Raw genomic sequence first — 235763 nt, forward strand, 5'->3', positions numbered from 1 at the left:
TAATTTCCTGTATACCAGTGGAAACTATCCCTTCCTAATACAGGAAACTCTAAAATTACATGGCAGACCACATCTGAATCATTAGAAATGATGCAGTTACATCTGATGGGTTGAACAGAGACTGGCAAGAATTCTCTCAGAATAATAAAAAAATGGATTCCTTAGATGCCTTACAGGATCTGCAGGCATAATTTGAGCATCGTGAGCACAACGAGAAAGGGATTAATGAACTGTACATGCATTCTAGGATAAAATCTTGCAAGTATAATTTTGGAAAGGTTCAGACTGAACTCTCAAAACATTTATGAAATATGAAAATACTATGGATTTATTTGTATACAACAGTAACACTTTAATATTTAGTCAAGGAACCATGAAATCTAAAAACTTACTACTTACAGTAAGAACTCACCCATTACAACTCAGTACTTGACAGATTATCTGAGGGACATGGAAACACTTGCATGGTTATGACATGACCCTTCAGTGAGTGGAAGCAAACAAGGATATAGGGCTTGTGTGTTGGTCTCTGGCTATTTCTAGGGTATGATACTTCAGGGGTGTTGGGCCCACAACAAAAGCAGAAGGTGTTTGTTAGAATTCGACCTCATTAGTATCTGTCAGGGGCAGGAATCAGTTGAACTGATCCATTAATCACCCTGCAGCATTAGTAACACCTGCCTTCCTGCAGAATGCCTGCTCTTCAACTGGCATCATATGAGTCATACTTGGTTACAAACTTCTTTGTCATGAGTCACAAACACATTTAAGTACTGCTATAAGTGTGGTAAAGCATCTCATGTTAGAGCTAATGTTTAGCACAACCTCAATATTCTCACTAGTGACACCACGACAACAGAATAAAGGATAAATTTGGACTCACATTTTAAAATTTTGAATAGTTTTTTTTAATAGCTACAACTCACTAAAAGACTTATGCTGAATATTACCCATGCCTGCCTTTGTACATGTTAGACTTATTTGTATAAGCAATAAAGAACCTCAAAAAAATACAAAAGGGCATTACTGAATCATTTTAAAAAATACTTATTTCTAATTAAAATTTTGCAAAAAACTACTGTGATTTTTATAGCTGCAGATAATGAAAATTCTCAAGAATTATTCTGCAATTTGACAGTACTGAAGTGGAAGATTAAAAATAATAGTTTTTATTTAGATTGTGGAAGTGTCTTTGTTTTCTTAAGAAGCACAGTATGGGTAGTGTTAATTCTAAAAGCTTGACAATATCCTTTCATTAGGGGAGATACCACAAGTTTCCATGCACAGAGCTTGTACTCAAAGGGAGAAAGCAGAAAGAATTAAAAATCAGTTATTATTATAATTAAATTTATAGCCATACAGTGACAAAATACTTCAAGGCTCTCTCAACATAAAGGAGTAAAATGTCATAGTATCGATTTCTGTACTGCAGCACTTAAAACCCAACCAAAGCAAGAAACATACAACTTTTTTTTTTTTTTTTTTTTTTTTAATATAGAAAACTCTGTATCTTGGTTTGTGCTGTTGCCTGTAACATGGTTCATGTTGGTAAAATTGTGACTGACTCAGAGGCTGAGCACTGCTCTGATTAAAGCTGCAGCCTCAGGCTCTGCTTCAAATCATCAGGCCATGCTATACATGGCCAACAGGAAGCTGTTTCCCCAAAATGAACACTACTACCTTTTCTTTCACAGCAAGTAATTTGAATGTTTGTGATAGGCAAAGGAAAACTGGACATTACTCTGGGTAGCACAGAAGGGGAAAATCCAACTCTAAACTAGTTAGAATCTTTTTCAATAATCTGTAACTTTGGAAGTGTGTATTATCTTTATTCTATCCGACAGATTCCACCAATGAGTATGTATGCCCTTCAGCATGTTACGCAACATATTAACAGTCAAAACCCTCTCAACTAAGACAACTTTAGACTTCAGGTTTCTATTATTTCTTTCTGATAATTTTATTCCAGTAAATACCAAGCAAATTGAAATAAAAAAACCCTTCTTTGCTATTGGGAAAGCCACATGACCAGGAAACAATTTGTTTATGAACAAGGAAATATTTGTGTTACCTATTAAAAATAAGGTGTTTTAATATAAATAGCATTAGAAATGGCTAACAGACAACTTTGAGAGACTGTATCTGTGTGAAATTCTTCTTTTTTTTCATCTGGAAGTTTCCTTGTAAAGTATTTTCAGCTCTTTCTAGTAGTAGCATATGACACGTCATACAACCCCTCTATTCTCCAAGTACGAATTTCCCACTATAAAAGCTGCTCCTAGCCCTGAGAAATATAGTATTTCATTGTTTGCTACAAAAATGCCCTGCTTCCAGAACTGCAGAGTTACTATGCTTTTCCTACTTCTCTCTACTTTAACAATACCTATCCTAGCCCAAGACATGTCTTTTGTACAGTGAAGAAAACACCATTAACAGTGAAAACAAAAAGGTGATAAAATACTTCTATTCAGAAAAACTCCAGTGGTGAAACAGCAAAAAGGCATTTCCCATAGGAACTATTAGGAACTGGATTCTGAGGAGTTATTAATAATTTGTTTAATTTTCTGTTGTACATGAGAATGCTTTGGAATACTGTTACTATTCCTCACAAATAACGTCTTACAATTCTGCAAAGAAACCCTAAAAAGAGCCTCCTACCATAAATAAATTTTTTAAAAGTAACATAGCATAATGAAAGATTTACTTACTGAGGAACACCTGTTTTAGATAAATACATTTGAAAACACAGCAGGGTTTAATAGTCCCTTAAAAAGTTTAGCTATTTTAGATTTTTTCTGTTTGTAAATATGCTGTTTTTCCTACTCTCCAGGAAGGTAAATTGCTAATGAAAGGCTGTGGCAACGCAGTTGAAGCAAATGCTTCTGAAATAGCATTTTTTCAATTTACAAAATGTGAAAACGTCTTTCAATTAGTAAAAAAAATAGTCTAATATACAAACATTTTTTCAAAAATCAATTTGTGAAGGAATGTAGCGGAATTACTCAGACTCATACCCATTCACTCCTCAGATACTAGCAACTATCTCCTCTTGACACAAACCTTTCTATATTAACCCAGAGAAATGCATACATGGCCAGTCAGCCCAAGCAGAATAGTCATTCAGCTTTCCCCATATTTAAACTATCATAAATTACCATATGGACAGCATTAGAAAGAAATTGAAGCATACAAGGAATAAACTATAGTTTCTTTTTATATCAAAATGTACTCTTGAAAATGTGTTTGGCACAGTGCTAAATCATATAGTTAATACTAAATATTGCAGGATACAATAAAACCCTGGAGTTAACTGGTGTTTACACCCTTTAAGGGATAAAAATAAAAGGATACCAATTATTCAGAAGTCAGCCTATACAAACTGTATAAACAATATTTTATGTCGTTTTGAAAACCAATGCTATAGTAAATTTTACATAAAAAGACTGCAAAATAATATAAATGGATTTAAACAGATTTTTACAATAAGAAATTCAAATGGAAACAGACAAGTAACAAAGAGAAGTAAAAAAATTTATTGCAGTATTCGTTCCACCAGATTTGCTGGGGATCCCTTTTCTTGTATTATTTCAGGGTGACCTAATACATCAAAATCTACATTTACAAAAACTCCTCCTGCAGATAGGTCATAGATACTGCATGCTTTTTTTTTTTTTTTCTTTTTTTTTTTCTTCAACAGAATAAATTATATATCCAGGAGATTCTTCCATTTTACAGCCTGGAAAAACAATGCTTCCCTGGAAACTGGGCTAAGCTAAAGAAAGCCATCCGCTGCTAGGTTAAACTCCAAGAACACTTTATTAAGAACATTAACAGACTAATTTCCAACATTCACTTGTTTATTTTTTTAAACAGAAAGGTTTTTTTCAAGATATAAACAATTTTTTTTGTTAAACTATAATACAGTGGGAGTAAAAATGAACTGAGAAGTTTCTGCTGCACAACAGCGAAGAAAGCTCCCACAAAAATGTTTACCAAACATTTCCTTCTCTTTTCCCGCGTCCCAGGTTCCATTCTTACTCTTCATTTAACTGATTTTTTTTTTTTTTTTTGCCAGAAAGTTGATATTTCAAGTTTGTCTGTTATTTCATTTCCTGTAAATTTGGCTGCATGTACAAATTCATTAGCTGGAAGTTCCATCCTTGGCGGCATACAGCGATCGTAAAGTCTGCACAACTTTATTAGTCAGCTTATTAGCACTCGTTAGAGCAATTTTTTTGTAAATAATGTCTGACTCTTTAATAGTGTCTACCCAAGGCACCAGTTTGCGGCCATCACGGCGCTTAGCCTCAGTCCAGGAGCCACTGTAGGAGCCTGCCATCCACTGAACACTGAAGCCATTGCTGGTTTTCTGTACTACTCTTGCAATTTGTGGTCGGTCTTTGTACTTTGGACAGCAAATAGCGATGACATCCATGACATCAACACTTTCATTCATCTGTGCTGCCAACTCCGTAGAGTCTGAATTTCGTTTTGACCTTCTCAATGACTAAAACATTGGGGGGAAAAAAGACCAAGTGTTACACAAAAGAACTTTAGTGAAATTATTGCTTTTATTGCTTTTAATCCCTTGACGCCGGGAGTTGGGATTTCCCGGCACACATTCCATTGCCGGCAATGAGACGCACCGCGACCGCCAGCGCCAAGGGGTTAACATATCCTTGTAAAACCACATACTCTTAATTTGTACCCGTGTCTTTATCTCTTATTGATATATAAAATTATATATACACATGAATCATAAAGCTACATAAAAACTTGGCAACAATAAAAAGGATAACACACAGTACATTCCAAAGGAAAATTAATAACTTTTTATACGGGATAAATCTCATTTTCTAGGTTTTTTTTTTTTATTGTCTTTTCTGTTAAACTTTCTACAAAAGTCGTATAAACGGTTAAGTAGAGAATCTCTATCTACAAAATGCTTTCTTTCATGTGGATTACATTACTTGGTGTACATTTAATATAATAGACTGACATTTATAAGCACATAAAAATCATTTTACGTAATACGCTGCGAAATACGTTGACTCCTCCTCCGCCTCACCCCTGAAGTGCCTCCTCCTCTATCCTCCCCATCACTTTCATCGTCCTCTGTCTCAGCTGCATTGTTTTTAGGGCTGCCTCCTCCAAGCAGCGAGGTAATTGCTTTGTTCCGAGCATTTGTGCTAGCTGACACCTCTCCATCTTCTTCCTCTTCATCAGGATCCAGATGTTCCATAAGGAGCTTGAACTATTAAAAAACCATATTATTCCACATTGAAACATTAAAAATACATATGCGTGTCACACTAGATTAAACAAAGGAACAAATGGCAAGGTAAAGAAATGGGGTAAAACAAATGGCAGACAACTTTAAACTTAAACAGCTTATGTTTTGTTCTATGAACTTTTTAGGTAAAAATCTCTTTTTTTTACGTAAAAGCTTTCCTTCTGTTTTTCCAAAATAGCAAGTTTTCTCTAACTTATATTTAAATACAGGGGGATGGAAAGGAAGTAAATAGAACAGATCTAGTTTCTGTTCCTATGATGGCAACAGTCAGGGATATAGTGAACAAGCTGTATGGGTTATACAAGATGAATACTAGAAATTAGAAAATACTCCATAAAGATGAGTATCCTTTAGTTGAAATTGATTTTCATCATGTTTAAAATGACTATGTATCTTTGAAAAATAGTCCTGCTAAACATCCTGAAAGGAAGTGGTGACTTAAATGTATCATGTGAGATTATCAGGACCTTAACATTTTGAAATGTTCATCAAATGCAACATCACCTACATTCAAATTTATACTGTGCTACATAATACACTATAAATTTCAGGTTTTCTGCAAAGAAACTTTACTTACATCTAAGTACTGTTTTACTATACTCCTCTTCACTTCTTCAGTTATCTTGGAATTAGCCATATCACTCCGCAGAAAATCCAGAGTTTGTTTTGGATGAAAATGCACTCCTGTCTTCCTGTTTATCGCTTTATCATAAACTTTTGCAGATTCAGATGGAGAGTATTTCTGAATTTTACTGTTTAAAGAAAATAAAAGCAAAGAACTTTTAAGGAAAGACCAAAGTAATTTCAAGGAAATCTTTTAAAATCTTCACTGTAAGTAGTTATGTTTTAAGCATTCCATACACAACAGACAACCTGGTAAGAAATGAAGTAATTGCTTTTTCTAAGCCAGCCTTTCACTACATTCAACTTACCACATTTATGTTTCTTCTCTTATACAAATCTATCGCTTAAACAATTAGTTACAATCAACTTCTTCTAAAAAAAAAAGTATTCCAAACTTGATCCTTACAAAGAACTTTCTAAATAACAAGATGGCCTATGATCTAAATATTCTTACCTATCAGAGAATCCACAAAGGTTCTTTAAATGCTGTTTCAGCATCAAAAGTAATAATATGCCTTGGGAAACATTTGCAAATTCAATTAAAGGAGCTGAATTTTCTGGTAAACATTTCATCACAGCATTTATATCATTTTCTTCATCAGAATCTGAATCAGAGTCTGCTCGTTTCCGTAACCTCCGAGGCTTAGAAGCTTCCTCTTCACTTTCGCTCTCACTACCACTGTTACTGTCACTCTCAGTCTCCTCATCTGATGAAGGTTTTCTTTCCTTTTTTTTGTCTTTCACCATAGACTGCAAATAGAGATATTAACACACATTCCAAAATTAAAGTAAGTAGCATCATGTATGTTTCTAAAAAATGTTTCCTAAGTTACTACTGCCTTAAATTTGCAAGAATTCCCTGAACAATGTTATTATTTTATAACTTGATATTAAACATTAAAATTCTTTATGGCAAAGAGATGACGAAAAAATCATGCAAAGTTCACATGTTTTGTAATGTGGGTACACAGAAGGAACTGAAGCAACAAGTACCCCACTGGCACGTTATGCTTAGAAGACTGCTCAAGTTCATAAGAAGTTACAATAAAATGCAGTAGAAAGCCAAATACAATGAAGCAGGAATAAAATTCCATTTTTCTTTCACCCAGACATCATTTGTGCATCACACAGATTTTCATATGTACTTTGGTACAGTTAGTCCAAGATGCTTTTAATCCTTGTTTCTTAAAATTCTATGACAGTAATTACTCTGCTGATCAGAGAAACCTCAAGTGATCCTACACAATACTAATAATCATCAGTTCTACTGCCTTCAAAGCTACAGAAATTTATACATATATTATTACTGCACCTAGTACAATTTTTCATAACACAGATCTTAACATGTCCTAAGCAGGATCTCATCCTTTCTGTGCTGAGTGCTACTCACTGGTCCCCAGTACTCCCTCTTTCTAGCAGATCAGAAATTGACTTTGGTATGTGGACAAATCAAAGCAGTGTAATCTTCAGGCATGAGCTCTGGCTTGTACTTTCTAGTCAGGCTGGACATTCTAGCTATGGTTTTACTTCCTGACAGTTTGCGCCTTCTGCTGTTAAAGTTCTCCAGGAAACGAAGACACTGAAGTCTTCAAGTTGCAAAGGCCATTTTTTACAGGGTTGTATACTCCTATAGCAACAGATGCCATACCATAATTCAGGTTCTTAAATGCTACCTTAAGAAAAGACACACTGTAAGTTCTTTTCCTGTAATAAACAATTTGTTTAAAGTCTCTGAGATGACACACATGCAACTGCCATCAGCTACTTGACAACAAAATAAATGGCCAACTGGATTTTATTATTAAAATTATACAAACAACCACAATAAACTAGTATTTCCTAATGATTCTGGGCTCACGTGCTTCCAGATGCATGCAATTAATTACTATTGAGCCATACCAGCGAATGACAGCAAAATTCATCATTATTTTTTAATAATGTAAGCAGCAATGTATGGAAAGTTTTCAACTAGTGTCTACCAGATGGAGTACAGAACAGAAAGGGTTGCTTGTTCTTTACTCCTGGTTACAAAGTAATGCTACTGGTCAATATAATAATAACGGTACTGTATTCACTGAAAGATTAACCAAATTACAGAGAAGCTTATGTTACCACCAAAATAAATACACTAAAATATAAATGTGCATACCTCTTTAAATGACTGTAGTAAGTTGCTACCAGAAACTGACAGTGTAATGTCTATATGATGCATTATAAACAGTGGCTCTTCCTGTGTTTGATAAGGGAAACAGGCTAGATTGTCTGCTATGTACAAGAGCATATTCACCTCTGTTTTCTGCAAGTTAAGAAAAAAAAGGTACATAAAACCAAACATACAATATTTTAGATTTATAAATTTATCCTTTGTTCCTAACAATCTAGAAACATGATCACAAATTTTATTCTATGTATTGCCCCAAACCCACCTCTAAACAACATGTATATATGCAGAATTTAGTCATACCTGAAGATTTAACTAGATACAGAAAGGTACAGAATGATGCTAAAACAACAAATGCATTCTATATAGGCAACATTAGATGGGTAAATGCCTTATGTTATAAAGCAAAATAAAATACATTAGGGAGATAAAGTTATCTTTAATTAAGTCATAAAAATACATTGCAAAAGGAGAATTTAAGCTTGTATTTCTCTTTAAGTGAAGGAAATGTAATGCTTACTGCTGTATCATCAAAGAGGTTGAGTAAAGAAATTAGAAACGCTCGTCTGTGTTGACGGTTCCCTCGGATCATGGAGTATAGGTGTGAACACAATGCACTGGATGATTCATCATGTCTAAAACCTCTTACAGGATCTTTTGGGCAGGTATTAATTGCCTGTTGTACCTGGTAAGACATCTTCATACCAGCTACTGCTTTCATCTGAAATGGCAATGTATTTATTTTTATTTAAATTGTTGCTTTCAAAGTAGTAATACTTACTCTTTTAAGTAAGATGTTCACCTGAAATTTAATTTTCAAACATGCACTGAAGCAATACTACCTTTTGAGTTGGCAAATAGATTAAAACAGAACTTGTGGCAGCAACCAGAATATCCTGTGAACTGCTTTTGCTGTGAATTCTGTTAGAAACATGCAGCTAATCTGTTTACCCACTACAGCCAGGTATTCCAATTTTCAAGAAAACGGAAATGTTTTCATACATGAACAGAATATTTTACCATATGTGTATGCCTGATGTCATTTACAGTGAAACCAACAACTGAATTCATCTTAGGACAATAGGACTAACAAACAGAAAATGAAGGACTTTTTTGCTGTAATTACCAGCTGATTTTACTTACTTCAAAATTCTTGCTCTAGTTTCAGAACAAATTGAATCTCTAGTTAGGTTGCATATCCAACTTTCCTCATATCATCTATGCTGCTGTTCAGCAAAGTTATCTCTTCATCAAACACGGTCATTGCCAACACAGCAAATTTCACCTGCTAGCCTTTTGCCTAGTGGGTTAGGAATCTGAATGCCTTCAACAGTGCAATGCTCTAATTGCTCTGATACAAGATGTGAGAAGTCCCACAATGCAGTACACACACTGAACCTCGTCTGGGGCCTTCTGAAATAAGGACAGGGTGCTGATGCGGCTCTATTTCAGATCTTAAGAAGAGTTATTTGCACTATGCAACAGCTCCACAAGCCCTCACTTTAGCTGCTAGATTTTCCTTTCAGTAAAATCCCTCAGATCTTAACAGCTTCCTATGCTCCTTCTGCTTAGATTACAATTTATAAAGCCTTGATACTTTAACATACTAATACATATATACTAAAGGCTTCTACTTTTACAAGGTGTTCTCATGCCTAATCCATTGATACAGCAAAGTCATTGCTAAACAATACAAAACAACTGTCCTCACATCTTATCAAATAAATGCTCTTAGACACTATTCAGTGAGGAGAATATTACTGTGAATTATAAATCAAAGGAAATTTTGGACTGGAAGATACACTTCAAATTATTATACGCTTTCTATTTCTAAGAACAAAAATCTCCAAACTGAGAAAAGAGTCGAGATCATCGTTACAACTGCTTATGTTACTGTTTATTGTTTATACTCTTTATTCTGCACCTGAGGCATATTCAGGTGCTAAACTACTTGAGAACATACCAGTATTTTGCAAGATGTTAAATTAGAATTACTTACGTGAATGAACCCAGCATATTTTTTGTCTATTTCCACCAACTGCTGGTCAGCTTTATTTCGCATAGAGGGCTCTGGATCTGTGCCCATAGCAATTAAGTACGGCACACACTTGGAAAAAACAAACAAAAAAATTATTCAGAGTCACTGTACCTCCTCTTTCTCAGTCTTTGTTCTTCTACTATACTACTGTTCTTGTTATATTCTGACTACTGCAGAAACTAGAATAGGAAGCTCTATACAACTTGTCACCTGACTACTTTTTGCAAGCAAATAATACAAAATACAAGAGAGACCAGCATTATAAATTACAGAAGTTGTGAGAAGTTTCAGGTAGTATTTCCCTTGCTCTCAAAATCTAAAGTCAATTTTGAGTACAAAAAACCCCAAACCACCACTTCTGACTGAACATACATAATGGATGCAGTATAAAAAAAAGTTACAAAACCACTATGTAAGCAAAGAATAATGGAGATGATGACTGAAGTTCTGACATTGACTGTGGAATTTCATAGTGTCTGGACAACGAGAGGACTGAAGTGGAGGCATGACGACACATATTCCAGGATAAAGAATCAAATTAAGAAAACAACCTGGCATATATCAGAAACTCATAACAGAAATATGCTCCACTGTACATTTGTAAGTGCTCTTTAGGCACTGGCTGGGCTTTTACATCTTGATTCAAAACCAGAAAATACAGTATTTGGAATCTCACTTGTTGGCTCAACAACATAGAACACAAAAATTTGCTTTCTGTAAAGCCCTCTCGCTACAATAAGAAATTACTGTAACACATGTAGCAAACGTGAAACTCTCTGAAAACTTGAATAACCAAACCTTCCAACAAAAAGCCTGCCATACCTGAACAGGATGGATGAGACCCTGGTTTAACGTCAGTGCAATGACATTTAGGGCGAAGTGACGTACGCTAGACTGAGTATGAAAGAAAGCCTCAAGGACCTGCTTGAGATATAGCTGCATGATGGAACTACTCATCCCTGAGGAAATATCACCCATTTCTTTCAGGTCTTCCTGTTTTGCTACTTTTTTCCCTGTAAAAAGGACAAAAGCATACTCACCACAGCATAATAATTTACTTTTCCATTACTTGATTCATGCTGGTATTTAAGCTTTGTAATACATAGACATTTCAGTAGTCTTAGATGGCTTTCTAATCTCATGAAACACAGAACAGTCTGATAGTAAGTATACATAAAAAAACTAGAGAGACATGACTTTAACTAAAGTCTTGCTCCTTAATAAAGGTTTTTAATTTTAAAAAATTTCTTCCATTTTATTTATTATTGTCTATCTGCAAATTAACCTTAGAGGAGACTGATTAGAGGTATTACTATGATCATTACAGCAATTATGCATTCTGGATTGCTTTCAGGATTTATACAACTTTAAAGTAAATAACATACGTATTATATGTGCATACCTATGCACATAATGAATTTTTGAAAATAATTTTATAAAACTTTGGGTACAAAATTACTCATCTGATAGCAATCTTAAAGTGACTCAGTTCACATACATAGTAACTGTATGAAGAAAGATAGGTTTTGTATGCCTCATAAGCACAGAAGAACTCAACACTTACAGTCTCTGTCTGCCTGTTGCATACGTGTATCCTCCTCCTGCAAGTAGGTCTGGAGGTTTTTTAACACCTGGATTTTTAAGTTTACTGAACAGTTCTTATCTGAAAGAATACTGTTGTACAGAGTCTTCACTTCCTGTTCAAACATTAAACTTGGATGTTGTATAAATGCAAATCCTAAGGATGGGAAAAAAGAGAAAATATTCCATATTATTATCTTCTAAAAATATTGTTTCTCCTTTTTCAGTCTTTCTTCAAAACAGAGGTATGGAATTCATGTCCTCCCAACAGCATAGCTTCTTCTAGAGCAAACAGTACTGCTTTTCCATATGGACAACATTCACAGATTTTAAGAGTTCTGTTAGCCATGACAGTTCTATTATCCATGACTGTTTGATACAGCAGCTGCACTAAGAAAAGTTATACAGGTCTGAAAGCATGTCCAGTGTAGTTGCTTGCATCTGAATGACCACGAGCTCTCACAAGGACAAGGGAGGGACACTACTAAAAATTACCTGTTGTTTTTCTAATATATTTGGAGAAAAACATTATGTGGAAACTGTGAAGATTTATTCATATACAGGCAGAACAAATGTGGAAAAATTGATAAATATCACAAGTACTTAAAAATAAAATCTTGAAAGAAAAAGAAAAACACAACAATGAATACATTAAAAATTTCTGTATCTTGCTGTCAATATTCACATGACTACTATAATGGTCTTTTCTTGAAAATTATCTGAAGTGTTCCCAAGACCACATCTATTGAAAGATACACACTATAGAACTGTTTTTAGCTGGAGCCTTACCCTTGTCAAGGAACTGGTTCCTCTGACTCTGCGTTTCATAAAACTTTTCTAAGTTAATGTCAGTATATAGCATTTTAGATCATGTATGTAGATTCTGAAGTGCTGCTGACAAACTCTTTAAGAGTATCATGAAACAGTAATGGCAACATACCACCCCAATTTAAATTATATTTAACTACTTTTTTAATTATTATTAAGATTGTTAAAGAAAAGCAAACATTACATATATTTTTTATGACACAGGAAACTAAGATTCTGAATGGACACTCAGAAAACATATGAACATAGAAGAAGAATGGTAGGAAAAATGAAAGCAAATAAATTATGCAAAAGCAATGTATAAATATAGCTGAAACAAAGGGAAGACTGAGTCAAGTTTTTAAAACTGGTTTCACACACATGGAAAAGAGTGCAGGTGAAGGCCAGGGTAAGATCTCAATGTGTTTAAGATCTCATTTCAGCCTCAAAACAAGAAGCAGAAAGAAGCAGGTGAGGTGGACAGGAAAGAGGAGAAGAAGGAATGATGACTGTCTTTGAAGTATGCGGCGTAACTGTGCACTCTGTACAGATGTATGTTGCTGTTTATGACTTGACCACCTCTGAGTAAGTCCAACCCATTTCTTAAGGCAAATTTTAAAAATTAAAATCATGTTTGTTAGATATTTACAGGTATAGCTAAATTTACTAACAAAATCCTATATCCTCAACCTGCCTTGCAAGTACACAGCTGCAGGAGAAGCATAACCATAATCCTTAATTTATGGCTAAGCTTAATTCAACAATGGCCAGTGACACATCCCAAAGCAAAGGCTGAAACCACTGAATGTCCTTACTGAAATGACAGACTAATAATCGCTAATAGGAAAGTACACACCCTTCACATGATGCCTTTCCTATGTATAAATGTTGAATTAGTTAGTCCTTTCCACCTTACTGCTGCACACATTGAATGGCTGTGACAACTTCGCTCAATTATCAGCCTGAAATGCGGAACTTTGCACTACCACATCTCCATACATGCCATAGTTACCCTCCAGACAGAAACAGTATGTAGATGAGATCAATATATCACTGAAAACAGTTGTCCAAGGTTTAATTAAAATAAAGACTGATATGCTTACAGGCAGAGAAAAAAAAAATCTTAAAGATACCTACTGACAGCCACCCTCATTTTCCCCCTTTGCCCAAACTGATCGAAGTTCAGTATATAATTTGGAGACATTTTTAGCGAGTGCAACATCCTCACACCCATGAGAAAAGCAACCATGTCATATGGTACATCCCATGTGCAATATTCTGCAGTGGATAATTAAATTGGACTGGACTATAGTAAGTGTTGTGCACCTTGATATAATGCCTAGAAAAACTCCAACTAGTCCAGAAAGCATTACTCCTGCAACAGAGACAACTCTAAAGCCATTAATCCCACTCAACTGTCTGAAATGGTTTACCATAGAATATGAAATCAATACTCAGTCTTGGTCCTTGTCCTTTGAACCCTCCTAGTCTGAATTCAAGCGGCCACCTAAACAGCAACATAAAGCAGCAAATTCTTGTCCAGTTAAACCAGAAAATCCAAACTCACATGCCTAGAGCACAACTTTCTTTAGACTAAGCCATAACCATGAACTAAACTCTTCCAGAATCCAAGGCCTATCTGCCCAAACAAGATTCTCTCACATGTAGTTTTTGTCCTTATGAGAAAATGAATATGATACAAAACACTCACTGGTCAAACGAGGTGATTCTCCTCTACTCCACTTTTGTGAGGCCCTACCTGCAGTACTGTGTCCAGCTCTGGGGCCCCCAACCCAAGAGGGATATGGACCTGCTGGAGCAAGGCCGGAGCACCTCTCCTATAAAGACAGTCTGAAAGAGCTGGGGTTGTTCACCCTTGACAAAAAAAGACTCTGGGAAGACCTTAGAGGAGCCTTCCAGTACCTAACAGGGGCCTATAAGAAATCTGGAGACAGGCTTTTTACAAGGGCTTGTACGGACAGGACAAGGGCGGAAAAAACTGACAGAAGGTAGACTTATCTTACATATTAGGATGAAGTTCTTCACTGTGAGGGTGGTGAGGCACTGGCACAGGCTGCCCAGAGAAGTTGTGGATGCCCCATCCCTGGCAGTGTTCAAGGCCAGGTTGTATGGAGCTTTGAGCAACCTGGTCTAGTGGAAGGTGACCCCGCCTGTGGTACTCCCGCTGGAACTAGATGATCTTTAAGGTCCTTTCCACCTCAAATCATTGTATGAATGGCAGTTAATGTACTACTGAAAGTCACTGAAATACCATACTAATGCCTTCAGATATAGAATCTATTTAAAAAGTTAAATAGAGTTAAAATGCTGAAACAAACTGTAATACCTAGACTATGACAACCTCACAATGCCTCATCAAGTCTCACAGAACACACCCAGTTGGTATAAACTACCAGAGTTCCCTTGACTCCTGAAGAGTATCTGCTCCTACATTTGAAATAGTCAGTTTTTCCAGCACATTTTCTAGGTCTTCTCTAACCATACCTTATGGACTGAAAAAGAAGATTGAGTTACAATGTATTTGCATATGGAGAAAAAAAAACTTGCAGAAGTATGCAACTGGCAACTCTTTGACAACTTTTCTATAGCTGGTTCTCAAATAAAATACGCAGTAAACTTAGACTTTAAACAAACTCCCTTGGCACTACACAAATTCATGTGTTCCTACTGATACACATGGATTTTTACTAAAGCAGAATAATCAAAACTGTAATATATCTTACCAAGGCCAATAATAGCTTTTGTCTGTACTTCTTCATCTGAATGCTTTGTAAAATACATCAGCAGTTCCAGTACTTTATCCTTAATGTTAACCTGAGCAAAATAAAACAAAAATAAGAGCTATTTGAAGATAAAACAGAAAACAGATTTTTTTAATCTCTTATAAAAACACAAGTATCAAAAAGAAAAGCAGAAACACCGTCTTACTGCATGGCCTTTGCAAACCCATGTAGTTAAAAATCAAAAAGCTGTTTTGTATCCATTATGAAAAATTAAAATCACTAGATACAATGTGCTTTCACATTAAAGTGGAACATTCAATATATCCAAGACATGGAAAGTAAATACAAGTTATTTTACCTTACTGTTGCCCTTAAAATCTTCATGATCAAAATCAAAATGCCGACACAGAGCACCAACAGTGAAAAGTGATCTAAGGAGTGCGGGTTTATTAGCAGTAAGTATTGTACTGTTTGGGTCTTCTTGGTGTTGACTTTTCAATTTCGAAAGTGCACCTACAGTAAGATAGAAGTTTTGATCAGAGTTTAGTCATAGTGTATCACTATGATAAGACTTTCAGCCAAAACTGAAAAGTGAGAATTACGTGCTGTGATTTTACTTACCATAGTATCTATTAAAACAGGCCCATACAAATTTATAGTTTTGGGTGACCTTGTTCACAACAGCTCCAAGACAGCTCACACAATGTTGAACAACCTAGGAACAAGAAAGAATAAATGAAAAGATTTTTGTGAAGTTATATAGGGAAAAGCTATGCTGAACTAAATCCAATGATCCAATAGATGTAATGTCCATCTCCTAGATTGCTTTGAAAACCTGCTCAAACTCATCAAAATATAGCAATGCATACAATCAAGTACACTAATTTTTCATGGCTCAAAAGTAATCTTCATAATGAAGACAGACTTTTTAAAAATAAAAAGCACATAATTTACAACATGAACTGGAATCTATGGAATAGTAGCAATTAAAAGCTTACTGTCATGCCGTATTTGATGATGAGTTTCATGAGGTCTTCCTCAATAGTGGCAAGAAAGGTCTCACTTGGGTGCTCCATTAGCGGCACTACAAGCTCTAAGATCTTTGCAACATTGCAGATCACCATGAAATCATTCTGGGTCTGAAACAACAGTATTTATAGTGTTCAACATTTCTGGTAATTTACCTTAAGCTAAGTATTATTATTATGCACTGAGAGTTAAAAACTCCCAAGTCATGTAAGATATTTAGGAAAGAACTAAAATAATATTTATATAGTTTACACCTGCTATTAAATTTCGTATTATTGTGAAAGCTAGTTCTGTTTTCTACAGAACTTTTGGGGAAAAAAAAAGTATGAGCAGAACTTCATCTCTCATTAATGCTGTAATGGAACTGAAAACTTTAGGTCCTGATTCTTTTTAAGTACTAAAATAAATCCTTTTTGAGTCCTAAAATAAATCCTTTTCCTTACACATGCACACTACATTAACGCACAACACGTGGAAGCGAGCGTCAGCAATAAAATGAAGCTGTGTTATGACTCAATGTGCCTTAAGCAAAATAGATAATAATGCGCACAGATGTAGGAAATACAATTAAAATTACTGGTTTGCATTATCATGACTCTGTATGTATTGTACGTGAGGAATCTATGGAAAAATATTTATCTGTCAAAGGCACATTCTGCTAGAAACCGACTTTTTTGAAAAATCTAGCCCACTGGTCAGGACAGGATAATTCCCAAATTCTACTATCAAGCTATTTAACATATTCAAGGTGCCAGTGGCAATTTTACAACTGATCTCAACCTGTACAAGTACAAAACCACTGTAGACCCCTAAAAGGGTTGCAGCAAGTAAATCATCAGAAACCCTTTCCTACGCTATTTGATCAAAATTAGCTCTGAAAGTCTGTAGTAAGTCTGTCTAGAGAAAGCTCCAGGGATGAATGAGGAAAATGGCAGGCTATACCTACAATCTAAGCAGGTAACAATTATTCTCAAGCCTGCCCTGGGCTGCATGATTCTGCCCTGCTCCTTCTGCTAGATGAGGGGTTCATCAGAACCTTCACTGAGCCAACTATGCTAATCAGTAAGGCAGAAAGTGCTGCAATGTTTCAGAGGCCATTTTACTGCAGGGGACAGGGTTCAGCATTTTAGTTTTCTATCATTTTTGTAAGCTAAACTGTTTTACAGGCGAACACAAAAACATTAGAGCTAGAGAACTGATACAGGAAGTATGGAAGAGGACAGAGCAGGACATCTTCCTTCCAATATATTTGCTCTATGTTAGATCACTCTGTCTTACGGAACTGTACCTTTAGTCTTAACACTTGCATGTTAAATATTAATTACTTCTAAGATTGTGACTAGAAACCAAAACAATTTAAAGAAATTATTTTGTAACAGGTGAAAATCTGGGTCTTAAGTCCTCAAGGGAAAGAGGCAGCACAGGTTTCAGTTTCATTTGGCTGTAAAATGTAGAGGTAGAGGGTGAGGAACAGCTTAAAAGCTACAGAGATCATCAAAATTACCGAGTATCTTCTGAAGCTAAGGTGCCCGTAAGATCAAAACACAATTTTAACTTTTCTTTTCCTACTTTCAATTGCATCAAGTATATAAGACAGCCATGCTTAATTATCTGGGGGAAAAAAAGACTGATTTTCTCTACTTACACTACATTTAGTGGTCAGGTATGGCTGCATGGTCATGGCATGTTTGACCATTAGCTGGGGCCTGATTTTGCTGAATAAGAACAAAGTGGTTATGCAAGCAACCAAGCGACCAGAATTCACACCTTTGTTGTCAGAATCTGCAAAAGATTAGAAAATACAAAAAAGATATTAAGTCAAAGTATATTTTAGCAATGAAAAATATACACCCTAAGCATAATTTGAATTAACTCTTTCATTACATTTCTTTCAAGATCAATACAGAATATTCCTATTAGATTAGAGAACAAAATATTTCAACGCTTTTATGAGATTGCAAAGTATGTTAAGAAAGAACCAAAAGTTCTTCAAAGATATCACTAGTTTTTAAACTCCTGTGCACAGAACACTGGTCCACACAATAGTTCCTATTACAACTGTGAAATATACTAATGGAAATAAAAGTTAACATATTTTGTTTTGGTTTTAGTGATCTAATAGCTTGAAGAAGTTATTCTGTTTTTCTAGTTAGCTAGTGAAAATTAGAGAAGCTTTACTACTACACAGTGCTCAGAAGTTCATAATGAACTTTAAAGAGAAAAATCATTACTATCAGTTTTGTAACAGGAATTCTATAACAGTAATTTTTTGTGATACTAATTTGAGCAACCACTCTTACACTATCATATAAAATTCAAAGGATTTGAACTACTGGGTGGTAAATAATATTACCTGATAAAGATTCCTCATATTTGAGAATGTGCTCAACCAAATTGTCAACAAGTTGAGTACAGGCTTTCTTCACAGGTTTATACGAGGCATCCTCTTCTGACTTCAACAGCTGTAGAAGATGAAACAAAGTGATATAGTTTTAAGGGTAGCATTCATTTACATTGGATGCATGCTAGTTTTATAACAATTACCACAGATAACATAAGAATTTTACACTACAAAAGTATTTATTTAACTTCTCCATAAAAGTTACATGGTGATGAAAAAACTAAGGGAAGTAAAAAATCAAACCAAAATGCAAGACAACTAAAGAAAAATTAATTGCAATAAAAAGCCAGAAAAATTCTATTGATTCTTGCACTGGGATGAAAGTTAACTTTGTGTTTAATGAAGTAATACAGAAAACAATAATGTAGTCATACTTGCCAGCAGTAAGCAAGGCTTTTAAAAAGCTTAGATAAAAAAAGAACAAATTCAAAAATAATCTTTTTGACACCAAGCAAAAATGTAAAACAAAGATGAAACATAGTTTTATGAACATTTTAATCAGTTAGCCTTCTTCCATATGACTTTGGGTACTGAATTTGTGTCCATGAAGATCCTTTAATATCTACGTAGGACTGAGACCATACTATAGCTTTTCTTTTCATTGTAGGCATTAGGAGGCTCTGGTTTACTTGTCTACCTATTTTACAGTACTTCAGGCTAAAGTAAGATCAAACAAGGTTTTTTAGTTTGAAAATTAACCAGTGCATACTTACACAGGGCCTACAAGAAATCTGGAGAGGGACTTTTTACACGGGCCTGTATAACAGGACAAGGGGCAATGGCTTTAAACTGAAAGAGGGGAGATTTAGACACGGTATCAGGAGGAAGTTCTTAACTGTGAAGGTGAGACACCGGCACAGGTTGCCCAGAGAAGTTGTGGGTGGATGTCCCATTCATGGAAGTGTCCCAGGCCAGGTTGGACGGGGCTTTAGTACCCTGGTCTAGTGGTAGATGTCCCTGGGCAGGGCAGTGGGGTTCAACTATATGATCTTTAAGTTCACTTCCAACCCAACCATTCTATGATCATTCAAGTGACTATGAAATAAAAAACAAACAAAATCCTCCCCAAATCAAGTAGTGAGGCATTTCTGAAACAGATGATACTGAAAGACAGAAACTCATGTCACAGAGACAAAGAGAACTGCACCAATGAAGACTGAAAAAAAGGTCAGATGTTTAAAGGGCATGATTTAAATTTGACTACTGTAAAGGACTGCTCTTGTAGTCTGCCTTCTAAGTGTTTTAGTACCAAAATAAATGTTAAAATTCTAACAACGATCATACTGTATATTCAAAATTCATTACTTACGTTTTGAAGAAGCTGTTCAAACCAATCATACCCTGTATCTCTACAAGCTGCCACCTAGAAGTATTTTAGATAATAAACTGGTTAATTAAAAAGGTAGAGGAGAAAAAATTACTTCAGTACAGATGTCATCTTAGAGGACCATTAAACATGCATAGGTAATATTTTCCTATGCATTCAGTATAATGATTTTTTATCTCTGGAGATCAGAAACTTTTACATTTGAAAAATAGTCCTTACCATTTAAGTGACTCCAGAATTTATACTCCATACAACACAAAGCCTACACATTCTATTGGAGACTGCTGACTCTAACGTAAGCCAAATTTTGGTTCTATAGAACATTTTGCACAGATTAAAGAACACATACAATCTTGATTCATCAGAAATGAACACATGTGTATATACATGTACATGTGCATTTTTATTTAAACAAACCAAGCCTTCATTGGTATCGTATCTCAGGAACAGCTCACAGGTACTCTAGAGTGTCTGGAAAAATGCACACTAGACTACGATTTCTGAAAAGCACGATTTACGGGTTTAAACCCGTAACTGTGAGTAATTAAGCGAACACTTTTATTTGGTATTTACATCTCCGTGTAATGAATATTAAAAAACATCTCAGCACAGTGGTTTTTACACAACACATTTTTAGTGCAAATCAGAGCATTTTATTTGAAACAGATTTTGTTATTTTGGAGATATTTAATTTGCTGCTCCTAAAAAGTAGATACAATTATGCAGATACTAATTTACCCTGAGTGAGAACATAACCCTGTTTTCATTAGAACAGCATATTAATCTTTAAAAAAAAAGTTATTAGCTTTTGGAGAAAATTTTCTTTTAAGAGATGTCTTACTTAGGCTTAACTATATACTGCTACTAGCAATTCCTGGAAAACGTTAAATAAAGTAGAAATTTGCTGTGCCTTAACTAAGCAAGTATTTTATACAATCTGAATATAGCATGGTTCCAGTTATTCTTGCCAGCAGATCAGTGAGCATTTAATGCTTCCTACAGCCTGTTCCATCGGATAAATAATTTTGGCATACATTGAATACCAGGAGATATGAAAAGAAAACCATCTGACAATCAAATTACTATATTCTAAAAATCTACAGACCATATATCAAAGATACTAAAAGCATAATCAAATTTTGCATACAACTTAACTCAAATTTGTTTAACATACCACATCTGTGATGTTTAGTATTTTCCTTGTCATTGCTTCTTTGTCATGGTGTGGAGTTGGAGTAAACCAGAGCTTCTGGAATGTCTCATTTACTAATTTCTGAAAGGGGAAAAAAAAAAAAAAAGAAAAAGGATAAACAAACCTATCTTGGCACACAGGTATTATTTCTACTACATTCATATAACAGACGATGTCTGCCATTCAGAAGGAATTATTCAACTTAAGTGAGACTGTTGTAGGAAATGTTATCTGAAACAGACACACATCTACTGTTAGAGGAGTTATACCGACCTCTAAACAGATTTCCACAAAATGATCACTGGGACCTGATGTTACAATAGAGTTACCACCTTCCTGCATTAATCTGCATTCTGCAGGACAACACAATACCCTAAGAAGCTGATTATAATAAGAAGATTATGATTTGTACTGCATTACTAGCAGCAACAGTAGGTTACTTAGGAATTTTTGAAACAGCTGTGAAAAGAGGGGAAAGAGAAGTTAAGTCTTAGCCTAGCATAGGAAGTATGTTCCCTTACAACGTTTTTGTATGGAGGAAAAAATGGAACAGAATGGGAGTGAACAAAATTATTCCCTAATTATTTATGAGGCATATTGTTCTAAAAAGCTCTCCTCATTCATGAAAACATAAAAAATACATTGAAGACAACACTTAATTTTTTCTAATGATATTAGAAAGGGGAATGAGAAGAGAAAATAAGGTCATCTTTCCCAGAAGCAGCTTGGATCCAGCTGTTCAACAGTCTTCTTAGAAAGCCACTTGATGTTAACATATCTCAAGTGGCAAAAAAATATGCTGTAGCTGTAAAGTTTCAGATTTAAAATCCTACTATGTGATATCAAAATTGTTATAATTGTGTTCTTAATTACTGAATAATTTTAAACTTATTTTTCCAGATCAAACAAAACCGTCACTGTAAGGTTTACGATTTAACACAAGTTAGCTTTTTGGCCTTCTGTATATACATTGCACAGAGCTACATATGATTATGTACAATTTTAGGGGGGGAATAACTAGTTCACTTGAACATTCAGAGCTAATGCAAAATTAACACAGATGGATAAAAACAAATCTGGCATATATCAACATCAAGTCCTAATATTGATTTAAAGTTTATTTTGTCTGTAGAAAGAAGTTTTATATGCCAATTTTATGAAACCCTCCAGAAAATGACTTCTTAAAATCTTTTGTCAACAAGAATTGAAAAAAAATAGAAGACAGAAAAGAAAGAAAAACAAATCAGAGAGCATTTCAGGAAGCTAACACATCTGCTCTAAAAAATCACAACTGAATAAAAATCATAAATATTACAAAGGAGCAATGCCGTACTTCTTTCTTTCGGTCAAAATATGGAAACACTAAAATAATAATTAAAATCCTGAAGGATATGTTTTATTCTACCTTAATGCCTTCTTCGTCATTGACTCTCCGAATCATTTTCACACACATCTCTGTAATTTTGGGAAATGTTGGTTGTTCAATGCAGATATCTCTAAGTATCTTTATGACTCTTTTTCTGACACTGATACCAGTATCCTGTGGACATAAAAGCATTACACTATTGAAAACAAATCAGAAATATAAATTAACTTATGTATTATATGAATTAATATTTGAAGATTTTCCAATTTGACTTGCAAAATTTATTTAGAAAAGGAAGCTAAAAAATTCAGGAGTGCATTTATATAAAATAAATAACTTGTACCATTTTATTTGCAACAATTTTAAAGGTTGAGTCCCCGGAATGCTGAAATGCTACCGTCCTCCACTTACAACCTCCCATCTAAGAGCACATGATGTTGTAAATGTACAGTTCCACTTCCTAATTCAAGAGTTTAAAAGCTAGATGTGATGATGTTTTAGCTTCTTTGTTGGAACACACAAGATTTTTTGTAGATCTGGACTGTAAGACTTCAAGTCTTTGGATACAGGAAATAGACAAGGAGACTGACTTCATATTACCTGTTGAATCTGAATGTTAGATGAATTGCTTTATGAAAGCTCATACGCACATGAAGCTGCTTATCCCCAAAATCCTTCATGAACATGTTCTATCATGTAACTATAGACAATGAGTAGTATTTGACAAAAACTTGACATGGATGCTAAGAGCCAGTGTTAAATTAGCACTGTATTTCATCTGACACTGTATTTAATCTGAATGCCCAGATGAAAAAAACAACAATAAAAACCAACCAAACTTTTAATACAAAAACTCTAATAAGAAGCCTTTTAAAACACTAAAAATAGCATAGAGGGCCTAAGCATTTTTAGTTGGGTTTTTTTTTTTTTTTTTTTCTGTTTTGGTTTACAAATGGTGTCTTTAGATTACTGTGCTGTAGATCTTTCTTCATCACACTACTGAACTGCCCTCAATAACCCGTATCTCAGACTTCAGAGAAGTGTCAAAATTCCTCATTTCACCTAATTTATGTCTTAATAACGGAATCAAAAGGCATGTACTTCTGGCTCTGATGGGGTACAACTTTCTACGTATGCGTGCCTTTTGATATAACAAACCCTCACTGGAAAAAAGTAGTACATTTTCCAAGGCCGATCTTAAACGCATGATGCTCCCCATTAAAACAGTAAGATATAATTCACTCTTGGGATCATCATTCCCTAAATCAGTTAAAAACAAATTTTTCATGCCACTTATCATTAATATCACAAGTCACCATACCAATATTCTTTCGATCAGCATGTCATAATACTGCTCAGCAAGCTGAGGACGACAGAGCACAAATCTGCCAAGCAGCTCCACAGCTGCTTCTCGTACACTAGTGGAGTTATCCATTAACCGGCCATGAACACCTCGTTGCATATCCAGCTGAAAAGATCAAATGAAACACAGATTCAAAATAAGACTGATTTGAAGTATGACAGAAGAATGTATGTGTATAATGGGTATTTCCTTTTTTTACCCTGGCTAGAATACTGGGGTCTACAGCAACAACCTCAGACAAACACTTCATGGCTTTTGTTCGAACAGCAATTGCATTTTCACCAAGTACACGCAGAATCTAAGAAGAGAACAAAAACAAAAATTCAGCTGTGTTGCAAAGGTAGTAAACAATGCAACACGCAAAAATGCAGCCAAACAGCATGCAAACAATTTAAGTAAAATACAAGTACCTGTCTATTAAAAATCAAAAATATCTTCTCAGATGGTAAAAAGATGCATGCAAATGAAGTTACATGGCACTGATAACTGAGTGTGGATATTTATAACATTTGCTACATCTGTAAGACTGGTCCAAATGGGATTTACACAGGCTTTGTATGTTCACCTTACATGCTGTCATTTTAAAATTTACTTTTGTCATTCACTTGTGGATTTCACCACAGTTCTTTCAACAGAAGAGTTGGATTTAGGCACTGTAATTTTAAGAACGGCTCTTAATGTATGTAGATCAATATAAGAAACACAACCTAAACCAGTATTGCATGTCATTATGCCAATATATTAGCATTCTCCTTCCAGAGAAAGGAAAGAAATTACACTGGTCAAACAACACCTTTCAAAGTGACAGTAACATGCATTGCAACTAATTGATAAAGCTGGCTTGTATTTTCTAATCAAATTAAGCTCAGTTTCATGAGTTAGTATTACCAAACGAGAATGCCATGAAACTGTGAAAGTGCATACATATAATTACGATTTTGCCATACACAGATGGGCAAATAAAATAATGCATGTACACTTTGACATACAAAATGCATGCAAGAGACATACAAAATGCATGCAAGATAAGGAAACAAAATTACATATGTCAGAAATACTGAACATGAAATAACATGGTGTCATCATGGCCCATTAAATACCTGTGCTCAACAATGAACAGATATGGCACACTACCACAAAAGTGTTCTGAATCAGAAACCAACTGTGTTTCACTGTACTAAGACTTCTGGCACAGTTTACCTGTGTTAAATAAATATCGAAGCTCTGGGCAAACGGCCTCATAGAGGCCAAGTAGCGAACAATCAAACATGCATCTTCATAGTCCACAGTATCAGAATTCATCCTGCAACAAATTCCATTTGTTAATTAGAGTATGTATATAAAAAATATTTACAACATCAAATGCACGGCTAATAAAGAAATAAATGGTACTGAAACATACTTTAATGTACTGAACTGAGATGGAGCAGTTTTAATGATGCTGCGAAGAAACTTTTTGCGACTTTCTGCTCTATGCATGATCTGTCCTGTGGTCTCAACATCTTTTGCATGATGAGTTCCTTCAGATGAATCCTCATCCTTCTGAGATTTAATTGCTTTCTCTGTCTCCATAGTTGTATCACGGAACCACTGAGCTACGTAAAACTTCCGAGAAAACTAGAGAGATATAGAGGGATGCAGAGGAAAGGAAAATTAACAGATTTATAATGACATGAAGTGAATCTAATGCATCAACTATATTTTGGAAAACATAATCAACAGTATATGTGTTAGGGTGACAATTTCATTAAAGCACTAATATGCATACTAGAAAATCACTTCATTCAGTACATGTTACTAGAACTGTTTTCATATACACTTGACACCAGAAAGCTGAAATTTACCACTAATGATGCATCAGTTTCTGTGTTCTCATCCAGATAATCTAGTAAAGCCTTTTGCAGCTGTTGAATTTCATCTTCTCCTCCTGAAACCTTTTGGAAGGAGAGAGAGAGAGATATAACACAAACTACTGCACAGTGATAATTATAATCTGAAAATCTGCATATCCGCATATAACATACACTGAAGTCAGTTGCTTTGATAATTGCAGAACGTTAACAATTTTTCAATTACTTATAAACTGCATGGAGACTGAAACAAATTAGACAGTGGCTCTAAAGTCTAAAAAAGTTTAAGAGCAGAGACTGTTTTTAAAATAGACTGATTTGATTGATTTTCATTCTATGATCTTGTGTGAAGACCCTGTCACAGAAGGAAAAAGAAGGGCTGAAATCACACAGAGCAAACTAACACAGGGTTTAAAATAGAGAAGTCACCATTAGCTGACTTACCAATATTAAATTCCAAAACAGTGAACAACAGTTAGCTCAGAAAAAAATACAGAGCGTCCATATGAAATACACAAGCCCACATTTTTAAAAGGACACACAGAATCTCAGGTTTTCTCATCATACTATGTACTCCACAGCACACAAATTCATACACTGCTTTGATAATTGTTGCCACCCTTGCAAAGTTGGAGAGCATTAGCAAAAATGCAAATATGAATATGCACTCCTAATGAAAAAATATGCAAGTCCCATTAAAAAAAAAGTAGAATGTATCTCATACAGAATTATGAACAATGTAGACTAATTTTCCACAATGCCTCTTTTTCAAACATCTTTAAAATTTTCAAGATTTTGAATGGATAAATCTCACGCCATCTGTCACGGGATCTTTCACACACCTGCTTAAGGATTCTTGCTATAGATCCTTGATCCATTTTGCTAGTGACTGCATCTTTCCTCAGTCTTGCAGCTACAGTTCCAAGGTAGTCAAGTGATGCTACTCTTAATGCCATTTCTGTAGATTTGTTACTGAACTGGTGAACCTAAGAAAACCAGAATAAACTGTTAAAAACAAGTAGTTATGCAGCTGAGATTCTTCTCAGAAGAGATTGCTTGACCTTATTAAAATTCCACTTATCTCCTATGCTGCATACAATTATGTAATCTACTATTACATCACAAATAAACTGTTCATTTTACTTTACTCTTTTCCTTCAAATACGCCTGTTAGTACTGTCTCTCTTCAAATATGCTTGTTAGTTTTGTGTTTTTTTTAATATGCATTTTCATAAATAAAATGGACAACATGTAATAGCATTGATCTTAAGCACCATAATCCAATTGCCTAATTATTCATAAAAGTATGAAGAAAGCTACATTTCATCAAGAACAGGACCATAAAATATTTTCCAAGAAACACATCATACTGAAGAACAACTCTCAGGGAACATGCCGACAAAAACATTCACATTCTCTAATTAAATGCTATTACTGGTAAACCCCTAATTACTTACTTGTTTTAAGGTTCTGTGCTTAAAGGTATAGTCCAGAGAAGACATTTAACATGAATAATTACAGCCATTAGTCTGACTTCACTCCGAATGAATACCTACACTTATTAGACTCCATACGGAGGCAATTTTCATGCTGAAAATGTCACGGAATAGTGGAAGTGGATTTCCATGAGGAACTGTACACATATGATTTTTAACAAGTTCCATATCAACAATTCCCTAACCCAAATTTTATTATTTACGTATTAAATAGTAGTGATACACATAAGAAAATCCTTAAATGCTGTATGTGTGCCAAAAATCAGAAAGAATTCTTGTAGTTCAGCTGAAATGAGTCTTCATTGTAGTAAGAAATAAATTTATATAACAGTTTAAACCAAGAATTCCTTACCAACAGCCTTCCTAATAAGCTAAGTAGCAACTCTGCAGCTGGCCATTCTGGTTTATTGACTGTGGAAAGAAGATCTTGAATGAAGTTCTCAAACAGTGGTCTGTAATCTTCTTCCCCTTGTTTACTGCCACACCTGTTTAAAACCGAATGCATTCTGTAAGTGAATTTAAGAGCCATTTAAGCCTTTTTTTCTGACGTAAACAAAAGTAATCCTAAGTTTAATTAGAAAAACAGCTTTCTGCAATTCTAAGAAATGTGTCTGAAATGTGTTCTATTCATTTACAAAGAAAAAATAATTCTTTCCTGTTAGGGTGGTGAGACACTGGAATCGGTTGCCCAGGGAGGTTGTGAGTGCTCCATCCCCGGAGGTGTTCAAGGCCAGGTTGGATAAAGCCTTGTGTGGGATGGTTTAGTGTGAGGTGTCCCTGTCCATGGCAGGGGGGTTGGAACTAGATGATCTTGAGGTCCTTTCCAACCCTAACTATTCTATGATTCTATGATTCTATAATTAAGTTACCACTGGAAGTTGCACTGCAAGTAATGCCGCTAATTCATGATAGTAGAATTTTGTTCCCAAGATTTTTTTATTTATTGCTTTGAGTTAAAGTCTGCATTAAATTGAAAGGACAATGTATATAAAATTGTGAAAATCAAGCTGGCATGGGCTGTTTATATTCCTTAAGCTTGGTCTAATGTATCTGACAGTGATAAGATGTCTCAGTATTTTGTTCCACAAAGGTTAAAATCAGAATGCAAAAAAAATCTAAAGATAACATACCTGATAGAGTCTCACTTACATGTGGCATTACCAACTTTAGAGGATACCAGAACTATGCAGAGAGACTACTAGATGGCTATTAAATAGCCTTTCAGCTCAAAAGTGGAAATTAACACAAAAAAACCCTCAGAACTTATTCTTAGAAATCCATCAGTTACTCAGGCATATTATGTTTTCTTTTAATCCCCTCTGAACTACTACTGACATTCCTAACTTTAGCTAAATGAAAGTAATTTTTAGGGGTTTTTGTATCTTTGTCATTCTGATGACTGAATGAAGACGGTTTCACCACTTCAATATTTCTTTGGCCTTCTCTTCCATGCTTCAGATGAGTAACAGGCCCCTAATAAAGGGATCCTACATGAACTATCAAACAATATTCTTAAATGTATAAAGAACTCTAAAGAATTTCTGTTCCATAAATATTTTTGTCCAGACAGGTATCTCTCCAAGGGCAGGCCTCCGAGAGTTCTATACAGTATATTGATAGATATATAACTTTATAAGTAGGTATTTTTAACAAGAGGAATTAGAGATGTGTACACATCTATGGGGATATGATATAACAGGTATCACAGAAACATGGTGGGATGGCTCCTATGACTGGAGTGTTGGAATGGAAGGTTACAGGCTCTTCAGAAAAGACAGGCCCAGCAAATGGGGAGGGCCAGTTCCTATTTATGTCAGTGATAGACTGGAGAGTATGGAACTCTGTCTGGGGACAGGTGATCAGTTAACAGAGAGTTTGTGGGTCAGGGTTAAAAGGAGAAGAGCAATGGGAGGCATTACTGTGGGGATCTGTTACAGACAACCTGACGAAGAGAACTCTGTGGATGAAGCTCTCTATAGACAGATAGGAACAGCCTCAAGCTCACAGGTACTTGCCCTCATGGGGGACTTCAACCACCCTGATATCTGTTGGAGGGACAGTACGGACCGGCACAAGCAATCCAGGAGGTTCCTCGATTGTGTGAAAGACAACTTCTTTCTGCAAGTAATAGAGGAGCCGATAAAGAGAGGCACCATGCTTGACCTTGTGCTCACCAACAGGGAAGAGCTGGTTGGAAATGTGATGCTCCAGGGCAGCCATGGTTGTAGCAATCATGAGATGGTAGAGTTCGAGATCCTCAGGACAGTGAGAAGAGTGTACCCATGGACTTCAAGAGAGCAGACTCTGGCCTCTTCAGGAACCTACTTAGCAAGGTTCCATGGGATACAGCCCTAGAGGGCAGGGGGGCCCAAGATGGTTGGCTGATATTCAATGGTCAGCTGCTACAAGCTCAGGAAGTGCAGCAGGAGGGCGAGGAAACCTCCTTGCATGGATAAGGAGCTGCTGAGGAAACTCAGAAGAAAAAAAGAGGCTTATAAAAGGTGGAAGCAAAGACAGGCAGCCAGGGAAGAATTCAGGGATGTTGTCTGGGAAGCTAGGGACCAGGTTAGGAAAGCTAATGCCCAGTTAGAATTAAACTTGGCTAGGGATGTGAAAGATAACAGGAGGGGATTCTATAGGTACATTGCGAATAAAACACAGACCTAGGGACAACATGGGCAATCTCCGGGAGCTATCAGGAGAACTGGCTACCCTGGATTTGGAGAAGACTGAGGTTCTTAATGACTTCTTTGCCTTCGTCTTCACTGGCAAATGTTCTGAGCACATCAAACAAGTCTTGGCAGGCAGACAAAGAGATAGTGAGACTTAAGACATTTGGCCCACTGTAGGATGGATGACTCAGGGAACTATAGAGCAGGCAGTTTCACCTCCGTGCCTGGCAAAATCTTGGAGCAGATTCTCCTGGAAGGCATGCTAAGGCACATGCAAAACAGCAAGCTGGTTGCTGACAGCCAGCATGGCTTCACTAAGAGGAAATCCTGCCAGACCAATTTGGTGGTCTTCTATGATGGGGCTATGAAACTGATGGACAGGAGTATAGTAGCTGATGTCATCTAGCTGGAACTGTGCAAAGTATTCAACACAGTCCCACATTACATCCTTGTCTCTAAATTGGAGAGACATCAATCTGATAGGTGGACCACTGGGTGGATACAGAACCGGCTGGATGGCTGCACGGAGAGTTGTGGTCAATGGCTCAATGTCCAGCTGGAGTCCAGTAACGAGTGGTGTCCCTCAGGGATAGGTGTTGGGACCGGTCTCGTTGAACATCTTTGTTGGTGACATGGACAGTGAGATTGAGCGTGCCCTCAGCAAGTGTGCTAATGACACCAAGCTGTGTGTTTCGGTTGATACACTGGATGGAAGGAATGCCATCCAGAGGGACCTTGACACGCTTGTGAGGTGGGCTGATGCCAACCTCATGAAGTTTAACCATGCCTAGTGCAAGGTCCTATACCTGGATCGGACCAATCCCAGGCACAGCTACAGGTTGGGCAAAGAAGAGATTCAGAGCAGCCCTGCAGAGAAGGACTTGGGGGTGCTGGTTGATGAGAAACCGAACATGAGCCGGCTTCAGTGTGCGCTCGCAGCCCAGAAAGCCAACTGTATCCTGGACTGCATCAAAAGGAGCGTGACCAGCAGGTCGAAGGAGGGGATCCTGCCCCTCTACTCTGCTCTCGTGAGACCTCACTTGGAGTACTGTGTGCAGTTCTGGTGCCTAACATAAAAAGGACATGGAACTGCTGGAACAAATCCAGAGGAGGGCCACGAGGATGATCAGGGGACTGGAGCACCTCCCGTATGAAGACTGGCTGAGAAAATTGGGGCTGTTCCTGGAGAACAGAAGGCTGCTTGGAGACCTCTGAGCAGCCTTCAGTATCTGAAGGGAGCCTATAAGGATGCTGGGCAGGAATTCTTCATTAGGGACTGTAGTGATAAGACAAGGGGTAATGGGTTAAAACTTAGAACAGGAGAAGTTTAGACTGGATATAAGGCAAAAGTTCTTTCCTGTGAGGGTGGTGAGGCACTGTAATGGTTTGCCCAGGGAAGTTGTGAATGCTCCACCCCTGGCGGTGTTCAAGGCCAGGTTGGACAGAGCCTTGGGTGACATGCTTTAGTGTGAGGTGTCCCTGCCCATGTCAAGGTGGTTGGAACTAGATGATCTTGAGGTCCTTTCCAACCCTAACTATTCTATGATCCTATGATTCTATGATTCTATTTATCACTGTAAAGTAGTTAGGTTTGTGTTAAGGTATGACAAACTTTACTTGGAGTTGGTTCCATCAGTACACTAGAAAATGCAACATTACTTACTTTTTAAGGAAAATAGAAAGGAAGTTTTGTGCTGTTCTCATGGCTGTTTCATATGAATTAGTAATAAGCACATCTTGATCCACCTAAGAATAGCAAGACATATTTGTCTATTATTTTAGCATATATAGAAATATGATTCCAGATTAGCATTTCTAATACACAAAAAAATTACAGTAGATATGAATTTATAATACCTGATTACCAAAGCACCATAGTAAAGTATTATACCTACAAACACACCGCCATTCCTGCACCAAAAAAAAAAAAAATAAAAAAGATTAAAATATCTTACTTTCTTGTTTGATTCTTCCTCTGAGTTAGAATCTTTTTCTGCTGATGGTAAGTGCACCACACACTGAATAAGCTGCAGAACTAGCGCTGTTACCATCTGAATATACATAGGCTCTCCATCGGTGTCACTGCTGTTTAACCTGTTAATAGGAAAAGACAGCATTAACACTAAAACTAAAAACAACCAAAAACCCAAAACAAACAAAAAAAAAACCCCAACCCAAAAAAGTAAAACTTCTTGATCCTAAATAGTATCTTCGGGAAATTATTACCACAGCTAGAAATCTGTGTTACAGACATTTATCTAGTAATTTGTTTCTCTCTTATGGTTAAAACAAATTAGAAAGTTTCTTTTCAGGCAGAAGAGATGAACTGACATAGCCTCAGGATGGGCTATCAGAGTGTCTGTGAAGCTTAGCAGCAGAAAATTCCACAGGAATATTTAATAAACCAAACACCTACATGCTAAGGCGCTAATAGAATTATAACGCATAAGGCCATATCAATTTCCAACATAACACCAAAAAACCTCCCCAAACTGCTCCCTTAACAATGTATTTTTTCTTCTATTTCATTAATATAAATTACATATATTATTATATATTATATTTATTATATATTATTTAAGGCATATGAAATGTGCAACAACAGAAAATAGTGACCATGATGTGGACTGACTTCTGGGAGAGTCCACGTTTCTCCCTTGAGAAACAGTATGACATTCACTACCCTTATACACATGAACACCATCTACTGCTACCCTTAATAACATGGAAAGTTGATAATCCCTGACATATTTCTCTCCAGATTATCAAATTACCCACTGGGCACAACACAGATTGTAATTATCTTTATGAAGTTATCTTTAACTACCTTTACATAGAAAAACTTCTATCAGATCAGATTTTGTGTATGTTGTACCCTTCATGTCTATAGCCAGTTAGAGAATGCCCTTTAACAAACCAGGCTTAAGACTCCGCAGATGAAGAGTGCAGTCACTGTGGCCCTGAGATAGTGATTTCCTTCTGGTACAAATCCTAATTCAAAGAATGTATACCTACCATTTATGCTCCTATTCTTACCACCCTCCCATTTGCTAGTCTCTCTGATATCTATAACCAAAGCAACAGGAAATACTAGGAACAAGCACTTAAGTTAATGGCAGGGTCACTGAATTCAACTTCAAAGTTTTCATGTATTTTTTTTTTCCATATATTTCTTTTTCATCCACCTGGCATTGGACAAAACATTTAACTGACTATTTGTGTGTCTTGAGGGCAAAATGTATGCAAGCAAGGAGCAAAATCAACACCAAATCCAAAAGTTTTAGAATAATTTCAAGTGTCTCAACCTAAATTTCAACTGAAATCTAGTTCAGGTCAACCCATCTCTCAGACTGAACCTGAACCTATACTATTATTCTGAAGATAGACTGAAATCCAGTGGAAGTGCTTAAAATACAGTTACAGTGAGGAGAGTAGTTGCTAAATGAAATTCATTAGAAGAGATACAAGACTGATTTTCATCCTTGAAAGAGTGCTCTATAACTTCATACAAACAGAACCAAGGCACTTTTTAACAAAAGAACTCTGAATGCACACTAACATTACAGTCATTTACATCCTTAGACAAACAGTAAGATATTATTTTCGTAAGCAGGCACAAACATGATGGCATAAGGAACAGTGATTATTACAACACATCTATCAGGCAATTCTGTGCTCTTTGTGGGTTTTTTTTTTTTGAAATACCAACTTGTAATAAAATACAGCTTGTGGAATCACAGATTTTTAAAGCTGTTAATCTTGAATCTGATAATCCTGTATCTACAAAACTGTAAATGTTGCTGTCTGCAAGTTATTAACCTATGTCAGAAATTACCTGAAGTTTCTCAGACTCCTCTTGCTAGTTGGTAGTCTTGCAAGGGAAGTGAAAATTTCTTCTAGTATTAGCTGCCTATGTTTTTCATATCTGGAGAACACCTATTTAATAGTTACAGGATTGTTAGAAAATTATTACACAAAATACATTTGTGTAATACATTAAATATAAATACATTTAAAAAATTCTTCAAATACATTTGAAAAATTATACATCTAAAAATACATCTAAATACATTTAAAAATGTATTCTTAAATATTTCTTAAATAAGTTTAAAAAATATATGTAGAAACATACATTTTACATGATGCTTGAACGAACTATAATTAATGCATACCTTTTTTTTAAGGCATTATTTTGTTTTCTCAAAACAAGCATTTCATTAAATTTTTTTCAAATCTAGATTTTTAAAAATAATCATATAACATTAATGTGTGACAGCTCTCAAAAATATTGTATTTTTTTCAGAATTGTTGTCAGTGGTAAAATCCACTGTACAGGAAAGTCAAACAGTGTAATACTAAGCTTTCAGACTCCTGTCCAGAGCAAAACTCTGTGGTAACATAAATTACTTAAACACATGTAGTGTTGGAGAGCACATTTGAGAAACAAGTTTTACTTCATATCCTAAGCTTTAATGTTTCCCTGAAGTGACATATTATTTCAATTTACAAGGACAGGATAGTAGACTTTTCCTCTCCTTTTGTTTAGGCAGAATAATGGAGTATATCATCCATACAAAGATGGAAAACTCCCATTTTAAGAAGCACATCTGTGTTGTGATGAATTCTTCCAGAAATAGTATTTCATCTGCCTGTGAATTTTTCACATAGATGGCTATTTCCACATATGAGTAAATAAACTGATTCTATTACACAGGGGTACCCTACCAGTTCTATGCTTTATTCCATTGAATAATTAAACATCTTAACATAGGAAATAAGGAAAACCACATTGCTAAGATTCTTTAAGACAAAAACGGACAGGTAAGAGGAAAGGGCTTGCGTTTAGACTTTAAATGACACAATCAAAACTAAGAAGTTCCTTCCTATAGAGTACTCTGCAAACAGGGGCAGCTCAGGCAGACTTAATACTGTTCTAGGTAGTGATATTAAACTGTAAAAAACATTCAAGAACAACATTAGTTCTAATCTCAAATTCTCTACCAGACAGAAAATAAAGCCCATGTAAATGCCCTAATAACTCTCAGTAGTGCAGGAACGTGAAAATACAAATTAAAAAGTACTTACTGCTGTCACTAACTTGATGGCACATAACTGTAGTTCACTGACATTTTCAACAAAGAAAGGTGTTATTCCCATAGATGATACCTATCAATGGAAATAAATTGCTGTAAACATATCTGACTAAGGAAGTTGTATTTATGCAGTTTCACAAGCAGGTTATTCATCCAGCATGTAAAGTAGTCAGCAAGTTGCATTACTTTCAAGTAAAGTTATAAAAGGATATTAGAGCACAAGTCTGATGAGTTGATGGAACTGGGGTTGTTTAGCCTGGAGACAAGAAGGCCCAGGGATACTTCATAACTCTCTACAACTACCTGGAAGGAGGTGGTAGCAAGGTGGGGGTCAGTCTCTTCTCCCAAGAAACAAGTGATAGGACAAAAGGAAATGGCCTCAATTCATGCCAGCTGAGGTTTAGATTTGACATTAGGAAAAACTTCTTCATGGAAAGGATTGTCAAGCATTGGAACAGGCTGCCCAGGGAAGCGGTGGAGTCACCATCCCTGGAGATACGTGAAAGACGTGCAGATGTGGCACTTAGGGACATGGTTTAGTAGTGGACTTTGCAGTGTTAGGTTAATGGTTGGACTTGATGATCTTAAGGGTCTTTTCCAATCTAAGTGATTCTATGATTCCGTTCTATGTATGACATAATTCAATTGCACACATAACTATTAACTTTAAATACAAAAAATATTATCAGTAATCAGAAGAGATGGAAAACATTAACACCACACAAGCCTCTCACCAAAAATATCTATAAAAACTAAGTTATTTTATCTTACAGTTAACAGTGCTGAAATTATAAATCACCAAGTTAAAGCATAATGGTGATTTATATGCTTTAACTTGGTGATTTGTTATATAGATATATAGATGTGGTGCTTTGGGATATAGTTTAGCAGGGGACTTGGCAGTGTTGGGTTAATATTGATCTTAAAGGTCTTTTCCAACCTAAATGATTCTATAATTTTACATTTTAATACAATCAGGTTAAACTTTACTTAAGTGTACAAGAAAAGGCATTAAAGATCTGAACATTAAATGCTCTCTCTTGCAGATTATTTACTACACAACAAACTAGTCACTCTGATGGCAGTAATTTGAATGTTTATACTGAGTTCATACTTTGTGTCACTGAGACAATCATTCTTCATATTCTCTCTGGGAAAATAAAACCCAAACATTCTCAGACAGAATTTTTCTGATAAAGCTTACCTGAAGAATAGTCGTATCAGTAAGAAGCTGTATCTCTAGCAACTCTGACAAGCTGCTGACAATATCGCAAACTTTGTTATACAACATCACTATAACTCTTTGCTTGTGGGTGGAACACTTGGCACGTTTTGCTTTTGAGCTTAAAACACCACCTAGAAAACAAAAAATATCTTTATTAGTTTTTTCAGCGTTTCATATGAAATACAAGGAATATGATCTTTCTAAAAAGTGCCCTCAAAAAACTGGATAACTACAGCCTTTGCAAGAGCGATTGCTCACAAAAGAAAAATTATTTAGTAGCATCAGCTGGAAAGTAAGAATTTCACAATAATGATTTTTCATAATTGCTCTAAATTCTGGGTCCAAGGTTTTTGAAAAGGTTCTTGCAGTTGGATATCTGAATCTAAAGGTACGTACATGACCACAAAACGTTAAATGCTAAATAGGTTTCACTGAAATAAATCATTATATACACAGAGATAATGTCTACAAAATGAATCATTCCTACATATACACAGAAGTTGAACTTCACAAAAACTTCTAAATGCCTTAGTCTAAATACTTCAGTTACACTGACATTATTAGAGTAAAACAAGATTTGTATGAGTTAAGTTATTCACAGGACACATTTAATTCATTGTTTTTTTTACTCCATACTTCATCATCCTCACACTAACACAATGCATTAATTCACACTGCTGTATATGATATGGAAGAACTATCAGTATAAGAGTTGCATATAAAAATCTTATTCCAGAAAGTCATATCACTCCATCATCATACAGTAGATGTGTTTTGGTATTTTTTAATGTTGAAAGATTTGAAAAAATTTCTTAGCATACTAACCACCATGAGGATCCACTCTATAAACAGGATCATACTGAGGATAGAGTGTGTTCTGCAAATGAAATTTTGTGTATTGAATAACTCTTTCTATCACGTCCTCAATATATACAGCTTTAGGCATATTTGGTGATGTCATAATATTGATAGCAGTAAGACAAGCATCAGCAGATTTTGTCACTCTTTCCATAATAAGATCTCTCCATAATCTCTCCTCATCTTCAGTGTCATTGTTCTGTAACAGGCAGGAAAAACGGGATAACGTGAAGAAGTAAAATTTTCATACTCACCAAGTAAAAGATAGTAACGTTAAATTAATATACTTACATACATGCATGTATAAAATATTTTACTTCCTTTTGGATACAAAACCAGTTTGTTTTAGAAATCAAGTAATGTTTGTATTACCAGCAATATGCCTGTAGTAAGCTACAAGTCTTTAAAAACCTCACTGTGTTTTTCTGCTAGAACACAAAGTTTTCTGTATATCATTTGGAACTTCCCACTACAGAGGAAGACTGCTGTACCTTAAGCAAAATCTAAACTCATTCGTCCAGAGTTTTCCTCAGTGGCCTGTGCACACCAGGTACTGCTTTGATCAGTCTAATTTTTGCCACTAGAGGGAATTCTTACCCAAAAAGACTGTTACAAGTTACACAAAACTCCTAAGTACACAACCTTCTCTGCCTCACTGGCCACCCTATCAATGGTTTTAAAACATTTTTTATCAACTATGTCCATTTATATATAGCACAGGGAACAGAATCTCTGTATTACTGTTTGTCCAAGTTACAAGACCAAATACACATGAAGTTAATTATGACCACCCAGCAGTAGTTAAATATTGTAAAAACATTATTTATAGCAAAACTAGGTAGAAATTTTCATAGCTTCTCTGGTGCAGATATAACCCACAGAGAAAAACAGCCTTTCTTGCCTGTCTGACACTATAGTTCAAAACCGCTGGCTTTCCTTGTAAAAATAAGAGCTTGGTGAAACCATATCAACTTTTTTCCCTTTGTAGTAAGAGAATATAAAACAGTATCACAGTGCATTATAAATATAATATTTGTAAAATAAACAGAAATCTGAAAATCAGGAGATCCCCATAAATTTCTTGCATAGATTGGTTTTAAGTCATTTGTCCTTACCCAAATGTGGCTTAAAAAAAACCCAAAACTCCAAGTAGTTTTAAATAATTTCTTTTTTTTTTTCCCCTTCATTAATTTTGGAAACTGGAAGAATACACAAGTGCACTACTGCCTCTGGAAAATATCTTCACATGGAGGTAGGATATCTTCACTAAAGTAAGCTTAATCCTTAGTAGAGGTTTTCTTTGCCATAATGATTTGAATCATCTTCAATACATTTGAAGAAAAATCTAAAACTTTTTTGGCTAAAGACTGCTTTTTTTTCTAATCAAAGCTTTGTCTCTGAATTGCAATAGCTGGACAATTTAATTCACTGCTTAATAATCTTGAGTTTTGGTATAAAAAGCTAAAAAAATTACCACTAAAGCCATTTGCATAAGGACTTAATGACAGTGAAATAGAGCAGGCAAACCACCTTTTTTTTTTCTTTTCACTTATTTTTCATATTGCTAAAGACATTCAGAAGCAAATAACGAAACTTTGAAACCCCTACAAACTATCTACATGAAAGTATTTAGACACAAATAATGTGTCTCTGGTTTTTATCTGCAAGTTGAAATTCTTCCTTTTGAACATAACCACTCTATGCAGATCAAACACTTTTTTTTTAATAAAACTCAAGAACTCTGCTCTTGCTCGAATATTATTTTGACTAGGAAGTGTAGAAATAAATATATGACGTGCAATATCTCATATCACAGAATCACAGAATCACAGAATCCCAAGGGTTGGAAGGGACCTAAAAAGATCATCTAGTCCAACCCCCCTGCAAGAGCAGGGTAACCTACAGTACATCACACAGGAACTTGTCCAGGCGGGCCTTGAATATCTCCAGTGTAGGAGACTCCACAACCCCCCTGGGCAACCTGTTCCAGTGCTCTGTCACTCTTACAGTAAAGAAGTTCTTCCTGATGTTAACGTTGAACTTCCTATGTTCCAGTTTACACCCATTGCCCCTTGTCCTATCACTGGATATCACTGAAAAAAGCCTAGCTCCATCATCCTGACACCTACCCTTCACATATTTGTAAACATTGATGAGGTCACCCCTCAGTCTCCTCTTTTGCAAGCTAAAGAGACCCAGCTCCCTCAGCCTCTCCTCATAAGGGAGATGTTCCACTCCCTTAATCATCTTTGTGGCTCTGCGCTGGACTCCTTCAAGCAATTCCCTGTCCTTCTTGAACAGAGGGGCCCAGAACTGGACGCAATATTCCAGATGCGGCCTCACCAAGGCTGAGTAGAGGGGGAGGAGAACCTCTCTTGACCTACTAACCACTCCCTTTCTAATGCACCCTAAGATGCCATTTGCCTTCTTGGCCACAAGAGCACATTGCTGGCTCATGGTCATCCTCCTATCCACCAGGACCCCCAGGTCCCTTTCCCCTTCACTACTTTCCAGCAGGTCAACCCCCAACCTGTACTGGTACATGGGGTTGTTCTTCCCCAGATGCAAGACTCTACACTTGCCCTTGTTAAATTTCATCAAGTTTCTCCCCGCCCAACTCTCCAGCCTGTCCAGGTCTCGCTGAATGGCAGCACAGTCCTCTGGTGTGTCAGCCACTCCTCCCAGTTTTGTGTCATCAGCAAACTTGCTGAGGGTGCACTCAGTTCCCTCATCCAGGTCATTGATGAAAATATTAAACAGCACCGGTCCCAGCACCGACCCCTGAGGAACTCCACTAGTCACAGACCTCCAGCTAGATTCTGCGCCATTGACCACAACTCTCTGCCTTCTTCCTTTCAACCAGTTCTCGATCCACCTCACTACTTGATCGTCAAGCCCACACTTCCTCAGCTTATCTATGAGGATGCTGTGGGAGACAGTATCAAATGCCTTACTGAAATCAAGAAAAACCACATCTACCGCTCTACCATCATCCCTCCACCTAGTCACTTCCTCATAGAAGGCTATAAGGTTGGTCATACATGACTTCCCCCTCATAAAACCATGTTGGCTGTTCTTAATGACCCCCTCATCCTTGATATGCCTAGTGATGGAGTCAAGAATAAGTTGTTCCATCATCTTTCCAGGGATGGAGGTAAGGCTGACCGGTCTATAATTACCCGGGTCCTCCTTCTTGCCCTTCTTATAGATTGGTGTGACCTTTGCCATCCGCCAATCCTCAGGCACCTCGCCCATTTCCCACGACTTACCAAAGATGATGGAAAGTGGCCTAGCAATGACCTCCGCCAGCTCCCTCAGCACCCGTGGGTGCATTCCATCCGGACCCATCGATTTACAGATGTCCAGATTGCATAGCTGATCCCTAACCCAATCCTCATCTACCAAAGCAAACTCCTCCTTTGTCCTGACTCCTTCTGGGGCTATAGAAATCCGGGGCCCTCGGGGAGAGTCTGCAGGAGTAAAGACAGAGGCAAAGAAGGCATTCAGCACCTCTGCCTTCTTTATATCCTCTGTCTCCAGGGCACCCACTTCGTTCAGCAGTGGGCCTATATTGCCTCTTGTTTTAGTTTTATTTGCTATGTATTTGAAGAAGCCCTTTCTATTGTCTTTAACCCGACTAGCAAGATTGAGTTCCAAGGAGGCCTTAGCTGTCCTAATTGCCTCCCTACATCCTCTAACAACTGTCCTATATTCCTCCCAAGCGGCCAGCCCCTCCTTCCATAATCCATAGATTCTCCTTTTCCACTTGAGTTTGCCCAGCAGCTCCTTGTTTAACCACGCCGGTCTCCTAGATCCCTTACTTGACTTCCTACTCATTGGGACGCTCCGATCCTGAGCTTGGAAGAAGCGGTCCTTGAATGCTAACCAACTATCTTGAGCCCCTTTACCGCCTAGTACACTTTCCCATGAGACTTCCAAAATTATATTAAAATTTTAAATATAAAAAAAAAGCATTACTCTGTTATTTTCAGAAAAGATAGGGCATCAGACTACAAAACAAATGAAAGGCTCGCCATACTATTCATTACCCTTGCTGGAGAATTTACAGCCAATGCAGTAGCGCTGTACACCAGTGCAAAAGCGTTATTATCTACAGAATTTGTCACAGTGGGAAACCCTTTTAAGTGGTCAGTCTTTTCCCTTGTTTTTTAATTATAGGGTAGCATATGAACTTTGCCATTCTATTAACTGAGTGTCATCAATCATCATATCAATCTCACTAAAACTCTAAATCCCCATTTATCTTAGGTGTATCACAAAAAAAAGGAAAAATCTTAGACTTCCTGACAGTTTTGTTTACATTGACAGTTTTACCTTTGCAGCATTAACAACAGACCTAAATAAAGTTTCATTTCTTCATGCTCTGAAGAATACATTCTGTGTGAAACCTCTAGTACATCTTTCATTGTGTAAGGGATGTTTTATGCACGTGTGGTGAAGTAGCAAAGAAATGACCAATGATGCAAATTGCACCAGTTACCATGAATATTTCAGGATCAAACCATAATATTTAAAATTGAACCCCCCCCCCAGTTTGTCCCAATACAGCTGTTAATTATTAGTACTATGATAAAACAAGTTTAGCACTGAAAAAAAATACGATTAATGAATTTTACTTCAAATCTTAAAATCTGACAATCTTGATTACATACATACTATATTAGAAAATCCTTCACACATACGAAGTATTTGAAGCTCTCACTATTTAGGACTCAAGTAAAGAAAACTCTATTGTACACAATATTGAGAAATCATGTAATTTGAAACTCACATGGTTAAGTAAAGTAGAAAGCTTTGATCCATCTTGAATATTCTTCTCCAAAATATTCAGGACTTTTACTGTTTTATCTGTTGAGAGCTAAAACAAGAAAAGAAACACATCAAAAAACTGCAGGAACATAAAGGCTTCCAAATTGCTGAAAAGAATACTCATGGATGATATAGAAATTGTTATATAATCTGAAGCACTGATATTGTAGGCAATTTGAAATAAGGTGAATGATGATAATGTAATTAAATTAGGTGAAATATATTCTAAGATTGCAAACAAACTGCATTTTCAAACAGCAAAATCTATAGAAAAAGGTTTAAAATTGCATGACTGTCATTAATGTATAGTTATACACTTTTACTTCTAAAACAGAAATTGACAAATCAAAGTATCAGTAACAAATTCAAACCGACTGTATAAAGTTTTATCAGAAGAAAATCCGAATTCCATAAACAAGTAGAACATGAAGATACTTACCTGCTCATAAAAAGAAAAGTATTCCTTACATTTGTGTAAATTTTAAAGAAATAGCATGTTGAAAAAAGTAAATCAAATTCACTTAATGATCTACAGAATTATGATTAAATAATCTGTAGAATATTCAAGAGAGCAGACTCTGGCCTCTTCAGGAACCTCCTTAATAAGGTTCCAAGGGATACAGCCCTAGGGGGCAACGGGGGGCCCAAGACTGTTGGCTGCTATTCAACGATCAGCTGCTACAAGCTCAGGAGAGTTGCGGCACAGCTAGAAGGAAGTGCAGCAGGAGGGCCAGGAGACCTCCTTACATGGATAAGGAGCTGCTGAGGAAAATTCAAAGGAAAAAAGGGGCTTATAAAAGGTGGAAGCAAGGACAGGCGGCCTGGGAAGAATACAGGGATGTTGTCTGGGAAGCTAGGACCACATGAGGAAAGCTAAGGCCCAGTTAGAATTAAACTTGGCTAGGGATGTGAAAGATAACAGGAAGGGATTCTATAGGTACGTAGCGAATAAAAGACAGACTAGGGACAACGTGGACCTTCTCTAGAAGCTATCAGGAGAACTGGCTACCCTGGATTTGGAGAAGGCAGAGGGTCTTAAGGACTTCTCTGCCTCAGTCTTCACTGGCAAATACTCTGAGCACACCAAACAAACCCTGGAAGGCAGATGAAGAGACTGTGAGAGTTAAGACCTTAGCCCCACTATAGGAGAGGATCTGGTTAGAGACCATTTTACAAATCTGAATATGCACAAGCCCATGGGACCTGACGAAATCCATCCGCGGGTCCTGAAGGAGCTGGCAAATGAAGTTGCTAAGCCACTGGCCATCATATTTGAAAAATTATGGCAGTCAGGTGAAGTTCCTCATGGCTGGTAAAAAGGGAAATATAACCCCCATTTTCAAGAAGGGGAAAATGGATGACCCAAGGAACTACAGAGCAGGCAGTCTCACCTCCGTGCCTGGCAAAATCTTGGAGCAGATTCTCCTGGAAGGCATGCTAAGGCACATGCAAAACAGCAAGCTGGTTGCTGACAGCCAGCATGGCTTCACTAAGAGGAAATCCTGTCAGACCAATTTGGTGGCCTTCTATGATGGGGCTACAGAACTGATGGACAGGGGTAAAGCAGTTGATGTCATCTAGCTGGACTTGTGCGAAGCATTCAACACTGTCCCACATTACATCCTTGTCTCAAATTAGAGAGATATCAATTCGATAGGTGGACCACTGGGTGGATACAGAACCGGCTGGATGGCCGCACGGAGAGTTGTGGTCAATGGCTCAATGTCCAGCTGGAGTCCAGTAACGAGTGGTGTGCGTCAGGGATCGGTGTTGGGACCGGTCTCGTTGAACATCTTTGTTGGTGACATGGACAGTGAGATTGAGCGTGCCCTCAGCAAGTTTGCTAACGACACCAAGCTGTGTGTTTCGGTTGATACACTGGATGGAAGGAATGCCATCCAGAGGGACCTTGACACGCTTGTGAGGTGGGCTGATGCCAACCTCATGAAGTTTAACCATGACAAGTGCAAGGTCCTATACCTGGATCGGACCAATCCCAGGCACAGCTACAGGTTGGGCAAAGAAGAGATTCAGAGCAGCCCTGCAGAGAAGGACTTGGGGGTGTTGGTTGATGAGAATCCGAACATGAGCCAGCAGTGTGCACTCGCAGCCCAGAAAGCCAACTGTATCCTGGACTGCATCAAAAGGAGCGTGACCAGCAGGTCGAAGGAGGGGATCCTGCCCCTCTACTCTGCTCTTGTGAGACCTCACTTGGAGTACTGTGTACAGTTCTGGTGTCCTCAACATAAAAGGGACATGGAACTGTTGGAACAGTTGGAGGCCACGAGACAATCAGGGGACTGGAGCACCTCCCGTATGAAGACTGTCTGAGAAAATTGGGGCTGTTCAGCCTGGAGAAGAGAAGGCTGCTTGGAGACCTCCGAGCAGACTTCCAGTATCTGAAGGGAGCCTATAAGGATGCTGGGCAGGAACTCTTCATTAGGGACTGTAGTGACACGACAAGGGGTAATGGGTTAAAACTTAGAACAGGGGAAGTTTAGATTGGATATAAGGCAAAAGTTCTTTCCTGTGAGGGTGGTGAGGCACTGTAATGGTTTGCCCAGGGAAGTTGTGAATGCTCCACCCTGGCGGTGTTCAAGGCCAGGTTGGACAAAGCCTTGGGTGACATGATTAAGTCTGACGTGTCCCTTCCCATGGCAGGGAGTTGGAACTAGATGATCTTGAGGTCCTTTCCAACCCTAACTATCGTATGACCTGAGGAAATGTATTCTAATATGTTAAACTCAAGAGAGCCAGTTTCACTCATGCAGATGTTACTGGCACTCACCTTTAAAAGCAATAAAATTCTGATTTTATATATAGAGGGATGTATTTATGTACGTACGTATGCGTGAAAAATAGAAGACAGGCTAAGGGTGAGGACTATTAGGAAAAAGAAACACTGAGGTTGACAATATGCTATAAAGCAAGGTGAGGAGACTGGAGACAAGCCTAGGAAGAATTTCTAGATTTTGGATTAAGGAAAACCTAGTTTCACAGTCACTTCATAAACATAAGTGGTCAGAAGCAGGCAGAGTAAGAGCTGAATATAAAACAGCTTAAGGAAAGGAGTTCCAGGAAAGTGAAAGGATAACAAAGAACATTCTTTCTAGAGATGTAATACCAACAGTTTGCATCAACAAAAAGTTCCTCTGAAGTTGGGAAGAATATGGCAAAGAAACCACGATATGCAATCTAGAGAAAATGAATCTTTTTACCACCGGCCATGTTAAATCTTGTAAGTTTGAAAGTCCTTTTTTGGAGAGAGGGAGGAAGCATGCAATTTACTGTAATGGTGTCTGGACAATGCACCAATGGCGCACATCAGAAAGGGTTAATTTTTTCACTTTGCCAGCAGATTCTGATTTATTGTGGTTGCTCAACCTCAGCCATAAGAAGCAAAGCCTACAGGCTGACGTGCATTTGTGAAAGTATACTAATTATTTTAGATTTTACTGCTCAGGCATGGGTATTATGTACCGGTATACAGCCAGCATTGACACAGAGAAGGACCATTCAACAATGGCTCAGCTTCAGACAAAGTAACGGTTAAGAAGTGGTAACATTTGAGCACTTCAGCTAATTCAGCAAAAGCACAACTGTTTACACTGTCACACATACAGCTGAAAAGGGTGGAATGTTATAACAGGGGACATAAGTTTTTGTGTATTTATCAATATTATATGATCAGAAAGAGTTAAAGACTATGAAGAATTACCTTGTCCATAATGCCCATTGCCTTGATTTTTGCAGATTCACTACCCAACTCACTAAGCTGATGTTTTCCAAGTAGCAATTCCTGTGGAATCTCATCATCATCACCTTTAAAAAACAAAGAAACCAACCCTAGTCATATCTCTAATGAAACTTCAAGGAAAGCAGCCAATATGAAAAAAAATAACTGGAGAAAAACAACTGATTTCCAAATAGCTACCATCTAATAGTTCCAAATAGTTAACCTCTAATAGATCCATCTAGTAAAAACTGATGACAACTTTTGGTTGTGTTAAATGACTGCTTGTTAAATACGATTGCCTAACATGAGGCATCCATTTTTAATACAGCAAAAATCCATTTATTGCAGCTCTTGTGCCATCACCCTCATTTCAGTAAAATAAATCTTAAATGATTATTGCCCTAATTCTAAACGTCAAATCTGCAGAAGAGCAGTAGATGAAAACCACATATGAAATTAAGCATCTTGGGATACACTGTGTCTTAACTCTATTTACCTTTAGAAAAAACCCATGATACTACAGACAAGGAAAGTACCAACAACTTCACTTTCAAATCCAAGGCTGTATACACTACTGCTTTAAGAACTGTAGTGATTTGTTTACTGTGCTCTTCCCCTTGTTCTAATACTGTGACAAAAATGGTATGAAAAAAACACCCCAAATGCTCTATCCATTTCAACAGAAACCCACCTTGGTCAAAATGAACTAGTTCCTCAGACACTTATGCTAAGCTTCCCATTGAAATGGTTAAGGAGCATATAGTGATTCAGCAGCTAAGCAATAAACACATAAAGACTCGGCTACTTGAGTTGAATAATCAAACTCTGCTTGGTTAAAAGCCACAACAGATGCAAAATTACGTGCCTTGGACATTATTAGCAGGATAACTATCTTATGTCAGTCTTGTTTGGAAAGATACGTTTGACACAACAGTAACATTCTCATGACATCTCAAAGAGATATCCTTTCCACTCCAAGGGACTATTAGCTGTCTCACTATGATTTTTGCAGGAAGGAGGATCTTCTTGCAGCAGCAAGTGAAATTGAAAGGTCAACCCCTCAAGGTGGAAGCCACATAAAAGCAGTATGCCCAATCATGTGTCACAAGCAATTAAATCACCGAGTAGAAAGTTCGAAAATACTGATATACACATTTTTTAGCGTTTCTTGTGTTTCTACTGGGAAAAAACATTTTGAAAATTTACCAAAAGCTGTAAAATCCATGTCTTCCAAATTTTCCAAAATATTCTCTATTGAAGCAGTAAACCTTTTGAAAGTTGAGGAATCCATCATTTCTAGTGAATAGAAAAAAAAAAAAATTAGTTTACATATGAAACACAAAACACAAACTGTAGAAAATACCTCTTCTAAAATTACCTTCAGGTGTTAGTTTAGGTTCATAAGCTTTCCTCTTCTTTTGTTTTTCTTTTTTCTTCATTTTTCTAGCCACTAATTATGAAGATAAAGAAACAAATACTTTCTCAAAAATTAAATACAGAATTATTTACATTTCTCACACTTGTATTCATTACTGCATGCAAAGATGGGTTATTTTTAAATGTTTAGCATGTCCATTAAAAACACACTGGTATTATGGAACAAAATTGGTTTTTTAAAATGATCTGTTACCCTCACTGAGGCTAGGGGGAGAAGAATAATCATCCATATCAGAGTCATCGGGACTGCGGTTACGGTAACGGCCACTACCAGAAGTCCTCCTTCCTTCATGATAATGACCGCTTCTCCTATGATCACCAGAAGATCTTCTGTCATGTTCTTCATACTCCCAAGCTTCATCTCTATCCTTTTTATGTCTTTTACGAGAAGCTAGAAATGAAATCCATTTTCATTATAAATAAAAAAAAAAAAATTAATAGCTCAAAATTAAACATCTTTAAATATTTAAAGGATGTGTAGATGTGGCACTTAGGGCCATGGTTTATTGGTGGAGTTGGCAGTGTTGGGTTCATGGTCAGATTCAATGGTCTTAAAGGTCTTTTCCAAACTATGTGATTCTGTGATTCGCAAGTGAAACACTACCTTATAGCTGTTCTGTAAAAGAAGTGAATACTTTAAAACTATTATACCCAATTCTGTTACTGTGTTATTCTAACTTCTTTTTTTTTTTTTTTGTTACATGAAAGCTGTGCCTGACACTGGCAAAGATACCAGGAAACATTTAAAAACATAAATTTAAAGGGCATTTATCCTTTTTAAGTGAAGCAAGGAAAGTGGAACAAATCAAAATAAGTTACATCTTTCATAAGAGAACACTGAGACAATTTCTTCAGTTATCCAAGCGTTCATATTCCAATTCAGTGATTGCTTTACCTATTTAACATAGCAAGTTCCAATGAAACTTGGTAATTTAGTGGCTTAAAGATACTCTGTTTTGGCAAAACAGCTAAAATTTTGTCTTGATACATAGTGCAGGAAATTCAGAATAAAGGAGAAAGCTGGAGTCACAATTCTGGGCCAGACACCAAGTCAGTACTGCAGAAGGTTATTATAACCTGTTTTCAGGCGGGACCAAAAAGCCCAGAAGAACTAGATGTTGAAGAAACTGAGATAAATGTGCTGTGCACATCAAAACAGTTGCAAACATCAGATTCTAGACTAAGTAGAGCTTGTGAATCTGCAAAGACAGTCCTGACATCTTGTGTATTCCTACCAAAATCTCCTGAAGTTTAGAGAGGTATGACTGTACACAGGGTTGCTTCTGAGCTCCAAGTGTTTATTCAGGACTAGAACAAAACTGACAAGTTTTTCCTACAATGACAATTTATTGGGAAGCATAGGAAATACCAGGATATAGTCACACCTGATAAACACACTAGGATACAGTCAATAGTCAGCTCTTGTTCAGAAAAAAAAAACCCAAAACAAAACCAAAACTGAGGTGATACTAATGTTCTCTACTGCACCCTAGAGAGCTTCCACTTCTAAAAATGTAGTAAAAAATGTCTGCACAGAGTTGACACAAGTCTTTAAGGCAATAACTCAGTTCAGGCTTTCAGTTGTACTATACTGCTTCTCAACCAGACTTTCTTGTGAATGCACTACAGTCATGCTCATGATGCCCAAAGTACTAACATTGTCTAAAATGGTTGAGACTTAACTGCAATTAAAGCAATGGAGGGCCATTCTGGATACCTGGAGTGAGCACATTGAAGAAGAAAGTGTGTGTTTTAGAAGAAAAGACTTCACACATCTGAACTGATTCATCTTCCCCCATGAGACAGTAGTTTGTGCAGGCAGATGACATCTGTCTCCACAGTTTACTGCTCATTAGTATCAATTTAAGCTCTGCAGGACGAATTCTGACTCCAGCTACACCTCCATGAGAAAATAATTTCTTTTTTTTTTTTTCTACTTTCCAGCAGTATTTTACATTGACTATTTTTTACTGTTGTATGACAAAACAGGCTCTGCGACAGTCATGCTGGCTCTGCAAGGCAAGTAAGATGAACATAGGAACATGATTCACAATCAGTGCTCTACAGAATTTATCCTGAGGTATACAAAATTGACTAAAAATGTAAGTATTAGTAACACTGCAAGAGTTACTATCGATTTTGTACATAAATAAAAAGTATTCAGAATATAAATACCCAATTTCTTTCTGAATTCTGCCAAACATTTATGCAGTAATGAATTTAGCACTTACTGTATGAGAATGATTCCACCAATTTTTGATTTCTAATAGTTTAATTTAATGGAATATCCTTTCTTCATGAAATGAAACAATTTATTTTCTTCTATAAAAATTACTATTTTTTTTAAGTTCAAGTTTAGACAACCAAATGAATTTTGAAATATTCATTTGTAAGAATACAAATCCATTCAGTGTGGTTGTCACAAATATTTCATTTCCTTAATCATTTTGTCTCATTTTAATTCAATTCAGTTCTACAGTACCCTTTGAGAAATATTGCAAATTATTTTTAAACCATATGTCCTTACTCAGTTGTTCAGAATGACAGCCAGATCTCGAGTGGATATAATGAACCTAGAATCTCTCAAAGCATATACTTAATGTGAAAGCTTTCCTTAATTTGCTTTACTTTATATTTAAGAATTTCAACAGCCACTATGGCTAATTCGTGCATTAAGGTTATGAAATTCTTGACAATTCTCTCCATTCCCAACCAACTTAAGTAATTCCATATTATTTTTAAATTCACCATTCCAGATTATTAGCACTATAAACAGGTGATATGATACGGTACACATAAGTAAAATATCATTAAGCCTTTGCCATAATCAAGACTGATTACAAATTACCTCAAGATCTCATATTCACACTCAAAGCAGTGTTATTCAGTTGTAATTAAAAGTAAAACCAAGCAAAGAAGAAGTAAGATCAGAGGTATCACTATTACAATTTTTATGTGAATGTATTCATAAGCACTGCGTAACTGTTGGATAAGAACTTGAAACATATTAAAAAGCAGAATAAACAAATATTTTTCTTTTAGACATTAAGAAAGACTGAAAAGCAAAACATTATGTTTTACAAATGTTCAATGAAATGTTTATATAAGCAAAGGTGTAAAGAGTTTAACTGTGGAAAAAAAGCATGATAAGCAAGATTCCTGCTCAGGTCAACAGCAATAAGCACTTCTGCAGCTCTGCATGGGTAACACAGCTAAGATGTTAACTCAGACTGAGCTGATTCGTCTGTTTTAATAGTTTTTCTTCAGCGTTGGCTAACTGGACTACCATAGAGACTGACTACCGATCCTATTATTAGCAAGTAGGAAATCCATTTCTAACCTAGAGGCACATAATTTCTTGACACTTAGGAACCTGATCTGATTGTGCACCAAAATTCCAACTACAATCTTCCTCTCTTCCTTTGAAAATAGTTAATTCAAGAAGAGCATCATCAGTAAATGGCATTTTGAAAACCCATCAAAAACAACTCCAGTTTTTCAAACATTATGCCAGAGAAATAACAGAAAAAACTCTTCTAGGCAGTAAGATTCTCAATTTATCACGTCAGAAATCCCTCACTAATTATTAAAAATAATTTGAAATCTATTTACTGTAATTTTTCTCTGCATACCTTTGTATACAAGTTTTCAGTGCTGTTTTAAGGGATATTTTCCTTAATCTGATTGGCTAAAAATGCTTCATACTACAGGTGGAAAAAAAGAATAAAAATCTAGGCAGCGGTTTCCCATAAGGTAATTAGGAAAAGAAATTTAAGATACAGCTGCTTTCATGTTGAGTGACAAAATGAAATCAAGTAATTTTTCTTTTAAAAGAAAAAAAGGATTCGTGCCTAAGTAGTTGACAGGAGACCTGTTTTTCATAAGTTTTTGGAATAGCCAACTTAAAAAAAGAAGTATCTTTTCAGAAAAGTTAAATATTAATATGTACTACTTACATTCAAAAGCTTCTTCACTGTCATTGTCTTCATCAGAACTGATTTCAGCATATTTTGGTTTCTCATTAACTGTGCTACGTTTGCGCTTGTTCATTTTCACACGTTCACAAAGTGGCATGGTGGATTCAATTTCTGCCAGGAGCTCAGGAGGCAACTCCTTTAACACTGACTGATCTATGCTACCTATTAATGGAGAGTAAGAAGAGCAAATGTGAACCTGAAGATAAAAATAAGGGCCTAACACTACAGTCCTTATTCAGGAAGCACTTAAAGTATATCCACTAAGAATATCACAGTTAGATATACCTGGATGTATTTGACATCTCTTTTTAAAGTTGTATTTATTGTTCACACTACAATTAGAAATTAGCATAACAAATTGCATACACATCTCCTTCCGTAAACTATTCTGTCAGGCATATAAACAAATTCAAATTGGTGAATATCCTCTGTAAAAAGACATCCCTCCTCTACTTACGCAAAATTTAGCCCAATTTCAGCTCATCCTCTGAATTGAACAAGGTTTTCTAACAGTGTAAGTAAATTAAAAGATTCTTTGTGCCTCCTTAATAGTTGTGCTTATTCTCATTCATACTATTTAGTGTACACAAGACAGTTATTTTCCCTTTTCTAGTAAGGAGGGACAATCTGTGGCAGAACCTCTGAGGTCTTATCCCTAAATACAGGCCAAATCACTGGCAACCCAACCTCTGGTTCAGTTTTTTTTTCTGAAGTCCTACTTGCAGGTTTATAATGTAAACCAGATTTGCACTTGATTTTGTCACACAGCAAAGCTGAAAGATTTTTATTTAATATAGACCAACAGCTAGCTGGACAACATCATGTTTCTTTTCCACAGAGGTAAACAGGTGGGCAATATCACACCATTCTCATCCCATTTTGAACTACGATTAGACCCATATACAGTCAGAACGGAGATTTACAGTCAAAATTCTTACAACTGATACAAAGAAACCAAATTAATTTAAAAGCATTTCTTGGGGTTTTGTTTATTCAACATCTTACCCTTATCTATCAAAGAACCTATTGCACATATTTGAAGATTATGAGACTAAACTGTTAACGTTTTTCAACAACTGAACCAACATCTTTGCCATAAGCACCTCTCTCTCCTTCCCAAGACATACTATGTTATTTAGAGAGGAAATCACCTCCAAATTGCTATACACACACACACACACACACAGAGTCCTCCAAAAATCATCTTCCGGATGCTAATTCACTTTTTAATTGCATTCACTATATCACTATAACTTTCTAAAATTTATTTGCATTCATATCCTATCTTCTAACCCAAGATTAGTGTTTTTCTTTCTTTACCTCTTTAAAGATCTTCAACTGGAATTAGAAAAGCCTTAATATGAGAAATCATTTCCAGCAACAAAATTTTTTGGGAGTCTCATATATTACTTGTTTCACATATGTCTACATTCATAAAAAATGCCTACAAGCAATGCAAGTGATGATCAAAGAATTATTTTGCTACAATTCATATTATGTTCAGCAAGTCATCTCATTTAAGTGCATCTAAAAAGAAGATTTTACCTAAAATATTGGGCTTTTCTAACTGAGACAGGAAAACACCTATAAATTGAAACTAATAGCAAAAGTTGTACCTGCTTCCCTCATGCTGTGGTCACTCTTTAACATTTGTGTTAAGTTGCCATCCCTAGACAATCTCTACCTGCCAAGGTTACCTATATTCTCAATATAGCTTTTGAAAATGCTAGAAAACATTTCACAATGTGGGTGACCACACTGCTGTGACACAATTATTCTTTGCTGGCTGGGCATTTGATTGAAGACAGGCAGAAGTATGCCAGCATGGACAGATCACTCCTCTGTATGTACCAGCAGTTGACTGGATAACAGCCAGGTCTAATCTGGATGCCACAGAGCTGTGCACCTGAGCAGTGGTGTTCCCATACTAATTCTCTAATTCTTTCTGTACGCCTGTACAGTGCCCAAGGAGGCCCCTTACATTCAGGCCCAGACTACAGGAAAATTCCCAAACACATATGTTAAGACAATTTCCACAGGTGAAGTTGCTAGATGGCCTCATATCCTGCTTCTCTAACGCATATTCTCAATTTTTTGCACTGCTTGTAATTTCATTGAAATCAGCAGGACTACACACATAACATAAAGCCTACAGCGAATCTGGCCAAAGACATTGCAAAAGTCAGCTGTAAGTAAAGGAACAAAAGTTGCATTAAATCTCCAAAGAACAAACAAAAATCACAGGCTACTACCCTCCTGCCTCCAAGAAGTATCTATTCTTGCTTTCCTTACTGACTTTGTTCCCAGGGTAGAACACTAATCAATCTTTAAAAATAAATCAATTGCCACAATATTAATTAGACAACAAAAACAAACAAACAAACAAAAAGCAAATATTTGAATATTTGTAAAAATAACTTCATGTCCTTCTGAAAAATTTATGTTTTCCAGTGCGAAATGCACCTAATGCTTTGTGCTCTCCTGTTACAGATATTCCAGATAGAATCATAGAATAGTTAGGGTTGGAAAGGACCTCAAGATCACCTAGTTCCAACCCCCCTGCCATGGACAGGGACACCTCACACTAAACCATCCCACCCAAGGCTTCATCCAACCTGGCCTTGAACACTGCCAGGGATGGAGCATTATAAGCTTATCCTTTTTTCTTTTATTAGAAAATATGCAAATATTTCTTTATTCAATTGGAACAACAGAAAAGAGAACAAATGGAATTATTGTAAAGTTCTCTACAACCTATCTTTAAAGTTTTTGTTTCTGTCACAATGCTCCCTGAAGCAGTGTGCTGCAGGGCCAGTTTCCTCAGCTGCTGAAGACTGTAAATAACAACTTCTAAAATGAGTTTTACTCATGCAGTACAAAGGAGTTGAGCAAGACTGTGCATGTAAAAGGACCCCCCATCCTTCCTGAAGAAATACAGGAGTATTATGTACTATGGGACTCCAATCAAGAGCTTGTTAATGTTCATTTTCCTCCATCACTTATGTGGCATCAGGGTCACCCAATATTCACTAGAAACATCTTAATAAATTCCTTCTTTTATACCTTATATTTTGTAACAAAGGAACTGTTTATTTGCTCAGGGTAGTAAAGGAATAGTTAGGAGAATCCAGTCACATGTCAACAACCATTAGGTATAATATACAGCACAAACCCCTTTGAAAGTATCTACAAAAACCACGCACAATCACCTCCAGTTTTTCAATTTCTTCGCTGAATTTGCTAAGACAGTTACATTTGCCTCTAGTTTGCATGGCTTTTAAATAGCTAAATACTAAAAAGTTACTGCACAAGTTAGTAAGAATGCCCCAAAATAGTGGCTTTCTGAATAACTGCCTTCACCAATGCAATAACCCAATTTTTTACAGTGCGTGATCAGTGTACACGATATTCCTGAAGTGGACATATTTTCAAAGCTGCTTCAACAATCAAAACAAAAGAAACAAGCCAGAAGAAAAGTATCATTACAAAATCTTTGTCTCGCTGTAAAGAACAGCATGCTAACAAACTCCACATTAATGAAACTGAAGGGTAAGTCAGAATAGCTGTAGAACAATTCATCTCAATGAACTGCATTCAAGAACAGCCACTTTAGTGCTTCTCTGAACACACATGCAATGCTGTCCATGAGTTACATACTAGTTGCTTGCTGGAGGAAGAGCAAGTTCTTGGGTTTGATGGCTATTGTCAAAAGGTTTCTTAGAGAAGGTATTTAAGAACCTTGAGCTGCCACTTGAATATCCACTGACCACCAAGATACTTGTTTCCTCACAGAGCAATTCTTGACAAAATCGAATACAGTTAAAGATCAGTCAGGGAGTATTAGCTAAAAATGCATCCGTCTGCAACCTTCCTTCCACATCCTGTTTTAATGTGGGAAGCTTTTCAAAGGGTTTTGCCATGTACACTAGAAAGATTTCTAGAAACATGCAGTGGATGTAGTATTTTCTTTTGCCACATATGGCTTAGAAAAAGAATAGGCAGGCACAGATCTGATTCAAACTTCAGCACTGCTTTTTGTTCATAACCTTACGGGTACTTTCAAGCTTGTAGAACAGCCTCCAGCTAGTATTTAAGCATCTCTAATCTTCAGAAGGATCCAAAATCACTTTGCCTTTAATTTGCAAGTCAAACAGATCTCTCTGATCCAGGCACATGGATGCCTTCAAGAGAGGTTAAACATCAGAAAAAAAAAAAAAAGGTAACATCATTATGAACTTTTACTGAATCCATTCAATACGGACAGCACAATTTTTTTTTTTTTTTGACATAGCAATCAGTGTATTCATATTAGTTTAACCTGGCTTGATATAATAACGTCAAGCAAGCACCTATGGAAAAGGGTATGATGCTTGGTGATGCTTAGGTCAGCACTCATACAGATAAGGTTCTATTTTAGATAAAGAACTAAAAGAAAAAGGGAGGATAAAAGAGTACTTCCCTCTTTATAAAGATGTTTGGAAAACAAACACCCTTTTAAAATAGTTACGTATTGTTACATTTTAGCACTCAAGCACCACAATGCAAAGGGCCACATGACTATCTGCTGAAAATGAACAGTTTACTGGTTAAAACTGAAAATGTTTGGTTATCCTCAGAGTGCAAATTTTATTATATCATTTCTATATAGAGACCAGGATCTCCCTTAAAATGCTCCAGGATGTTGCGCTGAGTCCTTGGTGATAAGAGTCCCTTGCCCACCAGCTGCACACTCCTCCAAATAATTCTGTTTCCTGGAATTTCAGGAATAGAAAGGGAAAAAGGAAAATCACAATCCTTTTCTCAAATTGAAATTTAAGGCATGAGGACACTATATCTGCTTGTTAAGACTGAAGTTCCACTTTTACCTCAATACCATGTTATCAGCTGAAAAACACACCACCAAATGAATACTGGTGAAAATAATCTGAGAAGTAGTGGCATTTACTCTAGCAGCCCTCCTCTTTCCTGCCCCACTGAAGTTTATGGAAGGATATACAGCTACAAGCTACATCCTATAAACAGGATATAACTCTCTACTGAGCCCCTTATCCTCATTTTCGACTACATCCATGAATGGTAAGCTCAGCTCACACACACGCACACACCATTAAGAGGGTGGTGAGACTCGACATGCCCTCACTACCACCCAAGGGACTGCATCCACAGGATTCTCTGCTGCAATGAATTTGGCATAAAGGAGAAAAACAGTGTTAGGAAGAAATGTGTCATTCCATACAATCTTCTTCAACACATCTTTCAAAAGATTTTTTCCTCATTTGCCCCAAAACCGGCACAAAGGAAAAGCTCCCAGCCTTGGACTAAAGAAAAGAAGAGGTTCAGAGTCCCTGCTTATACTCTGGTGTCTGTAGCTCTGGCCTTGAAATATGGGACCCAGCCAGGTAGGTAGGTCAGAGAAGAGTTTGGACACAGCAACAGAGTAATTCCATGATACAACAAAGGTCATCATTGCACAAGGCTAAATAACACAGATTCAAGAAGAATTTTACAACAGTACAAAATACTCTTAAAAGTAAGAAACATTTTTTTGATGGAGGGAAGAGATTTCCAAAGAGCATCCTGAAAGATCCAGGAAGACAGCAGGGAATATACCCAAACTGTGCTCTCCAAAGATGCCAAGAGAATTCACATTTACATTGTCATCAATTATTTCCTCAAGCTATTCGACTGCTGTGACACTACAACCACATGTTATTTTATTCTTTATTGCTATTCACTGGCTTTTTATCTTTATAAAAATTGATGAAAGGAGGCTAGAGCAGTCTAGGTTTGCAAGACACTTCACAAAAAAATACAGCAGTAATCAGAGCAAAATGGAGCAAGACTTGACAATTAAATGCACTGCTGCACAAACCCCCTGACTTTCATGAATCAGTGCCAGGGGATCATTTTTGGATTTTGCTGTCATTGCTTTTGAATATATGCATTGAAATTTAAGCCAACTCAACTTATTATATTAAAAAGTTATGGTGTTTTGTACAGTTGCAAAACACAGCATGTAATTTTCTGTTACTATTAATGTTCGGAATCAGAAATTTATGAGAGGTATGTTTTCCCAGCCATGTATTCTGATTAACTGGGGTCCCACCTAAGGAAAAAAGATCTTAAATAAATTCAAATTACACTTTATAATTTTTCTTCCCATAAAACTCCCATGCAACTAATACAATGCAACCAAGATCTTTGCGGAGAATAAGCAAACAAAATAAATAAAACAAATACCATGTCTTACATCTGATCTGTGACTATAGGACGTCAAGAGCATCTGCTTTTTCCTCACATTATCATGGAAACATTCTCAGGCTTTACCATTGAGGATAACACATGAAGCTCCTCTTGCTTTGCTTCTTCAAAATAATTACATAGGCAACAACGAAAGATTGCTGATGTCTCAGCTTTTAATATAAAATACTATGCGAAAGTTGCTCAGAAGATAATGAAATAGTACATCTGTTTAAAGAACATTTATTTGATAAAACCAACAATAATTTGAAGAACAAAAAAGTTCTCATCCTTTTCTTTTTATTGATAATGCTTCCATGAGGCAAAACTAAATTCCAAATTTCAAGTAAACAGTTTAAATTTTCTTACACATAACCAGCCAAAATGTCAAGCAACAGAAAAGTTAATTTACCAGATGCAAACGTGAGGCTTTTCCTTATTTGTATTTTGCCAAATTAACCCTTTGTTTAGAAGAAAATTCAGACCAAAAATTTTGAACACGTATCCCTGCACATAAGCTAAGAATAACATCCATATTTAGATACTTAAGACACATGAATAACTTACATACTTAGACAACACTGCATATTGTAATTGACATCAGACAAATTGCTGGCCCACATTTTTACATATTACAATGCATTGTTGCAAAAATTACTTATGCAAAATAGCCTTAGCTATTCCCAGAAGTAAGAGGAACCTGATCAAGCATCCACATCCATGAATCAAAGACAGGTTCAGACTTTCAGCAAATTGCTCTGACAAATTAGGTAATAAATTTCTATCACTCACACAGGACAAAGTAATTTTTCAAAAATGAATTAGTTAAACAATGAACTCCTAAATCTGCAAACAGACAAAGCATCACACTTCAGATGAACTAAAACACAATGAAATTTGTAGTTTTGGGCAAGTTTATTGTTGTGACTAAGAACTAGATGTGCAACATGTGAAGTTCACTCTTAACTACCCAGAGTAAACTTAGGAGCAAAAATCAAAATATTTACCTTAGCGGCAAAGACCAAAATAGGAAATAATTAAAGCAGCCACACTGTGCTAAAAATGTCTCCTATTGCACTGATCACAGATAACACAGGAAAGGACTCCAGTGTGCAGTGGCTGAATTCCTGCTGCCTACCAGTTTATCCAAGATCTACTTCTGCAAAACAAGTACTAAATAGAAAAGGTCCCACAGAATACGTAAAAAGCCCATAAAAATCTCAATACACTTTCTGGGATAAGATGGACACATCATACCTTAAAAGTCCCTGCCAAGCAGGAGTGATACATTCTAATGCAAAGCATGCTAGAGAAATGAGATCTTCCTAGACTTTAATGGACTATACATAGTCTGGTTTTGGCTTTTGACTAAACAATGCCTGGAACATTTTTTAAACTGTTTAATCAAGAAAGGAGAACAAAATTAATCAGGGACAAACAGATAGAGTATATATATTAAGATGGATCCTCTGCAAACCCAACACACCTTTAAATGCTGAAAAAGGACAGCCAGTTCAGCTGAAAAGAGGTAGTCATTAATATCTCAGAAAGGGGGAAAACCAGGAAGACAGCAGAATTTTTAAGAAAGTGTTTTTTTCAAAAAAACCCCAAATTCTAGTCAAACTTAGATCTTAAGAGAAGCTTCTAAAACTTCAGCTGAGAAGAATCATAACATACTTCTTGCTGTAAAGCATGAAATATATCCTTTTATCTCTGAAATGTGGCATAATTTTCTGTAGAACTTCAGAGAAATTAATGATGTGCTTGATACCTGGTGGTGCATGCACATGTGACATGCTTAGTGGGTTATTACTCTGATCTTCCCACCCCATGACAGTGATTTCAAATTTCAGATTTGTGGCATTATGGGCTTTCACAATGGTAATCTTTACAAAACCACCATCTGTTGTAAGCAAGCTGACTTGCAGCCTTTTCCTTTCTAGTTATTCCCCTGCAGCACAGCTGCTTGCCTCACTGATTTTGGTGAGTTATAATAGTGCCTATTTCAGCATCAAGAGATTGTTATTTTGGAATTGGGTTTGGAAACAAATTTGAACCCTAAAATTTTCTTGATGTGTTAACATCCATAAGCAATTTTTTTAAAGGTTTGACAATTTTGTCCTTTCAGAAGCCCCGTACATGAAAGATTTAAAAAAGTGTTTAAAACTGATACGCCCTTTCTGTCCAATTTTCAGCCTTACCAGGAAGTATTTGTGAGCAGCTCTGCTGTGCTAACTAGAAGTCTATGAGAGACATCACAAGTTGCCTCACTGGGACAACACAATCTGGATACAACTTTTCATCTTGGAATACTCCCTTTCTTGTCACTCCTAGCTAGAAGATGAGCAACTAATTGATTACTCTGCTTCACAAGTGAGACTATTTCCAGCAGTGCTAGATCTCAAAGACAGACTGTCATGTTACACAAATGCCGAATTATTGTTACTACAGGATCTGAAAAAGTCACCTGGAATCAAAAACCAGAAAAAAACACCACCAACAACAACCCGCTTCCCCCCCAAAAAAAACCCCAAACCAAACAATACACAAGCAAAGGACACAGGAAAATCTAGAAGCATTGTTTTACCTCTATGACATGAAGATGATTAAGCAGTAAATTTTTTAGCTGATGCTGTAAGAATATGTGAATATGAGTACGAAAAGCACCTCGGACAAAACAATAAACCTCCACTCAAATTTCAGATCATACCATCAGAGAATGCAGTATATTTAGGAAGACTTGCATTAAGCCACAAAAACTGGCATGTAAAGTTCTGTGTTGTACCTATAATAAAACCATGCAACAATTCACACAATTAAGGAGTAGCATTCAGATCAGACTTGGGTTTTTCTCTTTAACAACAAACTCTCTTTAGGTGATACCAGAAAACCCAGTGTTTCTGCATAAACACACTCATTTGTCCTAGAACTAAAACTTAAATTACATGTACGGTGCTTAATTTTGAAAGGCGATCCTTCAAACATATTACAAACCAACTCAGAAATGTCCTTACACAGGCAATTACAGTTTCTCTCATTATTCGTATCTGTTTCACAGTTTAACAAAGTAAAATGTTCTTATTCAGAATGCAGCAACTGTGGAACTGTTAACAGCTCCCATCCCAACACAGCTGATTAGTATAGCTCTAAGAAGCAGCAGAAAAGGTATTTGCTGAAGCTCTGAAAAGAAAGGATAGTAAACATGACCTCCTCATTGCAGGCACGAACTCAAAAGGAAAAGTTTCATGGATCCCCCAACAACACGCATTTCCAATAAAACCAGGATAAAGGCATTCACAGATGTTAAACCAGAAGAAAAACGTGTTACAATTCATTCTGACCCAGACAAAATAGGCCACAAAATTTCACTGTAAGACCCCTTAACAAATACACTACTAAAAAAACTTCCATAACTTTTCTTGGAGCTGGAGTGGATCTTTTAAAAGCCAGGAGAGAGAGAGAAAAAAGTTCATTCTTCATCATAAGCACCAGAAGGGACTGTTGGGATGATTCAATATTAACGGTTGTGTACGATAGCCATCCCTCCCATTTGTATAATAACACAAAATTTCAAACCTGTCTATAATTTGATTAAAATCTTTGCCTTTTTGCAGTATAATGCAAGGCTTACCCACATGCATAATAAAGTATGGGTTTCAGATTAAAAATTTATAGAAGCAATGTAAAAAGTTGTATAGGCTTTCACTTTACAACACATTAATTTTAGCTTAAAATGAGTCAACTTTACTGAGCTTTACAATCAATTAGTATTAGTGCCTTAAGACAGAACGACTATTGAAATGGTGTTTTGAAGCAGCTGAACTAATTGTATTTCAAACTGGATTTTAGATAAATCACAGCAATGATGTTGTATGTGACGAAGCAGGGAGAAGACATTTTCTTGTGGGAGGGATGGATGAAAAAGCAAAAAACAAAGGATAAGAAATACAAGCAAGTAAAATAAGGAAAGACAAAGTAAAATATACTAAACTACATGGAAGAAGAGGGATGTGAGAAGTAGAATAATGATGCTACAAGGTAACACTAGAAAAGATCTGCTACAATCTATTAAGAAATATAGGATGAACTAAATAAAGAATGTTTATGAAAATTACTTTTCCTACTGTATTAAAATGTTTAGAACTAAAAATGGCACAGAATAAGACAGTGAACAGTGTTTCTCTCTTTTGGAGTGAGGAAGTTGTGGCTATGGCATGAGTATTTTCTGTATCAGTCAGCTGTTGACAAATAAGATTTTAACTTATGAAGAGATACTTTCATAAATTATGAACTTCTTCAAACACTGGAGTTCACCTACTTAGTGCATACTGTATATCCTAGGAAGTAAGTTACCAGGATGTTGGGGGAAAAAATACATAAAACTGAAAATACACATGAAAATTTGAAGTTCAAAGACACTTTTTCCAAAATCTACCTGGCTGAATGCTCAAAACCATTTGTAAGAGAGAAACATAGTTACAACATTCTTCTTTTAACAAAACCTATTTCTAGTATCATTTTAAGAACCTTGTTCTGAATACAATAGCAAAAAGACTGATATTAGACTCAGGCTTTTTTTTTCCCCTGGAAAATATGTCCCAAGTTATTTAGAGTATATAAGAAATACATGACTTTATAAAACAAAAAATACATAAAAACAATGCAAAAATTTATAAACCTGACTTCAAAATCAATGTGTTGCTCATGTGTGGCACATCTACTAGTCATACTAATCAGACAAGAGCTATTAAAACCTTTACAAGCTACTAAAACATTCTATATAAATGACCACATAAAATACAGACTACAAAAATTATACTTCAGAAACATTTTAGAAAGCATAAACACACTGCATATGACTCTGAGGGCTCCAAAAATTAGTGGTTTTCCACACACAGAATTGTGTGAATTCAAACTCTATCCTTCTAAGACTAGAGCTGAGCTCCACCAGAAAGTTTTTAGCATTCCCTATCAGGAACATAAAGGTTTAATCTGAAATCTTTAGACTAAACTGACAACAAAGATGTCATAATTTTATGACTAACTCTAGATGCCTATTATTAGAAATGGAAATTTTATCTGTTCTGAACAGATAGGGACATGGAAAATGTTGATATTTCCAGGATAAAGAGCAAATATTTAACAAGGAGGCTAATGTCTTACAAATAACTAATACACGTCCTGAATTCTTAAGTTTTTAAGAGTGAACTGATGTAGCATAATAAATTCATTATACAGGTAACACCTCTGTTGTATACATGTACATAAACATAGCTATACATTCCCCAAGATAATTTCTACATTATTTCTTATCAGATCAACTACATAAGAAAATCTTTTTATCTCAAATTCATGATCTACCTGGAACTGCATTCCTAAATCTTCTTGAATACAGCTGAAATCCTCTCCCCTGCCACCTGATTTGTCTATTTTGAGACATGACAACATATAACATAACTGTGCGTGAAATTCAAATGCTTTAAATGTTGAAGATTAAAAAATAAAGGAACCCTGACCAGTCAGTAACACTGATTTCACAATGTGAAATTATCTACTTCAGTATGAACCCAAATTAGTCAAAATCAGAGAACCAGGGAAAAAACCAATCCTATATATAAAGTGTTATAACTGTAGAAGAGACTATCCACCAAAAATCAAACCTACAAACTATACTGAATTATTTCCTGTTCATATTACTAATTTGAAAATTCCAGCCAATTGTTTACCAGTTCATTTCCTCTTTCTGCATACACTGAACCCTAAAGACAATGTCTGAACTCTCCTAAAGACAGAACTTTTTTGTAAGCTGTCACACAGCCTCCAGCGTGGAGGCTTTCCAACAGAGTTGTATTTACAGAGTAAAAGAGGCAAATGGGACTTTGTAACTGTGTTCTTATTGCATCATGTTAAAACATGCCCTGGAAAAGCATAATTCATTTCCAGTTAAGCTTATAGAAGAATCTTAGGGCTTGTATACATAGTATTTCTCACTGCTCCAGCTACACTGATTTAGTTACAGTAGTACCAATCCCTTATACAAAACACACTTAAACCTGAAGTTTAAATCATGCATATAGGATTTACAGTTCACTGGATAAATTACCAGGGTAAACTAATGTAGCTCAAGTACAGCTTAAGACCATTTAAGTGTTCCCACATCAGGTACTTGCACTGGAGTAAATAAATCATTTCAGGTTCACTGTAGTAAGACTTCTAATAATAACATGCCCACAGATGAGCTTCACTTTGTTCCCCAAAATCACCATATGAAAAAGTTTGAAATTAGCTATCAAATGTTTATGTTTAATTTCTAACTACAAAAGTAGCAAATTTAAAAGAACAAGAGTATAAAAAAGATATAATGCAAATAATATTTAAAAAAAAGTCTTACCTTTATTAGATTTGGATGACTTGTTCTTGTTGGGTTTAAAACAAGAGCCCCTCGATTTATCTTCTCTGTCCTTAATAAATTTCTGCACATCATCCAAAGAAAGCTTTTGAAGGACAACTACAGGCTTAGCTCCTTTATTTAGATCTTCAACTAGCCCAATCTTCTCTACTTTGTCTTTCTGTTCAACTCTAAATTCAGTTTTCCTTGACTCCTGAGTAACATTGCCATCTTTATCACGCTTGATTTTTGGAATGACAAAATGTTTCAATGCACCAGATCTTGCCCCCAACAAATAACTGGGAAACTCTGCTTTACTGTCAGCATGCGCTTTATTAGTATCTACTTTACTCTTATTACCATCTGTCCTTCGTTCATCCTTGCTGTTGGGTGATTTAAAACCAGGTTTATCAGGTCTTGATTTACTTGAATCTCCTCTACCTTCCTGTTTAATACGAGGGCTGTCAGGTCTTGATTTTTGATCCCCAGCAGAAAACCTTTCCCTCGAATCACCAGACTCATGCCTATGTTTCCTTTCAAATTTCTCAGGTTTTGAACCATCAGATTTAATACCATGCTTAGAATCATGCTCATTTTTGTTTGCGGATCTCAAATATTCAGGCCTTCTAATCTTGGATGGATCTCCTCTGTATCTCTCTGAATCCCCCCTATCCTCAGATCTTTGTTTAAGGCTATCATGATCACGCCTCAGTGCATCAGAAACTGAACGACCATCAGGCCTTTGTTTTGTTGGATCAGATCTACTTTCAGGTTTTACCCTTGAAAGATCAGATTTTACATCTAGTTTATGTCTAGATACTTCAACTTTCCTATCTAACAATGGTTTATTGGAGTCTCTCCTATTATCATGTCTGTGTTTTGGTGTTTCAGGCCTGCCTTCAGTCTTCTGTTTTGGTGTTTCAGGCCTGCCTTCACTCTTCTGTTTTGGTGTTTCGGGCCTCTGCCTTATTTCCTGTTTGCCATTATTTTGTTTTCCCTCATTCTGTTTCATCTCCATTTGCCTGCTCTCGTTTTGTTTTGATTCTGTCTGTCTGTTCTCATTCTGTTTCACTTCCATTTGTCTGCTTTCATGCTTGCTTTCATGTTTAGCTTCTAACTGTTTGTTCTCATTGTGTTTACTTTCCAACCGTCTGCTCTCACTTTGCTGAAATTCCATTTGCCTGTTCTCATTTTGCTGGATATCTGTCTTTTGACCTTCAAAGTCTGGCTTTTTCCTAAAAATTTCTGGATGGTTTTCAGGTTTAAATTTAAGAACTCCAGCAGTGTCTTCTTGGGGAACACACACAAACGCGTCATTATACTGCTTAACTTCTTCAGGTTTTTTGATGGTATCCAAATCCTGAGTTACTGTTGCCTGAGAGTCCGCTCTTCCTGCTTGCTGCAGATCGATACTAACCATTAATGCTGGCCTTGCCCCATTTCCTGCAGAACCTGCCTCCTGAGAAGCTGCTCTATTTCCTCCAGTAGCACCTCCAGCATCCTGTGGTTTATTTTCCTGTTTTCGCTTCTTCAAAGGCTTATCTGCAAGTTAAAGAGAAACAACACAAATTACATATATAGACTGGTAAATGGTCCATTTCCCTCCACTCCCACCAATTAATCCTCCTCAGCAAGTATGTGCACACATAACAAAATCAACTGAATTTAAAGGAATAATAAAACTTCTCTAGCTAGTACTTTTTAATGTATTCAGACTACCACTCATTGTCAGTCTACCACAGCTGCCAACTACTCATCAAAAAACCCACGCTTAAAACATATGACACCAAAGTCCCTGTGTGATTATTTCCTGAGACACCTAATAAAACAGCTGCAATACATAAAGACAAACCCCCCCCACAACATCCCAATCAAACCCAAAACTTTTAGAAAACCCCAAACTAATTATGCTTGAAGCAGAAGTCTGCAGCAACAAAGTTAACGTGCACCTCCACAACTACTTTTTGAGGACTACTACTATAAAAGATTCTCTTCTGACAGATTCAGCCTGCTCCATTATACATGAACTAAGCAAGAATCTACAGTGATCAAGACAGAGGTTCTCCCTACTTGGTTCAGCTCATCAGCTGAACTTCACACATATTTTATAGCCAGGGAACACATGAACAATGAACAAAAATTATTAAAGTAAGTCCAACACTCCATGCTTGTCTTTGAACCAAAGCAGTATACCAAGAGCTGGAGTCTGTACCATAACACATATGTGTTTGTTAGGGGGTGACTAAACACTTAAAAACTTCAGTATTTTCTCTTTGCAACCATAATTCTTTTCATGGATGAAATAAAAAGTTCAGTAGCAACTTTATGTAGTGTCAAGAGCTTGACTCTGGAATAAGCCTTTCAGTTTGTACTAAAAAATCATTAACAGTAGAACACAGAAAATAAAGTGAACCAATCACATGCCCTGTAATTTGGCAGAATTCGTAGAAATGAGAAGCATATGGAAGTATCCAAAAGATACGTTATTTTCATTTAAACTGCAACCTATTTCTATAACCAACATGGTATTCTAAACTAAAATTAATTTTTGCAATGAAAACCAAAAGCTCTACTTGCACTAAGCCTTACATTCTCATTTCTGAACTATCATTGTGTAATTTGTCAAAAACCCCCCAATGACTTTCTCTGTCATCAGGGAATATGACTTCAAGTCTAAGAAATTATAAAACTTAGGTTGGAAATACTGTTGCGCAGTTGTATTGTCAAAATGCCTAGACCACAAATATACAAAAAATAATTTATTTCATGCCTAGATTTGTGGTGCTTTATCACCAGATGCAATGAGCCAGCTCTTATTTTGGAGCAGGAGAATGAGGTAAGGAGGATGCAATCAAGGAATAGGAAATAAACGCCAAGGGAAAAAACACCACCCTCTCAAATTCTAAACCAAAACTGTAAAGTATGTTTTCTAATTTCTTCTACATTTGTAGAAGATTCTCATTCAGAAGATTTAAAACTGTGAACAATCATCTCCAATATTAACATTAAAGAACGATATCAAATAGTTATATGGTCAATGCGAGTGACAGGAACATGCTTTTTCCCCCATCATTTTTATTCCCAAGTCTATCTGTACATCTCTAATTCCCTGAAACTCCAGAATTATATATAGTGTTTAAGGCTGGAAGACAGTAAAGACATGCAGACACTGGTCAACTGCAAATAAGGAAATTTGCAAAATTCAACAAAAACCTGTAAGAACTCCTGCCAACTTTATGGTAGAGATGTGAAGCAAAGTAAATCTGCCAAATCAAAGGTGCAGCTTTACAGCATGGAGATGTTTTCTTTTTCTGTACTACACAACTATTAGATTGATATGAGAACTTACACAGATTAATTTCCCTACACTACTAATTAAAACAAATTATTTCTCTGAAATCTTCATGCAGTGATGAAAAACCTGTGTGACTAAGAGGGCTTTGGCCTCATTGAGCTTCATGGCAAATCTCAGTAGTGGAGTAGAAGCTTTCAGATTCATTGGTTTCCAATTGGATGTTGGGTTTTTTTTTGGTTAAAGAAAACATACATTAATAGACACACATCCACACACATCATTACCTTATTTCTGAATTACAACTCTTTAAATTTTGAAAACAAATTGAGAAAGTTCTTAGCAAAAATTGTTCAGCTTTTTCATTTTAACCTAGAAATATCAGACACACTTAAAAAGTCCTGTAAAGCTCTGATGGTGGATCTAACAGTAGCCTTTAAGATTACTGTTATCAGTTATCTGCCCCATTCTTTTAAATGAGGTTATCACCTGTAGCAGAAGGGAACACACATTCATATTTCCACAAGTGTATGTCATTGTCCAATGTATCACCTTAAGGCACTAGTGAAGATTGTTTACATAAACATACCAGGCTGAACAAGTCAGATAAGAGCCAAGTGAATTTTTCCCTCTGCTACCACTACTACAGGAGCAAGGTAGGTGGCCAGAAGCTGTGATGTCTTAAACAACTGTAGCTGGATCAACCAAAACTCACCTTTCAGAACCCTCATGCTGAAGGCTCCAAGATTAAACAACCAAAACAATTCAAGTAGGATCAATTTTCTCGCTTGAACTTCTGTAACTGACCAGGTTCAAAATGCTGATGCTCTTCATCATCCAAAACATCAAATTGTAAGTTGAACACATGTAAGTAGATGATCAAATCAGAACTTGGCAAATGTATTCCCTCTAAACACAGAGCTCTTCTGATGCACCTTCCTCATTTCTCTTGACAAATGAATACTGATGTTTTAGTACATTATGATAACGTGTTGACATCTTATCTAAGAACACCTTTAAAATTTTCTCTTCCTAAATGGCAAGGTGATTGCAAACAGTTACAGATTACTCCAGACTTCTTCATATTTCCAGTGCATCTTCATGGCGATCCTCAGAACTAGATTTCACCATTATTGTTTTGCTTCTATGAGATTTCAGGATCTAGGACAAAAAAACTGGCCCAAGTATATGAAAATATCATGTTGAACTAGGGCATAAAAGATAAGACAAGTACATAGTACAGCCATCTTCATAGAACATAATGAAAAAATTCCACTGAATGAGCACAAAAAACTTAAGTTGCCATCTGAAAGCTGACATACACCACTGGATTGCAAGGGTTTTATGAAATCTTGAACTCACTTTGAACAATACGAGAATAATCAAAGAGTCAGAGGTGAATACAGAGTAATTACAGTCAGAAAACAGATGTCTTCATATCTTTTCTTTTACAGTCAAATATGTGCAAGTTTGCATACATCTACTTTGCTGTCTTTAGTCCCAAGACCCTTTAGGGTTTTGATGAACATATGAACATAGGAACTCTTACAATATCCATTCAAATACACTCTGTATCCTTCAGTATCCAAGCTTCATCCACTTCATTCCATACATAGGAGGATTTCTTTTTATTATCAGGATCTAGGACTCTGCCAAAATACCAGGCTAATGTTTTTCTTTCAAATCCTACAGATGTAGATGCAAAGCTTGCCACAGTTCTGGACACACAGGCTCGCAAGCTCTTGAGACTAATAAAATGTAATCAGCATCTTTTTTCTTCACTCTTTGTAACAGTCTTCATAATAAAAGGAGCATGTTTTAAACTTTCTATGTTAGAGATGAAGTATCCAAGTTCGCTGTTTTCAGCTTCTTTTCCCTTTAGTAATATTACTCACTCCTCCCCCTCTTCCAACAGAATGTAGATACATTCAAAATATATCTACATTTTGTTCAATTCTCAAAAAAAAAAAAAAATTATGACGGTTTAGAGCACAGTCTGATCCTAGTTATTCTCTTTATGTATACATCCTTTTGGCTCGGCAAATCCGCATAGATGTTCTCTTTACATTGCAACATGCTTAACACGAGACAATACCTTGGTACTCAAAGCAAGATCAGAAGCTACCCTATTCTAAAAAAAATAGTAGAGATGTTCTGTAAGTTAAATGGGTCACTGTGGTGCAAGAAAAAATACATTACAGGAACCACAAGTTTGAAATGGAAAAAAAGATTAGCTGGATTTCCAAGCAGTTATCCTCACCTGTTCTCTTCTGAACAGTATTCCTGGAGACCTGGGTGGCCTTCATCTTTGGAATTATCTGTGTATCAAAACGACGAGTACTTTCATATTTAGTAATTAATCAACTACTGTGGAACCTTTGTGCAAAAAAAACATTGCACTGGAATAACCACAAATACTTTCAAATACATTTCTGCTGAAGTTACGAGTCAATAATGGTTTGAAGAATATCCATCCTGAAAACGGGTATGCTTGGAAGCAGACAAAGTGTTAGGGTTAGCAGCTGGATGAGGGGAGCTGTACTAAAAAAGTATCTCTGTTCTTCCGTTTAATCTGAAATCTTTCCAAAGCAGCACCCAGAACATCATTAGTGCCAAAGTCTCCGATGTTACTGCTTTCTTGCAAGACTGACTGCTTAAGTCCCAGACAAATGAGTATAATAGGATGGTAGCTTAAGCACTTCTAGAACTGCTTGTCCTAGTAGTACACTGAAATGGGCCTTTTGTAACTATATGTGAAAATGCAACAAATCTAAATAATAACCACATGCATGGTTGCTAAGCCTCATTTTAGCAGAATGGTAACACTTTGCTCTACTGCTTGGTAGACTCTAAAATACAGAGATTTCTGAATGATCTTGAAGACACAACAGACCACTTATCACTTTCCCATTCACACCTTGTAAGGGATTCAATTCATATCCAGGATTGTTAAACATGAATGTACTCCTCTTCAGAGCTACAAAGATGATGAATTCTGGCTGAACCATTTTTGATCACTCCAGTACAACCTTTCTTTTTTTAAAGCACAGAAATAAAGAGTTTTATATTTTAAAGCTCTAACAGTCTTCAGAGATTACTGCAACGCCTCCATTCTCTGAATTATCACTTACTTGAAGTATTTAAATCAGCAGTTAATAAATTTTAATCAAATATACTAGTCCTAAGCAGTTAATTACAATTTTCAAACCTTCCATTTTTTCTTAACAACATCAGTGACAAGTCAGCCAGAAGCCAATGACTAGCTTGTTTTATTTAAGCTAACAGCCAAGATTAGGAATTTTCAACAGGTAAACATACAACTAGGCATCTATACATCAACTTCGTGCTTACTGACTGTTTTCTTTTCTTAGACATTTTTCATAGATCTCTTCAAAGCTGTCCCAGTGCCCTGCCCCCACAACCAACAGTGTTCTGTAGACCACAGAAATTGAAACATTCTGGGTACAAGAAAGGTATAAAATTACTCCAATGGTACTGATGGATGACCTATGAATGGAGTGAGGGCAAATATCCATTCTTACCTTTCTAATCCTTCATGACAATTGAACATTACTAACCATGAGAGTTTACTCTCACATGACCTCCCTGCAAAGCCATATACCAACAAGGAACTGAAGAACCAATGAGAACTCTTCACATCAGCAGAAGAGACTCCTAGAGTACACCATGCTCCCCTTGAAGGAGAGACTCAGCAAATGCGGATCAAAAATCTTATTCTCACTGGTTGCTCCCATACAGAAGAAATGAAGAATGTGAAGTTGTGAATCTAGTATAGGAAGCTTTATAGACAGAACATAATTCCAAAGTCTCTGAAGAGGAGACCATAGCTTCCAGCTGCTTCAGTTCAGAGGAAGGATTACTGAGAATCTGAACACAAAGAGCTGCTGATTTTTATCAATCTGTTCAAAAGACCTTATCAAATTTCTGGACACTGCAAAAAAGGAAAGCCCACCAGGAAATGTCCAAAATCAGTCAGGACAAAACGCAAAAAGACTACAGAAGTCCCTGACATGCCTTAGAGGGCAACAGACTTCAGAATCTTCATTCTGGTAAAGTTCTGCTTGTTTTCTTAAATATAACAATGATGTAATCAGCATAAGTGGAGAATGAAATCAGATGTTCTGATTTTTTCTACTTAAGGATACCTAGTAACACATTTCCTGTTAACTATACTAATACAAAAGATATTTAAAAGGAAATAACAAGAATTGAGCTGAAGAAATGTATAACCAAGTATCTACACTTGTTTAGAGACTGGGAGCTGTAACTTAACCTCCTTAAATTTAATACTGCTTTTACAGACAATATGATTTTAATTTACTTATGAGATAAATTTTTCTGACACAAATGCTAGGTTTTATCCATGGGGTTGCTTTGTGAAGAATTATAGTTTTGTAAACTCAATTGTTAAAATATCTTAGCAAAACCTGAAGTGCAATTACTCTGAAATACCTAAAGCAGCATCTAATTTCACAAGAAAAAAAGGAACACACTAACAGCAAGCTTAATGAAAAATACTTATTTTATGTATCACAAATTAACATATCCAATTAGTTTTTAATTCATTTGTATAGATAGCAAACTTCAGAAATTAGCAATGACTTTGAAATGTTTATTCCAGGTGTGGATTTTATTCTGACATCATACTCTGCACTCAAAAATATCTTCAATTAACTAGATCCAGTAACAGTTATACTGCATAGAATAAAAAGAAGGGTATGTCTACTTAGGTTGATGTTAGAGTGAACTTGGTGACTGTATAGAAATGCTGGTCCTAAACTCTTAATAAGGTTTATTAATTATACATGCCATTTCTTTACAAGATTTAAATTCATTATAGAGCAGTGACTGTCCCAGAACAAAATTCATTACTGGGTAACAGAAATACTCCCATCTATCTAACAACTACAACTGAAGGCATATGCTACAGGCAAGTTATATTAAATGTTCTAATCTTAGGTTACACTAAGATTAAAAAAAATAGACTTCTTGCCAAACTGCTAACATTTAGTTATTTTTTACACCTGCTTACAAGAACAGGTTTCTGCACTACCCTATGTAAACCCCAACCTGAGATAATTGAGGGAATTTGCATGTTACACAAGAGCACTAAACTGAAGTAAATGCCGTTAAAAAACATATACCTCTACTTTTGTTTTTTAATGTGCTTTTCACGCAATTAGCATTTCATTCTTTGTAAAAACTAAAATAATGTAATTTTTCCTAGATAGATGGAAACACTGCAATACTGCATTGCAATTCTAGAGGAATTTCTTCCCCTTACTTTTCATGAAACATGTCTGAACACATACACACAAATCTCTCATCTACAGGAACTGGCAGCTGCAAAACTGCTTTTTCTTGGGAAAGCTGTATGAGGTGTCAGCTTCACCCATTATGTCACACTACAAAATGCAGACCTAATGAAATATACAAATATATGAAACCTAATTCTCACACTGTTCTACAACAATCACACAATCATTTGTATTTTACACTGTCTCATTTCATTTTCTGGTATTAATCACCTTAATCTTCTGCAAGATTACTATACAAATTACAACACTTATAGCTCTATTTTTAAGGAAATAAACCCCCTATAATGTATTTTTGGAAATGAATGCTAATATATTGGTTATAATTAAACATTCTGTCATTTCATTAATTGGCTTCATAAAATAATATGTAAACAAACTGTTCACTCTTAATAGTGTTCTATTAGTTTCCTCTTTGGGAAATTTTTGGGGGTTATGGGTAATGGGAAGAAAGGGAGAGGGGCTGGATAAGAACTTAAAATGTAAGAGAAAAAGGTTACTTACCTATAACTGTAGTTTTGAGAGTTTTTCTCCGGCAGATTCACACTCTTGGGTTGTGTGTCTCTGCTGCTATGGGCTTGGAACGAACTAAATATGAAGCGCCCACAGCAGGCATCCAAATGCCCCCTAACTGATCCAATTATTGGAAATACAGTTATTACAGATCCACTTCTTCTTAATTCAAAGAATCCAGAGTAAGATTCCAAAGAAATGGGTAAAATGGATGCTTAGAGGTAAAATATATAGGGAAAATAACACAGATACGAGTAGGTTTGTCTCATTAAAAATACATCTAATGCTTTTAAGTTAAAAAAAAATATTAGCCTCCCAATGAAACTGTTAGTGATAAATGATTTCATTACTTTTCTCACAAACTCCAGAGAATTGTGCCTTTTACAAGGACAATTCCTTAATCTGTTAAAACAGCTGCGTTACATATAAGTGCCTTTGAAGTAGCCTTAATCTAACAGTGAACACACAGTGCTATGTATGGAAGAGTTCAAATTAAAATTTAGCAAATCTGAATAAAATAAAACACTACAGAAATTTGAAAAAGAGTCACTGAAAAAAGATGGGTTACTTTCTGGGTTTTTTTTTTTTTGTTTTTTTTTTTTTTCTTTTTTCTTTTTTTGTTTTTCCCCAAAGTAATTTTCAAGGTTACCTTCCCTGTTTCCCTTCCTAGAGGACTCAGGGCTCATTTTAATATCTGCAATACTTTTGATTCACAGTATTTGGGGTTTTTAGTAAAGCATGAAAGGTCTTGAGGTACAGTGTGAACCTGAAAATTAGTGTTCTAAATTTTGAAGAAAAAGAACCTAATGCAATTTTCTAGGAAAAGTTTATACCTAAAGTGACTGACTAGCTTTAAACTATTTGACTATACACAAAAATAACCCACTGGGGTTATCTGAACAGTGAACAGTTAGAAAGCACAAGCTGATGAGAAAAACTGAGGTTAGATAAAATTTCTCTCTCAATATCCTGCCCAATCCCTACAAAGGAAAAGAAGATTTCTGAGAAGAACAGAAATTCCTAGGACATTATTTTCTAAAACTCAACAGGACTTCCTAAACTTCTTTTGAGTAGTCAACTTCAGAAGTGAACAGAACACAACTCCGGTTAAATGAACAAACCAGGTTCAGAATATGGACCCCTACTTTTTTCAAAAGTATTCAGCAGCACCAAGTAGTACAGGAAATAGGACTACTGATAATGATTAGAAGAGAAGAAAGTGTGCAAGAAACTTCACTGCCTTTCTAAAGATATGACATAAGAAAAGTATCACAATGCACCTTAGCCAAGGATGGTTCATTTGTTGTGATTGTTGTGGAAAAAGATAACCCCTTTCTGTATCAGCCCTTCCAAATCACTTTTTTTTCCAACTCAGATAATCTGAGTCTTGATCTAAGCTGGATCAATTTGTAATTATACACATCCTTTCCAAAGAGAAAATATCTAGGATTGATTAACAACTTGTATCAGATGAGGATATAAATGCCATTGTGAGGGGGCAGTGGGAACTGAACACCTGAGTATGTCATGTTCCATGGATTTATTTACTTGTTCTGTGGGTATTAGACATAATAGATGCATTAGAATGTAACATCTGGTGCCAAGTGCCTTAATCGTTGTAATTTCCAACTATTCCTTTCATTAACAAATACAGACAAATTACTTGCAAAGTTAATCAATACAGAGAGACTTCCTTGATGGAAAAAGTAGGAACAGATGGACTCTTGCCCTTTCACACAGAGCACAAGGGTGAAACCAACTTTTTTGAACTCTGCATGTCTCTATCATGATGAAAAGACCATGTAATCCACTTAATCCAAGATCCAAATGGATCAAAAGGATAGAATTATAAAAACAGAGCTCTGAAAAGTACTCAGATCCTAGACAAAAGTCTATATTATAAGATCACTCCTTATGCATATCTGATACACATTAGATCAAATCTGCCAGATTTTGCATTAGTGATTTTTGCACTAAGAATCCCTCTTTCAAAAAGCGAAAGCATGATGATCAGGTTCCAGAAAGAGATGCTGCTTTTCAAAGAAGAAGGCACTTGTGAAAAACTTTTAGTTCCGCCTCTGAAACAGAGACTGCTTCCCACTTCGAGAGACACTGTTTGGTAGAACCTAAATACTTTAATAGCTTTGTTAGAATTAATGACTTATTACAGAAAGTACCGTAATTACCAAAGGGCTCCAATCTCCACTTCCCACATGTGCCAAACATTATAAAAGGACCTCAGTATTAACAAAAAAGACCTTGGCATTGCCTTAGATAAGTGTACCTCCCCCAACAAATCTCTGCCTCTCCCCTGGAAGAAACAATTCCACCACACCACACTACAGGTTCCAAGCCTCTGAAAGAACATGGAATATCTAACCAAAGCCTCACAGTCAGAAAGAAAGTAACTGAAAACCTCTGAGGAAGCGTAGCACTACAGATATTTCATGTGTAAAAAAAAAAAAATGACAGAAGAGACCAGTAACCTATCAAAACTTGTGAGTACAATCCTACTCAAAGCAAGTTATGCAAGACAAAAAAGTGTGCTTACACAGAAAGTGTAGTGTTACTGTAATTATGTATTCCCATGCCTAGACTACAAAAGCAGCAAATAATTCTTTCCTGCGCGTTTCAGCATGCGCTAGCATCCTAAGTAAGTTCTCTAGAGGGAAACTGGCTATTGTAAAACATCAGCCAGCATTACACGTTCCCATTTGAATTAGACAGAGTACTTGCTACAGTCACACTATTTCCTTCACATAATGTGACCTGAAGTTACAGTGTATGTACTAAAATGCACAAATGCCAGGCTTTTGCATAAATACCATAAGCAGCTTCACAAAAATTAATGACATATTTAGGAGTTATTAGATAGATTTCTAACAGACATATTCCCATAGGAACAATACAGGAACCTTCCTCCTGCAGTCACACCAAACCGAACAACTATAACTAGAACAACCCCAGCGTGTGTCAACTTGTAAACATAGTACGAACATACAAGCAACGCAAAAGCATTATTAAAAAATAAACCCCCTATTTTTCCAAGGTAACAGCTTTTCAGGAAATCTGTCACAAGACTGCTAAAAATCATTCTACTCAACACTATTCATTCATGGCTGAAATCCCAGCAGCCAAAGTGAAAGGAGCTGCTGTCTAGGAACATATCACAAGTGAACAAATTGTGAACATCTGTCTTAATATAAGGTAGCAAATCCTGCACCTGATCAATACCAATTGCAGGAACTCAGAAACAATTGAGACCTGCCAGAAGATGCAGTTAGAAGGGAAGCATAAGGCTGAAATAATTTTGGGAAGGTGGTTACTGAGAAGTGGTGAAGGGGAGAGATCACTTTCTATAAAAATCACTCCTTTCCCCAGAAAAAACAAGTCAGAGTCCCATTACGTAGCCCATGGCTACGTAATTATGGTAAACAAACTTTACAACTAATGCTCAGCATTTCCTGAAAGCCAGAACAAAAGAGAAAGTGTGTTTTAGTCTTGCTTTAAGTGCATTTTTCCAGATGCTTCTCAGCTAAAATGTGATGAGAGTCTACCTGAAGTGTGCAGATAAAAAGTAGCTTTTATAGTATGAGGAGACAAACCACAATCTCTCAATCAATGAATTTAAAATCAGTAGAAGAGATTTAAGCAAAGAGGCAAATTCCCCATTTCACTAAATTAAAATTAAAGGTGAACACTCTTCAAGGCGAGCACACATTTTCTTCGGCATATTCACATACAACATTTTCTAAAAAGGCTTACTCACAAAACAAGAAATATCTGAGAAGTTAAACCCTCTAGTAACTGCAAAAAACACATTTTCAAACAGACACACAACTCTCTCTCTTCTCCTCTCCCCCTGCCCCAGCATCTTTAAAAACAGAAAAAAAAAAGAAAAAAGAAAAACCCCAATTGGAGTAGGGAGAAAATTTGTGCTCCCTGTGCCAGTTAAACATACAAGCTGTATCTAAATTCAGTTGCATCCACACAGGCATGTCCAAAATTGACGATTTTCACCTTACAAAACTTACAAAATCAGAATGTGCATCACTTTCCACTCTGCAAGATTTTTCTTGGGAGTGTCTAATAAATTAGGATTTTACTGTAGAAGACTTTTTTTCTCAGAAGTTAAACACAGTGCAGAGGAAGTCTGTGAAAAATACTTACGTTAACCTATTACTACGTAATTCATAAAATACGTTATCTTAAAGATTTACATGTGGACTTAGCATCTGATTTTGGGATTTCTGAACTCTTGAGACCTTCAAACCAGTTAACAACAGAGAAAAAAAAACAAAACAAAACAAGCCAAAGAGGATAGATTCAATGAAATCAGTTAGACAACCAGTACAGCTACTGAAGTTAAGAGAAAACGTTTCAGAGGCGTATCTGGTTCTATGCTAGAGACTACATAGATACATGGTAGTTCTCTAAAGCTTGTAATGATTACATAATAATGGATATCCAGCTGAACAAACATTGGAGACAAGATAGTAGTGTATCTTACCAAATCATTACACTTCTTTTAAAAGAACAGATGTGATTTTAATCTAATACTACCTTCACATTAGGCTCAAATGTGTATTTTCATAAATTAGGCAACATGGGTAGTTAATTAAAAAATTCAACTACCAAAACTTACTACAAATTTTGACTTATGATACTACTGGGATTATAGAAACTATAAACAACATCAATTGTACATCATTCAGTCTCATGATTCAAAATAAGAGTAACTTAAAAAGAATTTTGAAACAAGATCTTCACTTTCCATAAAGACCACAAATAAAGAACACTAGATATTAAAAATATGCATATATGAGAGGTTACAGATCATTGTTGGAGGGGAATGGAGATGAATGTCACAGAAGAACCTACGCTGAGTAAACAGAATTGAACTATGTGACAATGACAAGTTTTTTAATATATATATATGGAGTTTATATGCATATATATATATTTATATAATATATAGTGTATACACACATACAATCCTTTTACCTTTATCTTGCACTTCTTTTGAAAATCGCTCCCTTTCAATAGCTGATTCACGTTCTATCCGCTCAATTTCAGCCAATGCATCCAACTCTACTTCATCATATGACGTTATAGTTCCTTGTTGCGAAACCTGTTGCTGTGTCTGTACCACAGGAGTTTGAGGTTGTTTTGCAGCAACTGAAGTGTTCTGTTGTAAAACAGGCACTTGTTGTGCCTGTAGGAAAGCTGTCTGTTCGTGCTGCGGCAAACACTGAGCAGCGTTTAGTGGGCGGTTAACATCCTGTGGAGTAACGGGTGTTTTAGAAGTCTGTCCTGGGTACTGCACATTAAAAGGAATATCACCCTCTGACACACTGCTGTTTTCCAAACCAGAAAGCATATCATCCTGCTGGTCCATATCCGAAGATCTTACACGAGAGAGTCTTAATGTAAGCTTAGTGGAGTCCTTGGAAGGAGAACTAATGATATCATACATTGCAGCTTTTTCAGTCTGGTCTTTTTCATCCTTGCCTAACTTCATTTTCTTTTGTTTCTTTTGCTTTCTTTCTGGAGAATCTAACAATATGTCTGGGGGAACATCTCTAGGTGATGAATAAGGTGGAGGCTGAGACTGTTGGATTAAAGGTTGTCTTGATCCTAGAATAATAATTCAGAAAAACTGAACAGTTATGTTGTTTCATGTTTATATAAAAACACACTAAATATAACCTACGTAATTTTAATGTGTATTTCTACATATATCTGTGTTCACAAAGGTCTAAATAAAATTGGTAGGAAGCACATCATTCCTTGATCAAGACGTAATCTAGATAGTTGCAGTGTATTTCCTAGGAACTTTAGCAGTCCACTGCAGGTAGGCAAGGGATCATTTCAGAGAAGATGGAATAAAAAAACCCACCACCAAAAAAGAACAGTAAAAATAGTACCTGCAGGTTCAGAATATCAACTATTAGAAAATGGTCAATGAAAGTAAGTTGACTACAGAAAAAGGAAAGATCAAAAAGATTCATAGTAAGCTCCAGTGATGAAGACTTAATGATCAGTGAACAGGCATTAGCTATTTCAGCCACATATTTTAATTTTTTCTTTTTAAGAAAAAAACAAACGAACCCAAAAAAAAAAAAACAAAAAAAAAAAAGCAAACCAAAACATACACAACCTCCTTAACTATGTTACTATCTGGATAACACTAATTGTCTTAAGCTATTTTTCCTGCCTTATCTCTCCTCCCCCCTCTTTTCTTTTAACGTATGAAGTTTTCCTTCTACATGTACTTATTCCAGATTTTAAGTGTATCTAGAGAAGTTTTTAAAAGACATTTTTAATTAAAAGCACTGTCCAATTAATCACATTTAAATATTTTGTTCCTCAAATTTAACTAGCTCCACATAAGTGTTAGCCCAGGCAAAAAACTGTGAAAAACAGAGAAGCTTTTCAACCTGTCCTAATCATAATTTTTACCTGTAATTTTTGGCTTAAAAAGGAATACTGAACAGAGGGGAAGCCTTTTCGCTGGACCAATAGGGCCAGCCTCCTCTTGTTAAAGCAAACATTTATCAGATTTATTAATCCACTGGGAATGCTGGTCTTCAGAAAGCAGCGACTGAGATTATTATTAGTCATTCATTATTATACCCATTATTATAGGTCAGTACTTCTAACAATAATAAAAAAATAACTGTAATACAGGTTCCCATGTGCTTCATTCAAGAAATACTACTAAACAAGAAAGCAGCTTTATTCTGCAGCTTAAATTTCTACTACATATTTTAAGAAATATCAAGAATGATTAAGTAATGTACTGACCTGTACAACAAAATAAAATGGATACTTCTTGCAAAATTTAAATTCAAATGAAAGGTGTGCCTTTACTGATGACTTCTTTGCACACACTGCTATACTTATTTCCTCTCCCTAGTAATTATGTGAGAATACTTCTGTATATAGAGTATAGGTTATGAAATGGGTGTATCTTACCCCTTCTTGATCATTGGCAACACCTTTATACTCTGCCAATAACATGCACAATGTTGGGAAGTCCTATTTTGACTCCTCCCAATTCTCAAGAACTTTGCACTATTCTGCTTCCCCTCCTCCTTCACCCTGAAAATCTGTCACTTGCTTTTCACCAAAAATTTCTATTTTTGTGATGCTCCCCCTAGTACTGTCTCTTTTTGTAATTTAAAAGATTGTCTTAGCATAATGTGTAGCAGAAATCATTAGCTATTGATTTATTTTATTTATTTTATGGTAATGACTACCATTCAGGACAAGCTGCATTTTCACTTCTACAAATATTACAGGCAGCTCAAAACTTTTCAAAGAGATCTTACTGACATCTTACTCTTGAATTATCTCTTACATGAATATTTCTGAAGTTGCAACAATTGAACATTTACTGGTTTTCACAGTTACACTTCAAATAGAGGACAGAGATTTTATTCTCCCTGTCCTAGATTTTTAAATAAACACGACAAGATTGTTCTGATTTGGCATTAATTTGGCATTTGACATGCTGAAAAACAATACTGCAGACACAGTATTATCTTTGGGTAGACTTGAGGAGGTCAGAAGGATTTCAGTGCATTCCATTGAACATACATAGAATCCAGTAAATGAAGAAACAAAAGCAAAAAGTTTTCCCTCTCTTAGGCAGCACTACGAACAGATATCTGAAAGTATCTTTCTCCTGAAGGAAATTCCTGAAAGGTTGACAGTAAGGCCTATAAGCTGCACTGTAATTGCACATGTTCTGGCAGTAACTTCACATATTTATGAGATGTCTAATGATGGTTAAGCCTCTAGCAACTAGGAGGCTTAGAAGCCACAATACATATATACTGAAGTGAAAAGGAATTGAAAAAGATGAAGTGCTCTGGAACGGTTTCACTCCACTTCAGATATTAGCAGTTTCGAACAGGTATCACACACTGAGTATGTACCACATTCTGTTAGATGCTTAGACATCAGACAAAACATCACCCATTCTACAGACTGAATTTTGTCTATTACTGTTGAAGTCAGTCTGCAATATTTCCTGTGGGAGAAGGCTTGAGCCATTGTATGTCTGAAAACGAAGCTCTTAGAAGACTTAATAACAAGAAATGTTTTTGCAGAAAGAATACACAGACTCACAGTTATGATCTGTTTGCTGAACCAGTTGAGATTCCAAGGTTGGTAAGTTTTGTTCTACCACATGCTGTCAATGTAGTAGTTAATATGATGATCTTCGGAAATGATCTTTGGGAATGAATGGAATTTCAGCAGCTTTTAAGTCTAAATCTAGGGCTGTCCGGTATTCAGAAGGGAAAAATCTGACCTTCTGTAGTTCATCTTCCATAGCATCAGTAAAAGAACTTCATGCAATGACTCTTTATATGGCAGGAATATGTAAAACTTGTGAGGTAAAAAAAAATTCTCCACTGATTTTGGAAGGTCATTGTATCATTACCAAATAGCAAATATTGATGATCAACCAGGTAACACCAAATGTAGCTGAGAAGCAGGTAACATCAGTAGCAACTTAGACCTCAACAGAGAACAAATATATCCATCAACAGTACCTCCACAGTCTTTCAGTCATCCTGACCACCCATAATAATTCTGGAACTGGATCTCTGTATTAATTATTTTTCCTACTGATTCCTAGTGGTAGATGGCACTGAGTATGGAAGAAGTTTTATCAATTGCTGTAGCAACTTTTAAACATTTTTTTCTGTGACTCTTGACTGATTTCTTATCAAATCCTTTATAATGCAAGCAACTATGAAATGCATTGCATTGGCAGTGACTTAGCCTTCTTAAAAATGTAAGGTCTCAGAACCAGTTCTTGTTTGTTTACAGAGCTTCACTCACTCATTGTGCATCAGTAACTTCAGTAGCAAACAAATAAGCTTTTTTCCAGGAGACTGAAGACGTCACTGACGTCTCCATCTTACATTTTCTGTCTATACACTTTCAAATCACACCACAGTAGTTGCATCTCACTCAAGCATTCATGATACTTTCTCTGATGATCTGTAAGCCTATTCAGAGTAAAGGCTGCTTGCTTTTCAAAGCTGATGCATCAAAATCACACCACTGATCGCTTTCTTTGTTGTGATCCACAGAGTTAAAAAACAACTATTAAGGTTACCAAGAACTTAGGATTCGCATATTTTACACAATTTTAAAGAATTACTAGATTTCCACTTGCACAATAACTTCCATAATTACTCAAACTTCCAAAGGATTACTCAAAACCATATCTTCATATTTCTTTGACTCCCCGGCAAATAAAGGTTTCCAGATGTTGACAGAAAGTCTTTCACCCATCCTACATCCTCTTTTGCCAGAAGCATCATTACCTACACATGAAAGCTGGCAAAAACCTAATAGTGAACAAATGAAGACTAATGTCTAATACTTGGTTTATAGCACACTGGAGAGAAACTTCAGGAACATTCAAGTGCTACATCTTTTTAAATCCATAGCAAAGTGATCCTTCAGACTCTAGAAGCATTGTTTAAATGGGTACCAAATTGTTGTACAAACCCGGACACATCATTCCAGACTTTTTACTGAAAAAGTCTCTGGAAAGAGAGGCTTTAAGAAATTCATATGTGCTACCTGTGGATTATTAGACTTCACATCTGAGTAATTACATTGTAAATAAGCTCCTGAAGGCAGAAGCTGGAGAAGGAGAAAAGAATCAGAGCCTCCATTCTGCATTCATACTAATGTTTACCTGTCAGAAAGCTAAGAACCTGATGATGACAACAGAATCTGAGGAACACACTACTGCCAAAAGATTTTAAGAGAATGGAGTTACAATGTGTAAATGGAACTGTCTCATACTTTTTTTTTTTTTTTTAATATAATATGATCCTATTTACCACTTTCACATAATGAAATGTTTCCATGAAAACGGGATCAGACAAATTCATCCTAGAACTCTGGCTAAACCAATCTCAGAATTGGTAATATTCATCTGGAGAATATGTGTCTTCAGCAGACTGACGAAGAGAAAAACAATTCCTTCAATAGGATGGTTAACAACTGCTCAGAGTGTTCCACATAGTCCATATGATTTAAGTACATACTGGAAGAATAAATTCTAGGACTAGGTACTAGGATTGAGGTAGTAATAAAGAGGCAGCATTCCAATGTCAGTTTGTTAAAAGTATCATCAAAATAATATTATTCCATAAAACAATCTTGTGGATTAAAGAGAACTGAGTGCCATATCTAGCCTTTAGCATGTCTTTCTATGTAGTTTCTCATAACAATTTCACTAACAGCTGAGGAAGTATGATCTAGACAAAAATACAGTAAGATTGCAGTATACCCTATAGAAAAAATGTGTTCATCAACTATCAGTTGCTCTTGGTAAAAATGGATGGAATGTAAGTGAACAAATGCTGATTGCCAGAGTATTGTATTAAGAACAGCAGTTTAAATTATTTGTTATTTATAACTTCTCATGTAACTTACTATTTTCTTAATATAAAGGTCATAACAGCTTTTGGTGTTGAGTCTTTGACAGGCCCACCACTGCTTTCAAAAACAGAATCAAAAATTACAAATTTCTTGACTAATTAGAATAACTTTTTGAAACAAAAGACATTCAGTGATAAGCACAGAAAAATTTTATTCTGAGAAAGAACAACTGTAACATCATGAGAGGAAGATAGGCAAGCTCTACAGACAGACACCAGTATGTTTAAAACAACTTGCAATAGAAGTCCTCATATACAACAGTAGTATCATACAAACTTGTCTACAGTAGTTTTCTGACTACCATCCTTCTAAGTCTTCAAATAGTTATAGTTACAGCTTAGAACAGTACAACTCAAGATAAATGCACACCACTTAAAGCTCAAGCAAAAAATCAAAGACAAGTAGAAGCTCAGAAACGGTGGCTTATGTAAAGATGACAGAAAGTGACCATATGTAAAGATGATAGAAAGAGACCATGCTGCTCTGCCTGGAGAAGATTAGATTAGTGCAAGTCGTGATAATGTTCTTTGATATGTAAATGACTGCTACAAAAAAAAAAAAAAAAAAAAAAAAAGGACATGAATGGTTCTTCCTTGCCCACTGCAAAGAAGTGAAGAAGTGTCACGGCTAACTGCAACAAAAATTATTCAGGCTAAGCATTAGGAGAAAAGCTTTCTAGCACTAAGAATTCAAATGGGCTGCATGGCAAGAATAAGGAAATTCCATTTTAACAACTGACATTTTAAGAACAACAAAAAAAAATGATGGAGGTTATTGGGAGTGATACTGGTACAGCTCATCCAACATCAGATGGGATAAGAGGATGATGGGAAGCACCCAAGTCCTTTCCTGTTCTATTTTCTAAAATCACTGAATCTTCCTCTAGAAATCTTCCCCAAGTTTTGTACCAGATATAAAGAAATCATTGCTTATTTTGATTAATAATGCTGACATCCATTTTCAGAGAGGATAGCTTAATTTAAAATTCAAACTTAAAGGGACAGCACATGAGATAAAGAAAGAACATATACTGGAAGGCTTTTAGGGACAGACTGCACTCATTTTCCACTTACTCTTTCAACAGTTTTCATGAAGGAGTCCCACCACTTTCTCCAGAGCTTCAAATGCCTCATGAAAAACTCAGCTTTAGCTGTTCTAGCTTAGGACTGATGTATTCAGAAGGATCCTTGCATAAGAAAATTAAGACTTGAAAAAAGAAACAAGAATGAATGTTTATTCTGGCCCTGTCAGAAAGAATCTTTTGAGTGAATTTCTTCCACCTTTCTTTTGAAGGAGAGAGGATGAGATGACACTTTTTCTTAACAAGTACTTTTGAGAGCACTGAAGTCTGTACACAGATCTGAGAAGACTCCTAATTCTTCTTGCCACCCACAATGCAATGAGAGGCAAAGTGTAAAGAAATCTCTCTAAAGAAGTCCTATAAACCCCTGTGAAAATAAAAGCAATCATTCAAAAAATTTCAGAAAATAATCAAATACCATTAAGAATTTCTGGAGGGAATACAACTTATTTCTAGAAAAGGCTGCAAAATCATATACTTTTGGAAGGGTTATTGCTAGTCCTAACTTAGACGTTTTCTCAGGAGTTTAGGAAACTGTATGGAAACAGGACTGCAAATTATATGAACACTTCTCTTTGGAATGCGATGGAGTAAAATCACTGTAGAAAGCTTTCCTTTATACAGATCTTTAGATGCTGTCTTAAACAAATCTTTTCTGAGGTACCAGAGGTACAGGGAACTAGAACAAATGGCTAAAGGATTTTGATGTGTGACTGCTCTTGGGTAACAGAATCCACAGAATATTTCATGAGATCAACAAAAGGAAAATAGTCCAAGTTAATTCTTCATAGGTGTATTCATAAAAATGAAATTTTTAAGAAGGTAGATGTGGTAACAGATGATAGCATGAAAGCAGAGACAAAGGACAAACACTAGCCTAGAACTTCTGGATAAAACTTCAGCTGCTCTGGTACCTTTACTAAAGTAGAAGTATAGCAAAGATTCCTGCAACAGAGAAATTTTACTCCACTCAGTAAGTGAATAAACAAAATAATACAACTTCTTCCATCTCTCAAATATTTGCCTGAGTTGCAAACTTCTTCCTTGTTCGGATTCTGTCAAACAGCCAGTCACGGTCAGTCTTAATGTAATTCAAGACTCTGCAATCACACTCTCCAAGGCTCAAGAAGTCCTCGCTACTTTCACATCAAAAGTATGAAGTATAGTCTGTACCTACACCTTTGGTAGTCACCTCAAGTTTCTGTGTTATATAAGGAAGCTTAGATATAACATCCTCCCTGAGATCTCTCTTTGTACTGATGATGTTTAGTGCCATTCTTTTTGTCCTCCCAAACAAATATTGAATTATTTTGCTAATCTTCTTTATCAAAGTGTGCAACCTTTCAACCAAACTTCCAAGGCTAATGAAAGTACCAACCAAAAAAAAAAGAAAAATCAACTTTTCTGCATCACTGGAAAATTTATCATCACAACTTTCACCCCAAATAATAGGCCAAAAACTGTCAGGGATCCCACATTCCAAATATCACTTTAATTATCTACGCCTCTCCCATACATTTCTAAAATATGAGATTAGAGAAAGTAAATGTCTGGCAAGATCCTTGCAGCATCAAGTTCTCTTAATCAAAGTTCATTAATCTCCTTAAGAAGGCAAAATGGTAGCACCATTAGTAACAATACTTCAGTTGTGTGCTTTATTAATAGGAAAACTAAAGCTAACACACAGGTCAATAAATCTAAAAGCTCCTCTCATGCTTTTTCAGCCCCACTAATGCTGAAACATTACGATCTAGACTGTAAGATCAGATTGTTTTCAGAAATAATCTGAAAAGTTATCCCTTCAAAACTGGGTTCTGACACAGCCAAATGAAACAGCAGCAACTTTAACCAAAAAAATAATTCAAATACTCTTCTGTCTGAGCAGTAATCATGTATCTGAGTGCAAGTAGCTTAGATTCACAATGTTGTTGAACTGATCAGTGTGACAAAGACAGAAAAACAACCACATTTAGTTTTCACCATTCACACAAGTCTTACAAGTCCTTTAGCACACAGCTTCATGAAATACTGATGATGCTGGCATGCTTATACAAGTACTTCCACTTGCCACTTGAGCCACATTTCTTCTATCACTGTTTAACACATTATATGCCTACAGAAGATGAACTACAGAGATCACTCAGCAGTCATAGGATCATAGGATAATTCAGTTAAGAAGGAATCTCAGGAGGTCTTTATTCCATCCTCATGCTCAAAGCAGGGTGAGCAAGGCCACATTATGCAGAGCTTTACTCAGCCTGAACTCGAAAACCTCTAAGGATAGAAAATGCACAGATTCTCTGGCCGACCTTTTCCAATGCTTGACTGTCCTCATAGTGAAAAGGTGTTTCCTTAGACCTAGTTAGAATCTCCAATTTCAATTTAAGTCCACTGTACCTTATCCTTCCTCTACAACACTGAAAAGCCTGACCCACATCTTCCTGATAATCTCATCATAACTACAGAAAGGCTGCTCTAAGGTCCACCTCTGCCAAAGACATCTCTTACCCAGGCTACACAAGGCCAGTAACTTCACCTCCTCTGGAATCTCCCCTGTCTCCTGTTCTCATTCTCCACCTACCCTGACCATCTGGAAAGACTTAATTTTGTTTAGGGCTAAAGAGGAAAAAAGCACTGTTGCATCTTTGTTATATAAATATATACATAACAGTTTATATTTTATAATATATACATCTTTATTATACATAAACACTGAAAAGGAAAATTAGAAAGAATATGCCCAAATCCCTACCTTACTAAATCTCATGTATATCAGTCATTGCTGCTTAGGGATAATACTAAAATTCGCCTTTAGCATAAAGAATTATTTTGAGCAGATTTTTCCTGTTCCCTCACCAGACTGACAGTTCACCCTATTCCTTCTCCACAACTAAGTTTTTCAGCCTTCATTTATGATATATGTATTGAGTTCATTGCACTACATTCAATTTCATGTCCTTAAGATTTCATGATTGCAAACAAGTGCTGCATGTTAAAACACTTTTGAGCTGGTTAAGTGTTCAATACTCGTAATGCTGCCTTTAAACCATTTCCTATATAGAGCAACTGAAACCATTCTTCTGAAGAACCTAATCCTCATATTGGAAAGGATTTAAAATCCTTCTGTCCTCCATGAATTTGAGCTTTGATTTGAAAGATGATTAATCAATATTTGGACTTTCAGAAATTTCTTCTGGATCAGGGCTCAAAATAATTTTGTATCAAAACATAACATACTCTCTAGTACTATCTGAATACAAGAGTCAGTATGAACACCTAAATAACTTTCTAAACATTCCGTTCTTTAAAATTGGGAAAAAATACACTGATATATATGACTGCTAGACTACCTTTAAGGGTTCCATCACTTCCAGCTGGAGAGCACACTGACTGTGGTGATCTCAAGGAAAAAGATGCAGCATTCCTTATTGAAGGGTCGCCATCCTAAAGTGATAATGATAAAAACTAGCATTAGAAACATGAACACTTGATAAGAAAAAAGACTGAAATTAGCACATATGCTGATAAAATGGATTTGACAAGAAAGCATATAAGAAATATTAGAAAAATACTTATTTACATAAAAATATTTGTAATTTAGACTGCTATTAGATTATATAAGCAACATTCCAAAGAACAACCAGCCCTAAGAATAATCTATAACCAGAACATGCACATAACAATAAATCTATGTACATGTCTTCTAGCTAGATAAGCACTTTTTGTACACATTAAGATTCCATTTGGAAATTTTGTTACAAGCACTCATAGTGAAGAGCTGAAAAGTGGCAGATAACATGACCTCTATACAATGTCAACTGGAAGAAATTGAGCATAAAATGAAGATTATCAAAGCAAACTCATAATTTTTGTCACATAACCTAGCCTTAAAGCTTAATTTAGAATGCCATCTTTAACAGTTAAGCAAATTAAGACTTTGTGTTTGCATCATCAGGACTGAACAGAATCTCTAGTATTCTCATTGCAGCAGCTGAGATAGTCTCATGTAAAACATAACTGGAGTGACTTTAGCTTATTATTTCCTGTCTCAACAGTTAGATAGGAAAAAACTCAATGACAGTATAAAGCACCTCCCCAACATAGCAAACAAGTTCTGCTGTCTTCTTAGTTATACACAGAACAAACTGCTTGAATGCAATTCGTAATTTCTGACATACTTCTTTATAATAGCAATGACGATGTCATGATGTCCACGCTCTATCTTTAATAATGTAAATGTGCCTTTCTTACCCCAACACTATCTTAAAATTAAACATGAAACCCACTATTCAAACTACCACTTAATGTTCTACCTGGGGTTTTTACTGCTTTCACAGAGCCCTCTGCTGGTCACGAATATACTGATCACACAATGCCCTAACTAGATTTAAAACTTCTTCAGAACAGTATTTCCCATTTTTAGCACTCTTTTTTTTTTTTTTTTTAATACAACATCTAGAGGAATTTTTGAGGAAATAACAAACTAACTAACAAATATGTATCCATGAAGATACAAGTTCTGTAACTATAAACAAACTGCAAAAAGTCAGTTCTTTTGAAGAGTAAAGTCATTCAAAGGAAGTCTTCAAAGAAATTCTAAGGTTATTTAACCTTTATTCTAATTAAATTGGTTATTTCAGTAGCTAATATTCTAACATGGCTCCTGTTGAGGTAGCTCAATACATGCAGTTCTTACATATTTTTTTTTTCCCTGAATTATCTAATAAATACCTTTTATCCTTTTCACCAATCTCAACCCAATTGATAGAATGTTAGAAGCCTCAACTGTAATTACATCGACACGTTTGCAAGGAAAAAATCAGCAGCCAGTAGCATGTTAGAAAGCTAAATTGGCATTTCAAGGAGAGAAAACCCCGCACACTCCCTGTGACAAGGGCCAAACAGCCAATTTCCACACATGCACAGCTGTAGACTAGACAGGGTAAACGTTACACCTTGTGAAGGTATAGATGACGCTGCTTACAGAAAAGGAGAGAGCTTGATATTCATGGACTGAAAGTACTTATTACAAGTCAAAGAACATAAATCCTTAAGAAACCAGATTTCACCAGTTGCATCATCCATGGACACTTAAAATTCTATTAGATTTTTTCCACTTAAGTGTTTTTCTAATTAAAGTGACCAATGAGGTTATGTTCTATGTTTTCATAGTCTGCCCATTTTGAATGAGTTACATTTGTAAGCTTTCATGAACTAGGATGTGGTTGCATTGCTTGCACCATAAAATTAACGATGAACATTTTTAAATACTCCCTCTTTAGAATTATGAAGTTATTCTGAATTTATTCTTAATTATTATGAAATTTTTCAAAAATCCTGTCTTAACAAACCCAAGATTATCTTAATAGTTTAATACAGTTGGGGGATATATATATTTAATGCAAAGAACAAGGAAGACTGGTAAGACCAGTAACTTTCTTGGAGTTCTGCTGTATTAAACCCAGCAAAAGATTTGGAGAGTCTGGAGTTACTAGTACATTTGTTGAATACAACACTTTTTTGCTTCCACAAGATAGTTTAGGAAGACAAGAGTCACCCACATTTTTTTGTAAGCTCAATAAAACACAGATACAATCAACCCCCCCCCCCAAAAAAAAAAAAAAAGGCCTGCCTGCCACCAGGTTTTGATGAGAAAACAAAACTGAAACTCAAGTGCCATTAATAAGATTTTGTGTCAAACTTGAAAAGAAGAATCCCAACAAGCTTCACCCACATGACGAGATACTCATTAGGAAGACAATTAATCAGGAGTTTGAAAAAATGTGGGAGAAAGTTGTGGGATTTTTCCCATCAGATTTAAGACTTCAGAAAGAATTTTTCCCTTGTGAAATAAAAGTCACTAAAGGAATACATCTTACAAAGAAACCAGGCCATAAAAGCGTGTAAGAGATCAGCAAGAAAAGATGTCCACAGGAATTCTTGCTTCAGGCAACACTACTCTATTACCCAATAGGTTATTCAAATATATCAAGTCTTAATGGACAGTTGCAGGGATCTTCGGAGAGAGAAGTTAACTATACAGCTATTTACAATCTAGTATTGTTTTCACTAACACATTGCTACAGTAATTATAGAGACACTCCACCATTTCTTTAAAATAAGCTCACATATGAGTTTATGTGAAGATTTCTTACTTTTCTTTATTTCTTCAGAATGAATGCTACAAACAGTTCGAAAGGAAAGCGAGATCTAGCAAAAATTAAATCTCACACAGTAAAGTCAAATGGTTGAGTGGCATCAGAAATCAAAATATATTTTCAGTGGCTTTACAGATTAACAACACAATAAAGTATCTGACTTCTGAGGCAGCTAAACACATACTTCATTTATCATAATAAATATTTATCATAATAAATCGATTTAGTTAACATACATCACTACTTAATCTGTGCACCATCTGTAGGTAGTCTTCATTTGAGCCATGTCTAGAATTATCAGCATGATGATTAGCTGAATTTCCAGACAACTGACTTGAAACTTTACTTTCATGGAGATTCCTCATCCCAGCTGGGACAATGGGACTGGATACTGAAGCTGAAATACAGAAAGTATACGTAACTATACTGATACATTCACATACTCATCAACTGTTAAAAAGTTTCAGAGAAAACACCGTAACAGTGGATATTTATGTGTTGTACGTGTAAGCTCTTGAATATGAACAAGAATCTAACTTTCTGATTGACTCCTTTTGCCACAAACACCTTGAATAAAATTCGATATCTAAGATTTTACTTTTCAAGAGAATTTAAAACCTAAATTCCATGTACAGATTATCCATGTTACTATCCACATTTATTTTAATTACAGTCAGTATCATAGTCTTACTGGTTATAGAAAACTCTGTTTTCCTCCATATAATTTATTTTCACTGCCTTTAGTAACTATCAAGGTACTCGTGAGGCATACAACATTATACAAAGAACCATCTATAACTATTCTAGGCACAATGCTAAACTTCAAGAACAAATTATTTAAAAGGATCCAATGAGAATTCTACTTGCCAACAGAAAAATGCCCTAGGTACTTTAACAGTGTTCATGGTTTTCAAGATTGTTTTTAGAAAAGGGAAGTACAAAGACATCCATTCATTTCGAAGGTCATCTTTACCAGTTACTGCATACTTTGAGCATATTTCTAGCCAACTTAGAATTAACTTGGTCAACACTACAAAGATTTGGTAAGGCTAAATAAGCTGGCAGCAAAACTTACAATATCTTGGCAAATGCAAGGTTTTAGCTAGTACAGAAAAATGGCCATAGCTAACAAGTAGATGTTTTGGGGTTTTTTTTTGATTTGTTGATTGCTATGTATACATACCAACTATGCAAAATGGGCACAGTTGGCACGTGGGTATACGTACAATATACTTTTTTTTTTAAATAAAGTGTATACTAGCACTCTGTAGAATCAGGTAAGCAAAGCTTAAACACACCTGCCAACTCAAAGATTTCCATTAAGCATGTGACTCTTTCAAAGAAATTAGAAAGCTGTGAAACGTGCACATGAAGGTAAAGCTGACATGAGCTAGAAGAATAAAACAAACATCACAGACTTACCTTGTTGCATCTGTGGATGTGGTGTATAACTTGGAGGGTGTGAATACGGCATGTATCCTGCAGGGCTTTGAGGAGCATATGGACTAGGCACTGGGCTGTTCTGTTGTGCCAAAAATCTGTTACCAGAGCTTGTCTGTGGTGGCACAAACCGGCTAAAAATAAAATGAAGATTTTAAAAGTTGGAAAAGCAAATTTAGACAAAATTATTGATATAAAATTTCAACATAATCCATAATCTCCCCCAAAGCAGTATTTTAGGCTATCAATACCTTCCTAAATACAATTATTACTTAGGAATCACAGCTTGGTACTACATTAATAACAGTAAAGACCAGAATAAAAAGCATTCATACGGCTTCCACCTAGAGAAAGGATCTGTAGTTTCCATAAATTAGTCCTAGAAGTTCTAATGAAAGTGACAGCTAAGGTTTAATTAACCACTAGGTCAGGAGGATTAACAAGGAGCCATCTGCTCTAAATATGATTTCTCCTGGAAGATTTCAAAGACAGAGGAATGTGGTAGGCAGTTAGGTAGGACCTGACACAAAGTTCACTGAATACAACTTACTCTTTCCTTGGCTTTATCTTAGACTGATCCTACAGATAGAAAGCCATAAAAATAACATAGGCTTGTGGCAATAATAAATGCACATTATAACCCGGTAACTACATGCAGGATTCTTTCCTCTAGTCCAGTGTACTTTATTATATGAATAAAGGCCTGACAAGGACGTTGCTGGAAGACTTGCAAAACTACTATGCCTATCCTCTTCTGAGTGGCCTTTAGTACAACTGTTAACATGTTAACAAGTACTCCATGCTTTTACAAGCTTTCTTTTCCACCCTCCTATCACACTGGTACTGTTATACATACTGGAACACATTAGCCTCTTTTCTATTAGCCTCTTGCCACCAGCCTCAGCCTCTGCCACAGGTAGAAAAGATGTGGAGGGATGGCAGGAGACGTGAAGGGACTTGTTAAGCAGGAAAAAAAGTTTGTCAGAATTATGGAAGGGAGTGAGAGAAGAATCATGACTAATCCTCACAATACAAGGATTAAATCAGCAACAAAAAGGTTTCTTTGCCAGCCGAAGGAACCCACCCTGCTGTCAAATGCAAAACTTGTCTTGACACTTAGCACCTTCCACTCACATACTTGCAACAATAACCGACTTTCAGTGTAGGAAGAATTTGTAGTTGTCTGCCCTTCCCACCCAATTTAAAAGAAAGCATTACCTGGAAGGACTATGTGATATAGTGGTTTGTTGATAATTGGAAGATGCAGGACTACCACGCATGGAATTCTGAGAAATATTAAACTGTGACATCATCATCCCTATTAAAAAGAAATAGCATTATTTTACACACATTTCCTTTTTAATCAACAAAATCTCTCTGTTCAGAAATTATTATATACAAAGAGATTATACACTTTACAGCCATTAACATCATCTACCCATTTCTAGTTATTAGTGTTAGAAAACACTAGAAATGATCACTAGAAATGATTGATTCTGTTTAAGATGTTCATTTTACATCATGACACACAGAAGTGTTCTTAGGACAGCGTTAATTCATTTTTATATATTGACAGTGGTTCTTTTCTCTGTTCTTTATTGCTTCCCAAGCCAAAACCTACCAGTAAATAGAAACATTTGGTAACAGGACATATATTCCAAACCCCAGACTGGTGTGTACAGTATTCGTTGTGCCAATAAGTAAAAGATTTTGAAACTTTGCAAGTCAGAAGAACACAGAAAATTTATCTCCCATTTTTCAAGCAAGTACAGCAAACAAGCATCTTGGGCTGTGCTACAAGTCCTCACCGCTACCATAATGCCTTAGTGGTTTCCTTCCTACCCAGGGACAAAAGCTTTCTATTCCAACTCCACTACCGTTCATAAGTAATGTTATCAAAGAAGGTGCTGAAATACTTCAGTTGCATAGCAGAGCCAATATTCCAACTGTAAGCTCCCACAGCCTGTAGATTCTCACAGTCATGCTTTGGAAATTCTGGAGTTGTACTAGCTGGCATGCCACAAGTACCAATGTGCTTGAAACTAACTAACTGAAGGGGCATTTAGACAAGGCCCTTAATAATTTGCTGTAACGTTTTTTCAGGCCTGAAGCAGTTGGGCAGTTGGACTAGATAATCATTGCAGGTCCCTTCCAAATGAAATACTCTATTCTATTCTGTTCTAACTTGCCTATTAGGGAGAATTTAAAGGAATCTTTTACTTTTCCTCTCTTTGATATAGGAATAAAGAATTCCCTAATAACACTTTGATACAGGAATAAAGAATTCCCTAATAAAGAATTCCCTGGAAATTGAAGTGATGCAGAAACAAAAAAACCCTTAAATTACTTTAAAGTTATTTTAACGACAGAACTTAAAGTACTGCAGCTAAACGCAGTGTCAGAATCCATGTGCACACTGAAGCTTGGGAAGCCACAGCAGGTAGTACAAGTATTTTAAAACAAAAGTTAGACAAAAGGCTGACAGGAGTCCCCAGTGCAGAGTATTTGGGAGCTGTCAATGCTTCAATTGCTATAACGGATTTCAATTACTGCAATATTCACATATGCAAAACTAGCCTCAGAAATCCTCCCTGAGGTCTGTCACCCTCTTTTTCCCCTCTCCCCAGCAGAGAAGAGATGGGATAATCCCACAGGAATCCCCCATACTACCTCCAGGTACATTAGCACATTAAAACTGGCCCAAGAGCAGAAGTCCCCTGTTGTGCTGAAAAAAAATGAGAGACCTCCCTATGGAGGACACTTCACTGTCCCGACTCCATGGACACTGGTTGCCTCAAATAGAGGCAAGTGAGGAGGAGATTCCAGGGATGCTTTGCTGCAGCATGCCCACTTGTCACTCACCTCTCACTGCCACTCTCAACACCAGCTAGGTAGGGTATTTTAGTCAAATTACCAACCTTTATCATTCAAGTACAGGAAACTGACAGAATGAGCATAAAATATACAAAGAAAGTTTCATTTTATGTTTAAAGCAAAAACTGTGCTTTCAATATACTTTAAAATTTTTCTAGGTATTCTCTCCTCCCTAACTTCAAGACACATTTTAAACCACAGATGCAATAGGCTTTGGTTTAAAAGAATCACAGGAAATACAGAAATGAATCAAATTTTAATACTATTAAAAACCCAACCAACCAAAACAACCAACAAAACACCTAAAAATTATTCTGTGACAGACAGCTCTCACCTCTCTCTGAGAGAACGGGCTATACGAGGCAAAACCTCAGTAACTTAAAGGAAAAAAAAAAACCCTAGAAAACAAAATTAAAAAAACCCACAACAAAGAAACAACTGACACTAGCCAAAAAACAACAAAAAAATCCCAGTTGTCTCCAAAGTTCTCAGACAATAACAACCATACCTGATAACAATTAAATCAGAGATAAGTAAAGGCCCCAAATATTTACTCTAAAATGGAGCTGAACTTTGTTTGCTGCCATTAGCACCAACATATCTTCTTGTACACTTTTTACATTGTTGTCATATCACTAAGCAGCAGATCTATGGCTCCACTGTGCATGTCCGTACCTTAAATATTTAAGAACTTCTTTTAAATGTAACCTTAATTATTAACTTATTATATACATATATAACTTAACCTAATATATATATATATTATATATATATATATGTGTGTATATATATATATAAAACTTAACCTAAATTACTAACTTGAATATCAGAAATGCTCAGGTTTGAGAAAACATCACCCTAGTAGTAACGCTACTACAATGCGTTTCCTTATAACATAAGTTCCAGTCTTGCCTATGCTTAGCTTTTTCTTTTTTTTTTCTTGGAAAAAAAGTGACATTCATAAATCCATTTTAGCATTCCCACTAAATTATTAAATGCCGAAGAATGCACAACATGAAACTGCAGCTCTCAAGGTGACAGGAAGTCTTGTATGATTAAACTGCATTACAGCATCAGCATGTTTAAGCTAGGACTGCTCACCAACAGGTGATGTTTCAGTTAAGTATACATTTTATATTTTAAGTATATATTTTATATTTATTTTATATATATATTTATATATATTTATATATTTTTATATATTTTAAAGTTTTTCCCTTTTACAGGCACATACACTTGAATTTTTGTACAAACAAAAAATTATCCAGGTAATTTATGTTTACAGAAATACGCATATGATTATAAACCCCAAAAGTCACAAGTTCTGATAAAAAGCTTGAACGGGATATTAAGTCCCTCTGGAACCCTAAGCAATGCTATGAATACTAGCCTACTACAATATCCTATTTTAGCTTATCTTCCAACACATATCAGCTGAAAAACAAAGCCAAAGTGTTGATAGAGAAAAGAGAAAAAAATATTATGAAAACTGAAAGCAATTCTAAATAAATCCTAAAAATTATTCTAAAGAAATCCACTCCACTCATACAACATAAGATGTAAGAAAGGTATAGTTGCAAGATGATATCCAAAACTGTGTCATCTGATGAAAAGTTCTAAAATAAAATTAACGTTGTGCATTTGTACACAGTTAGGCCTGACACCACATGGTGGTGTGAATCAGTCTGTTCAGACAACCTGGTAATAGAAAACAGTCTGAAAAAAACCTAACTAAAAATCTAATCTAAAAAACCTAGCATGTTTGAAGACTGACAATAGGACTATTATCTAAAGACAGGGAATAACAGTATGAGCACTGGTGCTATGTTACTGCAAATTAAATATACCAGCAGTGGAGGGTGGGGGCAAGTAGAGGGTGCCCAATCAGGATACAAGTAAAGTGTCCAGATCATACATCCTTTTTGCACTACTTGTTCATTATAACTAAAACCAATTCTTGTGCTAAAAATTAGTTTTGAACTAAATACAGATCAGTATGAACTTGGGAAAAAAAAACATCAGCATAGAATTCTCTTTGTGCTTTACCTTATATTCACAAGAATTCCTAACATAGTATTTAGCATTCTGAAGATGCCTTTATTTCCTGAGAAACTGTACTGAACCAAAAACTTTATTCCATGTTTAATGTAATTCTTTAGCTAGGTGATCTTCCTTTTCTTGCATCAGAAATGAAAGCCAGGAGAAATTAATTTGAATTCACTTTGTCCACACTAATGCTGAAACTGACACACTCAAGGGATGATGGTGCATAGATCCATCCCAGGCTGAGTCCTCAGGGGGTCCCACTGCCTTTAGTGTTTCTCAATTGTGGATATTACAAATACTGAGTTACAGTACCCACTTCTGACTTCAACGCATGCTGGACTCAACAGCAAGTGGAAAGACAGTATTCAGAAGACAGAAAGGAAAGCAAAAAAGGTGAATTTGAAATATTAGTAAATTTCACTCTAGCTGGCAAAATGTATCACATAAGATCTCTACCAAACCCACAACTGTTCTACAAATCACAGCCCTACAATGATTACAATATCTGTTCAGAAAGCAGAAGAAAATCCAACCTTTGTTTTCCAACACATCAGTACAGCCACCTTTGGCCTTAGAGATCTGAATGGGATACAGCATAGCTAATAAGGCTATCACAATTTGCCAGCATCTAACTTATAGATCCACGTATTTCCTGGTAAGAGTGCAGCCTTTTTCCATTGAAAATAAAGTCACATTTCACCTAACTTTTCCAGGCATTCACTCCCGGGCCTTCTCCCTCCCAAAACACTTTGCCCGTAGCTGTGATTTTCCTCTCTTCCTCTTTTCAGTTTTCAGATTTCACACTTAAATTTCAATTCTTGCACTCATACAAGTAACCAGAATTATATAAAATCAAATTACATATTCAAGGGAGTTTAAAAGTCTGATCTCTTCTGGTTCTCTGAGACACTTTCTAACTTACTAAAATAACACCAACTTTTTTAAATTTCATGCTTAATTGTTTTTTATTCTGTACAAATATCTTCCTTCAAGGAGGGCCAAAACACATCTACCAAAGATATAAGGGCTTTTATTCCATTGGGATTATCCTTAACCTACTCAATCAAGCTGCAAAAATGTTTCCCCCTGGGAAGCACACGTAAATGCATCAATGAACTTAATAATATCTAGCCCTGCATTTCACATTTTCATTCCAGGAAGTTTTGGCCTTCTTTCAAGTAACATCATGTGTTCTGCCCTTACCAAGTTATTTTCAAATATTGACTGGCTTTTTACTCACTGGCACAGATGAACAAACCTAATAATATTTTTTTGCTATTTCTCCTGTCTAAAACCACCTTACACTTCCTATGCTCTGTGGACTCCAGTAACACTTCTGTCTGTATCTCTGCAGTACAAGCAAACCTTTACCCTCACGCTAAGGAAACTTTGGAAATTCTCCTACCTATTTTGTAGTTCACTACTGCTGCAATAATACACTTTCATACAGATTTCCAGTAAGATTAAGGCATATTTTTCCAACCTCAATTATTTACTAAGACAAATATATAAAAGTAGCCATAAAAAATGAAAATAAACTATTTTAAAACAAAATCTAATCACCCTAATTAAAGTTTGTAGTGAAATTAAATTTATTTTTACAAAAATATGGTAGTATATTTCCACGCTTATTCTACTAGAATCAATCACTCTCAGAAGATGTCATGGTACACAGGTTTATATCACTATCAAATACAAGGTAAGGCATAAATATCACAGTACTCCGTAGAAATTTGTGATTAGTATCAGGCCCCTAAATTTCAGAACAACATAAAATGCAATAATAAATAATCAAAAATCCTTACCGCTTTGTACCCCGTATCTGTTTTGCATGCTTTTCTCCCTGAAAACATTAGGATTCCTTGCCAGGATAGCCTGCAGCAAGACTGGTATATCTCCCTCTGGATCATCACTGCCAAGGTTATCTTTCAACTCTCTGGAATTGTGGAAGTAAGCAAATAAAGAGCAAATGCATTTTCAAATTATAAGAAACTATGAGTCAAGTAACAAAACAAAACAAAAAAACAAAAACCAAAAGAACAAAAAAACAAAACCAAAATGAAAGAAAACAATTTACTGTTAAAATAGACAAAACCAAGCCTGCAAAAAGCACTGCTCCCTGCCTGTAGGGGGTATTTTTTCTCTCTTTTGTTTAAGAAATGGCACAAGTCGTATTCCTACTAGTCTTTAGAATTATTTTCTGCTACAAAGCACTTCTACTTACATGCCTGTCAGTTTTAGACTATTATAAAAAATTTCTTATGCCCTCTTTTATGTTGTGACCTTCCTCACAAAGTACTCTTTGGCATAACTTCAACAAAGTATTATAGTAGGAGCAAAATTAACACACGCACGAACGCATTAACATTCAGGTTACAACCCATTGCTTTGAGAATCATTTATTTTTAAAAGGGAAACTGGCATATCTTTGACACCGCAGGATTCCCTCTTAAATATAGAAAAAAAAAATGTATTTTCTAAAACTGTATCCATGCTTTCAGTCATGGTTTTCTTTAAGGGCTTTTAAAAGCTACTTTCACTCGATCTAAACAACTGATTGGAACATGCAGGAAAAAGAGTGTTGCCAATGTAAGACAATTCAAAGGACAACAACAGGGAAAAAAATACGAAAAAAAAGGAAAGAAAAAAAAAAAAGAAAAATTAACAAAAAGAGAACACATTACCATACTTCCTGGTTCAATTCTTACAATATGTAAGTTCAATACCTAATCGGAATGGACATGGGTCTTACATGGGTGTCTCAAAAAACTTTCTTTCTGTATAATACTGGGTATACAACTTGTCTACGTGCATTATCAACCAAAGTGGAACACTAATGAGTACTGCAAAATCAAAACTACAAAGTCTGCACTCCTAACTACCAAGAATAGAATAAGCAGTTGATCCATAAAGCATGTCCCACAGTTATGCATAAAGGCTGCAGGATAATTATTAATGTTCAGACTGATTAAAATATTTGGCTCTTGTATAGGAGTAATCTGCTAAGCAAGCCTAGTAAAAACTCTGCATGTTCTAATTTTCATATTCTCACAAACATCCTTCTCCATCCTCATCCAGTTAATTTTGATTTCAAGGAATACAAATATGATGCAGCTGAAGTTCAAAATACATACATGTGATCTGTTGACACCTGATTGAGACTGTGGACGAGCTGTGAAACCAGATTTTCATCCCTGCAAGCCAGAAGGCAGTTCACCTCTTCAGCTATACGTCCATTGAAAAGCAGGCTTTTTGTTGTTGTAGCAGGTAATGGTGACGGAAGAGGCAGCTGGTTCAAAACTGTTGTAACAGAAAAGAGCTCAGTCATTTCAGGGAACACAGTAATAGAAATATGCACACTTTCTTACTCCCTCATGTGATCAAGTAAGAAAACTTGATTTAAAATATGCATTTAAATATAGGGAAGATTTCTCAATTTTTATTTTTTATTTTTTGATCAAACACACACACAAATGCTGGATGCTGTTTTAAATAAAGTAATGCAGACAAGTCTAAAAGTTATATTACTATATTACTGTAAATATTTAACTGTGCTAAGGCAAGTATAATGAATAAAAGCATACTTTTAAACATTCCAGAATATTAAGCTACTTATATATATCAGCTTTCTCTTTGAGCCAAAAGTATTAATAAAAAAATGAAATGCAAAATCCTTGCAGTTGCATGCAGTACTGTAAGTGCACTAAGAATATACTTTGAGGTTTCTACTCCGATCTTCTTTTTTAATTAATATTCCCACTTTGTATGGTCAGGGTAGATGAAAATGAAACAAACAAAAAAATAAATCCACCCCCAAAACAATCCACCAAAAAACCAAACAACCAGTTTAAGCCACTAATTAATCTCTCTGTTTTCTCTTGTCTTGTATTTGTTCATATGTAAGTCATCTTCTCAAGAAGAGGCTAATATCTTCATTGGTATGATTACTAAAATGTTATCTCAGTCAATATACCTATTCATAAATCTTGGTAAAAAAGATTTAATTAAAACACCCATCACAATATTTCAACCAGCTTATAAACCAGCACGCTATACTTTCAGAGGGCATTCTTAGGTCTGCAGACATAACAAGAAGTGTACCTTATAAGCCCTGACCGGATGATTTGCAGAGCTACACAGACAAGAGGAGAGTAAGCCAGAAGAGTCCAAAACACTAGCTACAGAGAAAAATCACTTTCTTGGGTCCACAAAAACAAGCTGACACTAATTTCAAGTTCCCAGGCTGATTAAAGCTCTGAGATAAAAAAAAAAAACCAACAAAACAAAAACCAAACAACAAACCAAACCAAAGTAATATCAAAAAGCCTCAAGCAAAATATACTCTTTTGAAATTCTTTATTAAAATAAAAGGGTGTGTGTGTGGAATTCCAGTATTTCCCCCCCTATAAAATGTATACCATTACTGTATTTAGAAATACACTGCAATTCAAACAGAAGTGTATCATATACTAAAACAGCTAGCTTTCATTACTTGCACCAGATTACATTGAATGTGCCAGAAACTTGGAAAAAAATAGCAAGATCAGTAAAACATATTTATTAAAACAGTATAAATTTATCTGGTTAACTAGCTACTCTATTACCTCTAGTCATCATGTCCTCTGTGTTTTTAGGGCAACAGGTCTTGCCTGTTGCAGTTCCTTATTTTCACACAGAGAAAAATAAACCAAAGCAGTTACAAAACTATCTCTTTCAGCTGCTCTGCTGTTTCTACATAACAGATAAACATGACAGATAAAGAAGCAAATGAACCTAACACAAGGGCTAATCCTACCAAACATAGTGTAAGTGTTCCAAGAAACTCTTGCACCAGGAGTCTGGCCAGTGACTTCTACCAATTAAGTATTTTGATTTTTTTTAGAACCTTACCTGCAAATACTTAATGCTGGAAAACTTCCCACAGCCTGGAAACTTACTCTTTGCATACTGATGATTCATTATTAGATATACATGAAGATATACAAAAACACATCTAAACACATATATAAAACACATCTAAGCAGCATCTTCCAATTTGGTATTTCAGAATATCAGAACAACATGAAGGTGTTTTTTTCCTCCAATACATCCTCTTTTTTTACTGTAGGCAGTTAAATTCAATTGCTGGGTATATATGTGCATATTCCAAGTGTCCCTTGGAAAGTTTCCACCTTTCAGTAGTAGTATAATAAAAACAAGAGCTTAGAAGTACCTATATCAGAGCCCAATTACCCTCAGACAACTGAGCTATGAATTCTTTCCTACACTTTATAAACAACAAGCATCTTTGTTCAAACTACTCTTATTACAATGCTTATTCTAGGATCTCATTACAGTATAATAAATCTCCTCTTAGTCTTCTCTATAAATATATATTTGGTCACATTATAAACCACTTCGGTTTGTGCCAGTATCAGGTTTTGATGTAAATAGTTCCTTTCCTTGCATCTTATCTTCCTGATACATTTAAAGACAGTACACACACCTCATCTGCTCATTTTGTAGGTCGAACAGCTAAGAAAAAAGACTCACAGTTTCAGCTGCTGATTTCCACTGTAGCAGCCAATCTTTGCACCTATTAATTAGAGCAACTTTTTTGTACCTTGTCCAAAATTAAGGAACTAGGTTTCAAGTATATTTAGCATATTCCACAACTCTAGTTAGTTAGTTGAGCATCAGTCTAATCCTCCCTCTCCCCCCCTCTCTGTTTCTCCCTCTCCATCACTCTGCAATGATCATGATGATATATGTTTTAGAGAAGCATTTTATAATTTATCTGGTTTTCTTTATTTGGGGGGTACCCAGATATACTAATGAATGATAATCCAAACAAACATGCCCCATCCCTAGCACTGTTCAAGGCCAGGTTGGACGGGGCCTGGAGTAACCCAGCCTAGTGGAAGGTGTCCCCACCCACAGCAGGGGCTTGGAACTGGATGTTATTTAAGGTCCCTTCCAACACAAACCATTCTGTGATTCTATGAAACGATGAATTCCTGTATTTTGTTTCAAGTTTCCTTAAGGATTTTTTCTTTAAAGTGCATTTCACTTCATGTTTAAATTAGCATGTTTTATTTTAACAGATTTTCAAAATTAAAGCAATGAGAAAATTAACATTTTTAATGCCAAATCTGATTTTGAACAATTCTACCTCTATGAAATTTTACAATAAAATTATTTTTAGTATTTTGAAAATGCAGGTATCTACCAAAGAGGTACAAAACAGCACAGCAAAGGCAAGAAAAAGAAGAATACTTACGGTCTGTAAGACTAGCAATCCCTGCAAGAGTAGTGATAGGAACATGAGGCATATCCCCATTCATCCTGAAGTTCTGGGATAGTAGTGCCTACACAGATATTTTAATTCAGGTGCCAGCTATCATTACTTCCCATCTCCCAAGCACTAAAAAAAAAAAAAAAGAAAGAAAAAGGGGGGGGGGGGGTAGAAAAAGAAATTAAAAAAAGCAAATGAAAATTCTCAGTTTACTTTTTCAGAATTTTAAATTCAGTAACATAAATGAAACCCAGACCACACCCTCGTTGTATACTATGTAAATTTTGTCAAGACTGAGTAGAACAATGTAGATTTTAAATACTCAATGATATTAAGCAATCAAAAGGCAGGCTTCTGGTCTCAGAAGGAGAGTCCTTCACCAAAAAAGATGCAAGACAAGGCAATTAGAAGACAATCTGCTCAGCTTACACAGTACCAACTCAAAACTGTTAACAAAACTTCTATTAGTTCACACACGTACCCAGTGTAATTAATTACAGCTGCCATATTCACTTTCCAGTTTTGTAGGAAGAGATATTTTTCATATGAGAGTATAGCAAAACCAAAGGAGTAAGTTACAGATGCAAAAAGCAAGGAGTTAACAATGTGACAAATACAAAACCTTGGTATAATATAAAAGTAGTTGCTATTTCAAAATTGATCTGAAAATATCTAACATTAACTACTTTCTGGTCAAACTACCAGAAATGAAAAAAAAAAAAGACTCCCGTAATAAGTCTGCAACAGCAAACACACAAAAAACCAACATTTTTTTAATTTTTCATTTAAAGGTTAGTAAATAAAAAAATTGTATAACACCTTTCACAGATAAACCATATGTTCAAGTAAAAGGTCATGTCTGATGACCTTCTCTGTCTTTATAAACTGCATCAAAGCTGACTAAGGCCACATCACTAATCAGTATTGGTGGAAACCTTGCATGCAACACAGAAACAACGAAAAGAATTAAAAAAAAATCCATTCACTTTCTCTTCCTATCAGTTGGGAAAGCTGTAAACATCAGAGGCTGTAACTACTTCAAGTTCTTTTTTGGTATTACTGCCACAAGAATTAAATTACACAGTTATTTAATGGGAAAAAATTCCTCAAAAACCAGACACTTAGAAATTAGACAATTAGAAACCTTCTCCACAGATACATGATAAGAAACCTGAAATGGCAAGACCTGAGAGTGAAGCAAGTGCAGTAAGCTAGTATGGTCAGGGAAGAGCAAACTTTCTTTTGTATGAGGAGAGTAAAAGGGGTTGGTTTGTTTAGCTAACAAAACAAAGGTCAAGAGGGGATGTGGTTGCTCTCTCTAAAGCAAAGAAGGTTACAAAGGAAGAATGCTACAGCGCAATGCTAACACAACAATAAATGGGGCATGAGTGCAAGCAAGAAGAAAATGAGAAGAGAGCTTCTGACCATCAGTGCTGCCAATATTTGGAAGAGCTTCCATTAAGAGTAGTAGAGATAAGCATGGGTCATACAGTTGTTACAGAAGGGACAGGATGTAGTTACCTGCACCAGCTGGGAACTGCACAAAGCAAGTCAAGAATTGTGTCTCTCTTACTTAAGTTTTTGTAAGTATGAGAATGTGAGTAAACAGATGACAGTAAACAAAAGACCAAGAGAGATGGGATTAAATAATGAGATTAGTTTATAAAACAGGCACAATACAAAAAACCACAAAGGAGTATCTCGGTCCAAATATTGCACCTGTTGTGTTGAGGGCAAAACTGTTTTACAACTGGCAAACAAAGTGGGATACAACTCCAGAACTAGAGACTAAAATCCAGTCATATTTGATCTCACCAAGAACATCAGTAAACTCACTCAGTTAAAGAATATAAAACATTGAGCAGCTGGGGGGGAACTGACAGCTCAAGAATAGATAGGTTCTTTCACACAAAATATCAGAAGAGCAAGCAACAATTAATAGTGTGATTGATAGACAAGTCTTGTTGTAGGCCTTAGTGTGAGGTGTCCCTGCCCATGGCAGGGGGTTTGGAACTAGATGATCTTGAGGTCCTTTCCAATCCTAACTATTCTATGATTCTATGATTCTATGATTCTATGATTCTTTATTTTCCATTCCCCAAGTGTAATAAGAGTTAGAAGCACTACATTGTAGCAGCTCACAATTAGTTGAGAAGAATCAACATTTTACAATATTTAGAAAATTTTACATTATCAGCTTTGTACAGTAGCTAGTTCCAGCAGCACAGCATTTCTAGCTCTAGACTGAAAAAATGAAACTGTTAGTTACATTAGCTAAACTAAGGAAATCAAAGGACTGCTGCACTGGAAAGTTTTTAAACAATGTGTCAAATTGTAGCATAGCAGTTCAAACAGAGAAGCAGAAAATCAACTTACATATATGCAAATGAAGTCTTCCACATTCAGTATAGTATAGGTGTATTTAGCCTCTTGCTTCTTTATAAGAAACAAGAGATACTGTGAAAGATGTCTCACAAAGAAACTACACTGCACAAAGGAAGTGATACAAAGAACCCCTCAGTGAAATGAAAACAGTGAAATCACAGCATATATTGAGAATAATATATGAAAAAAATATATGAAAAATAATATATGAAAAAGCTATCATATAATACACAATAATAAAGTGAAGCGAACCCAATATAGCAAAGAACGTATTATTACAAAAGCTTATGCTATGGTTAATAAGTATACGTTTAAAGTGCTACTTTTGTATGTAATCGTCCTCCTTTTTTTTCCGGTCAATTATGTATATTCTCCTTCACTGCAAATTAATATTCCAATGAAAATTGCTATCAAAATGTTAAATTTAATGTGTTGTGGGTTGTCAGGTTTCAGCTTTTTGTAAGTAGAAAATAAATATGTGGCTGGTAAAACACTCTATAGCATGGACATGGAAAATACTGACTGCCTTCAGTGGCACCAAGTGTGTCATGTGGATCCTCTCCACAACTCATATCTCTTTGCATTTCTCATTTCTCACCATAGTACTGGATTAATGACAGAGTGGAAAACTAACAAGAAACAAATCTTTTTAGAGAGAATGGACAGGCATAGGTAAAATTAAAGAAGAAAGAGAAGATGAAAGTAAGTTGTGAACAATTTTAAGTAAAGAGATGACCACAACCGAGGAAGGGGAAAAAAAACAAACCAAAGAAAAACAACCCAAGCAAACAAATAAAAAAATTACACCATGAAAAATACACGGGAAAAAAAAAAAACAAAACAAAACCCAATGGTACTTTTCCAGCTACTGCAGCATCTGACTGTCAATGAAACGACAAGAGGACTCTGACCACTTGTTACTATATGAAGGTTCAAGCTCTGCATTTATGAAACGTTCCTCCATTAAAAAAAAATTAGTTCTTCCCAGCTTAGCTACACGCACGCACGATAACAGTTGAAAACAGAATAAAGGGAAAAATCTGTTTATGTGCAGTAATAAACAGGTTGAATAGTAATGCAAAGATAAGTAACCAATTTCATGATTCAGAAATTTCCTATGTACATTTAAATGTCTCATTCTCCATTCCCAGGGTATTCTTCAATTTATTAAGACTATTTTAAAAATAACTTGTATATGACTGACTTCGTATATTTCTGAGAAGAATATGAGAGACCAAATTAGGTGGATTAAAACTACATTTTAAAGAATGACTATGTTATTAGATCTCTATGTTTCTATTTTTCAAAGCATTCCATTAAATAGAATACTTTAAATACACTTATGTTTTATTTAGTTTACATTATTAAATCTTAATTTAGAATTAAATACTTTAAAATGTGGTTTTCATTTCTTATATGCTGAGCAGCATCATATTGATGTGACTGCAGCACCATGATCAAAGTTTACTTCTGTAGCTGCACACGAAAGTAATCCAGTACAACTCATGTATTAGCTGTTGCATAATTTTGGTGAGCAGTGGACTTTTTTCTTTCTTTTAGATGAGGAAACAAACATGCTACTAGAAATTTAAGAATCTTCGCCTCACAGCCAGTTTTAAACTTTCACATTTTGCAATAAACTACCTTTCTTGCTAGTCACTAAATGAAGCTCTGCTATTTATCAATCCTTAATATGAATAACTAACTAAATAAAATCACTTAAAGAATGAGGGAGAGGCAGAAAGAGACTGAACGCTAATTCCCATTGAAACAAGATACTGAGTGAGGTAAATTACACAGATTTACCCACAAGAGGGCACATTTCTAGTTTCCATAACAAAGTTACAGCACACTAAGTTTCCAGAACGAAATGCTATCAAAACAACTCCAAAAAATACTAAGGAAGGAGATACAGTTGTCAAAACACAGCCTAATATGTAAGTGCCTGAGGGGCGTGGGGGAGAGGAGAAATATACACATTCATGATATAAAGCATTTCAACACTTCGACAACACTAAGTCAATCTTAGAAAAAGTCAGAACTGCAACTGCACATTAATTAATCACTGATCAAGCTGTCTAAAGTTAAAAAAATAATGCAAGAAACTAGGAAGCTACCTCATATTAACCTAACTCAAACAACCAATGAGGAGTAGTGCTTGTAGCACATGGAAAGAGGTAAAGAGAAAGGGAGTGATAGGAGGGTGGTGGTGTCAGAAACCAAGACTCATTATTAACAATAAAAGCCCAAGAAAACTCCTCAGCATTTATGAAACCAGGAAGTTCACAGCACACAGAGAACACTTTCACTTTCTACAATACTAGGTACAAAAAATTGTTCGAAAATACAAATACAGAAATCTCAGAAGCACAAAACCAGATGAAATTCAGTGTACTAGTGAAATCTGTGTTGGATTCATGAAGTGATCAGCCAGCACAATCAGTGATACTGCCAAAGCAAATGAAAAATTAAAAAGTTTGAGATAAAAATTACCTAGACCAATTTTTAAACCAGTATTAGCATAATGGGTTTACTACAAGTATTCCCGTGACAGGTGCTTGAATAACTACAACCACTGTAAGAAAAGAAACAGTGAAAATGTACTGTGCCAACTCTAAGTTGCTTCTCAATATAAGGAAAGCTTTAGAAAAAAATTCTAGAGAAACCGGCTTCTTCCTCTGTGGCTACTATCACATTCCTTTGTGCGCCACTGTTCTAGTCCGTAACAATTAATGTCTCTGCTGTCCATGGAATACTAGTGGCAATGGCACCGTAGTAAGTGGCAAGAGAAACCCCAGTAAAGGTGGTGGCAGCATACACAATATGAGAGGTCTGTGTATTCAAGGAAAGATGCCCCTAAAGCAGAAGCACATGTATTTCCACCAGGGTAAAATAACAAAGCATTGAATCTGTAATAACTCTTCCTGTGGAACGAGAGGAAGCGAAATGACACAACTGGACCATCATAAATTGTACAAGTAAAAAAAAAAAAAAAAAAAAAGAATGGGAAGAAAAAAAATAATCAGACTAAGCCATGCACGGAGAGCAGATACCAATGGGCAGTATGCAGCTTCCCTGATATACATGATGCAGAAGTGGTCAGGTTAGTTTGACAAAGGCACCAAGCTGTATGTTGCGGTTGACATGCTGGAGAAAAGGCATACCAACCAGCAGAACACACATTTGAGAAGTGTGCCAATGCCAACCTCATGAAGTTCAATAAGGCCAAGCGCAAGGTCCTGCACCTCTATCAGGGCAATACCAAGCATCAAAAGAAGCGTGATCAGCAGCTCATGGGAGATGATTCTTCCCCACTGAACTGCTCTCGTGAAACCCCAACTGCAGTCCTGCTTTGAACTCCTGGGCCCTCAACACAAGAAACACATGGACCTGTTAGAGCAAGTCCAGAGGAGGCACAAAGATGATCAGAGGGCTGCAGCACCTCTCCTCAGAAAACAGGCTGAGTTAGTTGGGCTTGTTCATCCTGAATAAGACTAAGGGAGACCTTCAAGCAGCCTTCCAGTACCCAAAGGAGGGATACAAGAAAGCTGGATAAGGACTTTTACAAGAGCAAGTAGTGACAGGACAAGAAGGAATGGAGGATTATGTATTAGGAAAAAAAAAAATTCACTACAAGGGTGGTGAGGCATTGGCACAGGCTGCCCAGAGAAGCTATGGCTGCCCAATCTCCGGCAGTGTTCAAGGCTAGGCTGGACGGGGCTTGGAGCAACCTGGTCTAGTGGAAGGTGCCCCTGCCTGTGGCAGGGGTGTTGGAACTGGATGAGCTTTAAGGCCCCTTCCAACCCAAACCCTCCTATGAGTCTATGATTCTTTGTGAACGTCTAGGAGGAAATCCCTTTGTAAATTGCAATTACAAAGGGTGAAAATACACTAAAACACAGTTTCCTGAAAAGGAGCAGGTCTCTAGCAGCATTAGAACCTTTTCCTGCTAAAGCTGTATCCTTCTTCAAAGCACAGGAAACTTTCATTTTTATTCATTATATGTGATACAAAAATTAAAAAGTACTTACAAGCCGTGTTCCACACTAAAAATAACACCTCATATATTTAATTTGGATGCCTTAGCATGAAGAATTCTTTAAAATGAGGCTATATCAAGTCCTTCATACACAAATAAAACATTTAACCAACAAGTAAAAGCTTATTCTTTCAGAAAACATAATCTGACCCAAAAATTTGCAGAAAAATCAAATTATATTTACAAAGTGTTGTGATGATCAACAAGTGTAGCTTATTTCAGCAAAAGAGAAAAAAAGTAAATCTCAGAATTACTGAATTTTATGGAAAACACCCTATGTGTCAATGAGGCTATGTAAATAAGAATACAGCTTTACAGGAAAGCATACTTCTTGGTATTTTATTAGAAAACGAATGCAAAATAGAATCTGCTTAAAAGCCTTACTGTAAGGCAGCTCAGTCGTCTCCTTAAAACATGGCGATTAAATTTAAGTGAATGGAACATAAATCTTGTACCTGGTTCCAAAGTAAGATACTAATGGCTCCTTCTCATTAGAAAAGTGATACAAGATTGAATCATACTGATAAGGTAGCAAAAACTAAACCAAAGAACTCGTACGTTTTCAAAATTTAGCTTGTATAAAATTCACATTATTTTTGCAGGCACAAGTGCATTAATAGCTATAAGTCATGCAATACCTTAGAAGTATAATTATATTAGCCAGTTCTGCAAAATGAAGTAGGTAAAACTTCTGTCAGGGAGAATCCAGCGATTCAGAGAGTTTATTTCCACTTCTTTTCCATCTTTTTAAGCAATAAATATCCTCTTTCTGAGATTCATTCATGTCAAAGTTCCTAACACTGCTGAGAGCCACTGAATTCTTTTGTCCTGCAGAAGCAAATGTAGAATTAAGCTGTAAAAACCTAACTTTGTAGGCAGCAGTCAGGATATCAGGTGTAGCTGAGAAATTCAAACATAAAGGGAAAACCCCAAGCAGTAGTTCATGTATGTATTTCCTATCTGCACTACATAATCCACACACAACTTTTATTCCAACAAATTAGTACATCTGTAATTGCGCTTTTTTGGTGAGCACAACCCTTTTGCTTGCTCAGACACACACAGAGCAGCAGACACTAGATACAGTTAATTTTATTAAAAGAAAATAACTATCAGATGAAGAAGAGCATGAACAATTAAAAGGGGTCCGTAGGTCAGATCTGTCAAATGGAGAACACTTTAGGTTGCAACACACATCTTTGTTAACAAAACAGTTCTGATAGGCATGAGAGGGAGTAGCAGCTTGTTTTCTTAACTTTTTCTTGAATGTCTCATTTATGTTAGCTGGTAGTAGTGCTGCTCTTTTCTAAAAACAGTTGTATATTGACATTTACTTCTATTTTAAAGACTTTATTTCTTTAATTAGGTTGGATCTTAACCAGGCTAAAAACTTAGTGACTAAAAACAGAACAAAACCTATTTAATTCAGCAGTCTTTTCCAATTTTTAATCTTGCATTTCTGTCTTTGAACTCTCTCAGATGATTCATAACCTTTACGAAACAAAACTGAGAAGAAATAAACCTGTTGAGGCAGCAGCTGATTTTGCACAAGTCTTCCAGTTACATATTTTTTGCCTCATTTTTCACTCTGAAAAACAATTAAAATCCTTCCAAGCTTCTTCAATACACTCTAAGAAAACAGATACACAAGTTTTTCTTTAGATATCCACAATAAATGGCAATGTAAAATTTTACATAAACAGATTTAGTGTGTTGCATTTCAAAAGCGCCTCACTGCTTTTCTGTATTGGAATTAATATTGACCTACAATACATTATTCCCTTTGCCCTAATACTCATCTCGTTGCCTGTTTATCAACTTCAGCTCTGTGCATGTTTAAGACTGATGCTGTATAGCGCTGCAGGTGGCTAAGATGCTTTTTTCTGGAGTGCTGTATTATTTCCCCTCAACCCCTCCCTTACCATAACAATGCAATTCCTCTTTCCAAAGCATCTATAATAGCTCTCTAACACAGACAGTTTCCTCCCCTCACATCAAATCCACTCCCACACCTCAGCTGCTAGATGGAAGAGAAAGCATGTGCTGTGTCCTCTTCCTCAGTGGGGACATGAGTATCTCTCCCCTATCCACAACCAACTTTCACAAATCAAACTGTCTTGAGACTTTCACCCTCCGTAAAATAAAACTGAAACTAGCTGATGCTTTCCAAAATTATCAGACTGAGGACTTAGAGATAAACAGTGCCCTGATCATTAAGGAGAAAGTTATTAAATAAATCAGTGTTTTTACTGACTATATACTGAAACACATAAAGATCTTGGTTTCTACTGTCCTACTGTCCACATCTGCACAATTACTAGTAACAGAATTATTTTTGTAATTTTATAGTATTCGCTACCCATTTTTTTCCATTTGGTTCATTTTACAAAAGGTAGCTTCTATTGCTCATGCAACACACAGATAAGACACACTATCTCTAAAGGAGAGTATGCTAACTTTAAAAAGACAAAACCTCCAAAATAATACAATTTGACATTTAAATTAACATTACTAACATCTTGCTAAACCACTCTGATTGGAAAGACTGAACATGAGACAAAAAGTAACTTTTTAAAAAAATAAATGCAGTGCTAGTGTCTAATAAATAAAATAATCGTGTAAGAGACTTCAAACATACAAAAATTTTCATTGCTTGGTAACTGATTTTATAGTGTTTAAATTCTAAAATTGAGGATTACATAAACTTTTTTGCACACAACATCCAACCTAGCAATCCTAAAAAAGTAAAGCTCCATGATTTTTTTAACTACAAAAGTATGATTACTGAAGAGTCAGGAGTCCCTGATTCTTTCTTTTTATGGCTTTTTTTTTTTCTTAATTATCTTCCTATCCTATTCAATTATCATTCTTATTAACATTACAAACAAAAATATTATAAACAAGCATGTAAAAGACTATCACTGGTCAGCCAAGATATTCCTTTTCCCAACTGCACACACACTAAAAGCCTTTTTTCGTATGAGCATTGTAGTCAGCTAAACTTCTGGAGTACAATGAACTCAAAGACACAGCACAGGAAACAGAGACTACACCTGGAAAAAAACATACATATTCAAAGTTATCAATAAGCCCTTAAGTATATAATACGCAACATCTAGAGGTATAGTGTTGGAATTACTGTTAATCAACTAAACTCAAACAATGACCAGCTCGCCATGCGCAACCAGGGCTAGATGGTAACAATCAGGTATGTCTCAATAGCTAGGAAAAATACTATATTAGGGTAGGATCTTTGTATGTTTGGGGATGGATTCATACAGCTATCCAGGAAAGAGCCCTGTGCCATCCTGAACTGCTGCTGCTGATTCTCCTATGGCTGCAGCACGAGCACAACAGAAGTTTCTTTTGCTCCCAAACTGTGCTGAAAGGAGGGATGCAGTTCCAAGAAAAGCATTTATCTAAAGCGTTGTTTTCTTTCATCTTATTGATCATCTTCCTTATCCTACCCTTGACAGCCTGTACATATTACAAATCTAAACCAAAGCTACCTATTTTGCAATAGGTTAAAGCAATTGGTTTGCAAAGTTGCTTACAGGCTTCAATCGAGCTTAACTTCCCAACTTTCAAATTTTTCAAAATTACCAATATCGCAACATAAACAAACATTCCATCAATAACAATCAGGTGGAATCTCAAAATTATGATGGCCATGCACAAAAAACTACTATTTTCACCTGTCCATGTGAAACATTCCCAGCCCACCTCCACAGAGTACTACAGCAACACAAAGAAACACAGAAGAGCTGACACCACCTGAAAGCATGCTTGTCGAAGTAATAGTCTGGAGCAACCCAAAAGGTAAGTAGTTCTACAGACAGGATTACCACAATCAGTTGTACAGTGAAGAACACTACCTTAAGAAAAACCTCCTTATGCGTAGAAACTCCCTAAAACATGCACCTGTGTTTTGGTTAGGCTTTTTCTCTTTAACAGACTTAACTATCTCAAACCAGTATGAAATCTTCTTCATACATAAGTAGAGTTCACTCAATGAAAATTAATTCTACAGTAAATAAAACCAACTGAATTCAAGCCACTAATTCTGAAAGACAGTATAAACTTAAATGTTCAGTGTAGCTCAACTAAATCACTTGAAAGCATTTCTTCCTGTTTATTTACATTAAAAGCCTTAAATGTTGTTACATAGACATAGTTTGAGTAGTCCCTTTAATTTCTATTTATTTGGACAAAGTCAGTCACACATCTGAAAACAGTTCAGGTGAACACAAATAATACACCTGTGATTTAGCTGTGAACTAGCTCCGGTTTTGTTTCTCCAAGAAGCAGGGAAAATTCTAAGTTTCACATTGTACATTTCTATGGTACACTTCTGGTACAAACTTATCAATCAGAACAAAAGTGGGTAGAACAAATAAAAGAAAAGAGAAGGTTTACCATGACATTTCAAGACTGAATCATTGATAATCTACAGGGAGAACAATGTCAAAAGCAAGGTATACCACTGGAGACCAGGTAAAAACACTGCAGGTCATGTAAAGAAATTACACTGTGGGAGATCAATAGCAGATTTTATTTGCACTTTAAAGAGCAAAGCAGGATCATAATCCATGACACAAAAAGCTGAGAAATCTTCCCACTGAGAAACTATGCTAAAAATTTCACTTAATTTGCAGACTACTTTGGAAAACACAAAACACAGCCCTCCATAATGGCTATATCCTCCTTCCATGGCAATTTCAGAAGGCACAAGGCTAGAGGAGACAAGGCAGACCAAAGAGCTCACAGAACAGCCTCTGAAACCAATGTGATTACCAGACAAACAAGTTAGCCCTTGCTGCCATTTTTCCCACATCATGATGTCAGTCACACATCTTGACATCATGATTCATGTATTAATCCCTTTCCTCCATAAAACATGGTCTGCCCATGCAGATATTTCTGCAGAACTCTCCTTTTCATTATGCAACACAAAGAACTGCAGAAAACAAGTCACTTCAAATTTGAAAGGACTAAAAATTACCATCAAGCTAACACTGGAACTGAAGAATGCTTTTTAGTACCTATGAGGTAGATAGTTGATGATAACAAATACCAAGGACAATGCATATATTAAATTTCCTTTCCCTCTTCCTGTCCTACCCTTACAGGGTGAAGGAAGTAATAGAGGACTACTACTCTGCTCATGCAACCATGATTTTGCATATCCCACTATTCTTCTCCCCCCAAAAATAAATAAAAAATTGATGTATTCAAAGAGACTATGTCTTCTTTTATTTTTTTTTTTTTTTTAGCAGTACTGTTTATTATACCTGGCATATAGCTACCAGACTTGCTCTACAATAAAATAAAGACAATTCAACCCTTTAGACAACATATTTTATTAAACTGGGGGAAGAAGGCATTTCCCAAAACCTGAGGGTCCCTGTTCCAAAAAGAAAAGTTTAAACAATCCACTGAACAACTACATATTAACAAAATTCATATTTGCAGAACTCCTTCTCTAAAAGTAGGCATTTAGGCATTTTTTCCATTTTCATTTTAAAAAACAGTAGTAATACTTTCAAATTACACAGCTGCATATAACATATCTAATCTTGACATTGACATTAATGGCAAAAACTTTCCCTGAAGTTCATCACATTAACCTCTTTAGACTAACTTACAAAGAACACACAACCACACACCAAGAGCACATGCAGCTAAAAAACCTCATCACAAGGTAAAAGAGTATCAGTAATCCAGAAGCTGTGCTAAAATCTGCAAAGAATTAAGCCTCCACTTAAGTTTCCTTGTTTTCCAAAGCTATACATGTTAAAGTTTTTACTTTTAACTTCTAATCCTACATGTGCTACTTTTATAAGAGATAGAGACTAAGCAAATTGCTCGGAAACAGTTGACATGTACACGGAATAGTCATATTTAAAAAAAAAAAAAAAACAAAACAAACCATCCCTTTTACTGTCAGTAAGGAGAATAACAAACAGAAAACCAAACCCAACCCACCCAACCCACCAGAAGCTTTTTAGAATCCAAATAGAATCAGGTATCTTAACATCTCCAACTGGAATGGTCTTTTTTAAACAAAATCAGAAATATCCATAATGACAAAGGCATTTTTTGCTGCATGATCAGTGGATGCAACAAATTCCTCATTAGTCGAATCACAGATTCATGGAACTGCAAAAGATTCAGCTTCCAGCTTTAGAGTGCCAGCACTAGATATGAGCCATAGGCTTTCTACTCTTGCTTTGACAAATACAAACATCTTGGTTTAAATAAACTCTCTACAGCCAGATGAAGTGGATGAACTGGAAACACTCGATACAAGGATCTAACTTTTCTACTTTCTACAGTCAGACTTGTAACTACAGTTCTGTACAACCACTACAGTTATTCAATTAGGATGACCAGTAAGTGTGTTCATGTATGAAAAATACATCTCCAGTCAGCAAAGCCATGCCCTTTCTAACTGGAGGGGGAAAAAGTAGTAAAATAATTGTGTATTACCCTAAGTGGCCAGTCTGCATTACAACAGTTTAGGTATAAACTTTCTATTATTTTTTATGTTTAATTTAATACATCTGTAGAGCAGATGATAAACTACCCTGAAGAGTACACAATGCACTATAAAGCTGAGCTTTAAACATAACACTATACTACCATTACAAGACGTTATTGTTTAAGCCCAGCTGGTAACTCAGAACCACACAGCCGCTCGCTCACTCCCCCCTTTCTTCGTCCCCCCTTTCCTGGAGGGATGATGGGGTGGAGAATTGAAAGAATGTAATTCCCGTAGGTTGAGATAAGAACAGTCCAGTAACTAAGGTATAACAAAAAAACACTACTACTACCACCAATATTAATAATGATAAGGGAAATAACAAGGGAAGAGAATACAACCGTTCACCACCTGCTGACCAATACCCAGCCCGACCCAAGCAGTGATCTAGCCCTTCCAGGTAATTGCCCCCAGTTTATATACTGGGCATGACGTGCTGTGGTATGGAATATCTCTTTGGCTAGTTTGGGTCAGGTGTCCTGTCTCTCCTTCCTTCCCGCTCCCCCTCTTCCCTGGCAGAGCATGGGACTTCGAAAGTCTTTGGTCAGAGTAAACATTACTGAGCAGCAACTAAACTAAACATAACTGAGCAGCATTGTTTCCAGGCTGAAATTAAAAAACACAGCACTGCACCAGCTACTGAGGGAGAAAAATGACTGCTACTGCTGAACCTAGGATACCTATCAATCAGTATCTAAGCAAAGCTAACTACTTGATCCGCAAGTCATAGTACTTGCCTCTCCGTTCTCTTCTTCTGGAGTATATGTGGTACAGTTTGCAAATATAAAATTATAATTAAAAGGGTAAAATCTTAACAACAATGCCCACAACTTTGCTATGATCAGTAACAGAAATTAAGAGCTCAAATAAGATTAATTAATTCCCATTCAGGTGCTCTGTTGGATAAAGGAAAAACCTACCTGTTTCTAAGATTTCTTCTTTTTCAGTAACGCTTCTCCTAGATCACTAACACAATGCCTTTAATCTGATGAAGTAAGCATCATTAATACTCAGCATACAGATTCCCAAACTAAAAGCTTGTTTCCCAAGCCTTGAAGGAACAAAACATTCTGCCCAATTGCTCAGTTCTTTCAAAGTAACTTTTACTCATGTGATACACCTGAAACATTTTTATTGGTTTCAAAGTAACCGTCACTGCCTTTGCAACTGCTGGTAGAAAGGTAGAAAGGCTGCTGGTAACTGCTGTCAGACTTCCATCAGTTTAATTCAGTTTTAGCAGGACTTTGCAAGTGAGTACATTTTCCCAAGGCGAATTATTGTTATCTGTCACAGCTGACAGCACATTATCCAAAGCTTGAATGACGTCTCAGCTCCTCCTGGAAAAATTTAAGTCCTTCAGCATCACTCCTCAGCACAAATTTTAAAACTAGATGGAAAAGGGACTGGAACTGCCATGGCTCTTGAACGGATTCCAAGTTCTCAGTTCAGAAGGCAATTCTGGTATCTAGCCTTCACAAACCATGCAAACCCTCTAATAAAAATGCTGCTTTAATGACCAGGATATTATGTGAGACAAGCAATCTTGGAAAGCTGTAAGCAGTCCATCACTCCCATAAAATTTCCATTATGTTTGTCTACCTCTTTTGGAGTAAATTTAGTAAAATAAGATCTCACAGCCTATTAACACATAATGAAGAAAAAGGGCTTCTAGTATTAAAGGAAAGTAGAATTCCACTGTATATAACAGAAGAATAAATATTAGCTGAAACTGAATTTGAGATAACAGTTTGAGGAAACTGGAAATGTTCACACTACCAGTCTCCAAAATGACAATTCCCTCTGTAGTCATTTAGGGCATGGCTCTACTTTGAAAAGCATTTAGGAGACCTAGCTTATCTTTTTCTTTCCCCAAATCAAGAATGACTATGATTACTGTTTAAGTAAGTACAAAAATTAGAGCGTTTAGCCAGTTATAAAACAGAAATTTTTTCCAAATGGTAAACTCTAATGAAATATAACAAAACCCAAGATAAGTTTCAACAGTTCATAGCAATGTTTTTTCACCACTGTTCATGACAAACTCTTTGCAACTTCCCTTGGTTTTAATGAGTTATCAGTACCATCTTTTACAACTATGTGTTTTTCTTTCAGAATTAATAAATCTCTGGTACTGTGAAAACAGGCATAAATCAAAATGCAGTTTTTTGTTATCACATTTATTCCTTAGAATGAGGTATCAATGTAGAGTGCATAGGTAAGAACTGCAGGATGAGGCCTTTAATCTCAAACCACTGTTTTTCTCTGTAGCAGAAAGCTATCATCACAATTTCCACTAACACACTGAAGTACTTTGAAGCTGCCCCCAGCAACTTACTGAATACTTACTGGCCTTCCAAGCAAATATAAGAGGACTGAGAGAGATACTTTTAATTAGTAAAATTAGCATACATGAGAGAACATATTTTTAAAAATCACCACATCCCATAAAGCTTCCTATTATGCTAACACAAGAGCTTTAACAGTAAAAAGGTGATAATGTATCTGGGCAATAAATGGCCATTTATGAAACATACCTGCAACAAGAAGCAGATTTTGCATATACATGTAAAATATATATGAAAGGTAAGTTACTGAAGTCAGGAAGTAATGCTATAAAATAATTTTGTAATAGATAGCTGCATTTAAGAGTTGTGATGATCTGCACAATGCCAAGTACATTTTTTCTGCCTTAAGGGAATTGGTATGAAAAAAATAAAAATAGACTCCTATAATGTTTAAAGTTGGAAGGGACCTCTGGAGGCCATCTAGTCAAGTGCCCCTGCTCAGAGCAGGCTCAGCTACAGCAGGTTAGCTCAGGGATGTGTCCTGTCAGGTTTTGGGTGACTCAAATGATAGAGAATCCTTCCATATTCAATGAGGGTTGATGGCCCTCAGTCTATTCCACTGCATGAGGTTATTCACCCCCAAGTGCAGGACATAGCACCTTTTTTTGTTGAGTTGATTGATGGTTTTACCTGCCCAGTTCTCCAGCACCTTCAGTTCCCTTTGAATAGCAGGATGCTGATTTGACGCCTCAACCACTCCTTCCCAGTCTGTTTGCAAACTGGCTGAGCACACTGTCCCCCGGCATCCAAGTCACTGGATGTGAGTGGTCTCACAATGACATTGGCCAGCTCCTGCAGCACTTATGGATGCATCTCACCAAGTACCATGGACTTCTGCATATCCAGTTTGTTTAAATGTTCCCTAGCATGATACTCCTCTACCAAGAGTAAGTCTTCTTTGTTTCAACCTTTCTGCTGGCCTCAGTGCCTGGGCAGGTCAGCTTTGCCAGTTAAGAACAAGGTGAAGAAAGCATTAAGTACTCCACCCTTTTTCACATCTTTTGTCACCAGGTCCCTATTCCCATTCAGCAGGGGGTCCTCATTTGCCCTAGTCTTCCTTTTGCTCCTGATGTACCTGCAGAAACACCTTTTGTTGTCCATCACATTTTCACACCACACAGCTCCAGATGAGGTGTGGCTTCTCTAACCACATCCATGCATGCTTAGACATCCCTGCATAATCCTGGGTCACCTGATCCTGCTAACACTTCCACATTTCCTTTTTATATTTGAGTTTTGTTAGGAGCGTCTCTGTGCTCCATACAGATCTCCGGCTACCTTGGCTTGACCTCCTGCATGTCGGGATGAACCATTTTTGGGATGGGAGAAGGTGATCTTTGAAAAATTAACCACCTTTCCACTATCCCTCTTCTTTCCAGAGCTGTAACCTAACTCTTCGAAGCATATCCCTGAACAGGTAAAAGCCTGCTCTTCTGCAGTTCATTGATATGATCCCGCTATTTATCCTGCTCCCTCCTCTCAGGATCCTGAACTCCACCATCACATATTGCTGCAGCCAAGGCTGTCTTAGCTTGTATCCCTAGTCAGTTCTTCCTTGTTTATAAGGACGACGTCCAGTACCACGTCTCCCCTTTCAGCCAGTAATTCACCTGGTGTCATGGAGTTATTGACAATAAACTCTGGAAACCTTCTGAACTACTTGTTTCCTACTATGGTGTCCCTCCATTCTATAGACAATATGAATTACCTAAATACACTTAGCCTTTAGATAAAGGCAGCACAACTAAGTCCTATGCAGAAATCTTAGTAAACCAAAAACACCTGCAGGTACATAAGAACCAACTATCAGACGACAAAAGAATGCGAATTTCACACCATCATTAGAGTCTTGACAAGAACTGTAAGTCAGTTTCCCACTTCTTACCACCTTTTATTGTCATTTGTGGGAATCCATCTAAAATACAGCAGATCACACTGCTTCGAGCAGTGTGATTAATGACAAGGATTTGGTAGCATTCACCAGACGGTTTTGAAAGAACTGAGGATCAAAGAACAACCTGAAAAACGCTAATGATCAAGAACAGTCTCAAGGGATTCACAGTGGTCAAAACTGCACAGTTCTTTCAACAGGCACCGAATGACCTTGTGAGTTTTATACCATCAGGTACTACTTTCAGGGTCTGAAAAAGTAATTTAAAAGCCCACTAAAACATAAAATAATGAATAGGCAACTATGGTACACAGAGACCAAACTCTACAACAACTCATGGAGATTTCAAGTTATGGTATTTTAACTGCAAGAATTACGTAGGTCTGAGAAGTACAACTACGTATGTTTTTTGTGAATATCTAAATTACATACAACTGATTTTAAATGGTTTCTAAAACAATTTTTGAGATACTCCATAACAAAACTCATGACCAAGAAGAGGGAGGCAAATAAACTGAAAGCTGATTAAGGCACAAAACCCCTGAAGAAACAGAAGTGTATGATCAGCGGTTAGCATGGATACTTAGCAGCAGCTCAGCAATACTTTTAAAGGCATTATGAATATCTGCCACAGATCATAGAACAGAATAGAATAGAATAGAATAATTTCCTCATCTTACATTAACCACACCATACAATATTACACATCTTTCCAAAACTAGGAAACTAGCAAAATGAGCACTGGAAATCAACACAAAATAATAACAAAAATAAAAATACAAAAAAAAAATAATCAGAAGGATTCCAAGTTATTTCTATAAACTAATGATTAGGTGATTAAAGTAAGAGACAAATGGCCTATCCTTCATTCATAAAATCTGGTAAAGTTTCCCATTTTCACAGTCCACTGCTGAAGAGTGCAGAACTTCCCAGTCTATCTTTAACTAGTACAAACAAATATAAACTAGAGAGGATAGATATGTTATTATAAAGTGCTCAAAAAAGAAGAGCTGGCAGTCAGAAAGTAATCAGTTTTCTTCTGATTATTTCTCCAGTCTGCATTTAAGCTTTCAGCTATCAAAAAGCACAATTCCCTAGTTCAACGCCTTCTGTTAAGAGCCTATTTTTATGTATTCTGTATTAATTCACTGACAGAAATTACCTATCAGCAAAAGCTGCACCTTTACTGGACCACCAAAGAAACATCACAAACATATGCATCCATACCAACATGTCCACTAAAGTTCCTAGTGAGCAGTTAATCCTAGTAAACTGTATGACACATTAGTATTGTCTCCTTGTCTGAAATACTGCTTTCCATTAGGAAATTTAACCTTACAAAGAAAAGAAAGAAAAAGGCCAAAATAATGAAGTTATAACCATAAGCAGAAATTTAGCATATACAAAAAGGGTGTCTGCAGATAATCCTTTGCAATATGCTTATTCCTTAACTAGTGTGATAAATTAAAAGGCTTAAAAGCTAATACTGCTGCTTAAATTCATTATTGACATAGACAAGCAAATATTACACATTACTGTAAGAGCTAAGAATGAAAAGGTCATATAGTTGCATTGAAATATGCAATTTTGTAGAGTTCCATTACATACTTCAAGAATTACCAGCTCATAAATTGATGATTAAATGACTGTTAGGGTACAACAGTATACTAGAACAGATTTTTAAAACTAGAAGCACAAATACATATTGAAATATTCTGCCCCAAAATAGAAAGTTAGTTACACGCACTGAAAATTACTAATGAATGTCTCTCTTAAACAATCAGCTGCAATACGAACTTCTTATTTTTTTGCTTTCAGCTGACCAATGGCACATGCATGAATTACAAAATGTCAGCATAAGATTACTGGACCAGCTTCAGTTGTAGTACATAACGGGTTCAGTATAGCTACCAGAACTACTAACCACCGAACACAGGACCTTTCACAGCTAACACAATTCAGCAGCAAAGAAGTAGCAAGGACAATGCTCCTTCAGAGAAGAGCTGAAAAACAAGTTAAAGACCTAGTGATCCACGTGGGTGCTAGTGATATATAGATAATAGCAGTCTGGAGAACGTAAAGGACTACAGAGCCCTGGGAGAGGTGGTTAGGGGCTCTGGAGCTCAGAAAGTCTTTTCATCAATTCTCCAGGATACAGGGGAGGACCTTAAAAAAGCTAGGAGGATTGGCCAGGTTAATAAATGGTTAGAAGGGTGGTGTCATAGTCAGCGGTTTAGGTGATTTGAACACGGGACCCAAGTTTGTATGCCAGGTCTACTGGGGGCTGTTGGAGCTGGTCTAATAAAGGGCAAGAGTGGTTTTGGTAGGAGGCTTGCCAGACTGGTCAAGGATGCTTTAAACTAGATGTGTTGGGGGAGCAGGGCATCATTCCATCCCAACAGACCCAGTCAGTTGCCAACACCTACAATTAATGCTCGGAGCAATGTAGAGATATTCCAGCCACTCCAGCCAATGAGCCGGCTTCATTTGGAGCTCGGCTTAGATGCCTCTATACAAATGCCTGTAGCATGGGGAACAAACAAGAGGAATTAGGGATACATGCACATCTACAGGGGTATGATATAATAGGCATCCCAGAAACATGGTGGGATGGCTCCTGTGACTGGAGTGTTGGAATGGAAGGTCACAGGCTCTTTAGAAAACAAAGACAGGCCCTGCAGACGGGGAGGGGGAATTGCTACTTATGTCAGTGATAGGCTGGAGAGTATAGAACTCTGTCTGGGGACAGGTGAGCAGTCACCACAGAGTTTGTGGGTCAGGGTTAAAGGGAGAAGAGTGATGGAAGACATTACTGTAGGGATCTGTTACAGACCACCTGATCAAGAGGAACTGCAGATGAAGCACTCTACAGAGAGGAAAAGCCTAACGCTCGCAGGCCCTTGTTCTCATGGGGGACTTCAACCACCCTGACGTCTGTTGGAGAGACAATACAGCCCAGCACAAGCAATCCAGAAGGTTCCTCAATTGTGTGGAAGACAACTTCCTTCTGCAAGTAACGGAGGAGCTGACAGAAAGAGGTGCCATGCTTGACCTCATGCGCTCCAACAGGGAAGGGGTGGTTGGAATGTGACACTCCAGGGCAGCCCTGGATGCAGCGATCATGAGATGGTCAAGTTCAAGGTCCTCAGGACAGTGAGAAGAGCGTGCAGCAAGCTCACTGCCCTGGACTTCAAGAGAGCAGACTTTGGCCTCTTCAGGAGCCTCCTTAGTAAGGGTCCATGGGACATAGCCCTAGGGGGCAGGGGGACCAAGACTGTTGGCTGATATTCAAGGATCACCTACTACAAGCTCAGGAGTGTTGCGTCCCGAATAGAAGGAAGTGCGGCAGGAGGGCCAGGAGAACTCCTTGGATGGTTATGGAGCTGCTGAAGGAAACTTAGAGGGAAAAAAGAGGCTTACAAAGGGTGGAAGCAAGGACAGGCAGCTGGGGAAGAATACAGGGATGTTGTCCAGGAAGCTAGGGACCAGGTTAGGAAAGCTAAGGCCCAGTTAGAATTTAACTTGGCTAGGGATGTTAAGGATAACAGGAAGGGATTCTATAGGTATGTAGCGAATAAAAGACAGACTAGTGAAAATGTGGGCCATCTCTGGAAGCTATCAGGAGAACTGCCTACCCCGGAGTTGGAGAAAGCTGAGGTTCTTAATGACTTCTTTGCCTTCGTCTTCACTGGCAAAGGCTCTCACCGCACCACCCAAGTCTTGGATGACAGATGCAGGGACTGTGAGAATGATGATCCTAGACCCACTGTAGGAGAGGATCTGGTTTGAGACCATCTTAAAAACCTGAACATACACAAGTCCAGGGGACCTGATGGAATCCATCCGCGTGTCCTGAAGGAGCTGGCGAATGAAGTTGCTAAGCCACTGGCCATCATATTTGAAAAATCATGGCAGTCAGGTGAAGTTCCTGATGACCAGAAAAAGGGAAACATAACCCCCATTTTCAAGAAGACGAAAATGGATGACCCAGGGAATTACAGACCAGGCAGACTCACCTCTGTGCCTGGTAAAAGCTTGGAGCAGATTCTCCTGGATGGCATGCTAAGGCACATGAAAAACAACAAGGTGCTTGGTGACAGCCAGCAAGGCTTCACTAAGGGGAAATTCTGCCTGACCAGTTTGGTGGCCTTCTATGATGGGGCTACAGAACTGATAGACAGGGGCAGAGCAGTTGATGTCATCTACCTGGACTTGTGCAAAGCATTCAACACTGTCTTGCATGATGACATCCTTGTCTCTAAATGGGAGAGACATCAATTTGATAGATGGACCACTCGGTAGATAAGAACTGGCTGTATGGCCTCATGCAAAGAGTTGTGGTCAATGGCTTAATGTCCAGCTGGAGACCAGTAATGACTGGTGTCCCTCAGGGATTGGTGTTGGGATTGGTCTTGTTTAACATCTTTGACTGTGACATGGACAGTGTGATTGAGTGTGCCCTCAGCAAGTTTGCTGACGACACCAAGCTGTGTGGTTCAGTTGATATGCTGGAGGGAAGGGATGCCATCCAGAGGTACCTTGACACGCTTGTGAGGTGGGCTAATGCCAACCTTAAGAAGTTCAACCATGACAAGTGCAAGGTCCTACACCTGGGTCGAAGCAACCCCAGGCCCAGCAACAGGATGGGCAGAGAAGAGATTCAGAGTAGCCCTGAAGGGAAGGACTAGGGGGTGTTGGTCGATAAGAAAATGCACATGAGCTCACATATGCGCTCGCAGCGCAGAAAGCCAACCGTATCCCGGGCTGCATCAAAAGGAGCGTGACCAGCAGGTCAAAGGAGGTGATCCTGCCCCTCTACTCTGCTCTTGTGAGACCTCACCTGGAGTGTGGAGACCCGGTGGATAGAGAACTTGGCCACACAGCCAAGAGTTTCAGTCAATGGATCAGTGTCCAGCTGGAGACCAGTAACGAGTGGTGTCCCTTAGGTGTCAGTGTTGGGACCAATCCTGTACAACATCTTTGTCGCTGACATGGACAGTGGGATTGATGTGCCCTCGGCAAGTTTGCTGATGACACCAAGCTGTGTTTGATACGCTGGAGGGAAGGAATGTCATCCAGAGGGACCTTGACACACTGGAAAGGTGGGCCAGTGCCAACTTCATGTTCAACAAGCAAAGTGCAAGGACCTTCAGCTGGGTCGGAGCAATCCCAGGCACAGCTACAGGTTGGGTGGAGAAGTGATCCAGAGCAGTGCTGTGGAGAAGGACTTGGGGGTGTTGTTTGATGAGAAACTTCAGGTAAGTTCACTGTGTGTTCGCAGCCCAGAAACCAACTGTGCCCTGGGCTGCATCAAGAAGCATTATTAGCAGGTTGAAAAAGGTGATCCTGCCCCGCTACTCTGCTCTTATGGGACCCTAATTGGAGTACTGTCCTAAACATAAGAAGGACATGGAGCTGCTGGAGAAAGTCCTGAGGAGGGCCACGAGAATGGTCAGGTGACTGGAGCACCTCCCATATGAAGAGAGGCTGAGAACGTTGGGGTTGTTCAGCCTGGAGAAGAGAAGGCTTGCATGAAGACCTCACAGCAGCCTTCCAGTATCTAAAGGGGGACCTACAAGGATCTTGGAGAGTGACTTTCATCAGGGACTGTAGTGAAAGGACGAGGGGGAATGGGTTTAAACTAGAACAGGGGAAGATCAGGTTAGGTTTAAGGAAGAAGTTCTTTACTGTGAGGGTGGTGAGGCACTGAAGTAGGTTGTTTGGTTCTGGAACAGGTTCTTTGATTACCCAGAGAAGTGGTAAATGCTCCATCCCTGGCAGTGTTCAAGGCCGGGTTGGACAGAGCCTTGGGTGACATGATCTAGGGTGAGGTATCCCTGCCCATGGCAGGGGGGTTGAAAATAGATGATCTTAAGGTCCTGTCAAACCCAAGTCATTCTGTCATTCCATATTAAGAAGATTACATCTACTTTATTTGAATTATTGTTTTTAAATGGCACATGAGTTGCTGGTTTTAAATGTTACTGTTATATTTAAATATTATGTTTTGGTTTACTTAAAAATTGTTTGAAGTTACTAAGGTTTTAAAATTAAAGAACTGTGTGCAAACTAATCCACACATTCTCAACTGAGAATGATCTGGTCAATGATGAACTGATTTATATCTTGAGGGAGATTCTATGTGGAAATGAAAATCACAGTCCACACAGATTAAGGTGAAGGACAGAACTTCAGAAGTTGCTGCAACCACTGCAGAAAATAAGAGGGACAAATGAGAAACCCAGTATTAGCATTGCAATGAACTCCTCCTCTTGCCCATGCTCTGGCTTAGACTTATCCACAGATTGCAGTCTCTTAGGGTTGTATGTGCTCCCAGTGCAGCCTTATCTATGAACCGCAGTCACTTCAGGGCTATGCCTGCTGTGGTATAGACTTGTCCACATCCCTGTTCCCTTCAGAAGTAAGCCTGCTCCAACATGGCCTTGCCCTCATAATCCCTCAAGGGTTGTATCTGCTCTGTTGTGGACTTACCCATGGCTACATGCTTTGAGGTGCTCCAGCATGACCTCATGCACAGCCACAGATGCTTCAAGGTCTATGCTTCTGTGCTGCAGCATGGACTTACCCACAGCCACAGGTGCTTTCAGGTGTACCTTCTCCACCATGGTCTTGGCCTTGGCCCACAATCCCTTCAGAGATATACCTGTTGTGCACAGAAATAACCACAGCCACAGACACTTTGCTATGGTGTGGACTTCTCCACAGCCACAGAAGCTTCAGGGTGTCCTGCTTCCACATGGACTTACCCACAGGTCACAGTCCCTGCGACTAGAGTTTGCACTGGAGTTCCAGCCTGTCCAGTAGAGCAGCACAGAAACGAAAGCAGTGCCCTGGCTATCTGCCAGCTCATGGCTGTTATCAGAATGTTCCAGCACAGCAGAGTAAGATGATAAGCAGTACAGCCCACGATGAAAGCAAAAAGCAGCTACTAAGGAGCACTAGACTCTAAGATACAGTAAGGCAAGCAAGTCTCATGGCAAGTACAGGAGCCTGCTGATTAATAGCTAAACAGCAGTAACAGCTAAAAATTTGATCTAGCACATTCTAATCAAAGCTATTGTTATCTTGAACCTTTTGAGCCCCATGCTGGGCAGCAAAAAGGACTGTTGTGGTTTAATCCCAGCTGACAGCTAAGCACCACCTGGCTGCTCACTCACTCTCCCCCAGTGGGATGGGAGATTGAATCAGAAGGGTAAAAGTGAGAAAACTCTGGGTTGAGATAAAGACAGTTGACAGAATCATAGAATAGTTAGTGTTGGAAAGGACCTTAAGATCATCTAGTTCCAACCCCCCTGCCATGGGCAGGGATATCTCCCACTAAACCATGTCACCCAAGGCTCTGTCCAACCTGGTCTTGAACACTGCCAGGGAAGGAGCATTCACAACTTCCTTGGGCAACCCATTCCAGTGCCTCACCACCCTCACAGTAAAGAATTCCTTCCTTATATCTAAAGGTAAAGCAAAAGTGGCACACACAAACAAAGCAAAACAAGGAATTAATTCACCACTGTTATTTATCCCCTTGTACTTGGCACTGGTGAGGCCGCACCTCAAATCCTCTGTTCAGTTCTGGCCCCTCACTACAAGAAACTGAGGTGCCGAAGTGGGTCCAAAAAGGGCCAACAAAGCTGGTGAAGGGTCTGGAGCACAAATCTGATGAGGAACGGCTGAGGGAACTGGGGTGTTTATTCTGGAGAAGAAAAGGCTCAGGGTGATCTTACCGCTCTCTACCACTACACAAAAGGAGGTTGTAATGAGGTGGGGTTGGTCTGTTCTCCCAACTGACTAGTGACAGGACAAGAGGAAATGGTCTCAAGCTGCGCCAGCGAAGGTTTAGGTTGGATATTAGAAAAAATTTCTTCACAGAGAAGGTAACCAGGCACTGGAACAGGATTCACTGGAAGTGTTTAAAAGCTGTATAGATGAGGCCCTTAGTGACAGGATTTAGTGGTGATCTTGGCAGTCCTGGTGTAATTGTTGGACTTGATGATCTCAAAGGTCTTTTCCAACCTAGTCAATTGTATAATTCCCATGGCCAGGCAGGTGTTCAGCAGGTGTTCAGGACAGATGGGGTGCATCACACCTAACAATTACTTGGGAAGGCAAATGCTGTCACTCAGAGTGTCCTCTCCTTTCTTCTTCCCCCAGTTTTATATGACAAGCATGCTGCCATATGGTGTGGGATATCCCTTGAGTCAGTTGGGGTCAGCTCTCCCCAGCTAGTGTGAGGAGCAGAAGAGAACTTGACTTTGTGTAAGCACTGCTCAGCAGTAGCAAGAACACCCTTGTGTTATCAACACTGTTTTCAGCACAGATCCAAAACACAGCCCCATGCTAGCTACTGAGAAAATTAACTCTAGCCCAAACAAAACCAGCGTTTTCTTAGTATATTAAGTTTAAAGGAAAAATTTCTCACTGTCTGTTGAACTTAGACATTTCAGTTTCAAACCAGAGAATGATTAGTAGAACATGATGTTCAAACAATTGGGGTGCAAGTATGGAACAGTGGATAAAGGGGTGATGGATGGCAGGGTGTTTATCGAGGAAGTTGCAGGTCGTAGAATCATAGAATAGTTAGGGTTGGAAAGGACCTCAAGATCATCTAGTTCCAACCCCCCTGCCATGGGCAGGGACACCTCACACTTAACCATGCCACCCAAGGCTCTGTACAGCCTGGCCTTGAACATCGCCAGGGGTGGAGCATTCACAGCTTCCCTGGGCAACCCATTCCAGTGCCTCACCACCCTAACAGTAAAGAATTTCTTCCTTATATCCAACCTAAACTTCCCCTGTTCTAAGTTTTAACCCGTTACACCTTGTCCTATCACTGCAGTCCCTGACGAAGAGTCCAGCCCCAGCATCCCTGTAGCCCACCTTCAGATACCGGAAGGCTGCTATTAGGTCCCCACGCAGCCTTCTCTTCTCCAGGCTGAACAGCCCCAACTTCCTCAGCCTGTCTTCATACGGGAGGTGCTCCAGTCCCCTGATCGTCCTCGTGGCCCTCCTCTGGACTTGTTCCAGCAGTTCCATGTCCTTTTTATGTTGAGGACACCAGAACTGCACACAATACTCCAGGTGAGGTCTCACAAGAGCAGAGTAGAGGGGCAGGATCACCTCCTTCGACCTGCTGGTCACGCTCCTTTTGATGCAGCCCAGGATATGGTTGGCTTTCTGGGCTGCGAGCGCACACTGAAGCTGGCTCATGTTCATTTTCTCATCGACCAGCACCCCCAAGTCCTTCTCTGCAGGGCCGCTCTGAATCTCTTCTTTGCCCAGTCTGTAGCTGTGCCTGGGATTGCTCCAACCTAGGTGTAGGACCTTGCACTTGTCGTGGTTGAACTTCTTAAGGTTGGCATCAGCCCACCTCACAAGCGTGTCAAGGTCCCTCTGGATGGCATCCCTTCCCTCCAGCATATCAACTGAACCACACAGCTTGGTGTCATCGGCAAACTTGCTGAGGGCGCGCTCAATCCCACTGTCCATGTCAGCGATGAAGATGTTAAACAAGACCAGTCCCACCACCAATCCCTGAGGGACACCACTCGTTACCGGTCTCCAGCCGGACATCGAGCCATTGACCACAACTCTTTGTGTGCGGCCATCCAGCCAGCTCTTTATCCACCGAGTGGTCCATCCATCAAATTGATATCTCTCCAATTTAGAGAGAAGGATGTCGTGTGGGACAGTGTCAAACGCTTTGCACAAGTCCAGCTAGATGACATCAACTGCTCTACCCTCATCCATCAATTCCGTAGCCCCATCATAGAAGGCCACCACATTGGTCAGGCAGGATTTCCCCTTAGTGAAGCCATGCTGGCTGTCACCAAGCACCTTGTTGTTTTTCATGTGTCTTAGCATGCCATCCAGGAGAATGTGCTCAAAGCTTTTACCAGACACAGAGGTGAGACTGACTGGTCTGTAATTCCCCGGGTCTTCCATTTTCCCCTTCTTGAAAATGGGGGTTATATTTCCCTTTTTCCAGTCGTCGGGAACTTCACCTGACTGCCATGATTTTTCAAATATGATGGCCAGTGGCTTAGCAACTTCATTCGCCAGCTCCTTCAGGACCCGCGGATGGATTCCATCAGGTCCCACGGACTTGTGCGCGTTCAGATTTTTAAGATGGTCTCGAGCCATATCCTCTCCTACAGTGGGCCCAAGGTCTTCATTCTCACAGTCTCTGCATCTGCCTTCTAAGAACTCGGTGGTGGAGTCAGAGCCTTTGCCAGTGAAGACCGAGGCAAAGAAGTCATTCAGAACCTCAGCCTTCTCCAAATCCTGTGTAGCCAGTTCTCCCAAAAGCTTCCTCAGGGGGCCTATTTTTTCCCTAGTCTGTTTTTTTGTTTGCTATGTACCTGTAGAGTCCCTTCCTATTATCCTTAACATCCCTGGCTAGGTTTAATTCTAACTGGGCCTTAGCCTTCCTAACCTGGTCCCTAGCTTCCCGGACAACATCCCTGTACTCTACCCAGGCCGCCTGTCCTTGCTACCATATTTATAAGCCTCTTTTTTCCTTTGGATTTTCCTCAGGAGCTCCTTATCCATCCAAGGAGGTCTCCTGGCCCTTCTGCTGCACTTCCTTCTAGTTGGGATGCAGCATTCCTGAGTTTGTAGCAGGTGATCCCTGAATATCAACCAACAGTCTTGGGCCCCCCTGCCCTCCAGGGCTATATCCCATGGACCCTTACTAAGCAGGCTCCTGAAGAGGCCAAAGTCTGCCCTTTTGAAGTCCAGGGCAGTGAGCTTGCTGCACGCTCTTCTCACTGTCCTGGGGATCTCAAATTCGACCATCTCGTGATCACTACTTCCAAGGCTACCACATTCTCAACAACCCCTTCCCTGTTGGTGAGCACAAGGTCAAGCATGGCACCTCTCCTTGCCGGCTCCTCTATTACTTGCAGAAGGAAGTTGTCTTCCACACAATCGAGGAACCTCCTGGATTGCTTGTGCCGTGCAGTGCCATCGTTCCAACAGATGTCAGGGTGGTTGAAATCCCCCATGAGAACAAGGGCCTGCGAGCGTGAGGCTTTTCCTATCTGTCTGTAGAGTGTTTAATTAATGTATTTCAAGAGTTTAGTAATTTTATCAACTTTTCTTCCTTAACTAGTTAAACATTTCAGCTTCACCATTATTTAGGAACATAATTCCAGTATCCCATTGTTTTGTGTTTTAGAGCTTTATATCAATTTCCAGACCGGAATTATTCAGACTCAGCTTACAGTCCCTGTTTCTTGCATCATCTTTGCCTGCAGCTCCTTTCCTTTCCAGGTGTAAATGCTTTCAGTATATTGAGAGAGCTCATTTGTACCATCCTTCAGCTATCTCCCTGAAGATGGAGCTACAGAACACAATCAGTTTACAGACTTTACAAATTTAACAGCCAACCCATCACTTCCAAAAAAAAAAAAAAAAAAAAAAGAGCGTGGTCACAAAATTCTGAAATGGAACAAGACAGAAGAAAACCTTGGAAACTGTTGCATGAACAGGTGAGTACCACTCAGTGAACACTCTGAGCTAGCCAGACATAAAGCCAGCTGTAGCCCAGAAGCCCTGTAAACAGATTAGTTCAGACTGCTGCATTATAAATTATGCTGAGAATCTCCTCTTTACAAAGTAAGTTTTCACATAAATAAATTTCCCTGTCTTCTTACTAACTTCTACATTTGATACCACCTGATTATTTTTTTTCCAGAGCACAAACAAACCATGCAGCAATGCATATACTCTGATTCTTCAATATCTCTACACAGACATACCTCTCCAAATCAAAGCACTTAAATCTCATCCTCCTATTTCTGCAGCTCTCAAGGTCATCAAGTTTTTCCTAGCAGGTATTCCCAAACTTCTTTCTAGTGACAATAGCTAGCAATTCTAGAACTGTTTTTTTATTCACAGCTTTTTAATGAATCCATTGTTTCAAACAGCTTGTACATCCACCTTCAGAACCTGTATTTACTATTAACAATGTTTTAAACAAGCTTTACAATAAAAGAGCATTCCTTCTTGCACTTACCTGCAAAATGAGATTCTGTACCACTATTCTAACTTTTCAGTAGCTAAAAGAAAAAACTACGTTCTGTAGAAAAGATCAAATTCACTACTGTGAAAGAAAGAGAGTTAAAGCTATAAAACAGCCTCTATCTGCACAAAGTCCATCCATAGCAACAGGAGACGAATAATGAAAGCATGAGGAAGAAACCAAAAAAGTAATTATGACTGATGAGTTACATCATGTAGAAAAAACCTCTATGGAAGATACTTTAGTACAACTAACTATTCTCACTCCTCCTTTCATCATTTAAACATAGAATTTCAAAAAATGAATATGAAATGCAGTAAATTGGATACAGAAATTTGAAGATATATTTAAAAAGCTACCTTTTAGATAAGCATCTTAATCTAATATTTAATTTCCTCAAGGCCATGACCTATTTGGTGGCTTTCTATGATGGGGCTACAGAATTGATGGATAAGGGTAAAGCAGTTGATGTCATCTACCTGGACTTGTGCAAAGCATTTGACACTGTCCCACACCACATCCTTCTCTCTAAATTGGAGAGATATCAATTTGATGGATGGACCACTCAGTGGATAAAGAGCTGGCTGGACGGCCGCACACAAAGAGTTGTGGTCAATGGCTCGATGTCCGGCTGGAGACCGGTAACGAGTGGTGTCCCTCAGGGATTGGTGTTGGGACCGGTCTTGTTTAACATCTTCGTCGCTGACATGGACAGTGGGATTGAGTGCGCCCTCAGCAAGTTTGCCGATGACACCAAGCTGTGTGGTTCAGTTGATATGCTGGAGGGAAGGGATGCCATCCAGAGGGACCTTGACACGCTTGTGAGGTGGGCTGATGCCAACCTTAAGAAGTTCAACCACGACAAGTGCAAGGTCCTACACCTAGGTTGGAGCAATCCCAGGCACAGCTACAGACTGGGCAAAGAAGAGATTCAGAGCGGCCCTGCAGAGAAGGACTTGGGGGTGCTGGTCGATGAGAAAATGAACATGAGCCAGCTTCAGTGTGCGCTCGCAGCCCAGAAAGCCAACTGTATCCTGGGCTGCATCAAAAGGAGTGTGACCAACAGGTCGAAGGAGGTGATCCTGCCCCTCTACTCTGCTCTTGTGAGACCTCACCTGGAGTATTGTGTGCAGTTCTGGTGTCCTCAACAGAAAAAGGACATGGAACTGTTGGAACAAGTCCAGAGGAGGGCCATGAGGATGATCAGGGGACTGGAGCACCTCCCATATGAAGACAGGCTGAGGAAGTTGGGGCTGTTCAGCCTGGAGAAGAGAAGGCTGCGTGGGGACCTCATAGCAGCCTTCCAGTACCTGAAGGGGGCCTATAGGGATGCTGGGGAGGGACTCTTCATCAGGGACTGTAGTGACAGGACAAGGGGTAACGGGTTAAAACTTAAAGAGGGTAAGTTTAAATTGGATATAAGGAGGAAATTCTTTTCTGTTAGGGTGGTGAGACACTGGAATCGGTTGCCCAGGAAGGTTGTGAGTGCTCCATCCCTGGCAGTGTTCAAGGCGAGGTTGGATGAGGCCTTGTGTGGGATGGTTTAGTGTGAGGTGTCCTTGCCCATGGCAGGGGGGTTGGAACTAGATGATCTTGAGGTCCTTTCCAACCCCAACTATTCTATGATTCTATGAGAGGTACAATATAAGTCATCTTAGCCAGAGTATAACTTCCAAGTATTGTGCTTAAATGAAACTTTACATTCACACTTGGATTATACTAAATACATCATCCAAGCAACATTTAACTGGTCCAGTATTTTAACAATGCTTTCCCCCAGTAGCTCCTCTTGGTACAAGTACAGATAATGATTCTAAACAGAAGTCGCTACAAAATCATACATCTATTTAGGCTTAGACGGACTGCTGGACTCTGCTCACAGTAGGACCAGGTTCAAAGTTATGTCAGGGTACTAAGAGCCTTGCCAGTCAAATTCCAAATACTTCCAAGGATGAAGATTCACTGTGAATTTTCCCTCTTAAATCCAACCAATACCTCCCTTTCTGCAATAGTAGCTGTTGCTTCTCCTGCTGTCCATCTCAGATGAGCTTTTCTTCTACACAAATGTTCATTAGCTAGTTAAAGACAGTATTTCTATCTCTATTAGCTTTCTCTTCACCAGGGTAAAGAAACCCAGCTACCTTAGATTCTCTTACATTTCATGTTTCACCCTCTGTCTCAGTAGTCCTCTGTCATAGTCACTCCATTTTGTCAGCATCTTTTTTTTCTGACCATGTTGTTTACATTCTGATTTCAGACTGATTTTGTCTTCCTGGCCCACAGCATAATGCATTGTTGCAACTGTCATAAGGGTATTTTGAGTCCACCTTTTCATCTTGTATCCTCAACCAGCTTTCATCTCTACCCCACGATGTTACAGCTGCAAAACTTTGCTTAATTTTTTTTCTCTGGATGTTACATATCACAAACTTGGTCTCACATCACACTTCCTTCCACCTCCTCCACTGTCAGTAAGGGCAGCTCCTACTACCATTTGCCCCTTTCATATTGATAAATGCTTTGCTTTGTCTTCCTTACACAAAGTACATTTCCTAGATTCACCGCAGGTCTTTTACATTCTCAATCCCAAAATCTCTTTTAACAATTCACAGAACACTTGCTGATTGTTATACACAACATACAACTTGTATTCCCTATTTACATAAACTTGTAACTGTATTTACTTACTTAATATACCCATAAATTATTCCTTCTTTTATAAGACTGAAAGGTTACTGCAGCTTTTGGTTTAGAAGACAGTTGCACTGCTGAGGTAATGAACTAACTACTCCTTCACTGCCTTTGAAAACTGCTATTTAGAATCACAGAATGATTGGAAAGGATCTTAATATAGCCTAGCTCCAGCCCCTCTGCCATGGGCAGGGAAACCACATTTCAGGAACGGATTTTATCTTCCTAATGAATCTCTGAATTAGTACTAATTTATTTCAGTACAAGAACTGTAATCATCAATACTTCATCTATCGATGTATTGTCAATATTCTGGCTTAGAGCTCTCCAGGCTACGGTATATCAGCTGAGCTATAGTAACTGACTGTAAATTCCTGAAGCTTTGCACCTGATACACAGTAAAAGGCAATTATGCCTCTGTCAATATACAAAAACATTATGCTACCATATTTTGATAATGGAAGTTTAGCTTTAGAAATATATGCTTCTTAGATCAGGAAGTTTTCATTTTCATTTACTTTTGCGTTAGCACCGTAATTTTAACAAAGTATGTGTTTCATATTGCATGTTTGGATTAAAGACAGAAGCAGGAGTCTGGATCACTCCACTGTTATTCATCTATTTTTAATTTAGACCATTCACAATATACATGAATTTAAATGGCTTACTGTATTGTGTGCATAAACAGAAAAACTGGAAGAAGTAGTAAGATCAATTGAGAAAAGTTAGTCCCATGACTTTCTCTAACACATCTATTTACAGGAATAGTAAATAGAACTTAACATACAAGACAATAAACGCAGGACAACCTGAGAATCAGAGATGCTGAGTGAGAGTAATAGCACTAAAGGTGCTGACATACAGTGCAGGATAAAGTTCCATGTAACGGCTGAACTGCTTCAGTGGCTTACTGTCACTTGCTGTCTCCAATTCATTATTCATTTCTACGAGAAAGGACAATATAGTATACAAATAGCAGGGTAAGAATAAGATGACCTAATCTGATACTGAAAGGGGGTACTCAATAAGAAATCTGTATTTTAAATTTCTGATGCAATTAAAAGCTGGATTGAGAAAGAGGAGAAAGGCACTAATAATTTCTTTATCTCCCTTTGCCTCTGCCTGTGTATTTTCAGCCACTAAAGCAAAACCAAATATGCCCCCTTTCCTACTACTGTTGCTACCAGCAACTCTTCAAAAATACTATTCTGCAGAAATCTTTCCTCAAATTCAATTATTATAGGTGTTACTGCTTTCTTTTTCTCTCAGTTCTATTCATCAGGCAGGTTTCCTTCCATGCTGTCCTCACTGCTTCTCGCGAAGATCAAGAGAAACTATTTCTACAGAAATGCAAAATAAAACTAGGATTAATTCTGCCTCATTTGCTTCCTCAGGAGAGGAGACCAACACTGTAGTGTATCAATATAAGCATTAGTAGAAACAATGGTGAGAAAGTGATGTAATCTTTGAGAGCACAAATCTTCTGGACTGCTTCAGCCCAGTATACCAATATTTCCAAATCCTTAAATTCTATACAGATATTCATGGCTAAAAAAATGCTGAGAAAAAAAAATAAAAAAAAGAAAAAGAAAAAAACCCCACCAAAACCCACAACACAACAAACCAACCAACACAAACAAAGAAAACAAACCAGAGAAAGGCTATGGGAACTTGACTATCAATGATGCAATGAAAGGCTTCTCATCTCCCAAGTATCACAAAAACTATCTGGTGTTCTAAAGCAGGTAATTTTTTGTTTCACCTGTTTCTACCATCTTACCAAGAGCTGGTCTATAAGGGGAAACTGGACACTTCAATCACCCATAATCCAGTGTTCAGTCCACTGTCAAACACCCTACTTGGTCCCACACACCTGACAAAATCCTTCAGCTATTCTAGTAAAACCCTTGCATTACCTGTACCTCTGGCAGGATAATTCTATAACAAGCATAACTATGTCAAAAATCATGCACAAGAACAATGTAAAATAAGCTGGATTTAAAATACCACCATATACGCGACTGTACTGGTTTTGGCTGGGATAGTTATTTTAATTCCTAGTAGCTGGTGCCATGCTCTGTTTTGGCTGTAAGTCTGGGAATAACGTTGATAACACACCGATGTTTTAGTTGTTGCTAAATTGCACTTACCCTGGTCAAGAACTTTCCAGTCTTTCATGCTCTGGCAGTGAGGAGGAGCACAAGAAGCTGGGAGGGAGCACAGCCAATTGTCCTAAACTATCCAAAGAGATGGTCCATACCACAGAATGTCGTGCTCAGTATATAAACTGGAGGTGTCGGCCAGAAGGGGCCGATTGCTCCCTGGGGATGGGCTGGACAAAGGTCAGCAGGTGGGGAGCAACTGTATTGTGCATCGCTTGCTTATTCCTTCCTCTATTTCCTATTATTACATTATATGAATTACTGTAAATTATTATAAATATAAATTATTAGAGTACATAAATTATAAATATACTTAATATAGAAACTGTTCTTATTTCAACCCACGTTTTTACACTTTCCTGCTCCCTGTCTCACAGGGGTAGTGGGTAATGAGCGAAAGGCTATATGGTATTTAGTTAAACCACAAAATCTATCCACATCAAAATAAAGACATACAATCACTGTAGCACCCACTCTTCAGACAGACGTAGGTAATCGAAGAATTTCTATCATATTGTTCTACAGAATCCATGAACCTTTTCCTTACACAGTTCTGTAGCACAGCAACACTGGCAAGTTCTGGCTATTTTCACTGGTACTTCTATGGCAAAACCCAGTAGGACCAAGATGCTACTACTGCAGACTGGGAAGTCAGCAAAATTATCACAATTTCTATTTTTATACTGTACAAGAATTATCTGTGGTAGTCGCTGAAGAACCAAACTCAAACTCCACCTGATGTTACACTGCCAACAAGCCCCTACCAATTCATTGGAAGGAAGTTTTGGTCTACTGAACAGACCCACTGAGAACAATTCAGTGCTGAGGTCTGAAACTTCTATTTACATGTAGATAGGTAGCTCCTTATGTGACATTGTGGGGATGGCGCTTGTGAATATATAGCGTACATCAAATTTATTTGCTTTCAGTGGACTTACTCTCCACTGAAAATGGTTCATTTTGTACAGGTTCCTATTTCATATATTAAGGGCAAGCCCTTCTCTGACTTGAGTTCTGTTCAGTGGACAGCCTGACTCCAAACTATGTATACATGCCTTCAAAGCAGTAACAGCTTCTGGGTGAAACTTCAGGAATATTTGGCAATGCCTCCAACACTGTCAGGTAATCCTCTTCAAAAAGCTTAATCATAGAATGGTCTGAGTCAGAAGGAATATTAAAGATCTAGTTCCAACCCCAATGCCATGGGCAGAGACACTTCCCACTAGACCAGTTTGCTCAGATCCCCACCAGTGCCTATGAATACTTCCAAGGATAGGACATTCACAACATCTCTGGGCAATCAGTTCTAGTGCCTCACCACTCTCCCTTGGTAAAAAACTTCTTTATGTCTAACATAAACCTCTTTCAGTTTAAACCCACCCCCGCCTTGTCCTATCACTACATGCTCTACAGAGTCTCTCTCCAGCTTTTTTGCAGGCCCGTTTTACATACTGGAAGACTGCTTGAAGGTCTCCCCTTCTCTTCCTCAGGCTGAACAACCCCAACTCTCTCGGCCTGTCTTCACAGGAGAGGTGCTCCAGCCCTCTGATCATCTTAATGGCCTTCTCTGGACTCAGTCCAACAGGTCCACATCCCTCTTCTGCTGAGGAGCCAAGATAACTTACGATTCATAAATAACACCACTAGTAAATACTAGAAAACAAGCAGCACTTCTATGAAGAGCCAACTAAAGCCTGCACTCAAGTAGCAATATTTCTTAGGAAAATCTATGGGTCCTGCAGACTTGCTCACTGGCCTGTCAAGGAGAAAGAAGTTGTTTGAGTTTTAGAAGTTGGTACGCAAAGATGCATGATTAGTATAAGACATGGTGAGAGAGACACTTGCCCATTAAACTGCAAGTAGTTATTTCTTGCCTTTAGCAAACAAGTCTTATGCCTGAATTCTGTGAACAAGGAGTAAGGCTTGTATGATGATATTATCCTTATACTTCTCTCTCCACATTTTTGGAAATTAACATCACAAAATTAAACGTACAATCAAGTTGACTGAGAACAAGCACTTTCAAAGTCCATAACTTCTGATATGGTTTGGGTTTTTTGCTTTTCTTCCGCTTGATTACAAAGCGATAATTCTGATACAACGTGCAATCTGAAAGTTGCAATATGAAAATACGAAAAAAAATTGGAGTTGGAGGTCAAGCTGTCCACTGAATAGAGTGGAGAGGAAATCTAAAGGAAATAGCTGCCCGCACTTTGATGCAGGTACTAATCTTTTTGCTAATACAGGCATTCATGACATTTCTGTTGTACTGTTAAGAAGGCACAACACAGGGAAAAGAGAAGTCATATAAAAAAAAAAGCGACAACCTGTGTACCACTGGTATTTCATCACTTTCAGCCTTCTGTATGGGATGGAAGCTGCTAAGGCATTACTGACCTGTAGAAACTTGCTTAGGTCACTGGAAGTTTTTCAACAGCCGTGCGAAAGAACGGTTTCTGCAATTCCTTGGTCACTTGAAGATCTTTGCAGGAGTAAACTTGATACAGATTTTTAAAAAAAGATGACAAATCAGAGAAGCAGAAAAAATGGCGTGGGAGAACACTGTTTTAAAAATTGCTTCCAGTACTTTGCAGTTACTGAACACACTTCGAAGTTTTAACACTGTGACATTTTCAGCTGCAGTATTAGTCTCTACTGATTTTTCTTTCCTGAACAGTAAGAATCATAGGCCATGTCAGTTTTTATACTATTCACAATCAGATACAGCTCCACTATAAACCGAGTTCAGTTAAGAGTAGATCCCATGTTAGGTAATGCCCAAAAGAAACACCCTCCTTATTCAAAACCTTTTTATTGATTATTTTTTCCCCAGTTTAAATTTCTAGAACTTGTCTGTGGTTTTAAGCCCTCTGATAAGCAATTTCATTGCCAAAGTCAGGTAAGAAAGATTTCTCTCACTTTTACCAGTTTTGGACTGCAGGTTCTAGTACCTGGTGCTCCTGAGAAATTATAAGCAAGTGTTGGAATTAGTCAAAATGAGAGAATCTTTGAGATAGCCTCAGTCAAGCACCACAAACTGTTTTGGAAATCAAGGTATAATTTGTCTAAGGTATAACCTTACTTAGGAGTTTGGTGAGATCTACTAAGCGAATGACAAGTCCAAAGTCAAACTCAAAATATATGGTTAAGGCCAAGATTAACCAACAGACTGCAAGAACACATTGTTTAAAAATGTACATTTGTATGTTATTTCTCCAGAACAATGTATTGCAATTCAAGGGGTTAACTTCAAAAAACCCCAAACTTGCTACCTAATTGTCACAATTTGTGCTACAATGCAACCAAGATCTCTCAAGCAGTGGGTGGAAAAAGCATTTCTTAACAATTTAATACCAATCATCCAATTTCAAGAGCCATAAGGCACAACCTGACTAGACAGGTTGATACCTGACTAGAGAAACGGTGCAGAAATGCTCTCTGCTGATAAGGTGCTAGAAACTAAAAAGTTGCAGAGCTTTGGATTTTTTCCTTTTATAATAATACCACCTACACCATCTTACCACGTTTTACCCATTTGCTCTTGAAGCTAGGTAAATAAATTATACTACACAGGTAGGCTGAAGTACAGAGAAGAGTAATGTGGTTACTGTTAATATTAAGGTCTGATCTTGTGATACGTATCACAGTGGTTTAATGTTTTCAGTTGGACAAACCAATTCTTATGAGGGGGACGGGCAGGAGTGAGGAGGATGCACAGGGAAGGTCATTTCCAACACAGGGAGACAGATCTTCCATAGTTTCAGAAAAGAGACCGAAAGGCAACTGACATCACACTGAAATAATCAAATATTCTGAAGGGCTATTTTTTAGGAACCAGAAGGACTCTTTTCATTAGGAGTCACAGTTTACTGCTTGTATTCTTGGTTGGGTTTGTTGTTTTGTTTTTTTTTTTTTTTTTTTTTTTTTTTTTTTTTTTTCTGCCTGGTACTCAAATTGTCTTTCAAATTTTACATGTCAGTTTTCTTTGTATTATATATAGACACACACTCAGACAGGTAACACAAGCAGAATTAATGCTATCAATAAAAATTTCTGGCCACTAACACTTGCCCAGTAACAGTACCTAAATTAAAAACTATTTTAGCTTAGGAGAACTAAAGCTATAGTTACAGGTGTGGCTGGATGAACAATATCCAAAGGAGGTTTAAGAGAAGAAACATTGTAAAACTAGAAATTATACATTAGTGTTTTTCTTAGTTAAACTCTGGCATGTAACAATCTGTTTCATAACATAATTTAAAACAAACACACACAAACCCACCTCAAACACAGAACAAGGGAAGGGGAAATACACAGTCCAGAGTGGAATCCTCAGTCAGTAGGTATTGACTGCATGCAACACCACTATCACAGATTCCTAATCTGGTTTTCAAAGACTGTACTTTTCACAGATGTAAATTAAACTGCAATTTTAAGGAGGATTCTTACCACAAAAAGTTAATAGAATTTATAGAGAGGTTTTATTCATCAATTTTGAATAGAAGTACTTCTCCTTACTTTCCCAGTTCTAGAGAGTCAGAAGGTCATGGCCCTGTATACCAACTATCAACTAAACCCTATAATTCAACAGTACTGAATAAACTACTTTAATAAACTAGTTTAATCTTATTAACTTTCAAAATTCTTGCTCTACCTATTGTGGGGAAAGTATTATTTTTCAGGTAAACAAACTGACTAAACAGAGTAACAATTCAAGAATTTAGCATACGGTGTGCTAAGCATGGTCACTCCTAATAAACTCCCGTACTCTGAAAAGATTAATTTTACATTATCCACAAGAGCTTGTATTAATAGACTTTACGCAGCTTAAGTACTATACTGTCCATTTTTTTTTAACTAAACTTAGAATTTTATACTACAAGAAATTAGAAAATTCAGCTATAAAGTTATACTTAACTGACTACCATTATTTCCCTAGCTGGCCTACTGCATATACAGTATTTTTTTAAGCATAAGGAAACACAGACGTAGTAATCTTGAAGATGAGAAGCTGTACAACCATGTAACAACTGTCCTATAACATGAACTTTACAAAAAACCCCACAGTAAACAGGGCTATGGATGAAAGGTGAGAAATTAAACTACAGACACCTTAACCCTCTGTGTCTTACTATTTTTTAAATTCACATCTGGTAAACAGAAATTTTTTGTTTGCTAAAGGAATATAAAAAAAATATCCATATTAGCACCAAACAATTGAACCACCTTTAAAAGTCCTAGCCATCTTCAGTAGCCTCTTGGTAAACCTTCCTGTTTAGAGAAATTTAAAATAATCCATGAGATCAAAGCTGTCCAAAGCTCTCTGAAGTGGATTGTGATCTAGAAATAACAAGAAAAGCAAGAAGCACATGCAAGATCTGGAAGTGATCTTACAGCTACTATCTTATACATGTACAGAAAGAGAAATTATTTGACAGCCAAAAGAACATTACACAGATTTCATGGAAGTACATAATACCCTTATAAAGAACAGGGTGAAAATCCCACTTTTGTCACCACTGATGGCTGGAGAGAAGGCATTTATGCAGATTCTGTCTCCCAGTCAGCTGTCCACTAAACTGAGAATGTTTTAGTTTAAACTGTTTCACTCAACACTGTCATTTGTCAAAGTGAGCATACTTTAGAAAATGCTTCCATTTAAATACACCTTATTTTAAAATAACAGAACTAAGGTATTTCAGCTTCATACCATCACAATATTTCTAAAATAAAACAGTTACATTCTAATTGCAGGTATAGTAAACTTTGATTTTATTTTTTTTCCCCGCTACAAATACCACTATGCTGTTTTCAAATATTTATCTAAGTATATTTACTGACATTTTCCCAGAATTTGATCAGAGATGCCATACATTGTTTTCATTTCACTTTGGAGTACAGTGTCATCGAAAACTGTACAACATGACACAGAGAGAGGAAGTTCACATTACTTCACATTATTGCTAAAACTAAATACAAGTAAGCAAACAAGGCAACATCTTAATATATGCTAATCCGTATTTCCCCAAAAGCCAAGCAAATGAGTGTACGGGGGGGGGGGGGGGGGGGGGAATGGGCTGGGAGGGACGGAATAAAAAAATCTATGCAGAATTATCTGTTCTATTATACTGAAATTTGGAAGTTGTTAGTATCTTCCAGTCAACCAAAACATTTCTCGGGATCTATTTTAGCAACATACTTGGAAAACCAGAATTCCTAAGTAATTTGTACAATTACTGCTAATCAAGCACTGCAATACCGTAAAACAAATGATGAAACAATTGCAAATCAACAAACATGCCCTCTCAGAACACACTCAGAAATCAAGTTTTCTCCCACAAACCTACTCAATTCACCCAAGCCAAGATCATTCTGTTCATATTTCGCAAGGTGAGAAAGGGACAAAAGCCTTTCCCTCTTGTTTGTATCACACGTTTGCCAAGCACTCATATGCTAAACTGTCATAACACACAAACTGGAGAGACATACAGCTTCATTCATGCTCTACCCGACCAACCCCTTCTGTTAATGCTCTGAAATAAAACAGGATGAGAAATATTTTTATTTTCCCCCCAACCTCCAGAGCGGTCTTTCATTATATGGCTTCTTCAGTGACTTATGAGAGTTGGTTGATGTCCTGGGTTTACCAGGAGCCGTTTTGCTCCTTCTTAGTAACTGGTGCAAGTTCTGTGTTTTGACTTTCAGCCTGGGCAGAGAGCTGATTAACACCGACTGTTTTTAATTGTTGTTAAGTAATGTTTATTCTGGCCAAGGACTTTGTGAGTCTCATGCTCTGCTGGAGACGAGGGGAGTCCAGGAGGAAGCAGAGACAGGACACCTGACCCAAACTAGCCAAAGAGGTATTCCATACCACAGCACATCATGCCCAGGGAGGTAACTGGGAGTTACCCGGAAGGGCACGCTCTCAATTCGGGGGGGTCGAACTCGTTCGGTGGTGGTATCATATTCTCTTGTTATTTTCTCTTATCAATATTATCATTGGTGGTAGCAGTAGTGATTTGTGTTATACCTTAGTTACTGGGCTGTTCTTATTTCAACCCATGGGAGTTACATTCTCTTGATTCTCCTCCCCATCCCTCCGGGAGCAGGGAGGGTCAGGGCAGGTGAGTGGATGAGCTGCGTGGATCAGTTCAAACCACGACAGTTGAGTAAACAGCAAATTTCAAAACTGGAGGACAGGTGGGAAGAGGGAAGAGATGAGCAAGCCTTTAGTAACAAAAAAGGATTACACTTTTAAAGTAACATCAAAGAAATGCAGAAATCTAAGTCTCAGTGTACAAGTAGCTTGGTTTGGTTTAGTTAAGCCCGTTTCTAACTTCACTTTCTGAAGCAGTCCCATGGTCTTTCCAGAAAGTATACTCTAGTTATGTCAGATATGCAAGCTCTCATTTAGAAAAGCAAGAAGATACTGAGGCTGACAAAAAACATAGCAAAGCCCCCTACATAGTAAAATAAAAAAGTGCTCTTAAAATTACTTTTTGGGGAGGGACTCTTCGTCAGTGACTGTAGTGACAGGACAAGGGGTAACGGGTTAAAACTTAAACAGGGGAAGTTTAGATTGGATATAAGGAGGAAATTCTTTCCTGTTAGGGTGGTGAGACACTGGAATCGGTTGCCCAGGGAGGTTGTGAGTGCTCCATCCCTGGCGGTGTTCAAGGCCAGGTTGGATGAAGCCTTCTGTGGGATGGTCTAGTGTGAGGTGTCCCTGCCCATGGCAGGGGGGTTGGAACTAGATGATCTTGAGGTCCTTTCCAACCCTAACTATTCTATGATTCTATGATTCTACTTCTTCAAACAAGTGACTGGTATAGTCTCAGAGAGGACAAATGCACTCTTGTTGCTTCTCTATTTATTAATGTAAGAAAAGTCTTTTTTCATTATTTATATATGTAAGCCACACCTTCCAATATGTCATCACTTAATGACTAAACCAGCAAATATTATATTTTCACATTTGTGAACTGCATTTCTATAATTTGCAGATAGCACTTTAGAGATTAAAGAAAAATCCACATGCATCTTATAAATACATCTCTAAACTCTAAATTGATGTATTAAAATAAGAGAGAAGCATGTCTTAGGTCTGGGACTCAGTTCTGTTACTGACTGAACTGACGTATTGACTACGTTATGAGCATATGGAGAAAGCCCAAGAACCACCTCATGAAGGTTAAATTAGTCCTTATAGGATCATGCCAAGAGAATCCACACTGAATCCTTCCATCCCTGTCTTGTATCCAATTCTGAATCCTTCCATCCCTATTGTATCCAATACACAGATGTTCTGCTTATCTTCTGTGTACTTTATTCTCCAGGCACTTCACTTCAAATGATGACCATCTTTTCTTAAGGATCTAAAATTCACTGCTATGGCCAATTATAGCCCTGAATTTCTCTGAAGCTTTAATACAAAGCTTTCTATTACTGAATTTAGACAGCACCCGAGTATAGCTAAGCAAAGGAGAACCGTGGCCCGTACACTACAGGAACATGAACACAATTGACCATACAGATAAATTAAATTAATAACTGAACTGAAAGCTAGATTACTCAGTCATGCTCAAGTTTTTAATAGAATTCATGAAGTTGCACGATGACCACTTTATTTTCGTAAGTTGTTGAACTGCAACAATTTGCAACAAAACATTCCTTTTTCCTAGCAACGGAATGATTTTAAAATGCAGACAAGTTACACTTGAGGTATCACAAAGAGTTCTATCAATGTTGAAAAAAAACATAAAACCCCCAATGAAATTGAATTATCATCACTGCTTCTTTAAATTACTTAAAAACTAAACGATAAATAAACTAAACTAAGTGTACTATTTATTTCAGGTTACTCTGTTTGAAGAAAAATACAGTTATAGCTGTTTGTCTACCATAACTCACTGATGAATGAAAATGAGTATGTACAAAGTAAGATGTAAACCACAGCACTGCTATAAATATATATTTGTATGGCAGTACCTTTGAGGAAAAACTACAACTGATCTTTGCAGTCTTCCCTGAGATGCAGGTTATGCCACCCACTTTTTAGAGAGGTAGCTCAATCTTTCTAGTGTGAAACATTATTTCACAAGGCAGGTTGGAGAATATTCCGATTTCTCCGCAGCTCTACTTTCACAGAAGAAATAGAATTAATTTTTTTTTTTCCAAAACTGGAAATTACTTTAGCAAATGAGACATCTTTATGGGAATATTCTGTCAATACAAAATCATTAAAATGAAGCACTATAGCATTCTAGTTCCATTCATACGACATTTGAACAGAAACAGAAGCAGCTGAAATGGATCAGACCTTAACTACCTTAAACATGCCCCAATACTGACATACACACTACAGCAGCAATAAGGAGTAGATAGGTCTCAGTCTTTCCTTTTTACATTGGATGCTCAGGTACTTTATACAGGTAGGGACAGTGCCCTTTGCTACCTACTCATACAGGCTGTCAAGCTACTGAGTTTGTCCTGTTTTCCAGTAGCGTTAATTTCTAACTTACCACCAACCACCAACCTCTGTGATAAAACACAGAACTAAAAGGACAACAGTTAGAGAAGCAACAAAAACTTCATGTGTCAGCTGGCTGTTTACCTCAAAAGAAACCCCAAACTCTTCAAATTCAACTCATAGGATATGATCCAGGAACACATCTCAATTCATAATCCGTTTTTCTCCATAACAGTTGCCATGGGAGACTATAAATTAGAGCTAGCAGAACCACAAGTGCGCTTCCCAGGCCACATGTTTGACATTATTATCTGCATGCTTTTGTACACAATAATATTTATGTCAGAGACAAAAATGTATACTGACAATAGTATTCTGTACTAAAATGCTGTCTCCCATAATCCAATATTCATTCACATTTGTGTTTTCTAGATTCTTATTACAAGGAACTCCCCCCACTGCTACTTATCCCTAATGTTTACTCACAGCGAACATCCTTTTCTAGGTCTTCTAGGACACTGGCTGTCAAGTAGGTATTTCTTATTTCCAAAAAATTTTAAGGAAAATTTTCAAACATGACTCTGTGCTTCTCAGTGGAGATGAATCTGAATTACTACCCGATTTTATATATATATATACACCTTTCACACAGGTAATTTTAAAAAAATCTTTCAAGTTCTGAAGCTAATTAACATGTACATTAACACACTGCTGACGAATATGTTAGTAAGCTACATGAGTGATGAATTTATTGCACTATGTTCAGAGTTTAGAAAGTTATGGCAAAGAAATCACAGGAAGTGGGAGCTTATCACCATATCTTAGCAAGTAGCACTCCAGGCCACAGGCTACCCATCTGCCCTACATCGCCCCAGATACAAACATATTTAACTTACAAAGACTTATAAAGTGCTTAACAATGATTCTCAAAACAAGAAGGACATGGAGCTCTCGGAGAAACTCCAGAGGAGGGTCACGATAAGGGGACTGGAGCACCTCTCATTTGAAGAGAAGCTGAGAAAGTTGGGGTTGCTCAGCCTAGAGAAGTGAAGCTGCTTGGAGACCTCAGAGCAACCTTCCAGTATCTGAAGGGGGCCTACAAGAATGCTGGAGAGGCTCTTTCTATAGGGACTGTAGCAACAGGACAAGGAGGAATGGATTTAAACTAAAAACAGGGAAAGTTCAGGTCAGATATAAGGAAGAAATTCTTTAGTGTGAAGGTGGTGAGGCACTGGAATGGGTTGCCCAAGGAAGCTGTGAATGCTCCATACTTGGCAGGGTTCAAGGCCAGGCTCGACAGAGCCTTGGACAACATGGTCTGGAGTGAGGCGTCCCTGCTCATGACAAGGGGGGTTGGAACTAGATAATCTTGAGGTCCTTTTCAACCCTAACCACTCTATGATTACCACAAAACCCAAATTAACCACAGAACTATACTAAGTAACTACAACAGAACCATTAAAGCTACTGTTACCTCAATTGGGTAAATCTAATCTACAAAATTATTACATGTTGAAGAAAAAAACCAAAAATACTTATTTAAATAGTCTTGTGTGCACCACGGCTATTTACTACTATAATAACTGAGTTCATGAATAAATATTTTACTGTATTTGCATACCCTAATATTCAGGGACTAAGATATTTAAAGTCCACTTGAAATTCTAACATTTCAGGAAGCAAGTATGTTGATAACTAAAATTTCAAGTAATTATACCTGTGTAAACCCACTGAAGTCTATCCATTCATAGAAGTATAATTTTAATTATGTGACACACAACCCTATTAATGAACTTGTATGTAACTTGATTTACAGAATATTTATCATAATCATGCACAAGCAACAGAACTCTTTCTGTCAAAGTATTTTTATTTTATTAATAAAAACTCGTAAGTTCTGTAAAGCAAATTTAATGTGTTTGGTAACTACTGCTATTTCTATAGGGTCACCTTTAAACCTAAGGCACATTTATCTTCCAATTTTGCTTGGTTTTCATTACAGAACAGTGTAAGCATGTAAGTTTTTCTGTTCTATTTTAAACAGTTACCTGCTCATATCTACAACAACCTTTCTGGAATCTTCTGAGAGGATTCCAAAATGAGTCTATTTTACAATGAGATATTTCACCCATTTTTACAATCCTTCCCAAAACACTTGTGCAAATTCACACCTATAGGTGTAGCTGGGAGTCGTTCAACAACTTTGTTTCAGACAAACGCTGTCCTCTCCCAAAGTTCACACAGGGTTACATGGAGTGTCAGTCACATTAGGGCAAGTTCATTAGCCCAGTCTCTCAAGTTACTGTACATCAGCTGACTTTCAATAATTACGCATACACGCTTAGTCCATCAAAAATGCAAACTAATTCAACCTTCCTTAGCAAGCAATGAAACAGGGTTAAATTAAATCAAGCTACATGTAATTGCCACAGGCTACATATACACAACTGAACATTCACTGTAGCTGAGCATGCAATAACATCAAATTATCACGACTTAACAAGTTACATTGAATCCTCAGAAGTCTATCTACAGAGCTAGACTCCATTGGCTAATTATCAACATGTGATTAAGAACTTCTCAATCCCATGACATAATGACTTCTTTGAGACTAGAAATGCATTTGTTAGGAATAAACACAAACATTTATAGAAAAAAAAAAAGAGAGAATTCCTATTCTGAAGTCTACTAATTGAATATAATAATTTAACATGGCACTAAGTAAATAGCATTCATTATTCTTTCTCCAGGTTGCAGGCTAAGATTACAGTGTGATGTGAAAACTGAGTATGTTTACCTTCCAGTATTATGATGGCTTATTCATGTAATGATATTTAGAGAACTGGAGACAAAACGGGCTTTAAACTGTACCATTTTTATTGCAATTCCTCAAACATTTTAATATTTTCCACAGTAAAAATAAATGATCTATTTCTGTAAATAATATGTTTAAACTTTACATCGTGCTAGACAGAACCAGAGGGAATTACTCCAGTGAGTAAATATGCAAAGCCATAACTGTAAACTTTTATAATAGTGACCCTAGAGTGCACACTGCGTTCCTACATCTCTCTAAGCCATTGGTCACCCAAATTATCACCAGGCAAGTTCACCTACACCTTTTCTTCAGTGTATACCAGAACTGCCACTATTTTTGCGGAACTAACCCTTTTCACATCTAAGCCTGGGAAAGACATCCAGAGGAGGAAAGTCCAACCATACGCATGTTTTGAACATGCATAACACGCAAACTGATTACTTCACACTGCGTAACAGCCACTACTGCCAGCCCTTCACTCAAAATCTCTGCAGGACAGAGGAAGAGCACTTTGATCAGGGCATCAGAAACACAGATTCTAAAATCTTCTTCAGTAGCAGGAGACTCACACATACATTTGTCACTACCTATCAGCATCTTCAACTGGCTCTAAGATTTTATGGGGCAGTAAGCATTCACTACACCTCTTGTAGAAGTAATACATCACAGTGCAAAGAAAATCAACTACAACAGGAGAAAAGCCTGGAAGAGAGAATATGACTACAAATCAAACTTATTTAAACTCTCTTTCAGGAGGTAAAAATCTGTCCAATGTTTCCTACTGACTAGCACTATGGATCCCTTTTGCATGTGTGTAGTTCTGTTTTGCATGCTCATACATCTCATAGAATCATAGAATAGTTAGGGTTGGAAAGGACCTTAAGATAATCTAGTTCCAAACCCCCTGCCATGGGCAGGGAAACCTCACACTAAACCATGTCACCCAAGGCTCTATCCAACCCGGTCTTGAACACCACCAGGGATGGAGCATTCAACAACTTCCAAATTCACAACTTCCCTGGGCAATGAATGGCAAATCTCAAACTTTTGATTGACAATCAAGAGTTGAAGTGTTAACAGAAGTATCACACAAGAAAGTCCCTTTTTCATCCCACTCCAGTTCCTTTTTATAATATAGAAATCAAGATGAAAATTTTAATTACTGCACTGGTTTACAGCTGGTTTAGAAGGCACAGTATAAGCACATTAAATAATATTAAGTATATTAAATAGTAAAGATATTATACTAAATGCATTTGCGTATGTTAAAATTTGTACCACGAGAAATGTTGAAGATCTGACTTGAAAAAACCCTTCAAGTACACTCGACACAGAAAAGCTGACATCAAATATGCAAAGGTTATTTTTATTGTATACCAAGTCAAAGCTTTCTAGACTTCCACCAGGAAATCCCACACCCCCAGACTGAAAGATCACACTCGCAAAGTCAACCCAAAGTTAATAAATGCCCCCTGCACTCAGTAATTGTGACACAGTCCTTGGATTATATAATTGTGTTACATTCCCTTCCCACCTCCCCAGACCAATCTTCATTCAGCTCACAGGAGGAATCTGCTCTGGAAATGAATCAGAGGCTAATCATAAGGCTGTGAGGTCGGCTGTATACGTGACTCTTCAAATAAAAAAGGAAGAGAATTATGAAGAGGAGGAGGCTACAGATCAGATACCAGGAAACTGAAAAAATGTCGCTCTTGGGAATCTCATTGTATTTCTGTTACTGACAGTAAACATTTCTGTGTTCCTTTTTCCTGCATGCTCTGAATCCCTGATTAGTTATATCTGTAACCAAAATTAGCAAATCTGTAGCAGCTTTCCAGTAACTGAAGGGGGTTTATAAGGATGCTAGGGAGGGACTCTTCATTAGGGACTGTGGTGACAGGACAAGGGGTAACGGGTTAAAACTCAGAACAGGGGAAGTTGAGACTGGATATAAGGAAGAAATTCTTTACTGTAAGGGTGGTAAGGCACTGGAATGGGCTGTCCAGGGAAGCTGTGAATGCTCCATACCTGGCAGTGTTCAAGATCAGGCCGGACAGAGCTTTGGGTGACTTGGTTTAGTAGGAGGTGTCCCCGCCCATGGCAGGGGGGTTGGAACTAGATGATCTTAAGGTCCTTTCCAACCCTAACTATTCTATGATTCTATGATTCTAATATTATCACACATATTATGATGGAAAAAAATCAAGTTAACTTAAAACTCAGGTACTACAGTTGCTTCACTTAGATTTCCAACATTATAAAGACCAACTTCTGCATCTCAGTTCCCAACTTTCACTATACTCTCCCCAAAAACATTTAAAAAATAAGTATTTTTGAAGCATTCCAATATTACAATACATGTCACAGAAAAGCCCGTGACGAAATGAAGAATTCTGTCTCTGGAGTAGGGCTTAATGATGTGAAGCGATTAAGGCAAAGGAGTATACAGTAAACGCCAGAGAGAAATCAAAATACTTAATCATAAAAGACAGGACTGGAAGCAATCTCAAAGAGTCTACCCTTTCCCAAAGGTAGCACCAACAGTATGTAAGGCCAGTCCTAGGAGACTTTAATGTAACCAGTTGTGTTTTTTCGAAACAAAGCAAATCAAAAACCAGCTCCATTCATTCCGCAAAGTCAAAGAAATAGGCATCCTGCTTTAATAAAAAAAAGCCATGACGGACTTAAAGACCACCACTATGCATTCACAAAGATACCAAACACAGACCACACAGGTAACCTGAATTACAGAATTCTCCATCATTTGCTCTTGCAAGAAGTGCTCCACATTTCTGAGCCTTTTTTTTTTTCACTATGTGATTTCCTCAGTTAAAATAAATAAATTAATTAATTAATTCATGTGTGCAAAATAATGCTTCTTCACCCAGCCTATCACAGAATCCCAAGGGTTGGAAGGGACCTCAAAAGATCATCTAGTCCAACCCCCCTGCAAGAGCAGGGTAACCTAGAGTACAACAGACAGGAACTTGTCCAGGCGGGCCTTGAATATCTCCAACATAGGAGACTCCACAACCCCCCTGGGCAACCTGTTCCAGTGCTCTGTCACTCTCACAGTAAAAAAGTTTTTCCTGATGTTCACATGGAACCTCCTATGCTCCAGTTTACACCCATTGCCCCTTGTCCTCTCACCGGACATCACTGAAAAAAACCTAGCTCCATTATCCTGACACTCACCCTTTACATATTTGTAAACATTGATGAGGTCACCCCTCAGTCTCCTCTTCTGCAAGCTATCCTTGTTTTGTACTTCTGGCTTTCCAGCCAGTTTGTTCTTCTTCCCTTCTCTGGTCTCTCTCAGTACATATTTCTCACCCATTCCCATCCACGAACTGCTTCCCTTGACACTCAATTCCAAATTACCTTTCTGCCTCTGTTTCTTGCTAAGGCTGTTTCACAGCTGTTCTGCTATCTTGACTAAGGACAGTTTTATCTTCCCCATTAGCTCTTTCATTCAGTCCTCACAGTTCAGTCATTATTTCCCTAGAAACTCCAAGCTCCTATCCTTCTCCCAGTACCCGCCCTTCAAACTTTCATTCCTTCCCCATCCTGTATAAGTCTGGCACCAGTCCACTATCTCCTCCAAGTGTACACCCTTTCAGACGCCTGAAACCTCAGTTCTTGGATTCTCCACACTCAAACAAATCAGCACTGTGAATAATCAGGGAATAAACACCAGGAAACTAAGAGTCTGTACCACATCTCACTGCTTACAAACGTGCTTATTAGGAAAGTCCTCTTGTGCATACCAAATTTTTCAACATTAATGCCTACAACCAGAGATGTCACCTAATTTTTCAGACACCAAAAATTTGTTCAACTTTTTAACAGGTTTTCAAATGAGAATACACATCCCTAATGCAAAAAGTCACCTCACTCTTAAATTTTAAATTATTTTCCCAAAGAATAGGGGTGCTCCAATCACTTTAGAAAAGGGTCAGAAATAATTTTTAAACCTTTTTTTTTCTCTAGCATGAGCCTGAGGAACCATTGAATTATTTTGGCTTCAAGCTTTATTAAAAGAATCAGTGATGCAGCATGAATGATTCTGGCCTATATGATTGAAGTTTAGCAAAGTCAGAAGTCAGTGCCTTTAAGTTATGTGGTCAAGAAACTGACAGGAGCCACTACTGGTCCTACCTACAAAAAAGCAAGCAACATGCATTCTTGAAGTTGACTACTAACTGTTAAGAAATGTTTCAAATACTTGCAACTGCCAAATTTTATTAGGATACACTGAAGTTTTTCTATGTTACAGGTTATGCCTCAGCATGAGTTTTTACAGACACTTCCTGGAAGATCAAATGATCACTGAGCATACTAGTAGAATACCAGAATCTTATCAAAATTTTGCAGGTTTTTGACTACAGAAAGCAGGTTCCAGACTATTTTTTCTACAGACACTAAGGTAGCTATTGTATGTGGGATCTGATGAGGGCCCTCTAAATTTTGCCCCCATCCTCAATATCCAGCAAGCATATAGATTTTGTGCTTAGGTCACTGGGAGCCACTTTGCTCCTCCTTCATGGAGCAGTGTGGGTGAATAGGGCCACTCACCCCACTTCACTGCCAATTCCACACCTTTTAGCACTCCAGGCACACATAATTCAGAAAAAAAAAAAAAACAACAAACAAACATCTGAATGGAAAATAACATGCAAGAAAAGGGGGCAGCCTCTACTAAAACCTAAGATTAAAAACAAAATTTCAGAGACAAGTTATTTATAACCTTCTCCTTTCTGAGTACCTGGTCAACCCAGAGGAGAGACTGTTAGCTCAAACATCAGAGACAGTGCTTGCACTATCGCAGACACATGCTCACATTCAAGAAGTTTGCTTAATTACATTTTATTAAAAAAAAAAAAAAAAAAGCAAGTTTTAGTACTATAAAACCAAGCACTAAAGTGTTAAGAAATATCCAAATTCTAGTTGCTTACACCTATAATTTATTGCCTTGTACAATATGAAAGTAATTAATAAAATGATCATGTACTGTTTCCTGTTATTCACAGGATCTGTGCCTCATATATGGCACACGACATACATGTCACAAAACAAATCAGTGTTACTAAGTAAAAGGAGGTACCTTCCATCAGAAATTACACTTTTTTACTAAGGAATTTTAATAAAACACAGTTAATAAATCTACTTGATTAAAACCAGTTTCCCATCTAAGATCTTTTGCTGGGAACTGCCATTTATAAAAATCAACTCTTAAAAAAAGGCACAGAAAATTTTCACAAGAAAAGATCAAAAGAAAAAAAAAAGAAAAAAAAAAGGGAAAAAGAAAAAAAAAAGACTGAGCACTACTTTACTGGGATAGTGGTAAGGCACTGGAACAGGTTGCTCAAATAAGTGATAAATGCTCCATCCTTGTCAGTGTTCAAGGCCAGGTTGGACGCAGCCTTGGACGACATGGTTTAATGTGAGGCATCCCTGCCCATGGCATGGGCAGTTGAAACTAGATCATGTTAACGACCTTTCCAACCCTAACCATTCTATGATTTTATCATAACATACTCACAGCCTCTGGGCCATGCCTAGATCATATGACATAAAAAGCCACATGGGGAGAACAAAAACCACTTTTCTGCCCAACATGGATTAGACGTTTAGACCTAGATTTTTCTATACCACAAAAGCAATGGTCTAGCTAGGAACACCTCAGAACAGTCTTGCCTTGCTAACAAAGCCCCATAGCAGCTTTACAACAGGCTATCATGACAATGAAACGGCCTGACCACTAGGTGCAAAAGTTTTCCCTCAACCAGTTTACATAACTGCTACAACTATCAGTGTAAGAGGCGGAGCTTTATCAGTAACAGCCAATAAACAATGTCCCAGAAAGAACTAGCAACCCTGGAGGTTTACAGAGTAACATTTTGAATCTCTGTCTCCAATACTGCAGGCAAGCCATTTAATTACTTGCGGGATTTGGGTTAACAGTCGTCTCTGTTCTTTGCAATAACTTTAAAGACATTTTGGCTTCTTCACAATATGAAGGGTGATTTTGTTTCAAGTTTTCAGGATAGGAAACCCATCCTTTTCCAACTGCTGGCATGATCAAGACAGTTGAAACTTAATAGGTGTTTAAGACCATCAATAAAACCATGCTATACTTTTCAGGGATCCAGCATGAGAAACAATGAGCCTGATATCTTGAAATGAAGTGTATTCACAACCACAAATAAAGTCAAAAAAAACAATGTTATGAACTTACTGAGTGCTGTAAAATAACTTTAAAAATCAGACGAAAAAGGCATGTCAAATTACTTAAGATTTTAAGCTCTTTTAAAACTCACTATTTTGATTTAGTTTCCATCTTCCATCTGTAAAAATGGAAATAATATTTTACAGATGTGCAAAAAAAAGTTCTCTAATGTCTGTAAAGCACAGATAGTTATTTTAAGATAATTCCTACATATTAAGAGATGAAAAAACTTCAGCTTTCATGAAAGACTTGCATGTAATAAGGCAGCAGGCTACACACTGAATGTCAAACGAAAACAAATACATGAACTAGGTTATATATTTGTTTGGTATGCTGTATAACAGTGTACCAGCCAGCTGGCATTTCCCATGCACTGTATGAGACATTAAACTGAGGCTCTGAAGGTACAGTGGAATACAATAATGTAGCTAAAAGGCGCAGCATATGGGGAAAGAAACTGGATTATGTTTGGTTCTGTAATCTCAGTCCACTGTTTCCTTATTTTACTGTCTTTGCAGCCTAGTGGTTTTTGACACTGTTCCTGTAAAGCGCATTGTGTACCTACACATACACACTGCTACAAAAACCAAAATGCGTCAAATCAAACCACAGCAATAATCTGAAAACTTAGAATATCTACCCGTATGAAGCATTTCAAGATTCCTGATTGGAAAATCACTTAAAACTGATTCAAATACTAAAGGCCATAAAAATGAACCTTCCTATATTTTTTTCTGACCTTAACATATACTATTTGATGTTTTTATTTTTTTTTTAAGTTATTTGTGCAAACCACATAATCACCTTCGAGTACAGTATCAACAACCACATCCAATTTAACTGGAATTCCTTTCAGTTTCTGCATACAGGCAGGCCAAAATCCTTTCTCCCCTCCCTTTTGCTAGCAAGATTTTTCATAGTGAACAGGAGGGAAAAGGAAGTGAGACACAAATCATGGATCCTGCACAGTCTCCTCAAAACACAATTTCCTCACTCCTGAGGTGCAGCAGATGTCAATATAAACCACTTCTCTCGCATGTACTTTGGGGGTCGAGATCAATTACTAAGAAGTATATTTGTAATACTAAGAAAATAACACAAATACAGATTAATAAAGTTTTTTAGAATACATGCCTTTAACAATTGTCATTTCAAGAGGACTTCCTTTTTTATTATTAAAAAGGAACATTATTGTACAGGGTTATTAGCATAATACACAGCTATTTGAAGCATTTCTTTGTAGGTATCTCTGTGCAACTGAGTGTTCATTATTGACAATTCAAAATCAGATGCTAACTTAAACTGTGCTACTTCTAATAAAGCCATATAAAAAGCAAGATTGAAAAGAACCTGGATCACATTGAAATGGCCATTTTTTTTTTTTTTTTTCAAATATTAGGTATTCCTGGTAATATATTTTGTGACAATAAATAGCTACCCCAACACTGGATGAGCCACATCATACCTACCAAACACCAAATTCTAAAGCTGTCACTACTCATTTTTCCAATGAAGTATACATCCACCATGAATTTACACACATTCATTCATGACTATTACACACTTTTCTAGAATGCACTTTCTGAATCTGAAGACTTTCTTTCCTAGATCTTGATATTCAGAATAGACATTTTTTTCTATTTCTAATTGTACAGCAATTACCCACTAACTTTACACTTCCTGTGCAGTATTTATAAAATGTTAATATAAATCAATATGACTTTCACACTTTGCAATATAGTACACACATAAAAAGTATCACACTTGCCACTGAACACATTTTGTGGTAAGAAGTTTGTTATACTAATCTCTGGCACAAATCCATTCACACTTCGAGTATTTTTCATCTAGTAGCCTCCAAAATATAGTTTATTTACATTATAGAGGAATAAATGCATGAAACATTTAGGATTAAAGCTGCATTACCTGAATCATTACACAAACAACAACAAAAAAACATGGTTCTACCCTAATGAAATTACTATTTATTGCCTTCATTCCGCAAGAAGAGTCATGTGAAAATTAATGTATATTGAGTCTCAAACATACAATAAGGTTGCACAGGGTTACTTCTACTAATACAGAATAGGGATCTGCAAAAGGGTTTAGTGACATAATATTGTTTCTCTATTCCTGTTTCACCTAAATCAAAATACACACTTCAAATGTAAAAAATAAATTATTTTACTGGTATGCCAGTTCCTACATCTTTATTTTTTAAAAAAGTACAAAAACATCTTTAGAAGACAGCAAAAGGCTTCAGGGGGAAAAAAAATATTGGAATAACTTCAGGTAAAAGTTTAAGAAGCTAAAAGCAAAATAAAAAAGACAAAACCTATACTCAGGAAATTCAGAATGTGCAAAGTGTTCAAAAATACAAAATAAAAGATACAAAGTATTTTCTTCTTTCAGTTAAAATAATTGCTAGAACTAATAGTTACTCTATTATCTTGTGGAATAATAAATTTTGTGTTGCCATAACATGAATAAAAACTACAGCAGCTAGCTGTTGTAAACAGTGGACCAGTATGAACTCCCAAAGTTAGAGAAAAAGTAGTAATAGTCCTGCTTCACAAACACTCACACACTCTCAAGCATGCCAAAAAATACAATCTAAATAAAAAATAAATTCCCTTATAAACATTTCGACATTAAATATTTCTGAATGCTAAATATATTTTTCTGAGATAAAGTAATGTACAACTACATAAACCGTGATAAAGCAACTAATTTAGGATTAATCACACATGGCTTAGAAGAACAAAACAAAAAAACCTCATTACAAATCACAAATAGACAGTCTTAAATTTTGCTCTATAAATAAGCCTATTTTTCAGACCAGAAAAGTACATGTTTTCTGACTAAAAAAAAAAAAAAAAAAAAAAGTGCTGTAAACACAACCCTGGCAGATAAACTTGACAGGAACTACATAACTACAGTAGCTCATTTCCTGCTCATATCTGCTATATTTAAGGCAAACCTCTAGAAATGAAAAATAAGTCACTACTGTTAGCTTAACAAACCCATTTTTGTTACAACGAGAGCTGTTACATGCCGAAAGAAACGCTGGAGCTAATGTCGCTTCCTGATGATGAAAACTACCCAACAACTACAACTATTTCTGCACAGTCCTTTCTTTCCTATAAAGCAGTTACACTCGGCCTCTACGCATGCACGGGCAGAAAGAAAATAGCAATTCTGCTGCTACACACTGAGATAAGGACAGTTAGAGACGACTAGTGGCTCCCCGTGCAATTCACGAAGTTTAAAAATAAAAGGCTGCCTTTTCAAAGTCTTAATGGTTCCTCTCCACGCACGTAGGCCCGAGGCCCTGTTGCAAACAGTGTCTAACAGGACCAGGCAGCACAAAGACAGGAATGGGAGATTAGTGGGAGGGAGGGAGGCCGGGATTGGGGCTCAGCAGGATCTTCAAGCTTTTTAAAATTCAAACTGCTCCCTGACCAATACAAATCACGGACACGCTACTGACTACTACACGGATTTACAGAATTAAAAACACGCCTTCTACGTGACAGCTATATTAACTTCACCCTTTAAACATGTATCAAGGCACTCAGAGACATGATAGCACAGTTTTATTATACGATTCTACACACAAGACACCAGAAAGTTATTATATATCTTAACCACTTATTATAACAGATCTACCTGAACCACTAAAAAAACTGCTGAATAAAACCCAGAAATTATGTAATGTTGATACTTGTTTGCCATTTACAAATTTCTTTGCTACATGAAAGATGAAAAAATGTATCTTGAAATTTCCCTCTATTATGTAATTCCTGTAGGAGTATTTTTATTAGTTCACAGGGTGTCTGTTTTAAATCCACCTCAATTTTTAGTAACACTCCCAAACTCTACCACACATAAATCCAAGATTTATTCTACTGTAAAGTAGCTGCCATTTACTTATAAAGACCTGACACTTAATCAAGAGTCACTTACAAAACACATTTGACCTGCTAAAATGACACCTAATTACATATTCAAACATCGTGGACACAAACAGCCAATAACAACCTCAGCATCTCAAAGTGATATGGCCTGACAAGAAAGGATGACACTTTTTAAGCATTCCTCACTTTTCACTAAATTAAATTAAACGTTTGATTCTAAGTACTTTGGGCAAGATCTCATCTTCACCTTGGTCCCTCAAACGTCATAAAACCAGCACTTTACATACCATCCCTCTCCCATTTTCTGTTTGCCAGAAGCATAAAATGGTATTTCCTCTGAATTTAGCACATATTCCTGTAACATATACAGCACATAGACACTGAGATTGTGTGGAGTGCCTGATACATTCTGCTTGCCTATCTCTATTTCCTGGGTCTGCAAGCGTCCGTGTTGTGTCAATCATCCCACCAGCAATAGTTTTATGCTATAAATATACTAAGCGATTAACACACTAATCAATCTCTGTATTATTTAGAAATTAAACCTCTGCAGATTATAAATCCATACGCATTCGAACTTCTGAATGTTCAGAAAGCAGTTCTGATAGGAAGAGAAGGTATTAGCGAACACAGATGGTATTTTTTGTTCCTGGGTATTTACATTGTCTCTCTTCCCCTATTTCTCCACTTACTCCTTCCCCACTTCAGAGGGCTGTCTGCGCTGGGACCTTCCTTCCTCGCCCTAGGTGAAGTTGTAAATATGGCAAAGGATAAGTGCACATTTGCGGCTAATTGTATTGTTTCCTCCTCCTCCTGCCCCTCTCCGGGTTGAGGCCTGTCACTGAGAAGCCGCTTCGCCTTTCTAATCCCCGAGCTGGAGTAAAGGCGCTGGCCGGCGGGCCTGCGCTCTCCACCGGGCCTGGGCCTCCCGGCAGCCCTGGAAGAACCAATCTCCTCCGCCAAACCCGAACAAGCAGGAAGGGGGGCTGAGAAAAAAACACCTCCGGTTGCCACTTACTCCCCTCTACCCCGGATAACAGCTAATCCCCTCTGCTCCCGGCAGTGCTGGGCCGCCAGGGCTAGGAGGCCCGGCGCGCTGTTGGAGAGGGCAGGGAGGGGAAGGGGAGACAAGGAGGGGGGATTACCTGAGCAAATCGGCGTCTGAATCCAACGAGAATCTGAGAGAGGGGGAGAGAAATCCACCCCCCTCCCTCCTCAGAGGAGCCGCCGCCGCCGCTGGGCCACCGCCGCCGCCGCGGAGCAGGAGGAGGAGGGGAGATAATATAACAACAATAATCCGGGCCGGGAGGGGGGCTGGCTCCTCTTCCGTCTCCTCCTCAGTGCAGCGAACATGTAGAGCCGGGGGGTGAGCGGCCAAGACAAATCCCTTCCCCCTGCGCCTGCTTCACAACATCAACAACGGCCGGACCAGGCCGGGCCGCGCCGAACCGGTTCCGAGACACTCTCCGAGCCGCGGGGGAGCAGGGGGGTGGCCGGAGGGCGCAGCGCTGCCAAGGGGCCGCCGCCGCCGCCACTCCCTCTGTGTGCGCGGGGGCAGGACGGCGGGGGACGGGTCAGCCTGGGCACGGTGAGCCGGTACCGGGCGGGGGGGTAGGGGGAAGAGGAGGAGGGGGAAGGATCCTGTGTGTGTCTCTCTCGCTCCCTCTCAGAACAAAATGCCGACCGGAAGTGCAGCTGCAGGAATGACTCCCTCCACCGGCGCCAAACACCAACAGCCTCCCCCTTCCCTTCGCTGCCTCCTCCTCGCCCGCTCGCTCCCTCGCTCGCTCAACCAACGCCGCTTCCGCCGCCGCCGCCACGGCGCTGTTCGGCGCCGCCGCAGCTGGAGCTGCTCCTTCCGCCTCGCCTGGCCTGTCGGCGGGCACAGCAAGCCTCCGCGGCGGAGCCTCTGCTGCGCTTCCACACCCCTGAGCCTGCCGCACCAGTTTCTCTCTTCTGTTTTTTTTTACCCTCCTGGTGCGCGGAACGAGACCAGAGTTGACGGTCGGGCCTGCGCAGCGAGGGAGGCAGCCAGCGATTTGTGAAGAAGTGGCCGTTAAAAAAAACCAAACGTTTTGGGTTTTATCTTCCGCAAGGATGGGGGGGAGGAGGACTACAAAATGCCGCCTCGCGTCAAGGCTTTAAAATGAATGCACAGGGGCTGCAGTGCCCCTCTCCCAGCGGGTGAGGTGTGTCAGACCTGGGAGGCTTGCTGGAGTTACTGTTACCGCTCACGTCCGGCGCTGCGGGTGTGAAGGGGCCGTGCCGCAGGAACTGGAACACCCCACGCTGACAGCCTTGCCCGGGCGAGGGATTTCTATCTGGACGTATCGAACTGGAGTGACTTTTAAAAACAACATTTTTTGGACGAGCACAGGGGAAAATGCTGATGTTTTGGTGAAGGGTCCTTCACTGGAGGCTGATGGTCCCCACCGCCACCAGATTTACTGGAAGTATTTTAATTGTGGGTTGAGTGTTTGGAGAATGTCCTAGTCTGAAAGATTTTCTGATATTGTTCTGTACAGGTAAAACTGTGATTAATCACAGCACAGGATAATAGTGAAGAAGCATTTATATCTGATGAATTAACTATACTTTGTACTCACTTCTGTTATTTTGCTCCTTGGCACTTGGACAAAAATCCCTTCATTTCTAGAAGAAGCCTTGTTTGTCTGCCTGCTTCAGGATTCAGCCATACAGTTGGTCACAGCTGTAAATACCCTGTGACATACAAAAAACACCCTTTCAGCTCTGGGTGGATATCATTTGCACAAAGGGATAGCATCTTACACCAATGCACCTGAATTCCTCCAAGGCTTAGGATTTCCCAAATAATGCTCTGTCTTTAATACAGATTTAAAATGCCTTTCCCAAGCTTAAACAACTAGTAAATTCGTGATGTTGGATAAACCAAAGTTTGTTTTATAAGTGTATGTGTTTTAGAAAGCAAAGAAACAAAGATGGCACTGGAAAATATGGTAATTCAGTACTGGAAATACTCATGTCTGATGGGTATGTGCTCACGTAAACTTAATGGAGACAGAGAAAACCAGGCTCTGAAAAAAAAAAAAAATGTATTGCATACATTTGTTCCAAGGTAATACAAAAGGTTCCAATCCTGTAATCGTTTATGCATTTACAACTTCAAGTTATCCATCTGAAATAAAGGGAAATAACTGTTGTAGCAAATGAAGTGTATTCCTAAGTCTTTGTGCTTCATCTAATACAGTGTAACTCAGTGACTCAAGGTGGGAAATAGTTATCTTCTTTTGCTAATAAACTAAACTGGAGTTCACATATCCATATGTATGTGGACATAGACACCCATGAATTCACAGGAAAATGTGATTCTAAAGTGAGAAAAGTTGGCCTGAAAATACTACTTCAATCTGCTTGTAACAGAATGTTACCAATTCATGTTGATGGAATCTTTCTGTGATTTTAGTAATTTATTTATATAATAGATACATTTTCTTAAGTAGTGACTTAGTATGTAAATACAGTGTAAGTAATGACATTTTCCTTTTCAAATGCCAAAGGGTTTAGGCAGCACAAACATCATGGTATGGCACAACACCTATTTGACTACTGTTTCAGTCAGAATTTTCCAGTGAGAATGTCATGGGACCATTTCACGCTTTTAAAATCCCGTTCAACTAAAAGAATTTATAGAAATTACTATTTTGCCTGAGTATTATAATGTTATTATCTGCCCAAGAAAACAACTAATTTAAGTCATTAGTTCTTTTAGGAGGTGATGTGACAGATGAGCAAATCAGGATTATTTTTTTTTTCTAAAGGTAAATTAAGTATTTTTTATTCCATTAGGTATTACTGTAACCCACTTTTTTAAAAGTAAAGATCAAATTCTTCAACTGCATTTAGACAAGTGGTTCTTTATATTCCTTTTGTCTTCAAAGGTCTACTCATAGCAATTTATTTCAGAATGGAAGCTCATTATGTTCCTAAGAGATATTTTAGTATGCATGAGGTTCATATCATTATGTCTGAAATGGCCAGGAAAAGGCATAAATCAAGTATTTCAGACATTAACTGGACACATATCAAGATACTTCCAACCTTATTTCTGTTCCAGGCCTTAGTCATGGGGTGGAGCTAGTCCTCATCCTATGGGAGGAGCTTTGCAGTCACACAAACAAGACTGTGGCACGCCACCGAGCATACACGGCACTGAACAAAGCTGGTGGCAGTGCGGAGAGGGGCAAAGATCTCTGAATTCCTCTGAAAATCCACACCTCTGCAGTCCTGAAAATGAACTGCAAGTTTCAGAGTAAAGCTTTAGAACCTAATCCTATCCCCTTGGATGTCAAGGGAGAATGTGTTTTTTGCCCCATAAATCTAAGCTAGTTGCACAGCCAGTTATTCTGAGGCTTGTTCCTTGTTCTTCTTCAAAGAGTATTTTAATGTGACTTTATAAGGCAGGAATTAAAGATCTTCATGCAGACAGTACTGTTTTAAAAATGTATTTATCAAGCAATTTTCATAAAATATATGGTAAAATATAGGCACCTCTTACGCTGCTGTTTACAACTGTGCACTAAGGTAAGTTTTCTAAATGTGAAGACAAGTGTTTGTATGTACCCTGTTGAAAATCGTGAAGAGACCTCTTTGCCCTCTTCATTCAGATGTTAACTTCTGTGACAGCTACATGTTGGTATTCAGTGTCATAAATTATGGATAGCATGTAATATTACAGTAAAAATACATCTGGCACCAAAGTTTTCTTAGAGGTTGCTTGCTGTCATTATATTTTTCCTATAGAATCAATGAAAACATGTATTGTGCTTTTCTATTTCTGTCTCTTTTAAGGGCTGGTATAGCATACAGGTAGGTACCTCTCATTTTAAATTGTTAATGCGATGCACGAACATCCCATTAAAATATGTTTACCTTTTATTAATTTATATGTAGTATGTACATCTGGGCAGATTCTTTTAAATAAATGACAGTGAAATAATAAAACCTGTATTTTTTCAATCATTGAAAATAATTTTCCTATAGAATTTTGAGACCTCATTCTCTGAATGTAATACAGTAATGCAATCATTACCTATCATCCTAAATTTAAGTATTCAAATTATTTAGAATTTGGTGTTAAGACTGGACTACAACAGTGAGTAGGAAGAACGTAATCATGAATGCCGTATGACATCAAGTTATGTTCTTTGCATTGACTTAGTTCACAGCAGCAAAAATAGCACCACATAATCAATTCACAGAGGAATTTTTGTTGTGAGAAGCAACGTAAATAAAAGATGAGGTTTTCGATAGGACAGGTAAAATAGAAAGCCAATGAAGTCTGCCGACTGAGGAGTACAACACTTGTATAGTTACTTGCTCTAAGCTTACAACTTGATGGTGACTACTGATAAATATTTTTTTTCTGGTAAGCCACATGGAGGTAATATTTTTTAATTCTTGTAATTATGTAGCAATATTTACCAATAAGAACCTAATATGAAATGAAATAATACTTATTAATTTCTTCTATGTGGCAAACTTGCACTATTTCTATCATGTTAAGAATGTGCTTCTGTTTGTATGAAGACATGGATACTACGGCAGATACCTTTTTTTAAAGGGATACTTGTAAAAAACAGTTCTGTGAAGGAAAAATGAGAGAAGACAAAGCTTTGGTACTTTCATTTGAATGTTATGGTCTGATATTGATTATGCAAGACATTAGGGATTCTGAATAATGTAAATTACAGAATTCAGACTATAAAACATACATAAAAAAAACATGTAAGAGAAAAAGAGGTCAGTGAGCGATCACTGGACAAGTAGACTGTCACAGTATTGTTACATTAGGACCATAAGAACAGACATAACAACATTGGATTTTGTATGGAAGATAAATGATCACAAAAGTTGCACATTGTCATTGAAAGACATCTGAAATTTAGCTCTTTTCTGTGGATTCAGCATCAGAGAATCATAGAATCATAAAATAGTTAGGGTTGGAAACGACCTTAACATCATCAGGTTCCAACCCCCCTGTCACAGGCAGGGATGCCTCACACTAAACCATGTCACCCAAGGCTTTGTCCTACCTGGCCTTGACCACCAGGGGTGGACATTCATCAGGAGCATTCACAACTTCCTTGGGGAACCCATTCCAGTGCCTCACCAACCTTACTGTAAAGAGCTTCCTCCTTATATCCGATCTAAACTTCCCCTGTTGAAGTTTTAACCCATTACCCCTTGTCCTATCACTACAGTCCCTAATGAAGTGTTCCTCCCCAGCATCCTTTGACCTGCTGGTCACACACCTTTTGATGCAGCCCAGGATATGGTTAGTTTTCTGGGCTGTGAGCGTGCAATGCCAGCTCATGTTCACTTTCTCATAGACCAATACCCCAACTCCTTCTCCACAGTGCTGCCCTGAATCTCTTCTCTGCTCAGCCTGTAGCTGTGCCTGGGATTGGTCTGACCCAGGTGTAGGACCTTGAACTGAGTGTGGTTAAACTTCATAAGGCTGGCACCAGCCCACCTCACCAGCATGTCAAGGTCCCTCTGGATGGCATTCCTTCCCTCCAGCATATCAACTGAACCACACAGCTTGGTGTCATCGGCGCACTTGCTGAGGGTGCACTCAATCCCACTGTCCATGTCACCGTCAAAGATGTTAAACAAGACCAATCCCAACACTGATCCCTGAGGGACACCAGTCATTACTGGTCTCCAGCTGGACATTAAGCCATTGACCACAACTCTTTGCATGAGGCCATACAGCCAGTTCTTATCTACCGAGTGGTCCACCTACCAAATTGATGTCTCTCCAATTTAGAGACAAGGATGTCATGCAAGACAGTGTTGAATGCTTTGCACAATTCCAGCTAGATGACATCAACTGCTCTGCCCCCATCTATTAGTTCCATAGCCCCATCATAGAAGGCCACCAAACTGGTCAGGCAGGACTTCCCCTTAGCGAAGCCATGCTGGCTGTCACCAAGCACCTTGTTGTTTTTCATGTGCCTTAGCATGCTTTCCAGGAGAATCTGCTCCAAGATTTTGCCAGGCACAGAGGTGAGACTGACTGGTCTGTAGTTCCCTGGGTCATCCATTTTCCCCTTCTTGAAAACGGGGGTTATATTTTCCTTTTTCTAGTCATTGGGAACTTCACCTGACTGACATGATTTTTCAAATATGATGGACAGTGGCTTAGCAACTTCATTTGCCAGCTCCTTCAGGACCAGTGGATGGATTTGGATGGATTTCATCAGTTCTCATGGACTTGTACATGCCCAGGTTCTTAAGAGGGTCTCAAACCAGATCCTCTCCTACAGTGTGCCCAAGGTCTTCATTCTCACAGTCCCTGCGTCTGACTTCCAAGACTTGAGTGGTGTAGTCAGAGCGTTTGCCAGTGAAGAATAAGGCAAAGAAGTCCTTAAGAAACTCAGCCTCCTCCAACTCCAGGGTAGCCAGTTCTCCCAAAAGCTTCCGGAGATGGCCCACATTGTCCCTAGTTTGTCTTTTATTTGCAATGTACCTATAGAATCCCTTCCTGTTATCTTTCACATCCCTGGTCAAGTTTAATTCTAACTGGGCCTCAGCTTTCCTGACCTGGTCCCTAGCTTCCCAGACAACATCCCTGTTTTCTTCCCTGGCCGCTTGTCCTTGCTTTAATCTTTTGTAAGCCTCTTTTTTCCCTCTACGTTTCCTCAGCAGCTCCTTATCCATCCAAGGAGGTCTCCTGGCCCTCCTGCTGCACATCCTTCCATTTGGGACACAACACTCCTGAGCTTGTGGCAGGTGATTCTTGAATATCAATGGGTAATCTTGGACCCCCCTGCCCTCTAGTGCTATATCCCATGGATCCTTACTAAGCAGATTCCCAAAGAGGCCAAAGTCTGCTCTCTTGAAGTCCAGGGCAGTGAGCTTGCTGCACTCTCTTCTCACTGTCCTGAGGATCTCGAACTTGACCATCTCATGATCACTACATCCAAGGCCGCCCTGGAGCGTCACATTTCCAACCAGCCTTTCCCTGTTGGTGAGCACGAGGTCAAGCATGGCACCTCTCCTTGTTAGCTTCTCTATTACTTGCAGAAGGAAGCTGTCTTCCACACAATCAAGGAACCTCCTGGACTGCTTGAGCCTGAACTTCAGAAAGGAAGCAGGTACCATTCCTGCTATAATTTCCTTAACTTCCCACAGATTATTTTTCTTCATTTTTCTTTTTTCTTTTCCTTTGTTTTTAATTTGAGCCTTATGTAACTCTATCCTCTCAATGTCCTGTTTTGGGTAGGCACTGGGAAAACAACTTACTGTCATTTTTTATAACCCAGATACAGAACTGCATGTCAGTTATATAAGAAATCCTGTGCAAGTTCATACAACAACTGTTGAAGGCCATTACGGATTATTTTGAGAGACAAAGATAAAAACATTTGGGCAAATTTATTTTATTTTTACTTTTTAGGGTATAAAGGTGGATCAATACAGCTTCATGGGCCAGCAAGTAAATGTGGACATTCATCTTCTGGCAAAGGACAGAAGTTAAAATTTGCCCTTTAGAAAGTCTGTTCTATTGAGGTCATTTATAAGCCCTACACATATGGATTAAAGAACTGTAAGAACATCATATCATGCTTAAAATGCCTTACCACTCCACTTTAATGAACTTGCCAGTAAAAAGAAGGTTTAAGAGCTATGTTTATCTAAATCATGTATGTTAAAAAATCTTCTTGGGCTTAGGCCTTTAAAAACTGCTTCTTTGAAAGAAAGCAGAAATTTTTCATTCCTCAGATACTGAAGTGGTAACCATCTCAGCAAGAATATTCAATGGCTATGTGTAAACTAACAGGTTAAACATGCCTGGGACTGGCATTGAGGGTGGTAGCCACATAATGTTTCATGCCTTTATTACTAAATGCTTTTATTCTTCAAAACAGAATAGTCACATGCGTCTATTGCCCATTGGGAATGGTTCCTGACTCACACTAACTCCCAGACTGTGCCCAGAATTGTTTGGGAAAGCGCTAGCTGGCATGCTTTTAGCCTGTGCCAAGGCCTGTTTGAACACTTTAATACACGATTTTTAGACAAATGATTTCCAGTGTCCATGAATGTTTTGTGGTGGTTTCATTGACACTGCACATTACGGACACACCTAAACAGTCTCCTTGGAGTGATTAGCCAAGAGGAAGGTAAGAGGGAACTGTGGTTGCTCACCTAAGTATAAATCATGTTCATATTTCCAGTTAATTCTGTACTGAAGCAATTCATCACCTATTTTTTTCTTAACCAGAAACCTGTCAAAAGTTGATTGAAATTTGGCTATCAAGTTAGTTAATTGTTCATGTGCAGATATTTTTAAAAGTCTTATTCCACAGCTAAAATAGCCTTTTAACTTGCAGTAGACATCTCTCTTTCTTTTAGACATCCTGTGACCCTTTATGCAAGGATGTTACAGTGAGAACAGGAACAGAAAACACACATTGTGCAATAAAATGAAACAAACACAAGTAACTTCTGCACTTCTTTAAATTACAGTTGTCAACATCAATTAGTAGTGAAAATAACTTCTAAAGTGTATTTATTGATTTTAAGATAAGAATGGAAAGAGAGTCAGGATAAATAAAACATCACTGGGTATTTTCTGAATGCTGTTTATTCCAATTCTACAAAAAAAAAAAAAAAATCCATTTTGTAACTGGACACTTGCAGGCAATTTGTTTCTCAGTGCGGTCATAGGGACAAACAGCAGTCCATATACTTTGTCAGCATTTCAGAAGATGTGTGAGTGCTGCATTAGTGAGCAGAAAGCAGTATTAACTTGTCACAGATTTAATTTCTTACAGACTTGCAATACCATGCATTCTGAAACACAAAGCATTTTTTTTTTTTTTTTTATTTTTTTTCTTAACATTTGAAAGGGTCAATAAGTAGTCCAGAAAATTGAGCTGTTGACCTGGATAAGCTGTCTAGGCTTTTACAGTGCAATTAAATACAAACTAATGTCTCTGTTTAGGTGGTGCAACGGGGAAAAGAAAAAAGACTGAAAGAATAATATACCTTTTAGAAATGGTTAGTATGGAATTCTCAACTACTCATTACTTAAAAATCAAGTCAAAATGATCTATTTATGAAAAATGTTCTTTTGTGAATCATGATGTATTTAAATTCTAGGTTATGATATTTAAATTTGTGTATTTGTCCTCCCACTATTTCAAAATACCTACACTACTTCCCTCAGTTACTTAAACTTAATTAATCTTTGATGGGAAGAACAGCATAGAAAATCTTGGTCTAAGACGTATATAGTTGGAGAAATAATAGGATAAGCAAAAGCAGTTTTCTTGAAGTTTGTAGTTACAAATGTTGACTACAATGAAAGAAAACTAGTGTGCACAGCATTGTTAATTTGTGTTCATTTACAGTTTTGAGTTACTATTGATCATTTTGTAGGTTTACCAACTTTTTCTACTGTATTCACAGTAAAGATTGCATTCCAGTGCAAGTACTCATATGAAGGATGATGTAGTGACTCTCCTGAAGACCCTACAATCCGCGTACTTCTGCTTTTGGTAGTATGATTTCCATGCATGGTTCAGTTCATTAAGGTGGCCTGTCATGCATGATATTTCTGTTATATAAAACATATTACAGGTAGTTGTCATAGACAATGCTCTTTTAAATCACTGTAAGAAGTAGTTAAACTTTCTTGAAAAAGAACAGCCTCCATGAAAACACGGGTACCCAAAACACCACCCAAAACAAAGACAGATGCAGATGGCACATGTTTTCTTGGGTACCTGAGGATAGGCATGTGTGAAAAAAAGCATGTAAAATACTACAGAAACAGATGCAGAGAAGACACAGCAGCCCATACACAGATTTGAGCAACCACTGGGAATGTAGCTCTAAGAGAAAATGGAGCAAAAGAGATTTAAGGTAACTACCAACTGAAAAGGACTCGAGACTGAGTAAAACTTACCTGTGGTGTCAGAGAAAAAGAACATACACCCAATCTTTATACGTAGACTACATCAAAACATCCAATGCCATTATGCATTTTTTTCTGACAGAGACAATACACTAGTTATTCAACTCAAAGAAGGTAAGAATAAGTTTTCAAGTTTAAAGACAGTTGCCTTCTAATAGATCAATTAAACTAAAATAACCTGACAGCATTCAAAGTATAAACTTTCCTGTCAGGAAAACATACACACATGCATCATAAAGTATTTTTTATAGCATAGTCAAATAGACTAGTCAAATGCTTATAGAGGCAAAAGAGAATGTACTGTGTCTTTGAGCAGATGGTAGAAATGTGTAGGCTATGTATTTTGATGTTACCCTCATCTGAGCTTTCCTTTTGGTCATCTAATTTGGTCATCTAATCAAGTACTAAGAGAAGTTTGAGGTGTTTATTTTTTAAAAACTAGATTCACAAAGGTAAATGCAGCTTTTTCTAGTCCATTTTAATTTTGAATGGGAAGCATCAGCTTTTATTTTACAATTAGTCATAATATTCTTAAGGTCGCCTTATTTTCTACATCTCATTAACACCAGCTAGAACTTCAAAGGTGAGAAAAATGCTTAGCATTCCTATACTGTTGATGATCAACTCAAAAATATAATGTGGCCTATGGAGAAAGAAGCGTCACATACATATTTTATAGCCTGTCTGCAGGGCTTTGTTTCATCATTATGAATATTGTGTTACACAGCATTCTGATGGCCTTCATAGTGTTATGAAATTGGTATAAAACTGAGTAACTGTTGAACATTCATGATCTATCAAACTGATTATCCTTAGCAGTCACTTACACCTTTTTTCTCCTTCTCACTTCTTTAACAATCTTCCCTCCCAACCATAAAAATGTGCATATTTAAATGAAGATTTTTCTTACCAGGCCTCTACCAGCTCTGCCCTCTTCTAAAAGCAGTTCAGAGATGCCTATATGAAACTTCTTGATTGCCGGTGTTCTTCACATGTAAATAGATATAATTTGTCCAGTTCCCCAAAATTTCATTCAAAATGCTATCAACTGATGCCAAAATGCCTGAAATAGAAAATTTTGTATGTAATTTCAGGGAAGTTATAAAGCTGCAATAATCTGTCTATAGGAATACAACCACATATTTAGGTAGCTATAGAAGAATACCTATTTAATGCACTCAGGAATATGTTTTCATCTGAAAAAATGTAAAGAACAAGTTCTCAGAACTCTGCATGTGTCAAGCAAAAAAGTTATAGTACTGTTAATCTAACAGGTTTCCTCCTTTCGTTTGATTGCAAAAATATGCTGCAACATTTTCTAATTAAATTCTATTTTTGGTCATGTGTTAATGCAGAGCTCAAGAAAGGTTCTGAATTGCTAGCTTAGCGCACTGAAGTCCTTTTTTAGTCACAAAACCAAACATCACCGGAACAATGATTAAAGCAAACTTCCTGGTGCTGTTTCAGTGGTTCACCGCAGAGGGACCCAGAAGGCTATAATCTAGCTCAACCTCTCACATCTTTCTCCTCAGTAGGTGGACTTTCCCTATATACCATGTTACCACAGTATTACTGTTTATACTGTTCAGCTGGTACTCAGGACTAATTAGGCAGGTTTAGGAGTAATTGGACAGGCAAGAAAAGTTCTTATTAATCATAAAGAAAATACCAGGTTAAAAATGTCAATTTGGCTTCCCAGAGATGACAACTCTCCCATTCACCTAATTTTATGCTCCTAATTTGTTTATTTTGTGTGATTTTGGCTTGCTTTTAAGTTTCTCAGTTAGTGAGCTTGGCATTTTAGTTGCCTATGAAGCACTGCACATGCTTATGATCCTACAGAAATACTTTCAGTATGATGGAAGGCTTTCTTAAGCTGCTCTTGTACCAATAGCTGCTCTTATGCCAGCTACTTCAGGAACCTTTTAAGTGCCCCCGGCTTCCTTCTGTCTAGGTGCAGATGAAGCAACACAGTTCCTTACTTTCTTGATAAATTCTTTTATGTGCCTGTAAATCAAAGATGTGCAGTATAATTTCCTAGAAGCACAAAGTTGGGTTTTTTTTTACTATACGTAAGTTTTAAGCCGATCCTAAAAACCACAATCAATATATCGAAGACAACCCAAAGTGTAATAAGACGTCTGAAGAAGCCCCCAGTACCCCAGACCTGCCTGTGGAGGGGGTCTCAGCCACTCAGCCCCCGGCTCTCCAACACTGTGTATGAAATCTGGTCGAATTAGTTGCGTTTATGCTCAGAACTCCGAAGCTGCCTGTTACACCTCTTCTACTGAGCGGCTTTCGGTTCAGCACTTCAGATTATATTATCATTCGCACTAAAGAAAGCCACGCTCCCCCGGACCGAGCGGCACCGCCGGCTGACCCCGCTTCCCGCGCCTTTGTCACTCCAAACCGCTTACTTCCACCACCACCGCTCCCATGCCCTCCCTTTTTTCTCTCCTCCCAGCCCCGCTGAGGTAAACGAGGCCTGCTACGAGCAGCCACTGCGCAGTGAGGAGGGAAGCTCCTGAGATGAGGGAGAAACCGAAGTAGAGCTAAACCCTCCTGACACGCCCTGCCGCCCAAACGCACTACCGGGGCGCCGTCTCTCCTCCTCCCTCAGACCAGCCTGAGTGGAACTTGCCCACGCCTGAGAAAGGCGAAAGGTGCCCTCAGGATTTTACCTCAGATTTACCTCTTTTAATTCATTGATAAGCTCCTTCTACTTTTTAATGACAGCTTATAGCTCTCCTTTCGAAATTCTGTCATTAATTTTACAGTGAATAGTTAGCAATTTGTAAGTAGATTCCCCCCTCGCAGGAAATGGAACAGTCAGCACCAAAGCTCCGCTTTTAACCCCCTTTCTGCCAAGGCCCAACCTCGCTCTGAAGAAGGTTGTTCTTGCTATAGAATTTGGATTCTGCTAAAGAGCTCTGCCACGCTTAAAACACCACGGGCTGGTCCGGCTTGTGAGAACCGTTCAATACAGACGTGGGGGAAACGACTGCCAAGTCTCAAGATGAGCCGATGTGTTTTCTTCTTATGCTGTAGAAAAATATGTGACAGTGCTTTAATACTGATTGGGTAAAGTGATATTTTTTTTTCTTTCTTTTTGAAGTTTTACAGTGCAGAACATAGTAGACCCTGCTGCCCAAGTAACAGTCTCTTTATCCCGAGGTTGTGTGTTGCCCTTGGTCTGTGGAGAGCAGTAGCTCCTCCATTGAGCTAAGTCAGCTTTTGGAAACAACAACTTTTTTTCTCTTGAGCGATAACTGGAGACATGGAGGTGACCTGACCTGAGACCTGAAGTCCTAACCTGCTTTTCTCAATTTAAGCATTTAATGTCTACGGTAAGACGGTATGGGTTTTCATATACAGTCTGTCCCAATTGCAACTGGTGGACAACTGAAGAAAATTGTTATAAATGTACTTACTTTTTTAAAACAGTGTAATATAAAGCATCATTTAGATCACATTTTTGTTTCTTCAGCTATTCCTACACTTTTCTATTCCTGCTTCTCAATTTCAAGTGGCGATTCAATCCCTCAAAGAATTTCAGTTTTCCTAAATAAAAACATGTAAAAAACCTATTGACTTCTTATTATTTCTTAGTCTCTTCAGTCTCTTGGCTCTAGTAAATACCAGAAAACCCATTTCCCCTCCTCAGATTGCCTCTCATGTTTGCAGCAGTAGATCTCTTTGGAGTTTTCCCTGACCTACAATGTTTTTCTTTCTTAAATGTTTTTCAGTCAATATTTTCCATCTTTGCAACTTGTCCTAATCAGGATTCATCCTTTAGACTACTGTTTTTCTTTCCATTCTCTTTTATTGTTTAATTCCCACAGGATAATATTCTGGACCATACTGAACTGTACAGTAAGAGCCATTTACTTTTTTTAAGGCAGGGAAGCATATGGCTTAAAGTAAATGTGGAATAGAATTGTTACTTTTATTCCAAGTCATTAGGGTTATTAGGCGTATTTTTGTAGCAAGAAGTGCGTGGAAGAGTACTGGCGGAAGAACTTCTGTGAGTTGTGCTAGTGCAGGAGAGCTTTTTCCAGTAGCCTCCTAAGTTATATGATGTAAGAATTGTACTCCTAGAAGGCTTAAGGCCAAGCAAGGTAACTTGTGCTGGTGTCTGACCATGAATATTGGTATCCTATTTCCTTTAACAAACTAGGCATTAGAATACTTAAATTTACTACAGCTGTATATCTTCTTGTCTGAAAAGCGTTTTGCACACTCAGTTTATATTCCAATGTTAGGCCTAGTTTTCCAATCTAGAAAGCACACGTGGTGTACAACTGCAACCACAACCCTTAAAAGTAAGTAGAGAAGAAAAGCATTTTGCAAGATAACAATACATTGCAAGTTTTTGTTTAATACAATGCATATAAGAAGTGTCTGCTGTTGCTTACAGAAGTTAGGCAAGTTTTTAAAATAAACTCATTCACTCAGTGGATTTTATTGTTTGCTTCTCTTCAGTCTAATGTAGAGCTTTCCTTTCCACGTAAAGAAGTGTTGGGAGCACTGGGAGCTTTTGGAGTGGTGGTTGATTCTGTTGACCCCCGATCCCCCCTCCAGTTCGGCTCCGGAAAGTACTTTTACTGTCACACTACACTCACAAACTGCGGCTATGACTCTTTGGGGTTTGGTTGGTTGGTTTGTTGGTTTGGGTTTTTCTTTCTTGTTTGTTTTGGGGTTTGGTTTGTTTGGGGTTTGTTTGTGGGTGTTTTGTTTTGTTTTGTTTTGTTAAAAAACACAGCCTGTTTTTCTTCCTTCAGAAATAAATAAGGAGATAGTATGACAGCTTTTTTTCTTCTCTGGGTTCGGCTTTCAGAACAGCCATAATCCTTTCCTTGTATAAGGCAACTTCACTGCCTTTAATTGCTATTTAAACTTGCCCGTATCACTGATTTTCTGCTGTACTTTAAACTGAATGCCCCTTGTGGCATTTGTCAGCCTCTGTCTACTTCTCATGTCAAGAAATTTAGTATTAGGATTATATTTACAAGAAATAGAGTTCCATAAGGTATGTAACTACATAGCTAGGTTAAAAAAGTACTCTAAGCTCTGTATTGATATGTGATTAGATAAATTACACCCTTTAACAGTTGAAATCTAGCCTGGAAGTAGGTACACTAAAATACTCCATGCCCAGTAGACTTTTCTGAATAATTACCTGCCCTTCTAATGTCCCTGAAAATATCAATATAGATTTTAGCCTTATTAGATATAAAATTTGTCTTGGAACCCAATTTTTCCTCTACCCTTTTGTTAGAGTTATTGCTTTAAAGCTGCAAAAATGAAAAGAAGTATTACAAGTCTTCCTCTATTCTTTGATTTTTTACCTCAAAGACGTATTTTTCCATTAGTGTTGTCTTCTTGTCCTTGTTCCAGGGATTGAGAAAATTATGTCCAATTGTTTTATTCTGCTAAAATAATCACACCAGTTTTGTGGCTTGTTAATTTACAATAAACTATTTGTACTGAATGGTTACTCTGGGTAATAGTTAGGGAACAGTTTATCATTTTTAACTTCCAAGCATGGAATTTATGGCATTCAAAATTACACTAATTATTTTGGTCTAAAATGGTAAAAGGTTAGAAAAGTCTGAGCTGTTGGTCTGTTTTTCTGAGTATCTGGTCTAATGTTGCCTCCTGTCCTACAGTTAATTGTTCTCAGGACATAAGGATTCAAATAAAGGAGGTAATGTAAAATCCATCAGAGCATTCGTTCAAGAACCTGCTTTCCTACCCGTGAAGGTCAGCGGCGTCGTGTACCCGCCTGTGGAAGATGAAGGCGGGTGAGGGTGTTGGCTGCAGCAGCAGGGTCACTCGGGAGCGGCTCTGGGACCGCCGCTATTCGCCTTTTTGCCCACTAGATGGTGCTAGAGGAACAGATCCTGCTGCCCCTCCGCGCTGACAGCAGGTAGACCTCCCGTGGGATGAGAAAGCCAAATACAATCCGACTCATGCGTAGCCTATGAGGTATAAGCGGACAATTAAAAATACTGTCAAGCAAGCTTCTTTCCGGTTTGTAGAACGTGCAGTCTATGCTAAGCTTATAGAGCAGAATGAACTTTATCAAGAGAGAGGAGGTGTTTGAGTCTGAGTAATTGATGTGTAGATACGTGGTGGTGATAATACTAATGCACAAAACTTATTATAGGACACTTTGGAGGAAGATGCATTTTAGAAATTTGGCATTCTAAATGGCATCAGTGGTAATCTTTCATCTAATTAAAATAAATGGCTTAATTCAGCACACAGCAGTCTATTAATCCATACAGCCCTATGAAAGGCCCTAATTATAACAAAGACAGCAGTGTGTGAAACTGCTTTTCATACAGGGACTTAGGTAAGTAAAGACAGCAACCAAAGTTAGAGTTATATAGTATAGTATAGAGTATATTTAGAAATACTTGTATCAAAAAACCTGTGATATATAAACACCAGGCAACTGGATGTTACAGAGCTGTGGGAAAGTAGTGGCACATGTGGAAAGTAACTGCTAACAATTCAAAGTTTCATTCTTTTTTCTCACATGTAGAAATAAACAGGCAAAAAATTCTCTTCACTTGAGCAGTTTTGTAAGTGTGGGCTGCTCACCAAAGATTTACCTCACAACTTTTACTTCTCAGTCATTTTCCTGCTTCTCCCTCTGATCTTCCACATGTTATATAAAGTGCTTATCCTGAAGGGCCTCTACTTCTAAAAGGGTGTGGGTTATCTAACATGCAGTATACACCCATGAAAATACAATATAGGAGCATTGAAAATATAACATAGGAGCAGTGAATAATTAATTTGGAAAGCTTGGGTTTGAGGCCAGAAAAACAATCTCGCTTCTAGGTAAATCAACTAAGTAGATGAAAAATCTCTAAATACAGGCTGAAATTGAGAACTTACTACGAAGTGCACTGTCATCATTGCTGTCTCTGAGGCAAGGATTTCATTCATAATATTTTCTTAAAAAATGAATCTAAGAAATTTTACAAACCACTAGCAAGGGCTGCTGTGGTTCAGTGTCCCTAAAATAGGGACTTCGGTTTTATTCCTCCTTTGACTTTCTCTGACTGAAAAAGAAGCCTGAATCCCGTCAGCCAAATGATGGAGATGATAGTTTCCCTTATCTCATAAGGCCTCATGAGTAGCTAGTATTTATGCTCCTACGTCTGTGTTTATGCAATATTCATATTTATAACACTGTTTGTGACAAGTACATACTACATTTGTAAACTAGTTTAAACCTAACCTGAATATTTTAGTAACTAAACACTAGCTAACTCTGAATTCAACATGCTGTACAAAAAAAAAAAAAAAAAAAAAAAAAAAAGTGGAGAGAAGTAGAATTTAATATACACTCAAAGTTGTGAGGTTTTTGGGGTTTTTGTTTTTTTTTTTTTTTTTTGCTATTATAATAATTTAAAATAAGGTTTTCTGGAAGAATTTTGCTTAGTTAGAAGAACAGACTTTGTAATATCTTAGATTTCATTATCTTAGATTTATTTATCATGCCTACAGAAAAGTTAAAAACATCTGAAAAAGGTTTCACAGAAAATTTTACACTTTGTACTGCTATCTGAAAATCAATGAATTTATCATTCTAGACTTATGTATACACAGAAAATTACTGCTATTTTAATTAATGTTTTCTATAACTTTACCTGTCACTCTGAACCAGATTTTAAATGGTTCACTAACAATTAGTAAGAAGTATAGATTGTTTTGTTATCAGTATGATTATTAACATCAGATGCCAGCACATCTTGTTAGAACCTTACCAGTCAGACCTTTCTTTTGACTTTCTTGAGATGAACCTTGATGTTATCCTTCATTCCATCCTACTGTATCTCTTGTGATTGTTCAAACGTTTTCTTCGCAACATTGTAAGTTATTATCTCATCTTTACAGGCAATAAAATATCTTGTAGAGAAATCCATAAACATTTTTCTCTACTAGTATTGCCCTGAGTAGAACCAGATTACATAGTGACAACACCTCCATTTTGCCTATGCTGTAGCTGCCACTGTTGGAAACATCATGAAAGTTGCATTTGGGGATGGAAAACAAACAAACAGAACTCCTTACAGAGACATTTTCTTGAGGCTGTGACATGTATTTGCTGAAATTTCTACAATGTAATTTTCCTTCTTACCTTGATGGTTACAAGTAGATGGATATAAGCTAATGCAGAATGATCCTGTTCACCTTCTTACTCTGGGAATGTGTCCCTGCACCCTAGCAGGGTGTTGGAATTGGGTGATCTTTAGGGTCTCTTCCAACCTAAACCATTCTATAATTCTATGACTTTATGTGTATTTTAACAAACTTTTTCTATTGCCCTACTGCCACAGTCTTGCATTTAAGAAAGACCATTTCTAGAGATAGGAAGATACCCTCCTTTAAAAGCAGGTAAAATTAACATTCTACAGTCTCATCACTCAAGTAAATGATTTTTGGAATCACAGTTTTAGACATCAAATTTCCAAATCTGAAGCAGACAGGTTTAACATAGAAAAAAAACATTGAAAACTAAACCGTGCCAGAGGTAAGTTAACAAAATGTTAAAGCAACAACATAAAAAAAAAAAAAGTAAAAAAAAGTAAAACAGTAAAAAAAGTAAGTCAGTGCTGAGCAAAGAAGTGATTTTTCCATCTTTTAATTACGTGTGTTGCCTGCTGCCAAATTTGGGTATATGCAAATGAGCTAGCTGACATTTGAAAATATATTTAGTATGATGTAAGAAAGGTTATAGGAGCATACTATGTACTAAGAATGAGGGATAGTTGGATCCAGGAAGTTCATGTGTAATAGAAAAATTAAGAGCTGAGATATACCTACAGTCGTCCAGAAGATTTGTGAAACATGATTTACCTCTAAAAAGCAAACTTCACACTTTCTTCTCCACCAGTATTTATCCATGTGTTCATAATTTATAAATTTTAGTATTGTTCCTACCAGTTTCCCTGCAGCAGAACATCAGACTTTCTAGGCTTTAGTTCCAGGCATAATGTGCAGATTGTTAATAATTTCATTTGATGATGATTATGTTGTGATGTGGGAATTATGGGAATTTTACAAGGTGAGAAAAAAAGAAAAATTTACAATTTTATCTTTATATAAAACAGGTAACATAATTTCAATTAAAGTGATTTAAAAAAATGGCTTTACACAAGATTTTACAGAAATGCAGAGAGCCAAGTCTTAGTCAATGGCATTTAGTGGCAAGCTTACTAATGACATGATATTCAAAATTGTTGTTATTTGTCATAACAGATAGGGACGCTCGCTGGAGACTAAAAATTAGCTTATGCTCTTCTGCATTGTGATTTAAGTCCTGATTTTTAAGACTGGTAAATGTGAATTTTACTTTCTTAATATTTTCTTACACATTCCATAAATACAACTATGAACTAATTATTCTCATATTGTGTCCATTCTGTTTTACATCTATCTATTCACATTAATTAATAACCTCCCTATCATATTTCTCTCAAATAGACTCAGTACCTTCCACATAATAATTTTTAAGGCAATTAATACAATCTGATTATCTATTGATTATACAGTGTCTCCACGGTTGGACACAAACACATATTCTTTATTTCTATTTTGAAACAAAGGACGAAATTCACTTTTGAGTAACCTTGCCGTACTAAAATTTTCCATCAAAACCCAAGAAATTGATTACTCTTCAGATGAAGGTGTCCATAAAATAACTCTGTGTAGACTCTGTGATATTGTTGAACAGGCCATCGGAGAAAGGACACCCCTTGTTTCAGACCCAGTCACTGTTGTCTGTTGTACAGTGTTACTGTAAAACTTGAATTTTCTTCCCAGAAGCATTTTTGGCTTGAACAATTTCAATTATCTGTGAGCTATATAGTATTGGATTTCTAGTTGGAAACATTCAGCTCTGTGGATGAAAGCCATATTTATGCTGGAGTGATTCACTTGTGTCTCACTTTCAACTCTTTATGTGCCTTCCAGTCCTTTAACATGAGCTTCCCCTCTGTCTTTTCAATGCTTCTTGCTGCTGTTGGCACTCTCAACTTCTCTTAAATCCTGGGATCTGTCTCATTTGTCCATTTAATCTCAGCTAATTTCCACTTTTCTAGGCTGACGTATAGAATCTGTTTTCTAATCGTCATTCTTGATTGTTAAATATCTAGTGAGTTTGTATGAAAGACAATATACATGTTGTTGTTTATAATAGTTACTTGTTAGTACAGAATGCCAGCAATCTTTAGTGACAAATGAGTCAGAAGACAGCCCCCTCACCCGAAATAGTTTTCAGTTTAGATAAACAGCCATGGGAAGAAGGTCTGAATGGGAAAGCAGAACAACTGGGCAGGGTTGGTTTTGGTTTTTTTTTTTCCTGTCCCCCCTCTTTTTCTCTTAGAAGTTTAAAAATGCAGAATAGTTTTCTCTTACTTGTTTGTGAATATATCTGGCACTTGTAGTCCTTTAAGGCCCATATAAGGATATTAAAAAGGACCAAAAAAATCTGTCTCTTTTATTATTAGAGAATTTTGAAAGGTTTGTGTAGCAAAATAAAAGCAAATGTATTTAGCAAGTTATTATCTTGATTTTGGACGACTAAGCTGTAGATGCTAGTACCCCAGACAAAACTTATTTCTGCAGATCATTATAGTATTCAAACTTGAGAGTGCAGCAACAGTTACTTTAGCATTCACTATGAGATTTCTTTTTTTTTTTTTTTTCAGATATATGCTCTTTGGAAGAAATGTTTTCTGGATTCATGTATACTCCTAAACTGTGCCAGTTTCTGCTAATACAATTTAGAGTAGGTGCATTCTGATAATAAAAAGTGTTACAGTAAAGGGTAAAACAGTTCACATTTGTCTTAAAACATCATTTAGAGTCATGTTATGCCCCAAATGGCTAAGACCATAGGAACTAGGTCCACAGCCAGGATGTGTCCAAAAGTGTTTCTATTTAGGGTTGTTTCCATATCAAAACTCTCACATAATCACATCAAATTGATGAAGAAAGCTTCCCCCCAATAAAATCTTAGGCAAGGTTAAAGATTAAAATACTCCCTGCTCTCCTTTGAAGATGAATCACTCAGAGGGTATGATAGACCCCCAGCTGAAGCAGAGAAGTTTAATTTGCATACTGCATGTCTGCAGTGATGAACAGCCCTCAGAACTTGTAAGAACAATGTGGTGTGCTTTTCACCCAGGAGAAAGAGTATTGAAAAATTGTGTTGTTATATTTCAGTAGCTGCTATGGACAGTGTCATTTCTCTCTAGTTTGATCAACAGGAGGCTTGTTAAATGATAACATACTGCTTTTGCTTCATACATAAAAGATATACTGTGCTATTATTAACAAATTCTATTGTTTATCTCCTAGAATGTTAATAAATGATTCATTGATTACATGAAAGTAAGTATATTAAAATGAACAATATGTTAACGTGACATTCAAATTAAAGTGCACTTTCCAGAAAAGATACATTCTAAATCACATTGGTTAAATATCTTACTAAAACAGTAATTAAAGTAATCCTCAGAAAGAAACAATAGGTTTTAAAGGTTTTTTGTTGGCTGTAAATGATCTCGAGGGAATTTAAATGAAAGTTTAAGGAGACTTTCAAAACTGTATCAGACAGTCCATTCACTATTGCTGATAGATTTCAGAATTACATGTCTATAAAATAATTTATTTTTTCCCCTAAATTAATAGCATCATTATAATATAAGTGCATTTCGACTCTGAGATACGTATTTGGTGATAGGATAATAATGACATTGCCATAGCTTGCCATCTTTCTGGCACTGAGCTGTTGAAAAGATTTGCATCTAAAATTTACATCAGTTTATCAGTTTGTCATTTTCAAAAAGTGCTATTATCCTTGTTCTTTTTTCTTTTTTTTTTTCCATTTGTTCAGTGAGAATAGATGAAGCAGATAAAACCTAACTGTCCAAGATTAATTAAATTAAATTTAATATAAATAGGACTGAGTTTATATTTTATTTAAAAAACACCACATTTTCATTTCTTCTAGTATGAAATACTACACAAAAAGTGTCAGAACAAAGAGCTGGAAATATTCTTACCTTATGAAGATTATGCTCTGTTTTGCCTAGCAGCAACTTCATAGGATAAACATCATAATTAAAATATGAATATAGAATGTTAAACCACATTAGGAAAGACAGACAGAAAAAGAGGTATTAGATACTACTTAGTATATTGAGTTATGCATGCTTACTCTGAGAGGCATTACCTGTCAGAAGATAAACCTGTTTTAAGTCCCTAGTGGCAATAAGAGAAAAATAACAAAGGTGCTTTCATGCTTATTCTAATATAAAGCCTCAATTCAAGAGGCAGATTAAATCATTTCAGACTAGACCGAACTTTGGTAGAAGTACAGCATGCAGCAGGATGCAAAGTATGAACAAGTTCTTCGAACATGTTGGCCAGATTTTTTATTCTGACAATAAGAAGGAAAGTGGTGAACTGCATCTGACATTGAAATCATGGGTATAGAATTGTGTGAGAATTTGAAGGTGAAAAGCAATATTGATGACTGTAGTAAGAAAATCCATTAGGAAAGCATTCTAATGGAAAAAAGTGCTCAGGAATGCTAGCAGATACTTAGGGAAAAAAAAGGTTATAAATGAGAAATATTTCAAAGTGAAGAAGGCTAGAATAATAACATGCAAAATGCAGGACAGAGAATGACAAATTCGTAAAGAAAGTTCAGGGAGTGCAATAGCTATCCTGAATATTTATTAAAACTATTGCGGTACTGTTTAATAATCAAGCACAATATTTGGATGCTCAAATAAGAATATTCTCAGTAAGACAGATGGAGTAATATGTCAACTCCATTTGAAACTGATAAAGCCTAAACTGGAGTATTTTATTCATCTTCGATCACTGTATTTCAAGAAGTCCTTGGACAACTGGAGAATAACCTGATGAAAAATGTAACCAGTTTTGCAACTTTGAATGAATTCAAGCTGTTCAGCCAAAGGAAAGATGGCTTGAGGAAGCTCTCAGAACTCTGTTCAGCTATGCAAGGTTTATCTAAAAATGGCAAGGGGATCATCAGTGTTTGTTCAGGATGGGACAAGAAATAACAGCTCAGTTTGCAGGAAGGAGGATTTCCATTAAGCATTAGAGAAAAAGACCTTCAATATTTTCATATTATGGTAGTTAAATGCTGAAGTAGATGGCCTGGACTTATGCTACAGTCTTTGTTGCTGAAGGTTTAAGGACAGGTGCTGTAAATAGTTCAGATCTTGGCTCTGTACAAGAGAATGGATTATATTAATTTCCTTCTGATTCTTTATGATTCTTAGATTTTATATCTAATTCACAGAATTAAGTCAGATATGAGAATAAGTTCAAGAGTTTTGGCAAGCTAAATAGAGTTTTGATCTGCATGCATGTCCTCTATTAAGGCACATAGAGATTTCCATCGTGATTTTAAAAGCATAAGGCCTGCATTTTTAGGTTCCAGCTGGAATGTAAGTTTGCAACAAAGTAAACTTACATTCACAACTTCTGGAGTTGCTCAAGAAAATTGTGAATGCTCCATCTGGGCGGTTTTCAAGGCCAAGTTGGGCAGAGCCTTGGGTGCATGGTTTAGTGTGAGGTATTTCTGCCCATGGCAGGGGGGTTGGAACTAGATGATCTTAAGGTCCTTTCCAACATTAACTATTCTATGATTCTATGAAAGCAGATGCTGATGTCATATATCATCTACCTGGACTTATGCAGAACACTCCTCTGCATGACATCCTTGTCTCTAAATTGGAGAGGCATAGATTTGATGCATGGAGCACTCACTGTATAACAAATAGTCTGGATGGTTGCAGTCAGAAAGCTCTGGTCAACAGCTCGGTGTCCAAGTGGACATCAGTGATGACTGACGTCCTTCAGGGGTCAATACTGGGACCAGTGCTGTTTAACATCTTTGCTGGCAACATGGACAGTGGGATTGATGGAGCCTCAACAAGTTTGCTGATGACACCAGACTGTGTAGTGTCTTCAACATGCTGGAGAGAAGGGATGACATCCAGAGGGACCTGAACAAGCTTGAGAGGTGAGCCAGTGCAAACCTTATGAAGTTCAACAAGGCCAGTGCAGGGTCCTGAGCCAATTCTACCAATACGTATTAAGCCAAAGGACAACCATTTTAAATATTGTATTTTGATGTAGGAAACAAATTTCTCATTTAGATGGTTCTATTTTTTACAGTGCTTTGAAGTGATTTTGGCATGAAAGGTAATATGGAAATGAAGATGGCATATTTTGCTTCTGTTCCTGTGACGTTATCCAGGTACATCTCCACTGACATCACTGGAATTGTGGCATGGGAAACAACGTCCCTTGAAGATAAATGATGGAATCAATGTGGTTATGAAAAGTAATTATTCTGTGTGCTCAATAATAGTTTTCCAAATGTATAAATACTATGACTTTTTTTAACATAGTTAAATGACTCCATCTATTAGCTGCTTGAAAATGTTACTTCTTAGGTAGAAGTTCAAAGCAGAAGATTATTTTCGACTCAGTAGGAAGAACTAGAAAACCAGACACCGATTTTAGAAAAGAAAAAAAAAAATCCTTCTTTAACAATAGCATATTATTCACAAAGCCCCAGGCTATTTTTGAATGTTGGAATATGACATAGTGGGCTTTAAAATAGAAAGTCAACTCAGCCTTAGGTGCAGAAGCATTCCATGCAACATAACAGCAATTTGGTCTGTGAATATCTTTCCTGTCATTAAATCTGTCAGTCTATGGCACTCAAGAGGTGCATTTATGATAATATATAACTTCTATTTATCACCTCTAAATCAAAAAGTAGTTTTCTTGCATGAATATACAAGAATAAATTCAGTGGTCACCTTTGGGGCAAAATGTTACAATGTAATCAAGTGAGGTATCCTTAGGTATCTTTAAAGATACCTAATCCTTAGGTATCTTTAACATGACAATAAAGATGATTGTAGCATGCACCAAAACCTGCAGGATTTTGGTAGAAGTGATTTTGCTACTCAGGATACAATTTGAAGAAACAAAAAGAAGGTGTCACTCTGTTCTTAATGATAGGGTTTGCGCAAAGTGCAAATGAAACAGGGATGTCAAAGAAAATATAGCATTATCTGCATCAGATAAACTCCTGACTTCTCAGTTCAGAGGCTGACCTAATGCAGCTTCTCATGTAATCTTGTGATAAGAGCGTGAAAATGCATCTTTTCGATTCCAACTGATTTATAAAAAATATGTACATTTTTGCTTGCAGTGATGTGTGATTCACTTGATACCTCCATATTTCATCAGAGAGATCTAAATATGTTCACTTTGTACATATAATTCTAGTTAAGTACAGTTTATCATTGCTTAATCCCTATTGCTTTTCCTGGTTGCTATATTATGAAGGGTTTGCTAATAAGTACTTCAGGAATTAAGGTTTTGGTCTCTCGTGTCCTTACTCTTGCTCATCTGTGACTATATACTAATAATACTTTTGAAACTTCAAGTCTCCCAAAATTTCATTCATTCATTCATTCATTCATTCATTCATTCATTCATTCATTCATTCATTCATTCATTCATTCAGCATGCCTGTTTTGTCCATTTTATTTATCCTCCAGACTACAAATCAAATCTATGGATTTATATTTACTCCACTTCTGCTGCAGTCATTCCATGACTATTTCTTACTGCCAATCTTGCAGTTCTTCCTTTAAATTAATCCTTTAAAAAAAAAGCCTTTTCTATATTTTAGGAAACAAACCACTTAGCTATTAGTTGTTTAAGCCTCTTGTATTTTTGTAGCATACTAGCATACTTTTTTTTTTAACCTATATAAAAATCCGCCCAGTCTTGGTATGGATATTTGTATCCATCTCTTATTTCACTCCTTCAGCTGTGGTCATCTTGTCCTCTTCTCAGCAATTCTTGCACTTCTGAGAAAGGAGATGTCACCTAGTGACAGTGTTTTGTCACCCAGGAAACTAAATCTTTGAGTCTCACTTTAAAGACTTCTGTTTGTCTTTGGCCTTTCTGTATTGCTTCATAATATTATACATAGTATGAATATTACAAAACAACTGGTAGTGGATGATGATTTTATTGTATTACAAAGAGAAACTCAATGCTTGGACACATATAAAGATTATATTATTTATTCAAAAAATAAGATATTTTGTTTATTGGTTATCCGCTGCTAGCACTGATATAATATCTGATGCAAATATCTTGTCTAATGGAGCTCTGGTATTTCCTTTGCCTCCTTGTTGTTTTTTTAATAAGGAATGTAATTTTAATGTAGTTATTTTGTTATATTTTAAAGAAGATTACTGTAAAGAAATTTTGAAGTTTTGCTCTCTGAAAGGATTAATTTTTTTCCAGCATCTTTCTCAGAAATGGATTTCTTCAGGTCCACCTTCTGCAAAGAGAGATGGCGTTTTTATTTTTAAAGGCAACAAAATTTTATTCAAGGAAGTGTCATTTTTCAAAAATAAGGTAAGATCAGGGTCCCTTACTTCTGTTAATCACTTATCTGGGGAAACACCCATAAGGGAGAAGTAACGCCACTTGCAACACATCACCCCTACATAACGGTTTCTTGTAGAGTCGTTGCTTATTGGTTTTGTTTCAGGTCAGTCCCCTTCCTTCCTACCCTCCCATACTGGGAAATGATGTACACAATCATAACAAAACAATGGTCTCCATTCTTACAGCAGTTAACTAGGGAGGTAGTTAAGAATAATGCATGCGAGAGGCACTTTTAGTTAGGGGCTGGGAAAAGCAAAAATTGTTCCTGAATAAGAAAAATATTCTGGAGGACTTATGGGTTTGTTTACAACACAAGTCTTACAGTTAAGATATGCAGTCAAATGAAAGAAGACCCAAAATTAATCAGATACACATTTCGGTTACCAATATCAAGCATGCTTTCTTTATTCAAGCATATTAACAAAATTAGTATCATTCATTATTAAATTTCTTTTGATTTATTCTGGCCTGTACTGTCAGTACCAATAATTTGATGATACCCTATCGGTGTTCTTTCGTTATAATGGCATGATTACTGTGCCAAGCTAAATCCTACTAATATGAACAATGGCAGACTGTTTTTCTAACCACTCTTCTGTGCATGTAGAACATCTATTCTCCATTCCATTCCTCCTCAGATATCATCTCAGTAATGTCTATTTCATCTTCAGTCATAAAAAGGCAAATATTGAATATTTCATAAACAGCAGAAAACCTACACCAGCAGTGAGGAAAAGATTGCAAAAGTTAGATGCACATTATGCTGATCTCTTTCTTCCAGATTCCGAAAATTCTATCTGAATCTTAATGGCATAATTTTGGTGGTCTGCAGTTGGATTGATAACCAACTTCCATGATAACAAACTTCTGTGCTTTACTTGCTTAGATTAATTTGCATATTTGTTTCCATAGTATCTGCTGTGGTATGTGAAAGGTTATACTTGGAGTGGGACCATCTGACATATTTCAGAGAGGCAGACTGTTAAAGCTTGAGAGCCTCTGGGAGGTTTAACTTGATTATTTTATTCATGTTAGGCTAACTGTACTGTTTATCCGAAATTGTGATATTTATATGGATTAAGGTTAGTTATTTGCACCACATAAAGGAATGTCAGTTTACATTTGTGTTTGATGTCTATACATGATAAGGAGATGTTAATTACTAGGATTATAGCAATAAACTGTGAGAATAAGATTGCCTTTGTCCATCTCAGAGTTACCTCGAATACCTGACTTGCACATGTTGAGATGGTTTATAGCTGTCATAGTAAATCATCTTTAAATGTGGGAGAAATAAAATGAAATGGAAAGTAAGTAACAGTCACTTCCTGTTTTTAAAACATTTACATTTTTATTTTGTTTGCCACATACAGCACTTTGGAGCAGCAGCTGTCGCACAGAATCAATACATGCCTTTTATTTCATAGCTACCACGAAGTTCCAAGCTAACATTTTTCCCCCAAACATCAAAGCAAAATGTTTCAGTGGACCACAAACTACCCTCTCTGCATGTGGAATATTTTGAAAAGGTCATTTTGGTTTTCCGTCTGTAATTCTTTTCATCCCCAGTTCTTACATGGTGATATATGATCTTTTCTCTGCCCTGTTTTTCCACTCTCCTGCAACTACTACTGTAGACAGTGTTCGCATGCATCATTCATTGGTGTGTGATGTGTTATTATGTCCCAGCTGATCAGGGTTGTGAACTTGAGCATGCTGTCCCAGACAGGAATCAGAAATCAGTTTATATACACCAGCTTATATGCAAGCCACTGTATATAATCGTGTTTTCAGAACAGTTTATCAGAGCCTGAGGTTTGCACTGGAAATGTGATAGATGTATAGTGGTATGACGAAATAGGGTTACATATGAGAACAGTGCCTGTCAAGATTCTAGACTCTGGACCTTCCCCATTTACTTTGAAGATTCAAGATACATTTCTCTCATAAATTGTTATCCATTGTTATTCAGTTACATATAGGCACAGAGCATTCAATGCATGGGTACACATAGATTCAGTCTCATGAGAGCTAATGCTGAGGTTTTGTCAGATCTCTTTGTACATCTGCAAAATGTCTTGAGTGATATATTTAAACCAGTTTAGAAAAAAATGGCTGACCTGCACAAGGAGGAATGAAACGTTTATAAGAGTCTCTTACACTCTTTTTTGTTGTGATTGAAAAAAAGAGAGATAAAAAAAATCTGTATTCAAACTTTCAAGCTGTGGGTGTAAAAATTAACCTGTAAAAATTGCATTTAACAGTATCTGTAGGACATGCTCAATTCCAAAGATCAAAGAAAATTGCATCTGAATGCACTTGGTGATATTTAGGATGATGTGGGACATCCTCGACTCATTCAAAAAGCAGAGGGCCTGTGCAATTAAGTCTCTTTAAGCTTATAAGTAGAGAATCTAAATTGAAAGTGTTCATAGATTCTTCAGCTACTAATTTCTAAACCAGTTCTCAGATTTCTCACAGAACTTAATTAATTCTTCTAAAGATGTGTTCAGGAAAAAACACCTGGTATGTAACATTAAAGCAAGAAACCTGTAATAAGCTCTAACTATTATAATATTGATGTTTAGGTGACAAAATTTTGAGAAAGATCCATCTGCCTGTATCCTGGAAAGAGCTTTGCAATCATTAGGAGTACTTCATTTTTCATCATTCTAAAAAGGTGACATTTCTGCATTATGTTTCTGATCATGGCGTTTTTAAATGCAGTCAGTCAGTCTGATGTAGTCTGTAGTGCTGATACACTTTCTTGTTTATTGCTCTGTACTACTCCCATATTTCAGACTTATGGAACTTGTTCAAAGACTCTTTTTATAAATGCTGTTGATGATCTTCGTACGTTTCTTGTGACTGGACAAGAAGACACATCATCAGAGGCAGCAGATACTTCAAGCTCCATAGATAATGTACATGTTCTTAAGATATTTAAAAAGAAGTATTTCCAGAATTAATTGCCTAGGCAAAGGCACTTCTTTTTCCAAGGAAGATAGATGAATAAAATGGGATAAATTTAGTAAGTGTAGATGCCTTGCTGAAGTAAGACCTTAGGAGAAGTGAAGAACTTTTCATTTCTTATGTACATTTTTTTTTTTTTTCCAAAGTCCCATATCAATTAACTTGAGGCTTTCCAAAAAGCTCATCTTCGGCATAACTTGCTGCTCAGGAATGCGAGTACATCAGCAGTGACTTTGGAATGCAATGTAACGCTAACACTAAAATAATTACATTACCGTCATGGCATTTGGGGACTAAAAAATATTGGTTTGGGGAAAATAAATAATTAAAGGGTAATATTCTTAAATTATCAGTGTTCTTGCTTTTTCGTTTTCTTTGACTGTTCTTGTTTAGCATTTGCATTCGTGACAGTGTTACAAAAAGTCAGTGCTAATAGAAGAACTTGCTTACAAAGTTTGACAACAAAAATGATTGGCAACCAATGTAAGATTCACTGGTTTGAAATGACAAAAAAGAGGGATTTGAAAGTTGGTTATGACTATATATTACACCCATGAAAAAGACAATAGCCTGCCACGCATGATAGAAAGTATTGTCTGAAGCAATAGCAAATAATTACTATACAAATAAAAGGCATTTATGAGCTGTAACCTAGGCCAATCTAAACAAGATTGGGCTTCCACATTCAAGTAAAATAACCTAAATAGGAGCAAATTCAGAGGTTACTAACCCTTAAGGAAATGAAGCTTCATAGCAGCTTTCTAATACCAGAAATGGTAGTGAGCAAACTGTCTCTTTTGAAAATGGAGCTCAGTAAATGTATTAATAGAATCATAAAATCGCATGAGAAAATATATAGCAATATTGAATTTTAAATAATATTTTTTAAAGGGCTTTTGTCTCTGTAAAGCTCTATAGATGTGCCAGAGCTGTACTCAGCCATTTTCAGTGCTGAAGCTTTATTCTTCTTAAGCAGTTATTGATGTAAATTGGTAGAACTGAACAGGAACCCATGCACGGATATATCTCTGAGATTTGTACAAACACAAAAGAAATCTCTTCCAAAAAGCACATCTGAACTAGGGACAACAGCAGTTTCAAAGTTGTTGTATGACAAATTTAAATAACTAAACAAATTATCTTTGACTATCCCTCTAACAAATTTGAAAGACTCTTTGTCATGCATTCCAATAGGAGAAACATCTCACAAGTCCTATGTACTCCATTAGTATGTCAAAGTGGCACTATCCTATTTTGTTGCTAATTACTTTTTTTATTTACACAGTAGTGAAGACATTTTGCATGTGGTTTTAAAGTGATTTCCTTGTAATTTGAGGTGTGATTAAAATACACTTTATATTACATTGTTTCTTTTAAAGAATATCATTTATGTTGAGGGAGAAACTCATAATGACAACCTGTTTTAATAGAATCATCACTTTAGTGAATTTTTACAGTATCAGAAGGCCAAAAATCTTTCTTTGTTCAGAAGTCACACTGTAAAAAGGCAATCTACAGTTGTTTGAGAGCTTATAAAAATGCTTACAAAATATCGACTTACAATCATAGAATCATAGAATAGTTAGGGTTGGAAAGGACCTCAAGATCATCTAGTTCCAACGCCCTGCCACGGGCAGGAACACCTCACACTAAACCATCCCACACAAGGCTTCATCCAACCTGGCCTTGAACACTGCCAGGGATGGAGCACTCGCAACCTCCCTGGGCAACCGATTCCAGTGACTCACCACCCTAACAGGAAAGAATTTCCTCCTTATATCCAATCCAAACTTCCCCTGTTTAAGTTTTAACCCGTTACCCCTTGTCCTGTCACTACAGTCCCTGATGAAGAGTCCCTCCCCAGAATCCCTATAGGCCCCCTTCAGGTACTGGGCGGCTGCTATTAGGTCTCCATGCAGCCTTCCCTTCTCCAGGCTGAACAGCCCCATCTTTCTCAGCCTGTCTTCATACGGGAGGTGCTCCAGTCCCCTGGTCATCCTCGTGGCCCTCCTCTGGACTTGTTCCAACAGTTCCATGTCCTTTTTATGTTGAGGGCACCAGAACTGCACACAATACTCCAGGTGAGGTCTCACAAGAGCAGAGTAGAGGGGCAGGATCACCTCCTTCGACCTGATGGTCACGCTCCTTTTGATGCAGCCCAGGATACAGTTTGTTTCTGGGCTGCGAGCACACACTGAAGCCGGCTCATGTTCATTTTCTCATCGACCAGCACCCCCAAGTCCTTCTCTGCAGGGCCGCTCTGAATCTCTTCTTTGCCCAGTCTGTAGCTGTGAAAACTTACTATCAATCTTTCAGAAAATAGCTTACTAAGGGAACAGATTAAACTTCTTTGTATTCTCTGCTGGTTTACATGAATAGCTGTTTTACCATGAATGACTCATTTTTCTGTATTTGGAACTATTTCACCAATATTACAGATGAATGAAGGTATCTGTTAGGTAATCACACTCTTTCTCATTTATTGTTACATTTACACATTTTTCATCATTCTCTATGTGCTATGTACAACATTTCATTTCTCCCTCCCTTTCCCCTTCTGTAGTAAGGCACTATGCTTAATTTCAGACAAGATATTACTAAAAAAATTATTTTATCGTTCTCCTACAGAAATCCTATTAAAGATACATGGATTTAGGTTTTAGACTAAGATTTCCAGACATTGACAACCTTCTATTCAGTAACACTCTAGCGCAGACAATTGTGGTTTGAGCCCAGCCAGTAACTCAGAGCTACGCACCCATTCACTCACCACCCACCCTCTTATCCTCTCCTTCCAGGCTGGATGCGGAGGAGAATTGAAGAAATGTAAACCCCACGGACTGAGATAAGAACAACCCAGTAATTAAAGTATAATATAAAACTATTACTACTACTACTAAACCTGATAATAATGATAAGGGAAATATTACGAAAATATATTAAACTAAAAAAGGAAGGGTTGGAAAACAGTAAACCCAAGTGATGCACAATACAATTGCTCACCACCCACCAACTGATACCTAGCCTGACCTGAGCAGCGATCTGGGCCTTCTGGGTGACTCCCCCCAGTTTATATACTGGGCATGACGTGCTGTGGTATGGAATACCCTTTTGGCTAGTTTGGGTCATGTGTCCTGTCTATGCTTCCTCCCAACTTTCCGTGCCCCTCTTCAGTGGTGGAGCCTGAGAGACTGAAAAGTCCTTGATCAGAGTAAGCATTACTTAGCAACAACTAAAAGATTTGTGTGTTATCAACATTGTTGTCATACTAAAGCCAAAACAGAGCACTGCACCAGCTACTAGGAAGGCGCAAAATAACTGTTACAACTGAACCGAGGACAACAGTCTACAGAGTTTTAATTGATATGGCATTTGTTGACACTTGTGCTATCACAGCAGGAGCTGGTAGTTCAGTGGAAGGAGGTAGGTAATTTAGTCAGTTAAGTTGCCCACAAGGAAAACACGAATGAGTATCTAAGGAAAGAACTAATCCTAGTTTGGAATACTGTTCTCAAGAAGAATCTCAAGTTTCTTATTAAGGTCCTAAGTACACTATACCGAGGGAGAATTAAATGGGCTGGAGAAAGCTAGATGGGGAGAAAAGGCCAGCACATACTTGTTTTCTGTAGCTTTGCTCATGATACATAAGACTGCTTGTTTGGCAGCATTTCTGACTTACTTGTCTCAAGACATACAGAAAGTTACAACTAGCATTTCCAGACAGGCACCCAACCACAAAAAATAAACAGAGATGAGAAATTTACAGTTGCCCAGGTTGAAAAGCATTGTTTTATTCAGTAATGCAAAGACACCTGCATCTCATAGGGGTTTGACATGACTTCAATGGGGAAATCTTATGCTTTTGAATGGAAGAGCTGGGACAGCAAGTTGAAGCATACAATATTATCCCATTGCTATCCAACAGACCTAGAGCTTGCCTAGGATTTTACCAAATCCTGTACAGGAAGCAAAAAATAAGCTTTAAGGACTGTATGACTTTAATAAACCAGGAAACATTACAGAATGTATCTTCTATTGAAAAGGATTCCAGCAGGATATAAAAAGAATTATGCATTACATGACTTTCACATAGCACCGAGAAATTAATTACATGATTTTCATGTGGCAGCAAGAAAACACCTTTGTGTGCCAAGGTGGTGAGATTCCTATGAAAGAAATATGCTCCTGGAAGTTAGTGGACAGCCATTATGATAAAACCAAATAAGCTAAGAATTATTATAGGCCAGAGTGAGGTCCTTAAATATGAGCATTACATCATGAAAATTGCTCAGGGTGAGATTTTCAGCTATGAATGCAAGCAAAAAGTTTTGGCAGTGTCACTTATATAAAAAAACACAGAAAGACTGCTCTTCTCTTTGCTGTTTTTATTTATGTGACTTTCATTCAGTATTGCCTGAGTAGCAAGGTACACTGACCTGGGTCTTTCAGGGTGAAAATAAATATCAGTGAGTTCTTGATACATGATAAACTTGATGACAGTGGTGGGCTGTGTAATGCTCTGCTAAGTATGAAATAAAAGAACTTGTCAATGAAGAAGAGTAAATGCCAGACAAGACTGAATTAGATTAATTTCAGACATGCTCAGTAGCAAAGGCACAGGAGAAAGGTGAGGTGTATTGTACACATGCAAAATGAGAGATTATAAAATCTTCACAGTACCTATTAACTTTCTCCAGTTAGGTTAACCTTTATTTGCTGAAACCAAATGTTTCTCTCAAAATTCCTTGGACTGACTTTACAGAGTGAGGTGAATTAGGTGAAGAACAGAAACACTGCTTTAAAAATTGACAACAGCAGTGTATATTAAATCTATTTAAAAATAAATCCTCTAATCTTAATAAGTGTAAGCATATGCACAATGAGAGTTCTTGTAACATTGTCTAATTGTGTTTAAAATGCACGAGCAAAATGTAAAAAGGATGGCTGAAGCAGGAAAACTGACAGTTGTTAGGTTTCAAGTGGCTTCTTGGATCTGTGGTCATTAGGAGTCCCATTACTTTTCTATAAGGCACCACCTGCATTTCAGAAAATGATAATGCCATTATATAGTTGATTAAGTGTGAAAAGCAAGCAAAGATAGGAATTTATGGGGCATATTTTCAGCTAACTACAAATAGTGAAAGCTAGAAAGTGCTTGAACACGGTTCTGAAGGGAATACAATTTAAGACCTCCAAGTTTTTAGAGGAAAATTTGAAAATCTTGAAGGCAAAACATAATGATCCAGTCTGAATATCTTAATGTAGAAAGAATAATTTCCAAGCATATGGAAGCAGAGAAATGTACTGGGGTTTTGAGATAAAATTACTCCCCACAATAGCATTCTGTACAAAGCAGAATTCATATTTCACAGTTCCAGAAAACTGTTACAAGGCTATGTTACACCCACAGAAAACTTTATTTCTGAGAGATTTTGATATATATGAATGTCCTGGAATGGTGAATGCTGTGGATTCATTGATCTGGTTTCTCTAACGGATTCTTATCCCTTCTCACAGTAAGACTTGGAAAACCACTGTATCACTGGAAAAGAAGATTCTCTGTTTTCAAGGTGTGTTGCTAATTATTTATTACAATTTATGTTTGCAGTCTTCTGAAAAGATAGACCCAATCTCTTGTGAAAGATACAGGTAATTAAGGGAAGTATAACCCCCATTTTCAAGAAGGGGAAAATGGAAGACACGGGGAATTACAGACCAGGCAGACTCACCTCTGTGCCTGGTAAAATGTTGGAGCACATTCTCCTGGAAGGCATGCTAAGGCACATGAAAACCAACAAGGTGCTTGGTGACAGCCAGCATGGCTTCACTAAGGGGAAATTCTGCCTCACCAATTTGGTGGCCTTCTATGATGGGGCTACAGAATTGATGGATGAGGGTAAAGCAGTTGATGTCATCTATGGGGACTTGTGCGTTTGACACTATCCCACACGACATCCTTCTCTCTAAATTGGAGAGATATCAATTTGATGGATGGACCACTCGGTGGATAAAGAACTGGCTGGACGGCCGCACACAAAGAGTTGTGGTCAATGGCTTGATGTCCGGCTGGAGACCGGTAATGAGTGGTGTCCCTCAGGGATTGGTGTTGGGACCGGTCTTGTTCAACATCTTCGTCGCTGACATGGAAAGTGGGATTGAGTGCGCCCTCAGCAAGTTTGACAATGACATCAAGCTGTGTGGTTCAGTTGATATGCTGGAGGGAAGGGATGCCATCCAGAGGGACCTTGACACGCTTGTGAGGTGGGCTGATGCCAACCTCATGAAGTTCAACCATGACAAGTGCAAGGTCCTACACCTGGGTTGGAGCAATCCCAGGCACAGCTACAGGTTGGGCAAAGAAGAGATTCAGAGCGGCCCTGCAGAGAAGGACTTGGGGGTGCTGCTCGATGAGAAAATGAACATGAGCCGGCTTCAGTGTGCGCTCGCAGCCCAGAAAGCCAACCGTATCCTGGGCTGCATCAAAAGTAGTGTGACCATCAGGTCGAAGGAGGTGATCCTGCCCCTCTACTCTGCTCTTGTGAGACCTCACCTGGAGCATTGTGTGCAGTTCTGGTGCCCTCAACATAAAAAGGACATGGAACTGTTGGAACAAGTCCAGAGGAGGGCACGAGATTGATCAGGGGACTGGAGCACCTCCCGTATGAAGACAGGCTGAGGAAGTTGGGGCTGTTCAGCCTGGAGAAGAGAAGGCTGCATGGGGACCTAATAGCAGCCTTCCAGTATCTGAAGGGGGCCTATAGGGATGCTGGGGAGGGACTCTTCATCAGGGACTGTAGTGACAGGACAAGGGGTAACGGGTTAAAACTTAAATAGGGGAAGTTTAGATTGGATATAAGGAGGAAATTCTTTCCTGTTAGGGTGGTGAGGCACTGGAATGGGTTGCCCAGGGAGGTTGTGAGTGCTCCATCCCTGGCGGTGTTCAAGGCCAGGTTGGATGAGGCCTTGTGTGGGATGGTTTAGTGTGAGGTGTCCCTGCCCATGGCAGGGGGGTTGGAACTAGATGATCTTGAGGTCCTTTCCAACCCTAACTGTTCCATGATTCTATGATTCTAATCATGCTGACTTACAAGTTTCTGTGTTAGAACTGCTTGTAGAATTACCACTAGAATACATTTACAACAGTGAGCCTTTCCTCACAGGAAGGTTATTTTCATCATCAGAGTCTTTGTCAGAGGATTTTATGAACACCAAAGTCATCCTTTTAGTGCCCAGTTTTGCCTTTATTTCTAGTAAATGTTTTATCTACAGATATATCTGACCCTACTGAGATACGTTGTTAGTAATGCCTCTTGCTTTTCTTTTTTTTTTTTTTTTTAAGATGCAAATACTGTTTTTCATTAATTTAAATGGAATCTACACTTTAATAAAGAAAATTCATTGAAAGAACATCGAGGTTTTTTTATGGGCTAATAGGTACTCACTGCAAATACTCATACTCGCTTTTTCCTGCAACAGCAATTTGAATATGGCATCCTTCCCTTTTGTCCTGCTTGTACTTCAGAGCAACTTCAGTTGGCTTCAGTTGATTATAGTCAACTTAAGTTTCCTCCTTATTTTTAAACTCTTTATTAGAAAATGCTAATGTTCTTGAAGAAGGTTATTCTTTGCCTAATGCCATGACACTGTGACAGCAAGATGAGGAAGCATGTTCGTGTTTCGAATGTATCAAGTGCATTCTGCAGATTTTCATGGTTAAGATGTTTAGGAAAACAGTACAGTTCACAAGAAGCAGACACAGAAACAGCACCTGGTTTCTACAGATGGGGTTGTTTGGGTTGTGTTTTTTTTTTTCTCTCTGATTATCACAGAAAAAGCACATACGCATTTAGTAAAATTATAGGATTTTTTTAAAGAAATGTCACCATCTTCTCTTTGCTATTTCATTTCAAATACAAATATAATTTTCTTTTAAAATTTGACCTATTTAATCATTTAGAGTCAAGACACTGGAAGTTGTTTCTTTCTACCAGTTGCAATGAAGGCAAAGTGCCTTTCTTACCGAACCAAAGCTAGGTTCTCTTTTACGCATGAGCAGAGGGAAAAATGGCTCAGGAGCCCTTCCTACCTTGGGCAGCTCGTAAGAATGCCAAGCAGAATTGCAGCCTTTATGTAGATGGGGCTGGAAAGGGCTGCTTTTCATTCCTGCTTTTTCCAGAGGAATGGTACAGATCTTCACCACACCGTAAACTATGTTTAACAGATTAACTCTCAGTCTTATTTTTAGACTATCTCAATATTTGATCTATGCTAACAACGAACTGACATTGGATTTAAGTACAATTCTTCCTTACTAGCATAATAAAGATTTCATGATTCATGATGTCTGAGCTGGAGAATATGGCCTTTGATGGCTGAATGCACCTGTCAGACCTGTAATTAGACTGTACAGTTAAAGATAAAATACTTTAGTAGCAATAGGAAAAATCTGTTAGTTGTTTCAATCTGCTAGTTTTTATGAGTCCTAATAACGAAAGTAATTTTCATATTTTAACTCATTTCTTCTAAATATCTCAGTGCAAAATTGAGAACTAGAGATTCAGGAGAATAAGAAGACCTGCAGAACGACACCATTAGTAGTAAGTACCGCATTTTTTTTCAGAAATCTGATAAATTGATCTTTGAAATGTGTGCTTGAGATTAGGGCCTGATTTTCAGAAAACACTCATTCAATTTGCGCATTTGAATTTTTGGAGAAGAATACAAATGTCTGTGCAATAATTTCCTAATAATTGACACAATACTGCAGGGTCTGATTCAGTGGAAACCAGTGTACATATTCAACTTCATGTACTTTAATTTATTTATGATAAACTGTATTTATTTTTACTCTGCTGGATTAAGGCCTGTGTTACAAAGTGAGCAGTTGGAAGGAAGAGTCCTTGGAGAGTCAGGCTGTTAGACAGGAGAGAGACTCCTGCAGCAAGAATGTGATGAGTTAAGTGAGAGGTCTGGAAGAAAAGAGGGAGGTTACTTTGAGTTTAGAGCAGGTACAATTGATGTCATGTCAATATTCAGCTTGCATAGCTATAAGCATTATGAGTGGAAAATATTAAGATACTGAAAATCAGAAAAAGCCTGGAAGAAGAGATCACAACATTAAGTGGATCTACTTTATATAAAAAAAGACTGTATAGACAAGTTAATGAAAGAATAATTTAATTGTAGACATTACAGCTCTTGTCTTTTATTCATAAGTGAAGCATTTACTCCTCCTCTTCCTCTTTTCTTCTACTCTGTGCTTCTTCCTGCATTGCTGCTTCTTTTTCTTCTTAATGAATATAAAAATTTTTTTCTAATCTGTGATTGCTGTGATTTTATGGTATAATGTGCTCTGCATACCATCTTGTTAATATATTTACTGAAGCTTCATGTGCATTTTTATTGTAAACAGAAGGACTAAAATATATGGATTGACATATGTATAGGCATACTGGAAATAAATGTGACATTCAGAAAGTAATAAGCTCTGAAGGTTCCAGATGGAAAGAATGCTGTCAGCCTGCCTGAGGGAGACCAGCTGTGGGACCTGAAACTAAAGAACCACTATAGCCTTCAGCTTGGAAACAGGAGATGCAATACAGAGTCCTTTCATGAAATGAAGTGTTAATGCTTCTTCACGACTTGAAACAAAGAGGTATACCTGGGAGAAGAGAGTAACAATAACTGAAACTACAGGGCTTCAAAGAACACCACAGTCTCCATGATTACAGCTACCCTGCTGTTTCACAGGCTGTGTAGAGACAGTCTTACACGCTCCTGAGAAATATATAGGGCAGCAAAGAAATGTTTTCACCAATTCTAATATCCTACCATGACTCGTTTCAACTGCAAGGTGTGAAACTAAGAGCAATGCAGCTCTTCTGAGGAGCTGGGTTTGTGTGGAAACAGCAGTCTCTTCTCTCCTAAAAGATAGTAGCCTTTTGCAAGCCAGAATAGAAGGGCCTCTTTTCCTGTCACGCTAGGTGAAACAGAGGTAAGATTTAAGCTGTATTTTGAAAGAGAAGAGGAAAATCCTTCCACATGGGAAGTGAGATTTTTCCTAAGCACTTGAGGAGAGCAGTTTCTAAATTTCAAAGGAGACAAAAAAAGCTCTGAAAAGCAGAGTGAGCAAACCTTCAGTAATACTGAAAAATCAATAAAAATGTTACCTTGACTTGTAGTACAAAATAAATTGATTCATCTGCTCCTACCATGTCTTACTAATTTCTGAGTTGAGATCTGAAGAGAGTGCCTTTTTTGTTTTTTCTCACTTCTATAGCATAGAGCTATGAGGATCAAAACAAAGCAGCAGGTAAACATAAATAAAAAAATATGATTAAAGAGCTATGTCAACATTTCATTGCATTGTGGAATGATTCATTCCCAACACTTGACTTAGTATGACAAGCTCATCAGCAACGAATACAGAAGCTGCTATGCCTGCTATATTTACAAGCTTGTTTCAGTACTAGGAGTGGAGATGTTTGGTGCATTAGACCTGACACCCCTAAGGAAAATGAACACAGATGGAAAGGATAGAAGTGAACTTAGGTACTGATGATTATTTACTGAAAACAGCACTCTGAATCATTTGTGCTGATGATCTTGTACTAAATGAAGACAATTCTGTCATGAGGAAGTCCCACCAGATGTTCACAGGTGGGAATAAAGACCATATGAGCAATTTCTAATAATACATACCCTTGGCATGCTGAGCTTCAGAGCAAACTAAATACTGTCAAACTTGACTGGAGACAACAGTATATTGTAATTTTTTTCTATTAGCATTGTCTCTTTCATCATAGCTGGAGTGAAGTTATTTTATGAAAATGAAAGGATTATGGCATCTCTAGAATCTTCTGCAGAGTGTTTGACAAGGCAATTGCAAAAACAGTGTAAAAAGAAATACATATATTCCTTTCTTCCACAGTGATGAGGAAAAATAATCTGGAGCCAGGTAGTGGAAACTTTTTGTTTTGGTCTGACTGGCCATATCACACCAAACCCTCAGTTAGTGTAAACTGGCTTAGCTCCACTGAAATCAATGACACTGCAGAAGCCTTGGCTACCGTATATAGATAATGCCAAAGAATCTGACAATGTTCTTGGTTGTTTGAAGTTTGCTTTAGGTGACCGATCTACAACATTCCCCTACAATCCCCCCTGGTGGTAAACGGTGAGTCTACGCATCCCATCCAGCTCCTGAAGGCACAGGCAGTGAGAGATCAGGACTGGGAGCCAGAACCTGATCAAGTGATTTTTTGAATAATTTACAAAGTGTTCCACAGTGTTTATTGCTTGAGCTGCTCTGTAGAATTTCTCAGATCTTTCACCAGTCTCAGCTTCAGATAATTAAACTGTGAGGAGTGGTTCAAGCTTACCACCTTTTATTTATATATTTCAATAGCTTTTTTGTTTGTTTGTTTGTTTTGTAAGTGACATTAATATTCATACAAGCTATAAGTGTTCATCAATGTACTTAATAGGATTATTTTTTAAATGTTATTGTATTCTACCTGAGTTTGCTAAATCATTCTGTAACTTGAGTAGATATAAAACTGCTAATTTTAAATAACACACACAAAAAATTATCACCTATGATAGAGTACTAAGACATCCTCATAAAAGATTACAAGCTGATACTGATGCTTTAAATCTTGCTAAAATGTAAGTAAGTTTGCTTATTACCTCTGAAGTACCTCTGCCTCTATACAAATGCCTGTAGCATGGGGAACAAATAAGAGGAATTAGAGATGTATGCACGTCTACGCGGGTATGATATAATAGGCATCACAGAAACATGGTGGGATGGCTCTTATGACTGGAGTGTTGGAATGGAAGGTTACAGGCTCTTTAGAAAACAAAGACAGGCCCTGCAGACGGGGAGGGGAAATTGCTATTTATGCCAGTGATAGGCTGGAGAGTATGGAACTCTGTCTGGTGACAGGTGAGCAGTCACCAGGGAGTTTGTGGGTCAGGGTCAGAGGGAGAACAGCTATAGGGGACATTACTGTGGGGATTTGTTACAGACTGCCTGATCAAGAGGACTCTGTGGATGAAGCACTCTACAGACAGATAGGAACAGCCTCATACTCACAGGCCGTTGTCCTCATGGGATACTTCAACTACCCTGGTATCTGTTGGAGGGACAGTACGGCCTGGCACTAGCAACACAGAAGGTTCCTTGATTGTGTGGAAGACAACTTCCTTCTGCAAGTGACAGAGGAGCCAGCAAGGAGAGGTGCCATGTTTGACCTAATGCTCTCCAACAGGGAAGGGGTGGTTGGAATGTGACGCTCCAGGGCACCCTTGGATGCAGCGATCATGAGATGGCAGAATTCGAGATTCTTGGGACAGTGAGAAGAGAGTGCAGCAAGCTCACTCCCTGGAATTCAAGAGAGCAGACTTTGGCCTCTTCACAAACCTGCTTAGTAAGGGTCCATGGGACATAGCCCTACAGGGAAGGGGAGGCCAAGACTGTTGGCTGATATTCAAGGATCACCTGCTACAAGCACAGGAGTGTTGCGTCCCAAATGAAAGGAAGTGCAGCAGGAGGGCCAGGAGACCTCCTTGGATGGATAAGGAGCTGCTGAGGAAACTTAGAGGGAAAAAAGAGGCTTATAAAAGATTAAAGCAAGGACAGGTGGCCATGGAAGAATACAGGGATGTTGTCTGGGAAGCTAGGGACCAGGTTAGGAAAGCTAAGGCCCAGTTAGAATTAAACTTGACCAGGGATGTTAAAGATAACAGGAAGGGATTCTATAGGTTCATTGAGAATAAAAGACAGAGTACGGACAATGTGAGCAGTCTATGGAAGCTATCGGGAGAACTTGCTACCCTGGAGCTGGAGAAGGCTGAGGTTCTTGAGAACTTCTTTGTCTTATTCTTCACTGGCAAATGTTCTGACCCCACCATCCCAGTCTTGGAAGTCAGACTCAGGGACTGTCAGAATGAAGACCCTAGGCCCACTGTAGGAGAGGATCTGGTTTGAGACCATCTTCAGAACCTGAATGTGACCAAGTCCATGGGACCTGATGAAATCCATCTGCGGGTCCTGAAGGAGCTGGCAAATGAAGTTGCTAAGCCACTGTCCACCATATTTGAAAAATCATGGCAGTCAGGTGAAGTTCCCGATGACTGGAAAAAGGGGAAATATAACCCCCATTTTCAAGAAGGCGAAAATGGATGACCCAGGGAATTACAGACCAGTCAGTCTCACCTCTGTGCCTGGCAAAATCTTGGAGCAGATTCTCCTGGATGGCATGCTAAGGCACATGAAAAACAACAAGGCGCTTGGTGACAGCCAGCATGGCTTCACTAAGGGGAAATCCTGCCTGACCAATCTGGTGGCCTTCTATGATGGGGCTACAGAACTAACGGACAGGGGTAGAGCAGTTGATGTCATCTAGCTGGACTTGTGCAAAGCGTTCGACACTGTCTCACACGACATCCTTGTCTCTAAATTGAAGGGACATCAATTTGATAGATGGACCACCCAGTAGATAAGGAACTGGCTGGATGGCCACACGCAAAGAGTTGTGGTCTATGGCTTATGTCCAGCTGGAGACCAGTAATGAGTGGTGTCCCTCAGGGATCGATGTTGGGACTGGTCTTTTTTTAACATCTTTGTCGGCGACATGGACAGTGGGATTGAGTGCACCCTTAGCAAGTTTGCCGATGACACCAAGCTGTGTGGTTCGGTTGATACACTGAAGGGAAGGAATGCCATCCAGAGGGACCTTGACACGCTTGTGAGGGGGGCTGATGCCAGCCTTATGAAGTTTAACCGTGCCAAGTGCAAGGTCCTACACCTGGGTTGGAGCAATCCCAGGCACAGCTGCAGGTTGGGCAGAGAAGAGATTCAGAGCAGCCCTGCGGAGAAGGACTTGGGGGTGCTGGTCGACAAGAAAATGAACCGGCTTCAGTGTGCATTTGCAGCCCAGAAAGCCAACCGTATCCTGGGCTGCATCAAAAGGAGCATGACCAGCAGTTTGAAGGAGATGATCCTGCCCCTCTACCCTGCTGTCATCAGAACCCACTTGGAGTATTGTGTGCAGTTCTGGTGTCCTCAATATAAAAAGGACATGGAACTGCTGGAACAAGTCCAGAGGAGGGCCACGAGGATGATCAGGGGACTGGAGCACCTCCCGTATGAAGACAGGCTGAGGAAGTTGGGGCTGTTCAGCCTGGAGCAGAGAAGGCTGCATGGAGACCTCATAGCAGCCTTCCAGTATCTGAAGGGGGCCTATAGGGATGCTGGGAAGGGACTCTCTGTTTAATATTGCTGTTTAATATTTTCATCAATGACCTGGATGAGGGAACTGAGTGCACCCTCAGCAAGTTTGCTGATGACACAAAACTGGGAGGAGTGGCTGACACACCAGAGGACTGTGCTGCCATTCAGCGAGACCTGGACAGGCTGGAGAGTTGGGCAGGGAGAAACTTGATGAAATTCAACAAGGGCAAGTGTAGAGTCTTGCATCTGGGGAAGAACAACCCCATGTACCAGTACAGGTTGGGGGGTGACCTGCTGGAAAGTAGCGAAGGGGAAAGGGACCTGGGGGTCCTGGTGGATAGGAGGATGACCATGAGCCAGCAATGTGCTCTTGTGGCCAAGAAGGCAAATGGCATCTTAGGGTGCATTAGAAAGGGAGTGGTTAGTAGGTCAAGAGAGGTTCTCCTCCCCCTCTACTCAGCCTTGGTGAGGCCGCATCTGGAATCTTGCGTCCAGTTCTGGGCCCCTCTTTTCAAGAAGGACAGGGAATTGCTTGAAGGAGTCCAGCGCAGAGCCACAAAGATGATTAAGGGAGTGGAACATCTCCCTTATGAGGAGAGGCTGAGGGAGCTGGGTCTCTTTAGCTTGGAGAAGAGGAGACTGAGGGGTGACCTCATCAATGTTTACAAATATGTAAAGGGTAGGTGTCAGGATGATGGAGCTAGGCTTTTTTCAGTGATATCCAGTGATAGGACAAGGGGCAATGGGTGTAAACTGGAGCATAGGAAGTTCCACGTTAACATCAGGAAGAACTTCTTTACTGTAAGAGTGACAGAGCACTGGAACAGGTTGCCCAGGGGGGTTGTGGAGTCTCCTACACTGGAGATATTCAAGGCCCACCTGGACAAGTTCCTGTGTGATGTACTGTAGGTTACCCTGCTCTTGCAGGGGGGTTGGACTAGATGATCTTTTGAGGTCCCTTCCAACCCTTGGGATTCTGTTATTCTGTGACTCTTCGTCAGGGACTGTACTGATAGGACAAGGGGTAACGGGTTCAAACTTAAACAGGGGAAGTTTAGGTTGGATATAAGGAGGAAGTTCTTTAATGTGAGTGTGGTGAGGCCCTGGAATTGGTTTCCCGAAGATGTTGTGAATGCTCCGTCCTTGGCAGTGTTTAAGGCCAGGCTGGACAGAGCCTTGGGTGACACGGTTTAGTGTGAGGTGTCCCTGCCCATGGCAGGGGTGTTGGAACCTGATGATAAAGTCCTTTCCAACCCTAATTATTCTATGATTCTATGATTCTAAGTATAAAAACCAGGGAGATACAAGTTATGCATAACTTTAGATTCAATATTTTGTTTTACTCTTGTCTTCTCTGCTGTCTCTCCACCTCTAAGCCATGTTACTAAGGGCCTCATGTGCATGGTTTTTGAACACTTCCAGGGACAGTGGTTCCAAATTTTCCTGGGAAACTTGTTCAGATGCCTAACTTACATGTGCAAATGGTTGTAAGAGCAGCAAGAGCAGTTTGAGTTGAGAACAGAAGTGAACAGTACGTTCATAAAAGAGCTAAAGATACTGATTTCTCTCTAAGACCAGTCAAAAAAGAAAAAAAAAAAAGTGTTCTAAGCTGTAAGTTTCTGAGAGTTCTTTTGTACCAAGAGGAAATTCAGGGCACTTGTGTTTTTTCCTGAGGTTTATTTTTTAATAGAAAACCTGTGGAAGGTTTTGCTTTTACAATGCTTCAATGTTGCTAAATAACTTGATAATTAGTTTAATATACCAGTCTAGTGTCCTGGGTTCAGCAGTAGCAGTCATTTTTCTCCTTCTTAGTAGCTGGTGGAGCGCCGTGTTTTTGACTTTCAGCCTGGGAACAGTGCTGGTAACACTAACGTTTTTAGTTGCTGCTCAGTAATGTTTAGTCTGACTAAAGACTTTCTGAGACTCATGCTCTGCCAGGGAGGAGGTGAAGCCGGGAGGAAGCAGAGACAGAACACCTGGCCCAAACTAACCAACGAGGTATTCCATACCACAGCACGTCATGCCCACTATATAAACTGGGGGCAGTTACCTGGAAGGGTTAGATCACTGCTTGGTCAGGTTTTGAGTTACCAGCTGGGCTTAAACCATGACACCCAGCCAACTGAATTCCCATCTCTGCCTTTGAGAACTACCTTTTGCATTCCTCCATATAAGATTTCTTCTGTTGATTTCAGGTTTTTTTTCCACTTTGGTAGTGTGTCTTTATAATTATTATTACAATGATTTTTGTAATCTGATTTCTCCAGCCCCTGCCTTTTCTTAGTTGGCTTGCATTTGATGAAACAAACTACATACTTCTAGTTGCTGTGCTGAGTCACACAGCAGCCTTATCATCTGAAGACTTGGGAGGGAAGAAAAACAAGACTACAAGTCAAACACAGAGAAGGTGGCAGGGAACCTAGCAGACCTGCCAGGAGCAAAGTGGTTTAGGCAATCTGGGTGACCAGGGTCTTTTCAGTCAGAGAAGGAAGAATACTTCAGTGAGAGAAGGTCCTTTGCTAAGGAAGAGATGCCATTTTAACAGTGAGTGTTGTGTAGTTCCCATCACATTAGATAGCCAAAAGGAGTGCCTGGGTAGAGAAAGGGTAGAACTTGGTTAGTACCTAGAGGATCTATGTACTGCAGCTTGAGGAGTGCTTCTTTGCCAAAATTTTCAAAGTAGTGTCTTAGCCTGGTGACTTCACTGTGGTAGAACCCAGGCATGATATATTTCCAACTGTAGAGAGGTTTCTGCTTTGTTCAATCAAATTAGGGACCCCAGTGTCAGGAGAGTTAATCTAAAGCATCATTCATTATCTGGACTTTTGTAAGACTTGCATTGTATCTTAAAACATACAAAGTTGAATGTGGACTCAGAGTATCTAAAAAAACCTGTTTAGACACTCATAGTGTCTAAAACAACAAATTTAAATGTGCATAAGAGCTTTGTTACTTTCCAGTGTACTAGAAAAGCAGAATTCTTTCCATTACTAATGCTTGATCAATTGCACAAACTTTATAAGAAGATAGGACACCCCAGGCTGACATTGATGTGGAGGTATAATGCAAATATACCCCTACTACGTGTGTTCAACATTTAAGAATTTTAATATAATATTGCTGTTTACTGTATTAGACATCATGTTCATTATCTGGGATCCGTCTGTGCATGACAAACAGAAACCCAGCAAGGAATGACTGAGCTCTCTTGTTCATCTCTCAGACTTACCTGCTTGTAAGCAGAAGGTAAAATCGCTGTAATTTATCTTCCTTTCTTTGCTTAGTGAGTTTTGTTCCCTGACACATATTCACAGCATAGCTACACTTTGAACTTTATATGCAAATTCATGCTGTTTGGTATTTAGGTTGCTTCTCAGCCTTGTTAACTTGTGGAGTCCAGCATATAACTCTGTTTATGCAGTAGATGTCATCAAGACATCTGAGTGCTAACTGTAATCTACCTCTAATTGTCAATTTTTATTGTTTAGCATCTCTAGAAGAAAAAAACCCATTCCTCCTCCATCCTTTCCTCTTCACTGTGGGATTTAAGCAAGCACAGGTGAAAATTAATGCTGTCACATACAACTAAAAAAGGCATATGGCTTTTGTTTGCACTGTAGAAAAACAGTCATTAAAATGTTCATAAGAGTTCAATAAAAAAACTGGAAAAAGATATGCTGGTTGGACAGCTGGAGCATTTGCAACATCTTTGTAATATCTTCAAAATCTTATTACTATGAATGAGAAACTATCTGTATGGAATCCAAGTATTTAAATTAAAATATGCTGTATGCAGACTTGGCCACATGAATGAACCTGTTTAAAACTCAACATCTCTTTCTCCTGGGTTCTAAATCCAAAAGATATTAAAGAAACAGCCATGGGCTGCTACATGTCAGATGAGTCTTCAAGAAATTCTGGGACGTCAGACAAATTACTTCCATACTTTCTCCCTCTCTCTCACTCATACACAGTATATATCCTTTTCTGTTGCAGAAGTTTTTTTTCTATTTTATAGAAGTCTTTTTTCTAGTTAAAGCTACATATTTCTTTTATGGTATGAAGAGGAAAGCTCCTGCAACTACAAAAGAAAAATGTCGTCATGTTACATAGTTACAAGTCTCCATTCAGTGTTCCTGCAACGCTTAACCATAGTGACAGGAGGTGTTTCTAGGAGGTTTTTCCAGTGATTCTTAGGATGTTGACCTGAATGTTTACACCCTAAAGGGGCCACTACAGTGTGCATTTTTAATGATAAGTACAAGAAATTAAATAGTTCTTTGATGCTAACAGGTTGTGCTATAATGCTCAGCAGTGAAAGCAGTTTTGTAGCAAGAGCCCAGCAGTTCTCCAAGGTGGTGTGTTCAGGCAGCCTAGAAGTTCGTATAGCTCAGAGAGAGAACTCAGATATTCGGTTGTCAAATCACAAATCTTTGCTGTGGCAGCAAGGAAGATTTTCTGTTACCTGTGTTTATGTCTGTGTCACAGCCTGAGGCCCATACTTGAGATGAGTTTGTCTAAGGGCTAATTAAGGGCTAAGCTGAGAAAACACCAATACAACTGAAGAACAAAGCAAGAATGTTAAAGAAAAGCCCCACATTTCTTGTCCACCTCTGCATGTTTTGGATATAGAATAGCTTTTCAGAAACTGTGTACTTAAAAAAAAATAATCCAGTGCATGGGTTGCAAACCCGCAGGGATTGTTTGACTTCTTTAGCACGCTGTTACTCCATCTGGAAAAAAAATACCTCAAAACAATCTCCTAGATTTTGTGATATTAAATTTGGTAGAACCCATGAATCTGGGATTACATTTAGCTCAGCAATTTCTCATTAAAAATCTTGAATAATGAAATGTTTGCAAAACTGATTTTCAGAGGGGAATCTGATTGCTTGCACTTTAATGCAGCAATGTAAATGTGCTGGAAACATACAAGAAAACCTCCCAAGCTTACAGGCATGTAGAGAGCAAAACTACATGAAGTAACAAGTGGTGAGGCTTGCTGTTGTTGTATGATAATTAAAAGTAGCAGATATGCCATTACGCTGCAGAGTTCAAAGCTACTATGTCAGGAAGGTCTTGCTAGAAATCATGCAGATTTAGAAAAACAGTGAGCTGGATCATTTTGCTATTCCTCCAGTCTTTTGTTTATGAAAAGTTCTGAACAGAGAGATCTATAGAGTAAGCTATGTGACAAATTCCACAGAAAGAAGTCTTTGTCTAGAGGTCATTGGGTATGATTTCTTTCCAGTTCTCTCTTCAGTCAAATTATTCATAATTACCACAGCACTCTGCATCATGAAGTTCTAAGGCTAGGACTGGGAAAGAGAATTGATAAGAAGGAGTAGGTACAGTCAGGTTGTCCGAGTTTAATTTAGCTAAATTGACAGCATGGGAGAGCCTTAAAAGTGCAGCTCTTGAACTCTTACTCAAGTAGCCTTTAGGGTCAGCCCTCTACAAGATGCAGCGGTTCTACCAAGATCACAAGAGGAGATTGGGAAGGTAAGCATTACTAAGGAACACCAACGGGTACTTCAAGAAAGGAGTTAAAATCTGAGTTAACTCATCCTTGGGGCTACAGCTAGAATATATCTGTAGATTTAAAATATTAGTTTTGAAGAGAAGAAGCTGAGAAGGGCTTCTAGTTTAGGATGCATTTATTATAAAAACAGGATTTCAAAATAATCCTTCTTCAGAATTAAATTCCTAAGTGAAAAAGTAGCAGAGGTCCCGTGTATTCTTGGTCCTGTTATTTGTACTTCTGCTTCCTTTATTGTCATTTTTCTAGAGTGTTCTCAGGTTCGAAGTATAGCCCAGAGAAGTACATAAATTCAAGCTTCAGCTACCTGAGCAGTTGCATTAACTGCTGTGGGACATGCTGACATACTTAGCTCACGTCAAGTCAGCAGTGTTTAGATGACAGTTGATTCAATGTCTGGGAAATTTCTAAACTTGGAGCCATAAATAAACAATATTTGTATGTGGCTCCAAGTATTGGCTAATTTTCCTTCTTGCTGTCCCCACAATCTTTCTGTTATTAACATGTAATCTGTCTGGGTGGCAGTCTCCTCTATTCATGCTGGCAATGTGACTCAAACTCCAACTACTTCAAGGCTGACTTTAGTGAATAACTATTCATACCTGTGTCAGAATTGTGTCTGTATTTATAGCTAGTAAACCCTGTACCTTTCTGATTAAGTTTTCCATTTAGGGACTGTTTATATAGAAAGGTTCAACAATGATATAAGGTCCAGACCCTTTTTATGAATTGCTTACATGTGTATCTTTACTAAGCCTTGGGTGTTCAGGCTGTAGGAAACCTAACACATACGTCAGGAAAATTGAGTGTTTCAGGTTAAGAAGCTGTAAATGTTATTAGTTTTCTTCTCCAAGTAGAGTTGAAAAATAATAAAAAGCAGCTCCTGTCAAACTTAACTAATGCAAAATCAGCAACGCTTGGAAGAGGCAGCTCTTCCGCTCTGCTGTGTATAAGAGGATTCAAATGTACTTTAACTGTCCAATACTGCACCCCAGAGGTAAGAGAGCATTGCCAACTTTCTAACACGAAAGAAAAAAAAAATAAAATGCTTCAGTGTCCTTTTGGCCTTCAGTGCTCATTTTAAGCACCATCTAAGACAATTCTTAGGGGGCCTACAAGGATGCTGGAGAGGGACTCTTCACTAGGGACTGTAGTGACAGGACAAGGGGTAATGGGTTAAAACTTAAACAGGGGAAGTTTAGATTGGGTATAAGGAAGAAGTTCTTTACTGTGAGGGTGGTGAGACACTGGAATGGGTTGCCCAGGGAGGTTGTGAGTGCTCCATCCCTGGCAGTGTTCAAGGCCAGGCTGGACAGAGCCTTGGGTGAGATGGTTTAGTGTGAGGTGTCCCTGCCCATGGCAGGGGGGTTGGAACTAGATGATCTTGAGGTCCTTTCCAACCCTAACTATTCTATGATTCTATGATTCTAATTCTGACCACTCTGTATATTGCCATTAAAGGTCTTCAGTTTGCATTTGAGAATTACTGCAAGGAGTGCTTTTTGTCCAGGACAAAGGACTTAGTTCCTGCAAATGCCACTGCACTGCCTGTGAAGACATCACTAGCTGGTACATGATGATCAAAAGAAAGAAAGAAAGTAGTTCTATGTGCCAGCAGTTTCTCATTGCAGTACCAGTAGATTCTCATTGAAATGCCCCAAAGATGCATCTTGCCTCTATTTTGACCCTGGCCTGAGTACTCAAACACCAAATGGTGGTGGAATTCCACATTTCTAAATTACTTTCCTCTTTTCTCCCCTTCTCATCACATACTCTTTCATGGTCACTCAGTTTTGCTGAATTGAACTGAAATCTGAAAGAAGCCCTGGAGCCCAGAACATAAACCAGATTCACCTTTGAGCTGAAGCAAGTTTTGCTTGCTGTGCTCAGGTTCAGAGACAAATATGTTCTCCAGACGTGGCGTTGTGGATCACTTGCAAGCCTTGCTTGAACATTGTATTGGTGTGTGCAAATCTGCTGAAGCCTAGGCAGATTTTAAGTGTCAGATGACTCCTCTAGAAGCTGAATGCACCTGGGCACAAATGACTGGAATATACAGTGTGCACATATTACAACTAATGGCTAAGTAGAACCTCCCCATGCATGTGAATTTAGCTTGTGCAAAAGGCAGTTTCAGATCACCAAGTGCAACACGTTAAATGTAACATAACAGCAAGCAAAACACCTCTCAGTGTAACTGAGATCCCAATAGGCTCTGGTTTGAGTGGAATTAGCCTCTCTCAGTGACAGGAAAAAAAGAATGTTATGTGAAAACAGGGCTTTTAACAAGAAAAGTAGTAAATGTTGTCTGGGGATGAAATCAGGTAGCAGCAGATACGGATTTCTGTTCCGAAATCTTTGACTCATGGTGTGGCCTTGGCTAAATCAGATCCTACCTCTTCATTTTCTCACACGTTTTGTCACCTTTTAGAAAGTCCTTTCCTTAGATGAAAGATAGCATCCAAAAGCAAAGCATCAGCACTACTGCAATTCTGTTGCCTTTTGGGCTATTTCTCTTCTGATTCTCTCTGATGAGCACCAACCAGGCATCATTTTCATTATCTGTTCATCTTTACTTTGGTTGACAAGCCATTTTCTAGAAGGTCTCGTCTGTCTGTACAAAATAAGCACTTTCTGTACATGATGTTTATAAAATGTGATTTTACCAGGTTTTGGGAACTCTGCAAAGCTGTGAATGGAAGTTGTCTTCCATCCTTAGTGATAACAAACCTTTCCTGTATCTTATATTGTTAATTTTATATTGCGTACCCTCAAGTTATGGCTTCTTAAATTCCAATGACAGATCCCAGCTAGTTATTTGTACCTTCTTACTTATATTAGTATAAAAGTTACCACACTGAAAACACAGAGAGTGTCATTTCTATAACAGTTCTCATACATTGGAAAGGAGTCAGTTCCTTTCAAGCTAAACAGACTCAGACTTTAAGGAACTCTCAGTGAGGCTTTTGATCATAAGCTGATACTCATGTGATTTCAATGTAAGAGGCCTAGAATTTTCTACTGTCATGAGTGTTGAGGTAAATTTCTTTCTTTCCTTATTTGACTTGGATGATATTAAATGGATGTCAAGAATGTCTAGACACTGTTTCTGCATGAAGTTCTATTTTCTGGATTATGTAATTCTGTCTTTCATAGAAACATCCTCTTACAAGCATGCCTCCAAATGACATTTCTTTGTAACTCAAGTCTGAGTTTTATTTAAAACCTAAAGTGGAAATCCAATTACTCTTCAGGCAAATGACATGAAATGAAGAGTACAGTCCCAGTTTTGTAAAAACAAACATAATTTCTAAAACTGTCTGCTCTTTTTTAAATACCAATTTCCTTGTAGTGTCCATTGTCCCGTCCCCCCACCACGTCCCCCGCCCCCCCTCCCTTTTCCACCCATTTTGATCATTATTTCAATCAGTTATATATCAGCTTCCTGAGGTTTAACATAATAGTCAGCTCTACAATAAATGCAGTCTCGGGTTTCTCCTGCAAGGCAATATTTGCACATATATGATTGGAAGAGATTCCGGATATGAATTTATTGCCAGCAGTAATAAAGGCATTATGTGCTGTTATACCTGATAGTTGCACATCAACAGATGTTCAAATTTGACTGGCTTGCCCTTAGTCACATCCAGTTAAACACCTTTCTCTGCCTGAAAATGTACTGAAATGTCATATTTTTTCTCTTTCTTGATCCTCAGCATCCCACACCACTTCATAGTACGAATTCAGTGAGTCAGAACAACAGGACTTGTTACTGATGCTCTGTTCTCTTTTTGTCATTTTCTCCAAAATGCCTTGTATTCTGCTTGCTCCTGGGTATTTTGCTATATGGATGTGCAGTACAGTTTCTCATTTTCTATGAAATTTAGAATTATGAAAGTGTTGAATAAAAGAGATAAAGTATTTTAAGTTTTGTAAAAGGGTTTTCAATATACAAGAGAGTTTCATTTGGAGCCTAATGTTTCTTCCTAATGTATGTTGTAAAATTATTCTTATTACATTGCCCTCTGGTGGTACGAATTGGAAGTTTAAAATACTTGCTGTATCATGAGGAAAATATTGCCTTGAGGAGCTAGAGAAAATTCAGTAAATGCAGCAATGATATTACAGTCAATATCAACGTTAAATAAATCCACAGTTGCAGCTCTATTTGAATACATAGCATCCAACTGATAGAAACCAGTTTGGTTGGAACAATTGCAAAAGTAAGTTTAAAATGAGCTGTAGTCATTTTACTATCCTAAAAATTTCCAATATGCTAACTTGTCCTAAAAGTTTTCTGATATGAGTTTAATTTTAAAGATGAAGATAACAAGAACAGTCATCGTTTCTGATAACACAAACAACATACTTGCAAGTAAAACATTAATACTTGCAATAAGACATTAATAGATACAATTAGAAGAGTTTTGTGCTGTTTGTAAAAAGGGCTAGAAACTGCAGTAGTCTATCTGTTGAAGATAAACTTCAGTTCTCATGCAGAACTCACTATGGATTATGACTGCAAAGCCACTATTTTAAGTTCGTTTATTTTACTCAGAACCCTTTTTGCCAGCATGTACCTTTCTAGAATGCATAAACAGAAATAAATAATGAACAACCAACAATAAAGTGCCACATTCCTCACCAAATTACATTTTCTCATCATGCGAAGTTCCCCAAAACACACTAGGTTCTGCACAAATGTCTAGGAATATGCAGCCCTGCCTTAATCAGATTACCTACATTACTTTTTGTAAGAAAACTAAGCAGAATTTTATGATAGTTATTCAATTTGTAAAATTTTATCTTGCAGTTGTGCTCAATTTACTTGGCATGAGTTTACTCTCACTGTTACTGCTTTCGTTTTTGCGATAGTGCACTGCTTTCAGTTGGTTGACCACTTTATAAAAAAATAAGAAAAAAAATAATTCATGCCGTTTTCTTCTCTGGCATAGCATGCCCACAACCTAGAGCCAAAATGAAAACCTCTGCTTCTCTCTTTTTTTAACCTGTGTGCTCCCCTCACCCAAAGAAGAGATTTTGTTGCATTCAAACAAAGCATCCCGTGCAGGCCACGCTTTCTCATCATGTTTACATTCCTTGTAATTGCTTCAGTCTTGCCTTTCTCTCTCCCAGAAATGTCTGGCAAGTTCTTGGCTGTTTCCATCATGGTTATCCATTTCTGCCTGTTTCTCTTAGACTTACAGATACAGTTCCAGAGTATATCTGAGGAAGCCAGCGAAGTTGCATCAAATGTAACTGGAAAATAAAGTTATCATACTATTTGCCACAGAGCTAAGGTTTTTGGAAGACTGTGTTAAGATAGTTTGATATATTTGAAGCAAGGCTGAAGATCTGTCTTTGACCCTCCAGCACCTAACAAGCAGGAAGCATTTGAACTCTTACTGGAAAGAGCCTGGCAGCTGAGCTACATCATTATACAAAAAGCTCAAGTAAAGCTAATTTATTTGAAGTAATAAATGCAACAAGTAGGCCAAAACAAACAATTCTCTCAGAGGCAATAATTCCTTTTGCTTAACTTTTGTCTCCTGCTACCTCTGTCCCCTGTGTCCTCTCCTGAACACTGGGACCACGGCTGCTATTGGGCTTAGAGCCAGCAGGCAATGTCCACCGTACCACCAATTGGCTACGTTCTTCTCACTTGCCCTCTCATCTCTCTGCTCTCCTTCCCTCAACTCTTCCTTATTTTAATGAGCTTTGCTGGGCCTGTAGAATGCTCAGAGCTTCACTAACTGCAGAGCAGTGAAGCCTGACACAGCACTAGCCTGAGACAGCAGTTCCTAAAGAGTTGCTAGTGCCAGCTGAGCTCCTTCTGACCCCTGTAGCACGAACATACTACCCTGTGTCTTTTTTCAGCTGAGGTGTTGGAGGATTTACCACAGCATGAGATTAATTTTGCGTGTGTGCAGAGAAGCTGTAGTTACTCTGACCTGTGGTAAGTAGCAGGACGCTTTGGCTAGAAAGACCAGTGAAACAAGTAGATGTAAATTGCTCATTTTCTTACACTGTTGTGGGTTTTTTGTGGTGTTTGCCCTGATGTGGGTAGGGAAAGCTTAATTGACTGACATTCAGACTAACTACCACATTTTGGTACCAAGTTAGCGTATTTCTTTCCTTCAGCAGATGCGCAAATAAAGAACCATGTGGGCATTTCCACAAAGGACACCATGGGTCCAGTGAGTTATACAAACTGGGAGTGATGCTTGCCTATTTCTCCTCCTTACACTGCATGAACCATACAAGCTGCTTGCCCTAAGCTTCTTTCCTGAAGAGCACACAACCTCAGTGGACAATATCCTACATGATGCAAACAGCCTTTGCTCTGTAGGGCTAAAGGTCCCAAATCTGATTTAGAACAGGTTGACACACAGCAGAAGGAACGAGGCATGACACGCACGTATCCTTTCACTTGAGCTAAAGCACACATGCAGGCTCGGTCTGGTCAGGTAGTACCAATGGTTATAGGCAATAACTTGGCTTTGTCATTATGCTGTAACTCACACTCAGAGGTTTATTTTCTCTGGATATGTTGCATGGCTGTTATTTTTCTCGAGTGGAAAAGCAAAAACTCACAGTTACAAATCTGGAAGTCAATGTGTTGGACAACATTGTGCTCACACGTTTCACAGGTTTCTGTTCAACTGCAGACATTTGCTGCTCTGTAAACCATCATCTCTGCAACATTCCTCTTATTCCCACAGATGTGTCTTTGGGTGTTTTTTCTTGGAAAAGATAGTAGGAACTGGAAAGAGATCTAGGGAAACAGCATGTTGTACACCAAAGAGATTTGATGTACCTTTTTCAAACTACCAAGCCACAATGCTTTTGTTGTGTCTGTGATTGTGGAATCAGTGATGTAGGATAGGATAGGATAGGATAGGATAGGATAGGATAGGATAGGATAGGATAGGATAGGATAGGATAGGATAGGATAGGATGGCATGAGATGGGATAGGGCAGAATGGAATAGGATAGGATGGCATTGGATGGGATAGCATGGGATGTCATGTGATGGATGGGATGGCATGGTGTGGCATGGGATAGGATAGAATGGGATAGGATAGGATAGGATAGGATAGGATAGGATAGGATAGGATAGGATAGGATAGGATAGGATAGGATAGGATGAGATGGTGGGATGGGATGGGATGTGATGAGATGGAATGGGATGGGATGGGATATGATAGGATGGGATAGGATAGGATAGGATAGGACAGGATGGCATAGGATGTGGTAGGATGAAATGGGATGGGATGTGGTGGGATGGGATGAAGTGGGATGGGATGGAATGAGGTGGGAGGGGATAGGATAGGATAGGATGGGATGGGATGAGATGGGATGTGATGGGGGTGGGATAGGATGGGATGGGAATGGAATAGGATGGGATGGGATGCGATGGGATGGGAGGGGATGGGATGGGATGGAATGAGGTGGGAAGGGATGGGATGGAATAGGATGGGATGGGGGTAGAATAGGATAGGATGGGATAGGAGAGGATGGGATGTGATATGATAGGATAGAATAGGAGAGGATCGAATGGGAGAAGGGAAGGGAAGGGAAGGGAAGAGAAAAGGGAGAGAAGAGAGGAAAGGAGAGGAGAGGAGAGAAGAGGAGAGGAGAGGAGAGGAGAGGAGAGGAGAGGAGAGGAGAGGAGAGGAGAGGAGAGGAGAGGAGAGGAGAGGAGAGGAGAGGAGAGGAGAGGAGAGGAGAGGAGAGGAGAGGAGAGAAATGAACAAAAGTTAAAGCCCATTATTAAAATGCCTGTTAAACACGAAACCAGTTTGCTTTTGTCCCCCAGAATAATGTTACTGTAATGTTGGTCTGGACACAAAGTATGAGTTCTGTTTTCCTGCACAAAGACTGATCCAAGGATCTTTCTGGGAGGTGCGACTGAAAAGCCAGGCATAGAACTGCAATAGATACAGGTTCATCCTGAGTCCAGCATGTATTGTAGTTTTGTTATTCATATTTCCTAATAAGAAAGCCAGGCCCCCAAGATGATTGTCTGTGTAGTCTCCATGGGAAGGATCAATCTGGTATAGAGGTTGATGAGCAGGGACAGAATAATGCTTAAATCATTATTTGAACAAAAGGGCTGATTAAGCATCTCTCAGAGCAGAATATATACTGTAATCACAAGGCTAGAAACGAGGGAGAATCTTGATGAACTTAGTGTATTATGTTTGCAACATTCTAATGCCTTAATTAAGAAGACATTCTTAGCTCCATCACTTCAGTTTTTAGTGATCTCAGCTGATGGTATGTCTTCAGATTCTGTCTTTGTATTGCTAGATCACAAGCCAACCCGGGTTCTTCTGATCCACCCTTCTTTTATCCACTCATTTATCTCCTTGCTCTCTTATGAAATTAATTGTTCACACACTTTCATCCAAGCCTCTTTATCTTTGTTCCCAAGCCATTGCTCCTCCCCACATTTCCAGACTTCAGCATTACCACCTCACTGATGTTTAACCTTCCACTGAGCTACATAGGTGGGGGCTGTTTTTACTCTGCTTCCAGGAGTTGTTTCTGGGCCTGAATGAGGGACAGCTTTACCCAACTGATAATGATCCTACCAAACAGTTTGAGTGTCACCAACTGATAACAGCACTTCTGTCCTATGGCCATCCCTACCCTTTGCTATAGCAGCTTCTCTGTTGACTCCAAGTAGAGGTGATTGTGTCAGCACACAATTATATTGTATTTCCACTTACGCTAAAAAAATTCTTTTGCTCTGCACCTCAGTGAATTTTAGAGGCACCAGCAGAGTTTTATCAGCCTTTGTGTACAATTTAGACTATAGGAGATCGATAGGATGTCCCAGCTAGAGATCTGTGGGATGCAAATAAGTTGAATGTTTGGGGTGAGGCTGATTCCCATGGGTTCATCATTTATAGTTTCTTAGCATGTAATTGTGTAGCCAGACAGGCTTACTGTCCCCCTTGTGTGAGAGCAACTGCTGCTGGAACCACAGAGCTCTCCAGGGTTACAGGAGATCATGCCAAAGTCATGTGTCTGCTCCTTTTGCTCATAAGACCTCCACATATCCTTTTGGCCCTGAATGTGATGAGGTAATCCTGGAAGCACTTCTGTGGTGATGAGGAGGGTTACACTGCAATCATTCCCTGTCTGCCTCATGCTTTGGTTTTGTTGCCTTATTTGCATTTGGTTTGTTCATTTTCAGGAGTGGAAGGAGACAGAAAGGCCAGAATTAATACATACTGTTCAGAAAGCATTTCAAAGATGTCAGCACATGGCTGCTATTGCCATTGTAAAAATGCACTTTCCACCTCTATCATGCATGGCACAATCAGTTCTGAGGGCGGTCCCACCAGCGCTCAACTCTCAAGGTGACAGTGCAGAGCTGCTGCCCTGATGGGCCTGCTTACTGAACCATCCCTTTTTGCATCTGACTCATGTATTTTTATGCTGACTGAATAATTACTCTCTGAAATTAAAATGGTTCCAACCTATGTATGGCAGAGATTTCTTATTTCAAATAAAGTGTTGCATTCATGAATCCTGTATAGACTGGAAAAGGAGGGGTGAGGCTGCTTTGTGGCATGCAGTTCCCACATCTAATGATATAAAACTAATAAACAGCTTGGTGCCAGGAACTGGATTTTCACACGCTGGCTTCAGATGCAGTGGAAGACTTTCACTGTGGGGAAACTGGGGCTGCAAACATGGCTTGGGCACAATAACCTGTGGAGACAGTGAGATATTTACTCGAGTGAGCTCAAAAGGCTCAGATTGAGGCAGATTTGCTACTTCTGGCAGAAATAGATTCCCCAGGAGAATCTAGTAATTTCAAGACATGTGCTTGCCAACTCAGACAAGGGATATTAGCCTAGAGGACTCTTCTCCACCTGATCTCTCTTGTTATAAATGCCACTTACTTTAAGCAGGAAAACAGAACAACCTCAAAACGAGCAAACAACCTGTTCAAATTGCTGGTTACTTACTGCTCAAGAGGACAATAAATACTTCATTGAAAATCCTCTGATTCATGTATGAAATTGAGTTCATTGTGCTAGCTTAAGAAAGGATGCTGGTGCATCTGGCACAGGGGCTGCGTCTGGTTACACTCCTTTCCAGTCTGCTGCTTAGGTAAAAGCCTGATGGTGAGAACTTGACTGGTTCCTGTGGCCTTTGGAGACTTACAGCTGAACCAAGCAGGAGCACTATAAAATCCTGCCTAGGTCACAGCACGATATATTCTTCTCCACTCAGCATCGTGCAGGAGTTACTCGGTTACTGAGTCAAAATTACCTATTTCCCATATAAAGTTGCCCGTATGTGAACTCAGAAGATCCTTGATCATGTGAAGGAAATTCAACATTGCCCACTGCTGGCACTGGCTCTCTAACAGAAGATAAACATAATTTCATACCTTGTTCTTTTCCATGCTGAAAAATGTCTTGCAAAATATTATTGCATTCCATTTCTCCCTTTCCCAGCCCCTGTCCCTTTTCTTCATCTCCTTCTCCCTGTTACTAAACACAGCTTTAATGAAGATTCTGTTGTCAGTAAAATGGTGGCTGTATTTGTTTAATGAGCCTGTTCCAATGTGTCGTTTAATTGCTCCATTATTTCCTTTGTCAGCCGCTGGATAACAAAGTTATCAGTATTTCACTAGTTTTTCACGCTTGAATTAAATTATATCAGTAAATACCATGTCAGCTGCAAAGAGGAACTACCGGCAAACTATGGGGGTTTAGGGACTTAGTTTTTTGTTGTGGCTTTTTTGTTTGGTCTTTTTTTCCCCCTCTCTCCCTGAGCAGTAATTACTGAGGTAAATGAAAGTTCTGGGAACTGTTATTTCAAATTGAATTTTAACTGCTTCCTTCCTGGAAGGGAAGGCATTAAGTGTACTGTGTGAAGCATAAACAAGAATAAACTGAGGTACTTAGTGAAGGACTTGCAGAGAAAGCAGATATAGGGTTGTTCATGCTGAACATTCTGCCCTTCATATTTAGGTAACAAAAAATGAAGTAATTCAAGCAGCCATTACCGACCACGAAGTTCAATAAAGTGCAAGATCGTACACCTGGGCTGGGGCAATTCCAAGCACAGCTACAGGTTGAGAAGTGATTCAGAGCAACCCTGTGGAGAAGGACTTGGGGGTGCTGGTCGATGAGAAAATGAACATGAGCCGGCTTCAGTGTGTGCTCACAGCCCAGAAAGCCAACCGTATCCTGGGCTGCATCAAAAGGAGCGTGACCAGCAGGTTGAAGGAGGTGATCCTGCCCCTCTACTCTGCTCTCGTGAGACCTCACCTGGAGTATTGTGTGCAGGTCTGGTGTCCTCAACATAAAAAGGACATGGAACTGTTGGAACAAGTCCAGAGGAGGGCCACGAGGATGATCAGGGGACTGGAGCACCTCCCGTATGAAGACAGGCTGAGAAAGTTGGGGCTGTTCAGCCTGGAGAAGAGAAGGCTGCGTGGAGACCTCATAGCAGCCTTCCAGTATCTGAAGGGGGCCTATAGGATGCTGGGGAGGGACTCTTTATCAGGGACTATAGCAATAGGACAAAGGGGATGGGTCTAAACTTAAAGAGGGGAAGTTTAGGTTGGATATAAGGAAGAAACTCTTTAATGTGAGGGTGGTGAGGCACTGGAATGGGTTGCCCAAGGAAGCTGTGAGTGCTCCATCCCTGGCAGTGTTCAAGACCAGGTTGGACAGAGCCTTGCACAACATGATCTAGTGTGAGGCATCCCTGCCCATGGCAGTGGTTGGAACTAGATGACCTTAAGGTCTTTTCCAACCAAAATCATTTGCAAGGCTCCCAGAGGAAAATATGTTCCAGTGCTGTAAAAGAAAGAGACCTGTCTCCTGAGTACAACTTCTTCCCTCCAAGACACCTTTCTGACCTGCAACTGACCATATCTCTTCTTCCGGGGGAAGGGAAGAGAAGGAATTGGAAGGGAAATCTGATTAAATTCCACACTGAGCTTTTCATTAGATCTGAAATGCGAGGTTATGTAAATAAGTAATTGCAGAGTGTGACACATAGTGATTTCAAACCCAGCAACTGTACCCAGAAAATGGGTGGGTAAAAGAAGCTGAAAACTCTGTTGACTTTTTTCAAGAAGATGTTTTCAAGTAGGACTGATTCTGAAATCGTCTTAAGTAACAGACAGTTTCCTTAGCCTTTTAAGCTGCAGAAGATGTTTTTCTTCTGTGTTTCCCAGGTTTCTATAACCCCTTGAGACACCCTGTCACTGATTAGAATAGAGCATCATGAAGTGGGAAACTTGGAAAGCTGCCTGGGACTGGAACACACGTTCATTATAAAACCTGTGCTGCAGGACAACATCCTTTCTAGCTCATTACATTTAAGCATAGGGCAGCAGAAGGTGAGATGAGAGCAATTCAGTGAGAGTCTTACTGCCAAAATAAGCTTGTTGAGCAGCAGAGGGGCAAAGAACGCTAGACTGCAGCATTCTCTAAAGCAGATAAACAGAGGGGTTCATGTTAAGATGTGGTTAATAAGGTATAGCTGCCACTTGGGGACTGTGCTCTTGCATCAGATATTCAGGGACTTTCATCATGGTTGTTCTGACAAAATAACTGGAATTGAAAACTGTAAACTGCTGCAACAGTGCCTGCAGAGCTGACAGCAGGGGATTAGTCACCTCTGTGATTGAAAGGAATGAAAGAAAGACTCCTAAACATATAGTTTAGGCTATGCGTTAGAATACAAATGAGGACCTCCAAAATTACCTAGTGCTGCAGAAAAAATGTGTGAGATAGATGAAGTTGTATCTGCTATCAAAATGATAAATAGATCTTTAAAAAAAGGATTAAATCTAGAAAATGCTAGCATTTTACTAAGGCTTCTACAAGGTGAAATGCTCCATGGGAAGAGCCTTAGTAGTCCCTTGCAGCACAGGATGGGAGATCTTGGAGAATGGCAAGGCTCAGTTTTCTAAGATAAGACTCAAGAGTTTGATTCTAGTTTGTAGTGATTTTGTATGTCTGCATTTATACATTCTACCTCCTGAACATCTCTTCATTTTCACATATGGTATCATGGGATCAAAATACCTACCTTCTTTTAAATTTAGAATCATAGAATCGCAGAATAGTTAGGGTTGGAAAGGACCTCAAGATCATCTAGTTCCAACCCCCCTGCCATGGGCAGGGACACCTCACACTAAACCATCCCACACAAGGCTTCATCCAACCTGGCCTTGAACACTGCCAGGGATGGAGCACTCACGACCTCCCTGGGCAACCCATTCCAGTGCCTCACCACCCTAACAGGAAAGAATTTCCTCCTTATATCCAATCTAAACTTCCCATGTTTAAGTTTTAACCCATTACCCCTTGTCCTGTCACTACAGTCGCTGACGAAGAGTCCCTCCCCAGCATCCCTATAGGCCCCCTTTAGGTACTGGAAGGCTGCTATGAGGTCTCCACGCAGCCTTCTCTTCTCCAGGCTGAACAGACCCAACTTCCCAACTTCCTCAGCCTATCAAATTTAATTCCTTTAAATGGAATTTAAAAGAATGGAATTTGAAGAATTTATGGGCAGGCAATCTTACATGGCTGCTCATTTACTCAAGAGAGATAATAGATTTCCGTTTCTGTTTCAAGCTGTGTTTATGTCTTTGTATTAATTGACCGTTTAATACAAATATTTAAGTGTGCATTGGAGGAGAAGCCAGAACACAGCTGTGTATCCAAATCACCAGACAACAGAATGATGGTATTTCTAGCTCAGCGTTTTAAATTCTTTTTCTTGTAGTGGTACAATTTTAAACAAAGGAAAAGACCATCCTGTCCCTGTCTGCCCTGAGAGCATTTTACACAGCTAGTTCTTCCCTCTGGGGCAGGTGCACTTTCCTAAACTGTGTAATGAAAGGTACTTTCCTTCTACTTTATCCAGGAATCAGCCAAAGGGAGGGCAGCACCCTTTTGCTGGCGACATAAGCGTGGCAGAGCAGCAACCATTTGTGAAGATATGTCAGTTCCAGAGAGAGCAGGGTACTCTGTGTCCAGCCAGGCAGTCACTGCTGGATTACCCTGCAATGAGTTCATGCAGGAAGACTGGAAGTGGAAGCTTACTTATTTACTGAAACTTCATCTGAATCAAATCGTTTTGAATACTGTAGAAACTGGTATGCATTTTGTGCTGTTCATACATGTAATGAGTCTATCAGCTGCCTTGGGTACTACTTACAAAATGTAGACTTGTATGTGTTAATTGTAATTCTTTTGAACAAATAACCAAAACTGGCACCCATGAACTCTGGAGAGTGCTTGAAGTGACAAAAGTTTTAATTCTGTAGTGTCAGGGCTTTAGATATGTAAAGCAGAGAAAATAATAAAATACTTCAAATGGGCAGCAGTGATCTATTTGTCTTATACACAGTTGAACATTGGCTTCACTGGTTACCAGGCTCTGGCAGATCTTGTGTGCAGGCATATGCTTCCCTGCGTACATGTTGCGCAACAAATACTCCCTGTACTGGTTACCAAGTTTCGTTCATACTTGAAACAGGAATTACAGGTTTGCAGGGAAATTGTACCGTAAATTACAGTGAACAGGTTAGAATATATAATAATTTAAATATTAATCAAAAAACTGGAGAAAGTCCCAGACAGCATGAAGAAATGTGAAAGGTTTGCAAAACATGATAGTAAGAGAGGCTTAGAGAACAGGGTCTGTTTAAACTGCAAGAAAGAAGACTGCAGAACAGCTGCAGTCTGCCAGTATAGCAAGACTATTATCAAAAGCTGATCAATAATTTTCTGGAAAAAGCTGTCATTTTTTTGTTGCAGAGTGAACTTGAAGTGAACTGTAGGAGATAGATGCTCCTAATTGGAGTGAAACACTGGATTTGGTTAGTTAAAGATTTTCACAGCCATGTTAATTTTGAGAGCAGATTGGGCAAACATCTGTCAGAGGTAATGTTACTTGACCACATCTTGCTTCTGCACAGGCACTTAGGCTGTACAGATGTCTCTGGAGCTGCCATTGCTTTGATACCAGACTAGCCTGAGCTTTGGAATGTAAAGACTTTGCAAAAATCAGAAGGAATTGAGATATGGGAACTAAATGAAACAGAATGAAATGCTGTATGGATTCACAAGACACAGATCGAGCCACACTTGCCGTATCATTTTCTTTCTAAATATAACTTATTTTCTTGACAAAAACAATTTACTGGATCACATTTATTTGGTATTCAACATAGTGTTTAGTGTTATGATGTCTTGAAGAAAATCAGTAACTGAATTGAAGTGTATTTGTTTGCATAGAACTGCTCAGGAGTTTGAGACTGGTTGAGAAAGAAAAAGAGCAACATTGAAAAGGATGATTCTATTAAGGACTGTGATATTAAAGGAAGCCAAATACTGATTTAATGCAGTGAAATTAATTTGTGCAAAGTGCAAAGTCATTGCGCTCAGGGATTAATAACAAGAATTTTTTGCCATAAACTAGGAGATAATTATTTGAAAATGTTTAAAAGATGACTTCATGCAAAGAGAATGAGATGGCAGTAAAACAGTAAATGAGATCTTGGGATATGTCAGTGAGGTATTTGGTAGCTATTAGGAAGAATCAATAGTTGTGTGCATCCCTAACTTTGCCTGAAATACCATTAGCAATTCTGACTGGTTATTTGCAGGAGGCAAGGACTCCAGTACAGAAGAGGACTGCTGGCACAAGCAGGATAGCAGAGATATGGTGGGAGTAGGCTTGAAAAAATCTACTCTTGGTGCAGCCAAAAGAAGTCTGGGAGGGATGACTGTAACTCAACATGGGGAGTGAGAAGAGCCACTTAGATGCTTTAGAGTATCTGGAATAAGAACAAATGGATATAAAATAGTGCTATAAAATTGGAAATTAAAAGTAAATACCTAACTTTTGGATATATTAATAAAATTGGGAAAAGCTTCCCAGTTATAATGATACACATAAAAATCCAAATCCTAACTGCTTTTAAAATTGAGCTTGGTAAATTCACGACAAGAGATTTGGTATCAATGATAAGAAGGCATCTGCCTCACAAGGTCTTGCTTTCTTGCTTTCCCATCCTCCAGTCATAAGCATACATGTCTTCTGCTTTCACAAGCTGCTGTGGTAATTGGGGACATGAGAACTGCCACCCTGGATCAGGCCTCCAGTTCACTTAATTTAGTAATTTGATTTTGGCAGCAGCAACAAGCCAAAGCTTCAGAAAAGTGCAAAACTGCCAAGGAAGGCACAGATTTTACTCCTGCCCTGCACAAAGAGACTGGTGGGTCTCCTGAGATATGAGAATGTCTGTCCCTTTTTAAAGTTTGTATATGAATTTATCTGATGTGAGTATGGATGTCCTAACTGACTTCATAAACACGGAAACTCTTCCGGATTCTGCTGAAATCTTCACCCCAATATAACCTGAAGTAATTAACTGTAATGTGTGAATTTTCAGCTTTTCATTTCATGGACAGCCACTTTGCTTCTTCATTAGGAGAGAGCATAAGTGGCACATCTTCCTTCCACTTATTGGAGACCTTGGACACTCGATGGCTTTGTTAGCAGCACTCCAAATAGTTCTACTCTTTCTATGCTCCTTTCAGGTAGAAGGTTTTCCATTCCTCCAACACAAATTTTATTGCCTTTCTTGGAATGCCTTTTTGTTACTGCATAGTTTTTGAAATGGTGTGGCCAAAAACGAGCAGTGAGGAGTTGTTATTCAGCCCACTGGAAAAAACCCCACAACTGTTTTCTGCTTTTATCTACCCTGTCTTGGTATGGTCATTTTTGTCACTGTACTTTGTACCAGTAGTTCTTGGCTGTGTTTTTGAAAATTGCAGTTGAAAGAGATATTAAATTCTTAAACCAGAATAATGAAAAATGACAGGTAAGGTACATAGATCCAAGATAAACTCCTCTGTCATTTATACTGGCTGCCATGATAATATGGTTATTCTGGAAAATCTATATTTTGACTATTTTTAAAAATCGGGATGACAGTGTAGTATAGTATATTTATTTTACTGGTCACGTAGCAGAGCTGCTCTTCTACAATAGCATGCTTGTGCATATGGGAGAAATCCATGGCAAATGATTCTCTTGAGTAATGATTGACATCTCTATGCTTTTATTTAAGTTTTTCACTTCACTTGAAAGGTAAGAAGACTTCAGATCAAAATGCTGATTTAAATCATTTTAATGGAAAAATGCTACAAGCTTCTTATCTGAAACAGTAAAGTTTCACCTGAGGTTCAGGCTGAGTGCGTACTATGCAAATGAGGAACAAGTAGAGTTGCTGAAAATGTTTCTGTTTGGAACCACTAGATGTCAGGCAGAGCAAAGAATTCACCCTGTCTGATTCGTCGTGAATCATCCTGGTGTAAGCGATTACTGCAAAGCCTCTAAGTCTCCTTGAGGAAGAGAAGAGGAAAGAAGCACGCAGTCCTTGGACTGGCTTTCTCTGCAGGACTGTCTGTCACATCTGTTGCTCAATCATTCTCTGCACTTCCCTGTATGGTGAGCTCTGTCCTTACTAGTGTTGAAAGTAGGTACTGTAGGGGCAATGTATCTTCTGGACAAAAGCACTCTACTGAGGTTTTAAACCTCACTGATTTGGTGCAGCTTTTAGATGTAAAATTTTTTGGTGTGTGATAGATACCAGTGTTCTAGTGTCTAACAAATCCTGCACTGCTTCTTGTCTCAACCAGTTTCATGACATGAAGACAGATAACCAGTGCCCAGTCTCCAAGAAGGACTTTGAGAAGCCCACTTGCATAACAGACCACATACATAAATACACACACACAAAAAAATGCCAGTCCAGGTTCCAGAAAACAAATAGGCAGGAGGGAAAAATGAGTGAAAAAGAAGAGAGATGAAAAAGAATAAAAGCTAAATGAGCAGAGCTGCTATTCTTTACAGTTTGCTATAAATGTGCGCTTCATTCTGTGATGTCAGCTGAAGGAGTGTTTAATCTTGGCAAAAGTAGCTAATTGGGTCAATGAATTATTACCCTCATGTTGGGTTACAACTTTTTAGAGCCCTGAGCTGTTAAGGGGAGGAAATCACAAGCCTTGTATTCCCTCAAGCTTGACACGCTAGTTAGAATAGAGGCATCATGTTATATCTGGAGCCCCCAGGATTTTACTTGTAATGATGTTGTCTTTATCATGAATTCTCCCCAAACCAATGCATTCAAGGCATTCAAAATCATCATAAGTCTGATTTGCCATATAGTACAAACTTTCTGCATACTTTTTTTCAGAACTGCTTTTCAACACAATAAAAACTTACAACAGCAACTTCATAGTATGCCATTTCTAAATATTTTTATGCTGGATTTTCTAAGTGACATGATTTTAGTAAAATACTCATAGATTTGCTAACCAAAGATGAAAATCTGAAAAATATTTACACAAGACCATCTTAATAATAAATTGTAAGAGCAAATTCCTTATAATTTATTCAAACAAAAATAACTTGTATTAAAGAAATTTTAAACTGAGCTCTTCAGAGATTGAAACAGACAGCACTTTCATTAGCACATGATGAATTACTGTACCAAGCTACTGTCTTTCTTTGTTCTTGCTCTCTCCAACCAAAGGAATGGGATGAATCTAGGAAAAAAGTCTGTTTTCTGGAGGGTTTTTTTACACACTCCAAGTAATTCCCCAAGTTCTTTAAGAGAACACTTTACAAAGTGCAGAAATATCAGAAAAACAAAACCAGTATTTCAGGAAGGTCCATATAGATGAAGTGAAGCCTCTGTGCTTCAGACTTCAAGCTTTCTCTGCGTGAGTGAACTGGCTGTGAAGAAGCAGTGCACAGATGTACAACTTTGTGTAGACACTTACCAGGCTGCTCCAAAGGGAAGCTAGATTTGCTGAAAATGGTTAAAGAATATTAAAACAGGAGATGAGAAGATATGCCATTTTGTTCAGTGTTTCACATGGCCTTTTTTGCATTCCACAAAGTGCAAAATCGTGCATAGTGGGAGCTGAAGTAAGCAGGTCTTCCTGCTTCAGGCCTAAAAGAGAGGTCTGTATGTAGAGAAGTCATGTCAGTTTTGTAAGAGGTTTAACAAGGGATCTTTCTAACATGCTGCAAAGGATGATAGCATATCATACAGATGAGCAGAAAACAACTCTTCCTGAAAGATACTACTTTGCATCTCCAGGGTGACTACTTTATGCAAGGTGCAAAACTTCAAGGCATGAGTCAGGGAAGTGGAAAAACACAGGAGGAATTATTGGTGCCATAGGATACTCACCAGCAGGTAACAAAAAGGGCCATGTTGTGTTCCCAAATGCCTGCAGTTGTGGGACAGGTGGAAAAAAGTAAATACATCAGAAATGTCCTGCAAGGTCAGACCAGTGTTTTGTGAAACCCAGCATTTTCTCACTGCCCTGTGGTGGAGACACTATTAAGTAAAAATATGTGAGCTGGCCACTTCTTTGGGTAACTCCCTTAACTTCCAATGTTATTGTACTAAGGATGCTGGAGGATTTGTTCTTCTTTATTCCATTTGGTACCAAGTTTTAGGCATGCTCATGAATGTACATAAATCCTTTTTGAATCTGTTGATACTGTTGCCTCCACTGCGATACTGTCTGCCTGTGATACTGTCAGCCCAGTTCCAAAGTTCACTACACACTTTGTAAAGCTGTACTCTAACTAGTTTAAATTCCCCATTTTAAAATACTCTCCCAGTAGTTCATCAGTTTCCCCTTGTGTTTAGCGGTATTGGATATGGTGAATAGCAACTCTTCATTTACCTTATCCATTGCCTTCTCGATTTTGCTATTCATCATACATCCTCTGCAATTAAGAAGTCCCAGCCTTTTTGTATCACCTCATAAGGCAGCTGTTTTATTTCATGTCCATTTCTCTGTACCTCTCTAAATTCCTGTATATCCTCCTTGAAATACAGGGGCCTGGACTGTCTACAGGTCTCAGGTGTGTCTGCACAAAGGCCCTTGCCCAGCAGCAAAATTATGCCCTCTGTTCTTCTTTGTTCTATCTTTCCTGATGACACCCAGCATCTTGCTGCCTTTTGGGGTCAATGCATTTAACTAATTATTTCAGGAAACTGCCAGTGACAACTCTAGGATCCTTTTCAGTGCTCATGTCTTATCTGTACTCACGGGCTCCATAACTTGTTGGCAGATTAGAGCAGATGAGCCAGGGAACTGGCCCGGGTCAGACTCGGTCTTAGCGGAAAGAAAACCTAAAATGTTTTGTATGTTCTTCTCTTTGCTAGATATACCAAATGCTTTCTGGCTGCAGCTGACAGTCTTGATCTTTGTTTTTCAAGGATTGTTGATCAAGGGCTCTTGGGGAAAGACTACAAGTCAATGTACTGCCTATATGCATCAATAGTGGCAAAGTTTGGCAGGTACAGATTCCAAGGTTGCAAATCTAGCATTTTCATAGCATTTTGGGGGACACCAGATTACTAAGAGAAAGTCTTTTCAAAGAGAAACAATTAAGACTGAAAAAAGACATTAATAACTCTGTGAAACTCCACTGTGCTAGCAAGTAGGGTTAGCAAATTAGTCGAAGTACCAGTATTCCCTCAGTTTTTAAAAGAGTGTTTCAGGAACCGTAGCACCTATTCTCTGCAAGACACCTTTGTCTTGCTTGAGAGCTGCTCAGATAAAGTGCAGACAAATAAACACACACACAAAAAAAAAATCAGTATGAGAATGAAGGTGTTCACAGCTGAGCCTCCTTAAGGCTGTGCTGAATAGAGGAGGAGGAACAAGTATATTTTTTTATGTGAATAAATTGGATTATCATTATACCAATAGTGATCGGCTAATAATAACAATAGCAATAATAGTGATATTCTGCACCTGAAGCAAACGCTAAGTGTTGTGCTCAACTGTTCATTGGAGGATTTAACTTAATTTTTTAATTGTAGAGGAAACTTTACCTGTATAAAATAAGTGCCACACGATGGCAGCATAATCCGGCGAGACAAAAATTTTGGCTGCAATTGCTGGGAAAGTGCAGGTTCCAGGAGGCTGCTTGTTACAGAGCCACGGTACATCTGAAAATGAAGCGCTGGCAGCATTTGAATAGCTCTTTTGCACTGTGGAGGCTAAGTGGCACAGTGGGTTAGTACCGTAGTCTTTTTCTTCTGGAGACTCAGCCTTACATCCTGGTTTAGCCTGTAAATGAAAGCAAGTTGGGTGGTCTTGTCCCAGTCCCCATTTGTGCATATCACAAAACCAACAGGCAATTTGGCATGGTCAGGAGTTGCTGCCTGAGAGGGGAGCAGGATTCAAATAGGAGACGAGCTGCAGGTCATGAGCAAGGTGAACTGGCAGTTCTGTGCAGCGAGGTTTGTGTCGCATCTGCTCAGAGTGGATGACAGTCACCACCTGTCATCAGCGCTAATTCTCTTCTGAATAAATTTGTGCTGTAGTTTATTCTCTGTGCGTGAAATCCAAGTCAGGTCTTTATTTTATCCTTCCCTATTCCTATTCATGTGAGTTTTGCAAGTAAAAGGAGACAGCAAGCACCACAGGATTTGGCCTGGTTTTGTGTGCAGTTAAGATGAACAACTTCATTTAAGGTTTGTTTTGAAGAGAGGGTAGCATAAATCCCTAAGTACACCTCAAGTATCTATAACACAGCACATAATAGTACAAAGCTACTGTACAGTAAGGGCAAACCCTCACAGTCTGGATGGTGCATGAGCCATGACGCAAGCATGTGTGTCAGCCCCATTGTACCGGTTCTCTAGAACCTTGATCTCTCTGGAAATCTCTTGCTAGTGTTTCCATCCAGGGGACCACTACTGTTCCTATTTTGTTGGTCATGACCAAAACACAGGAAGGCTGAATCATGCCTAGATTTATGAAGGAGTTCAAGAATACCACAGAGACTTGCATCTGGGTTTATGAAGACCTGCTGCAGTGGAGTTCTTGGAGGAGAAGCTGTTAAAATGAAGAGTAAAGGCAAGAGAGAAAGTGTGATAGATGAAGAGAGGAATATGGTACTGAAGAAAGTGGGAAACTGGTCAACACATTAAAAAAAAAAAAACATGATGTGGGAAATGAACACAAGTTTAAGAGCAAGTGAAATATCAGTAAGAGTGGAGAGGTACCAGATAAGAGTAGATGTTTACCATTTTCATCAAATACCAGGAGTTCCAAAAATTGTTTAAAAAGCCAATAGTATAATGAAGAAAAAAATATCTAAGCAACCAGAAAAAAGCAGAAAAATGTGCAAAGTCTGAAGAAAGGAAGTTGTAAAGAACAAAAAAAGCTTGAATATAAGAATATACTGCTGAAAAATACAGTTTTGAGTCAAGTGCTTGTGAAGCTGTTCCAACTTCTGTAAATACAATTGGCTTTAAAGTGAGGACATGTTATAGAAAAGCTGAAATATTTCATTTTGACATTCTCCTAGCAAAGTGGTTCAGTGTTTTTTTTCCAGTTCACTTTATGGCTGAGTTTGTCTAAATTCAAGATAGAGTAAAAGCGATCCAGAAGTGAGATCTGATGTTTCAAGAAGTGGAGAATAGAACATTTCATTACACCTGAGACTCTTTTTTTTTTTTTCTTTTTTTTTTAAGCAATAATAACGAGAAAAAAAATCATGATGCCATGGAAGAATTATTCTTCCCAGTTTTTCAGTTTTCTTACTGAAGTGAAAAATCAATTATTTGTGCAGCCCTAGTTGTGTAATGAGGCATCTCAAAGAAAAACTTTGAATAGAGATGCTGCTGCTTCTGTACTAAAATTTTGGAATTTTAGATACATCTGGATATCTTACAGACATCTGAGGAGCCAGGTGGGGGAAGAGAGGAAGAAAGGCTCACTGTGCAGGATTATATCACCTGACTACATGTCCCTTTATTATCAGAAGGAATCTTGCCTCACCGGTGCTGCAAGTCTGGGTTTTCAGTTTGGCATGGAAGTGTACAATCCTTCATCTTCTGGAGTCTTTCTCTGTCTTACTCCATGCTTCCAGGGCAAGCTGATAACTTTAGAAAGATGGCACAGAAATCCAGAAAGGGAGTGCTCAATTTGTTAATCTCAGAATTTTTCTCTTGTTGTGGGAAATGGCTGATCTCACCAGAAGCAAGTTGATCATATGCTACTGATCACACTGGAAGCAAGATACATTTTTCTGTACAATTTCCATTATAACTTTATGAAACCATGCATGTGTTTCAGCGTAAGTTGGGAAAAAAGAAAAAAAAAAGCCCTGAATTTCTTATTAGTTGTGCCTGTGTTGGAACACATATATCACTTGTGAAAATCCAGTCCTTCAGAAGTGAAGACAGAAAATACTTTCCTGTGCCAATAGTTGATTTTCCACATGCATGGTCACTTTTCTTTACACTGGCCACACACTGTTACAGAGACATAAATTCTTGCATGGCTGTTTTGTACTGTAGCTTCCAAATGGAAACTGCTGAAAAAGATTATTTATTATTCCATAAAGATTATGGAATACCAGTAATCTTTATTCTGTATGGGGGCACAGAAGAATAGCATGTACCACTGTACATTCTTCTGTACCACAGAAGAATAATGTACCACTTAGTGGTACATTAACCCTCTTTCTTTAGCTCTTCCTATCATGATAATAATTCTAGAAAAACAAAGATACTTACCTGGATTGAGTGAATGAATGTGTAGATAACTAGAAAACAATTGGGAACAGCTACGCTTATGGACTTTAGAAAATCATGTCTTCCCTGTTTTTTGTTTTTTTGTTTTTTTGTTTTTTTGTTTTTTTTTTCAAACTGGTTGCATTGTATGTTGTTTTCACTTAAAATACCACAGATAAATTCACAGAGGTCATTGCCCAGTGGTTTGTTGGTTTATGTTCAGGAAGGTAGGACTTGCCCTGCTGCATTCGTTTGCTTCAACAGACAGATTTCCTGATGCAAGTGGTTCAGCTCATGTCTTCTATATTCTCTTCCTCTGGGAAGACATTCACTTCCGTTAGATGGCAACTGCTAGGTGAAATTGTTGTTGAATAAACCCTGACACCATCACAAACCACTTCTGTGAGAAAAACAGTGGATTGTCTAGGACAGTGTAATGTAACTATGTAATGTAATGTTATGATGCTGTAATACCCCAGTCAACAGGGGTTTTGGACCATCTGATTGTACATCTGAAATGAACCCACAGCTTTGCGGTAGCCAAACAAATCAAAATGTCAACACTTTTTTTTTTTTTTTTAGTATTTTGCAGATACCAATATGAATTTATACACTTGAACTTGAATGAACGTAAGTAGATGAACACTGGTTCTTTTAATTTTTAATGTTCCCTCCCCTTTTGCTTATTTAGTCTTGATCATGAAAGTGTAAGCAGGTATTTGAAATGAGGAAGCCTTGCTATATCAAATCCTTTCTGTAAAAATATCCCTGAATTCCTGAAATCTCATATTATGAGTTTGTCATCTCTCAGTTTGTGCAAAGCTTCTATTACAGAACCTTTGACAGAAATTCTAAATCACAAGAAAGCAGTAATGTAAAACTATTTTTATTGAAAATACATCTACAAAGTAATGCTTCTCAATCCGCGCTGGGTGCACATCAATGCAGAACCAGTGGGGGATGGGGAAGGGAATCTTTCTATAATACCTGATTTCCATAACAAACAAAGTTAGTATAAAAAAAGATCACATTCTTTGTGACACAATTCTTTTTTCTCAGCTGATGTCATAGAAAGACAGCCATTTACATTGTCTTTGCAATGTATTTCCAAACAAAATCTTCACAAAAATTAAATTGTTATGCCATAAATTCTACTGTTAATGTTTATACACACATTCTGAATACAGTATCTATATAAAAATATCTCTAATTACATATCAGAAAATGCCTGTCTATATCCTAGATTTGCATTCTGTTAGCCAAAAAAAAAATCCCCCATTTTTGTTCTCTTTCAGTCAGAGATTCATTTAGAGCTTTGTTGGTTTGACTGCTCAATACTTTGTATTAAACCCTGCTCACTTCATTCACTGTAGAGTTCCTGCTCGTATTGTCTGGGTTACTCAATTCGAGAAGATGGGCAGGAGTTTTCAGTCCTTAAAAAAACAGTCTTGCCTGGGAAAAGATTTGCTTTTCAACCAGCATGCTGACATTTTCACAATAGTTATTTGTACACCGTGTTTATATTCATTTAGTGACAGAACTAACATATTGAATGTTATTTTTTTTGTGGCAACTGGGACATTGCAAGGGAATCCTTCATTTCTGCCATCAGAAGTTTCGGGTAGGGAGCAATAGACAATAATTTTAATTAAAAAATCACTCAACATTATTGTGCCTGTTGATTAATATTTTTTCATCCCCCCAGTTGTAACTTCATTATAAAACTTTCCAGTTTAGCCTCTATAATAATACAAGGCAAAAAGAAAGAAATACATGATTTATATTTCCAGAGAACAGCTTCATCAAAGAATAATCTTGAAATGAACAAAAAAAGCGACAAGATTACAAGTGCATTGTTTCACTTTTTTCATTCTTTCCGTATCTATTCCCTGAAAGGAACCTATAATATTTTGCTTTAAAATCCTCTCTAATCAAAATTTCAACATTTATTATAGTATTCACTATTTCACAATTTATATACTTTTTTCTATTAAAAAAGCACCTATTAATTTTACCTTCTAAGGATATTATTTTTAATTTTTGAGATGCTAGTGATAAACAAGGATTTCAAAATTTCACATTGAAACAGGGAGCCTTTTTCTCCAGATGGAAAAATGTAAA

General features: G+C 37.9%; 1 protein-coding gene across 4 annotated transcripts; it reads right to left on the minus strand.

Annotated features, from left to right (window-relative positions):
• Window positions 1-1935: 1935 nt before the first annotated feature.
• NIPBL (NIPBL cohesin loading factor) lies at window positions 1936-161353 on the minus strand. Of its 4 annotated transcripts, XM_065661218.1 has the most exons (47): window positions 160894-161353; window positions 103207-103350; window positions 100082-100247; window positions 98753-98883; window positions 93246-93345; window positions 92010-92161; window positions 90824-90984; window positions 87780-87873; window positions 77874-78506; window positions 63732-65270; window positions 51080-51262; window positions 47317-47514; window positions 47065-47136; window positions 46893-46982; window positions 45669-45772; window positions 41913-41999; window positions 37088-37319; window positions 36242-36393; window positions 35030-35110; window positions 33780-33880; window positions 31900-32038; window positions 31608-31690; window positions 27625-27757; window positions 26619-26762; window positions 25771-25860; window positions 25329-25543; window positions 25127-25229; window positions 24126-24224; window positions 23885-24031; window positions 22603-22737; window positions 21180-21278; window positions 19988-20041; window positions 18631-18739; window positions 17923-18059; window positions 16247-16387; window positions 15870-15963; window positions 15607-15761; window positions 15249-15339; window positions 11681-11854; window positions 10939-11129; window positions 10078-10185; window positions 8599-8799; window positions 8067-8213; window positions 6372-6667; window positions 5871-6045; window positions 5069-5254; window positions 1936-4507 (listed from the first exon to the last, which is right to left on the minus strand). In XM_065661218.1, exons 2-47 carry the CDS (start codon window positions 103268-103270, stop codon window positions 4142-4144), a joined length of 8352 nt encoding a protein of 2783 aa, XP_065517290.1. In that variant the 5' UTR covers window positions 103271-103350; window positions 160894-161353; the 3' UTR covers window positions 1936-4141. The 4 variants fall into 4 exon arrangements, with proteins under 4 accessions (XP_065517290.1, XP_065517288.1, XP_065517289.1 ...); XM_065661215.1 differs by lacking the exons at window positions 92010-92161; window positions 93246-93345; window positions 98753-98883; ... (1 more) ...; window positions 103207-103350; window positions 160894-161353 and having other exon boundaries at window positions 4426-4507; window positions 5028-5254; window positions 90824-90980; XM_065661216.1 differs by lacking the exons at window positions 77874-78506; window positions 92010-92161; window positions 93246-93345; ... (2 more) ...; window positions 103207-103350; window positions 160894-161353 and having other exon boundaries at window positions 90824-90980.
• Between the last annotated feature and the right edge of the window lie 74410 nt (window positions 161354-235763).

The sequence above is a fragment of the Lathamus discolor genome, chromosome Z, assembly GCF_037157495.1.
Source record: "Lathamus discolor isolate bLatDis1 chromosome Z, bLatDis1.hap1, whole genome shotgun sequence".
In the NCBI taxonomy this organism is placed as follows: Eukaryota; Metazoa; Chordata; class Aves; order Psittaciformes; family Psittacidae; genus Lathamus; species Lathamus discolor.

Coding starts and splice junctions, on each gene's coding strand:
- NIPBL (XM_065661218.1), bottom strand. CDS start 103,270: ATGAATGGGGATATGCCTCATGTTCCTATCACTACTCTTGCAGGGATT. Junction 47,515..51,079: donor CAGTGAAGAAGCTTTTGAAT/GTAAGTAGTACA, acceptor TTTCATTTCTAG/CTTCTCGTAAAAGACATAAA. Junction 22,738..23,884: donor TGCTGATCGAAAGAATATTG/GTATGGTGACTT, acceptor TTATGTCCACAG/GATACTGGTATCAGTGTCAG.